Source organism: Phasianus colchicus, chromosome 1 (genome assembly GCF_987193195.1).
Source record: "Phasianus colchicus chromosome 1, bPhaCol1.hap1.1, whole genome shotgun sequence".
In the NCBI taxonomy this organism is placed as follows: Eukaryota; Metazoa; Chordata; class Aves; order Galliformes; family Phasianidae; genus Phasianus; species Phasianus colchicus.
Window position 1 is genome coordinate 32,547,986 of NC_143436.1, and position 238,543 is coordinate 32,786,528.

Here is a 238,543-nt window from a genome sequence, read left to right on the forward strand (position 1 = left end):
AAATGACTTCAGAAACAATGGTGATATAAACATCACTCTGATCGAGGCCAACATTTATAATATTTTACCATTAAGCGTAAAATAGACCATTTACATTAAATTTATTTCCCAGAGAAAATCTTTATGAAGCCTGCTCTCAAAGACCAAAAAATTCAAAACTTTTTCTCCCAAAGACATGAGATTTCTGCAGTTGTGAACACTTAAAATAATAATTAAAATTATTTGTAGGGATCATTACACTAATTTAGCACTTAGCATACCTCTTGAATTCAATCTTTGGGAGATAAGCACATCGGTTATATTTTTATTTAATAACTTTTTTTAAAAAAAAAATCCACTGTAGTGTTCTGTTTAAATTATAGGAGACATTCTTTTTTTGTTAAAGTTTGGTCTCCTTCAGTGAAAATTACTGCAGTGAAACTGTGTAAATAATTATGCTGTTATGCATCCTTTATGTTTTAGAACATAGTTCATCACATATTTTAAACAGTTACTTTAGGATGGAATGAATCATACTTTAGACTCCATCGGTTATATAGACAAGATTTCAAATGGTTATAAAGGCTTATAACCTTTATAACCATTACGAGGTTATAAATCTTAAGCATATAGATGTCACATAGATACCTTACTGTTATCAAGTGATTGATTTTAATGGACATGGCATCCTGTCTTCCATTACCTGGCCACACAGGAAAAAGAAAAGATTTTCTGCACAGAATTTCATAATCTCCTTAAGCCATTATAAAATAATTTATTTGAAATATCTTTGATGTATTCAGGTAAAATGATTTATGACTGCAAAAGTCTTGTACTGTACACACCATTATGTGTTAATGTCTCTGCTTACTATTTACACTTGTCTGCATTTACTATATAAAGTTAGAGATACTTTTTAACAAACTGGTAACAATCTACTCCTTGATGGGATGCACGCATGTCTGAGGGAGCTGGCTGATGTCACTGTGAGACCACCAGTAAACATACACTGGGGGCTGCCCAGCTGGGGTCCTGGTGACACCAAGTTGAACATGAGCCAGCAATGTGCCCTCAGCGCAAAAAAAAAAAAAAAAAAACCTAATGTTATCTTCAGGTGAATTAGATAAAGTGTTGCCAGCAGGTCAAGGGAGGTGATAATTTCTTCTCGATACTACTGAGACCATATCTGAATAGCTCAGTTCTGGGATGCCCAGTACATCAGAGATGTGGAGCGACTGGAGAGAGTCCAGAAGCAAGATGATAATGGGTTAGAGCACCTCTCCTCTGATGAAATACTGAGCGATCTGGGGCTGTTCAGCCTGGAGCAGACTCAGGGAGGATCACATCAGTGTCCACAAATACCCAAAGGAAGGGTGCAAAGATGAAGCCAGGCTCTTTTTGCTGGTGCCCAGTGACAGGACAAGAGGCCGTGGGCACAAACAGGAGCACAGGAAGTTCCCTCTGAACATCAGGAAGCACTTCTCTGCCGTGTGGATGATGGAGCACTGGCACGTGCTGCCATATAGTCCCCTCCTTGGAGATTTTCAAAAGCCATCTAAGTATAGGCCTGGGCACTCTGCTCTGGGTCTCCCTGCTTGGGCAGGGAAGTAGGAGCAGATGGATCTAGAGGTCCAGTCCAGCCTTCAACCATTCTGTTCCTGCAATGCTGTGATCCTATGATACTACCTCTGAATGATGTTAATGATATTTAAATTAAGATGTAGCTGATGGAAATCTATTTAAATAAAGTGTGGAATTTTTGACACTGCAATTTTACTTTACAGAGTAAAAGAATAAACAGAGAAAGAGAGGGATAACAGTAAAGTTCTGTTATCCCTAAACTTATGCTCCTTCTGCTACTCTTGCATAATCACTTGTGTTTGGCTGACTTGAGTGAGTTGTTTATCTCTTAAATAAATATGTTGAGTCAGTGGCATGTTAAACTTGAATCACTTTCTTCTTACTTACCTTCTTCAACTGGCTCATTGTGCATCAGTTAAGTGACAGCAGTGTAAGGGAATTCACAGCCAATGGCAGAAAGCAGTGGTTCCCTTTCTTTTGCAGTGTCAAACTTGATCCTGAGAAAGAAGCAGCTTGAGGTGCAACTGTGTAATCACGCTGTGCATTTGTCTAGATTCTGTGTGGTCAGCAGCACTGAAGGCAGCCTATGAATCTAGCGAATTAGTATCAGTATTTTATTGTGTGCACTGGTTAAAATCTGTGAGGTGCTGAGATCTTGGTCTGACATATTGGTGTGGAACACATGTACTCCAATCTCAGCCCAAGCTGACTGGAAACTTCTTAGAAACCTCATTTGTGTAATTTGATTAATTACCTTCTCTAAAAATAGTGTGTCTGGTTTTGCATGATTTCAATATGAATCCAAATGAAACTCAATGGTTTCTAGTTTGTTTTGTGATGAACTCTTGGGTGCACTTGAATCTGTAACTTGGAGCTGGGAACTGGAGACTCAGAAAGCCACACAGAGCAGAGCAGGACAGAACGGAACAGACAAATGAACCAAATAGGCAGCAGTCTTCGCAGGCAATTTAGCTAGCACAATTCATTCTAATTTATTATAGTAAACTACATATTAGTGAACATTAACAAATCTGGGACAGATTTATGTCAGGGAAGGCTACAGTGCTAATGAGTGACCTTCTCATTAGTATTGCATGGAGCAACATACATTCTCTCTCTGTCATTCTTACCGCATTTTCCCATTATCATTGGAACAGAAACAAACCTTTTGTATGCTATAATCTCTGACCAGGATGAACTTGGAGCTGAAAAATGGAGTTGTAACGTGTCTTTTTATATAAACTTTAACTCCAGCTGTTTTTATCTGGGCATTTGCTTGAAGAAGCTCAGGAGTTACTGAGAACTGTGCACCTCTCAAAAAACTGTTCTGGTCCTGTTTGTAGTTCCTGCTTCAGTGGTTGTTTCTTTTATGTATTGCATTGCTGCTAACTGGCCATGATTGTCAACTTTTCAACTGTTTATTCCTCCATATACAAAATGGGATTCTTTTTTTTTTACAGGATTTTTTACATTACTATGTATTTTTTTCACTAGTAGGTATCAAGTATTTGCATTTTCATCTGAATTACAGAGGATATCATTGATTGTTACTGTAAAGCATTTGAGATTGTGTATTGGCAGACGCTGTCAAAGTGTTAAATAAGATCAACATACCTTTAAATCAATGAAAAATCTGGAGTATCACAATTCAGAAAGCAAACAAACCTAATTGTTTACTCTCCACTCTGCTGCAGTCTGCAAGAGCAGACTGAAAATTAATGTAGTATATTTTGGCCACCCAGCTAAAAACCACAAAAATCCATATAAAACACCTTCCAAATTCCTCAACCCCAGATTGTACTGGTTTAAGAAAACTCTTTCTATGATATCTTTCCTCCCTTTAAAGAAATGGTCTTTTATTAAGAAAACAGCAGTTTGAAAAGATCAGAGTGATTTTTCTGTCCGCAGATTTGCAATCCAGCTGTTGATAAAACTACTCCATGATGTCTCTCATAGTAAGCTCTGTCTACCCCCCACCCTTTTCCCTGGAACAACTCTAAAGAAATCTTTCCATACTGAATATCAGCAAAAAGTCTAAAGACAACAGTGCAACCCATGAGAACGTAATTAAGTCCTGTTTTTAATAATCTTTTAATTAATTGCTGGTCCTTTCATCAGGCAATCTGGATTTCATTCTGTATACATCTGCAATGTTTCTTTTTTCTTCTTTTTTTTTTTTTTAAATTTTTTAAATTTTTTTTTATTTTTTGTTCGAGACAATTTACATTTACAATGTAACACTTCATTGAAGACAAGGAAAAGGAGAGCAATGCAAATGCCCTGATTTTCCAGACTGCTCTGGCCATTTTGAATCACCCCATAAAACTCCAGATCTCTCTTCCTTGGGGAAATCTGCAGGTGGTGGTGGGTTGTAGGAGGAGCTCAGCTCCCCCTGGCCACCAGCAGTGAGGGTGTAGAGGGGAGGGAGAAGGTGTTGCTGGGTCTGTGGATGTCTGGCTTCTGCTTGCCTGCCATTACCCCATGTGAGTCTTGGCAGCGGGTGAGATGGAGCTGCTGGGAGAAAACAGCCAATGCCTGCCAGAGTGGAGACCTTTAGTTTTCATTTAACTGTTCTGTAACATTTTCAAAACTGAAGAATTCTTGAGAATAACAAGGAAGGAAGGGAAAAAAAAAAAATCAAATGGAGTGAAAGTCATCAGTATTATTAATTCACCAGTGATTGGAGGGGTAAGGGAAAACAAGGCAATGGAGACTTTTGAGAAGGTGACATTTTGAAATGTCCATTTTGGAAGATCTTGAATTATCTGAAGAATTGTTGAAAGTTGTTTGCATTTTTCTTGTTAAAATAATAACCAGAAACTTGATTACTATTCCTTGTATGCTCCACTGGTCCTCTAGGGATGGATAAAGCTTTACAGAGGGTAATTTTTTTCCCATACATAAATTAATATATTTTAAGTCCAGAAGGGACTGTTCATCTGACCTCATGCATAACAAAGGCAACTGATTTGCTGTATATTAATTCCTCCTTCAAGTCAGATAGCTCTGATTCAACTGCAGCATATGCAGAGAAATCTTTCTTCTTGTTTATAAGTCAGTGAGCTCCTTTATAGAACCACTATCATTTTGGGAAGTCTGATCCACTAGGGACTGTGAGACCCAGTCCAGGTCCCCTACTCTTGGTTCACCTCTCCTGGCCTTGAGAGAATGGTCCTTAGTGTGTGTGGTTAAGTACATGACTTTACTTCTGATCATAACAAAAGCCACTTAAGCAACCAAGATAAAATGATGTCCGCACATCAGGCATTCAGGTTTTTTTTTCCACCACTCTTTTCACATTTGTTCTCAAAACAAGCTGTAGTGATAGGTGTCTTTTTTTTTTTTTTTTTTTTTTAATTATTATTTATTTATTTATTTTTATTCATTACTTAAATTGTGAAGTGAGATCAGGGCTGAAGATTAGCCTTTTGGGACTTTACTCAACAGTTACTCAATATTTATAGTTGCATTTCAAGACTTGCCAGTTAGTTAGTATCTAATCCATTCACTGTGGGACTTTACATAATTCTAGTTTATTGTTCATAATATCACATGATGTTCTGCTAGAAGATATTTGCTTCAGTTACATTGTTGCATTTATCAAATTTATAATTTAACTTGCCATTAGATGATTAATCTCTCCTGCAGAGAGATTACCACCTGGCTTTTTTTTTTTTTTTTTTTTTTTTTTTTTTCCTATAAATAGGAAGAAAAGGTAGCATCCAGGAACTTTGACAAGAACCCAGGAGGGACACAAAGCAAAGAATTTGATTGAGGTATGGGCAATGAAGAATTTCAGTATGAACAGTTCAATCAGTGGATGAAGACTACAGCCTGACCCCCTATAAAGTGAGAGAAGAAGTGTTGTAGTGTTGCTGGAAGTATGAAGGCAGCAACTCTACTTGGAAAGGCAGGGACAAAATCTTCCAGATAATTCTATCTCCAAATGCTTCATAAGAACCTAAAAGAGATGTCTATTTGATTCCCAGCCTTTCTCTTCTTTGTTCAATTTGGCCTCTCCTGTAATGTATTGAGTGTATTACAGCACAACTGCAAAGATCTCTTCCGTTTCATATTTTCTTTAAGTTATCACATCTATGAAGTGATGGGATTACATACTTACTTATTTTCTACATGCACAGCATATTCAGATCATAAACTCAATTGGTGCTCTTGGAACAGCAAATGTATTAGTTTCTCCAGCAAAGCATTCCTTTTCCACTCTATAAAAACATAAGAAATAAAGACTGCCATTTATGTTTTATTACAATGAACACCCCCTGATTTCTAGAACTTTTGGTAATAGTTTCAATAAGATGTTCTACTGTTTTTTTGAAAATCAGATTTTGCAAAATCCCTATTAACAGTAACTAAACAGAAATCATTCACACAAAATCTTTTATTAGGTGTAAACTCTATTTAACCGCTAATCCCAAGCGAATACAGCACACTGGAAAAAGATCTATTCTTTGAGTGCACTGCTTTTACTGGCTTCCCTAATGTCCTCCAATATATATTCTCTGCTCAGTTTACCCACAAGCAACTTTTGGCAGATTTAATCTTCTCTGTGAATACAGAAGTGATCAGAACCCACAGCAGTAGGGCACTGAAGTTGTCTTGCTTTGATTTGTTTAATCTAGAATGGAGCAGGTTCAGCAGCACCAGCCTAAGGCACTTTTCTAGATGTATATATTCAAAACTACATCAGAACACTGGAGTAAGCATTGGCTTCCCTAATCATAAGAAAGGTCCTAGAATGTGTGTAGAAAAGGAGGAAGAAAGATAAAGGAGATAAGAGATTGTCCTACCACTGTGAGAAGCCTGCTGAGAATATAAAGGGATTTTCTGAGCAAATGGACCAAGATTTGAAAGCATTTACAAAATATAAAAACAAACAAACATCAACAACAAATCAACTCAAAAAACAACCCAATAAATCAAGAAAACAAAAAACAAAAAACAACAAAAAAACCAACAAAAAAAAACAAACACAATCAAACCAAACCAAAATGCAAATAGCTGCATGAATAAGGAAAACCACATTAATTCTACCAATGTACAGTCAATATATTAAAAAAAAAAAAAAAGTTTTATACCTATTATCTGTCCCCTCCCCCAGATTATTCCCCGTTTATTCATTAAGGAGTATTTTTCTTCCACAATGTAACAAGTGAAATAGCGCATGCCTGTCCACACATACACACACACGAGAAGAGCAGATCTTGCAGATATTTCAGAGTGCTCTCTCCAAGCAGTAATTCCTAGCAGCAAAGGCCTGTTCTTAGAAGCTCCTCAGATCCTCAGCATGTGGTAGGTCCACTGTCAGTCAAACTGTGCCAGATCCTCTGTGCATATAGATGGGAGTGTATAGACAGTGTATATACCATATGTGTGTTAAGTATATCTTTTTTAAGTGCACAAATTCGTAAAAGATAATGTCTCTAGCATCCTTAAGCTCTACAGTTTTATCATTATTTTCTTTTTCGGTTGAACTATTGTATTTCCTCTCCATTCCCTTGCTGGGTAAAGAAGATTTTGTTTTCCTGATTTTTGTTATGGAGTCTCTGCAATACCAGGCGATCCAGCAGTATAAATTATATACAGATTAGGTATGGGCAAATGATCACATTTATGCTGAATTCTCTAAAGCATACAGCAGAACAATTATGTTGGCTTTCTGTTTCTGTGCTGGCTCTCTGGCAGCTGCAGGTGCTGCAGTTACCTGATCTGGCACAGAGTTGAGGGAGGTGTGGGGGGAAGGTAATACCGGATCCTGAATAAGCCAGGCAGGAAAAACAAACAAACAAAAACCACAAAGAGAAACTCAGGTTCTTGGTTTTTTTTAAACAATACAGGCTATAGTAGAGGTATTTATTTACTTATTTATTTAGTTCTGTGGCAAGATTTTTTTTTTTTTAGAACGAACTACTAAAATCCCTATTCTGAACTTAATGTAGCATGACATAACAGCCTGAGGTTAATGGGAAGATTTGTTGAGACAGTGTATTTCAAGATAATAGCACAAAGTCATTTGGAAAACATGACTGTTGTGTCAGTTTTTATGATGTGACCAGCTCTCACTAAAGTCAGCAGAAAACTGCTGATCATGGCTTCTTTGTTCCAACAGCAGCCTATGGTTTATTCAGCATTACATAAACTACCTTTTGAAATATGCTGTTTGTAAATAATGTCTGAAGGTGACTTTATATCAATAGATAACTGAATCATTGTGGCACATGCCACTTCCCTTGAACTTGTCTCTTTTTTGGAGGACGTTTCATGGAATCTGGCATTGACAGTTTTTATGCTCTGGCTTTATTTGCTTCCATCATATCTTTCATGAAGTGAAATTAATTGCTGTGAATTATATTCTTAGCTCTGTCCTGAATCTCTGGAACACCAGTATTTTAAAACATAAGATATCTACTAGAAGAGAGAGCTCAGTTCAAAAAAGTAGGTGTATATTTATATATGGGGTGCTGCCTCAAGTGTTCTGTATCCAAACTTCGGGGTGAAATGAAAAAAAAAAATCAGTTAATTTCTTGTGACTCCTATACAAGCCTGGGGGCAAAGAGATACTTTTCATAGAATCTTAGGGCCTCTGGACTCTGCAGACCTCTCCTGTCAGGGTCAGTAGAAAAATCATGTGTATGTATAAAGTCCACATAATTTGAGGTGCCCAATGTTTGTCTGCCAAAACTTGCTTCTGTCTATTTGAAATCTGTTGCTTTCTCCCCTTCCTAGTGGTGCAAACTTAAAGCCATACTCCGAAGTAATGGAACAGGGTTCATGCTTTTCTTTTGTATGTTCTTGACTGAACAAGCACCTTTTTACACAACATCCTGGGAATTACAGCACTCACAAAGGAAGCACTTAATTAATTTTGCTCTCAGCCTGAAAATTTACATGCATATATGTCACCTCCCTGGGAAATGTGAGCCCCCACCCACAGAGGGACAGAGGATGAGGAGTAGGGCAGCAAGAAGGTACTCAAAGTGCTCACTGAGCCTCCTGTTGGAGTCGGACCATGCAATTTCACAAGTCAGTGAGCCACACAAACCTGACTTTATAGTCCAGTAGTTAATCACTCATATGGAAAAGAGGCACCTTGGATTTTGACTCTTCTATCTCATACTAAATAACAAGTCCTAGACTGTCCATATGAGGGTGTGTGCTTCCCCACTTCCCAGCTTATGGCTGAAAAGTTCACAGGTCACCATCAATACTGCAACTTCATTTTCGCTGCAGATAAGACTTTGGTGCATGGAATCCTTAATCCATAAAGGAGCTGTGATTCTGCAGCTAAATTTATGCTTCCCAGGACCCATGTTCAGAGATACCAAGCTGCAGAATCATTTCATCTAGAGTAGCAGAATCCTATTTTCCTCCTGCTCTGTGATCAAGGATGCTCATCGTATTAATATCTCCCTGTCAAAATACATCAGTTGCCTTACTTCTATAGAGAATGTTGCTGCAGTGGATTCTGGGAGCCAGAGCTTTGGATTTGGGGGATAAATTCTGAATCTATGAGCTTGGTTCTAGGTCAGAAAGCCACTCTCTGTGCAATGAAGTGCTTTGTAGGAATGTTCATGTTTGTGTTAAATATTTTGAAAGCAGATGAGAGGGTATATTTATTAATCTCTTTTTTAAATTGTATTATATATATATATATATATATATATATATATATTTGTCCATTTACATAGTGTAATAGGTTCCTGTGGCGTAGCAAAAGGTTATGTTATTATGCTACTCCTTGTCTAAGAAGACATGGGAGGAAAAACAAAAGAAATATGGTTCCAATGACATAGGTGCTTCAGAATTAACCAAAGTTTTCTCATTTAGTAAAGCATGCACTTGTAATGTGTCTTGTTTCAAGCCTGTGGCCTCTACCAAACTCAGAAAGTATTTTTTTTAGAATTTTTATAAGTATGACTATAGCTGTGCCAGTTGTTCTATTAGATTTTAATTGATCTAAGCTTTACTTAAGCAGAATTATGTCTCAGAGGCATGACTGACTTGTCCTTATGCAAATCTTACCAACTCCTCCATTCTACTCTCACTTTTGCCATTAATTTATGCAATATATGTGGATTTGAGTTCATCATTTAGGTTTAATTGCTGATCTCACTGGCTTTGGAGCACTGCCACTGAACTCAAAAGAAGTAATGTAAGCCTTCAGCCATTTTGTTTCCTTGTTTCCTTATTGAAGTGGAGTCTAGTTCTGCTCCCCCAGTGGAGGGCCTTGATGCATGGGCAGCAGGGATACCTCCACTGTCCTCTCCTGGCCCTGCCATTCCCAATTGCCCAGCAGCTCACTTTCCCCATGGGACATTGCCTTCTCAGAGTCATCCTGCTACTTGGTACCTCTCCAGCAGCATGCTGGAGAAGTGCATTTGCTCCCTTAGGCCAGTTAAGACCTAAATTCCAGTTCTCTTGTTTCCTGGGTGAATATTCCAGCAAGTAAACAATTACACGCCTAGTACATAGCATCAGACATGCGCAGTTGTAGTCCTGGCTACAATTAACATTTCAGTCTTCTCCAGGGACTTTTTACTGAATTTAAGTACCAAGTAACTCATTAAATGTGAGGTGTAGGAAGGAGATAAGCATCCATCATTCCTCTTCTGAGTCTGTGTGGGAGACTAAAGGAAGGCATCTAATGAATTTATGTAGCTCTACATGAGATAATCCTGGAAAGTAGGACAGACTGAATTCTTCTGTAAAACTGAGGCAAAGTCTGGGCACTAACTTCCTCTTTTAGAAAGATCTTTTTCAGATTGGACAATCAGTGAAAAAAAAAAAAAAATTATTATTTTTTTTAAATCAAGGTGTGCAAATGTACACATTTAGTTATATATGATAATATAGTCTCTTTTAATATTGTTCCTTCTTTAGGTTTCTCCTCCACTTTAAAACTTCATCTGAGTTTAGTCCACTGGCTGCATCACTTGCCTCCTCACTGAAGAACAGGTACTAGTTCCCCTCAGCTTTTCAATGCTTCTGTACAATCTATATTAAGCAGTAATAACATGTGACAGACGGGATGTCTTGGAAGCCTGGAAACTTCAAAAACAATTACACTGAAATGTCTTAGATGCCAGAACAGGGAATGTTAAAAAAAAAAAAAAAAAAAAAAAAAAAAAAAACTATCTTTCCAGTGTTGTGCTATATATTATACTCATTGGAGAGAGAGATTAATGCAAATTCCCCAGACAGGTAAACAAGTCTGGGAAAGCACCACCCTCTGAGAAACTTGCCCTAGTTCACAAAGGCGTATAAACACAGATTTTTTATTTTTTATTTTTTTATTTTTAAAGAGACAGGCTGGAGATGGGACCCCAGCCTAGGAAGGAATGGAGACAACTGAAGACACCAACTAAAACACTTTGATGATTGTGTTTATAGCTTCTGGCACACCTAAAAGCAAACTGAAGATGTATGCAGACTGTTGACTGTCTTAGGGCTTGTTTTCTCTGTATCTATCCTAAACTAAGAAAGACTCCTTTACATGAAATCTACGTGTGGCCAATCTGCTATATCATGGGAGAGAACAGGAGTAATACTGCTGAATTTGGTCAGACCTGCTAGATTGTAAACACAAAGAACTGCAAGGGTTCTGCAAGAAACAGCCAATTTAATATTCAGCAGAGGGGTGGAGATGACTGCCGGCAACTAGAGCAACTGACTGTAATAGGAACTGCCAGAAGCTGTTGATCAGACCTCCAGTCTTTCCCTGTATGTCTTTCTGCAATTCATATTGCTTTTGGATATTCACTAGCTTATATGATGTGCACTATTCAGTCTGGCATGTCTGCAGGAATAATTGAAAAATCCTAATCTGAATTGCCCATTATGTTTGCCAAATAAGAAATATTGTCTTAGCTGAACATTCCTCAGTGTCTTCTAAATCACCATGCCTTTCTGTAGTATGTATGACATAGTACTTTGTAAATAGTTTTATGTTTAATAAGATTCTACAAAGCAGGGCTTTTGATGAATTAAGTACCTTTTCTGGGGTCATAAAGTATTTCCCTACCTAGTTTGTAATGTGTTTTTCTTCTTTACGATGCATTCAATTAAAGCACTGGTACATCTGTAGAGAAATACTTTAACTTTATGAGGTAGTGGCTGCATTCCCTATACAGTTAATGCAAGCAGCACTTGTGCAGTTTACATGGCTTTACAATTTTGCATAGGATAATTATCCCTATAATATGAAGGACCCAAGTAAAGTCTATTACATCTAAACCAAATAATCATTGCAGTATACTGTTACTAAATGTTTTTTATTATAAGAATATGTAAGAAGTGACAGGGTATATAATTTTCAGACAGCCTTACAAGATAATTAATCTCCTCAAAAGTTTTCTTGTCTGAATGTAAAGATCCAACAATACCTTGGCGAACAGACACCCGCTTGCCTTACTGATTTCAACTGGTTTAGATGTTGCTGTATGCAGTGCTTTACAGGCTAACACATGAGATTCCAGGTTTCATGAGCAAGTGTGAAGTAGTGGTAGGCACATGAGCTGGTAGGAAAAGTCCAGCCCATGATGGACTAGATACAAGGCTGAATTGAAGTTTTTTTTCCACAGCTGTCAACATGAAAGGCTTGTTCTAGAGGATAGACAGTTGTCACTCATACAACAGGAAAGGGTTTTTGGTTTTCTTTTTTTTCTTTTTTTCTCCCCAGAATGAACAGCTTGCATGGTTTTTCTTTGCCAGTAAGTCTTAAGAGGGTAGGAAGTAAAACAGAGGTTATTTAATATAAGTCATCTAACTAGATCTAGATTTTTCTAACAGAAAGCTAATACTGAAACAATACAGTCTTGTCATGTATTTATGTATGTTGTAAGAATGAATCCATGTGGGGTGGCCCCTTTACCCATGCATATCTGATAAATCTGGCAGAATGACTGAGGCAATAACTCCAGTAAACAACTTGACATAAATGTTACTCCGTTGTTAATAAGAGTAGTATACAGAATGTCCTCAGTGGGATAATCAATTCTGTTACCAGTGGCAAAGCACCCAGATAAGACAAAGAACAATGCTAATTTATTTTTTGTGGGAAAATGTTGTACCATTTGAGACACGTTGTAGTTCTGCTCACACCTAGTAATAAGAAAGCAATGTAGTAAAATGTTATGATAATGGTTTCTCAGAACTGGCAGTGAAGTACAAGCACCTGCATATTCCTGTTCTCTGTCTTTAGATCAATCATCCAAAAACCCATCCCTTCCTAATGACTTAATAATGTTTAACTACACAGAAATCAATAAGAATTTTGTCACTAGCTTCTAAAAGGGCTCCAAGGAGAGCCTTCCCAGGCATGTCTGGCCTTTCAGCATCTGATTCCTTCAGTACAAGAAATTTGATGAAGAAAAGATTCTGAGAATATTGTTTGGAAGAATCTGATACATCAGCTATTGTACATAGTGTAAAGCCATCCTGGACGACAGTCTCCTGGATTGTCTAATTTGATTTTTGGAAATAAGTATACTGTTGATCTGTTCAACAATATGCTGCAGTGTACTTAGGTTGCCATGAAAGTGATGCTTCCTATTTATTTCTGTGTAAGCAAAAACAGATACAAAGAGCACAATAACACTATTCGATAGAACAAATTTTCAGCTACAACATAGTCAACATATCTCAATGTAGTTACCATCATTAGCTATGTATTTTGCTAATGATTAACAAGAGCCTGAATGCCACACTTGTAACAAACTGTACCGATGGAAGTGACTCACTGTTGCCTCTGCTGAAATGTACCGCTCACTGCTTCAGTTGCACCCACTGTTTGGTTTCCATAAATGTTCAGCAAGTGTCAATGAATGCCATTTTTTTTTTGCATGGTGGAATTCAATGACACACTGCTGGTCCATATGCACTTCCATGTCAGACACTATTCTGTCAGACTACTCCTCTGCTGCCATCTATCACATGGCAACAAAATGTAACAGAATATTGGTGGGAAGATTCAGCCTCTACTGCCATACTACCAACATCCACCTCTGACATCATAAGCCAACATAATAACATAGGAGGCATTACTTTCAGATCAGTCTTTACACATTTCTTGTGAAAGTATCTCATTACACTAGTTTTTCCTATAGCTCTATTAGTCTTTCTCCTTACACTGTTATTGAAGACCACCTATATTTACCTTTGAAGGTCAGACTGAGGTATCTTGTCTCTCAGTGGGGAGAGCAACAGATACTGCAGGAAGAGACAGCCATACTATGATACTTTCTCTGCTTTCTCTGTTGTTGTTTGATTTTGACCTCAAATGTTTGAAAAATTATATCTTACTCATCCTCTGCTACTCACAGTTACTACCAGTGATTTCTAGCATAATCTTTTGAGTCTTCTCTCCTCCAAACTAAAAAAATTTTAGTCTACTAATCTCTATTAATATGGAAAGAAATCTGTACTTTCTTGGTATATACTCTGTAACTGCTCTTAAGCCACCATATTCTTATTAATGCCATCAGAACAAATAATGCTCAAAATCTGGATCAGTCATACATTTATAATAGCAGGACAATAGTGATTTCTCTTCTGTCCTTTGTTCTTTTTCTAAGATTTTCCCTCTTTACTTTTGAAGTTAGATTTAAGCACTGAGCAGATTTTTACGAGAACTTACCCACACTTATTTCTAAGTCTCCTTTCATGTAGTAATATTTAATTTAGAGACTACCGCTTTAGAGATCTAGTTGAGAGTGGCTTTATTTATTTATTTATTTATTTATTTGCTTTTAGGAGCATTATATTTCCCCCATCAGTTTATTAGCATGACAATAAATAACATGAATATTCATTAAAAAAACCCTGAATTATCAACAACTGCCATTGTCTTAAAATCGACTTCTTTTTCTAGGTCATTTACGACTGTGTTGGAAAACATAAGCCTCAGCACAGATCCCCAGTGAACTCTCTTGTAAAATCTGCTCATCACTTCTAGCTTTTATTTCTAAAATTTGTTCAGATCTGAAGTTTTGAAGGAATCTTCCTGGCTGCAATTGCAGCTGAGCTTTCTGCAGAAGAATGCTGTAAAAATGATTGAAAAATTGTACTGGTTGCATAGGCTCAATTACTTCTTACATCTGCCTGTTTTTAAGCACCTTTGAAAAACTCTGGTAAGTTCATGAATTCTGTGAACAAATGCAGTGGCCACTCTTCCCTACTTATCTGTTTATCATATTTTGATTGACTACAGGATATTTTTATTAAAAATCTCTACCAGTTCTCCTAACATGAACTTAATATGATTTCGTAGCTTTTAGTTCCTTCATTCCCTCTTGGAAGTTTTTTAAAACTATTCAGTCCATCAATCATTTCTCATTACTCTGTTGTTGAGGACATTTCAAATGTCAGTTCCTCCTGTTTGATAAAGGAATTCCACCTCCTTTTGCAAAACCATAGATGTCTTTATAAGCGCTATGTAACTCAAATGCAGATTTCTAGTTCTCCTCTTTGTAGTAAAAGTGATCTCAAAATCCTGCTTTATTTAGAGCACCTTGTCCCACTGAACAGCCATGGAGCAGTTTTTCCTTCACAGCTGCAACAAATACTAGTAATGCAGTTAGTCACAGCCTTGAGATCTGTAGACTAAAGCAAGCTGAGAAGGATCGAGGTTTGCCATAATAAATCCCGAAGTCTTCAACCAGGCTAGAATTTTGTTTGTGATATTCATTGCCACTGTTTTGTGTTGCACCTCTGAGCAAGGCCTGAAGAGTTTTGGTTCACTGGTTCTCAAGAAAAACAAGAAAAAGTTGGGATCACAGAGTTTGGATTTTGATTTATAGAGAGAGAATTCTTTTTTTTTTTTTTTTTTTTTTTTCCCTGTGGCTGTGTTTTTTTACATCTGGGTTCTTTTTCCCCCATTATTTTGATTTTGTAAGAACCTGCCCCAGTAGCTACTATCATCTTCTGCCTTATTGAAGTGTGTGTGCTTCCATCAGCGTCTTAGGAAAATTTAACTGCATAAATGGATATCTCTAGCCAAGACAGCTCAGAAAGCTACAGCACAGAGTGCTGCCATCAGGAAAACAGGGTTTGGAATTGAGAATGTTTTTGCTGGGCTGATGGAAACTTGGCATGCTGCATGATAACTTAAAGTTAATGAATGCTGGTGGAAAACAGGCCCCAAACTCTTGGCAGTAGAAAGTAAGTCAGGAGCGAGATTTAGTAAACAAGCTGCTCACACACAACCGTGGCTCAGAAGAGTGAGATCAGTGCTGGTGACTGCACCTTCTGGTGCTAGCCAAAAAGGAGAAGATTCAGCCAGACAGGAGCTGTGCAGGCTTCCAGCCTGTTGTGCAGCCGCTGTCCTATAAGGTGATAAAATAGTGCTGTAGACTGGGGGTGGCTTTTTGGATTTTCTCCTCAATATACAAATTAGATTCAGGTATCTGAACACCATTTGAGTTTTCTAAATCTAAGATATGGAGCCTGAAAATAACTACTTGGCTGCCACTTAACTCTGGGGAGGCTGACTGTTATAAGTACTGAAATTCCTATCACTAAAGTTTGTTCCATGTCTAAATGTTTGCAACTGTTCATGTGCTATAGTTGCCAAAACATCATCATGTGAGCATCTTTAGCTTGGTTTCCAAGTTTATTTGGGGTACATAATTTAGACATCGTGCTGATTGGCTGGCAGGGTCTAATCCAATCAATGGACTCACATGAGATCTTCATTTCTGCTCTTCATTTAAAGAGCAGCGGTAATGTGTAATGCTTTTTTTACTTTTCTGTTTAAGGCATCGTTGTGCAGTTAATTTCCTCCTCTGCTTAGTCAGACAGTATGTTTATATCAGGTGTTTCTTCTGACTGTCTCTGACAGCAGCTGTGTGGGGGCACATTTTGAACACAAAAGAGGTTCAGTACAATGAAATTTAACAGGAAGTATGCTCCAGAGAGGGCCTGGATTCCTCATCTTTCCCATTCCATATCCTAGAGACAAAAATGTCACTAGGTGATGGAAGCACCTATGCCATACTTTAGAGTCCTACAAGAAGAACAAATATCCTGCTTTGAAGTGGTCTGTAATCTGAAAACTGACCTAGAGCGTGTAGATTCAAGTTTCCCTGAGCAGAAAAAAAATACTAAAACTGTCTCCTCAGACTGAGGTGAAGGCTTTAAATCTTATGCTATAAACTGAGAGATAATGCTGTGTTTTTTGAGAAGGGAATTGGCATAAGGACATGCCATCAGGGGTGGACATTTTCTCATTGGTCCAGAAGCTTCAGTTCTGGCTCACAGTAGTTGCTCATCCCTACTCTTCTGCACGTTATTTGTTAATGATGCATGCTCTAATTCATTTGCTTCAAGCAAAATAAAGGAGATAAGTTCAAATTGTGCAAATTGTTGGCTTGAGCCTGACTGAATCTCCTTAGGGTGGATTAAGGAGTTGCCCCGCATGGTGAATCAGTCACAGGTGGGCTGGGAGAGGAATCTCCAGCTGGGAAAAGAGAAGACATCTGTCCTCACTTTAGGAAACAGATCAAGGCTAAAAATACCTCAGGCAGCAGGTTCCCCTTTTTGTTTGAGATCTCCATGATGAAAGCTCTGTCAAATGAATTTTAAAGCTCTGGATGTTCCTAAATCCCTCTATGGATCAAATCACCTGTTCATCATATCTGCCTACAAGTATTCCATATGTCTTTTTTACTTGAAGTCTAGTTCTGATCTCCTTTAAACTGCTACCAAGATGCCTCTTAATGTGGCAGCAAGAAGATTAGTGCAGAGGGTTGCACTGGAACAGGTTGCCTAAGAAGGTTGTGGATGCCCCATCCCTGGAGGCATTCAAGGCCAGGCTGGATGTGGTTCTGGGCAGCCTGGTCTAGTGTTTGTCAACCTGCACAAAGCAGGGGGATTGAAACTAGATGATCATTATGGTCCTTTTCAACCCATGCCATTCTATGATTCTATGATTCTGAGGAATGCTCTTCAGCCTCTGTTGCCCTCATTTCCTCTAGGAAAAAGAAGATCCCAGCTCCCAGCAACCTCTGCTGTCCCAGGATTTGCCTTCCTCCTTTACCCTCACTTCCTCTCCATCACCTCCTTTTTTTTTGTCATCTCCCTTTTACCAGCTCAAGTCTATCTGATCCCACTCTGGGCCATTTGCTGGACATTTAGGATTTCCAACAAGTTCTGCCTTAGCCAGAGGAGCCTGAAAAGGAGATAAAGGGACAAAGATGGATTGGGCTGTGTTGGGACTGCAGCAGCAAGAAATTGGCTAGTTATAGAGCTGCAGCCCTGGACCAGTTGGCAGAGCTGCATGTGTAACTGTTCCCTAATCCAGCTGGGTGAGACAGACATCAATTTCAGCAGATTAAATACCACACAACTCAGATTGTTTTGACCAAACTGGATGAGAAATAAATTTTGTTAGCACTTTATCTTGACAGATCTGAAGGGTGCAATTAAAAGAGGACGTGGAGCTTGGAGTAAAATGAGCTGTAAATTCTGACCAAGATCAACTTTGGCTAGACAGAAAAGTGCAAATGCATTTTCATGTGCCAGTAAGATCATGATGGCATGAAACTAGATCTTGATAACGTTAAGTAATCCCAGAAGTTCTCATCTGGGAGTAAATACATCTAAGGATGTATTTTTTGGTTTGTAAAATCCAAATTAAGCAGTTCATCGAAGTTATATACAAGGATTTCTTAGCATATATACTAGAGAGGTCCTGAAATATACCCATTTTGTAGAGGTAATATAATTTTTTATATTGCTATGGTCATTTCAGCCTTCCTATGTTTTTCTGTTATTTGCTACGAAGGAAAAACATTGCAAATATAAATCTTATGTCAGTCAGAGAGAAAGAGAAAAAAATTATTCATGAAAATTTATCTTAAACACCAACAGTGGAAAAGGACGAGTGGAGTTTTCTATGTAGTCTGATTGAATCACAGGCTGTGATATAGCCAGATAGTAAAATTAGCATCTATATTGCTAGGATAAAGCTCAAGATTATCTTTGTTAAGAAAACAAAGGAAAAGGTACATAGGGCTTTAAATATGGGTATGCTTATTTCCTTTCTGAATGGAATCATCAAAAGACAGTTTAATTTAATTTCATTTGGGAGGTTAGCTCAATTACCATGTGGCAAAAGAAAACTAATGCATGCTTTATTTAGACTTTGGTTTTCATTTAACTGGAAAGTGACTATGTAACCATGTGAACAGAGCTTTAAAGCCTTTAATATCTTTTGTATACTGAATAGGTGGAAGTTGGCAAAAAGACAACTTCCCTCTTCATATTAGCAGCAGAAATAAGAATATATTTATCACATGAGGGTACTTTCTTTGGATAGACATAAGACTACTGCACATCTACCTCTAAAAGCCCTGTGGTAGAAAATGGGTAGCATTAATTCCCAAATTATATAAATAATCTTACTGGTAAAACCAAGACAATTTCTTGAACCTGATATTTTAAAAATCCTTATGAATATCACAGAGAAATTTAAGCTATGTTTTGCATTTTATCTGTGTGACATTAATAATTAAAAAAGCTCTCTCTTTTTTTTTTTTTTTTTTCCATCTATGATTACATTCTTAATTCTGTGTTAAGGATAAAACAAGCTTTACATAACTTAGAGTTGCCCTTTATTCTAATTATTTACAATATTATTTTCTGTAGAGGTAAATGCGTATGCCAATAATCATTATCATCATATCATAAGCCTCTGACACATAATGATTGTTAATCTGCTGTATCCTTTAGTTTGCCACAGTTCATTGGCACCTTCATTGATATTGATAGCTTTATTTTTTCTAGGCACTAAGTGAGTAATTCATCAAGAGAACAACAAAGGCTGCAATTGAAAGATAAAACATCCACATTTGGTAACTCACCCAGCACCTGAAAATGTGCTGGAACATACAGAGGATACAGGCTGTTTTGGTACCTTGATATGCCAGGTTATCAACAGGAGTACCAGCGCACCTAAGGTTGTGGGTGCCCTGGAGTTCTTAGTTCTTTCTGTGAACAGACACATGCTACCATACATCTCAGTTTGAAAAAAAAAATAAAAAATAAAAAAATCTGCTGACAAAAAATCTGGGGAAAAAAGTCCTGTTAACCAGTTATATCAAATAATTTCCAAATATAATTTTCTATACACTTTTGTAATTACATTCAGAAACTTTTCAAACAAGCAGACCAAGCGTGGATAGTATTCAGACACCTAAAGATGTAGAAAAATGCTGAAATTTACAGAATAAATTGGGTCCAGAATTCCCAGTGTATTTACATAAGGTGATGGTCTCAAAATGCATTCAGGCCTATTTTAAAAATAGCCATCTAACCAAGTTTGAATTATGTTCCTGAGCTCATGGTATGGTCATAGAATCAAATAATGGCTTAGACTGGAAAGGACCTTAAAGATTCCATTCCAACCTCACTGCCGTGGGCAGAGCTACCGCCTACCAGAGCAGACTGCCCAGGACTCTATCCAGCCTGGCCTGGAAAGCCCTCAGGGATGCGGCATCCACAGAATCTCTGGGCAGCCAGTTTGAGCACCTCACCCTCTGATTAAAAAATTTCCCCTAAACATCTAATGTAAAATTCACCACTTTTAGTTTAAAGCCAGTCCCCTTGTCCTATCACTATTAGACAGTCTAAAAAGTCTGTCTCCTTCCTGCTTATAAGCTCCTGTTAAGTACTGGAAGACTGCAATGTGGTCTCCCTGGAGCTTTCTTTTTTCCTTCAACCTTTTTTTCATAGGAGAGATACTCTGACCCTTTGATCATCTTTGTGGCCCTACTCTGGACCTTATGTTATGCCGTACATAATTATCTCTTGTGACATATGGACTCCTTTATTTTACTATATGTGAGCAGAGAATCCACAAATGGCCTGGAATTTAATCATTTATCTCATGGCATCATGATTACCCCAGTAACTTACATTGTCTTTCCAACTGTAAGTATGTAGAGAAGGACCTGGTTGTTCAGATATATTCGAATTTATTTTTGGAATATAGCATATTTCTGATAGCAATAAAGTCACAAATATTGCTTGTTGCAAATAAGTGGCAAATAAAGCGTCAATGTAACAAATGTTGAATTGAGACATGCTGATAGGACAGGACAGTTTTGTAACTATATATGTTAGTGCTGATAAACAAATATCCACAGCATGAGAAAATGGCTCTTGAGATGTTTTCTTCCAGGTTGGACATAATGCCAGTTTGAGAGAGAAGAGCTTCCAAGCAATGTACTTTGTAAAGAAAGGCTAAAGTATAGCCTATAGCAATTCTTTCTTTAGAAAATTCCACACTGTTAAAACATTGTTTAAGATTACATATAAAAATATCAGTATTTGTCACTGTGGAAACTTTGTGCCAAAAACTAGTGATAATAATTACACAGAGCTGTGAACTACAGGTCACTTAGTAGTAAATCCATCAAATTTTGTAAAAACTTGAGCAGTATTGCTGAGAGGATCTCCAGGTTAAAACTATGATGCAGTTGTGGCAACAAACCTGACTATTATGTAATTTCCAAGGAATTTAAAGTAAGTCTAAAGCTAGAAAGGACTTGTTTGAACATGAAGGAAGAAGAAATTATCCATCTCAAAACAGGAAGACTATTGTTGGTATTTTTTTTTTTTTTTTTATGAAACATTTCTGAATTTGCATTATTTTTGTTTCTGTTCACACTATTGAAGGGAAATGATAACAGTCTGTCAGCTACATGGAGGCATATTTTTTTTTTTTCTGTGAATTTCAGTTACTGTTAGCAGTTAATCAGCTTTTCTGTTTCTAGTTTTACTGCTTCTGTACAGTAAATCCAGAAAAATCTCTACTTATGTTTACCTGTTAAACTTAGGATACAAAACAGGTCTGAATGTTAGCATCAGTTGTTATTCATCTAGGTACATTTAATATTGAAAGCAGTTAGAAGTTGCATAATTTCTAGGCCTTCAGATATGGAATAATAGGATATTTTCCTGCTGACATATACAGAGATATCATTTTCATCTGGAAAATAATGACTAAATTTACTTTATAAGGAAGAGGGAGGTTTTTTCCTTTGTTTACTATACATCTGATAAGCAGAGCAGTATGTTTGACAAATACTCCTCTGTATTTGGGAAAAAATATGTTATATTTCTTGCAATTGATGGTTATTAAATTATTTTCATTTCCAACTTCAGGACATTATTAAACAGATCTATAAATTATCATTATCAATAATTTTCATCATAGCATTTCTAAAGTAGTACCTGTCATCTGCTCATGTTTCCTCCTAGTAAAAATGAGAAAAAATGAGTATTTTCTGAAATTGCAATGAAGTCACTGGCAAAACAAGAAAGAGAAGGACTATTTATTCTTGCTATGTTATCTTGATTCTTAAATAAGCAACTAGATGTTTGACAAACTAAATAAAATGCTCAAAGATGAATAGTTTTCAGCAAACTATCAAGAGTGTCAAGAGGATTATTTGATACAATCTTTTCAAAATAGCATAATCCTCTTGTTTTAATGAGATCATAATTTTGATCAAACTGAAAGTTGAAAAGTATTGGGTTTTTTTAATTCATCACTTGGTATCACATAATGTCACATTTCTGTTAAGAAACTTGAATGAGAAAAGATAAATACAGAGTAAATGAGTGGATTAAAGCAGTAAGTGCAATAAGAACTGGTTCTTTGTCTGTACTGAAGCAAGATCCCTCAGGAGCCTTAACTAGGCCTTATACAAGTGAGTTCTTACCTGTTAGTTAGCTAGGCCTGTATTAAATTGTACACTGTGTGATCTCTGGCAAAATATTATAATACAATCCCATGGGTGGAAGCTAAATAGAAATAAAATCAAATGACATCTATAGGCACAGATGAGGACAAGTTGCTGCTGGAGCTAGTATCCAACATGCACAGTCATTGACTGTTCAACCAGTAGTTTTAAATCAGTATTTGCTATTTTTTCTAAGATAATTGTAATTCAACTAAACATCTTGTGAGAATTAATCCAATAATCTGTGTAGGTAAAAAAACCTGAAAATCACAACATCTTACTAATTTTCTAATGACAGCTTACCCACTGTTGGCATCTGTAAATTGGGTTCTACACTTCTGTCAATCTCACCATCTCACCAAGTGTTATTTTACATAACACTTTATTTATTTTTTCCCCCTAAAGCATTACTTTTTATTTTTTTTAATTTGAAAACATTCAGCTATTTCCACGATGAAGCATTGGAAAATAAGTATTCTCTGCATTATAAATATTTCTGTAATTATTACCTTGGATAAGGAAAAAAATGAGCATGAACATTAATGGCAGATTGAGTGCTGCTTTTTGATGTGGCTATGTCTTTGATTTTAGAAAATATTATTATTTGAGGCTGAGTGCTGTTAGAACAGTGTTTTTTACCCCCATTGTCTCTTGGAAGCAAAATAAATCTGCAATGCATGCTACTACTTCTAATTGTGAATATCTTCTATTGACAGTTGCTATAAAAACAGGTATTAGTGAAGTCAGTGACGAGATTTCTAAGACCAAAAAAGATATTGGATACAAACTATTGCAAAATAATTCATTTGAAAGTAGCCAGTGAACTACAGACACAAGAATGAGGAAGGTAGTTGTTTTTGTACTTAGTATGCATTCATCTCTGCTTAGAAGTGAAAATTCTCAGGTCAGTTCACTAACTTTCAGCAAAAAGTATTTTTAGTATAATGAAAAATAATATTGTTTACACTTACAAAATATAAAAGCATTTGCTGACTGGTTACACTGTTCTGAAGCATGGAGTACATTTTTTTCTCCAGAAAAGACAGAGCTAAAGGGTCTGTTCCAAGTGACCAGACATAATCCATAATAACAGAACATTTAAATTTCTATTTCTAAGTTTTCAAAACCCAAAGGAAAGGTAGCCAAATATGCATTTTAGACCTTAATTTTCACCCCTTCAGAAGATGCATTATTAAACATGTTTAATGTTCTTGCAATGTACCATACCTTACATGCAAATTTGCATTTTCTGAAAGTCATTTAAAATGAGTAAAACAAAGCTTTGTAAAGCTGTTTACTAAGTGATGCCACAATTTAATTGTAAAATTGGGTATCTTAATTATGCCATTATTGTATATACTTGTAATTAGGCAATATGGATATTTAATTTTGTGTCGATTATCATGTACAATTATGAACAAAACAATCTTAGGAAATTGTGGCCAAGCTTGGCAGCCAAACAGTTTAAGAGTTCACCATCCTACTTTTTATTGTTATTATTACTAATATTGTTATTATTTATAAATGTGCCCTAGAACATAAAGGGTGTTAATATAATGTTTCATCTAAGATCATGCACTGTATAAACATCTGTATGCAGTGGGCAGCATGAAGATAGATCTATGTTTCCTTCTCTTCGTGTACAGTAACTATTTGCAATATTTGTAATTTGCATTGCATTGGGTTTTCTTGTATGTCTTGAACATATCCTGGCTGCATTTAAGCTTTTCTATGCACTTCCATATAGTAATCTTGCTAGCACTCATACTTACTATTTTGATCTTTGAATGTAATCTTCTCTTAAGAAAATGGCCGGAGTTGTGGCAATACAAATATGGAAATGTCCATCAGCATTTGCTGAAAAAGTAGCATACGAACTAGTCTTGAAAATAACATGTGAGCATATCTTCAAGCCCATTCAAGACCAATAGATTCTCTGCTTTACCAGTTCATGTAAAATTAGAGAAGGTAGACATCTTCCCGGCACTGGCAAACTACCCGATATAGACTACCTGGCTCTGATATAAGAAAGCCTATAGCTTTCAGAGGTGTCTTGAACTGAGCACTTTGTAGATGTATTCCAAGAAGCATATACGGCAGTGTCCACAGAGCTCCACTTACTGCAGATGGGCCCGCAAAACAGTTCAGCACCTTAGAAAGAAGAGAACAAAGCAAATCTGTTGTGGTGATAACCTGAGGCATCTATATATGATGACAGTACTCAAAATTCCTTTCACCTAGTTGCAAACCATGGTCTAACAAGCCATAACATTCAGCCTGATGGAGAAATAACAGATCAGAAAATTTGCTAATTAGGTTGTAATTGTGTGCATTCTTGTCATAATTCAGCACCTGTCTATTCCCAAAACGCAGGATAATTTTAGAAGTTTAGATCATTGTAGATAATGGTAACTTTAGATAGGAGAACTGTGCCTGTCCTCCCCAGAGAGGGTACAGAAATGAGTATAATGTGGCAGCTGAAATCACATTCCAAGAATATTAGCTGAAGTGCCTGGAAGACAGCAATCTTAGAACTGTGATCTGGGAATGAGTTGGGCTCTAGCTGAACTATAGCCAGTGTGCGTAAGCGGTGTCTTCATTCTTCCATATGCTTGGTCACAATTACTATTTAGCATGGAAGAAGAGATGGGTGGTTAATCTTGCATGCACAAGGAATGGATCCAAACAATTCTCAACAATTTTTGTCAATGCATCACTTAAATTCTAACCATAAAAAGGGACAGTTTTGCTGCCTATGGTTCACGGACCACAAATTGAGAAAAACTGTACTTATTGTTTGAAGAGATTCTATTGCACATTCTTTTCAGTTGCTGTGAAAGAAATTTTCATGCAAATAATTTAATACCATGTAATTGTTCTTACTCACTCTTCACTCTGTGTCTGTTTTACTGTTCATTAGCAGATCACACTTTTTTAAAGATATAATTTTTGGTTTGGTTACAGTTGTGACCTTCGCCCTGAGGGGTGCCATCTCCTATATCTATCTCAAACCACGCACAGGCAAGAAAGCAAACATGATTTGTTGAGTTTCTGAGGTAAGAGAGGAAAAATACAGATTTCTGTTAGTGACTCACATTTGTAAGTGTCTCAACTTTTGTTTTGGGAACTACCAACTGAAGCATATGCCAAAAGAGCAGAATTAGCATTTGCAACAGTAAAATAGGAGCCTGCATGTGGTATTGATACTATTCAGGGCTGCAGCACGGCACAAAATTCAGTCTGACATTGAACTGCTCTTTTTAATATAGGCCTCACATAATGCAGCAACCAGGCAGAATGTAGAGTGTTTTCATGCTCTCTCATGAATTTCTAATTTTTGGTCAATGATGAATTGTTACCTGCACATAATTAAGTTATTTTCCAAGGGTGAGTAGTGTGAGTAGACATCTTGTAATGTGCATGTATAAGTGAAATGGAGTCATAAAAATTAGTATTAGGTTGGAGGATCATTTTAGGTTAACAAATACGCTTTCCTAAAAATAAATTTGTTTGTATTCAATTTTGAACAAATAACAAAAATCAATCCTTTTGGAAACAAGATATCTGGGACATGTTTCTTGTTTACACTGTGTACCACACCAGAAATGTAAATTGTATTTAAAGGGAATAAATATTCTATTTGCATCCACTTTAAGTCTACTTTATACTTCCGGATTGGCACTAAAGGGCCTTTGGGAATCCTTGAAGAAATCTGGGAAATTGTTAATGGAAAATATATCATATTCACATTGGTTTTCAGGAGATATGAAACCAAACTTAAGGAGCACTATCTTGAATCTTTTCTTTTCTGAGATAAGTTTAGGAAGCATAACACACTAAAAAAAAATAAAAACCAAAATGGATTTGGAGTCAAAATGTCATGAAGCAGATAGTCAAGAGCATCATTGTAAGCTCCTGCATGAAAATATGTTTGCTTTTCTGTTGCAAGTAGTAATCTAAAAAGAGTCAGCAACTATATGCAGAAGACATGTCACATTGATGCTGTAATGACATGCTCTAATGACTATGGAGCATATACTTGAAGTCATTTTACCTAAATACATGATTCCATTCAATTCACAACAAAAGTTTCTAGTGGATACTAGAAAGGTAAATGTAAAAGGCAAAATTTCTTATTTCAGTAAATATAGGCTAGAATAACAAAATAAGTTAAAACATATATCTCCTTTCTACTCCAATGAAAATGAGAAGTAAATAAACCTGTATTTTGAAAAAAATATGCCAGCTAACTCACTTAAATTTGGTTTATACAATAAACTAAGTAAAAAATATATGGTTTTGGAGTGTGTAAGTACTATATTTTTTCTTAAGAAAAAGAAATCATCTTTGGAAGCAAACATTTTATTTCAGAATTTTTACCTCTGCAATATATAAAATGCATTAAAATGACTCCCCCCACCACCACCATCAAAGTTCTTTTTTCTTCCCAGAAAAAGTTATAAACCAACAAATGTCTGCAACACTGACTCATAACAGTAATACAGAAGTAGGAAGTACAGTGCAGGAGATACCATGATTTGAGTGGCAACTAAAAATCAAAATCTACTGACAACATCAAAAGATCCCATTTTTTTGGAGATAGCTGTGTCAGGTAAAGTACATCGGAAAAATACCATCTTTGGTTCTTATTCTGTGTTTGTGTTTCTTTTTTTTTCTGTAATGTACATGAAATTGTTTGTATATGAAATTATTTATTTTTCTATTAGTATGTATTATTTTCAAATATTATTAAATAGTTGCTTTTATGTCTACCTGACATGGCTGCATTACTGATAAATATGAAGTACACATTAAGTAAACAGTTTTTTTAGAGTCCTTGAGGACAAAATATATACTGTGCTCCAAGTAAAGTTTATGAATAATATATACTATGCAAATATAGTACTACTTATCTTGTTTAAAAGAAATGTAAAACCTATGATAGTGTAAGAATTTGCATAGATTATTAGTATGTCTTTTGAGACTTTTTAAAAACATATTTACATGTATAAACCATTTCCTTCAATTCTCATAACCTCCCATATTACTGAGCAATACTGAAATAACCAGTCCCAGATAACCTGCTTCTGGATTACAGAACTTAGTTTCCAACTAAAATCATGTCAGGTCATGCCAGACTGTGTAGAAAGACAGCAACAGATACCTCTTTCTCTGTATTAGGCTGACTCTCTGTGTCTTTCTCTCCATCTGTCTAATGTGCAGTATGCATTCTAATATTTTCTGCATATTAAGGGGGAAGTTTATTGAACGTGTGATGATTTGATTGTAAACTACTCATCAACATATGTGGATACACACTGTGAATACTTAGTATCAGATATTAAGACAAGTCTAGCGAAATCAAACAGAACTGAGAACTGTTCTCACCAATTCTAAGAAGAATTCAAGATTAAGCCCTATTTATGATCACTGAGAAATTAGTGAAATGATCTACATGAGCATAAGATTCAAATAAATGCCTCATCTTGTGTACCTATATACAAGTAACATGACCTAACACGTTAGAAAGTAATAAATGTGGTTTGTTAAGCCATTTTGTAAGAGCACAAATCCGGATTTCTAGATGCTCACTCTGTGTTTCACTTGGCTCAGACAACTCCGCTTGAAAGTCTTGTGCCACGATGGAATGATAACTGGGTGTTGATGAAAAACATCAATCATCATTGTATTATGATTTGAGTTATATTTGTTTTAAAGTTGAGCAGTAAGATATTGTGAAACAAAGCATATGTGTTTGGAGATTGAACTTTAAAAGCTCCTTCGTTCCGAGCCCAAGTGTGAATAATTCCTTAAATCAATAGAGCTTATTGAAACTCTAGGATTACCTGAAAAGGTTATGAAGAATTTATCAGTAAAAAAAAAATATTCTGACTCTTTCCTTGTAGATATCTTTGTGCTCCATCTTCCCTAATACTTCTAAACCCCTACTGTAAGTACTTTTCCAACATTCCTTCTGGTACAAGCCAGCCTGATTTTGAAGTTTTATTTTGCAAAGTCTTTCGGTGGAAATGTTTTGTTATCAATGATTTAAATGATTGTTAAATGATCCATTAAAAAATAATAATAAAAAATAAACTAACCAAAGTTTAATTGATCTTTTAGGTTTATTTATACCATCACTTTACATTATAAAGAGGAGATTAATCTTTGTCCATGGTTGAAAATAAGCATCCAATTATATGAAAGACATTGTATAAAGTTGAAACTTTTAAAATGTGAAACTGTTTTGATTGTTACTTCCATGATAAGCATCCATTAACTTAACAAGTGATCATTAGGATAGCATTGAGTCTTGCTAGAGTTATTTAAATGACTCAGAAAGCATAGGGCTTACAGACTGGCAGTTACAGAATGATGTAATAAATGTGCAGTGCAGCTAGTGTGGTAGTCTATATTTTCACTGAGGCATACCAGTGATGCTATCAAGGCCTCAAGCCCTGGAGATGCATTTCATCCGACTGCCCTTTGTGCTCTTTTCTTCTTTTGATGCTGGGAACATAAAAAGCACAGATTGAAAATTCACTGAAACGATGTTTTCTGCAGTTAGTATGTGTAGACACTGATTAAAGAAATTTATGCTAGTATGAATTTCTTTCACTCCAGTGCCCAACAGGAGACAAGTGACATTCTCTGTTTCTGCTTTTTCACATCTAGTTTGTTAAAAACTGCTGAAGATTGCTGTGATAAAGATCCAGTGATCTAGAGTTTCTGATGTTAGAGCGGGATTTCTTAGGTCAAGAAGTTCTTATATATATGAAGATTTTAAATAGAGATTTATGTAGGTCGAAAGGGGTAAGTTTTGTAGCTGAAAGACTAGTGAAGAATAGTGAAGCGGATGGACTACCACTTTAGGCTTTTGTTCTTTGGTGTGCTTACATTATAGTAACTAAATCGATGTGTGAAAGTGAGTCATAAAATTATTGCTATTGTTGATCAAAGGCAAATTCAATGAGGCAAATGAGCTGGCAAATGTGTTGCAACCAGTAAGTGAACAAAAGCATTTGAAGAAGGTGTTGATAGAAGAGTGAATTTAAGAGTTATTCAGAAGGAATCTTTTCTATTCTTCTCTGTAAAATGTCTTCAGTCTTCACTCTCCTTTTTCTTCAACGTGTCATCCATCTTCCCTTGTTCTCACTAAACCAGTTCTCATTAACCTCCTCCTTCTTGACTAGATTGTCATTGTTTTTCCGCTCTGAAACTGTGACCAACGTTCACAGGAATGTGTGGTACAGACTGTTGGCTACAGCCTCTCACTTATTTTTGGCTACAGAAACTACTGCTAATTATTACATTCCTTTAACTACTTCCCATAATGAACACAAGCACTTTGAAAAGTATGAAATTAATTAATGATCTCTCATGGGACTTCTACCTACGTTAGCTTTATTTAGACTAATTTCAGCCGAGGCCAGAAGGTTCAGGTTATCTGTCAGGGTTATATAAGTCAGAATTTCTCAACTCTTAGAATCCAAGAATCACCTGCTTTTGCAGAAGAAAAAAAACTTCTTAATACAGTGTTGTCAGTTTCGTTTTCAAAGATAAGCAAATAAAAATGAAGCTGAATTTCTGGTGTTCACAGTTTACCCCTGTTGTTTCAGATATTGCCTGCATGCATGAAAATGGGTACACATATGTTCTAAATCCTTTAGAAGTTCAACCAACACCAAATGTGCTGCCAAGTTCTGAATACTGTCAACAAGTACTTAGAATGATTTCAGTTCAGGCAGTTCTCAGTCACTTCAGGCCAGTTTTCAGAAGAGCTTAGCATTTGCCTAACCATAACTGCAGAGAAGATATTGAACAGTGTTAAGAAGCAAGAAACTCTCATTGGCCAGGCTTTCAAAGAGCTTTGTCAAAGTCTAAACTTTTCATACGATGACCATTTGACCTGATCCTAAACAAAGACTGAGCTTGTGTTAAATAAGACTGTAAGTATTAAATCTATTTCATAAATATGTTGACCTTCAGGATTTCTCTGACAAGAAGGGTAAATTTCTTCATTAACTTTTGACTTTGAATACTAGATTTACTCCTATGTCTTGGCATGAACTTGAAATTTTAACGTGAAAATAATTCTCTTCAGGCATATGCATATAGTTTCTATGCTTAGACATGCTAAGCCTTGGCAATTCTGTTTTTATTTATCTGAACTAGATTTTACTGTATTTATTTAGGTCATGTTACCCTCCTTGTATATTGCATGTAGTTGCTTTGTTATTTTCATTGTTTTCCCATTGGTGTATTAAACTGGGCTAGCAGAGACATGATTTTTGTTACCTCCTTCTTATGTTAGACAAACATATGTAGATCTAACCAAACTCACCAACTGTGGTTTGTTACAGTGACATTATAAATCATGGTAATGATTTCTTAGAGATCATTGCTCTGTTTTCATCAATGATCATTATACCCTCATTATTTTTACATTTTTATGCTATATAAATAGTAAGAGGATTAGTCACCCTTAATCACTCTGAAGCATAATTTTAAAAAGATTTCAGGACAGAAATTCAATCCAGAAAAATGTTTCTAAAAATATATTTCAGTTTTTAAGAAGTTCTGTTGTTATTACAAAGTGTCAGTGTTTTCCAAAACATAAATGAGGCAGACTAAAATATCCACTAACTTTTCCCATATCTTCTTAAGCAATCTTCATTTTCTGGAAAAATAATCTCATAATGAAAAGCTAAGCCTGAAAAGGCAAGATGGAGGTAGGAGAAAAAGATATTCTGTTTAAAAAACATTTGCTTCTGTGTATTTAGGTCTGCAGAAAGTACTTGTACTGTTTACGTATCAGTAAACACAGTCAAAATGCCCCAAGGTATTAAAACTCAAAGTGTCAGCAAATACTAGGAGTCAGGTGTTTAGTGGTCTAGATGTGTGGATGCTTGAGAATTTGCCAGGCATCACTGAACAGTTTTCATCCAAGCATAGTTTATAATGTGACAAAATATGCTGAATAAGAACAATGGTAGAAGCAATACAGTAAATAGGATCTCTCTCAACTGGGCTTCAGTCTGATGTAATTCTTCTTGCAGTAAGCTTTCTCAAAGTGTCCTTTTTTTCCCCACTGGGATTGGTTCTGCCTACATAAACTGTAAGCAGTGATCCTACAGTTGGATTTGGGGAACTTATTCTGTAGGGGTCATAAGCAATTTTAGTATTTCCATTAAGGAAATCTTTCCAGCCAGCTGCAAACATCCTCACAGCTCTTAGTTTTCTTCAGCTCCCCAGATAGTCTTCACTACCCAAAACACTTTGAAGTTTATTGTTCTTGCCCCTCATACAAATACACTATTTTCAAGTGTCCTGAAAACATCTTTCTGATCTTTATCTCTTAACTGTAGAGACCAGCTGTCAGTATTCAAATGACCACGCCTATGGCTACTTTGAGCATCGTTGAAGGAAAGAAGGGAAGTGAAAGGCTTGTGAACCAGTGTCAAGAAAAATTATCAACTACTGTGCAAATGAAGTTGTAGAGATGCTAAGTGCAAGTCATTGTCATTCTACAGATAAGTACCACTGAATATTTCTTTTTTTTTTCTTGTAGTCTTCTACTAGCTGAAGCATTAGAAAAAAAAGGAAATTAAAATTACATCTATCAGAAAAAAATATATTTTTTCCAGGAAAAGAAACTATAGACAAGAATGAAAATGAGCATGGCAGACAGCTAAACACAAAGTAGGGTGAAAGAGACGATTACAGATTCAAGGGGGAGCAACATCAATCAGGCCATTTTTGTTAGATTAGAAAGAAACTTTATCTACATGACTTGCTTAATTCATGGATAACCTGTGCAGTAGTGTCCATGGTAGAATCCACCCCTTGATCCCAAGCTCATCTATATTTTGCTTCTCTCTGTGATAGTCTGAGGTATCATGGGACCATCAATCTAGAAATAATTCACCGTTATGTTGCTAGTCCAGATCTACCTAAACCACTTCAATTCTAGCAGCCCAATACACCTGCTGGTTGTTTTTATGTTCTTCAGTGATATGACTCTTGTGTTTGTAAGTATCTATGAGATGTACTTTTACAACCGTACTCTCAACCCAGGCAGCAATATCTTTCTATGCTGCAGTGGCACAGATAGGTTTACTTCTGAGCTGCCTGTTCGGCTTTCATTTCTGTAAGCAGCTGCATATGGCATTTGCCACCGTCCTTGAATCAGCGTAGAGGTAGGGCACTGACCACTTCTCTCATTAAGCAATATCTAAAGACAGCTCGATGGCCCTCACTTCTATGAATTGGCTCAGTTCACTGTCTCCTCAAAAACATGGTTAGATGGCATGAAGGAGGTGGCAGTGCCTTAATCTTACATGTGTTGTGCAGGCTGCTAAGGCATCTTCCATCCTCATCACGGGAAGTGCTAACCTTTTCTTCTTTCATACAACATACCAGGACAGAACTTTACACAGGCATATCCTCAGCTGCTAGTTCTGTTAATAACTTAGTAAGAAAACATCTGAGTGATGCCCAATTTGGTACTGTAAGTCTAGTCATATTCAATATATGAAATATTACGATTATGGATTAATAACTAGCAAACTGCCCCATTTGTCTAGTGGCATTCAGTGAGCTACTCACGAGCCCCTCATTCTTCATCTAGCGGCATTCAGTCAGAACTCACATGGCTAGCTTAGGAGATGGTACAGTTTATTGAAGCAAAGGATGCACAAATTCTTTGGATTGCTGGTGATAAATTTACTGTCTGCAAAGCTTGTGCAATGAATGAAGTGTAATACAGCCTGACCACCAGTGTGCTAACTTATAAATCAACTCTATAGAGATTTCTAAGTTTCCCAAGAAAGCACTAGGCATAATTGAGTGTGTGAATCTTACCCAGCCGGCAGCCCTGTAGGGAGAAAGAGAGGCTCAGCTCATCAACTGATCACTGAAGTCAGAGGTGTTCTTCCAATTTATCTGTGATCCCTGACGTACCCCATGTCTTAAGCCATTTTTTATATTATTTCTTATTATACAGATGGAACTTGACTGACTCCTGTCATGCCTTTGTTTATGATTGGTGTGAAATTCTCTCAATTTTTTTATTTAAAAAATATAGGCTAAAACATTCAAACTGCATGCTCAGCAAGGAGTGATCACACCTGGAGGTGGGTAGCTTTTGGGATGTGGCTTATAATGAGCTCATATTGAGCAACAGATGCAGATGGATAGACAGATTGGGATGGGGTATATTATCTTGTAGTATGGGAGTAGGTTGTCTGAAGGGGATGTGAAATTTTAATCACTGGAAATTCTTAAAGAGAGACAAAGTCATCTGCTCAGAAAGTTTTATCTATATCTCATTTCTAAGGTTGGATCAACTCTTATAAGTGTGATGAAAGATATGAACGCTATCAGACTTAGTTACATTATGCTTAGTCTTTGCTTCAATTTCTCTTATGTATTTATTATTTTGAACAATATTTTGGTATAAATGTCCATTGGCAATGATAGAACTATCAAGAAAATAAAGTAATAAAAACACTCCAAGCAGTAGAGCCAGCATGACTGCAATTTTTCCCAATGTTTAGTTTGAAGAACTTTAGTAAGTTCCATAAAAGGACTGACTAAACTGACAGAAAACTCAAGCTCTTCCCACATAGGGAGTGGACACTTTTGAGGATATTGATATTTTAAAAACAGAATTAGATGAAAGTGTGATACTTGTGTAATACAGAGTTTACATTTGGACTAAGTCAAAGAGCAAGATGAACACACTTGCTGTCAGCACTGCTTTTTCAACCTACCATTTCTGTATTTATGTTTAATATAATAGGTAAACTTATACATGATTCAAACATCCTGTACTTACAGATAAAAAAGAGCCATTATGTCACTTAGTCTGATTTTTGTATAACACAGGCCAGAAATTTTTACTATGTCATTAACTTTATATAGTACATAATTTCTTGTCAAGATCATAAAAAATAATCAAGACCACAACACTTCCTCTTAAAGTGGCTTCATTGATTTGCAAAGTCAATACTAGTATCTTTGCATCCTAAGTTCTTATGACAATCAAGACTGTTAGAACTAAAGTACATCTTTTACCTGGATTCATGTTCCTTGCCATCTCTGGTATATAATCCCATGTGACTCTTGTCAATTTTTCCATTTTGATAGTCATTAAGGAAAAATATGTTCACCCACTTAAATATCTTAAAAATATAAATGCAGAGTCCTGCCAAAATAAACAACAGATGCTAAAACATACCTTGGGGTGAATACTTTCGTTGGAATAATCATTATCACATAATACACAACCACATTATCTTCATCTGTTCCTGGTGGTATATTCCCAGGAAACCTAGGTAACATATTTCATTGTATCAGGAGACAGTTGGGTTCAAGGCATGCTCATCAAATCTTCTCATTCTCTTTTTGAAGAGATTAGATGTATATACAAACATTGCTAGCATAAGCAAAACGAAACAACATGGGCAGCATATGAGATAAATTTTAGCATAATTTTACAATCATTTTCTTTACTAACACAAAGATGATCTTATAATGACAAAGTCAGATGGAGATTTCAAAAAATAACCCATCAAAAATTATGAGGATTTTCAGGAACCATAGGTGTGTATTCAAAATATTTGCATTAAGAGTCTTTAGTGTGAAATTCAGATACTAATATGGCACTGGGATCCTGAATAAACTTGATGGCTTTATCTTCCTTTTGCTCATTATAGTTCCCTTTCTACTTTTTAATCTCAAGACTTGATTATCAGTTTTCATAGTTCTGTACTGTCTCATACTGAGTACCACAGTACAAAGAGACTAGATTATACTGGACAAAGTATGAGTCTGTGGACAGTGAACCCAACACAATTTTTTGGGTACAGATCACAGAATTCTTGCATTAACTTTCTGTGTCCTTATCCACTTGTTGCAGATTGAAGTGCATAACCTAACAGACTTTTATTTTTTTTTCCCCCACAGGTTTTAGCTATAATATCTGCTTTATCTATACACTGTTTGAAAGATGTTAAGAATTTGAATCCCAGCAGTTAGAAGTTTATGTTGATTGCTGTACCAAATGTAGGTAGGGAGGTGCAAGTTAGTATTGGATAGCAAGTTACAGCTCTGCAGAATCTAATTACCAGGTGAAAATACTTGTTCCTTTAAAGCTTACAAGAAGGTGATTAAAATTGGCTTAGATGATAGTATGCTTATGGCAATAACATATTTTGTGTCTCTAGGGGTTTGAGTTATTTATGAAACGATGTAGCTCATTCTCTTGGTTTTGAGTTAAATGTGATTTCAGGGCTAAAATATATTTGCGGTCTCCTTAAAACATCAGAGATGTTAATCTGGACAGGCCTAATTAAGTTTGCCTGCATTTCCCTGTGTGTTTTCAGAAATATAGGTCACATATGCAGAATCATCCATCGTAGACAGTTTTTCAGTGAGGCAGCACCTAAGTTTAGACATCTAAATTAGGTAGACTGGACTCCACCCCATGTTTTATTGTTACAATTAGGACCATGTACTTACTTAGTGCCAAATTCTGCTCTCATACTTGTCACTGACGTCTGTGAAGCTATTCTGGATTTTCACAAATATGATTCAGAACCAGAAATTATAAATCACTCCAGGCTATGGGTGGTAATACGTGTTCAGATACAGACTGTAAATATCCTCATTTAAATCCCAGGGTTATCTTTGAAGATAGGAGCCTTTGCAGAATTCTGGCTGAGATATTGACTTTAGAATGATTTTAGGCACAGTGATGGATCCAAACTCTGGTTGTCAGAAAAACATTTTATTGAGTGAAATCAGTAGTAGGTCTCACAGGGATTAGCTTTCAGTGTAAAGTCCATACAGCATGTTTTTTTATTATTATTATTATTATTATTATTATTATTATTTTATTTTCATGAAGACAGTGAAGACAGTCATATTTTTCATGGCAATTTCTAAGTGCAAAACAGTTTGTAGGATGAAAAATTATGTAAAGCAAGTTACAGAGAATTATATATAATTCAAATGCCAAAAAGCTTTTCTAAGTATCCAAATACAAGATATCTTGGAACCAATTGTGCAGATGAACATAACAGGACACAAAACCATCCTGGGAAATTTAGCACGTAAGAACAGAAGGTTCAGGGCAAACAGTGTCTCTCAGTATGAGTGAATTATAAATGAAAAGGCAAAAGGGACCATGTTAATATGTTAATCATGGATATTTAAGAGAGAGTATCAGGTGGAAGCAAGCAAGCATTGTTACTTCTAGTATAGCACTGCTATCTATACTATAGTAGTGTATCAGCAGTACTATCTACACTTGAGAAGAATGCAGATATATTAAAAATTTCAAAGTCCTAAAGAGAATCTTGAGAATTTAAAGCCTATAATGTAAACTAAAAGAAGCTCAGTTTCTGTGAACTTTGTAGTTCATAGAAGAGATCCCCTACGTTCAAGTGATACAGATGAGAGCTTTGATGCTGAATGAGAACAAAAATGTGACAAGGGCTGGTAAGTGAGGCTGAACTCAGTTCAGTGGAACTTTAGGAGCTTTCCTAACAGCAGCTAAACATGGAAATAGCTTGCAACAGAAAGGCAGCAGATGCAAGATCACTTGGGCTCATTAGAATAAGACTGTAGTTCTTTCTCAGGGACAGGAAGTAAAATGTCAGGAAGAAAATCAATGAGTGGAAAAGTCAGGGGGACAAGGGAGTGAAGTGGCCACAATGGTTCTTTTGGACTTGACTTGACTTCTGCATTTCAGAGAATTTTCACCTTCTTAACATTTTTTTTCTAGAAGTCAAAAGAGAACATACATTTTTGCATTGCCCTCAGAAAATACATGGCAATTATTAGACAGTAGTATGCAAGAGGGAATTCATCATTTTTATCTCCTCTTACAAGCAACTTGTATTTTTTTACTTTCTTTGCCAGACTTAACCTCAGTTTGAAGCTGTAGAAAACAGACAGTTCATCCAAGATAGGTCAGATTAAAATTCAGAGAAGGTGTAAGGAACTTTTTTAGTTTGCTGGACAGTGTAGGTATCCATATGACAGAGCGCAAACCCAGACCCATTGTTGGGTCTTGAACCAAAATTACTAACTGTTTTTACAGAATGGATTGGTCTGTTGTTTTTTTGTTATCACCGCTTACTATCTTGTGTTTGTTATTATGGAAGAGAGGTTGTTTATTTACTTTGATTTTCTTTCCTTTGTGGTACAGGATATGAATCACCCTGCTCAGATCATCTGAACAACTCTTACTTAATGAGCTCCTTGCTGTTCAGAAGCCTCAGGCTCTGGAACCTGGATCCTTCGTTTTCACCACTGGGAGAGCAGAATGGCTTCAGTTCACAAAAGTAGAAATGTTTCCATTTGTTGTATTTTTTGTAAACAACATGGGTAAAAGTTAATAGGTTACAAGCACAAGAGCCTGGAATACATGATCTAAAGATCTCAATCAGTCTTAAAGCTTACAGACAAGGAAACTTTCTTGCAGTTATGTCACAGAATCACAGAATCACAGAACTGCCAGGGTTGGAAGGGAACTCAAGGATCATCAATCTCCAACCCCACTGCCACATGAAGGGCCACCAACCATTCCACCTAATGCTAGACCAGACTGCCCAGGGCCCCATCCAATCTGGCCTTGAACACCTCCAGGGACGGGGCATCCACAACCTCCCTGGGCAGCCTGTTCCAGTACCTCACCACTCTCTCCGTAAAGAATTTCCCCCTGACGTCCAACCTAAATCTCCCTTCCCTCAGCTTAAAACCATTTCCCCTTGTCCTGCTGTCACACTGCTGGCTCATGTTAAGTTTTTCGTCTATCAAGACCCCCAGGTCCTTCTCCACAGGGCTGCTCTCAAGGACCTCTCCTACCAGTCTGTAGGGATGCCTGGGATTCCTCCGGCCCAAGTGCAAAACTCTGCACTTTGCCGTGTTGAACCTCATCAGGTTCACCCGGGCCCACCTTTCTAGCCTCTCGAGGTCCCTCTGAATGGCATCCCGTCCTTCAACCGTGTCAACCACACCACTCAGCTTGGTGTCATCAGCAAACTTGCTGAGGGTGCACTCAATTCCATCATCGATGTCATTGATAAAGATGTTAAAGAGCACCGGTCCCAAGACAGACCCCTGGGGGACGCCGCTCGTTACAGGCCTCCACCTGGACATAGAGCCATTGATGACCACCCTCTGTCTGCAGCCTTTCAACCAGTTTCTTATCCATCGAGTGGTCCACCCATCAAATCCACATCCCTCCAATTTGGAGAGAAGGATGTGGTGGGGGACAATGTTAAAGGCCTTGCTCAAGTCCAGGTAAATGACATCGGTCGCCTTTCCCTTGTCCACCAATGCCGTCACTCCCTCATAGAAGGCCACCAGATTGGTCAAGCATGACCTTCCTCTGGTGAAGCTGTGCTAGCTGTCACGGATCACACGCCCTTTCCTCATGTGATCAACCATGTCATCCAGGATGATCTGTTCCATGATCTTCCCAGGCACAGAGGTGAGACTCACTGGCCTGTAGTTCCCGGGGTCCTCCTTGCTCCCTTTCTTGTAAATGGGAGTGACGTGACCCTTCCTCCAGTCATCCGGGACCACACCAGACAGCCATGACTTCTCAAATATGATGGAGAGTGGCTCGGTAACCACCTCAGCCAGCTCCTTCAGAACCCTGGGATGCACGCCATCCGGCCCCATAGACTTGTACACATTCAGTCTCATGAGGCGGTCTCGGACCTGCTCTGTCCTCACAGCGGAGGGGGATTTACCACCCCAGTCCCCACCCAGAGGTGTAGGGATGCAGGGCTCAGGGACGGAAGGAGTACTGGAGTCCTGGCCACCAGTGAAGACCGAGGCAAAGAACTCATTCAGTACCTCGGCCTTCTCTCCGTCCGTTGAAACCAGTTCTCCTTTTACATTTACCAAAGGAGGTACACTCGCTTTGGCCTGTCTATTCTGGCTAATGTACCTATAGAAAGTCTTCCTGTTGTTTTTCACGTCCCTCACCAAGTTCAGTTCCACCTGCGCCTTGGCTTTCCTGATCCCACATCTGCAAGTCCGGACAACATCCCTGTATTCTTCCCAGGTGGCACGCCCTTGTTTCCAGAGTTTGTACACACCTTTCTTCGCCCTCTAGTCTTTCTAAGAAATGCCTATATCTTGTGTATGTGGTACTCCATTTACTTTAATAAAAGAAAGAAAATGCAATACACTGCATGTAAAAGTTCTGAAAATACTGGTAACATAAAGAGTTTCAAAGAACTTGGTTTATTCATTTTTAGGATTAAGACTAAATCTGTCAGCAACTTAATAAACATCCTGCTTTCACATTATGTTATTTCATAGAACACATGCATTGTAGTCTGTACTATGGAACCCTAGCTTGCAGTTGTTGTACAACCTCTTTCCCCCACTGGTTCCTTAGTTTAATAGTCCTCAATTTATATTAAATTTAGTAGTTAAATGCGAGTTATTAAATTTTGTACTATCACTTCACCTGTAGATCTTAAAAAAATATATATCAAATTTATAGCAAAGAAGAGAAGCTTCAACAAAAAGCATGCTAATTTTTTGAGAGTCTTAAGCACTTCCTTCTCCAAGGATAAATATCAGGATTCATATGCCTTAAAGGCTGGAATTTGCACATTTGGCTGTGTTTAATCACATTTATGAAACTCTTTTCCCAATATTTTGAGTTTCTCCATATTTACTAAGCATTTTTCCAAATACATACATTTTAGATAAAAAAGATTAAAATGTGTTATTTAAATAAAAAAATGTACGGACTGATTAAAATTTACACAGTATTTCTCGTTTTCTTCTTTCGTATTTTCTTTGTGGAATGTACTAGATTGTTCCCACATAGGTGATGCACATAACACTGGAATGAATGTCTGAGCTGAATTTGTCTCTCTAAGCAAATGTGAAATTGTGTACTCAGTAAATACAGAAATAAAATTAACGTTATTTCAATTTATTACTGCAAAAACGTATCAGTGTTTATATTCCATTGACAATATACATATACATATAGTCATACCTATTCATGGTAATAACAGATATTTTCCCATTGGGTTTGTAATTTCTTTTAGTGCTATAGGCAGCTTTAAAAAAAAAAAATCAACAAAAAAGACAAAAAAAAAAAAAAAAAGAAAAAACCAGTTTTCTGCAGCTGTGTATAGTCATAAAGAGACTAAATCAAATGTGTTTCCTTGAGTGACTCTTCTCTTTTAAACAATTTTGGTAACTAAACTTCTCAAAAAATAAACTGAAACCCAAATGAATTTTTTCCCACATATCTTCTTGTAGTTAGGTGGTAGAAAAGCAGAATGCAAAAATTTAACTTTCTTGAAATAGTTACGTAATTAAATGAAAATAAAATGGGTTTTAGTTTTTTTTTTTTTTTTCTTTTTTTTTTTTTTCTTGATATTCTCTGAAATGACCAAGTCATTAAAGCTTTTCAAATGAGGGATTGCATGGTGTGTAGCAGCCTTCATGAGACTTAGTTCTGTCCCATAACACACCAGTATGTTATTTTGAACACACTTTATTTTCAATTCTCTCCACAGCAGAAAGAAATAGAAAATATCAGTATGGAACTGCATAGCATGAAATACTGGCAACACACTGATGAGTTAAAAGATTCAATTTACTGTAGCCAAGGCAAATATAGTTCGGGGAACTATGTTCAATTTATGTTTTGTTACATTGTTCCTTATTTGACAGATAATAAAACTGTATTTATTTTTTAAGAAATACTTCTGATCTGCAAAAACATAGAACTTTCTTTTGCTCTTTATCTGCACTGAAATCCCCTCACGCTTCCTTGCCTATAAATGTCATTTACAGCCTACACTGCCAACATACTTGAGTGGATTTTGGAGGTAAGTGAGGATAAGCCCCATCTTCCTAAACACAGAGACAAAATGTGCAATGATGGTCTGTGTGACCACCCACCTCTACTTACTGACAAATATAGTCTAAATAACTCTATAGAAAATCACAACTACTGAAATTTACAATCTGGGAAAAAATGAAAAATGTGTATGGAAGTGAGAACTGAAGCTAATTTACACTTTCCCTACCCCTCATATTAGTTATTTTTCCTGTTATCATGTTCTTATCCAAACTCTTGGCATGCAGGTTACACCATTATTTACTGAGATTCACACTTTTTTTTTTTCTGATACATATTTTCCCCTTCTTATACATTTATCTTTTGACTGAGACCACACTTTTAAGCTTCCTGTTTTTTTTCTGCTTCCAAATGACACTGACAACAGCAGAATCACAGGACATGTCTTTCTTCAGAGATTTACCCCAATGCTATTAAGAGCTTATTTAATATGATGGTAGAATTGAGACCATATAAGGCTCTTACTCTATTCAGGAGAAGTTGGCAGTTCCCTGTAGGACTGTATAACTCTTCTTTACTTATATTAGGAATAGTTTGATTCTAATAATACCCTGGCACTGCAGATCTTGAAAAGATATTCATCATGTTTTTCTACTTCTTCTTCAGTGGGATTATGCAAAGATGGTATGCAAGAAAGAATCTTAAATGCACTTCTAAACTTATATGTTACAGAAATTCTGAGAAGTCACAAAGGACTCTTCTGAATTAGCATTAATGAAATCTGCTGTTTATGACTCAGAGAAGGGGCTCTAAAGAGCAAATAAAAAGTCTGGGTGTAGTGACTTAGTGCTTATAGAGTGTAACTGCTACAAGACTGATTGCATGATATATTGCTTCTTTCATTGTAAGCCACAAAACAGGTAGAGGCATGGTAGACTAATTTGGTTTATATATTCAGCTGTAAGGCTAGACACTGCATCATTCTTTTCATAAAGCAGGGGCTGGAGGCATGTGGAGCCGGTAGTCATGACAACAATAAGGCAGCTCAGAGCCTGAGCGGCAAGCAAGAAACTCAGCCTTGTCTCCATCCCTTCCTGCTTGTGACCCGGCTCTCCTTGCCTACAGAGGTGGGGGTGCGTGCTCATGAATGATCTATTGAACAGAGATGCAGTGCAGAGACATGTGCCCACAACAAGCCTTTTAGCAGAGTTTCCCACCGTTACACTAACACTAGCTCAGCTCCACTCCTGCTAGTGGTGACTTCAGCTCAAGCGTACAAAGCCTCTTAGCAGCTGCTCTGCTTCACTGCACAGATTTACTGCCATACAGCAAACACTGGTGATAAAAAGACAAACATTTTGTCTACATTAGGACTCCCATTGCTGCTAGCATTGGTGGAGTTGCAGAAGTGGTGAACACCTTGAACTCCAGCTGGAATCAGTGCAAATTACAAATACTCAAAAGTCCTTGAAAATTGAACCCAAGTTGCCTAAGCTGACATTTTATTGGCATGAACAGGCAATATGAAAGCAATATAAGAACTTCTGATGTGCTAAATGATAAAAATGGATTATCTGTACATCTCACATGAAATAAGCACTAGTGATAAAAGAAGAGATCAATTTCAGACAGCAGATCTGTTTTCAGACTGTAGTTCTTTGTTGCTGATGGTATGTAGTGAATCTTGTCACGGTCCATAAAGACCTAGATAATCACATGGTGCTAACATATTCTCCTCTTTTATGCTCATTAGCATCAAAAGTCAGTTTTACTCATGAAATAGTAAAGGAATGACCAGAGATAGTAGTTGGCAAAGGAATAGGGAGAAATTCAGGGGAACTTATTTAGCAATTTATCCCATCATATTTTATTCCAAATGACAATTTCTACAAGTCCTGTGTGGATTCACTGCTGTGCTTTCTGCATTCCTTCCTCCATGAAGATGAAAATCTTGGTATTTTATACATCTGTTTTCTGTTTTTCTTCTTTTACAAAGGATACTAAAGTTCACATTGTTGTGTTTGCATTCTGCAAACTAAATATGACTATACCAGGAGCTCTTTTGAAGAAGAAAAAGTTCAAGACACAGCCCTCGTCAGGTAAAGTGATGTTCACTGATTTTTGGTACATGAAGGGGTGATTGTTCTGGATTTCCTGCAACCTGGACAAACCATCAGCTCTGATCACTACATCATGATGCTGACTAAGCTGAAGGCTTGACCTTCCAGAGTCAGGCTAGAGAAGAAGACAACCTTTCTCTTGCAGCATGATAATGCCAGGCCTCATGCCAATTTGAAGTTCATGGAGCACACTGCCAGTGTTGAATGGATTGTCCTACCACATCAACCATATAGTCCACAGAATCAGAGAATCAGAGAATCACAGAATGTCTGAAATTGGAAGGAACCTCTGGGACTGTCTGGTCCATCCCCTTCTCAAGTAGGGCCACTAGAGCAGCGAGCTCAGGCCCACATTCAGGCAGCTGTTGAAGATCTCCAAGGAGGATACTCCACAGCCTCTGGGCAGCCTGTGCCAGTGCTCTGTTATCCACACAGTACAGAAGTGCTTCTTGATGTTCACAGGGAACCTTCTGTCTTCCATTTTGTGTCCACTGCCTCTTGTCCTGGCACTGAGCATCACAGAAAAGAGCCTGGCTCCATTTTGTTGCACCTTTCCTTCATAGACATAAATTGCACAGAAAGAATGTCCACTCACCATTGTACCTTGAGGTAACCGTTGTTACTTCAAGGAACTTCTATAGTCAAACTCCAGACAGTTATCTGTTGCAAGTTAACTGTTGGTGAGTAATTTTAAGATAATATTTCTGCCACAGTCTGGCAGCAGATCAGGCCATAAGACCTTAGTGGTACTTTCCTATATATGGCTCTTCTATTTCAGATTTGCTTCTGTAGCTTTTCCAGTTGCATTCATGCAAACTGTTAAAAAAAATGCCATGAACTTAAAAATTGTTTCTACTGTTAAATAGGAAATTAAATTAAGTGGTTTTCATTTATTAAGGTCATTATTTTCATTCATAGCTTAGGAAAGACATAGAAATTTAGAAAGTGAGACTGTGAAATTCTGTGTACAAATATAAGCAAAAGTTGGAAAAATAAAATAATGCATAACATGCATTCCAACAAGACACACCAGAGATGAAAAACAAATTTTCCATCCTGCAATCATTTTGCTGTTGTTACTCAGCTGTACCATTTTGATTAGGTAGCAAACTCTATCTGGTGTTTAATGGACCTTTTACCTAGTAAGAAATAAATGTATTGTTTTTATAATTGGAACAAAGAAAAAATTACATTTGACTTTTGCATTACTAGTTATTTTGGAAATATTGCAATCTTTCAAGTGTAAACATAAAGAAATAAAGTATCAGTATTTTACTTACTTGACAAAAATAAAATGTTTTCTTTTAATTTAAAAACAAACAAACTACCTATGCAAGTTAGTGTCAGCAATTCCAGTCACAAAAGTTTAATATTTCACAAAAATAAGCAAAAGGTAAGCAATCATAAGAAAATGAAAAATTTCTTATATAATAGCATTTCTGGAGGGCAATTTTTCTTCAGGACAGAAAGGGATTAAATGTACTGGATACACTCAGTTTGAATATTATAACTGGGCCTCTTTTATAGCTTGTCTTTACAGTCTTGGAAAGATGCAGTTTGGAGAAGTCTGAGGTTTTTATCTTACTACCTCCAGCCCATACTAACATACCACATGTAATTAAGATGTTCAAGCATGATAAGTGGCAGTTAAAGAAATTCAAAGGTGGCATCCAGGTATCTTAACATAGATTGGAAGGTATCCTTGACTGTAACACTGAATTCTCTGTCCAAATTTCCTGTTTCTGTGTGCATGTACAGAGGTTCAGACAGTATCTGAAGTGTGACACATAATGCTTCATTGCTTTCTTTAAGTTTCTTTTCCAGCAGCTATTTACAAAATAGATACTTTCATTTTATTTTATTTTTTTTTCCTAGGTGCAATTGGGCAAACAGCGATGATAGAAAGCCATCCCTGACAATAAACTTATCCATGAAAAGGCAAACAGGAGGAATGCTGGATGTGTGATGTCTGGCAGATACACACTGCTGAATGTCTGGAAACCTTCCTTGGCCTTGTTCCTTCATCTCAATATTTAAAGATACCTGAAGTCAACCTGAAGCTCTGGGAAGAAAACTCTCTGCTGCTGTGGCTGAGGACACAGGGACATGGATGAAGTAAAATGCACTGGGGAAGAGCCCTGTGACATCTCCTGCACTCCTGAACACCCTTTGCTCAGCACAGGACTACAGGTAGAGGGCTGCTTCTGGCCACTCTACAACCCCACAGTCCTATCCTGAGGCTCCTTGTTCCCCACACGTGGCACTGGAGAGCTGGAGAGAAACTCCTGGGGTGGAAACTAATTTATCCCTTCTGTGACAGGAAGGGCCAGATGTAAGCCTGGAATTTGGGAAGGTTCATTTTTACTGCATGGTTCTCTATATGAGAGCATCATCATCTGGATTGAGGCAGAAGAACAAGAAGGGAAAAAAACACACTGAGCAGAAAAATAATTATAAGAACAGGAGTATTAAATAAATGAGCTGTGTCTAAGACACGGTTGGGGATAAAAAGCATGTTAAAATTGTCTGTCTTTTGGAGTGAAAGACAAAATAAAATGGTTCAGTTTGCCAGAGGAATAAGATTTTTAAACAAATAACACTCTTTATAGTCAGTCTGTTGATGAAATGTGTACTAAAATGAGAAGTGCTAAAAAAGCACCAACAAAACAATATGTTATTTCTGCTCATTCAGTGCCACAATCTGTTAATTAAATTTAAGTTAACATGCTAGCAAAGGCAGTATAAAGCAATTCAGGAGATTAACTGATTCTATAAAACAGTGTAATTTTAAATATACACTGTTACACATTTTGTAGATTTTTGTTCTATTTAATAAGAATAAATTATTCCATATTAAGTAAAATAATTGATATTTGCACAATAAAGCTTATGAAAAAAATCTTTCTGCATGCACAGAAGGAAACACACACTTGTATACGTGTGTGTTTATGTATTTGTGCACATGCCAAGAACGTAGAGTTTATAGAAACATTTGTAGATTTTGATGTTTTTTCACAAATTTTAAGGCTGAAAGGTAAAACACATAGGGAAAATAGAGTGGTAGAATAACAAACTTAGTTGTCAGTTTGTTAATAATCAATCATTTTAATAAGAATTGCACAATGTGAATGTGCTATAGTTTATGTACTTTACCAAAACGCTGAATTTCAAACTTTTCCTTTTTGGCAGAAGAATATACTGTTACATTTCTCTATAGTGTCGTCCTACAGGGACCTACAAGATCTTCATAACTGTTAATTGACCTTCATCACACTTCTCTCAGGTAGATATTTGCGGGTAAAATGAGGATTAGAGTGACCAAGTGATTTGTCAAAATCAATATGAGCCTTAACTTCCAGTTGTTTTGCTGGAAAAAAGGAATGTTTTCTTTTTTTTTTACTACACAACTAAAGGCAGCAGAAGTGCTGTAGATATCTATAAGCTTCAAGTGCAAGATTGGCCACAAACAAGACGGAGTGTGCAGAAACTTATTTAGCTATCTGCTGCTGAAAACTGCAGCTGACTTATTTATGCTGAGCCTTTCAAAAACAAGTACGTACATTTTTTTCTTTTTTTTTTTCTTTTCATTTTTTCTTGTAACAGTCCTGCCTTTCTTCTAACTTAATAATAACTTAACACAATTAAGTGTGTGGCCTGCTTTCAGATACTTTCAGATAAGCCAGACAGAAGAAGTAAGAGTTAGCAGTTTCCCTTGAATTCTTTGTTTTCCGCCTTAGAAAAGTATTTGTTTTCATACATCACTGCAAAATATAATGACCTTATGTACAAACATAAGTCTTTTTATTTGTCGATGACTGTCAGAACTGTACAGGAAAGTAAACAAAAATGCACTGGCCTTTCTGCATTTCGCCAACTCAATTATTACGTGGTTACTATGCATTTAACAACAGAGCTCCCTGGTGCTGTTGCTCAGAATGAGTGCTTTGTTCTCCATCGGGTAAAGATAGTTTTTATAAAACCTTGATTTCAAAGAACAAATCGTAATGAAGCACAGAATTTTGTAGTTCATGGACACATGCTCCACAGATCTGTACACAAGCAGTGTTTTCTTGCAAATATTTATTCACAGATACTTTCAAAAGGCTCTGCAGTTTATTAATTGCCTTCCTTTATGTACCCTGAAAGGTTTTATGTAACTTGATGTCCTTCTAGTTCCCTTTTATTACTCTGCCATGTTCCTATTATTATAGCTGTTGTAGAGTGCTGCAGTTTTCCACATTGACTTTATCTTTATTCACAGTCTTATTCTTGATCTAGTAGCTGAGGGACAGATGCAAAAGTGTTGAGAGTTTGGTTTATCCTTAGTCTTTATTATCGGATACCCACAAGGAAATAAAGCTTTGATCTACTTCCTTAGAAAGCTAATCCTGGTGATTATGTGGAGATAAGTGCAGTGGTAGCTACAGGGATATACGTCTTTAATCTCTTGGTGTTGAATACTTAATCCAGTAAAGATTCTTGGCAGGAAGGTTTAAGAAAGAACAAAATAATTAAACCATTCACAGGCATTGTTTTCAAGAATGAAGATTTGGTAGCTTGGTATTGCAGTATCTCATGCTTAGGGTTTTTGCAAAGGGACACTTAAATGATAAATGTTATCATTACACAACAGCATATTACAAAACTTAATACTTCCATTGTTGCAAGCATTCCAGCTTCCACACTGGAAATCAGAAATTGGTAAGTGCAGGTATGACTCACATTGTTATAGTGGTACAGAATTTTTACTTCTTTTTTTTTCAGCCTTAGATCCAATTTTAAATTTTTGGTGCAAGATGAATATGATGAGCCATAAAAACAGTGCATAACTGACTTCAGATTTGTCTGAGTACTTCAAACAGCAACCTTCATTCCAGATCTAAATGCTGGGCACTGACAACATGATATAGTAATAGATATGGAGGTTGGTGGCCATGCATGCAGTAGGGGGGTTGGAGCTTGATGATCCTTGAGGTCCCTTCCAATCTTCTTTTTTCACCCCCAATAGCCAATTTGCTTCCTTTGATGTTTACAGGATTGAAAATTTTTGTGTATATGTGTGTGTGTGTGTGTTTGTGCTTTATTCAAGATCCTGAGTGGAACAGGAGTACTTTCCTTCTTCTTTAAAAAGCTGAATACCTTATTTGAGAAAAATGCCTTTCCTTCTGTATTATTTATTTATTTATTTTTTAAATGCTGACACCAGATTCTCCATCCTAAATCAACCAGATTCTCTCTGCTAAAAGACATTCTTTCAGATATCTATTTCCCACCTGGCTTTTCTTCACCGGAAAATAAGAAGAGAATGATAGAATTTTTAAGAATTGCAAATTTTCCTTTACTGCAAGATGAACACAGAACAAAAAGAATCTAAGGAAAAGGCTTACTGCTTCTCAGTAGCACTGTAATAGTTTTCACTATTTTACTAAATGTGAAGCAACTTCACAAGGACATTTTATTACAAGTTGAATGGCTTGAAGTTATTCAGCTTTATCACAGGTGGCAACTGTTCTGGAGATATATGCTTTTTAACAACAGAGGAGAATGAAGACTTTATCTGTTAAAGTGACAGTTGTGGAAAGTTCCTTCATTATACATATACTACATAGCTTTGTGTTTTAATAAGTTACAGCAATGAGATGGTGATTCAATCTATACTATGCACTGTATATCTTAAATTAACAAATATATTAGATGCAGTTCCTGCACACACACACAACTGGCTGAAGCAAACAAACAGTGTCAACTAGAAGTAGGATCAAGCTTGCAGAAACCATACTTATGCACTACTGGGAAGAAAGTACATGAAGACTGTATAAATTATGCCCAACCAGATATCTACCAATATATGTTTCATCAATCTAATAAAATATTTTGCTTTTTAAGCTTACAAAATTAATTTTGTTTCCCCTCCTTAAGTTTATGGTCAAAGAGGATTTATATAGCATCATGTGAATATTTTATCATGAAGTCAGAATAGTATGTAATGATTTCAAAGAATTGTAACAACAATAAAATAGGTCATATATGATTAACTAGAATCCCCCCAAATCCCCAGACTAGAAATATATTGCAATGACTCTTCATCAATCTAGGGATTTCATTGTTGTTACTATGGTATGTATTACACTCACTCAAATTTGTATCTGTGACAGAGACAGAATTCACAGGATTTTTTTGTTGTTTGCTTGCTTGCTTTCTGTTTTAACAACCTTGCCATTAGAATGAAAGGAGAGCTGCTCTCATGCATAAAGTCTGTGGGCTCCACTCATCTGAGCTGAGGCAAACAGCATGATATTTGAAATCGTTATTACTACCTAGCTGTTCACTGGGATCTGAGACACAGACCTTAATTCTGTACTTACAGACTATGGAATTAGTGCATTATAGATATCAGATAATAGTCTCAATAAACTAAGAAATTGTAAACCAGTAATATTCCTATTTAAATATAAACCTAGAAACAGCTTGGGTGAACATGAAAGGAAACCTTTGTTTTCATTCATTCCTTGTTGCAATCACGTCCTGAGTTTATACATAAGGTATACTTTTTTGAATCTCATTGTAATCAGTTATCATTTATGATAAATATGTGAACCTGAGTTCAAAAAGGAGTGAGAAAAACATTCTGGACAGGTTTATCAGATTACTTGGAAAGATGGTCCAGATATCGCTTATAGCTCAGGCAGTTGCAAAACCACTGGCTGCCAGATGCTGACAATATCCATGGAAGGGATCATACTATAGACAAAGGTGAATGAATCACTTTCTTTGTGTATTGATTCTAATGCTTTTTTTTTTTTTTTTTTTTTTTTTTTTTAACTATCAGCTACTGAAGACAAGATTTGCACCTAGGATGAGATTACATTCTTAATTTAAACTAACCTCATAAACTGTTCCTTAGCAGAAGCTTGAGAGAAAGATAATAACTTCCTGAATCTATTTTATTTCATTTTAACATATACATATATCAGATGAAATGCCTTCTGGAGATGTCCATTCCTTTACTATCAAATAAGACTGAATAACTTATACTAAAGCTCTAACCTTTAGACAACCAGCAACAACTACCACTGCTAATACAACTACTAGATAGATAAACCCTGATCTAAATGATTTTTCATTGTTTATCTATGGAACTTGAAACTTAAATTCCCTGAAAACACGATACTTTTCTCAAGGCAATTAGATGTTTCTGTAACAACAACAACAACAAAGAATGAAAAACTCTTTTAGAAAGCCTCTAATGATCACAAAGTGCAAGATAGCCTTTTGTAATGATAATGAGGACATGAACATTAAAGAGAAACATCTTGCATATAAATTATCCAGCACATCCTGTTACAAATTTTCTTGCATATTCCAGTGAAACCCTTGTTAGTTCTAGCTTTCCTAGTCAATGGATTAAAATAAGAAACTGAGAAGAATGCAATGTTTGGGATCAATCTGAAATCATTTTTTTTTCTTTCTCAAGTCCAAGCAATACATTTTCTCATTTGTTGTGGGCAGTTTAGCTCTCACAAGTTCAACTCAATCCATAACCTCATATGGAAAGTAGATTTCTAAATGCAACATATTCTCTTCTTGAAAGTAAAGGTTGCTGTGACTTGTCTATTGTACATCAGAATCATACCTTGACTCAACGGACTGGTATCAACACTTTCAAAAGCTCATTTATAACAACTGAGGATTTATTTTCTTAGCTACATCTAACATTCCCTACATGATCTTTGTGTGTCACTTAAGAGACAATCTTTTGAATGTGAGATAATACGGTGACATCTAGTGCTATCCTTTTGTTTTCATTTTCCCTGGTAAAATACACAGATTTGCTTGTACATTCTTAGTGATCCATCTCTGATACAGAAAAGGTTATGAAACTTCTCCAGGATGAAAAGAAACATAAGTGAGAAACTGTGAGTGTTACATGAGTTCAATTGTTGGGAGATGCTCAGAGAGATGTTTAGGCCATGGGAACATGCAAAATGTACTCCATAATAAAGAGGGAGACTTCTCTGATTTCTGTTCTTGTATGTTATATTTTTAGAAGACATTAAGATGTAAATCTTACGGCAATTTCAAAGACCCAACATTATTAAATAACCTTTTTATTTTGTTGTTATTGCTGATTTTCCTCCATTGAAATGTCAGGTTATCTTTATCAGTAGTATAAGAAATCAGTGAAATAAAATTAAGAAATGGAAAATAATTTCAAAGCATTTCATTATAGCAGCCAACTTTATATAAAGAGAATGGTGATTCATGCCTTTAGCCTGCCATGCTAACAGCATTCAAAGTAATTTTCTTGTCTGGTCTGTACTAGTCTTGTGCTATTCAAACAAGTGGAAGTTATTCCATTTATTTAAACTGGAATGAGATATAACTCCCGCTTAATGAATAGTTACTAATTTTCTTTGAGAATAAATAAATTCTTTGAGAATGTCCTAAAAACTCAACTTGAGAATTTGGACTGGACAATATGCTTTCAGGATAATGCAGGGGATATTCTCTTCTGCCTTCAGTTTAGGTAAAAACCTTATTAAGAATACAGATGGCAAAAAGTAATCTTTTTTCTGTGAAGTTCCCCCATTCCATATATATATATATAAAGAGATATTTCTGTAATTTTTGAAGGAAAACATTTTATGGGTAGAGAAACATGGGCAAGTCACTACTACTACACTAAATCTGCATGCAAATATGTATCAGATCCCATTTCACAGCTGCACTTCAGACTAGACTAAGATTTGTCATGATTCTCTTCCCATTTATGTACTTCATTGACCTTTTCTGTGAAAACTGAAGGAAAAGGCAGTTCATAGTTATGTCTTGTATATTCAATACAGATGGAAAAGACTTGATAGCTGCTGTGTAGTTGGTAATGAACTACTTGATGATGTCTGACATAAAAACATATTTTGCAAATTGTATGAGTAGATTTTTGGCCCACACACTACTTTTTTTTTTTTTTCTTTTTGTCACTATTATTGGTGGAAGATGGGGATAACTGATGACAAAACAACAGAGTAAAACTGAGGTTACTTGATTTCCTTATCCCTTGATTCATTTAATGTCCTCTATTAATAAACTAGGGAACACTTTTCAGAAATACAGATGCATATAACAAAGCTACCATTATTATTCATAACAATCAACAAGTTACTGGCTGAAAACTGATTCTGACACAGTACTTAAGCCCTTAACTGGACAGATAACTGGATCTCCACTAATACTGCTATGTAAGTAAGAAATTGCACCTTGAGTAAGCTCTTAATTTTCACAAGGAATCAAATTCGGAGTTGATACAGTGAAAATTCAGCCCTCCAAATTTAGACCTTTTTTTTTTTTTTTTTTTTTTTATGGTTAGCCAGAGCAGTTTCCTGAGTTCTTTCTCACCACACTGATTTATGCTGGCCAGGTGGTGGTGGGAGGGGGAGCAACTGCTTTCACTGGGCAGTGCTAGTTTGTACTATCTTAAAGCTTTTATTAAACTACAGCTTAGAGGAATAGTTGTGTGACTGATATAACCTTGCAATTATTTCAATTTTAGCTAAGCCTGTGGCAAGGTCTGCCATGGTTGGGATATATGGCCTACGTGGATGGATTAGAAGGTGAATTAAAAATTGACATTAATTCTATTTATTTATTTATTTATTTTCCCAGCTAACAGTGTAGCTGCCAATAGCTCTAAGTCAAAATGGCAACTATTTATATGTGGCCCCACTCAGAGTTTCATAGCTGGGGCATTCTGAGGTCCCTTACAAACTAAATGATTCTGTAATACAAACTAAATGATTCTGTAATTCCAATATCAGGAGATGTTACCATCTGAAAAAAACAGACCCACCTCCACTCATGTTAGATTCATTAAGCTCAGTTTTCAGATAACAGCTGGTTTAATAGTTACATAGATTCCCAGTCACATTTACAGATACAAGAGGAAGGACAAGAATGGGTAAGCAGAGATAACATCAAGGATAAGACAGGGATTTCATACCTGCAGCTTGAATTTAAGCTTCAGTATGCTAGACAACCTCAGCCTACATGACAGCAAACTGGGTCAGTTACAGAACACATAGGGAAGTGAAGAACATGGATTAGACCAACACCACAGGTGACTAGAGTCTACTGTGCTTGTGCTGCTTCAGTTCACAGGATGAATGAACAGTTCACAAGTCCTGGTTGGCAACATCTGAGAAGGTTTTAGATCAAAGCCAACACTTCTAATAGTATGCGGAAGTGAGGAAGTTAGTGCTACTAAATAACTGGTGCCCCTTTTGTTCTCTCTTCCCTTTTGGTAGTAACTTCCAAGAAGAAAGTTTACTTAGATTGTCATTTTCCAAATTCCGTTCAGTAGAAGTCAAGCAAATGGGTCTCTGAAAACAGATGGCTAAACCAAAACACAGTTTCTAAAGATAATTTAGACTTCAAGTGCCACTGAGGAATAAAGTGAAGAGACTTCTACCCGTAATCCATACTGGAGACAAATGAGCAGGAGGAGAATAAACAACAACAAAATCTTTTTCATCAGGTTGTTATTATTCAGTTAAATTCGTGGCTGACAAGTTGGGCACTGCAAATACAGTTGTTCTGTTCTGATGACTGCAGCAAAGACTGCAGACAGAGAACCATAAATACCAGGACCTTGTAATATTTCTTGTGGGATGAAACACTGTCTGCTTAAAGAAATTAGCAGGACTGTTCCAAAAACCCCTTCCAGATCTCAAGATCTGACCACACCCGGAATGCTGGGACCACACATGAGCATGTAGCTCTGCTGTCTCAAAGCGACAAGACAAAATTACATCACCGGGCCAATATATCTTACTGTCAGACAGATTTTCTTGATGTTTGTTTCTTGTTCTTGTTCTTGTTTGTTTGTTTTACTCCAACATACTGTCTCAGATAAATGTATTAGGCTGAAAATCTTATTTTTGTCTTTAAAAACTCTTTTTGCTCTCCCATGGGTATGTAAACAGTGGGCATGTGCAGAAGCAGGGCAAAGAGATGAATATTGTTCTTGTCACATTGTTCATTTATCATCAGTGATTTGAACACATTTGCTCCCTCTGTGCTGTGTGTTTATCCACTGGTTTGAAATCTTTCAAATATAAAGGTGAAGGTTTGTTCATGAAGAAGAAAATAGAAACACGGTCATTTTTGGCATTGCTTATTATCTCTGATGAACAACACTCAAGTATTTTATCCTATCAAACATGGGATAATTTGTTCATACTGTAAATTCACCATAAGTGCAGTTACATCTGGTGTATTCTGAATAAACTGGTCTTAATAATAGAAATCTGCATGGAACCGGAGTAGGTTTTACTGGTGCAAACTGCCGTTCAGAGCAGCTTTGTCTGGCTCTGCTAAAGGCTGGCAGTGACACAGCCAGCTCTGTGCAAAAGCTGAAATCACAGGAAATCCATGGTGTAGTCAAAGTCCCTGCCTGAGACATTGCAAATGACAAGCATTTTGCAAAGGCTGGTCCAGCAGACACAGAAGACAGCTAGGCAGCAGTAACGTGTGATGTGGTTTTCCTCAATTTATTTTTCACATAGATTTTTCATAAAACAGAAAAAGAACTCTCAAATTAACACATTTTCAGAAGTTGTGTTTGTTTTATGAGATCTTTTCTTGAGAGAATTCTTTCCCTCCCTCCTTAGAAAAAAAAAATCACATGAGAAGAAAAGGAAACATCTCTGCGTGTCTCAGAGTAAACATTCCCTGCTGTGCTCCTGGCAGGCACAGAGCCCACCCCTTCAGAAAGAAATTCGATCTTGAAGCAAACTAGGTACAGGAAAAAAAAAAAAAAAAAAAAAGCAGCTGTTAAAACAGTTGAGCTCTTCCCTCATCGTTGTGCTGAAGATGTGATCATTTTTGTCATTTGGCTGGTGTGCTGGAGGCCTCAGACCCTCTGGAAGGGGATGTTAAAGAGGATAAGATGTAGTATGCCCATCTTCTTTGTCACCACCATCTTCTTGGTCACTGCCTTCCTTTCCACATTCTTGAAGGACAATTGGAAGATTTATTGCATAATTTCTTTGGCAGCTGTTAACCAAGTGTGCAGATACACAGCTTGATTTAATTAAGAAATCGGAGTGATTCTTTTATGTAGGTCACATCAGTTTTTGATTCTGAAACTCTTAAAGTTATAACCTTTCTGAAAAGTCAGAAATGTATATATGGTTTTTAAAAAATTACTTCTTTACATGCTTCTAAGTTTTGTTTACGACAGCAAATGCCATTGCTCCTTTACCAGATAAATCGTCAGAGACCTTTGTCTGAATGTGGCATTTGGTGAAATCTATCTTTTTGCTGCAGAGTGAGTTCTTTCAAATGGGACTCATAAATGCAGTCTGAGCTCCCAATTGTCTGAATCATGGCTACTCTGGAAAAGGAAAATTGGTAATTTGAGTTTTCTTTCCTTGTCTCTCAACACTAGTCATAGCAGTTGGAAACATAAAAATCAAATATTCACAACCCATTGGAGATTGGTTATGAATAGTGGAGCCAGTATGCTGGCTCAGAGATGTTGATTTATTTTTTAATTATCTAAATCACCGTCTTCACTCAAAAGGAAGGTTCTGATGTTTAGAATGCTGATACATTTATTTCTGTTTATGAGTAACCAGACAGATACAAGTGCATGAATACTGGTTACTACTCCCAGACTAACACATCTATGTACAATCACAACAAGCACAGTTCACGGGATTACACTGACAGGTTTATCATGGTCCAGGCACTCTGCCTCTCCTTACTTCTTAAGGAATCACCATCCCCACAAGGTGATATTTTAAATTAACCTCTATTTGTTTTAAAAAGGTTCCTGATCTTTCTCTGACTCAATACCAACAGTTAATGCAATATCTGACTAACATTCTCTAGAACACAATTTTAGATATGAAATGAAAATATCAGTAAGTTCTTGGGAGTGTGGTGTTTCAACCTTAATCCTAAAAGCTCTTCATGTCCTTAACACAAGTTATTGACAGAATTTTGTAACCTTCTTAGAAGGTAACCTCATCTTCTATGACATCTTCATTGCTCAAGTACAATGAGTATAGTACAATGTCTTCACTGCTCAAGCACTGGAGATCCAAAGCATACTGCTAAGTTAATGCAGGAACTGTGGCTTTCTTTGGGCTGGCCCAAAGCTCCAAAATAGGCTCCTGTGGTAGCTTAAGAACATTACAGTGTGCATTCTCTACTACTTTGCAAGGCCTAAATCCTAGACTCTTCTAACTTATAGAAACATATCAGCATTACATTCTATATACTAAAACAAAACCATAAAAACCCCAACATCCCTGTGCTCAAACATGGAAAAAAAAACAAAACCAAAAAACAAAAAATGCCTACTGAAACATAGGCTTCGCTAAGGTTTACTTTTCTTCTTTGGGAGTGGTGAACTACTGAGAGGAAAAAAAAAAAAAAAAAAAAAAAGTGGGACAAATGTCATTAACACACATTACTTCTATAACAATAAATAAACATACCAGAACCCACTGTCTGTCCCTAAGAGTGAGTCGCATGGATGGCATCTCTGCAGTCAAACTCCCCTCTACCCTCTCAGCCCTTGTTGCCTTTTGGAGAGTATCCTGACCTCTGTAATCTTCTGAGCCATGCCTGGAAGTGGCCAGGATCATGCTCAGAGTTTGAAATTGTGCAAGGGAGCATGTTAACAATTAACCAGCATGGATAGTCACAGGCCTGGCTCTGTTTAATTTCCTTCTGCAGATGTAACAACAGTGTAGACTGAAATCCAATGAAGTCTGCTAGAAAATAATGCAGCAAAAATGAGAAAGGAGGACAGATCCAAGGGAAAAAAAGAGTGAGTTCAGCAGAGTTTACAGTGTGTAACCAAGGCAGGAATTTTTATCGAGGTGTTTAATATCACACTGCAGGCTATACAGTACTATCTGTATCATCTGGAAGTAGGATGCCAACATAATGAGGCACAGTTTAATAAAACTTTTTGAAGGAGAGTTGGAAGGAATGCTATCCCTCTACATCTGTCCAGGGAAATGCTCCAAAAAGGAGTTAGAGTCTGTATGGAGGGTCTGCCTTTTCTCCAAACTCAGTGAAGATTGTACTTTTTTCACCTTGGATTCAGTTTATTCTCTCCTCTGACACCCCAAGCTGCCTTCCCAAATATCCCTCCGTTCCTGGGCTGAACCTGACAGTAAATACCTGTGAGACAGTTCTTATTTCAAAGACAGATCTCTCAAAATTGGATTCATACGTCATGTTGGGGTTGGGCAGTTATCAGATACAGGATGCAGGATGATATCTGGTATTGATTTCCCAGGCTGACCTATAAACAGATGATAGCAAACTAATATTGTAAAGCTGAAAAGTGGCAGTAGAATCAATATTAAATATTCATAAAGTAGCGTTGCCTTAGGAGTGGTGCAAACATGATGCTCCAACAGGGAACTGGACTGTCCACCAGCATGGAGGGAGAATCTGCCCCATAGCTGAAGCTCCGGCAGTGATCCTTAATGTAAGTGCTCCTTTATAGTTGCCAAATTCCAATTTAAAAACTACCTTCCCCAAACTTCCCCAATCAATGTGTTTCTTCTTTCTTTTGTAATGTTTCCATGCCTGTAGCATATCTGCAAAACACAGGTATGAATTTACTGAGGAAGATAAGGTGTCCAAGAATTTTATTGCAGTACCTACAGTACACGTATAGGTACTTCCTATTCACATGATTGTGTGGCTACAGAGCACCTATATGGTTCCTTCTCTCCCACATTCAGGCCCTGGTTTCCCTATTCCTCAAACTACACCTTAGTTTTCTAGAGGTACCCGCAATTTTTTTTTCAATTGTAAGGAATTGCTTAGTACCTCAGTTTCCTTAAATGAACTTTTGTGTGAGTCAGGACCACATTATTCCACAGGGAAGAGTGAAAATTAGCCCTTATAGGTGCTGAAAATAAAATAACCTCTTGACTGTTTCTCCTTGAGTCAGTAAATCTGAAAGTCAGTTTTGATTGGAACTTTCATTTTGTATTTTGTTTTGCTTAGTATCTGCTTCTAAGACAGTTGGTTTATAATTTTGTTCCAGAATATTTCCATCCCTCCCCCCACATTTCTGCTGGAGTAATCTGTATTTTCCGGCAGCAGTAGTGAAGCTTTGCCCTGGAGCAATCCCATAAACACTTGCAAAAAGCATAATTTTTCACAGTCAGATATTCATGAGGTAAAAACTGGGTAGCTTCATGCAGCAATTGCAAAGTGCTGCAGACAGGCTGTCTGGTGGATTGTGCGCTAGGCTGGGATCCAGGAATGCTTGAATCGTAGCGCTGGCTCTTCTACCAGCTTGCTGTGTGGTCTTGGGCCTGGGCAAGCCACAGCCTCTGTCTCACAAGTTGCCCATATATAAAAGGAGGATAATAATATTTGCCTGCTTTGCAGGAGTCAACACTCCTGTGCTAATGTTTTTGCAGGACTCTGAAAACCTAAAGAGCTGCCAAAGTGTTGAAGCTTTCTACCAAGCAAGGCATTTGTCTTTAAATTTAGAATGCAGCTTGCTCCAGTGAGCAAAAACATTTCAACCACCTGCAAGGTTTTACAGACAGTTAGATATTCAGTGATGTTTTCCATTTATATAAGACAAATCAGGCAGAATTCTTTAGAAGAACAAAGAAGCAGTTTTGTGCTTGCTATGCACTGTAGTTGATTTTCTTATCCCCTTGCCCTACTCTCTGTTCTTTATGTTGTACACCAGCCAACTCCTGGATTCCCAGATCCTCTACTGAATTTAGACAAGTGCTATCTATTGAACTCGTATTGCCTTTTTCTTTCCACATCTGGCATTTATGCAGTCAGTCCTTTTAAGTAAAGTTAAACTAGATAACATTACAAATATGCAAAATAAAATCAAGATAAACCATGATAAAATTACCAGACAAGGACAGTAATTCTATCCTCTTTATCAAAGCACTTCCAGAGGCAAATATGTCCACTGTCTTGCTGGGAATTCTGCATTTAATATGTCACAGATATGAAGATTCACTTCTAGAGAATTTTTTTTTGCAGAAATTGTGTTAAAGACAAAGCATAGAGCTCTGGGAGGAGAGGAAATTGTTAATTTCTTACAGAAAGTGCTGTTTATTTTTACCTAAAATACAATTCCAGGGGCAGATGGAACCATATGTGAAGTTAGGTTGAATTTCAAGTGCCATTTTGGTCAACATGACAAATGTTTTGGAAACCAAAAGGCAGTTTACTTAGAAGTATCTGTTATGTTGTTTTAAAGCACCACTTGTTGTTCAAACACCCACAGGCAGGAAGTAGTGACAAGTCGATGCCCAACAACTTTCAGATAAAAGCATTTCCCTCTGAGAGAAACCTGTGATTTTAGTGAAACCTTTGGTGCAGCTCAGCTCAGTAATGCAAAAGAAAATTGTTTTTTATAGGTCAAGCTTGACTAGTTTGTGAGTCGAACTGCCTTACAGATGGGTCTGGTGAATTCTTTACAGGGGCTCAGGCAGGCACTGGGAGGACACACTGGGAATTCAGGAGAGCTGGAGTAGTGGATAATAAGAGAAAGAGAAGTCTTGTTCTGTTTTTGTTTTTGTTTTTGTTTAGGGATTGGTAAGCCAGTATTTTCACTTATTTAGATATCTAGATGTCTTAATAGGGCTATGATCAGCAATAGAGGTATTTTCTAAGCTACAAGATGAGTAGCAAGAAGGTCAACATCCCTTTGTTGATCAGCTTAAGGAGTACATGCGCAGTTTGTTGTTATATTTAAACGTACTCATCAAATACTGTCTCAATCCCAAGTATAGATTTATCTGCTGCTTTTCTCAAACTGTGCAGTTGCATACTGAACTGGTGAGTTTGGAGGTGTTATGAACACATAACTCATGTTTTGATGAGAGCAGCTAGCTGAGCCAGCCTATCTTGTTACTGCACAAATATTATATCTAACGTGAGAGAGAGGTAGAAAATTGTATCTTCAGGTCAGAGAAAGGAAGAAAGACCCTCCCACCCCCCTTTTTTTGTCTTGAACACCACTCAGATCTCATTAAGTGTAACCTGACATTGTAAAATAAACACCTCAGTGGGGAAGAGGAAGTGAGGAAGTATCATGGGTGGAAACCACACTTTTCACTCATAAATATTGTATTTATTAATATAAAATACTGATTTAACAAAGCTTAATCATGAATAAGACAGTGACTTAACAGGATTCGAAATGACAAGCTACACTTGATTATTTACCGCATAGAGAATAGGGCTAAGTGTGGTCATCTAGGAGACCCCCCCATTGATTTACAGGGTGCAGGGAACCCCGATACTTTATAAACTCCTTCACAGAAGAGTCTGAGTGTGACTAGATCCACTCCTAGTCCCAGACTTGTTTAGTAGTTTATGTCTGAGAGATTATACATGTACAGTTAATTCATTAATGTGTAGAGAATTTCTACAGCAGACAAAAGGTATCCGCACTCAAGGGGACATTCTGCCATACAGCTTGCTGTCACACAGGAGATCTCAAAGAGCTTTAGGCTGTTTAATACTTATTAGGGTAAGATGATTTACTCATAGTAATATTAAATATTGATTGTGGTTTTGAGCTAGATGTTCATTTCTCAAAAATCTAGCTTAAACCAGACAGTGTTCAGCACTGAGGTTAGGCTGGTGGCACAGAGGGTGGAAGAAAAAATTAAACCTAACCTATATCTAATGGAAACAGACTTCTTTGTTTCATTTTGGAATGCCTTTGCCTTTAGATGATTTGTTTGATCTTCAACCTACTTCAGGTTAGCAAATACATGCTTTTATTTTTGCAACATTTGAGTTCAGAATGGTCTCACTGTGATTGAATAATAGTATGGTCTCCTGTATCTCAGGTGGAGGCAGTCTCTAAACCTGAGAGCATTTAGCAGCATCTTCGTCCCCAGACCATTCCACCAGTGCTGGCTTGTCTGTGAAAGCAAGCAACCTGAACCCAAGAATGCTCTATCTCATAATATCTTGGAACATTCTACATTGCTTATTCTCTATATTTATATTTAAATTGTACATAGAAAAATAATTTGTAATTGATCTTTTGTCTTGATAACAGCTGTCCTTGGAGATGCAGAATATATCATTTCTTACTAAGCTGACCCCTAACACTATCCAAAACCTCACCTTCCAACAACAAATCTTTTGTTTTGATAGCAGAGATAATTAAATCCAAAAGAAAACAAGAGCTTAACTTTTTTTGTCATCTCTGCTTCTGTGAAATTATCTTCATATTTTAAATAATGCCTTATGGGGAAATTTAAAAAAGAACACTAGATTCTTAGTATTCTGATTTTGCTGGTCAATCAGCTACATATACAGCTAGTTATAGGACACTGGGAAAATAAATTATTTTCTGCCAGTTTTCCCCTGGAATCTTTCAGTAGCATTCACATAGAAACAAAAAATTACCCTTTTCTATAGCAACTAATGTCAGATGTAGACAATATGTAGCTGAATTTCTGACCACACATTTTTGACCTTTTGTGACCAGTGACAAGGCTGAACAAGAACAAAGAGATGTAGATAAGAGATCTAATGAATATTTAAATATCCACCTTCCTCAGAGAAAGGGCATTTTCAAATGTATAAATCCATCTTTTTCACCTTTTCTTTCAAAGAAAAATTCCCTGTTACAGAATAGTAAAACTCACCTGAGAGAGCTTTCTTTGGCTTCCCACATCCCAAATCTTAATTTTATCTCCATTTACTGGCATTACAGCCATAAGGGAGAAATCCAGATCTGTCATGTATAACTACAGGAACGAGCACACAAACAAAATCATTTTTTGAGAACCTTTTTTAAACATCCATTAAAAATTTCAGGCAGTCTTGCTGGAAGTTGCTTGTTGGAAATTCCTATGCTTGGTACAGACAGATTAAATGATAATTGTAGGAGAATGAGGGAGTGGTGGAAATGATCTCCAGGAGTCCATCTCTACCAGTCATTGGTGACTTCTGCAACTTCTTTTGAATAGTGAAATTTGTATGCTGCATTGGAATTAACCCAAAGATCTCACATTTTTACAAGGAGAGACTGATTTCCTTTCTTGATTTGCTGAATTACTCGGTGCCACAGAGCATATATTTTCCTTGAACAAGCTCTATACACAGAAACTGCCATTTGCATATTTTTTTCAGTTGATGACAACTGTGTTACTGCTCTTTAGACAATATTGTAGAATTTGGAAATGGCAAAAATCTATCAGTGGCAAAAAAATAAACTCAGACCTATTTTTTTTTTCTTATTCATAGTGCAGGATATTATATTAGACATGTTTTTCCATGCATTGTACTTTTTCCATTATATGTTCTTTTACATTTTAAAAAGTCCACCCAAAAGGTCCCCAATGGTCTGCTTCAAATGTCTCGACTATTTTCATCAGGGAAAAAAAATCTAAAGCATCTTCAAGGTCAAAAAAAACCAGTTTTTGCATTTGGCCAATATATTTGGCATTTCTGCAGTTTTTCTAGATATATTTTCCCTGTTTACTCTCTAAATGATTTCCCTTGTTGGTATTCATACCAATGAGAGATTTGCAGGTCATTCTTGAATTAGGTAGACAGGAAATTGGGGTCAACTCTATATAGTTATCCAAGCCCATATTAATATGGTAATAATAGGAGCTGAATTCTGCTAACTCCAGTCTTGCCCTTTTGTGTTCCAACTACACTTGGACAACTCAAGTTGCATGTAACCATATATGAAAGTAACTAACATTCACTTGCTGAACATTTATGGAGACCAAACAGTGGATGTGAGCAGAGTGAGACGATGGGTGGTGCATTTCAGCAGTGGCTCATATCCCTAAAGATCAGGAATTTGTCCAGGGCATGGTTGCTACAACCCAGACTGCCTCCAATCTCAGTCTCTTCAGTGATCCCCTCTGCACTGGTGAGTACCAGATCCAGCAACACTTTGCCTCTGATTGGTCTATCTAATACATCCTCAATTGACTCCAGGAGTCTCCTGGTTTGCTTGCTGCCTACCCATGTAGCATCCAGACGGTTGAAATCCCACATCAGAATGACAGCCTGTGAGTGTGATGCCTCTTACAGCTGAAGCAGGAAGGCCTTGTTCACAGACTCCCCTTGATCAGGCAGCCTGTAGTAGTCACTGACCACCAGATGTCCTCTATTGGTCTGGTCCCTAATTTTAACCCACAAGCTCTCAACCTGTTCATAACTGTTTCTAATAGGCAGCTCTTTGCAGTCTATCTACTTCTTAAAACAGAGGGCAACTCCTCCAGCCCTCCTATCTTGCCTACCCCTTTTAAAATTTTGTAACCTCAATTGCCATGTTCCAGTTGTGCAGTTCATACCACCATGTTTTTGTGATAGCAATCAGGTCACAGTTTTCTAATTGCACCATTGTTTCCAACTTTTTCTGCTTATTACCCATGCTGTAGATATTGGTGTAGAGACACTTCATCTGGGTTTTTGGCTGTATTACCTTCTTGGAGGGGCCTTCCCAAATTCCTTTGGGCAAATCTGAGGTTCTTCCCTGATGCTTCCTAAAAAGGCAGTGTTCCTTAGCCCTTATCTGTCACTTGGAAGTACCACTTTTTTTTTTGCTGGCCATTGGGCTGGGAAAACCAAGAACATGTGGTAGCCATGGCATACATGTGTTTTCCATTTGTGTGATTCCTTATCTTCTGTTTTGAGTAGCAGAATAACATTTGTCCTTACTGGTTTGTTATACTTGAAACATCTTTGGAGCAGAGTAATCTCTGGGTTTCTGTTTCTTTCTACCTCCTGGTATTACAAGGATGGTCTGTTGTTAAAGCTCACTTTCATCTCTGAAAACCACTAAAATAAACTGCCCTTCTGCTGCGGAGACAGGCTGTTTATTTGATGCTGCCTGACTTTATTATTTTATAAAACTTTGATTTTATAGTTCTCTGACTGTCTGTGGGAGTGTAAGGACCATATTCAGCTACATTACAACTGCATTATAATGCAAGGAGCAGGTAACACTACAAAGTTAATGTGATCTACAAGGAAGATCATTCACCTCTGAGAAGAGCAATGGAGGAAATAGGACTCATGATACGATGACTTTAGAACAGCCCATGTAGGTCTCAGGAAAGATAAGTAGTTTTTTTCTGTTCTGATTATTTCCAAAGTAGGGATATTTTTTAGTAAGATATATAAACAAAATCTCACTGAAAGTGAATGCGTAATGGAAGTAAGATTTTTTTTTAATTATTATTTCCTCATCATATTATGACCCCACATCATTTGTAAGTTTCTTAGTAACTTTCTAACTAAGTTTAATTATATGAATGTCTATGAAATTTGCATTTAATGACTGTAACATTGATGACAAAAATACATTTGTTGAAACTTGAGATCTAAATTATATTTGTTTCAAAAAGAAATGGATTTTATTTATGCAATTATGCAAGTAAAAACAAACAAACAAACAAACAAAAAAACACCCGTAAACAAGTTAGAGCAACACTGTCATATGACTTAGGAGAGCAGTAACAGAAGAACCAACAAAATATTTGCTATGAATGGATTACTGACTGATACATCATGAGTTGAGGTTTGTTTAAACAGATGGTTTGCAAGATAGTTTCCTATAATATACATACCATTCACAAAAAACCTCATCAGATAAATTACTACACTGATGCAAAAGCAGATCCACTTGAAAATGTATCCACTAAAATTAGCTAAGCAGTTGAGTCATTAATAAATGGTATAATCTGATGAAAGAAGGTGGAATGATAAAATGATTATAACCTTATTTTTTAAAATTATTTTTTCATTAAAAAATGCAAGGGAACAGTCATGATTGATATATTAGTTGGTTCTTGTAAGATATGGAAAGATGTGGCTTACATCCTGCTTAGGATAACTATGATTCATTATGAATGAAGAAAAGATACGAGACTAACTGAAAGACTTTCTGACCTAAGGTACTGAACTGCATGATCTGGACAAGCTTGGAACTTTTTCAAGGGGGACACACAGGACAAGGACTAGATGATAAAAGAGTATCCCTTCATTTGTCTTGCGTTGCGTTTTACTAAAATTAATTAATTAATTAATTAATTAATTAATTAAAGCCTCTCAGCAATTTTTAGGACTAGCTTAATATTTTTCTGGTGTTATTATTAGCCCAGCAAATATTGACCACATCTTTTCATAGAAACAAGGTGAAATGAACTCAGAGAGAGCGAGCTCTTTCACTATCTTGTGCATAGTCATGACTTGCAGTGACTTCTTTCATATCTTGCCATCTTTTTGCAACTAGTACATTTTCATAACTAGTGTTTTCTGTCTCTGTCATCTGGAGCTGTGCTAAGAATTACCTGCTATGCTCCAAGTCAGCAGAACTACTTCAGTCCTTCTGAAGGCTTGGAGATTCTTACTTTCAGAAACTGTGGAATTCTGTACTTCCTAAGATAAGTATGCTTTTAAAGATATCAGTGACAATTTTTGGGTCAGTGTCTGGGAGGGGTGATGCGATTACGACTCTGAAAATCCTGTTCAAGATGCCTGCCTTAGAGACTTGCCGCAGTCCTTTATATTCTTCAAATGTTCTATTTGCAAATTCCTGGACAACATGCAATTTCAATTGATCTTTTAAAGTGGCTGTTCTTTCTTTCTTTCTTTCTTTCTTTCTTTCTTTCTTTCTTTCTTTCTTTCTTTCTTTCTTTCTTTCTTTCTTTTTTAATTGTTAAGCGCTCTTAAAATATATAACTGTTACTTAGATACTATTTTGCTCTCATTTCTGGCTGATGCACAATGAAATCTTCACATTTCTTTATACAAGTTAGTTAATTATTGCAAGAACAATAGACTGTTTTCCCAATAATTGTACTCATTTAAACATTTACATGTTACAGAGAAATGTTTTTAGAATTTCCATGATTTTACCTGTCTATCAATGAAATACTGCATAAAAATACTTCAGTTTATTTAAATGCACATGCTCTTTCCTGACAAACAAAATTTCAGAGTTCTTCTGTTTTACATTCCAGATACAGTGTATCTTAGCTAAAAGTTCACTCTCTTTTTTCCTTTTCCTTTGCCCTTTCCTTTGCCCTTTTCTTAAAAAAAAAAAAAAAAAAAAAAAGTGCATTTATTTATCAAAAGTATTGATTTGAAATAAAGAAATTGTATATTTGAGGTAAATTCAGAGAGAAAAAAATCAGGAAAATATAACAATCTCTCATACTTTAGTTAGAAAAAGTAATATTTGTAGTCCATTTTGAATAATAATTTGAAATTAAGCTGGATAAAATACTGCAAAATATCATGGAAGAAACTATTACATCTGATCACTGCATCAGCAAAGATCGCTCATTATATTGTTCTTTTTATCTCTAATTTCTACAGTTTTGCTAAGGAATCTATTCTGCCATATGCCTCCTACAATAATATAGGGCTCTTCTACTGATAGATGTGAAAAGAGATTACAAAGAAAATAATAAAATAAATAGACTTTTCTTGAAGAAGTCCTGAAGCAATTGGGGAAGATCAGTGCAATATATTCTCCCTGAATGTTCACTATATTTATAGAGATAGCAAGTTGCAGAGCTGTTTTATTTCTTGCTGCTGATGCATTATTTTCTTTTCTCCCATGCTGTGTCACAGCATGCCATCTTGTTTTCCAACCTCTGAAGCCAAGAGACAAATCTCTGAAACATAAGAAAAATGTATGTAGACTTCTTTTGTTGTTTAAAAATCAGCCTGCTTCCACCAGTGACCAGGTGGATTGTTTTTAGAAAACATAAAATTTACATAATTACTGACTGTAGGATTATATTTGTAAACATTCCAGTTTCTTCCTGCAGAATTGTAAGTGTGAGAACAGCTGTCTCAAAAATTCTGTGATTATCACTGTTAATTAATTCTGCCTGAAAAACAGCAAGATAAAAACAAACCCTAAGTCCTGTCTCAGAAGTTGCAAACCTATTCTGTGTGTACTGCAAGATGAAGATAACAATGACATACAAAGTTTTAACTGCTGCAGACATTATACAATCCTAATTTTGAGCATATAATATTGAGCATACAGTATTGCAGCCCACACTGAAGGATTGACTTTAATGAGAATATAACAATGATATTTTCTGTAAAAAGTACTTTTACATCAATTCTGAGACAGAATGGTGAAAGACTTGCATTCCGTTTGGTATCTGGGTGCCTGATAACTTTAGCTGTGCTTTCATTATGTTTAATATTTCCTCCTCCTTCCCTCAGCTCTCAGGTAATAACTTTATAACCATGCACACAAACACGTTCAGTATATAAAAGCAATGATTTATTTCTAAAAACAAATTGTATGCCATGAAAAATATCCTGTCTGCCCAAGGAAGGGTTTAGAAGTTTTTGAAAGAAAGCACCTGTGTCCTAGGAAAGGTGCATTCACAATTGCCAAGAGGAAGACATCCCTGCTTTCTCATATCCTGTGCTCTTACCAAGTATCCAGCTGCCAAACAACAGCAAGTAGGAAGCATAATGAAGTGTGGATTATACGGAAAGAGAAGGATTTGTAATTAGCATAGATTATGGTTTTTAGAAATTAGGAAGCTCAAGAAAGTTGTAGTTTCTGAGATCAGAATATTTATTTCTGCTTACTCTAGTATTTAAACAGCATCTAGCCAAAGTCCTTTTTTTGCTACTCACAGTCTAGAGACAGGCCAGGCCAGAAGGAGCAGGAATGTGGAAGACTCCCCGTTGATTTTATTTTGCTTCTTTTCTCAGATCTTCATCTCTAAGTAATTCCATTTGAATCAGCAAGTCCTCCCACGATTAACCTTTCTACAGATCTATGTGAAATTTTAACTCTCCAAGGAAGGAAATCAAATTAAGTTTTTTTTGTTTTGTTTTGTTTTGTTTTATTTTTAAATCAATCAGTTATCCAATAGAAGCACTCTACATTGAAAAAAAGAAAAAAAAGTAGTCTCACAAACCAAATTGCCAATAAAAAGTCATTAAAAAATGAGCGTAGTTGACAAAGTCAAGTGAAAGATGAAATAGGAAAATATCAAAAAAGTATTGAAATTATTTTTAATTCTTTAAATGTTTACCTCTTTCAGAGGTAAAGTAGCTCATAAATTTTCAGGACCATAGACTATAATTATAGATATATCGCAATAACCAGAAGTTTTAAAATTAAAAAAATAAAAATAAAAAATATGGAGTTCCTTGATTATATTAAATGCTAGTTAAGATAGGGCTTCAACAGGATACACTGGGATTTAGTGGGTAAAATGTTAATATTACAAGTTTTTAAAATAACTACAGTCATCTGTAAGATGTCCTTTTGCTTTGTTCATTATTGGTATGAAATTGATAAAACTGATTCAAACTGATAAAAGAACAGGAGGATCAGAGATAATTAAAAGGAAATAAAAGATTCCTGAGCCTCTGATCTTTATATTGTATTAAATAATTATAAGTTCAGTCAGGATAATTGAAAATGTTACTAACCTCACATGTTTTTGGATGTATCAATTAAAAGTAAAGTACCTCATGGAAAATAAAAGCAAATCAGATATCAAAGGAAAGATAGAGAAAAGTTCAATGAAAGACTAACTGTAAGCTGCTTGGCAGAAGACAGAAGAAAAAAGATCTTGCCTCGCTCACATGATGTGAAAAGGAACCATCTTCTTGTGTGATTGTTATAAGTTGGAGAGCTCAGATTTCGAGGATTTACAGTGGATATCTCATCTTGGTTTGGTGAGAGAGATTGTTCTTGTCCTCTGCTGAAGAGATTATGCATGCAATGACAAAACTGCATGAGTTCTATCTCCATTAGCATGGGTTGTGAGATTGGCAAGCAAATGGACTGGTACGTGTCAGACTTAAAGAAGAAAAGGAACAAAGTTCAGTATTGTCAAATTGTATGAACCTTCTTCCCTTCATTATTTGTATATATTACTCCTGTATTTCCCCCTCTTCTCCACAGAAATTTCCTTATTCATGCCAAGCATCAGGTGATTGAGACTGAGAATATCCAAAGGAGGTCATCTAGTTTCTAGATCATTTCTATTCAGAGTAGGGATTAGCTTTAAAGTTGGGTAAAAGTCCTCAGGGCCCTGCACAGTGAAATTTTGAGTATCTCCAAGGATATTCCACTTCATCCCTGGGCACTTGCTTGGCTACCCCCTTAGTGAATAACCTGTCTGAAATCCCCCTCCTACAGACTATGAACACTGCAGCTTGCCCTTTCACTATGTGCTTATTAGAAAAGTTCAGCACAACTTCTCCATAAACCCTCTCTGATGCTTGAAGAATGAAATCAGATCCTTCATTTATCTTCTTTTCTCCAGGTTGAACAAGCACACCTTCCTCATCTTTTCCTCATATGATGTACTTCAGCCCCCTCAACATTTTGATGCTCTTGTTACAGATTCTCTACAGTTTGTTGTTCTCTGTCATACAGGAAGAATATGGAAATATTGTATCCTTTGACACAATATTTCAGTTGCAACATCATGAGGGTAAGGTAGAGAGAAATAACCACTTCCGTTAAACTACTGGCTATGAATTTGCTAATGGGGCCCAGTATCTAGGAAGCCTTCAACTTACACAGGCCTGACTCATTTTCTATTAACGAGATTCTCTGTGTAGCCAGAACTCACCCTTGCAGATACCACAGGAGACTTCCTGAAGCTGTTACCTGTGAACATTTTCTGTAACAGTAAATGGGCTAAAGAAGTATAAGTAGCAGTATTCACACGCTTCCTACCAAAAATAGGGGGAAAAAAATTGACAGAAATTTGTTTACTTGTTGTTTGAACACCCATTAAAATTACTAAGCAGCTCTTAATTTATGGGAATGTAAGATATGCTTTCATTCTTTTAAGGCACTAGGTAACTGAATCAAGAACAGCCTACATTTAAAGCACAGACATCTATCAAGGTGTGAGGTCATTTGTAATTCTGAACTGTGTTGGTAAGTAATAAGTACTTGAAAGTAATATAAATAAAGAGTCAGAGTAAAACATTTAGAATATATTGAAATCATACTGCTAGCATGGTTTTTTCCAACTCTTAGCCCTTAGTGCTAAATGCACTCCTATTTTTTTTTTTTTAATATCTGTTTGTAATACATGACTTTTCCTGAAAATATATATATATATATATATTTATTATAAATATATTTATTTATTTATGCTATAAGGTCTCTCAAATGTCTAATTTGGTTGCAGGTCAAATAGGTTTACAGTCTAACAGATGACAAGCTTCAAGGAGAGAGTCTGCACCTCCAAAACATACCAGTTTAAGTGGCCATATACTAGTATTGTACAAAGAAAAGCACTCCAAGGAACTTGATTTAAATCTTATGAAGTTTGATTACCCTAATGCCCTTCAACTGGCAGTCTGAAGTAGATCTTATTGGTTAATGCAGATTTGTATATTTTGTTATCCTTAAAGCTACGTTGACATAAACTCCCTATATTTATTATTGTATTGTATACGTTATATACACAGACAATAAGAATACTGAACACCCCTTCTCTTTATTCCGTCTCCTTTCTAATATACCATACTACAGCAATGAAGTATGGAATTGTTTAAAATTTTCACAGAATTAAAATACTTCAGCTGTTCTTGGTTCTCTTCCTAGTTTGCTCTCTCTGGTCCCAGATGTGTCCTGTTTATATCACATACGTGTGTGTGTATAAGTAAAATACCTTTTTCTGAGAACACACCAAGAAAAGAATAAAGCTTTGTTTAACGATACCACAAGCCCACAGTGTTATGACTTCAAATTATAGACTCAATCTGAAAGGGCAATTTTTAAAAGAAATTTAAAAACAGCTTATTTTGTACAATTTAATCAACTATTAAAGTATTTTTTGCGGTTCTCAGAGAACTTAAATTATTATGTCAGTCACTTTCCCATTTTCTAGGTGCAGTTTAGGAAGACTGTCTTTCCAGTTCTGACAGGGTCCAGCTTTACTGAATCTGTCACATGAACCCAATTACATGTTGTGATGACAACAGAAACAAACAATGCAAGAGATGGTCATGAAATCCCTCATGCCTCATATGCAGTGTCCTCTTTCCACTACCATTGCAAATTAAAGGATGGGCTGCAGCTGAAAGCACTGTGCCAGCACTGCAGAGCAGAAGACACACTGTGGCATAAGAGCAGTATCCGTGCTGCAACCATTTTTTGCATGAGGAGGTGTCTCTGTCTCAGACAGGCTGCACATGCATTGCTAACTGCTCTTGTCCCTTGTCTCCCTCAGGGAGAAGTTCTGTGGTTGTTGGGAAGAATGACCCTAGACATTCTGCATAGAGCATGCATAATTGAAAACATGCAGAACTCCTTATTAAATAAACTGCATGAAAAGAAGCAGGATCAGATCCAACAGGAAGAAACAAGTTCAGTAGAGAGAGTTTGTTCATGCCCTATCTTGTGAGTGCTCTGAAATGGACAGGTAAAGCAGTACTCTGGATAGGTAATCAAAGTAAGCCCCAGAAGACAAAAGTCAGTTGTATTCAAACCAGAGTAAATATCCATCTATGTACAGTGGGTGTAGGGTTTTAGCAGAAAACTAAGGTGCCTCATTTCAGATAAACAGGAAGAAAGATTTATCCAGCTTTAAACAGCACTCTGCCTAGCATATATATTTCTTATCAGATGTTCTTCATCATTGAGGCAGAGGAATCATGTACACCTGGGGTGATACTCACCACACTGATCTCTGATTTACCACTGACTGCACAGGCTTGTATGCTCTAGCCACACTAGCTGATGGCCTGACATCCTTTCCTTTTTCTTACCATCTTCCAGGCACATGGACACATTCTTGCATGGGACCACCCAGCCAGGATCAGTACACTGACTCAGTGTGCCAGTGTTTGAGGCACTGAGGTCTACAGCAGAAGTATTGCCAGACAGCTAGCTTGGTACAGAGTCTGAGATATTACCTTCAAGGGTAAGCAGTATATTAAGGTACCAGTTATATTTGGCTCATACACAGCATTCTCTTTAAGCTGAGCCCCATAATATAAACAATATTTTGTATTTTTGTTCTAAAATATAAAAAAATATTATGAACTTGCTGGCAAATATTAATGCATTATGTTATACTGGATGGTGATATTTTACTCTATGCACCCGTAAAAGATCAAATAGCCACCACCCCACAGCATACTCTGGATGTTCACCTTGGAATATTATGAGTTCTCCTTTTCCCTGAGTAGTATTAAATTGTTAATGACAATGATGGAAGAGGAAACACTTAACAAGTATTAGACAAACTGTTTATCACATTTGGGCTACAGATTGAAATCCAAACAGAATATATATATTATGATTCCTTTCCCATGCATAATCTTGCAAATTAAATTTAAAAATGGAACCTGCAGCGTGCTTCTTCCTTTCAGCTGGCACATATAGGGTAAGCAGTTAAAAAAAAAAAATTACAGAGGACTATAGTGACGTGCATACATTTCTTGCCATGGGTTCGCATGTAAAAGACAAGTGCTTCTTCCTCTTTTTCACTCACCCAACATTTTTGTCTCCAAAACATTAATCAGTGTTCATCAGAGTCAACAGTTTGTCAGAAATTCAGAATTAAAAATCAAGCTTAATTTGAAAAGGCTACCAGATAATCATTTTTTGGCTTCTGCTGACAAATGAAATACGAAACATGCCAGCAGCTGCATATTTTATTTAATTGTTTGATCTGAAAACTAGACAGATCAGAGTAGAGTGTAGAGAGGAAAGAATGAGCATAGCAAAGTGGAGAAAGGGGAAAGTGTTGTCTCCACAACAAAAAATTGTGTGTTAAAATGACTAATTAATCATTCTGAGAGATTTCTCCATTGACCCAAATTAAGCCCTTGCTAGTTTCACATACGTATGAGAAATTAGTTGTCAAATGAAGTTTGTTAGCATACTGTTCTTGAAGGCAGCCTGAAAAATGCAGCCTTGATCAATCACAAGACTGCATTGCTGGTGTGACTCCATTCTCTCACTGGACCATGTCTAATAAGTAAGTCAAAGATATACCTATTTCCTCCTGTGTGCATTTTACCCCTTGCATCTTGACCTTACACAGCCCCAGCATTCCACTGGAAAAAATGCAGAGCAGTAGACAGAATGGTATAATACAGTTGTAGAAAGGAGTAGTGACTAAAATCTCCACTCTGCATTGAAAGACCTGGGATAAATAAGTACAACTACAGAAACAATATGTGACATTGCCCAACTTCAAAAGACTAGATTGGTCAAAAGACAAGCACATTTTATGAAGGAAATTTCAATGTGAGGTCATAAGCCTCAGAAACATCTGTTCAAGTTCTATGTACTAAAAGCAGATGTTCCCAGAAAATGAAGAGCAAAAGCAAAAAGAATCTTGTAGGAAACCCAAGAGATAAAACAAAATTGAGCAAACTATTTATTTGGAGAAATCTTAATGTTATTTTGTCTGAACTTTGTTCAGGAAAAATGCTGTTTTGAACATTTTTTCAGGAAATGAGAGTGTGTGACAGTACCTACCTACAAAATCAGTGTCCCTCAACAAGAATAAAGGCCACATACAAGCAAACGAAGGCATTACAAGAAGTGACAAATCTCACTTTATCAAAAAATCCAACACAGACATGCGGAAGGGGAGCTTCTTTCCCTCCTCTGCATTTCAAGTGTTGTATCCCTATGCTGTGTTACGTGTTGGTGCCAAATCCGTATTCCGTGACTCATGATAGAGATAGGCTCACATCAATAACAGCAGAGCAAGGATGCAGTCAGGCAAGCCTACAGTCTTGTTCCTTTTTAAATTCAGATTCTCTTCAACTTGAAAGATGCTGTGGCACCATACTGCACTGGGGAGTGTGAGATTGGCAGATTCACAGGAAAAGCGTAGTGATGTCAAATGAGGCAGCAGTGGAAAAACAAATCCTTTTAGGAGACCTTTTTCCTTCCCTGGTATAATCTGTGCCAGAAGAACTTGTTGGAATACTCACTTGGCATGTGGGAGAACTGTCTTTACATTCAATAAGAAATTTAAGAGTCAAATTCCCCAGCCAATGCCCCTGTCTGTGTCCTGAGAGCTGGCATTCCAAGCTCATTTGCTTTCTGTTGATGCTGTCCTACTCCAGATTTGCCAGCTGCTTAAAACACACATGAGAGATAACAAACTTAGTTTTAAATCCGTGCACTGAATCAGACCTCTGTTTCAGGCATATCTGAATGTTGATCTCTCACCTCCTCAGTGATTATCCTAACCACTTGGTGTTGCAGTAAAGAAACACCAGCAGTTCTGTGAATCAAATTCCTGTATTTTCATCATTGCTGCCCCAAGACATTGCTGAAGTGCTGAAGGAATTATATTGATATTTCAAAAGCCAACTGTTGCTTTATTTTTTCCCTGACAGTAACATTTATTTTAATCACTCAAATATATTGATATACCTGCAAATTTCTTGAATGAAAATGATAACAGTATAATCTGACAAATATATCAGGAATTAACTTAAGCTCCTATTTATAAAACAGATTCTAGTTGAAATCTGAAATTTCATGTATTTTCTCCAAGTCCTGTCAACATTTCTATATAAAAGTAATTTCTATCACAAAGGGAATAAAATGCAATGGACAAAACTCTGCTCTCTTTTACACATTTGTTTTTTGACATCAAACAAATCATATCTGGGGGATAATTTCAGTCCATATCTTCTCCTGGGCTGAACTCAGCTTGTTCTTTTCCAGATGAAATTATAATATAAGCTTTCAGGATATCTTTCTATACAGAAATGTTTTGGAAACTGTTTTTTTTTTTTTTTTTTTTTTTTCTCTCCTCCATTGTTAGGACCATGAACTCTCTTGATTTAATCTTCCTGGTATTTATAAGTTCTGAAGAATTAGTATCTGAAAATTATCTGTGTAATATATACTCTGGTTTTGGTATGGATGAAAAAAGTTATCTTGAGCAATTGACATGTACTAACCTTTTATTCTATAAGCAAAGTTCAGTGAGTGGATTAATTCTTAGTAATGTGGACTTCAGAACAAGTAAACCAGATCAAGCTGTAACACATTTCAAATAAGGTCTCAGGAAGCTGCAGAGAACAATTGTAAGAAATCAAAATGTGGAGTCCTCTTTTGTTAATAGTAGTGATTACACTTGATATTAGATGATTTTTCTTTTTTCTTTTCTCTTTTTCTTTTCTTTCCTTTTTTTTTTTGGTAGACAAAAAGTATAAAGATTCTACATCTCTAAATAACATAATCAGAGATGATGTGAGTGAGTTTCCTGGGTCTATGAAAGTGAAGTAGACTTCACTAGACAAGCATGTTTCCAAATGCTGAACCAAGTACAAATGTTCAGATATGAATTGTCTAAATAGAGTAATTAAATGGAAGTTCAAAATACTTTTATATGAAGCTGGAACTGTTTAAACATAATTTTAATATTTTAAACAATTTAAGACATTTTCAGGTCTTAGTATAGATATAGATTTTTTTTTTATTATTATAGTAAACTTAAAGAATTAGTTTTTTAATAGCTTGATAACAAATATACGTATATTAAAATATGAATACAGGTGTAGAAAAAGTGTGAGACTGATTCTGCTACTCCTTTTTCAACCATAAAGATTTTCCAGAAAATATATTTAAAATGATTAAAACATGGGGTATGGAACTTGTGTCTAGAAAGACATCATAGAAACACAAATGGAGTCACCAACTATAATATTATACAAAGTATGTTCTAAATAGGAACAAAAACACCTGGAAACTTCTTAGTAAAAATGAAATATGAGTTTTCAAACAGTTTTCTCAACAATTTCTAAACTGTGTAGGAGTAGAATTTCAGAAGTACTCTAAGATGAAAATTTTTGAAACTATTTTAGCCCTTCAATGGCCATAGCAAAAATCACTGTGGACTGATGTATTAATGTTGCTAAAATCTGGATCTTGGGTTTGAACTCACAGGAGGTTAATGCTGTAATACACAGAGAATGTAACTGGTTGCACTTTGCCCAGTGCAGGAGTGCTTTTACAAGACTGTTTCTTAAGCTGGCTTAAGCATCCCTGATAACCTTCTCTACTCACTGCCTAACACCACTTCTTTGGTAAATGGAGAATGTTTTATCTATAAGGCAAGCCAGATCAATGAACTAATCCAACAAGAAAAGGAAAGAAGTAAAGGAAGGAAATGGTGAAAAGAAATGAAAGTGGGGAAAGGAGGGAGGGAGGAAATAAAAAAGTGAAATAGAGAATATATATTTTTTAATATTGGAATAGGAACAGAAAAAAAAAAAAAAAAAAAAAAGGAATAAAGAAGAAGAAAAGGAAAGAGAAAAAGGAGAAAAAGGGAGAAAGGATTTATTTCAGCTGTCTTAGTTCTCAGGTTCAGTTTGGCCACCCAAGCAGCTGTGCCACCACACTCGAAGGGACAGTGTGAGTACTGAAATTAATGACTGGAGTGTGAAAAGAGAGGAGGAGTGCACTGACCCCACACTGCTGCCAGAAGAAATGCAGGTCAGCTCCAACACCAGGCTCTGAGAAATTGCTGACAAAAAGCAACACTGCTATGCTAAGTCTGTGCTTACTGTCTTACTGATCCTCAGCAGACATCAGCTTCAGAATCAGTTGAGAGGTCATTTTGGAGATGTGGCTGATGCCTTATCAAAAGTGTCTAAAGACTGGCTGACATTCTTAGAAGATCCATGGCTTGGTGATTTTGGAGTATGTTGGCATAAATATGACAGTTTTCAGTACTTGCACATGGGAGTACACAGCTGTACTGCTTTAAGTAGATCAGCAAAACTGAGCAATACAAGCATCCTAATGCATGTTTTCTGCAGAAACATTTTATCAGTAGAGGATTCATAATTATTTATTGGTAACACACCTCTAGTCTATATGTAATTTTGCAGGCACAATTTTATATTTTCACACCATTTCTTCAGTGAATCACTTGCAAAGTAAAAATTGGTTTGTGTGGCTACATCTGTTCTAGAGCTCCTCTCAGCATAACTTTTGGTCAAGGAATGGGCATGTGTTACCTCTTAACTGAATCAAAAAGCCTACAGCATATGGGTATATTTTTTATGTTATTTTTATTTTTCCTGTTGTATCATAAAGATGCATTTCTCAAACTAGTTTGGGCAACATTTAGCTAGGAGTTGTGAGAAAAAAATACATTGTATGGGATTTACATCATTGGAAAAATTATACATAGTTGTGGAAATTAACTGGACAAGGTGCAGACTGAGTTCATGGAGGGAAAGTAAAGCAGGAGCACTTGAGAAAAGTTGCTGTAAGAGGTGAAGAATACTTTTTGTCAAGTGAAACATGTCTGTCACTGAAGCTTTATAACAGTAGAAGCAAGACATCATATCGTTTACCAGTACCATTGCAGAAGCATACATTTTGCACACAAACTGGGTCTTGAACCATATTAAAGTTTTGGGTAATAGGGCTGAGATTTTTCTACAATTTCCAGATGAGCAGGAAGAGATCAGTAAAAAGGAAATTTTGATTTTTTGAATGTTATTTTCCTTCCTTCCTTCCATGCTACCTTTCTTTTTCCCTTCCCTTCCCTTCCCTTCCCTTCCCTTCCCTTCCCTTCCCTTCCCTTCCCTTCCCTTCCCTTCCCTTCCCTTCCCTTCCCTTCCCTTCCCTTCCCTTCCCTTCCCTTCCCTTCCCTTCCCTTCCCTTCCCTTCCCTTCCCTTCCCTTCCCTTCCCTTCCCTCCCCTCCCCTCCCCTCCCCTCCCCTCCCCTCCCCTCCCCTCCCCTCCCCTCCCCTCCCCTCCCCTCCCCTCCCCTCCCCTCCCCTCCCCTCCCCTCCCCTCCCCTCCCCTCCCCTCCCCTCCCCTCCCCTCCCCTCCCCTCCCCTCCCCTCCCCTCCCCTCCCCTCCCCTCCCCTCCCCTCCCCTCCCCTCCCCTCCCCTCCCCTCCCCTCCCCTCCCCTCCCCTCCCCCTTTCCCCTTTCCCCTTTCCCCTTTCCCCTTTCCCCTTTCCCCTTTCCCCTTTCCCCTTTCCCCTTTCCCCTTTCCCCTTTCCCCTTTCCCCTTTCCCCTTTCCCCTTTCCCCTTTTCCCTTCCCTTCCACTTCCCCCTTCCCCTTCCCCCTTCCCTCTTTTCTCTTTCCTCTTCTCTCTTTCCTCTTCTCTCTTTCCTCTTCCCTCCCCCCTTCCTTTGAAGAAGCAGCTTTGCCAGAGCTTTGCCTCATTTTTTTTTTTCTTTTTTTGTTCTTACCCTGTTACTGAATTTACTCTAGGGCATCTTTTGACTCTGTAGTGGAGAGACATTGAAGGAAGTTTTGGCGTCTGCTGCAGTCTCTTTTGGTTCTCCAGATGTGTCTCCTCATGAGGCCTTCCATCTGCAGGGGTGCACCATTGACAAACTTCTGGGCCCCTTCACTGGTAGTTAACACTTAGCAAAGTGTTTTTCCCACACCAAAGGTTTCCACAGCTTGTGACCCAAAGGTACTTTATCACATGGTTCCCTCCCAATAGTTCATGTTACTGTACAGACTACATATATAGCAGCAGGTCTGACCATTTGTGTTTTATACTTGGTCTTTTCATTTGGTGTGGTAATATGAGCATTGCTAAAGTCTCCACTAGAGTGTCACTTAAAGTATTCTGACATGTTGTGTTACATTTGTTCAGCCACAGCCTCTCTGACGGCAACAGAGTTCTTAGGCTGTTTGTTTCCTTTTAACTGTAGGCTTCTAATAAACAGAGCTTCTCCTGTAGACTTGTTCAGTAAATGCATTAGTGTCTTGGCCCTGACCTTTGGAGGCTGAGTTTTGGTTGCACTATTTCTCCATACATTTCTAAAATATTTAGAGTAGCACACAACAAGAATAAGTCATATTTCTTTTTTCTCAGGAGATAGAGGGATGCAAGAGCTAAACTTAGGTATTTTTCTGAAGATCTACAATATCCATGTCATCCCAGAAAAGATAAAAGTAGCTAGAAGACCCCCACAACATCCTCTTTTGCAGTTCTTCCCCATCATTTCTACTATGAAGATTTTCCTAATACCTGATCTGAAATTACCTTGCTACATAAACCTACCATATTTTTTAGCTCTCCATTAATTCTGTTCTTTGCAGGTTCTTTCAACAGGTTCTTCTGGCTTGGTATTGAAAAATGGCTCTAATGTTTCTTCTGAGCTCTCTGTAGGCTTTCACTAGACAGAAAGATGAGCCTATAGGCAGTGTAATTGTAGATTTGTGATTAAAGCATTTGCCTGAGGGTTAGAAAGTAGGACTCAACTTCTCACATTATCACAGATCTTGCAGTGCTGATGGTAAACTGTGTAGGCCCAGATCCAAAGAGATTTTTGGACTCATTAAAGGCTTCTTGCTTAATTCATCTACAAGTCTAACCACTGTCCAGCTTCTCTGCTTTCATGCTGTTAAGTCTGCTGAGAGAATGCCTTTCAAGTTGAGGGATGCACTGGAAATGGACAGGAGAACCAAGTTTGCTGCTGTTGATGATATTTAAATACATTGTCAGTCATGTCAACAGTGATTTACTTCTAAGCCTTTGCAGACCTAAAATTCAGGCATCTGAGGATATGCAGTGCTGAAAAATGAGGTGCTGATAGAGTCTGGGCACCTCCAAAGATTAAGCAGGAGCTTTCAAGAACTCAGTTTTAGGTTCTTATATTCTAAATCTCACTTAAGACATCATCACCTTTCTTTATCCAGACCTTGTGATATCTACGTTTCTGTGACTCCCTGTTTGGAAGGAGATTTACAAATACCTACTCTCCCACGTACCTGTTAAGTAAGATAATAGTACTTCTGTTAAGTAAGATAATAGTACTTGAATATTTAATGGAGTCAGGCTGAATATTTTCACAGAAACAGAAAAGCTCAGAAATTTGCTTCTATAAAATTGCAAGTTAAAACAAAAAAATACTGTGGACTTTTCTCATAACAAAATTTACTTCATTTCTTAGTTAAACAGTCTAATCTCTAGCCTTACCACATAAACAGAAAAAATAAAACTAAACTATAGAATCTGTAGTTCAGTAACCTGTCAGTAGGAATACTGGAGTGTATGTGGAACTTATTTGTCCAAGAACAGGCATTTCAGTAGAATAGTTTTAAGATCATAAATTTGTATTTTCCTTCATGTTTCCATGATTTATTTTATAAACCTTTGGCAGACATCTTTTACATTACATATTCTGAAATATATTACCTGCTTTTAAATTTGAGAAGTTGTTAAAACGTGTGAGGAGCTCAAATACAACAAAAGCATAGGTTCCAATAAAGACTGAAAAGCTTAAGATTTTATGAAAACAATTGAAAAATTTTAATTGCTAATTTGCAAAACAGAGTTAAAATTTTTGAACAGGTCTTTGTGAAAAGTCTGGCACTTCCATTCTGGAAATACCACAATCTCCTGTACACCGACCCCTTCACAGCTCCTTATATTGTTCCAAACAGAAATGAGATTTTACCCCCTTCCCAAAAAGAAAGCCAAAACCAAAACCTGAACTGAACAGCTGAGAAAGAGCAGTTTCAGAGATTTCAGTCCTTAGAAACTGGCTTGATCAGGGATTCAAAAAAGATAGCAAGAAAAGTTGACTACTACATTATCTTTAATGAAATGGATGGGTTTTTTATTACATCAAACGTCTTTTGTTCTGAAAATGCTAGTTAGAACTTCTTAACAATCTTATTTTGTCTCTTTTAGAATAGTTTGTTCCAAAGCAGAGAAGTGGAAACAAAGAAAGCATTCATGTAGATATGAATGTGAAGTGGTTGTTTGACTTAGTAGGAAAGAAGAAAAAAAATAAATTAAAAAGCCAGAAAATCATAGTGAAATTTGATTAATTTACCAGTTTCTGTATCCAAATGCCCTCTCACTTTCTGGCTTTTATTTTATTTTATAATTTTTTTGTTGTTGTTCCATACCAATTTGTTGTTACCTCTTTTCCTTGTATTATTCCACCAATTAAAATACAAGTGAGGAGATGACTCTTTCAAATCTCAACACGTTAGAAATAGTCGTTTAGCTGCTAAACACAATATTCTAAAAGAATCATTGAAAAATAGTCAGTATGTTTAACGAGTAGAGAGAAGAAAATTTTTAGAAACAAAAAGATAGGCCTTAGAAAGTGTAGTATAGGAAATCCCACACAGGTTATATTTAAAGTTGTAATAGGACAAATCAGAACAGCTTACCAAAGAAAAAAGAGCTAAAATAAAAACATCTTAAAATGCATCAGAAATCTGCCAGAAACATCTTAAGTATTGAAGTCAGTAAGGCCAATGTAGATTATCTAGAATAACTTATTTACATGGTTGTACATTTTCTGATCTTTACTAAACATACAGTTAAATAAAGTGACCCAGTCTAATAGCTCATAGCTTCCAAAGTAGAAGAACCACAATTCTGCTTCTTTACTTTCACTTCTTCCTGTGTACTCCCACCATCCACCCTTCACTTGGCCTTTTTCTCATCAAAGATTTCAATGAGCTGATCAAGTATATTAACACAATAAAATGAATCTGTCTGAAGAAAAATAAGATCTGAAGAAATTCTGCTGGATTAATGAGCTGCACTCTTTACTTCAAAAATGTAAAAAGCATCTGTGTGACACTGGTGATAAAGTGGGGCTCTACAGCTTGACACAGATAAGAGATGGAAGAGTGAGGTGAAGAGGAAAAAAGAGAGGCACTTTCAGTGACACTGAATTCTTATTGACCAAGGAAGCAAATCTCAAGAAACTTATTCAAAATGTCAATAGAAAAACTGAGTGCAGTCACCATGAGCAGATGATCAACAGCTATGAAATGTAAAGCAACTCAATATGAAATTGAGGTACTGTTTCATAGTAGTATGTAATATATGCCTTGGCAACAGCAAGGAGCAAGAAAAAATGTGCATTTATTTCTTAAAAAGGATGCTGGGAACTGCAATTAATAAATTCCGTGCAAGTCAATAGAAATTTTAATAAAAATGAAATTGCAGACACACTAATACGTAGGACATAATAGGAAACAACAGTTTTTGAAAAAGAAAACTAGACCTTATAAACCTATTTCTTAAAAAAATATGAAGAAAATAAATATGGAACATTTACTATGTTCCTATATTTTCACAAATGCTTATAGCAAGTTCCATTATCAAATGCTCTTTAAAGCTTATGACTTTTATGTAAAGTTCTGATAAAATAGTAGGCAGTACACTGTAATGCAGAAAGGAAAAATTAATCATATTGAGGAAGTGAAAAACTGAATTAAGAACCACACCTGAAAATCATAATTGGTCAGTTCTCTGACCAAATTTTACCTCAGAATTCATTCAGAAGTAGATTATTAACAAAAAAAAAAAAAAAAAAAAAAAAGATAATGCAAAATATTAGTATTCTAATATGCATCTTGATCTGAAAGCTTCTTAGAGAGGTTGTATATAAAGAACTATTATGTTACTTTTGTGTATAAGATAGATTTCAAATTATAGAACAAAGCAGTTCTTTCAAACTAAAAAGTCATACACATTCAAATTAAAAGCATAATAAACAAACAAATAAAAAAACCCACACAATTGACAGATTTCTTACACTGCAGGTCAATAAATGTTGTATATGAATGTAAGGCTGGTGCATTGCTGAAATTGGAATGCTGTTTTGCTGGCTGTCCTGGCCTTGTTCATTTAACTTTCAGCTTAATCTAACCTTGATTTTGTTTACCACGTGGCCTCACCAGCACCTAAACAAGTGAGGATGTGGAAGTATAAGTCAGAGGACAGTGTTAAGTAGTATCCTTTTCAAGGTATCCTTAAGTTAAAATATTTAAACTGCAGCATTCTGATGCAGATGCTTGCTCATATTTTGCTTTTATTGGAAACTGGAAGAAGGTTAGAGTTTGTCTCTGCACCTGTGAACTTAAAAGTCAGCCATGTTATAAATATTCACATTGACTTCATTAGGCCAGTCTTGTACAAGTGAGACAAAAAAAACCTGTGGAATCTAAACTGCTTCTAGCACCTGACACAGTCAAAGGTGAATGATCTTCAGATACCTTCATGTTACGGCAAAATTATGTTTTTAGCAAAAAGACTAATTCATCTTCAGAGAGCAACTCTGTGGGAAGAATATATTGAAATTGAACAGTATCCTGGGCTGCATCAAAGGAAATGTGGCCAGCAGGTCGAGGGAGGTGATCGTGCCCTGCTTCTCTGTGCTGGTGAGACCTCACCCAGAGTACTGCATCTAGATGCGGAATCCTCAGTGCAGAAGAGGCATACATCTATTGGAACAAGTCCAGAGGGAGGTTACAAAAAAGAATCCAAGGAATGGAACACCTCTTCTATGAGGACAGGCTGAAAGAGCTGTTTGTTCAGTTGAGAAGAGAAGGCTGCAAGGTGATCTGACAGCGGCGTTTCAGTGTCTAAACGGGAGCTACAGGAAAAAACGGGACAGACTCTTTAGCAGGACCTGTGGTGATAGGAAAAGGGTTTCAAACTTAATGAGGGTAGATTTAGGTTGGCTGTAAGGAAAAGGTCTTTTACAGTGAGAAAGGTGAGGCACTGGAACAGGTTGCCTACAGATGTGGTGAATGACCTGTTTTTGGACACCTTCAAGGTCAGGCTGGATATGGCTCTGAGCAACCTGATCTAGCTGTGGATGTTCCTTTCATTGCAGAGGAGCTGGACTAGAAGACCTTTAAAGGTCTCTTCCAACTCTGAGGATTCTACGATTCTATGATAATATTTTGCTATAGATGAATACTGGAAAAGCACAACCTTTCCTTTTCCAAGGATGCTACAAAATCTCACCAAACAAAGTTATAAGATGATCCATCTGAACAGAGATTTTATGGCTTCTGTAAGCATCCTAATATGTGTCAATTTTCTTGTGCTTTCAGAAAATACACATGAAACAGAAGATTTTTTGCCCTTATGTTATTTGTCTATTTCAGTGAAAATGTACAGTTAGGTTCTTTCCTTTTCCAGCAAGAAACTGCTGCTCAGTCTGAGCTGAATCTCCCTTGGCTATTGCAAAGGCTTTAGAGAGGGCCACATGCCATGCTGGCTAATTAAAAGCCGAAGGAACATTGAAAGCCAAGATATTGAATGAGGAGATCTTGTAGGTTTTCCTACTTTTATATGCAAGTTGCCTAGACGCTCTGATAGCATGCTGTTGCAGCAAGGCTCTTGAAAACCTCTGACGCACAGAGATCTGTCAAATGAGATTGAGAATATAGTTCTTCTAGCAGACATGTAGCCTTATAAGTAAAAGTTACATGCTTATGGGAGACAGAAAAAACACATGATAAGAAGCAATGTCCTCTTTTTTTTTGCTTCAAGGATAGGAAGAGCCCTTGTTATCCTGATGGTAGAAGTAAGAAAGATTCTTTTGACTTGCAAAACTACTGTTTTTGTTGAAAGAGGAAGGCATGGTAAAAGCATGATTTAATTGGCCTACACAATGGAAAATAGCCCTTCCTTCCTTCCTTCCTTCCTTCCTTCCTTCCTTCCTTCCTTCCTTCCTTCCTTCCTTCCTTCCTTCCTTCCTTCCTTCCTTCCTTCCTTCCTTCCTTCCTTCCTTCCTTCCTTCCTTCCTTCCTTCCTTCCTTCCTTCCTTCCTTCCTTCCTTCCTTCCTTCCTTCCTTCCTTCCTTCCTTCCTTCCTTCCTTCCTTCCTTCCTTCCTTCCTTCCCTCCCTCCCTCCCTCCCTCCCTCCCTCCCTCCCTCCCTCCCTCCCTCCCTCCCTCCCTCCCTTCCTTCCTTCCTTCCTTCCTTCCTTCCTTCCTTCCTTCCTTCCTTCCTTCCTTCCTTCCTTCCTTCCTTCCTTCCTTATTATGACTATTCTAAGGTTACTTTTTAATCATTCCTCTTTGTTCCCATTAAATATAGTTTATCCTGACATTATCACAATTTCATGTCTATTTGCTTGCATGGTGAAAAACGTAGCCATTTAAAAGAAGAAAATATTTAATGTGACAGCAAAACAGGTGAAAGAAAGGATATTTACACTACTGAATTTAATTTTAGCTGACTAAAATTTTACAACTCTGAGTGACCTCATAGTGCATTTATTTTTATTTTTTTCCCCAAAACAAGGCTTTTGGAACAGTGAACACTATGTTTTGTTGGCAGACAGTACAAGAATGTAAACCTTTAACCAAACTTCAGGTTATATATTGCTTATGAGTTAACCAAGACATTCCATGCAAATCTGTTTCACTTTAATAATAGTCTGGAATTTTTCTCCATAGTATTCCATCCAGCAGTCTTTACTGTTCAGATCTGATTACTGTTATGGTCTAATCAGAATTAGTCTCGCTTGCAGAAAAGGTTAGATGTTGTGTGTGAATACGTCAGTGCTATAAATATTAGATAGAAGACTGTCTTCTATCTTCCTTCTTTCTCTTATTATTCATCATAAGGATCAAATTTAGGCACTCACTCATCTCATCATCAGCCTTCCTTGGCAGGCACAATGCTTGGCACAGCTGTTTTTCAGTGCCAGGCTGGGAGTGATAAGCACTGATTGTGTGTTAAGCCTCACAGAGCTGAGTTCAGTCACACACCTGGCCCTGGAACCATCTCAGGGATTAATGTGCAATACAAATGACAGGTCAGTCTGATAGGTCAAAGGATTTTGTAGTGTTTTAAACACTTGTGGTGTATGCTTGAACACAGCAGAGAGGAAGAACGTTGGGTTACTCTCCCGATAAAGATGTGGTAAAACAACTGGTGGCAAATATGTTTGATAAGCATTCCTGCCCTCTCGTGGTAAAACTGTGCTAAATTTATTTGTTACGTGCCACGTAAGTTTATAAGCAGAATAAAGGCCAGAAGAAGAATGTAGATGATTTTGAGATTTCAAGTCCAAGCACCTTAAACAAATTTTATTTTTGCTCACATAAAACTCCCAGGTGTTGATGCTGGAAATGAATGTATGCAAAACACATGAGCCACCTTACCCAGGCACTAAGTTTGAAGAACACAACACATAACAACTTTACCAACCCCTGTAGTATAAAAGTGACTGTGAAATAGTCATGCCTGAGATTCATAACTGCTGGCAGTAACTATTTCAAAGTCACAAGATTTTAATTTTCAAGAAGGTTCTTTTGATTTGTTATTTTCTGTAATAAGATTTCATTACCGATCTGTTAGAATTTCTCTGTTTATGGTTCAATGTATTCTTCTAGGTAGCTATTTAAAAGAAAGATACAGTTACATAGAAGGGTTACTCTGAAAGTAACACCTCCTATTTTCTTACATTAGCCCATGACATCAGAGGCAGATGTTGGCAGTATGGCAATAGATGCTGAACCTTCCCACCGATATTCTATTACATGTTGTTGCTGTGTGAGAGATGGCAGCAGAGGGGCAGTCTGACACAATGATGTCTACGATGGAAGTGTGGATAAAGCAAAGCTGTGTCACTGAAATCCTTCATGTGGAAAAAATGGCACACGCTGACATGCCTCAGCAATTTCTGAACATTTACAGAGACCAGTGGATGTGGGCACAGTTGAGACAGTGGGTGATGTGTTTCAGCAGTGGTGACAGTGACTGGATCACCTCTGCTGGTGCAGATTTTGATACGCAAGGCATGCAGGCTCTTCTTCATTGCTGACAAAAATGTATAACTATGTTGAAAAATAGTATTTTGCAGCTGAGAATTTGCTTTATCAAAGTGTCATTGTACTCTTTGTATCTGTTGTAGTTTCCATGGAAAAAAAAAATAATGAAGCATTACTTTCAGAATGACTTGTATGTGACATGAATATGTCATAATTATGATTTGCAATTAATTGTCCTCTGTGCTGGAAATAACATGTACCATAATGTGTTTGTATTACCTACAATTCCTTATTTGTGGGATAAAATACATACTACTTATCTTTTTATATCAGTGTTACCTATCACTCCTAACTTCTGGGATGCCTCAAAATTCAGGCTATTCACTGATATCTGACATGATGCTGGTGCTGGGGTGCTCCTTGGCCATAGGGTTGGGGTTCTCTTGGGGCAGCTCTGGGGCTGAGGCAGGAACAATCTCTGACTGGAACATCGAGGTCCTTCCCTCACCATCAACATTTTTCTGCCTGTGAGGACAATCCTTTCATAAGCTGATGGCTGTAATGAGGCCCTAGGAGTAGCTGAGCAGTTGGCAGTGGAGTTTCCCCATCTAACAGAAAAGTTTTAGCCATTTGGCTTCTTAATATTCAGGGTCATCCTCTGAAGTTTCTCACTCATGACAGAAAAGTCATTCTAATAAATTTTTTTTTACAGTTTTTTATATTTTTGGGGGGAAAGCAAAGCAAAACAAAACAAAACAGAAGGAAAACCATAACATTTTAAGGAATCAATCCTTGCTGATGGAAAAAAACCACTGGAACAGAAATTTTTTAAGCAGACATCACTGAATACTCCTGGTTCTGCACTTCAGAGCTGCTAGAATCAGAAGCTAGTAGTGACATTTCTATTGCACAGTAGAATGAGGCTGTTGTTATTAATTTCAGCTGGAAGAGGAGCATAGTAGAATATTCAAGGAATGGATAGTCCTTATGATGCTTAAATTTTATGACTTTTGTCACTATCTTGCCTTCCAGCCAAAAGTAATTCTATTAAGACACTACAATTAGCTAAATCTTATTTTTTAATTAGCTCCTCAATTAAAATTGCATGGCCTTCACAGAGACTTATTTTCTGTTGTGAGCTGTACAGTAAGTCCCATATTTGTGAATATTTTGACCCATTTAACCATATAAATGTGCCTCAGCACATTAACATTTGTACTGCTACAAACAATGTATTCACATTTTGACTATAAAATGCCAGTCATTTTTAAGAGAATTTTTATGTACAACAGATACATTTGATCATAAGGACTCCAATTTCCAATTGTATTCTAACAGTCCTCTACGATGCAAAATGTGATTAGCAGATAAACTAATTATTATTGAGCCATGAAAGTAATACATTTTCCTTTTGTCTGTATTTAGCCTGTATCTGTTAGTCTTTTTTTGCATTGTAGACTTTATCAATCAAGTTTAACATCCAGAACTAAATGGATTGTTTGAACAAAGTACAAGGTCATAGTCTGTGCAGGCATACACAGAGCAGAAGACAAACTCTCATCATGGTTACTTGCCACTATGGACCCTATGAGGCCACTAGGTGGCTGAGATTTTACTGGTCATTATTAATGACCATTACTAATAGTTTCAGAGCAACCATGTTGTTTTAAGAGCAGATTTCTTGTCCATTCTTTATGCATTAATATTTTCAGTATAGGTTATAAAACATTTGTTTTCTTATATTAACTTGTCCTCATTTTCTTTTTGGCGCAATAGTTCATTGTTTTGAAATAGAGTACTGTTCTGATGATCCATGGGAAATACAACTGGGAGTAAGAAATATTTTTTCATTAATCTAGGTCTGCGTTTGGTCTCATGAAATACCACAGTTACCCCTCCTGCTGACTTCTGGTTGTTACGGATTATAGCAGTGTTTTGACTGGGAATCTAGTCCCCAGTAGAGACAAAATGTGCCTCAGTTCAGCTTTCCTTGTGTCTGTACAGGAAGGCAGCCAAATCAAAATATTTAGGTTTTAGGCATTTGATCTTTAGGGAAAATGAAGTAAAACAAATTCAGTTTTCTATGGAAAGCAGACAACTTTTGGAAAAAAAAAAACCAAAAAAAAACAAAAAACCAAAAACCACTTTGATCTAAAGTGTTGAGATTTCCATTGAAGGAGAGTTTTAATGCAAAATGTTCAAGCATCCATAAAATACAGTAATAAAGATAAATTGATGGATTGTAGTACTTCAGACTCTTTCTCATGTGTAGGCAGACACACACACACACATCTACATGTGTCTACATATCTTAATGTGAGATGGATGGATTGCTACTCTTTTAGGGAAACTGCAGTGTCCATTTTATTTGTCATTTAAAGAATCAGGAAGAAGAGAGTGAAAATATGTTTACTAAAACATAATTTCTAAATAAATATTTTTAAAAAATTCTACAAGGAGCACTGAAATCAACATCAGTATCATAACTGGTCTCTGAGAATCCGCTTCCTAGCATTTAGTGTTGATAACTGCAAAATATAACTGAGTTTAGATAACATTTTTTAGAATATTAATTTATTGAACAAGCATGAGTTCTCTAATACTATAAATTTAAGAAGAAAGACAAATGAGAGATGATTATGGTGTTCCCTGTGCTAGTTAATGAGACAGAGAATGGGCTCAACTTCAAATTTATCATATCCGGTAAGTCACTGAATCATAGAATCATTTGAGTTGGAAAGGACCTTTAAAGATCATCTAGTCCAATTCCCCTGGGAGGAATAGAAACATCCACAGCTAGATCAGGTTGCTCAGAGCCACATCCAGCCTGATGTTGAATGTCTCCAGGAGTAGGGCATCCACCAGTGCCTCACCATCCTCACTTTTTCCTTATATCCAATCTAAATCTTTAAGTTTGAAGCCATTTCCCCTTGCCCTCTCACAACAGACCCTACTAAAGAATCTATTCCCTTCTTTATTATAGCCCCCAGTTTAGATGTGAGGCTCCCTTTCTTATAGCCCCCTAGTCAATATATTCTTATATCTAATGCAGGAAAGACATTGCCACTCTCATGTTTAACAACAGAAATGTCCGAGATAATGTCTGGGAAACTCATGAAATAATAATCTACATATTGCAGGTTCTGACAAGACAACAGGAAAGATTATAAGCAAGTATGTGAACCACTTCTATTATTTTCTGATATCTTAGTACCGTGATAGCCCTGAGACACTTCAGAAACCAAACATATTGTCTTTTGCTCATTTTCACACAGAGAGATTCCAAACATACCATCCTTGTACTAAGTAAGAATAATTATTTGCTGCAGCGAGGGATGGGACTCTTTTCCAGGCAGCTGTTAGAATATCTTTGTTTTGATCTCAATAAACATAATTTTTCATACATTAGATGAAAAGACCCAAGACAATGAAGCAAAGGACTGGCTGCAGATGCACATTGATTGTATAGACCGATTAGGAAGCAAAAAGGGAATAAAATAAAATCAACCTAGCTCATTATATAAAAATAATGTACCTGGGATTAATAGAGAGAGTTCATAGATTAGATTTTTTTTTTTTTTTAATAATTCGAAGTTTAGGATTATTTGTTTTGAAATTAGATGGTTAGTATCAGTCATTTGGCAGCTGGTCATGAGTGGTGTCCCCCCAGGGCAGTACTGGGGGACTTCTATTTAACATCTTTTTAGAATCTTGAAGAAGGGATTGAGTGCACCCTCAGTAAGTTTGCAGTTGGAAGAGAGTGTTGATCTGCCTGAGGGGAGAAAGGCACTACAGAGGGACCTGCATAGACTGGATCGATGGGCCAAAGTTAACTGCATGAGTTTCAATAGGGCCAAGTGTCAGGTCCTGCATTTTGGTCACAAAAACCCCAGGCAACTGTACTGGCTTGGGGAGGAATGGCTGGAAAGCCGCCTGATGGTAAGGGACCTTGGTGTACTGATGGACAGTTGGCTGAATATGAGCCAGCAGTGTGCCCAAGTGGCCAAGAAGACCAGTGACATCCTGGCTTGTATCAGGAATGGTGTGGTGAGCAGGAATAGGGAAGTCATCCTACCCCTATACTCAGCATTGGTGAGGCCTCACCTTGAGTACTGTGCTCAATTTTGGGCACCTCAGTACAGAAAGGACATTGGTGTTTGGTGTTGGAGCAGGCCCGAAGAAGGGCAACAAGGCTTATGAAGGACTTGGAGAATATGCCCTATAAAGAGTCACTGAAGGAATTGAGGCTGTTCAGTCTGGGGAAAAGGAGGCTGAGGGGAGACCTTCTTGCTCTCTTCCAGTATCTGAAAGGTGCTTACAGCAAGAGCGGGGTTCGTCTCTTCTCACTGGTGACAGGTGACAGGACGAGGGGAAATGGCCTTAAGTTGTGCCAGGGTAATTTTAGGTTGGATATCAGGAAACACTTCTTTACAGAAAGGGTTGTTAAACACTGGAATACCTCCCCAGGAGGTGGCTGAGTCACCATCCCTGGATGTGTTTAAAAACCTTTTGGATGTGGTGCTCAAGGACATGATTTGGCAGAGGGTTCTTAGAGTTAGGGTACGTATGGTTAGGTTGTGGTTGGACTCGATGATCCTTAAGGTCTTTTCCAACCTGAGTAGTTCTATGATCCCATGATTCTATGATTTTGTTCTGTGGAAAGATTTCTTTCTGGAAGAATATTTGAAAAATTACATAAAGATATGTCCTGAATATATGAACTTTATTAAAAATACCTTTAAATCTGAAAGTATAATGTCAGTAGTCAATTTCAATTAGGTTTTATATATGCAAGCCTGTAAATACTCTAGGATTGTATGCAATTAGGTACTGAGGTGAGATTTTTGGACCAGTATTTTTCATTCAGGCTTTTCAAACAACACTCATTTGCTGACTTTCTTTATAGGCATAATTAGAGTTGTGTAAAGAACATTTCCAAGTAGTGGAAAAAGGTAGAAAAATTCATAATGGATTCAGTTCCTCACCGTAGTCTTCCTGAGGCAGCATCATTTTGATACAAGTTGTTTTCTTATTTGAGATTATGGGGGAAAAGGGAAATAGATTAATGTTCTTATAAGCTCCGTCAATTTTGTTTGACCCTGATACAGTTTCATCTGAAAAAAAAAGAGTCCCGAAATTTTTTTTTTTGGCTGGAAAGGAACAGACTGATTCAAGATGAAGAATTGCTATCCCAAACCTTTATTGGAGGGTTGCATGGATTTTAAAGCAAAATATTTATTTATTTTCAAATTTTATTATGCATTGTCATAATAAAAGGGCTGTCCCCCCCAGCCCTACCCATCTTCTTTTTGCAAATTAAGATTTTTTTTTCTACTAATTTGAGCATAATAAACATTCTCCTGACTCCCAAGTGGCAAAAGTTGGTGAAAATAATACAGGCTACAAAGGCAATTCCCTCATTTCAAGCAAACACAGTCAGCAACTTGCCAAAATAAGGAAATCTGAGGAATCGCGTACATCACAACAAATCTAATGAAAAGAAAATCTGAAGTATTTTTGAGATAAGAGTTGGAGTACAATGACTGTAGAGATCACTCCAGAACAAGGTAATCTCTAACTGAGTTATGTTTTTTTTTTTTTTTTCTGTTGAAGAGAAAATCACATTTTATTACCTCACTCCAAGATTATAAATTTATCATTTTTAACAATTTTTTTTTGTTGACATATGGCCCTGTTCTACCATGTCAGAAGAAACACTGCTGTCGTTAGTACAAAGCACCATGAAGTACAAGCTCTAGCATGAATCCTGCATCTTTCAGATAGCACCATTTTATTCAGCAAATCTCCTTTCTCCGTGCATTCTGTAATAGGTACCTGTGCCAGTAATATAAATAAGATTTCTCTCCTGCAGAGCCTACACAGCTAGGAAATACTGTGCTGCAAATTTTGCTCCATCTTGTATATCAGTAGACCTGTTTAATAACTTTCAAATGGATACACCTGTGCAACACTATTGAGGGAAATAGGGTGATAGTGCTATCCGTAGAGAGCTTAATTTGGAATTTAGTGTTGCACAGATATAGCTGTGAGTTCATTTGCATTGCAGAATATTTGTAACTAGCAATAGCACGTGACATGAAAAATAACAACAAAAAACACCACCACAGAAATCAACTAATTCAAAAAATATCTAACTTGATTCTAAAGAATGCAGAAGTAGCATTTAGAATACAAAAATGAATAAAACAAACAAGCAAAAAAGCCCAGCAAAATTTATTTGTAAACTAAACATATTTGATATTGTAATTCTTGAGTGAAAATGATGGGACATCCAGGATGCCATTAGCACAGGGATTTCACAGTACAAAGCAGTACTTACATTAAGAAACCAAAGGCTAGAGACTAAACTGTTGATTAGTCTGTACAGGGCCATTTTTCTACCACTGGAGAAACAGATTTGTTTAAAGTTTGGAAACTTACATTCATCAGGGAAGGCTTGATGAATATATCAAACATGACAAAAAACTGGATTTAATTTTACCTTATTATTATGACTGCAGTCACTGCAAACATCTAGAAACATTCATTAAAATGATTAATCTAAAATTTAGTTTCAGGAAAAAATTTTGCTTGAGAATGAATCATATAATGATTTGTGTGCTCCTGTAAATAACCGCTGCACAGCCATAGAGCAAAGAAAAAGAAAACTGGTTCTTCTAAAGTGACTACAAAGTTATTTTCACGAATTGCCTTAGATGGTGTGGTCCTAAGTGGTACTGCACCTGTGCAGGTTATAAAATGTGGTCAGAGCATTTGATTTGCATCTGTCTGCATAAACATGCTCTCAACCTCATCAAGAAGATACAAAGGGCTTTGTAGAGTCTGCACTGCAGCTAATTTATGAGTTATATCTACCAAGCTAAATATTTGCCTTGGAAGTACTCATGAATACAATTGTACTAGATCAAATTAAATTTTAATAACTTTTCATTTATTCAGAAGGAAAGGCAGGCATTCTGACAATGTGTTTCATAGGTCTTTTAGGAGATTTTTCTTAAGTAAAATCATGAAAACATTTGTGTGAGCATACAGTAATTGGAAGCCTTATGCTTTTATTATTGTACAATTTTATGGGTACTAATAGAGCTGCATCACAAAATACAGTCTTCCTACAACTTTTGTAGGTACTATGCCAATTCTGAAAGTCTAAGGTCATTATATTTGTGTCTAAATTGTGATCAGATTCACTGATGTCAGAATTGTCAAGGTATTTAATATAGAACTAAGTCTTCTGCAGCTTTGATGAAAGGAATGTTTAGGTTTTCAATAGATGTTAAAGTTTCTGATTTCCAAATATTATTATTTTCATTACTTATGCATATCCATCTGTATGCTAGCCATTTTTGGAATAGTGTAAAATGATTGCTGTAATAACTTCCATGTAAAAAATTTGTTTGAAATACAGATGTTTTTAATGTGGTTTTGCTTATCTACTCATTTTATCTCACCTTTCCTGGGAGAAAAAAAAAAAAAATCTTGTCAGGTCTTTCCTTTCCTTCTTTGATTTGTATTCCTATGATCTTTTTAGATACTCTGACCTTTTAATTAAGGCTTCCTTCAGACTGAATAGCTAACATGATATACTACTACTTGTTGCTTGTCAAATAAACATTTGTTTTGTGCCCAGTAAAAGCTGACTTGATTTGTGCATAGGCACAACTTCTGATAGTGTCATAGAGTCATAGAATGGTTTGAGTTCGAGGGGACCTTTAAGATCATCTAGCTCCAATCCCCCTGCTATGGATAGGGATAAATCCCTCTAGACCAGGTTGCTCAAAGCCCCATCCAACCTGGCCTTGAATGCTTCCAGGGAGGGGACGCTACTTCCATCTTCCAATCCCAGCATTATGAACACTTCAATTTTCCAAACCCATCCCCTCTCTTCAATCTTGCTTTACTACTGACATCACAATCAGGCTACATGCATCTAAAATGCTATCCCACTATCTTTCCCAGAATCTCCTTACCTAAAAGGAATCTAGGCTGTTGCTGTGACGCAATGTAATGCTGTAACACCATGGAAGTGCAGCAATGACAGCATAGCAGCTAAGTCCTAAGCTGCAGCGAGTAAGGATATACTAACACAGCAGCTGTAGACACAGAAACAAAGAAAAGAATCTGCTTAAACTTGGAAGGCCTCAGGTACAAGGGAATCTCTTGTGAGATACCCTTTCCTACACTACAGCCATTACATGAGGTCTGGGAAGGGGTGGATTGTGGTTCCACCCCTTCAGTCACTAAGTGCTTTGCATGCACATGAGCTCCCCTAGGTTGGCCCTGCATTCCTACCAAATGCTCAATCAGTGGTTCAGGCTGTAATTTAGCATTTCCACTACACTCAAGAACTGCTTATTATCTATTTCTGTCACAGTGTTTCTTTCTTCACTGCTTACCTAGATCTTCTATTTCCCATTTTAGACTTTGGCTCTAAGCTAGAAGTTTACCTGCAGAAGAAACTATCATTTGAACATACATTTGCACCTCATCTGATCAACAGGACTAGGTTCACTGTAATTCATGGCACATGTAATTCATCTAACTACTTATCACATATTGCTACACCTTTGTAGAAACAAAGTACCAAATGATCACCAGGTCCTTCAAGATCATTATTAAGAATGAATACCCATTTCTTTTTAAAATGGCATAGTGTATAACAGTCACATCCATAATTACAAAAATTGAAGTGAAATTCCTGTTTTCTTCAAGTTGGCAACAATAATTTCTAGCTGATCCTCACTGACAGGACTACTAAGGTAAACAGTTCAATATGTCTCCTCTCAAATTTCTTTCCTAGTGTTTCCTTCTGAACAAGGAAGGATCTTCCGATCCTTGTTTTTAAATAGAACAGTATTAATATGCTTTCTCATCTAACATGCGATTAAATAAACTGTATGGGAACTGCAGAGACATCAGCTTTGCTGGCTTTCACATATGCATCCAAGCCTGGGATAGATTCCCATGATCCTAGAGACAAATAAAATAAATGATACATTTTTTTAAAAAATTCCACAGTTTAGAAGATTTTTCAAGACTTTGTCTAATACCTGCAGGAAAGGTGGAGAGGGAATTTTTATAAGAGCATGTAGTGACAGGGTGAGGGGAAACAGCTTTGAACTGCAAGAGGGTAGATTTAGACTAGGTATTAGGAAGGAATTATTTACTGTTAGAATGGTGAGACATAGGAACATGTTGCCCGGAGAGGTTGTTTATGCCCCCTCCCTGGAAACACTCAAGGCCAGGCTGGGTGGGCTTTGAGCAACCTGGTCTAGATGGAAGTATCTTTGCCTACAGCAGGGGGCTTGGAGCTAGATGATCTTAGATATCCATTCCAACCCAAATCATTCTATGATTCTATGATTTATGGTGTGATTCATGACTTTTGGGCGCTGATTTGGCAGCACTGATACACTCAGTCATTATAGCCAGCTCTTACAAGAATTAGACTGTGTTTTTAAAATTGTATGCATCACTATAATTCTATCTAGAGACAGAAACAAAAAGGGATTCGGGCATGAACAGGCAGAAACAACAACTCTTTTGTGGGGAAAAAAAAAAAAAAAAAAAAAGGCAGATCGTATTGCCCAATGAGCTTTCAGTTCTTAGCTACATTTTCAGATTTCTAGTGTTGAAATTCTGTAAATCTAAATTCCAGCAGTGTTTAAACATGAATGTATCCGACCTTGTTTAATCAACAGATTGAGATGTGTCCATTAAGACAGTAAGTTCTTTTATTTTTCTTTCCTCTTTTGGCTGAATGGAAGAGGCATCTGAAAAAGCACACAATAAAAACTTAAGTCTCATTGGGAAACCAAAGCTATTGAAGTTGGAACAGACCAAATATCTTCTTGAAGCAACTATTCTGCAGTCCCCTGATTGACACAGTCCTGCTGTTACTAGTTGACTTGGGCAAAGACAGAACTGTCGGTCAAAATTCCTCCTCTGCAGTAGGAAGAGAACAGAAGAGAGCACCCTAAGCATCAAGAGAATTGTAATGACTGTTGGTACCAAAACACAGAACATGTCCCAGATGAAGATGATGAGACCTAACCATCTGAATTATATTCTCTCATCCATTAAAGAAATAATCAACTTGCTATATTATGTGTCTCAGCACAAATGACATGAGGTCATCTTAGAATCTCATATAGGTATAAGTCTATGTATACTGTATACATGACAATTTTTTATATATGAATCTCCATTTGTAGACTTACATATATACATTAATTTTATTGCTTCAACTATTTCAAAGGTATTTGGGTGAACTCCTCAAATACAGTTGCAAATACATAGTAAATGTGTGTGCTTAGAACTGCTTACAAAAAAAAAAAAACAAAAACAAAAACAAACAAACAAACAAAAAAAAGAGTCCTACTTTTTCTTATTATGGAGTAGTCTAATGGATAACGACACAATGATTCCAACAATTATTTGTATATTTCTAACACTTCAGACTCAATCTAGCATTGATGTCCTTCCAAAGACATTGATAGGTCTTTTTAAGTAAGATGTCACAGGGAAATCTTAATGTAGTTAATCACATTATAGTTAAAATAGTGATTCTTAATTATCAAATCAGTGTTTCTTCAAAAGGACCCGGACCTGGAAAAGCACATCCAAGGGAATCAGAAATAACAGGATAGTCAAATTCACTTCTCAAGTCATAAAATGGAAAAAATGGGAACTGCAATTTTTGTCTCTGAACAAGACTGGAGAAAAGCATAGAAATTAATTTAGGGGTGATATTTTGTATGAAGTATGCACGTGTTTGAGAAACTCAAAGTTGTCAGTTATTAATAATTAGTTATTAATTAGTTTCCTACTTTTCTCAAAAATGAAGAAGATTCAACCTTTCTATATTAGTCCTGTCCTTCGCTATGTAGAGTCAGAATGAAATCATCAATTAATGCTCTACAGTTAACATTCACTTAGCCTTATTCTGCAACTAGCAGGAAGCCTGTCTGAAAAAAGGTATCTGGAAAATGGCAGGCTATAAAGAGGAACATCAGTAAATCCCTTGTAAAGAAAATACTGTAACAGGGAATAACTTCCAAGAAAATCAGTAAAGTGATTCTCAGCAGATGTATTTTTAATTCCTGATTTTGCATTTATATCCAGATGTGATTAAAATCAGCCTATTCTCTATGTAAAATCAGTAATATACACTTTTTTTTTTTTTTTTTTTAAGATAAATACATTAATCTGTAAATATTCATATCACTTTGGATGACTCCAATCCTGCACACGTAAAGTGGAGTGTTAATGACAATTATACCCCTCATAAAAGTCATCTAAAATTTATATTACAGTAGCAGTGATTCTGTGTGAAGTAAAATGATGCTAACTCAGGAATGTGTTTAAGCACAAGCTTGAACATTTAATTATTTAGAAATACGCTTAACAGAACAATAATTAGGACTATAGCATTTAGATTGCATTGAACATTTCTTTTTATTTTTTTTCTGAGAAAGCTTCTCCATCCTTGTCCTTAGCCAGCTATGGACATTATGTCTGTAGTCCTGAAACATGTCACACTTCAGGTAGCTTTCCTTTTTATAAAATTGAGTTTGGAAACTTCCAGCTTAGAGAAGACAATCTCTAAAACCTGTCTAAGCTGTATTATTTTTTTGTTTCTATTGAACTGCTGCTAAAATACAGTGATTTGTGCTGGTTTGATATATATATATCTCAAAATAGCAATTTGTGGCCAACATTGTCTTGTGATTTAAGATATCAACGGACAGTCCAGAGTTTCCTAGAATGGATTTTTTACAACAAAGCTTACCCCTATGATTTTCTTGGGCTTTTTCCCTTTTGTTACTAAATCGATTTTATTCTGTTTATTATTTTCACAGCATGATGTGAAAATAGCTAGTGAAAATAAAACAAGATCACATGTCTGTGCAGTCAGGGAAGTTTTGGTTCATACAGATCTTGTAGGGTTTTAGTCTGATGGATGGCTCAATCTGACTGCAGATATTTTTCTAAATAGGTAGGTTGCTCTGAAAGTAATGCCTCCTATTTATTTCAATGGAAAGTAAAAAAGATACAAAGAGCACAATAACACTATTTGATAGAGCAAATGTTCAGCTACAAAACATCATTCTTTGGCATAGTCACCAACATTAGCTGTTGATGGCATTTTTGCCTGCATGTTGTGCTCATACAAAATCTGCACCATCAGAAGAGATCCACATTTTTGTAGCAGCTTTAATACCATAATTGCTAGGAAACTGTTGACCATGCAGGCCATCTTTCATAGTCCTGAACAGAGGGAAATCAAAAGATGCAAAATCTAAATATTGTGGATGTGATATGATAGTTGAGTCAAGACTGGCAATGTGCTGCATGGTCATCTGGTTTGAGGCCTGGCATTATTGTGTTGCAGGAGTAAGGCTGTCTTCTTGTCTGGCCTAATTCTGGAAGTTCAAGCCTTCAGCGTCATGACATAGCAGTCAGAGTTGATGATTTGATCAGGCTCCAAGAAATCCAGAAGGATCACCACTTTCCTATCTGAGAAGATAATGTACATCACTTTATCTGCTGAGAGCTCGCCTTGAACTTAGTTTTCAATTGAGAATTCATTCACCACACCCTGAACTGCTGTTTTGACTCCAGCTCATAGTGGTTATGCATGCCTTGACACCATTAATGATGCAATCCAGGAAATTCACCATCAGCCTTATATTAGTTCAAAAGATCTTGACGAGCTTGCATACAATATTCTTCCTGTTCCTGCATGAGCATTCATGGGATTTATCTGGAGCAAACATTGCAGTATTCCAATGTTGCTACCATCATTTACAACTCATTGAAGCCAATATTCAGCTCCGTGCACATTTCCCTGGTTTTAAGCCACCAATTTGCATGGATGAGCTGATTGACACTCCTCATTTTGTTATGTGACAGCTGTGCATGGCTGTGCAGAATGTGGCTTGTCTTTCACGTCATTAGCGCTGAAATGCATCACTCACTACCTCACTGTGCTCACATCCACTGTTTTCTCTCCATAAATGTTTAGCAAGCGTTGATAAATGTCAGTGGATGCCATTTTTTCTGCATGGAGGAATTCAGTGATACACTTTTGCTTCATCCACACTTCCATGTCAGATGCCATTCTGTCAAACTGCCCCTTTGCTGCTATCTGTTGCATGGCAATAAAATGTACTGGGATATTGGCAGGAAGGTTCAGCCTCTACTGCCATACTACCAGCATCCGTCTCTGACAGAATACTTTAGCTGCAGTATTTTCTCATTTTATTTCTTAACAGTATTATTTATAAACATATGAAGGTTGTTGCAAAAGTAATGCCTCTATTTTATTATGTTGGCTTACATCAGAAGCTTGCTGAATGTTTATGGAGACCAAGCTGTGGATGTTGTCACAGTGACACAGTGGGTGATGCATTTCAGCAGTGATGCCAGTATAGCAGCGTCACCTTTGCTGGTGCAGATTTTTACAAGTGTGGCATGCAGGCTCTTGTTCATTGCAGGCAAAAATGCTTAGCTAATAGTGGTGACTGCTGAAAAATAGTGCTTTGTGGGTGATAATTTGCTCTATCAAGTAGCATTATTTTGCTCTTTCTATGTTCTGCAGTTTCCATGGAAATATATAGGAGGCATTACTTTCATAGGAACGTATTTACCCATGTATCAGTAGAGATTTTTGTTTGGTTTTGTTTAAATGATGTGCTTATCTTTAAATGTTTATTTTACTAGTCACTGTCTGATTTTCAAAAGGAAGTATATGTTTTATCTCAACCATAAAAATATGGATCTCTGTAATAAAAAGTCTAAAATAATGAATTATATAGATTTCCTATAATCCTGAAATGTATGTGAAAAATTGTTCTCTTCATACAATTCAAAATGCTCCATCTTTTTTACAGTATGAAATTAAGCATATTGACTCATGATTCTATAAAGTTTTCAGTTAACTGAGCTTCTTCTGAGAGAACATGTGATACACAGATCTTGTTACATTTGAAGCAATCTAAGTATCTTCACAAGGATAATCACTGCTCCACATAGATGCCCCTTGTCAAGCTGCAAATTATTATTTGATATACTAATAATCTTTGAAGAAGCTAAACAGTTGGGAGAGTATGAAACCCAGGAGTCGTGTATAAATTAATTTTGATCAGTGGTTTGTTCTGTCTAATGTTGTTGATGTAGCTTATACATTAATTAACTGGGATCATGCATTCTGGGTCTGTGTTCTGGCCATAGAAGCACAGCTCTTCTTCCCTTACTCATCATGTAAAATAACCAGCAATTAGCTGGCAAATTCAAGTATCTTCATAACTCCTTAGTTGCAACTGTCTTTTGCTGTTCAACAATAACAAGTTAAAATAACCATTTTTGTTGTTGTAGATCTACAGTTCCAGATCACTTCAGCCCTCCCTACTTCCTGTCAGTTTGATCATTTCAGAAGGATATCTACACTTGTGTATCTACACTTCCTTACATGGGAAACACTTTAAAGAGGAAAGGAAACATGCCTGATTTTCAGCATGCTACTACCATTGTTATAGTAAACTGAGAATATATGTAGAAATTTTTTTTTGTCCAGGGAATGAGAGCAGCTGAGAACATCTAATAGTTTTGTTAATTTTTTCCTATATTATAAAGATCGGTAGATATCCGTTCTGTTGTGATTTATGCTCTTCTGTACACGTAGGTTAAAAATTGAGGCATTGCATTTGCAAAATTAAGATAGTCAGTGAAATCCTCCGTATCATGATGCATGATGTAAGGTGACAATCTCATTTTTGAATAGCTCATCTTTTGGTACACAAACAGTTTACACAAACAGTATAATATTATTGTAAGTTTTACCTTCACAAGAACTGCTGCTTGATTCTGTTATCGAAAATGAAGCACGGTACAGAGTAGCAGTGTTTCTCATTCACCTTTTGTAGCAACTGAACCAAAATTTGTGATTTTATGCTCAACAACACATCTTTAAATAGGAAAAAAAAAAATGATGTTTAAGTCTATTTTAATTAATTCAGTGATACTGCACAACCCATCAGACTGCGCAGCATCTGTGTCTCTGTGAAGGATGTATAGTGTCTTCAGCCAATAAATGTTTCCATCTGCTACTGGTTCTTAATCAAGAATTATTTTTTTTCAACAAATAGTCAAGTGCTTTATTTTTATCATGTTCTTGACAAGGTATTACATTCTCCCACAACTCCATCTTTAAAATTTAATTTTTAAATATTCCTTTTTATTTCAAAATGTTATTTGAGTTTCTAAGATTGTTTAATTTTTTATTATCTCCTCCACTCAATTTACTTCACAGATACAGTGAAAATGAACTCTTGCTAAAATGTCTAAGCAAGATTTTTGATTTGTTCGTTATCATTCTGGCTTGGCAGCTAACCATTATGTGGTAAAAATTAATTTCGTGTTCTCTTTTGTTATGCAAACCAGTCCATCAAAACTGAAAAGAGCTGTGTAAAAAACTTGAAAACTGTAACTAAATGTGAAGCCATGTAGAAACAAGTTTTCACTTTTTTAATTGCAACTTGTTTTTCTCATTCCTTTTATTTGGTACAAAATAGCTTTTAGCTGCACTAGAAAAACTGGGTAAGCACCATGAAGTCTGGTGGTGAGGACATTGCACACTCCTCTCAGATAAAAGCTGCTGGAAATATTTGCCAGGTCTTTCCCCCACAGTTATCTGTAGATGAAGCCTACTGCAAAAGGCGCTCCTGGTGAAGTCTATGTGCAGGATGCATTCCGTATTTGAGAATGTACAGCTCCACAGATTGGACCAAGACTCCATCCCATTGATAGCTAGGTTGTGGTGACAGAGAAGAGGGAATGATGCAGGCTGAGTATTCACACAGACATATAGATTAATCTATAACCTTAACATGGGATTACTGGATGAAAGTGAGGATAGAGAATAAGATTTTCAGGATTCCTCTGTAAACTGCACCATGACACTGTTACAGTATTTCTATGGAAACAATCTCTGGAGAGATCTGCTACTTGGATGGATCTGATGACAAATTTCTATAGGGTATTCCTGTAGTCTGAGTATTCCCTGGTCCAGAATACAGAACAATACCCCCTAAAAGTGCAAAGAAACCTCAACTCTCTCCCTTCATTCAAAACAAACAAACAGCAACAACAACAACAACAACAACAACAAACCTTCAAAACAGGAAATAAATATGCATAAAGCAGGTAAGTAAAATCAAGGCATGCTGATCTACAAAAAAATAGCTTATTGGAGATTAACACCACCTGTGATTTACTATCTTTCCTGAGAGCAGTTTTGAAAGGTCAGAGTAGCAGTTCTGATTTGCCTAATTTGACTAAACTTTATCAGTTACCTAGAAGATGTAAAATGCCTGATGTGATCATCTGAAAGAGACATTATCTCAGTGATGGATATTAGGGTCTGCAATTAATGGGACCTTTGGTGAACAATCACCTTTTCCTGTTCAACTCTGAGTCTCCATTAGAATTAAAAGCCAGGTTAGGCTACAGTACTAAAAATAATGGTGTTCTTTGTCCCTGAGGCTAAGTGACAGCACCGAGCTCACACAGCTAAACAATTTTCTGCAGAAAGACTGGAGATGTGTTCATCGGGAACAATGCTTTGTGCCTCCTTGAACAGGCTATAACAAGACTTAAAATCTAAACTATTACAGCAGGTGTGCTAGCAATTAATTAATCTCATGTCATTATTCAGGGCAGTATCTTTTTATTTATTTATTTATTTTTCAATTACTATATTCAGTGACTATATTAGAATCGTAGAATCATAGAACCACAAGATTGGAAACGACCTATAAGATCATCTAGTCCAACTGTCTTCACATTACCACTGCTACCACAAGCTACTAAACCATATCTTGCAGCTCCACACCCTGATGCCTCTTGAACACTGCCAGGGATGGCAACTCCACGACCTCTCTGGGCAGCCATTCCAGTGCCTGACCACTTTCTGAGAGAAAAAGTTTTTCCTCATGTCTAACCTAAATCTCCTCTGATAAAACTTGTGACCATTTCCCCAGGTCCTGTTTGTTGCCTGGGAGAAGAGGCCAAACCCCTCTTTTGCACAACCTCCCTTCAGGAAGTTGTAGGGTGCGATGAGGTCTCCCGTGAGCCTCCTCTTCTCCAGACTAAACAATCCCAGCTCCCTCAGCCGCTCCTCATAACACTTGTGTGGAACCAGACCCCTCACCAGTTTCATTGCCCTTCTCTGGACACACTCCAGGGCCTCAGTGTCTTTCCTGGAGTGAAAGGCCCAAAACTGAACACAGTACTCGAGGTGCAGCCTCACCAGTGCTGAGTACAGGGGGATGATTACCTCCGTGCTCCTATTTCTAATGCAGGCCAGGATGCCATTGGCCCTCTTGGCCACCTGTGCACACTATTGGCTCGTGTTCAGCCAAGCATCAACCAACACCCCCAGGTCCCTTTCCTCTTCACAATCATCCAGCCACTCGTCCCCAAGCCTATAACACTGCATGGGGTTGTTGTGGCCAAAGTGCAGGACCCAACACCTGGCCTTGTTGAACCTCGTCCCGTTCATCTCAGCCCAGCAATCAAGCTTATCTAAATCCCTCCGAAAGGCCTCCCTACCCTCAGGCAGATCCACACCACCTCCCAACTTGGTGTCATTTGCAAACTTACTGAGGGTACACTCAATCCCCTCATCTAGGTCATCAATAAAGATATTAAACAAGATGGGCCCCAGTACTGACCCCTGGGGGACACCACTTGAAACAGGTTGCCAGCTGGACTTCACTCCATTAACCACTACCTATTGGGCACAGCCCTCTAGCCATTTTTTTACCCAAAGGAGTGTATACCTGTTCAGGCCTTGGGCAGCTAGTTTCCCCAGAAGAAACCTGTGAGAGACTGCGTCAAAAGCTTTGCTGAATTGAATCCTTTCTCATTGTAGTAATACATTATGGTTAATTCTGTGTCATTCTTTCAGTGTATTTTTATTTCTTTTCTTCTTTTAATATATTGTGGTCCAGATTGAGATCATCTTTAAGTCAGCATATTTTATCTATCTATCTATCTATCTATCTATCTATCTATCTATCTATCTATCTATCTATCTATTTTAATTTAACTTACTGCAAAGGTCATTAGATGATCTAGTCTGACCTCTTGTATATCAGATAGTTGTATTTTACCCAACTGCCATCATACCAAAACCATTAGCATTCATACAATAAAATTCATAAAATAAATAACATAAATAAAATAAATATTCATAAAATAAATCTTTTCTGAAGGTAGAATTTTTCATTTTCCAGTGAAAAATGTTTTGTGGAACTGTGTTTTGCTTCTTATTTCAGTATAAATGATTCAATTTCTAGTCCACAGTGTCTTAGTCTAAAATTTTATTCTTTTAACATTGGTTATCTCCTTGTCATTAATTAATTAAGCATGGCATCTGAATAATTGTCTATCTAATAATTGTATTTACAGACACGCTTACACATATATATGCACATATTTCTAAAAATAGTTTAAATAAAAATATTATAATTATGCAGCCAATCCAATGTCCTACTGTTGGTCAGTATGCACGTGTTTCAAAGCTTCTCTGTTTATGTGTGTATCCCATAGTATAATTTTAGCACATTTTGATGACTAAAATGGACTGCTATATTACCACTTAGAGTGAGGTAGATTTCTATTAATTTTTTTCTTATAATTTTGCATTAATCTTTTTCTAAGCATATTTTTGAGAATGGCCCCAGTGATAATAAATAAGTAATCAGATTATACTGTATGGTTATTATTTTCTCTTACTTGTCATCATCTAAGCAATTTTTTTTTTTTTTGTCTCAATGTCATTAATGCAGATGTTGAATTCAATTCCAACTTATCCCTGGAGATCCTACATGGAAACCTTCATATAATAGTGATTTACCAGTGACTTTTTCTTTTCTGTCAGTTGTTTATTCATTTATGTCTTACTGTGATAACACTCTGTAGTCTTTTAATCAGAATGCTACAGTAGTTCAAAAACCACACAAAATCTTATGTCACTTCTAGGCTATGTTTATTAGTTACTTTTATTGAAAAATTTGGGATCTCATCAAAAAATAAAATCAATTTTCCTTGATGATATCTCAGATCATTAAAATCCTGTTTAAGAGCATAAATAGAATTCTTGTTTGATGGTCCTATACAAAATAAAATATTCGGACAGTTTTTCTAACACGTTCTCTTAGATTTATGTGAAATAAGATACATTCAATCATAACTGTAATTCAGCCCACTGGTTTTTATTAATATTGATATGATTGTAGTGGATTTCCAGTCTTTGGAACTGTCATGTGCCTTGCAGCAATTAAAATTAACTATGACCTAGTCACTTTTTCAGACAAATCTTTCTGCCTTAAATGCAAGTTACCTGAACTTGATATATCCAGCACAGATATAATCTTTCTTTCCTCATAGTGACTGAAAGGTTGAACAATGCTTCATTAATCCACACATATGGAATATACAACATATTTTTCCTTATACAGTGCAGAAACGTATAGGTTCTCACTTTTTATTTTTATTTTTATTTTTATTTTAAATAAGATTATAAGATTAATTATTTATATTCAGAAATGAACCATAATCTGTAATGGGATGTTTTGGTGGCAGGCGCCTGATATCAAATTCGTGGTTCTTTCTCATTGTATTTTCTGTCTTCTTGCCAAACAGATGTCTTATGGTACATTTCCTTTTTTGTCCTTGAACGAAGCATAGCTGAGTGAGCTGTCCTATTCAGGAAACATTGTGCTAAGTCTACCACTTCTGTTCCTTTGTTTAGGCACACTCTCACAAAGCTTCTGGCAACAATCTTTTCAAAAAGTCCTTTATTTTTCATACTATATGTGAAAAAAACTTATTGATAAGCTTTGATTTTTTTTCTCCAGTCTTTATTTTCTGTAGTACACTTTCTATATGTCTTCCCCTTTAATTTCTCTAAGTAAGTTTTTAGTTTTTTAAAAAAACAATTTCTGCTTTTACCAACTCAGAAGAATACCTTTTGAAAATTGTCCTTTATCTTCATTACAGAATTGTGGAAGGAAGTCGTTATTCGACATACGTCTCTCAAACGATTCCACCTTTTCTTCCTCTCTCAAGTGCAGAACAGCTTTCTGATTGAGAATTGCAGTCTATCAGCAAAATGATTTTTTTCCCCCACTTTAAGCTGTTAGCATTGCAGAATCAGTAAAATATGAACTGAAGAAAGGACAGAGATGGAGTAGCTGAGCAGTGGGATCTCTCGAGGAGAGAAGGGGAATGGAGGAGCAGGCTCGATGGAGCCAGGAAGGGATGCAGGGATGAGGAGATCTAGTACCTAAATCTCTGCCACTTGTCAGTCAGCTTGGTAGGGTACCATCATTTTGATGATAGTTAAGTTTTCTAGAAGGTCATTAAGAGAAATAGCCTGGAATAATGAAAGTGTAATTTTCCCTCTCACAAAATGGAACTTTTCTAAAAATCTACTCCACTTAAACACATTCATTTGACAGTAAGATATCTTGTTTTTCATTGGCGGGAATTTACATTTCAGTCAGTGTTCTGCATACAACCCAATTGTGAATGTGTAAGCCACACATGTGGCTTACTGAGATTAGATTAGTTCCGACAAAAAGACTAAAAGAATATCTCCCAGACTTCAGTATTACTTCTGCAGATTATTTCTTTATGGTCAGTTTTATCTCTGAGCAGTATGAGCTGCAATTTTATTTTCAGTTTATACAGTTAATCATTTAAATAATTACATTTTACAGTATGTCAGGAACTTGAAACTTGTAGTACAAATTAAAATTTCAAGAGAATTTTATGATTTATTCTAGGATTTTTTCCTCTGAAATGATTTACTGCTTAAAAATATTTTCAAATACCCAGGGAAACAAACAAACAAAAAGCAACTTTAAAATAAAATGACCTTTCTGGGACAAAATAGAATATTGTAGGCCTCATTGCCTCACTTCTGAATGCTATTACAGGAAAATGGAAAGACGGAATGTTTTATCTTCACCTTTAATGAGCCAAGTAATGGTAGGACACATGATGAAAACATGAATAATATTTTCCCAGAGGCCACTTTCCTCTGATGCATCATGTTCTATTTTCCTTCCATAATCATTAAATTGATTTCACAAGAAAAATTCTAAGAACTGAGAATAAGGTTTAAGTGCTAATTGCAGTGGGCTTTAGCAATTTAATCAAGTCCCATTTATCCTCGTGTTAAAAAATTGGTTTATTAGCTTAGTAAAATTAAAAACAAAACAGTGAATTCAAAATTTTTTAAAAATTGACATCTAAAATATTTTTTCTCCTGTAAACTCCTGAAAAACATTGTGGTTATCAGCTCATGAATAAAAAAACAGAATTAAAAATATTATGGAAATAATGTGACAGTAAATTTAAAATGACTTCTCGTTTCCCATGATAACAAGGCAATATATGAATATGTTATTGAAATTAACTTATAATAGTGCAAGCCAGAACAGTATTATACAAATTTACAAACTTATGCAAAAGTAGCTACATTCTCTTTCTAGAAGATCACTAATATGTTGCTACACTAGATTGGCATATCTTCTCAGTCCAAACTCAGTGTCATTTCAATGTTGTCAGAGCTGTCTTCACAGACAGTGGTGGACTCTAATGCTGATTTGTCCCCAGCTCTCTGAACAGTTAGTTAAACAATAAGGTATAACATGAACAGAGGAAATGAAATATGACATTTATTTCAGGATATGAAAAATCTAATCTTCCATATTTAGATGCCTGTCTGCATTAATACATGTAATGTTTTGATCCTGAGTATTCTTTGCTGTGAGTATGTCAAAAGCATCTGCCTTTGCTGCTGGTCCTGCCTGGGCACTCTCTTCTTGTGAACTTTGTAGAATTTAATATCTACATTTTCAAGCAAAAATCTATTCCCTTTAGAATTTCTAAGCAGTTCTGCTGCTGAAGGGGCTTCAGCTGCTTCTTACACAGCCCACAGCTTTAGATTTGCTTTGAAGTATCCAAAAAACAGGTTTAAAAATGAAGACTGTTCCTTTTCCTGGAAGTTGCCATGCTCTGGCATTCAGGACACCTTAGATTCTGAAGAGAGCATGTGGTGTGCATTGACAGCTTTTTTTATTTACCTTCTTTTTTCTTTCTTTTTTTTTTTTTTAATGCTTATTTTTCACTCTCAGCTCTGAAGAGAAAATACAAGAATTAAAAAAAGACAACATTCCTGTTGGAATGGGTTCAGTGAGCTTTGTGGTGTTCATATGACACAACTACAGTACAGTCCACAGGCAGTTAGTGCAGAAATTTAACTTGACTGTTTAAATCTGCTTAAATACTTGATCTGTGTAAAGAAAATATTTATCTGTATAAAATATATATAGGCATCCTTCTACTTTTTTAAACATTATTTTTATTTTTTAATAATAAACATCTGGCAATTTAAGGAACAGAAGATAACTCTTCAGGCAAGCCAGCACTGGAATGAGCAATCAGAAAAGAAGCAATGCAAAACTCTCAGGGATATTGATGAACACTGTACTATATATTGTCACCTCTAGGATATAAAGACATCACTACACTGCTAGGATAGAAAGCAGGCAGACCACTCTCAGATGGTAACCAGACCTTTATACTGAGATTCAGCTTTCAGATCAATACTCCTTCTGCATGTTGATCCCCACCAAGGAATGCATATTATGCTTTCCTAAATAGCTCAGATTCTTTTTTCCCCCCACAGGTACAGTGCATAAAACATCCTTGTAGCTTTACAAGATTTCTCTAAACACAAAAAAATGGCTTTGTGCACCCTATCCTTACCCATCCTAATTGAAATCCTAACAAAATATGCATAATTTCATATTTTCATATGAGAAAATGATATGCTTTTCAACTATACTTCCTTCCCCCTTTCCCTTCTTAGTGGGTCTGCAAAAAAAAAAAAAATAAAAAAATAAAAAAAATTCTCAGATTTATAGAGTAGTATTGTAGAATAACATAATTAATCTTTCCCTTTAAAACTGTACACCCAATTGTCATATAAAATTAAGGTTTGTACATATCTTACAGCTGTAATGGTGGTAAACATACAAAACTTATATGCAGACTAAAGATATTTTCCTCTTCTGCAGTTGCCTCCTTTTTGTTTTGCTCTGTCAGCATTAGGTACATTAGGGCTGCCCACTAGTGGAAGTCTGAAATCCCTGTCAGTAAATTCCTGAGCAAAATTTGATTACAAATTGCACTTACTTGGCCAGCTGTTCTAAATTAAGTATAACTCTAATATCTTTGCATTTTAAATTTGTTTGTCACTGAATTCCATTGTTTTCCCTTTAAATTACATTCCAACTGAAAAAGCTCTAAAATAATTGAGCCGTATGTTCAAAGTATCCCTGCCCAGTTTTCATTGAGAACAGAGACCCTAAAAATAAGCCGTTCATTGTTTAAACCAAGTGACAATTTATTTTCTTAAAATTTGTGGAAGGGGCTCAATGAAGAGCTTTGCATTCATTGATTTGATTATGGTGCACCATCAAGAATTCTCTCTTGCATAATTAAATATACCTGAAGATATTTGAGATAATAACTTTACAATTCTTATGTTTATTTGTATAAATTTTTTTGCAGCTCTCATTTCTTATCATTCTGGTACAGTATATAATGTGTTTGGTTTTTCTCTCATGCTTAAAGTAGGAATAGTGGTGCCTTTTCCGAAATATCATTGAAATACTAAGTAATGCTTTTGCTACTAATGTGGCACAGAGAAGTCCATTTGGTCAAGATATCCAAATGTACAACTGCAGAGCAGGTTTGTTTTTTTTTTAGTACTAGAATCATTTTCTTCAAATTGTTTCATCAGGACCATTTCATCAATCCATTTTGGCATCAGAGTGTAGTCAGATGTTGTAAACACCTCTGACTATATCTTAGTCTATAAAAAATTTCCTTTAGCAATGTAATGAACACTGAAAACTTACTGACATGAAGGTGAGCTTCCAATCAAGTTGCCACATTCTATTCCTCTCTATGTTGTATACTTGAAACTTGTTGAAAGAAGCTCGAGTTTCTCCAGGCCTGGAGAAATGACTTCTATTACATCTTTCCAGCCTTCCACATCTATTAGGAACCACTACATCTAATAAGGCAAGCTTATAGAAATCATGAGAAAATAAGAATCAGGCGGCATATGGTGGGTGTTAAGTGATGGCTATGCTATATGTTAGAGATGCTCATTTGGGAACTGTCATAAATATCTCCACTTGCCTCAACAACATAATCCTTAGCAACATTTAAGAGGTTTCTTGCAGGTATACTGCTTTGTGACTCATCAAAGTTTCTATGGAACATATTTAAATGTAATCTTAGGACAACTTCATGAAATTATGCTTTTAACTGGGAGTCTGATCATTCTTCATTTGAACAGTGCTGTTGTCTATTGGCTATGCAACTTATTTCTGAATGACAGGGAAATAAATTAGCAAGTGAATAATTAACCCCCATGAGCACACAACAAAAATCATGTGAACAAAGTGGCCCAGCATTAACAACTGTGATGGACAGACACATACTTGTCTTTCTCTGCACTTTCAGCATCTCTTTCCCCTGCACTAATCATCTCCACTTCATTCTTCCATCTGCCATACTTTCCAGTTATGGCATTAATTACACACAAACATACACATTTTCCAGGTTTCCTCCAGCACATCTACTACAAAATTTGTGCATTGACTCCTCCCACTGAGCTTCTGTGTATAGAAATGTATGGGAGCCTGACAGCTCAAAGGACACTCAGCTAGAAAACACTGAAAGACAAGTTCAGACTGCTCAATGGAAAGTCACAATTTTTGGCAATATTTTTTCCCTGCAAGTGAAAAAAAAAAGATTTTGATCATCATTTGCCAGTAGAAAATATCTTGAGGGAAATGTTCTAGTTTTCTGCCTAGATGGAATGCCACTACCATATAACTATAATGAGGTGAATAATTCTTTATATATGCTTGGGAGTGATTATATTCAGAAATGTCAATTACTCTGAAAAAAAAAAAAATCACGTGAAGAGAGGAGTAGAAGGGGAAAGAAGAAGACTTTAGCAGAATAAAGGAATCTGACATTGTGCAGGAGAGTATTTATACGTTAATATTCTAGTTGTTGAGCTGATGATCTGGACATACTCAATTCATATCTTTCACATCTGCTGGGCTAATGTTTACAGAACACTTGGACAATGACAGATTTCCATGCTGACATTCAAACTGCATTATATAGTGAAATGCAGTACAGAAAGTATGAGCAACCAACGAAGAACAGCGAAAAAAAGTAAACATATCCAATTTGTTCATGATTATATTGCTCATGACATTCACAATAAGCTAAATGTTAGTGTGAGGTGGGTTGAGAACTGGCTGACTGGCAGAGCACAGAGGGTTGTCATTGGCGGTGCAGAGTCTGGTTGGAGACCTGTAACCAGCAGTGTTCCCCAGGGGTCGGTGCTGTGTCCGGTCTTGTTCAACATCTTCATCAATGACCTTGATGAGGGGATAGTGGCCACCCTCAGCAAGTTTGCTGATGATACGAAGTTGGGAGGATTGGCTGACACGCCCGAAGGCTGTGCTGCCATTCAGTGAGACCTGGACAGGCTGGAGAGCTGGGCAGTAAGAAACCAGATGAGGTTTAACAAAAGCAAGTGTAGAGTCTTGCACCTAGGGAGGAATAATTGCATGCACCGGTACAGGTTGGGGGATGACCTGCTGGTGAGGAGCTCTGCGGAGAGGGACCTGGGTGTCCTGGTGGACGACAGGTTGGCCATGAGCCAGCAGTGTGCCCTTGTGGCCAAAAAGTCCAATGGCATTCTGGGGTGCATTAAAAAGAGTGTGGCCAGCAGGTCGAGGGAGGTGATCCTCCCCCTCTACTCTGCCCTGGTAAGGCCTCATCTGGAGTACTGTGTCCAGTTCTGGGCTCCTCGGTACAAAAAAGACAGGGATCTCTTGGAAAGAGTCCAGCGGAGAGCCACAAAGATGGTGAAGGGCCTGGAGCATCTCCCCTATGAAGAAAGGCTAAGTGATCTGGGTCTGTTTAGCCTTGAGAAGAGAAGACTGAGAGGGGACCTGATCCAGGTCTATAAATATCTAAGGTGTGGGGGGCAGAGCTGCGAGGCCAGACTCTTTTCAGCAGTGTGCGGAGACAGGACAAGGGGAAACGGCCAGAAGCTGGAGCATAGGAAGTTCCGCACCAATGTGTGCAGGAACTTCTTTACGGTGAGGGTGACGGAGCACTGGAACAGGCTGCCCAGGGAGGTTGTGGAGTCTCCTTCTCTGGAGATATTCAGGACCCGCCTGGATGCCTACTTGTGCGACCTGGTGTAGGGAACCTGCTTTGGCAGGGGGGTTGGACTTGATAATCTCTGGAGGTCCCTTCCAACCCCTACGATTCTGTGATTCTGTGTGATTCTGTGATTCTGTGTATTTCAATTTTGAGGAAAAAATCATAAAACATTAAACTGATACAAATTTATATTTATGTATTTATATGTCTTAGAAAAGTTTTATTTAAACCATTGCAGTGAAGTGTGTACTAAGCTGAATGGAGGAGGTTATGCCTGATTAATTTTATGGACTGCATGGGGCAAGGCTTGATATACTTGCTGAGCTCAGTATTGTAATAAAACTTTCACTACCTGTTAGATGACAAAGGATGCCATTTTATTAGCTTCTGTAGATTGCTGTCTATGGTTATTCAATATTTCAGTAAAATCTTTTGGCAGACATATGATTTCTTCAGGGGAAAAACTTGAACAAACACAGGACCTTTTTGAATTCACAAATGTATTTAAATGGAGACTTCTAACATTGTTTCAGATGTGCTGCTTGCTCATAACAAGGGAATCAGCTGCCTTCTTGAAACATTCCTCCTTACTGACTATTCTTACTTCTCCAGTGACAGTGAATGGAAGTGACCAATGGCCAGATTTCATTGCATTCAACTTGGATGCATTTTGATATCAGTAACTAACCACATCCAAGAACTTTGTAATCTTTTTCTATTCTGGCTGATTAGATTATAGGCTGTTGCTGGTTGGCAGGAGTGGAGTACAATTCTTTCCTTAAATGCTCTCTCCAGGAGAAACTTTTGAGTAACTGTTAAGCTGAGTTGTTTCTCTCTCCATTATTTTTTTTTCCCCCTGAAGTGCTTCAAATCAATATTTTGATTTATCTTGGTTTTTGTTTAAATTGAAGGTATTCACAGCACGGGACATAGGTTGACAGCTTCTTCCACTGACCACAGAACTGTAACTCCTTTGTTAGATAAATGGTTTGGAGAAAACAAAGCACTAAAACTCAGTACTTGGACTCCACTGTAAATCTTTTTTCTTCCTTTCTTCTCTTTCTTTCTTGTCTTTCTTCTCTTTCTTTCTGTCTTTCTTTCTCTGTCTGTCTTTCCATCTGTCACTCTGTCTCCCTTCCATCTCCCTTCATCCTCCCTTCCTTCTCCTTTCCTCTTCCTTTCTTCTCCTTCTCATTTGCTTGCGCTGTATGTATGTGTACATATATGTGAGTTACCTATTCAGTCAGGCAGAGAAAAATAACAACAAAAAAAAAATTCAGTGTTTCCATTCCCAATGTCTTTGAGATCAAAAGAAGCAATAATTTTTATCCTACAAAAGCTTAAAATCAACCAACGTGCTGAAAAACATATGGCAACTCAGTGATAGCAGGATACTTATGCTAGAGGAAGGGAGGTTTTTTGTATAATTGTGTGATAGACATTGGCCTGGAGATAAAGGTTCTATATATAGAAATAAAGTGGTGGAAATCTGTTATTCTACAACATGGATAGAGTAATACAATTCTTAGAGCCCTTTGTAACTGCTTCACCAAATGTTCATGCAAGGAAGAAAAGATAATGAAGTTTAAGCTAAAGTCATCCTTTCCATCAGTGTTTTCTGGGGGAGTGAAAGGAATGCAGATCAGGGCACCATTTCTGCAGGGAATGCCACCAAGGTCAAGCAGCATATAATGATTTATGGAATTGTTAGTAGTCTTGTGTGATAAGGATTTGCCCTTTTCTTTGTCTTCTTTTTTTTTTTTTTTTTTTTTTTTTTTGCTTTTGTTTTCTTCTTTTGTGGCTTCTCACCTTATCTTTCCATACATATACTTAGACCAAAACCACAGCAAGAAGAGTACCTGTACCAGGAAAGTAAAGTGTGTTTAATAACTAAAGACTGAATATCTCCCTTTCAATTAACATGATTTATTAGAGCGGAAACTAAACAATGCACCTGCAATTTCTGGAGCTTTTTGTTATTAGTTGCTTCTGCTGAAGTTTATTATAGGCAGGATAAAATGTAGAGTAACATACCAGGTAGTTATTATTGCAGGTTTTAATTTAAACTTTGGAGTGATTTAGAGACAAATGCTGATAAATATACCAATGTCTTCTGAAAAATAAATATTGCTGATTTTTCTTCCTTAAATTATTTATCTCCAAATTGTCAGATACTCTCCAGCCCAGTGTCCAGGGCTTGGTTTACTTTCTTGAACCTGCAACCTAAGGCTTTTAAATCTTTAAATTAGATATTCAGAACCAAATCTTAGGAAAATCTAAATTTTTTCAGAATATTTGGTGTCCAGTTAAAGAAGATGTATGATTGCCTAAACATAATCCTTTAGTTTAGTGGGACTGGCAGATAAAACAGGATCCATAGAAAACCTGTATTTTCTGGTACAGTATCTACAGACCAGGAACAATCTCATACAGCAGCTAAAATGAATACTGTGTTTCTTATCAGCAGACCCAATGGAACAGAAACTGAAAGACAGTTGATCAGGTCCTACCAGTAGTGCTGGTAACATTGGTAGCACTGATGCCTCAAGCTGCCTCAGGTATCTCCACAGAATATGACATAAGACATTTGGAAGATCTTTGTACTTCTGAAGTAGCCTCTGGGATCCAAGAGAAATACACTAGCATACTGGAATTCCAGAGAATTCTCAAGATTTCCAAATTCTGTGCCACTTGGCATCACTTGGCATAATTATTTCTTGATATCGTGCATCTTACTTATAGCCTGGAAGGCCAACTGTGTTCTGGGCTGCATTAAAAAAGGGGTGGCCAGCAGGGAGAGGGAGATGATTGTCCCCCTCTACTAGGCTCTTGTGAGGCCCCATCTGGAGTACTCCGTCCAAGCCTGGGGCCTCCAGTGCAGGAAGGACGTGGAGCTCTTGGATTGGGTCCAGAGAAGGGCCACTAAGATGATCAGAGGTAACTGGACTTGTTTAGCTTGGAGAAGAGAAGGCTCTGGGGAGACTTCATTGTGGCCTTCCAGTACTTGAGAGGAGCATATGAACAGGAGGGGGAACAGCTGTTTACAGGCGTGGAGAGTGATAGGACTCTGTTTTTCACCCAGAGGGTGGTGATGCACTGGAACATGTTGCCCAAGGAGGTTGTGGATGCCCCATCCCTGAAGGCATTCAAGGCAAGGCAGGATGTGGCTCTGGGCAGTCTGGTCTGGTGGTTGGCAACCCTGTACATAGCAGGGGGGTTGAAACTAGGTGATCATTGTGGTCCTTTTCAACACAGGCCATTCTATGAAGCTCCAAATATATTTCCCAGGACTTATTTCAATGCAGTTGTACTGAACTTGAAACAGTTAAAGTAATACCTGTACTGGAGTATCCTGAATCTCTTCACTCATTTTCCTTCTAGATTTCTTTCTAAGGTAAACTTCATCATGGAATAAATGTGGATAGAAAAATATTTGGGAAAATCCTGTGGTGTGAAAATGGGAGCATTCTTTTCAGTGATGATACTGCAGCACCTGCTAAAAAATTGTTGGCTATTCATCCATTAAAATGGAAGTTTTCTCACTGGGAAACTTTTAAACAATAAAAATTAAGTGAGATGAATCGTTTGTAAAAAATACAGAAGAATCAAATCATACAGAAGTAACTGAATAAGCTGTGAATCAAAGGTCAATTTCCTCTAACTCTTGGGTAACTTTTAAAACTCTGAGCAAGTGATCTCCAGTCTGTACAGTGAAATAATGAGGACCGAAAATAGTAAATATATTTTATAATTGTTTTTGGCTGAAAACTGTAAATACTTTCAATCGCCTCTGTGTGAAAAGCCTAGAAGAGAAGAACTATTAGAGTGATAATCATTGTCAAGAATTCTGAGCAAAAGATAATTTCATATTATAATTTGGGTAGAAGAACACTGCTTTGCAGATGATGTGCAAACTGTTTCTCTAACAACTGACATGCGTATTCAAGATGTAATTACATAGTCACTTAGAAGAGGTATAAGTATCCCACCTGCTTTCCCTTTATTTTACTTGTCTGTTGGAGCCATTCCACTTGTACTGGGCTTTTGTGTGGCTTGGTAAAAAGCTGGATCTAGATGAAAGTTAGCCATAAAAAAAAATATTTTTTTCATCTGCATCAGTACCTCAGCTCAATGCTCAAAAGTCTATGCTGGATAAAAGAGGATAGAACAAGAGGAGTTGAGAGAAAGGTCAGAATGACATTTTCAGTTTGAGCTTTCTGCCAACCAGATGGTCATTCCTCCACCTGTTCTTATGCCTGAGCAGGTTTCCTTTGCTGTTCTTTTTGCCCAGTTTTCCATCTGGTTCAGCTTCTTCTGGATGTCAGCACACCCATCTGGTGTATCCTTGTTGCTCCTCTCAGTTTTGTATCATCTGCAAACTTGCTGAGTGTGCACTGTCTGACCCATCATCCAGCTCACTAATGAAGAGGTTAAGCATTACTGCCCCCATTCTCAATCCCTACTGTACATCACTGGTGACTTGTTTCCAACTGCACTTTGTACTAATGTTCCCTAACATTTGAAACCAGTCGTTAAACTGTACTTCAATCCACCTCATCATCCACTTATCTTACCTATATCCAACCTTATGAGATGCTCAAGTTTTTGTTCTATATGAAGTATAACTGGATGCTCTATGGTTTCTTCAGATTACTTAGAGGTTCTTGGCAATAGATTTATCTTTCATTAAACATTTTTTTTTCCTGATTTTTGTCCTTGTTTCCTGCCTTTATGTTTTTGTTCCCGAGTGCAACCATGCCAGAATGGTAATATGAATTCAAGAGGCAACAGTTTTGTAATGGTCTTTTTTCACTTGGATTTCATTATGGTGCACATTCATTTCCTGTTGATGACATTCATGACATGTCTGCTGACCTGAGGGGGAGTGAGATTAATCTTTGATGACATATGCACATATTCCACTACAGCCATGAGCTCCACTATTTCTGGAGACCAAATGCAATATTAAAGCAAAGAAGTACAAGAAATCGTTGCCCTGTATTGTGCCTTAGCAGTCTATCTAAGTACACAAAAGGTGCTTTTAAGAAAACACATCACACAAAGTAATTTGTGAACTCTATATTTTTTTCTTATAGAGAATGCAGGCTACATTTCAAACTGTAATGGACTGTATCAACTTGGGCTTTGCTCATGGTAGAAGGATCACAAAATGTTGACAGTAGGAACCTGGCTTTTTTTATCAAAACTGTTTCTGTTCCCACTTACCAGATTTATAAACAATTGAATCCAGATGGATTTGTATCTTAGCGCTCATGACAGAGCTAACCCTAATACTATTTCACTTGGCTATCATGAAGGAAACAATAAGCTGAAATGATTCACTTGGTTACTAGAGGAAAAAGTTGCACTTTACTGTCTTCTCTACTAATACATATAATTTTCTGCACAGTACAACTGATGGAATATACATCTGTGAGTCATACGCTTATGTTTCAGAAACAGTGAAACAACAGTGAAACTACCAATAGCAGAAACAGGACTTGCATTTGGATATAATGTGACTTCTCCTTTTCTCCAAATATTTAACTCAAAGTTAGTGTAAATAATATATTTTCTAATATTCAGGAAATGAGAGACAGACAAGTGAGAGTAAATGTTGTTTACAGATTACTTAATAAGAGTCAGTTGAGAATACACATGGACTGAGTTAGTAACTCTTACATAACTGCTAAGTGAGTATTAAGTACATAATCCTATTATCCCCACTATATTTTGTTTTGTTTCGTTTGTATCTGGTTGCAATTTTATTTCTTAAATGTAAATACTAAGCTTAATTTCAGTTTCATAATCATTGTTTCAAGATTGAAAATGTATAATGAATTTCATTTAAGATATCATGGTCTCTGGAGGTATTCAAGGCCAGTTTGGGGCCCTGGGTATCCTAGTCTAGTATTAAATGTGGAGGTTGGCAGCCTTGCTTGTGGCAAGAGGATTGGTGCTTGATGATCCTTGGCATCCCTTCCAACCCAAGCCATTCTTTGATTCTATCTTTCTATGGTCTCATCTCTATATTTTTTTCAGTCATGAAACACAGTAAGAGCGCACAATGAAAGCAAAGACAAAAAACAAACAAAGAAAACAAACAGTTTGAAGAGACAGAAGACTGTCACACTGTTCCAGAGTCATGGGAAACCTGGAACGTATTTCTTGCTGAATGGAGAGCAAGGCTACGGTGTTCAAGTTATAGCCAGTGTAGCAAGGCTATACTGGATGGAGAAGACACCCAGTGCTTCCACGAATAGAGATGAAGCAAGCTGTGAAGAAAGGCCTCAGTTTTTGTGCTGCAGTGTCACTGGGTTCAGCTTCTGTCTTGAATTTAGAGCTTCATGCAAGTAATTTCTATTGACTGAAAACACTATTTTCAGATTTATGCCCTGCTAATACTTGTCTTTCAGAGTAAGATGAATAATACTTCACTGCTGTTAAAAGCTGAAAGTGTTCAGTAGGTTTTATTTTTTACTTCACAGAGTTATTGTTTTGTTGTTGTTGTTGTTGTTGTTGTTTTTCTCTCCTCCAGGAACACAAAAGCACATTTTGGCATATTTAATAGAAAGTTTAGTCTTTGAATTAACCCATGCAATTATTAGTTCTGTCCCACTGTAACCAAGTGTCTCAAATTCATAACTTCCAAGTCAGATGACCAGTGATACTTGACATTCTGACTTTTGAAAGATGTCCACAAGCTTGATTTATATCCTTATATCAGAATTGTGGCTGCACAAAACTGCCAAGATTAAAGACAGACTGCAATAATTATTTGGGTTACAAACAGAAGTAGGGATAGTAACAGTAAGGAAGTACATCAGGGGAGATAGGAGCAGGACAGAGAAACGGAAAAAGATAAAATATTCTCTAGAAATAAAAGAAATAAAACAATTTTCTAAGTGAGTTTCAATTTCTGAAAAAATTCTAATTTATACCTGTATGCACTTAGATTTCATTGTTCTTGTGCAGATTGTTCTGTGTGTTCACAATTACCATTCAGATGAATAACTGTTAGCACAAAAGGAGTAGCTGTGGGATGCTGATGCCAACAATTATAAATTAAAATAGAAATGAAATTGGTTATTTGTCAACTCACATTTTCTCCCCTAGTGTGCATCATAACTAACTGCACCTGCTTCTCATACAGTCTTCCTACTTGTAAAGACTCCACAGAGAAAGAAACTACTTTTTTGAAGTGCTGTTATAAACTGCCTAGCAATCCAATGAAGTGCATCTGACACTTCTACACTTTGATATACCTTAGCTCATATTTGTGCAGCATTTTCGTGTCATCAGTGATACCCTCATTATGTCATCTAAACAATGAATTATTTACATGTTTTAAAAATACTGAGAGATAGCTTAACATGTGAAAATAAAAGACTTCAAAAATCCTCAGATCTGAGGCAATGAAATGCAAAGCATTAAGTGTAATGGCAGAAAAAATAGGATGAGGCGACCTGACATTTTCAAGACCAGCATTTAGATGCCTCTGCTCATATACTAAGAAGCTGTTTCTCATGTGCAATCATGAGCACTTTGCTCATCATGCACTCCTCCTGAAAACGTAGTCCCTGAAGTTCATAACAGACATTCATAACAGTTCATTTGCTATGCTGGAGATGCTCTCTTTACTAGGGAATTGTCTGTACAGGAATTCCTAGTCACACAGAAGCATGCTTGCTCTTCAGTTTCTGCTTCCTAATGAGGACAGACTTTTTAATATGGGTATTTATTTATATGAACATCCAACAGTGTTATCCTTGTGTCATTTCAGAGACAAGACTGCAAACATTCCCAGAAACAAACTCAAAAATTGGCATCAGTATACAATCCTTCGATCATATAATATTAAATATTCTTTTTACAGACTTCTGAAATTAAAAATTTCTTTATAAATATTCAGTATTACCAGCACAAATAGTGGCTTAAAATTTTGCTCAGAGCTGCAAGGTTGCATAATTTAGGTAAGACATTTCATGCAAATTATAAAGCAGAGACCGTAGAACACACAAATTTTCTTCCAGATTATCATGCAATTGTTACAGAAATATTATTGTTCATTTTACTGTTGCTTACAATTCACATCTTTTATGAATTACGACTTCTGTGTCTGCACGAACTCAGTAACTCATATCAATGCTGGAGGTTGCAAACTACAACAGAAAATATTACACAGAGATATCATCATTCACAGATGACAAAAGCTTTGGCCTCCAAACAGAATTGAGGCTTGCTGCAAACTGGCAAAGAGCATCAGCCAAGGGCTGGCTGGTTCAGACCTTTCCGTCATTTCCCATTTGTCAGCTGGTGTACATAACATCTCAGATGAAAATCTTGTTCTGCTATTGCTTCTGATGGTTACAGTTAAGTCATGCTGACTGAAATGATGATAATTAAGCAGTCCAGATAGAAAGAAAAATTGCATTTTGTCCAAATTTGGAAATCTATTGCTTCATTTGGAAACAAGGAATTAGTGCCATCTCAAGCAGAATTTAGTACCGATGTAAATCTCACATTTTAACTGGCTCTGGAAATGTCTACTGACCACCACCAGACATCATCTTAATATTCAATAACTTCAGAAGAACAAGACAGTTGATAAATTTTTCAGGCAGTAATCATAGAGAATGCCATGAACCAACAACACTCACAGTACACCTTTTCTAGTATACCAAGTGCAGATAGATGATGCTTGCCAATATACTGTTGCAATCCAACTTTTATGCATCTACAGTGATGGGACAGACCTATCTCTTTCTGAACATGATCAAGATGAAACCACCCATTTCTGCTGAGCTATATATGAACTAAGAGAAAGCAAAACATAGCTTTGTAGCATGCCACTGTATTTTATGCAGGGCTTAAGCAGTACAAATGAACAAACCTTGCATGTCTTCTGCTGCATATTCCTATTGCCTCATATAGCAGTTACAAGTCAGAGAAGATAATGTGAAATTAAAGGGATACTACATATGGTCTCGTGAATATCTGTGCTCCATTAGGTTCTGGTCACTGGGGATTTCATTCCTTTATTTCCAGTTAAAGATACTGCAAAACTCAACCTGCCTAGGCAGCCATAGGTCTGTGAGGAGACATCTATGGGCTAACATTTTTCTCTCTGTTCAGGACAGACACGTAAATGGGAATGGAAATTCACAGGTTCATAACCAAAACCATAAGAGGGAGGAGTATCATAAGTAAGGATTATAGTGGTGTCTCTTGTGCACTGTTTCTGGACCTTCATCTTGTTCAGTTCAATTCCCTTCCTCTCTGTCCTATCTCACTTTGTCTATTGTTGTATCTTCTTGAATTTTGTCTCCTCTGTCTTTGTTTTTCAAGGAGTATCCAGTGGACTATATTTATCCCACCATAAATTCAAAAGTGCATCAAAAGAACTTTAGAAACTGTTGATATGCTGTTGGGTTGTCAGTCCAGCATCCAGTAAACTAAAGCATTCTTGTGGAGTCTACTGATTAGTCTCATCTATGCCTGAGATAATATTACAGTAAACTACTTTTCTTTGAAATGCTTAGTAATGCACACAAATAAATTAATAAAATACTAAGTAGGTTAATATCTAAGAGTCCTTTAACCTTATTCCCAACAATGAGTTTATTGGACTATGATAGAAATAAGCTTGAGATGTTTTATACATGTATACACAAATATCCCCATCACCAACTTGTGAAACAAAGTAAACCTTCTAGTGAAAAATAATTTTACCGTGTGCCAAATTGTATTATTTGCTCTTATGGATATCACAAATTATTTAAACAACCCTTGGGACTGATTTCTTCACAGGAGATAATCTGTTGAAGATTCCTGATAAAGACTTGGCAAAGAATATTTTTTCCCATGATGTTTTCAATGCAAGCACATTTCATCCACAAGGATTGTTGCATTAGGATTGGCATACTGCTGTTGGCACAGTTGCTCAAAGTGGGGCTGAGGGGATCCTGTCACTGCCCATAAATTACACCATTGAGAAAATTATTTTCAGCCCAGCTATAAACAGGCAATTGTGAAAAGCTACTGATTGCCATCCTCAGGACAATGGTGGTGCTAAGAGACTGAGGTTGTAATGAGCAGCGTATATTGACAAGATTTTTGGGTTTTGTAAAATACTTAAACCCTAAATGGTCTTCATATTCAGACAAATTTAGTGCAAAGGATATAACATAGAGAAAGTATGTGCATTGCAGTTCTGGTATTGCTGAGAGTTCATTTAGGGAGAAAAGTTATTTCCCTGAGTCGCAAGATATGACTAATCCTGTTTAGCAAAATAGTCTGCAGAAGAAAATACAAGTGTTTTTTGCCTTTCCCAGAAGCTATATACCAATGATCACTTTTAGCTGGGAGAGGGCAACAGAGTGCAAGCTTTTCACAGAAGTCAGTATTTTCAGTTCAGAACTCTATGTGACTCCTTCTTGTCTTTTTACTGTCAATTCTCATACAAAAAGCTCTTCCTCAAAAATGTAAATCACAAAAAACCTCTAGCCATACATTCACTGTGTAAGAATATTATTATTTTTTTTCTTCTCTTTTCCATTTCTCCCTTTTCTTTTTCTTTTTTTTTCTTCTTCTTTTTCTTTTTTTTCTCTCTTTTTTTTTTTTTTTTTTCCTTTTTCATTTCCCTGTTGTTCTAAATTATTCATTAAAAGGACATTTCTGGATAGAGTTAACTGCATCATTAACAGCATCACTGTGAAAGCTTTTTTGAGGTATGCAATATGCCAAAAATGATCCTACTTTTAAGGAGGTTAAGTAGTGAGACAGCATATATCACTACTGGTGTGTTCTGCTATCAAGGAAAAACAAGAGGCAGAAGATCTAGAGAACTTTAAGATAAATCCCCAGAATTCATCGGATGCAACTAGACTGTTAAAAGGACACATGCTTTACTAGTCTTGCCTATGCTATACAGGAAATATTATTGGAATTGTTCATCTTTTCCTCTCTAAGCATCTACTATTAGCAGAAGTTACTCCTTAGGCATAAGATGGGAACAGATGGATAATCTTTTCTGGCAGCTTTTTCATATGTTCCTGGGGAAAGCAAAACAAACAAAAGAAAACAAAACCCAGCAACATTTCAGTACCTAGAGAGAGAAGAAAACCAATGCTATTTTTGCTGCTGTGGTCCATCTTGGTCTATGATCTGTTCAACATAGCAGGAAAATCCCTATGGTGTTTGAACACACCTGCCATACAAGCTACAATTTCTAACCTTTGAGGAACAGCTTCCTTGTGAAGCAGGTATTCATAAATATGTCTGATAGAGCATATGAAGCAGAGAGAAAAAGAGAGGGGGGGAATGAGAGAGAGAGATGAAGTGATTTGCATAGTTCTGCACTTTAATTATAAACCATCTTTTGCCTGATGACACAACTATACTAATTAAGCTTCATTACTCTTCCCTTGGGAGCATTCTGATTAAGCATGTCCCAATTATGTGGAGTATACATGATGATGGTAAGAAATGGCACGTTTTCTGATTGTTGCAGCACACAGTGATTATATGTATGTATCTCTTGGGACCAAAGGGTACAAACATCTTGACTGTGCTTTTAGAAGCCCAAAAACACATTCCAAGCCCAAAGATTTCTAAAATACAGATGAAAATTTTAAGTCAGATTCAATACAATCTAAAGCTTTTAAAAAATGCAGAGACTGCGTAAGCATTCAGCAATGGATTTTGCAGAGTTTAAATGAATATCTCATTTTCTTACACATCAGTAGTACAAGAAATGTTTCTCCAAACACCTGACATCAATGCTAGAGATTATTAATTCACATTACATTCTCTTATCTGCAGCCTCAGAATTCCCACTATGAACAGTATATAAAATAATTCTTAGTGGAAGGCATGAATGTTGCAAGTTGTCTAATAGTCTGAGTGGAAATGCTGAATTTTTCCTGTTGATATGGAATCAGAAAGAAATGTCTTCTTTTCTGACTAAAGAAAATGCAGTTAGCTAGTAGACATATTGCTACTGAAAAAGCTGTATCAAAAGCAAACATTAAACTGGAGCAGTAAAAAGATCTTTGAAAGTGTTTCTCTTGCCTGTAATAGGGCATGCATATGTTTGGATAGATGTGAGTTCTCTCATTCTATGGGGTGCCTTTGTCTATTTAAAGGTCCACATTAGCAGCCCTGCCATTGTGGTCTTCAGTAACAGAGTACCTTGATTCTGAAAAATGTAAAAATAAGCTTGTCAAGGCAGTACAAAGTGCTCAGGAATATAAGCATACAGTGAACTTTATGGTTGAAGGAAAATTAAGGAACAATATTGTCAATGTAACAGCTAAATAATTTCCCTTTTGTTCAACTCCCAAATGTAAAATTGATTTGTTTTAAAAAGAAAAGGAGTCATATAAGTTAAAATATAATAAAGGCTATAAATGCTACAAGACAATAATTACAAAAGAATCATTTGCATTAAAAAAAGTAGACTCAATCCTTAATCTTTAAGACAGGGAAAGAAGACAGGCATTAACATATTTTTAAAATCTAACAGAAATGAATAATAATTTCTTCAGACTAGCACGACCGAAGCTGCTTCCTACTTCGTTGATAAAGTTCTTCAGTAGCTCAAGATCTATAAATAAACTGGAAGGCAATCCACACACTTGCCAAACTTATTCCTTTGATTTTGAGTTTTCCGTTTCTCTAAATCATCTCTGTTTATTCTATATAAGCATGCTTCAATGCTTGAGTGTGAAATCTTCAACAGTCTTTATTGTCAAGACTATATGCAAGATTAATTCATTTTTCTACTTTATTTTGGATTCTTGTTTGCCTTACAATCATTTGTGCACCATAAATGATAAATAATATCAACTCAAGATTTTTTTATCTGCTGGAAGACCACAGTAGTCCTATGATAAAGTAGAAGGTGACAAAGTTAAAGTGAAGACTTTGATGAATTATAAATCAATATCTATCTACCTTAGGTAAAAAAAAAAAAAAAAGTCAAATGATGGCTACAGTGACACTTGAGTTACTTATTCACTGAAAAATGCAGCTGTGATTGTGAGGCTACTTTCAGTTGTCTCTAGAAGGTCTCATCAGATTCCTCCTCCTGATCAACTGCTTGTAGTAAACACAGCTGTGTCATCCAAATTAGCCAGGCCCCATTCTATTGACACCAGCCCTTTAGATATTTATAAGCATTGATAAGATCTCAGTCTTCTTCAAGTTAAACAGTCCCAAGTCTCTCAGACTTTCAAATAATAATCTTTTCCACAATAATCTTTGTAGCCCTCCACTGAACTCCAATAATTTCCTTTTTTAACTGGGAAGCCCAAAACTAGACTCAGTACTTCAGATATGGCCTCACCAGGGCAGAGCAGATGGCGAGGATAATCTCCATTGACATGGTAGACATGGAATAGATGTGAATGAACCATTTTGAATGAGGGGAATTCCACCACACAGGTATAGTTTCTTGTGTCATTAGCTCCCAGAGTAAAACAGTTCTTTGATCATCTCATTTACTGATATACATATACATACATAAATATATGTATGAAACTGAGTATAGTCGTAAATATCTCCAGCAGGGTGAAAATGTAGCTTGGTCCACCAAAGAACTGGAAGAGGACCTCGTTGTGAATTGAGGTGCATCCTCAAAGTAGAGTGAGCTGTGAAATTCTATCATGAAAGATATACAGGCATAGTCTCTGTTTTTCATTCCCATCTTCTGAGAAATACCCAACTGTCAGTTGTATGTTTTAGCATTTTGAAACCAGAAAGTAAGCTCTATTGTAGAAGGCTTGCAAAGTAACACCATGAAGATTATTACTCCAACTTTCTATATAATTATTCCAAAGCTATAGTTTTAAAAACATTTTGCAACACTCCTTTAATGGAAAAAAATAATTTCCTATGTGGCCAGTCTCATGATGAATAAATTTGGCATGCCATCTTCACTGATGACTCATGGAAATCATTCTTTTTGGAAACTATTCTGTTTGTAATGAAAGTAAGTTGATTTGTACTTTCTCTCTTTCATGTTTATCAGGGAAGCAAGATATTTATCAAACAAATAATTTTTATGCTTATTCCAAAAGCTGGAGCTTTTAGTCTGGCATGATCTGGGGATCAAAAATGAAGCCTGACTTTACAGCTTATTCGTCTGATTAAGATAAAATTTTACTACTGAATGTACTACAGAGTTTTAGAAATTGGTATAACTACATGGTGCAAACTATTCTTGGTTGTGAATTTATGCAGTTAAGATGGAAGGAGTGAGGAAATATTAGGTGTTTGAACAGAGACCTCATGCATGTGGATTTAGACATAGATGTACATGTTTGAATGTATCATATTCAGATAAAGGCAATCTCTCCCTTTAACATATGCTTGTGGTATGATGAAGAGAGAATAATTATGTAATCTGGGGCCTTTATCATTGCATATTCAAAGCCACACCTGCAAATAACTGCACATATATATCTTGATTAAATGAAAGTAAAACAAGTAATGGTAAGATGTTTAGTCAGTTAACTATGTTCCCAAATCAAACAGCTAGAAGCATTGCCACTTGAAATTTCAACTGAACTGAATAATTTTGCCATGCAGACACAAAAACTAGTGCCTCAAACTCAAGATCAAATTGAAGCCTTTCAGAAAAGGAAAGTTTGCTCCAGAATCTTAACCCAGCATATCAAGTGGCTAGAGCCTGTGGATGAGCATGAACAAATGGTTGTGCTTCTTTCCATTACCAGTGTAGAGAAGACAATTGTCCTCACCACATGAAACCCTACGTGTGATAGGTAAGGGAACTGAGAAGCATTCAGAGACATTGCTAACTACTGGAACCTGTTATCCTGCTCCACTAAATTGTGAGAATCGTCCTTGGCATGCTTTGGGCTCAGGCCGGCTAGCACTCTACCGGACAAATCATGGGCATGATTCAGCAGTAACAAGTTATTCAGGGAACATCTGCAAAAGGCAGTTTTGCCACCTCCTCTTTGGAAACTTGAATAAATATAGTCTGTTTTATGCCAGTTGGTCTTTGTGCCCAGAGTATTTCTGGATATGTTTCACAGATTAGGATAAAGGCAGCACATTCAGAACCTTTTAAAACATCTTTGTAAAAATAAGAAAAACAAGGAGAAGAAACAGCAGATGCTATTACAGCTTTTTTAACCTATTTATCTATCTATCTATCTATCTATCTATCTATCTATCTATCTATCTATCTATCTATCTATCTATTTATTAGACCAGTCATTTGTTGCCCAGAATCCCTTGTTGAAATTCTTGTAATAGTCACTTCTGCTGAGATTCTATCCTCTTGTCCTGAGTCCACAGAACCCTGGAACCCTTATCAGGCTGTCTACCTCAAAATTATTCAAGGCATATAATATATAGAATTTTTTTTTGCCTCTTCCAAAACAATTTGAATTCTGCTGAGGTGGGACTCATTTCTCTGATATTATCAGCTCTTGAAATACCTCTGACTATAAGAACTGGTCTGGGTAAAGTGAAGGAAAAAGGCCTAAGGTAAAATAAAAAATCAGTCTGAATGAACCTTTCCTCTTAGTTTGCCAAAACTTGCTGTTGGTGGCATGTAGGAATCCTTTGATTTTCTTCTAGTATTTTCCTTTGAGGAGATTACGTTAGCTCATTAAATCTCACTTTAAGAAAAAAAAAAAATTCGGACTAGTATTATGCTACTCTTTTGCCTTTTATTGGCATTTGTAGGAGTTCTGAATACCTTTTCCATGAAGTTGGGGTGGGCGTACAAACACTGTGCACATTGGAAGATCCATACATGGAAATATATCTTAAAAAAAAACACTGAATTATTTTGCTATCACAGGAATGTGCATAATAATCAGGCAGAATAACTCAATCTGCATGTTTACTAATTGTAGCTTTATATTACATGCCCCCGAATCACGTTATGTTCTTTAATCTTTCAAGATTGATATCTCAGATTTCCTCCTGCATTTCAGCACAAACTGTCTCTTAGTCCAGGAACAGAAATACAGCAACCTATTTCTGTCCAGGGGAATTTTCTTTTATAAATCAAATTATCATATGAAGGATAACTGAAAAAAAATAGAAGATATATTTCCAAAAAAAAGGAATCCATTTTACACAAATTTTCTTCCTAGCTTAAAGACAGAAAAAATAATCATAGAGTCACCAAGGTTGGGAAAGACCCACAAGATCACCCTGTCCAATCATCCACCTATCACCAAAAGTTCTCACTAATCCATGTCCCTCAACACAACATCCAAACATGCCTTGAATACCTCTAGGGTTGGTGACTCCATCACCTCCCTGGGCAGCTCATTCCAGTGCCTGACCACTCTTTCAGAAAAGTAGTATTTCCTAGCGTCCAGCCTGAATCTCCCCTGGTGCAGCTTGAAGCCATTCCCTCTAGTCCTATCACTAGTTACATAAAGAGAAGAGGCAGACTCCCAGCTCATTACAACTTCTCTTCAGGTAGTTAACGAGAGCAATAAGGTCTCCCCTGGGCCTCCTCTGCTCCAGTCAGAACAATCCCAGCTCTTTCAGCCACTCTTCTTAAGGCCTGTGCTCCAGACCCCTCACCAGCTTTGTTGCTTTTCTTTGAACACTCTCCAATGGGCCTCAATGTCTTTCTTGCAGTGAGTGGCCCAAAACTGGACATAGTATTTGAGGTGTGGCCTCACCAGTGCTGAGTACAGGGGGACAATCACTTCCCTATTCCTGCTGGCAACACCGTTCCTGATGCAAGCCAGGATGCCATTGGCCTTCTTGGCCACCCAGGCACACTGCTGGCTCATGTTCAGCCCAGCATCAATCAATACGCCAGGTCCATTTCCTCTACACAGTCTTCCAGCCACTCTGCCCCAAGCCTGTAATGTTGCCTGGGATTGTTGTGGCCAAAGTGCAGCACCCAGCACTTGGTCTTACTGAACCTCATCCTATTGGTTTTAGCCCAGTGATCCAGCCTGTCCAGATCACAGAATCACAGAATCACAAAAGGGCCAAGTTTAGAAGGACCTCTAGGATCATGAACCTCCAACCCCCCTGCCACACACAGGTCCACATCCCTTTGTAGGACCTTCCTACCCCCAGGCAGATCGACACTTCCAGCCAACTTGGTGACATCTGCAAATCAACTGAGTGTGCATTCAGTGCCCTCATACAGGTCATCGATAAAGATATACCAACCCCTGGGGAACACCACTCATGACTGGTTACCAGTTGGATTTAATTCTATTCTACCACTTTTTGGGTCTAGCCCTCCAGCCAGCTCCTTACCCATCAAAGATTGTACCTGTCCAAGCCATGGGCTGCCAGGTTCTCCAGGAGAATACTGTGGGAGACAGTGCTGAAGGCTTTGCTGAAGTCAAGGTAGACCACATCAACAGCCTCTCCCTCATCCACAAGGTAGGTCATTGGATCATAGAAGGAGATCAGGCAAGCAGGACCTGCCCTTCATGAACCCGTGCTTTTTGTAAAAGAGATTTTTATTCCTTTTAACCCCAGTGGCTAGGTTGAGTTCTAGATGGACTTTTGCCTTTCTGATTTTCTCTCTGCACATCTTAACAACTTCTTTGTATTCTTTCTGAGTTGCCCATCCCTCCTTCCCCAGGAGGTAGATTCTCTTTTTCTCCTGGAGCCTTAAGAATATCTCCCTATTCATCCACATTGGTCTTCTTCCCTACCAGCTCATTTTGTGGCTCAGGGGGACAGCCTGTTCCTGTCCCTTTAAGACTTCCTTCTTGAGGAGCACCAGCCTTCCTGGACCACTTTATCCTCCAAAACTGAATCCCAAGGGAGCCTCCCTATTAGTCTCCCGAACAATCCAAAGTCCACCCTCCAGAAGTCCAAGGTAGCAGTTTTGCTGTTCCCCCTCCTGGCTCCACCAAGAATCGAGAACTCCACCATTTCATGATCACTCTGTCCAAGAAAGAGTGTTCGTATAACTTTGTTATATGAAATATTTCTAAAAAGAATATTTTATCTTATGAGAAATAAAAGTAAAAATAATAAAAAGTAGCATCTTGTCGCTGTACTGATTGCAGATGAGTTGACAAATTCTTTTCTGGAAACCTTTAGTCTTTTTGGTAGGGAGGTAGGTGATGTAGCCTTTCTGCTATGTAATACAAAGTAAAATATCACTTGTAAAAATGTGGAAGAGAAACAAAATAAATAGTGTACAAAAGAAAGGAAAAAGTGTCATTTCAATGAAGAAATAATCATAGTATTTCTTTGCTTTAAATAATATACGTTTAAAATATGATGAATACCTCAAATATTAATTAGGACAAACGTTATCACAGCAAGGTGCTTTTTTCTCCAAACTGGAGTTAACAGGTCTACAAATTTCCATTGTGGAATTTTCTACCATCTTGAAACTGCTGCAACTTAATTTCACTGGCATATTCATCTATTAATATGATGTAAGTTTGGAGAAAATATCCAGAAATCTGACTAGGGAGAATTTTATAAAAGCCATCTGAATCAATCCATGTAATTCTAGTAGCCAACAAGATAGAACGAGTCAGAGTATTTTGTTTCAGACTAAAATGATAACCATGTCTCTCTCTCTACTATGCATGACTTTCAAGAGAAGGCCTTCAAATCACCTTGTAGGGCACTGAAGATGTTCTAAAACACTTTTTTATTCCACAAAACTCAGGAAAACAGATGCTTTCAAGTGACAATACTTTGAGGTTCAGTGAAGGGAGTTTCTCCCTACATTCTCTGTCTTTCTATCTTTCTGAAAGTTAAGAAAACAACACTTCAAAAACTTCTTCAACTGATTCAATCATATTGCCTCTTTCTTTCTTCCTGAATATTTCTAAGGAACTGTGAAATCGATGAAGGATCTCCTTGCACAAATCTGAGCTATAATTTCAGTCTATATTCTTTAATACTTCAAAGGATAAATTACATGAATTCATAACTATCTGATATTTAGGTTCTCTGAATCACAAAAAGCTCACACCAAAATCAGACCATGGTATTTTCATGGTTTGGTATGGTAATTTCATACATTAGAGATTTGAGAAATATACCTACTCTTACTGAGTTGTGGGTAGTAAAATTGCTTTGTGAAGATGAATGCAGAAGCTCTGAAATGCTGAGTTTGCAGGAATAAAGATGCTAAAACTCTAAACTCACAGAATTAAGACAACATTCCTGTTCTCTAGTCCAGGATATTAAATTACTACCAAAACTCCAAGTACCTTACGAAAACTAATATTACAGATATCCTATTTTGTATTCAATAAATTCTTTCAAAAAAAGAATATTCTCCTCTTAAAATGTCTAACTATGATCAGGACCATCACACTGATCCATTAAAACCTTTATCTTTTGAAGGTTTTTAATCTTTCACAGGGGAAGACAAACAAACACAGAAACAATTAAAAAAAACTCCACACATGCATACAAATTTTAAGAAAGCACAGCACACCCCCTTTCCCAGCTTCCCCCTCTGGAAAAAAAAAAAAAAAAAAAAAAAAAATCTGAATGGAACATTTCAGACTGATTGTTCTAGACACAAACACAATTTTATTTGCTATTACATCTTGAGGTTCTCAACAAAATCGTTATAAAAATGCCTTTAGGAATGTTCTGTGTTTCAATATCACTTAACTGTCAACTGTGTTTCAATATCACTATTAAGAAAAATCAGTCTGAATTTTATTTCTTTCTGATTATGGATAAAAGTGGAATAAACACCTCTGGTACAGTTTGCACAGTCATTGTGAAATCACAAAGTAATTTTCTTCCATGCAAAAAATTCAGAGAATTTCAGAGGAATTGTCCTGACTCACTTCTCTAATGTCCCTCTAAAGATTAGGATGAAGAATAAAAGGTCAATATATAATCAACAAGAAAAGTATGATTTTTTGCTCTGTCTCAAAAGTTTCTTTTCATGACACTATCACCTATGCTGTCCAAATAGATTCAAAATCTATTATTTTTTCTGTTATCCAGGAAAAAAAAAAGATCCAACTAATCTAGCATTTTCAGAAATTTAGTGAGAGTTAACAGCTTAAGATCATAAACAGAAAAAGGTGACCCTTTTTGCTACCTTGACAACTGGTAGGGCTACCTGTTGAGTTTTGTTGCTGTTATTGTTATTTATTTTATTTTATTTTGCAAACTAATTCTCTGTGTATATTATTTAGCTGGGAGTGCAGAACACAGATAAATCAGACTTTTACTGTTTGAAGAATCAAACTTGAAATAAAAAATGAATGACCCTGTCTTCAACTACAGCAATGATTTGAGAAGTCATCATGTTCACTAAATCATCATCTTTTCTACTATATCCCACCAATGAAAAACAACTACAGACAGTAACATGAAGTCAGTCTTCCTAAGGAAGCAATAATTTCTGCTTTCATTTTTACTGGTTTACTAAAGGTATATCATGACCAACCAATCATAACTCTAACTGATGAAATGACTATGTCAGTGTGCACGGGGAGAGCATTAGGTGGTATTTTCCTTAACTTTAGCAAAGCTTTTAACAAGGTGTTTTGTAATAGTTAAATTGATGAGACACGAACTGTGTATATGTACTAGAAGATAGGAAAACTGATTGGACTACAAAGCATATAGAAAAGACTGAAAAAAAGGAGTGATCATATGTAGCTACCCAAACAGTACAATAGACAGAGCCAGGCTTTTCTCAGAAGTGCGTGGTGGTAGAACAAGATGCTCCAGACACTAGCTGGAATACTATAAATTCTAATTCAATTTTAATGATTATTTTAATTTAATTAATTGTTTTAATTATTATTTTAATATGAGAGTGATTAAACATGGGAACATGTTTCTCAGAAACACTGTGGAATCTTTATATTTGAAGACTTTCAAAATTCAGCTGGATTTGAGCAAATTGTTCAGATTGATCCTACTGTAAACAATATATGGAGCCTACAAAAGCTTGGTCCAAGTTAATTTGTTTGATGACTCTGTGATGTTGTAGTGAGTGCTGACTGTGAAAGACAGAAGGAATAGATTTCAACTTAGCTGAATTTAGGACACCATTGCAGATAATTCTGAGGAAGCATTTTCAGTTCACTTATTCTAGTTGTCTACTTTGGGATGAAAATAATCATTTCAATTTGGTCCTTGTCTTCTCTACTGCCTGTGAAGGAAACCCAGAATTGTGGTTAAACCACAGACAATACATCAAGAGTAAGGAAGCACTGATGTAAAGAAGGGATATAAAATGTGATTCTGAGAAGTATTCATGAAGATTTTACACTCAATGTTATATTGTTACACACTTCTTTTTCAGTCTTTTACTATGGTAATCAAAGGCACTGCTTTACTTGGACTGCAAAATGTTTAGACTCAATGGAGAATGATTGTACTTGTTCACCTGTAAATTGGTATTGTAACTTTGAATTTAGGGGTTTTTCACACTTCCTTTTTTTTTACCCTCATCCTCCACTCTTCACCACTCCTACTGAATACAATTTGAATTAGTTAACTGAAAAACCAAAAAGCATGGGGGGTATGGCTCAGTACTGTCAAGCCTGTATTTTCTGTCTTAATCATCTACTTTAAAAAAAAAAAGCATTATTGTATTCATTACCGTTGCATCTAAACATAATATAGTTATTACTTATCTGAAACTTACTCATGCTTGTCTAGCCTGGAATAAAATTTGACAGATCTTTTCAACAAATGAATAAATGGAAACTGGAAATCATAAAATAACAGGTCTGTCTGTCTGAGATAGCTTGATAAATCATGATGGAATGTATAATCCACAAGCAGAGATGGTAATATCATCATAGTACCTCAATTTACTAAGACTTGTCCACAAAATAAAAATATGATGACTTTTTCATTTGAAAGACTTTTTTTTTTTTTTTTTTACTGTTGCCACTTTTTTTGTTATGAAACAAAATGCATCACTTTACATGTTAATAAGGCTTTTCTAAAAGTTAGCATTATAACATTTTTAATCTTTCAAAAGCTGCACATTTTCTTGTGTCTCATATCTTACAATTAAATTCTTCTGGATATGCAATTTTACTTGTCTCTGTTATTGATACAACGAAAAGATATCTAAGCCAACGAAAAGATATCTAACTGGAAATGTTAAGCCTTTCTGTTTTTGTTTGTTGAGAATAAAATATAAATTAATTTTAAACACCGTAACAGAACTGTCATTACAATTATGGTTGCTTAGTAATAGTATACTTCTCAATGACAATTAGAATCAATCAATTAAGTAGTACTTTGTGCTGCTGTCGGTGCACTTAAATATATACATATATATATATAATATTTAAAAGTGTAGTTTTAATTTCCAGGTGGTGATTACATGTTAGGTGAAGGCATGTGCATGAAATATTCTTCTATAAATTTTCAGTATAGAGTCTGGGACCCATAGGAACCTGTGATTAATCACTTACTAATTGGAACATTCCTTCACTGTTGGTAAGTTGCAAGATGCATGCAAGGCATTCAGATCTTCTGCCTAGCAGATTATGTTTTTTATTCCCTAGAAAAATAGCATCTTTTACAATAGGTTAATCATAAAAATGATAGCAAAAAAATGCACTTGAATTCACTATATTGTCCATGGGTTAACAGAGAAAGAAGGAAGGAAGGAAGGAAGGAAGGAAGGAAGGAAGGAAGGAAGGAAGGAAGGAAGGAAGGAAGGAAGGAAGGAAGGAAGGAAGGAAGGAAGGAAGGAAGGAAGGAAGGAAGGAAGGAAGGAAGGAAGGAAGGAAGAAACTTACAAGCATTTTCTTTAAAACCCTAATTCTCTTCCTAGAAAAACTTGTGCAGCTTCCTCTTAATGAATCTGCAATTTACTGAAATGTAGACTGGATAGAATATAGCCTAAAAATACATGTTACTGAATTCACAGCATACTCAGAATGACATCTATTAAAAAGGCCTTCAAAACATGCAGTAAATATGAAAACAAATCCTATATCCATCTGAGCCTTGAATTTGAGGGTTAACATTTCTACCAGATTCAATTTTAAAAACTATATAGAAAGATTTGTGATAGTGCATCTTAATATACAAGTTATCCATGAGTTAAAGATGAATGAAGGCTGAGATAATACAAAAGAGTGTAACAGAAGCTGGAGGTGATATAAAGATATTTCTTTCTGTTAAAAAAAAAAAAACAAAACAAAACCAAAAACCAAACCAAAACAAAACAAAGAACAACAACAAAGGATTTGTCACTGTTCATTATCTCTTTTTTGTTGTAGAAGTACTTGTAAGCATAGAATATTTTTAAATGTATTCAACATTTAATTATTTTAATGCTTTTTTTTTTTTTTTTTTTTCTATTTAAAGGTGACTACTTTCCATCAAACTATGGTTGATGGATAATTTCTGAACAGTTGCAGGATAACAGTAGAAATAAATTGCATTTTTAGTGGGATATATCTCAAATAATTTATTATGGTTAAAAATGTAAGACCAGTAAATTAATGTGGAAATATATAAATATGAACTGAAAAGCACTTACCAGTAAGTATTTACTCCAGTGTAGTATCTTATATAAAAGAGTTTTTCTTCATTCTATTTTCTTCATCCATTTTACTTCATTTTGGTTGTATTTCCTCAAAAAAGAATGGGAATATTACTTTTATTTTATTATATGGGTTAGAAATGCAGAGTAAAATAATTGGGCAGCACAATTCACTTAGTGTCCCTGGAAGTGGCATACCATACCAGACATACATGGACATGCATATACATCAGCATGTATAGCAACAAGAGATGTACCTGATCCCAGATGCAGGAATAGAGGAGAACTGCAAAGGACTAAATGTTGTATTTAAGGCTTCTGAAGTCACTCCCTCATGAGCTCATCAATGAGGAAAACAACATAACACTACTAACAAGAAGGAAAACAAAAACAATCCCCCAAAAGAGTGGTTCATCAATCTTTCTTCATCTCTGTGTTATTACAAGTCCCCAGAAGCACACTTGAAAATTAAATTTAGGGGAAGGGGAGATGGCAAGATATTTCTGAGCAAAATTTCTGCTTAGACTACAAGCACATTTTCATTCTGCTGAAGTCACTGAGCTGTTGCCATCTCACTCTGTCACTTTGCTGGAGGTTTTGAAGCGCTGGCAGAAGGAGCTAACAGAGGCAGCCAAGAGATAGGTTCTGGTGCAATTAATTGAAGCATCCAGAATTGATGAGCGCTGTCAAGAGCTCACTATGAGGCTGCCTACCAAGGGAGCCTAGTAAAGTGACTGGAAGAGATCAAGGATATTACAGGATCTCAGGGAAATGTCTGTAAACAACAAAAAACAATGAGACAGCACTGCATAGTGAGTAAGAAAGTAGAACAATACCTGTAAACTCAATTAGACATTCAGAAATGATTAAGGTGCCAGGGGGAATTAAAGCACTTAACTGCAAATGCCAGCTTCCACTAATCAGTGATCAAGACACTACCTGTGAAGATAATGTTAACTTACTTCATTATAAAGTAGCATGATCTCTGCATTTCACATACACGTAATGGAAACATTACTGGTTGGACTGCTGCTATTTCCTTTCTGGACAAACTTTTGGAAAGATAAAAAAATAGACATAATAATGGATTTTGTTTCTATTTTTTTTTCTGAGGAAACCATGCTGATTGTATCTTTGAAGTTTGAATAAGCAGCAGATATCTCACTGGAAAATGTGCTTCTCTGAGTAAAAGTATAACAAAAGATACTCTACAAAAGGAAAAAAAAAACGAAAACAATTGGGCAACTGACAGTATCACAGGGAGAGGAAAAAGGGATAAGGCACAAAAAGAGAGACTCAGAGACTGAAGTTGTTTTACCAAGCACTCTAATCCTTTGTTTGACTACAGAAACAAAAATCTGTTAGCTGTTTCTAGGGGAGTCTGAAGATTGATTGTGTGTCCCAGTTCCCTCATGCTTCCAGTGCTGAGAACATCTTTTTAAACTGCTGATTTCACAGTCTACAAAGAGGCTGAAGAAGGAGGCACTGGCTCTGATCTAGATGCAAGATTGAAAGGTTCAGAAACCACCTTGAGAGCATGATAAATATTTCTGCTTCTCCCAGCACTTCAAAGAATTGCAGTCACTGACGATGTAAACTTCTTGATTGATAATAGGTAGTTCACCTTGCATTAGTCTTCACTTCAAAACTGAATCAAAGAGCCAAAAGTAGAAGTCCAGGAGTAAAATTAATGAGGTCACTGACTCAAGAAATTGGTTAAAAATATATGTTCTATTTGCCTGGCTAAGTAAACAGTCTCACTCTGTGAAATTTGCAATTATACATACATGAACAGTCCTTCTTAAATGTTTAAGAAGGAGCAGAACCATAACAGTTGACATCAGATGAAAATCTAGTATATGCATATTTCTTGAGAAATTTGACAGTGAACAGTTTTTTATGAAACCAAACTTTTGTTCTATTATCCATTCCAAACACTGGTTAAACTGATAGTATTCTTTGATCTTTCTTATTGTTTTATTTTGGAGGGGAAGGTCGGTACATAAAAAGGGGTGCTTTCTGTAAATTGTTGACCACACTGCAAGACTATTTGCCAAGGCAATCTCTCTCTATTAGCTCTCATACTCATTATTTCAATAACAGTATATTTAACCTTTGGAATCAACTCTGTGTTTTAATTTTGTTATTGCAAATGCATCAAGGAAGAGAAAGAAAGAAGTGAATGAGCAATATTGGCCAGAATTCAGATCAAAATTCAGTATTATTGGAATTCCAAATAGAAATCTACAAAATTTTAACAAATTAAGCTCTGTCCTGTGCAATATATTACTATTATATTTCTAAATTCAGACTTAAAAAAAAAAAAAAGAAATATTCTGAATTTTATTGAGATAGTATATTTGTGTTTTATGACTACTTTCAAAAAAAGCCCCTAATTACAGGAATTAGGTTCTAGATTAAAAAAAAAAAAGAAAAAAAAAAAAAGAAAAAAAAGCTTCACTATAACTGCACAGCTGGAAAAAATATCATGAATTGAAACTAGTTAAAAGGGCCAAAGGGCCAGTTTTGGTCCACTGGATTTTTTCAAATGTTGTCCATCAGTAGTTCTTTAACAGAAATTTATACGGCATTCTTTTTGATATTGTTACGTACACATTTACAAATAAATAAGATTTTTTAGAGGACATTTGTGAATAGTCATTTCATTGTTTAATTCTAAAGAAATTTATTAGAACTGATGTCATCCTCATACTGAAATATTACAGCTTTATAACATAGGTCTTAAGTCTTCTGCAATCTATGGAAAGCCTACTCCTGACTTCACTGGCACAGAAAGAGGGAAAAAAAAAGCACACTGAATATATATCAAAGTAAATCTTTTTGTAATAGTCATTAATATTCTTTCTTCCAAGAATTATCTGAGTTTATATTCACATAAAAATATTGATCACACATGACTAAGTGTGCTAATCTCATAGTGCTGAAACAGTTGTAATAGAAGTACCAAATATATAAGAAAAAACATTTAGTATTGTTAGTATTATATGAGATAAAGGAGTCCTTGAATGTTTCTTGTCATATACATTAACAACCTCACTGCTCTGAGGATATGTGAGGATATAAGGAAAAAGAGCAAACTCATAAACAATGCACGACAGTGGACCAGTGAGTTTATAATGATGGATTACCAGTAAAATATCAGTTTTGCAAACTGGATATTTCAAGAAGTCTAAAACTGAAAGAAAGATATGAAGATACGTGTAGCTCATGTTGGTAACTTAGCTGTAGCTACGGAGGGCTTTTCAGTGCTTTATCGGATCAGAGATTTAACTGAAAACATTCAGCTTAGTTAGGTGTTGGCAACACTTCTATCCCCAAAATGTGACCCAGCAGTTTTGAAACCAGAAAAAGAATGGCACCAGTGGGTGCTGCAAACAGCTTTCTGACTCTTCTTAATGACTGGAAAGCAAAAATTCCTAGAAATGTACCAAATGATGAATCCATGATCATTAATTTTTAATAATGAGAATGTGGAAAAGGTGGAAAGCAAGGGTTTGTTGAAAAGATTGCAATTCATAAGCAGGTGATTTTAAGTTGATGCCAAGTGCACACAAACAACATCTATCAACATTACATTTAAAACAGTTCTGTGATATGCAGGTTTGTTATTTGGACAGGCAAACTGACAACAGAGATTGATGCACGCATTTGAGATGAATAAGAATATAAATCTCTGTCTTATCATAAGGAGAATGCAGGGAGCAGATATGGATGAAGTGGTGGACATAATCTATTTTAGGTTTCCAAGAGACATTTGACATTGCATTGTAGGGTAGAATAATATATTTTCAAGTTAGCATGTGAAGCGTAGTAGACTTCTTTCCTTCCAGGCTTCTCAAGCTGCAGTGTAGAACACTGATTCCCAAGTGCAGAACATAATATATTCTTCCCTAATTTTCTTCTCACCATTTTTGTTTTTCTACTCCTTGTATTTTTCAAGAAAGCTCTTCTAGAATGTCTCTTTTTAGCCATTTTTTTGTACTATTTTTCTGCCTTGTTACTAATTTTGACTCATTTTCTCTGTTTTAGTTCTTCTTGGTCATTAATTCTCTTTACTCTCATTCACAAATTGACAGTGCTGATGAGACATTCTCACCCATTCAGATTAGTGCATTTTTCTTACAGCATTAATAATTGGAGAACAATGATGAAACATCCCTATCTATTGTGGACTAGGCATATAAAAAGCATTTCCAAATAAAAGATGGTTTCCTATATTCTATGAGAACTTTATTCAGTCTTATCAGTTATCAGGAACAGATATCATTGTACAGATACTACATGTGCTACTTAGGAGAACATTAGATTCCAGAATTGATATTAATATGACTTCATAAGATATGCAGCCTTGATGAAAACATAGAAACAGTAGTAGTAGTAGTAGTAGTAGTAGTAGTAGTAGTAGTAGTAAAAATCATTTAAATTGCTTCAACTCTATCCAGGCTTCTGCATACTTTCACATAATCCTTCATCTATTCCATTCTTCCACTAGGGAGACAATTTCAGGATGCTTAAAGGCAATATTTGGTCAAAACAATGTGAAGAGGGAACATGTCATAATTCACTGTGTATTAATCCTCACACACTGCTACTTGTTGCTTTGTCTTTTGCATGAAAATGTAAATACAGAGGCCACTCCAAAAGTAATGCCTCCTGTTTATTTTCATGGAAAATACAACAGATACAAGGAGTGCAAAAATGCTATTTGATAGGCCACCTTCTCAGCTACAAAAAATTATTTTTCAACCACCATTAGCTATGAACGAGGGCCTACATGCCACACTTATAGAAATTTGTATGGCCATCTGGAATGTGGCTTGTTTTTCACATCACTGGCACCACTATGTCAGTGGATACAATTTTTTCTGCAGAGAGGAATTTGATGACACACACTTGCACTTCCATATCAGACTCCATTTTGTGAGACTGTCCCTCTGCTGTCATCTGTAGCACAGCCACAAAATATAATGGAATATTAGTGAGAAGGTTCAAACTCTACTGCTGTACCACCACCATCTGCCTATGATGTCATGGATGATAAAAAAAAATAGGAGACATTACTTTCAGAGCAGCCCTCCCAAGTCATATGTCACAAGACATATCAATATATATGTCTATATCAATACATATGTCCCCATTATTTGCAGTTGGACAATAAAGAAACACTTTCACTGAGAGTTCATAGGTGCTAATATAAGTTTGCTCTAGAAACCTAGGATGCACACATTACAGTTTTACATCAGCACTATGTAAAGCTGTCTTCGACAGAAAGTATGGTCCTGTGCTGCAGAAAGCAAGAGGTGGTAACAATAGAGATCAGTTAGGATTTTCATTTTAATAATCAGAACTAGTTTGTACATTATTTGATGCAGAAGGCTTTTCCTCAGAACCTTTATACTTCGCAGTTGAGATCAATTCTATATTCTGAAAAAAATAAAAGATATTAATTTTCCCTTTAGAGGAGAAGATAGGGAGAGGTATTTATGTGCAGAAGTATTTAAACTGTTGCGTTTCATAGAATCATAGCATAATTTAGATTGGGAGTCTGGAGGTTGCCTTATTCAAACTCTCACACAAGAAATGGCCATCTTTTATATTACAGCAGTTTGCAAGGTTCTTGCACAGTGTTTTCAATAATTTTATGCGCAGAGGTGCCTGTGTGCCTGAGTTTCAGCTTTTTACCACAATTACTGTGATTTTTTTTCCTTTTATATCCAGTCAGAATTTCTGTCTGTGCAACTTAAATTTCTACACTCCTGTAGAAATTTATGTGTAGACTGTGAACCTCCACAATCATGCATTGGGCAGCTCAAAACTGTAGTATTTCAGCCCTTACAGCCTGTTTGTCTTCTATTCGAATAAACCCTTTTCTCTCAGCATCCCTCTGCTTTTCAAGTGGCCTAGTCCCCTAGATGGTCACCAAGGGAGTCCCTTTGCTGGACTTAGTCCAGCTTTCAGTATTGTTTTTGTACAAGAGACTCCTAATCTGGACACGGTACAGATGTGGTGTCCCATCTGTACTGAACAGAGGGTAATAATCATGTCCATTGACATGATGCCAGGTTGTTACTAATGCAGTTCAGTGCAAAGTTAGCTTTCATTTGCATAATGGACTACATTAGTAACTTAAGATTTTAAGTTTAATGTATTTTGTAATTTCAATTTAAAAATATTGGTATATACAATTGGCAAATTTTAAACCATCAGTAAAATTTAAATTGCTCATAGAACTTCAAATAACTGCTTAGAACAATTTGCTCTAGAAAATACACATCTCAGAATTGTTTTGTGAAAAATTTGATCTTTTTAAAATTAACTCAAATGTAATGGTATACAGGGACTATCACTTGACAGGTAAAACTTTTTGCCTTTTGATATAATGCAAATGAATTATTCTATCAAACATTCCTTTTAAGTAATGAACACAAATGTAAAATCTGTCTTAAGAATTTTCCTCACTGCATTAAACCTGCCCTTTAAAAAATGGTAATTGCTGAATGAGATAAAATTCATATGAGTTTGCCCTTTCCACTGCTGTCTATCAAATATTTGTCAGGAATTTTAGGTAATGAAATGAGCTTTGGGTTCTTCTACACAGAATAGCAGTGACACAAGAAATAACCATCAAGTTCAGCTGCTGTACTGCTAATTGTTGCCACGATGACCTATTCACACCTACAAGTAGACCTGTTCAGTCCTCATGTGCATACTGATTTTGGAAGCACAAATGTATACAGATGTGTTTCTGTCTGGAAAGGAATGAGAAAACAATCAGATACAAAAACTGTGCAAACAAAGGGGATGTTTTAGTATGATGTAAAAGAAAGTTGAAAAAGGAATTTACATGTAGGATGGAGAAATAAGATCAAGTATAGCCTGTATAGATGATGAAACTTTCAGAAATCAACAAAATCTTATAATGTAAAAACAAGGCACAACTTTTGTCAGTACCACTGCACAGAAAATCCTAGGATGTGGATTGTAAGGAAGTATAAAACAGAAAGATTGCAGTAACTAAATGACATAAAGAATAACAACCTACATGTCATGTTGTGCTATTCAGAGTCAAAACTGGGCATTGCACCTGACAAAACTGAATTCAGACTGTTAGGCTAAGTCTGTTGTATTAAACAAAACAAGACAGAAGCACATTCTGGTTCAGTGATTAGCAACCATCTATAGTATTAATTGTAAGCAAGCTGTTAGGCATGGTTTAGATCTCTGTTCACTCATGCTTTCCCAGACAGTGCTCAAGGTAGTTGTGGAAAAACATGACAGAGGCTATTCTGAATGGACTATTCTTAGTCACAACCTCTTCTTCCAGTAAGGTAGTTGACACAAGTTCTTCAGGCACCATTATGATGCCTTCTCCAATCAGAGTTCAGAGCCTGTCATCTGTTCAACACTTTATGATCTTATCACAGTTCCATTGTTTTTATCCTGTTAGGTCTACCTAAAGAAGAAAGTGTACATATTTTTCAGTTTTTCTTTTTCTTTTTTCTCTATAAAATGTTCTTCACTGAAATTCCATATATTCTATATATATATATTTTAACCCATAACAAGGTCAGGAGAAAATATGCTTCCTCATGTGCATACTTTGGCTAGGCTGGAAAGAAAAAAAATGCAGTCCTAAATATTTGGATGCAACAAAATGCATTACTGGCAGCATTCATCTTAGTAGAAGTAGATGTCTCAGTGTGAATTGGCTCACCTGAACTAGTCAGTTCTATCATATGATTACTATAAAGTGATGACTGCATTTGGCTAGATTAATCATTCTACATGCAGTTATGCCTCTCCATTGAAAATAAAGTGATTAGTTCTCCTTCACAGAGGTATAAAATTAATATAATGAAATACTGCTCCATGCTTTATGGACTGTATAAAGCAAAAATGACATTTCCCGCCTGAAGTAAGCTATTGCATGTGGCAAGGAGACTTGCATCTCTGGAAAGTCTGCGATATCTCATTCTGAACCTCAGGAACTTATTCAGACTGAACTGTACAGAAGTCTGCCACCTAATCTGGAGGAAGTGAACAGTCATCGCTAAAACAAAATCAAACTAAAAGCAAATAAGCTTTGATTGCTATCCAATTGCTTTAGAAACTTAAGATTTGAGAGTATTTCTTTACACAAGAAAAAGAGTGAGACTGTATCAAGTCTCACTGGGGAATCACTTCCTGGGTCCTGAGAAAAACTGTCTTTTAGCCATGAGCCAGAGTGAGCAGCAGAGAAATGGAAACAAAAGACTTGAATTCTATGTCTATCACTAATGCCAACTTCATGGGTAGCCTTGAATAAGTCAGTTATCCTCCTTATATCTTCAGTTACCCACATGACAAATGAGTAAATCCTAACACATTCAGTTCTGGGGGAAAAAAAAAAAAAAAAAAAAAGTTATTAGCTTTTGAAAAGCACTTTAAAAGAATCTGGTACAGTATAAAACACATACTTCTTTTAGACAGGGAAGGAACAGATATGACCATTTTGTTTCAAGGATTTTATTAAAGGAAAACAGAATTGTTGTCAGTGTAAGTTATTTTCTAGCACAGCAGCAATAGAGGAGGTACTCGATACATGATGTAGGTGAATACAGTAGATCTAGGGCAGCTACTTTGAAGCTGACACATTAGGAAGCTGAAATAGTTATATGAGATAGCTGAGAGAATGTGCTGACATTTACGTTGTACCTCAGGTTTATGCTATCATTATTCTGCATGCCATGGAACATACACCGAGATGTCCTAGTATGTGACAGTGCATATAAATTCTGGCCAAAAGATTTACAGAAGGAAATAAAGTTATTCTTAATGTTTGAAAGTTCTTGTGTTGTTATAAGAGATATGAGCACACTGAGTACATCTTCAGCACAGATTACAGAGACTGAAAAAGGATTTTGAAATTCTAATGCTTTCACCATGAAAGGATTGATTTCTTTCAAGCCTGACATAAAAATCTATAGCCCTATTAGAATCTTCTGATTAAAAAGGTCTAAATATATGAATACCACTTTTAGTAAAACATCACAAAAACTTAGATCAATTTCCAGTGTATATGTTTTCAATAAGGCAATATATGTGTAGAATGAATGATAGAGTTAAGTGAAAAGGATATTACTTTTGATTTTTCTTTCTTTTTTTTTTTTTGTTTGTTTGTTTTTTTTGTTTTTGTTTCTGTTCTTTTATCAAAATCTCAAGCTGTTCAACATTGTCCAGGAATATGGTAAAGAATTTGGATGGATCCAAAACTGGAAGGAATGACTGACAATTAGCAGAAAACATAGAGATATTTCCCCTCTAGTCTCTCTTTGCTTTCTTCGCAGTAGCAGGGGAAAATGATAATGGTTATATAATAGTTTAGAAACTTTTTTTTTTTTTCACTTTTCAAACAAATCCATATTCTAATAGGAAATCATGCATTTAAGATTTGTTTTTTTTCCAAGTTATCACAAAAACTTAGTATCTATCATTATCAGAGAAAAGAGTACATTCTTCAGTCCTCCAGAACTTGGACAACTTAGAAATGTGCTTGTCAATAACAAAAACATTAGGAAGCTTTCTTATGTTAAAAATGACATAATTGAAATATAACTAAATGTATATACTATGGTAGCAAAAAGAACCCACATGAATAGCTTAAATGTACTGAAGGGAAGTATAACAAATTATATTTTAATAAAACCTTTACTAGAAAATCAAATGAAAAAATCATTTTTACTTTTTTTCCCAGATGAAACTACCACATCCTCGTAATTTATTCTGAGTGGGATGAAGCTGAATTTTCCAATAGAAAATCATTGTATCTTTTTTGCCTTTTTTTCTTTAAATTAATTTTCTTGTTTAACAACCTCTGAGTAGGTCATCATCACAGCAGGCCAAGACAGTTTATCTAGATCACTCCTTACTCAACTAGTCATGCTGTCTACAGAAGCAGTGAGTATCTGCAAGAATGTAAGAAGCTGCATCAAAACAAGCTGTTTGTTTGTTTGTTTATTTGTTTTAATATTGCTTTCTTTCTTTATTTTAAAACACACACATATATATACATAAAAATACATTCTGGTATTTCTTTTTACTATTCCCTCACCTTCTTCTCCACCAGAATTCAACAACAAAATAGTGACTAATGTTGTTTCTAATGTATGAGAGTGCTAAGTACTTGTGATCTATGAGGAGCACAAAGTTTTCTTCTTTTCTGGTGACAATTTCAAATGCCTACTCCTTTTGTTAACACACTAGAATAGCAATATATTAGAAATAGCAATAAAACTTTTCCAAAAACTTCTCATGCTATTGAGTTCAACTGGCCGTGTCTACAGCTGGTTGCTGTTAACTGCTCAATTCTGCGTGAACGTGGAAGCCCCTGAAAGATTCATTAGAAAAAATGAATCTCTAAATACAAGCATCTGAGATTTAAATTATTAGAGATATTCAAATAGAGCTAGCAGTTATGACACAGGACCCGCAGGACTTTCAGCTATTTCTATTACAGCAGTAAATATCAAGCAGGATAGCCTAAGATCTCAAATTATAAAAAATGTCTGTATTGACAGTCACACCAAGCCTTAATATTTATCTCCATATTAAACTGGCTGGTCTGCGACATCTACATGTTCTTGCTACTATTCCAAGGCAGTGGAAACCTGGTCAAAATGTGGTTGCGAGTGTCCAGTGGTTCTGGACAGGAGTAAATCACACAAAAGAGGGTATTTAGGTTAAGTTCAAATGCCTGTGACGTGTCATTTCCTAAGAGTATTTAGCCTGGCCTCCAACTATTTTTAGAGAAGAGTGAAAGCACTTCAAAATTCCTATCACAATTTCTAGTAAATGTTAAACTATTCCCACACTACGTTTTGGACAGCCGAAGATATCTAAACTGATTTTCCATTCAGGAAAAAAGAAAAAAATGTATTTTGAATCCTGTGATTGTCATTTATAGTCATGTATAATTTTCATTAGAAAAAGAATAAAAAAAAAAAAAAGAAAAAGATAGAACACATCTTATGGCTTTTAAATAAATTCTGTTCACGGACATGGTTAGTATCTTACTGTAAGGTTTTGTAAGACTGAACATCTGTAGCAGATTTTCTTCATGAGCAATGAACAGAAGAAAGCATATAAAACATTCTAGGTAATAAATGTTAAAACAGCTTTGTTTCTTAATCTTACATCCTTAATTAAAAAAAAATAAAATGAAGGAAATTCCATTAAGACTGTACTTTTATCATCATCTCGTATTTTAGAGGTCCCTTGTCCTTTCTTGTGCTTAGATCTTTAAAACAGTCATAGCAACAGCTGTTCTCTGCTACAGAAGATGCCTGCAGTGTTTCAAACCAACCATATGTTTCTGATTATATGTTTTACCTGAGTACAGTTCCCTCGCAACCTGAGTTGTTCTGAACTTTTGAGTTTGCATGCACATGTAGTGATGAAATGGCCCGTGAATCCTCCCTCTGTTGGATATACTCCAGCATAGTCATAAAGTCTGTGGAGTCTGAGAATTCAGCCTCCCTCTTTAGCATTTGAGAGATGCCCTGAGCAATGAGAAAGAAATTTACCTCATTCCCTCTGTCTATCCTATTCAGTGCCATATGACTTACAATAGCCCTGGTCAAGAATCACTTTCCACCACCCTGTTCTTTGACATTATAAACCACCAACGTGACATTACCAACTATAATAGTGGTTGAAGGTTCCCCAGGAGAATACATTCTCACACATTTTTCTATCTGACTTTTCAATAGAGATTATCTTCCTGATTCTAACAAGATACACTTTTCTAATATTGTATATTAGAAAAGTACAGTATAAAAAACAGGTTTTATGATGAATCTAGCATGTGGTTGAATCATCTTATATACATTCAGAAGGAATAATATGAAATGGAAGCTCTTTTCAGAACTTTAGATACTAAACAATACCAAACAGTGAGCCCTCATTCTGTTTTGCTGACGTATTTTCAGAGGGCATCTGCAAAAATTCTCCTGTTCCCCCGTGCTTTCAATATTGGAATAGGCAGACAGTAATTTCTGAGAGATCTGCATGTTTCTGTATACTATTTCTCTTACCTAAAATTAATAAAAATTGTTCATGTTTTCAATAGATTAAAACATTTTTGAACTTCATGTTTTTCAGTCCGACGTTTATATCCTTGTTATATTAAATATTTTTTCTCTTTTTGGCACTCAAGTATTCAAAACAGAGAAAAGAATTTCTACAGAAAACTATGGCCTTTTTCCTTCCAAGATGCAAAAGAAATCCTTTAAGGGTCATGTTCCCACAGGCTTCCCTCTATCAGGATCTACTATTAATCAGTGAGCATTGAGTTTATTGACATCACGTTTTCAAACAACGCTACAGACTTTTAGACTGTATCTATATTAAGTACCCACAAACAATCCCAGTCATGAAAGTGGAATAATGCTGATAAATGAATATAACCTTTGCTTCATCAGTTTTTTTGTTTTTGTTTTTGTTTTTTTTTTAAGTCAACTAGGCTTTCAAAAAATCCTTGTCACAGTTTAGAAGAAAGTATGTGTTTAGGTTGCTCCGAAACTAATGCCTCCTATGTATTTCTATGGAAATACAGACACCAAGAGCACAATAACACTATTTGATAGGGCAAATTTTCAGCTACAATTTTTACAATTTTATTTTTTCAGCGCACTTACCACCAGTAGCAGCACATTTTCACCAACAATGAACAAGAGCCTGCATAGTTGTAAAATTCATACAGAACCCTAAGGTTAAATGAGACAAATCTAGGCTCAAGTAATTGCAAAAATACTAGTGAAATTTTAATTCTACATTCCTAACAAAAGTATTGTGCTTGAAAGTCAGAAGTGATAGTAGATACACTGAGAAGGCCCATATCTTTCATCATATAATACAGAACAGCAGATGGCATTTATTAACATGCTATAATAAGTTTCAGATGCCCCAGGCAAAGTGACAAAGCAGCAAACAAGATGCAATGTTACAAGCAATAAAACAGTTCAACTCAGAAATGGAAAGGTGCTGCAGGGGATATATGCTGACAGAAACAGAGGGATAAGTTTGTTTTTGATGGGAAACTGACAAAATAATCCAGGGGATTTAAGAGCAAATGTTCTGAGACAGGTAAATTTTTTGTAGCTTAAAACATAGGTACAAGTGAGGTCAATGTGTTTGCTGGTCAGTTATGAAAAGGAAATAAACATAAGCAATGATAATAATAGAAAAGTTTATTGCCCTATGCAGAGTATTATGTAGAGTGTTGTTCATTTCTCTGGTAGAAATTGAAGAAATAACTTATATGGGGAAATTTTCTTGCCTGCACATTCAGTGCTATACACTCCAAACTGGTTACTGCTTCTCTGGAAAGAGATATTGGAATCACTGTGGACAGCTGATTGTGTTCCTCGACAGTGTTGTTGCAACACATCTGGTGCTGGAATGGCGATCAGAGATGTTGAAAATAAAACAGAAAGTAGCCATCTAACTCTGAGAAAATTTATTTTGAATCCACATATCACGTGCTGTGGGAATTATGTTGGTTGTTCTTATTAAAAAAAAAAAAAGAAAAAAGAAAAGAAAATATATGGAAGAACTAAGAAAGACACAGGAAGAAATTGAGGATGATTGGAGATATGAAACTTCTCCTATACAAGGAGAGCCAGACAGATTTGTACTTATGAGCAGAATGACAGAAAAAAAAAAATCAGTAGAAGGAAGGAAGTGTACATAAATCTGTGAATTTTGTTCCACCAGATATGATGAAAGCTAAGTTGAAAAAGGCTCTTTATGATGTAAAAATGATCAGAATGCAAGTGCAATACTCCTGAAGATGAGTGTAACCCTTATCACTAACCTAACAATCAAGTTGCCACTGAGAATGCATGCAGAGAAGTGCACATTTCCTATTCTTTTGCACTGTTCCAAAGCACTCACTGCTGATATCCAAGAATGGTTTTGGCTGCAATCTGACTGAAGGGGGAGCTAGAGAGAGTAAGAGGCTTTGTAGACAGCCACAAGTGATTTACGATTCAATGTCTTGATTCAAGGTCTATAAACAACACAGATATTATAGGACCTTAACCTTTTCCTCCCTGTGAGTATATCCAAATTTAAAATCCAAAATAAATTCCTGTTCTGTTCTTGAGAGAAAGAATAAAACAAAACAAAGCAAAAAACAGCAAGACCTTCTGATGATAAAACAGATCAGATAACCTCTAGAAAGCATCCCCATTGCCAAATATTTGAGCAATACACTTCAAAGGAGAATTTTAAAAATCTAGGACCAAAGGAATACTTTCAAATAATGCCAGTAAAAGCAACAAAGATAAAATCTAGAATACCATATGAGATTTGATCAATAGCACTTAACTGATGTATATCTATTTGAGAACAGATTAGTTGATCATAGACAACTGTCCTGTCTTTATTTCCTCTGAGAATTAATATTTTTAATAGAAAGACAGGGAAGATACAAAGACATAATTCTAGTTCTCCACAGCTATGTTGTATTTACAAAAAGGACATAAGTCATAAAAAAAGGTTCAGTCTTATAACTTGTTGTGCAGGCAGATCGGCTCTGTGAAACCACACTAACTTCATGCATCTGCAGAATCAAGACTTCACACTACCATCTCTATCATACCATCCTTCACCTGCAGAAATATTTGTTAGTCACAGTCTCATTTCTACTGATGCTTTTTCTAAGGATGAAATAAAAACAAAAGAAAACAAAACAAAAAACTAAATAAACACACACACAAATGTTTTAATTACAATTATAACAACTTTCTATTGGCATTTAAAACATTATAATGGAAGTATTTTCTTGGACCTACAGAATTAGACTATTTCTATTGAAAGTGTACCAAAAAAGTCATAATACAGTTTATTGAAACTATTCGATGAATATATTTCCTGTTTCTCTGTGTATGCAACACATTCTTATCTAGTAAACTATCTAGATTGAAAGCAAACCAGAATTAATGCAGTGTTCATGTAAAAGTCTGATAACAATGCCTCCTAATAATGTAATACAAATTTTTAGTTAGTGATCTTTATATGAAACCTCAGAAAAGGATTTCAAAAATATTATCCTCTAAAGTTAATTTAGTTGTGAAATAAGATCCTATTCAAATGAACCTTTTTCAAAACAGTGAAGCAAATAGTATATTTTGATTTATGTTCAAATTTTTGAGACAGTATATCTGTCATAGAACATCATTTTAAATATAAACATAGAAATCAAATTTCTTAAAGGAAAGATATACTGAATGATAATGAATGTAATAGTTTTCTACATTTAAACATATTTTGCTATATGTCTTTCAAAACCTATGTTGAAATATATTAATCATCTGGCTAGCTACAATTCATAGTGCTACAAGTAAACAAACACAAATGAATAATACAAATAATAAAAACAAATTCTGACTGTTCCAAGTGATTAGAGTTGTTCTGTCAACTTTAAAACTCTGATCATCATTCCAGCAAAAGAATAAAAACAACTCAACAATACCATCTCTTCCAAAAAAGAATAATAATAAAAAAGAATAATTTGATAAAATGGTGTCATTTCAGCCAACAAACAGTGTTCTGAAGTTAGTAAGTAACTTCTTTTTGTACTGATGGAGTACCTATGTTACAATCAATGTCGATGGAGATTCACCATCACTGCAAAGAGCAAAATTTTTCAGTTTCTTCATTATTAATAAATTATTTTTTAAGATAAGAATCTTTCCACAAGTTTGGACAGACAAAAACATTTAGTTATTCATACCACTAAGGATTCTGAATTTGTGTCCATCCACAGAACGGAAGTTTCAGACTAAGCAACTTTAAACTTATCTTCTGTAGGCTGCAGGAAGGCCTTATCTATAAAAAAATAAATTAGTAAGTTAAAAGGCCTCCAAATTTTTGATCTTCATTATTTCCTGTTCCCCTCTTTCAGGATATTCTGGAGGATTTAATGTTAAATGGAATATTAATTCCATGGCTCTTGAAGAAGATGTACTCTCTTAGCACTATTATTCAAGAGGCTTGCATATAAGAAGGAAAGGATTAAGAAACATCTGGGTACATGTCCTGAGTTTCTGTCTTGCCTCCTGGAATACAAAGTGCCCCATGGAGGGGCAATTCTTGTTCCTGTAGCAGCACTTTCTGTGTAACTTATATTGGATTTAAAGCCACAGAGTAGACTATTTGAAACATAACTTCAAATACCAACAGTACATTGCTTATTGCATAATCTGTAAAATCAGAAAAAAATATATATATATTGTTTTTTGCATCCAAAACCAGCTTTGAAGACAGAAGTTGGAAAAAAAAAACAAAAACAACACCACCTCCACAATGCTTATCTTGTCTCTTAGTTTCTCTGAAAAAAAAAAAATATATATATTAAAAAAATAATTTCATCGTGATAAATCAGACATAGGTGCTTTCTACAATGAGAAGTATGTTTCAAAAACAGATTTTTTTATATGATTCGTGCATTTTCATGCTCTATTATTTTGCAGACAGTTTATATCTCTCTACAACTGATAGAGCCCAAATCACATGAATTGCAACTAATACCAATAATCTTTCGTATAATTTGTAAATCAAAATTCAAGATTATAGAAGTATCTACCAGGTATTATTCAGTATCATGTATGCCAGCAAATAATTCCTTTGATGGAAAAAAAAAATAATTCTAAATTAGTGACATAAATTATTCAATCCAAATCTTCCAAATTCAGCCAGGCCTAACTAGCACAGTACAGTACAGAGTTTGCATGTTGCACAAAAGGATCATTTAAAATTCTTTGTCACTGTTCACCTTTTCTGCCGTTTGCATCTTCTTTGCAATTCCAATAAGGCAGAAAAATCACTGCAACACAAAGAGCATTAGTGATTGTATTTAAAAGATACCAACCTTGTTGATCATTTCCTCCATGACTCTGCTGTCAGTATGAAAGCATATTTTGTTTCTATTCTGAAATGGATACAAGTTATTGTTTCAGACCTTCAGATCTATTCTTTGAAACAAAACAAAACTTTCACTGTGAGACCACAGTATAGCATCAGGACAGTTTTCATATTTTGAAAATATGAATAATTGCTTCTTATTTCTATCAGGTTAGCCAATTTTGACTTGTCATCACAATTTACAGTGGAGTAGAAAAAAATAAATTTCTAAATGTACTTGGTTTGAAGCATACTTTCTTTCTCCCACTCTCAGAACTTTGATAGCTTCCTCACTCATTTCTCCAAATCTCAGCCACGTGCAACCTCCACTGCATTTCACTGGGCTCATTCCTACATAGATGACACCTTCATGATATAGCTGTTCCCCATGTCTAGTGCTAGAACAGTTATGTGCCCTTGTTTATATTTGATCACCCTGGAAACAGTAGTTAAGTCTCCATTTTTGTCAACAGGAACACGATTTGTGAAAGATTATATGACCTAGATCTCATAATTCCCAATGATGGACTAAACTCTGTTTTCTATGTTTCCATATAATTAATGCATTCAATTTGCTTTACTTCATCTCCTTAGTGCAAGAGAAAGAAAAATATTCTACTAGAGAGACTGTTTATCTGCTTTCTTTACAGTTTGGTAAGAAAGTAATTTTGGTAAGTAAAACATCAGAACAACCAGAATTACACAGAACTATTTCCAAAACATTTCAAAGATTGCAGATTTTCAAATCATTTCCCCGAGTTATGAAAGTCTTACAAAACAAACAGTAGATCACAGTCTCAAGGAGAACTGAAATTTTAAGGGAAGGAGCTCTGAAAGATTTCCAGACTGGGTCTGGATCTGAGAAATGTTTATGAAATCTATAGATCTGTTCTTACAGTTCAACAGAGACCTTCTTGGGTTTATCCTCACATAGCATTCTAACTAAGTATTTAAAAACCGAAATGCAAAATCCCACAACAATGCATTCTTGCTCCTAATATTTCCTTAGGATTTACCAGAAAAGGTAAAGACCCCTCTGTTGCAGAACAAACTTGCTTATGCCTGACACATTACCTTTTCATTTCTCCACTGCATGACATAGCAATCTAGCCAGTCTTCTAGCTTCATTACATCTCAAATACTAATGACTTCGCATTTACTAATAGTATCTCTTTGTGTTGTCAGTGCCCTTGCTGACACTCTGTTTTTTTTTGCTTGACACTCCACTTGCTGTTGATTCTTATTGAAAGGAACAGAATTGAAATATCTGACGTTTCAGAGTGTGAAATGAAGCAGTAGGTTATGAAGTGCAGTTTCTCATACTATGAGAAATTATCAGTTATAGTGGCTTTGGGGAAGGCTTTCAGAGCTCCCATGCACAATAGCATTTTAGCATTTTCTGAACTGAAGACTAATCCTTAAAAAACATCCATGCACAACCATCTTATGAGTGCTTATTGGGCCTTACAGAAGAACTGTCTGAAAAAAGTTATGAACTCGCTGGCAGGCGAGATCACTCCATGTAATTAACCAAGTGAGGATGCATCTCAGAATAACAGGCTTGTAAGCTAGATTTTGCTTTCAGTGTTACGCACAATTTTTGCAAGCATAAGGAAACAAAGCTGTCACAGACTGCCATTACAAAAAATACAACTATGTTAATATATACAATTCAATTTTCATTAAATTATAATGAAGTCTGTTATAATACTATTATGGAAGAAAAAGTTATCATAATTATTTCCAAACTAACTCTATATAATAAAGTCAGTTTTGTGTCTCATTCTCCACAAATTAAAATAATGTTAATACAATTTCATGTACTATATTTCATATAGTAAATAAAGCAGATTGAAGCATAAAAAAGACGTGGACCTTTAGAATGAATTCAGAGGAGGTCCACAAAGACGATGAGAGGCCTATAACACCTATGAAGCTATCCATCTATGAAGCTGAGCCTGGAGAATAGAAGGTTCTGGGTAGACCATACAGCAACTTTTTAGAACATAAGGGGAGGCCTACAAGAAAGATGGGAAGATAGTCTTTTTAAAGTGTAGATACAGGACAAAGCATAATGGTTTTAATCTAAATGAGGGCAAATTTAGATAAGCTACAAAGGAGAAATTCTTTACTCAGAGAGTGGTGAGGCTCTGAAACAGGCTACCAGGGAAGTTGTGAATATCAAATCCTTGGAAGTGTTCATAGTTGGATGGAGCTCTGTGCTGCCTGGTCTAGTGGAAAGCATCCTGTGTGTGGCAGTAGAGTTGGAACTAGGTGATCTTTAAAATCTCTTCTAATCTAACCTTACAAGATTCTATGAAGATGAAATTCAAGAAGAAGGTTAACTATGGGGTGAAATCTGGCAAGCTGGATTCTGGAACTCCAGAATGAGAAGTTCTACGAAGAACCAGGACTAGGTCTCTCTGAAGACAGCAGCATTTTATTTCTCTTTGCCTGCATATCTATTTTGGAAAGATAAAGCAGATTATATGTCCAGATTATTCATAGATATAATAGTTAAAGAGTGGAGAATTGCAGACAAGAACTCTAGCATGTATACCTGCAGAATCATAGGAGCCTAATAAGACTTTCATGAGCTGCAAGACACACCTTCTATATGATGTCTTTATACTTAGATGTCAGTTATCTCTAAGCCTGTGTGTTTCTGAGTTCTCTTTTAAGCCAAACACAAGAGTGACACAGAGCTTACTTGAGAGAATACAGAGGAAGGTGCAAAGAAGGTGGCATCCAGTACCAGGACAAGAGGTAATAGGCACAAACTGAAACACAGGAAGATCCCCCTGAACACCAGGCAGCACTTCTGTGCTGTGCAGGTGATGGAGCACTGGCAGAATCTCCTCCTTGGAGATCTTCAGAAGCCACCTGGATGTGGGCCTGGGCACCCTGGGCTCTGAGTGTCCCTGCTGGAGCAAGGTTGGATAAGATCATCTCCAGAAGTCTGTTTCAACCTCAAGCACTCTCTTATTGTGTGAGGGTGACCAAAAGCATTTATTCTTCCACAAAGATTAGGGGAGAAGAGATCCATTAAGGTAAGCAAAAAAAGTCCTTATCATCCTGCTGCTAAAAGTTTTGTACATGTAAGGGAATTTCAAAATTTCTTCTTTCTGTTTTTCCCGGATGAGTGGAAGTGAGTGCAATGTCAGGATATAATTTTTTCAGTATTTTCTAAATGGACCTCACTGGCACAAGTGGCTGTTCCTCGAACTTATATGTTTTTTTGACTTTTTTTTTTCTTTTTCTTCCTTATTTTTTATTATTATTTTATCTTGCAGACATCTATGAAATGCATCTATTTGTATTAAATATAAAATAAGACAATGATATCTGTATGATCACACTTCTGTGCAGGAAAGGTGAATATGAATAACTTTACATTCATACATTTCTCTCTTTCAGGTCTTTTATTGAAAGGAAGAGTCTTGTTGTGTGTCAGTAGTCATTCCACCTAGAAACTGAAAAGGTACTAAGACGGATCTAAATTAAGTTAGTCAACTGATTATGCATATTTTTTCTCACAGTTTTCCCACTGCATGTACATCAACCCAAAATACATCAGTCACCATAGAAATCCCACTTTTTCGCACTGTTAGGTGAGCAACTGCTAACAGGTAAATCTTTGCAATCAAAGAATAAATTCAAATAATTATAAATTGAAACACAATTCAATATGTTGTTGATGTCTTTTTAGAAAAACTATGTTTCAAAAGTAACAACCATATTTTTGAATTAATTTACATTAAAAAAAAAAATTGTTTCTTTTTTTTTTTTTTCTCCATGTAGAGCCCTTCATCCAAAATCTTTTATCTTAATTTCCTGCTGTTAGTAGATATTCTCCAGCAGTGCATGAGGAGGCTGCATTTAACCTAGCAAGCAATGCATATTTTTATCCTAATGTAAAATTACAGCAGCTAACTGATGAAAAACAGAAAGTGTAGTAAAGTCCTCTTTTTAATTTTTTTTTTTTTTTTAATATTTTGGATCTCAAAATGATATGTTTTTCTAGCCCCTTCATTGAGTCAATTTAGGAGAACAACTCTCCCTTTACATCTGCTGGAATGTACATGGCTTGTCTAAACTTGGGCACACAACTTGCAGAGGACAAAGAAACAGCTGAATCACACTCATCTTATTTTCTGCTCTTCAGTGCCTTTGTATCAATGCCTACTTTGTTGTCACCCCTGAATTTTTCTAGACCAACTTCTCAAAAGGTGCACTTCTATGATTTTTACTTTCATCAAGATGCCTGAAGTCAACCAGTATATTCTGGTCCCCAAGTGTATCTCAGTGAATATTTAACTGTGATAAAATCTGTATCGTACCTTCTAATTTTCCTGAATCTTTCCTTTCTGTTGAAACATAGGATATGAGCCCAGAATCATTCAAATTTTCTAGGGCAACCTGCAGCCTGATTTTTACATTTCTATTTTCCGGGCAGATCTTGATTCTCATTGTCAGATTTCCAAGCCAATATTATTTTCTCTACCACTTGCTGTGATTTGTGTCTGAAAATTTCTGATATCACCTACCTTTCACACCATACCTTTCTGCCTTAAATCAATGATGTACATGGAACACAAACTTCAGAAAGTGTTACTTGATGGAAAGTTAATTAGTTTCAAATTAATTATGTGTGCAATGAAAAGAGATTATTACACTTCACAACTAAGCACTGTGGATGCCCTTCATACTCTTGTGGATTGTCCTTAGACTAAGGTCAGCGACAGTAAATGTTCACTGAGGTAAATGAAAGACTTCAGATGCTGGATGGCAATTTCTACCTCCCCAATCATTCAGTAAACTATTTTTTCAGCTTAGAATAGGAAATTAAAATGTGTGGCAGAATATTCAACTGAAAGCAGAGGACAGAAGAATAAAAGGAAAGTCGTACACACTATACAGCTTTTTAATGCAGAAAAGACAAAAAAAAAGTAGGTAATTATGTTCTTACTGTTGAACAAGGTCTTAGCAGGGTTAGATGGAAAAGATGAGTGGCTAAGAATGAAAATTTTAAAACCTATTCCTGCCCCAAATCTCAATATTTCCTTTCATCAATTTCTGAAAAAGGACAGCAGTATTTTTTTGCCAGGATTTACAGCTCTTGTGGACTACTCCTAAGCAGATCCAGAACTTTTTCTGTGCTTATCAATACAAGTTGATGCTTTTGTTTCCTCATCTTCTTTGTTCCCAGCCCCATTCCATTCCACTTTCAAAAGGTGCAATACAATCAAGGTGTTTGAGGCAGAACATCATGTTGCTTAAGTGTATCTGAGATTTCTTAATACATTTCAAACTTGACAGTGGTATAAATATGAATTATATAAAACTGAGCATTATTTGCTGAATAAACAGAAAATAAAAAAGATACAGATGCTTAGCAGCTAAAGTGCATTGACTAAAGGATTTCATGTGGGATGACTTTGTTTTGTTTCTGGAGCAAGATTTAGACTTTCTGTGCTAAGATCTAAAGCTTAACTCATGGTTTGATCTTCCTCAGACCTATCTAACAGGTGAAAAATATTGATTAAAGCTCCTGCTGGCTAAATGAGAATACAAACTTAATTTTGCAGCTTACACATGAGTCTTTCATCTTGCAGACTACCACAAAATTAACACGGTCATTCTAGAGCACACTATTGTGGAGATTCAGGGGAGAAGCATCTGTTCTGAATTCTGACTGGGCATAGACAGGAAAAGAAACTGAACCTCACACACTCCATGCACTGGAGTATCCTGGATATGACAGGCTCATTACTGAGGCAAGAAGAGTTATCCAGTCAAAAGATAAGACTCTTTTGGTGGGACTCTTGTCATTTCAGGCCATCTAAAGCATCTCAGTTATCTGCCAGATGGCTTTCCAGAAGAATTAAGGTGGACAATATATATTATACACTTAACTATATCTATCATCCTTGTGCAGATGTCTTGAATAATACAATATATATGAGAAGACATAGGGAATCTCTTCTGATACCCAGTTAACAAGCACACTAATCTTTCAGTGAGGGGAGAAGTTGGTTTGGATGAGTGTTTTGAGCGTGGCTGTATTTGCTCTGCTGACAGACATAATATTCCAGTAGAGCAGTGGAAGGCTCTACTACTTCAAGAGGGCCCTTTTTTGTGTGTGCATGGTTTCACTGCAGAAATGCAAGAAAAAAAATCTGCAAAAAATGAGACATTCCAATACAAAATGACACACAGGATTAATCACTTCCAGCCTTTTCTACCGGTTAGTTCTCACAAAAACTGTACCTCTAGAAGAGACTTTCCACTACCTTACTGAATATGCCAGAAAACCAAATTGATCCTTACTCTGCATTTAGCTAAAATTTTTGTTGGCAGCACCTGAAAAATAACTAAATACAATTACTGCTGCATTTGCAGCATTTCTTGCCTCAGGAAAACCATGAAATACAACAGTAATGGAAGCACTTCATATGACTACTTGACAAGATTTTAATCAAGGCCATGACTGTTTTATTTTCAGAAGTTATGCCTGTTAATATGGATCTTGGTGATACTATGCTGTACTTCTTACTGCTGACATGCTCAGTGGACAAGACTGAAGATTATTACTGTTTTTAATAAACTAACTAGCAGCAGGGAATCTACAGAGAAATATCCTTATCACGTAGAACGTTATGTGGTGCCTAGAAGAGAGCAATGTCATTTCTATTTTGGCAGCAATCTTTCTGGCCTCTTGCAGTTTCCTCTGTAGCCTCAAGTGTGAACTGAACTTTGAAAATTGCAAAAATCTAGATAAAGGTCAGTACTCCTTGAGCTCTGTGAAACAACTTTCATGTGGTCATCTGATGCTTATCTTTGTTCTACTTTACACAAGTTCTCAGGAGGGAAGATATAGATCTCCCTTCTGCCCAGCACTCACAACAAAGCTCACGGTGACTTTGTGATGCAAATTGTTATTAAAACTTTAATCTCCAGATCAGATATTAAACATCTATAGAAAAACAGTAAGATGTACGTTGCTTAGAAGAACTGATAAGGAAATTAAAGTGTAGTCAGGTGGAGATCAAGGAAGTCTTTGCTGCTGTACTTTTTCTTTAGAAATAACTGCATAAAATAATGGTGAAAAAAATGCATGAAATGCATCAAGGAGTTTCTTACCACCTACTGCACTAATTCATTTAAAATGTTTCCCTTCACATGGGAAGAGCTGAAATTACAGCCATGGCTACTAATAGTTGCAAAGGTACTAATAGTTGCAAACTTGTCACCAGCACGTGTTTGAAGTTTATAGCAATTTTTTTCACCCTTGTATGCTTTCTTTTAGTAAGTGAGATGAAATAGTATGTGTCATTCTCCATTTCAAGAACTGAAGAACTGCCTCAGTTCTATCTACCTCTAAGGATAGAAGACACAGGAAATATTTATGCCCAATCAAGCAGTACAGAATGGTAAGATCACAGCAAAACTGTTACAAAAGCCCAGTAGAAAAATGTATCATGACATTTTTGAAAGCATATCCTCACTCTATCACACAGCAACTATGTTGTCAGTATTATAATATTTGTATTACTTTTAAAAAAATTATTTAATAAAATTTCCCACTTTATAGGAGTATGATAATATCCAGAGTAAGTAATTCAGGAGTACAGTACAGAACATGTTTAGAGATGGAGTGTAAATAAGAACATAGAGAGCTAGATAGGAATTATAATGAACATTAGTATAAAAAGATAAACTAAGCAACAGAACTAGGCAGTCTGTCCTCCTCTGCTAGCTATTATGATATGATTCTATGCATTTTCCAGCTTTGTTTTCCATAAAAAATAATATTCATAACAATTATGCACTATCAAAAAAAGTCATGATAGTAGAGTGAATTATTTCCTTCTGTATTATTTTCATATTAAAATGAGGTACAACCTGCAAAAAAAATAAAATACATACAGATATCTCCTGCAAATAACATATGTTTTTCTAAGTTCTACAAAGATATAGACATTTAGTACAGGTTGATAGAGAGAATAGAGTCAAGCCTCTCAAGACTGAGTCCGTGGTTATTTCAGAGATAACACTCTGTGTATTACTTTAATAAGTTCTTTGACTTGTTATAAAGCTTTTTGCTACTGAGATTTGTAAAATGAAAAAATGATGTTTTGTTTCACTGAAACATTTTTTATTGCACATTCAGAGCTATCAAATGAATATCAACAAATTACATATTAATTTGTAACCCTGAAGACACTTGTAAATTGTATTTTATATCTGCAATTTTATAAGGTAACATCTGAGATTCACTTGCAATAAAACTAGAGAAAGATTTCTGATGCAAGAATTCAGAGTTTATGAAAGCTCTCTTTCAGTCCACAGGCATTTAATCTGACTTTAAAGCTTCTTGCGCCAAGACACTGTTATTTATTTCTGTTAATAAGGGTCTCCATCAACAGAAGCTGTTTAAAAGGGATAACAAACCCCTGTACTGAGTTTGAACTACTATAACAATTCTATCCCTTGTTGTTGCACCATTAAAGTTATTATCTTTATTTTTTATCTGGAACTGTTTTATAGAGTCCAAATTTGTTTAAAATTTGCAGTTACTGCTTTAAAGAACCAATTAACCTAATGAGAGAGTGAAAGACTGTAAAAGAGAACCACCAACATCAATAAAACTTCCACCAGAAACAAGAAGATAACCTAATGAAGAAATTAAGATTTTATTTTTTATTTATTTATTTTTTTTAAATTACTAGAACATATTAGTAATGGAAAATAACCTTTTTTAAATGAAGATTTAGGTCATCAAGCCTGAGGGAGATGAACATTCTAAGTATAAAAATTACAAATTACGCTGTTGGGAATTTAGAAAGAGGATAAATTTTTTATTGCTTGGATATCACTTAGAGGCACTAAGTCAGTTATCTATGAGGGCTGCTCTGAAAGTAATGCCCTGTATTTTATTAAGCTCGCCCACAACATCAGAGGCAGATGTCTGTGGTGTGGCAGTAGAGGTTGAACATTCCTGCTGCTATTTTATTACATATTATTGCTGTGCAACAGAAGGCAGCAGAGCAGCTGTCAGACAAAATGCTACCTGACATGGAAGTGCATATGAAGCAAGTATGGAACTGAACCATATACAGACTGGACCTGAGCCATCAGGAAGTGTGCTGCCTTCCTGGGGCCTAGGTCAGGGACATGTCTGGAAAACTCTTGAAGCTGGTTAGGTCCACTGATTACTTTCCATTACTCATAGTTCAAGTGGGCAGTGATGAAATTGCTCAAAGAAGCCTATGAACTATGAAAAGAGATTTCAGGGGTTTAGGGTGTTTAGTTCAAGGAGTGGGAGCGCAAGCAATCTTTTGTTCTTCAGGGCCTCTGAGGGACACCAGAACGGGCTTGGAAAGCACAGGTAATGAATAATTGGCTCAGAGGCTGGTGTCGAGGCAGAAATTTTGGGTTCTTTGATCATGGGGCAGTTTACTCAGCCCTTGGCCTGTTGTCTGTGAATGGAACCCACTGTCTCAAAGGAGGAAATGAATCCTATTGCAGGAGATAGTGGGGCTTATCAAAAGAGCTTTAAATGAGCTACGACAGGGGAAGAGGACAAAACAGGCCTCACCAGAGATGAGTCTAGGGGAACAATGCTTGAGCTGGGGGTGAAGCAGATGACTCAGCTGAAGTGCATTTACATCATGGGCAAAAAGCAGGAGGAGCTGGAAGCGATTGTGTGGCAGGCTAACTATGACCTAGTTGCTATTATCAAAACATGGTGGGACTACTCCCATGACTGAAGTGCTGTGTTGGATGGCTACCAGCTCTTCTGAAGGGATAGACAAGGAAGGAAGGGTGGTGGTGTAGCCTTTTATATTAAAGAGTGTTTTTATATTGAAGAGCTTGGGGTTGGGAATGATAAAGTTGGGTGTCTATGAGTAAAGATCAGGGGGAAGGCCTGTAGGGGTGACATCTTGATGGGGTGTCTGTTATAGACCGCCTAATCAGGATGAAGAGAAGGATGAGGAATGCTATCAGCAGCTTGCGGAAGTTGCACAATCGCCAGCACTCATTCTCATGGGAGACTTCAACTTCCCTGATATATGTTGGAAATATAATAAAGCGCAGAGGAAGCAGTCCAGTCCAGAGATTTCTAGAGCATGTAGAAGATAGCTTCCTTACACAGTTGGTACGAGAGCCTACCAGGACTGGTACCCTACTAGACCTGCTCTTCACTAACAGAGAAGGACTGGTGAGAGATGTGAAGGTTGGGGAATGTCTTGGGTAGGGCAACCATGAAATTGTAGAATTTGATATTCTTGGAGATTTCAGAAGGGTGACTAGCAAAACTGCTATCTAGAACTTTCAGTGGGCAGACTTTGACCTGTTCAGGATGCTTGTAGCACGGGTCCCTTGAGAGTCTCTCTTTAAAGGTAAAAGGGTCCAGGAAGCCTGGACACTCCTCAAGATGGAAATCTTAAAGGCACAAGAACAGGTTGTCCCTGAATGTCGTACAGTGAGCCATATGGGAATATCAGTATGGATGAACTGGGAACTGTTGTTGAGACTCTGGAAGAAAAAGAGAGCCTATGTCTTCTGGAAGAAGGGACAGGCTACGTGGGGAGATTACAGGGAAGTTGCTAAGGTAGGGCAGGGAGGAAGTTAGGAAGGCAAAAGCCCAACCTGAACTCAGACTGGCCACTGCACTAAAAGAGAAGAAGAAATTCTTCTACAAATATATCAATGGTAAGAGAAGAACCAAGGAGAATTTTCATCCTGTACTTGATACAGCAGGGAATGTGACCACTGAGGATAAGGAGAAAGTCGAGGTCCTCAACACCTTCTTTACATCTGCCTTTAATAGGCAGATCAGTTATTCTCAGGGCACTTTACACCCTGATCTGGAAGTCTGGGATGTTATGCAGAATAAAACCCCGGTGATTCAGGTGGAGACAGTTAGAGAGCTCCTCCTCCATCTGGACTGTTACAAGTCTATGGGCTCCGTGCTAGGATGCTGAGGGAGCTGGTGGGGATGATTGCCAAGCTGCTCTCCGCCATCTACTAGTGCTTCTCATTGTCTGGAGAGGTCCCAGAGGATTGGAGGCTTGCTGATGTGACTCCCATCTACAAGAAGGGCTGTAGGGAGGATCTGGGGAACTACAGGCCTGCCAGCCTGACCTTTGTACCAGGGAAAGATATGGAGCAAATCATCTTGGGTGAAATCACACAAAGCATGTGTGGCATCCAGGGGATCAGGCCCACCCAGCACGGATTCATGAAAGGCAGATTGTGCTTGACCAACCTCATCTCCTTCTACGATTGGGTGATCAGACTGGTAGATGAGGGAAAGGCTGTTGATGTAGTCTATCTACACTTCAGCAAAGCCTTCGATGCTGTCTGGGGAAACTGGCTGCCCGTGGCCTGAACAGGTATACCCATCTTTGGGTAAGGAACTGGCTAGAGGGTCGTGCCAAACTCTAGTTAATAGAGTTAAGTCCAGCTGGTGACCCATTACATACAAGTGGTGCCCCCCAGGGATCGGTACTGGGACCTATCTTGTTTAATATCTTTACTGATGACCTAGATGAGGGGGTTGAGTGTACCCTCAGTAAGTTTGCAGATGACACCAAGTTGGGAGCTAGTGTTGATCTGCCTGACGGTAGGGTGGCACTTCAGAAGGATCTAGATAAGCTGGATCGCTGGGTTGAGGTGAACAGGATGAGGTTCAACAAGGCCAAGTTCCAAGTCCTGCTCTTTGGCCACAACAGCCCCATGCAGCGTTATAGGCTTGGGGATGAGTGCTGAATGACTATGAAGAGGAAAGGGACCTGGGGGTGTTGGTTAATGCTTGGCTGAACATGAGTCAACTGGCACCCAAGAGGGCCAACAGCATCCTGGCCTGCATTAGAAATAGTGTGGTCAGCAGGAGCAGGGAGGTGATCATCCCCCTGTACTCAGCACTGGTGAGGCCACACCTCAAGTACTGGGTCCAGTTTTGGGCCCCTCACTACAAGAAAGACATTGAGGCCCTGAAACGTGTCCAGAAAAGGGCAATGAAAGCGGTGAGGGCTCTGGAACACAAGTCTTATGAGAAGTGGCTGAGGGACCTGGGATTGTTTAGTCTGGAGAAGAGGGAGCTCTGGGGACTCCTCACCAATGTGGATGAATAGGGAGATATTCTTAAGGCTCCAGGAGAAAAAGAGAATCTACCTCCTGGGGAAGGAGGGACGGGCTACTTGGAGAGAGTATGAAGAAGTTGTTAGAATGTGCAAGGAGAAAATCAGAAAGGCAAAATCCAATCTCAACCTAGCCACTGGGGTTAAAAGGAACAAGAAACTCTTACAAATATATTAACAGTAAGAGGAGGACCAAGGAGAATCTCCATTCTTTAAAGGACGAGGCTGGGAATGTGACTACTGAGGATAAGGAAAAGACAGAGGTTCTGAATGCCTTCTTTATGTCTGTCTTTGAAGGTCAGACCAGCTATCCTCAAGGTACTCTACTCTCTGACCTGGTAGTCTCGGCTGGGAAGCAGACAAAACCCCCCATAATTCAGGAGAAAACAGTCAGAGACCTAGTTAGTATTCCACCTGGGCTGCAACAAGTCTATGGATCTGCTTGAAATCAGTCTGAAAGTGCTGAGGGAATTGGAAAGGTGATAGCCAAGATGCTTTCTGTCATCTATCAGCATTCCTGGTCAACTGGAGAGCTTCCGGAAGACTAGAGATTTGCCAGTGTGACTCCCATCTACAAGAAGTGTTGTAAGGAGGATCTGGGGAACTACTGTTGGCCTGATCTCGGTGCCAGGGAAGGTTATGGATCAGATTGTCTTGAGGGAAATCACATGGCATGTGCAGGACAGTCAGGGGATCGGGCTCAGCTAGCATGGGTTCATGAAGGGCAGGTCCTGCTTGCTGAGCCTGATCTCCTTCTAGATCCAATGACCTGCCTTGTGGATGAGGGAGAAGCTGTTGATGTGGTCTACCTTGACTTCAGCAAATCCTTCAGCACTGTCTCCCACAGTATTCTCCTGGAGAACCTGGCAGCCCATGGCTTGGACATGGCTTGGACACGAGGCTGCACCTCGATACTGTGTCCAGTTTTGGGCCACTCACTGCAAGAAAGACATTGAGGCCCTGGAGTGTGTTCAAAGAAAGGCAATAAAGCTGGTGAGGAGCATAAGTCTTATGAGGAATGGCTGAAGGAGCTGGGATTGTTCTGACTGGAGCAGAGGAGGCTCAGGGGAGACCTTATCACTCTCTATAACTACCTGAAGGGAGGTTGTGGTGAGGTGGGGGTTGGCCTATTCTTTCATGCAACTAGTGATAGGACTAGAGGGAATGGCCTCAAGTTGCACCAGGGGAGATTCAGGCTGGACATTAGGAAATACTGTTTTTCTGAAAGAGTGGTCAGGCACTGGAATGGGCTGCCCAGGGAGGTTGTGGAATCACTGACCCTGGAGGTGTTCAAAGAAAGTTTAGATGTGTTGAGGGACATGGATTAGTGAGAACTTTTGGTGATAGTGGATGGTTGGACTGAATAATTTTGTAGGTCTTTTTCAACCTTGGTGATTCTATGATTCTACGATATTCCTAGCAACAAGGCCATCATACCATCTCTATGAAACAGTGGATCACCTCCAACAGTGCAGATTTTTCAGAAGTGTGGCATACAGTCTCATGTTCTAACTGGTGAAAATACATAGCTAAAAATGGTGAGTGAGTATATTGAAAAATAGTGTTTTATAGTTGAGAATTTGCTCCATCAGCTAGTGTTATTGTGCTCATTGTATCTGTTGAAGTTTCCATGAAAATAAATGGGAGGCATTATGTTTGGAGTGACCTAAGTATAATTTTTGTTTACTTACATTGATGAGATTTTGAGTTGAGATTACTGTATTTAGCTATATTTTGTTTGTGAGTGATGAGAGGCTTATCTGAAGATTGTTTCTGCTTGACATACTTGATATACTGAGATAAACTTTACAAAACAGGTGTTTGTAATTCAGTGCATGCATACATGTATTGCTAAACTGATGCCAGTGTCTCTTCTAACGAGAGGAAAACCATGGTCCAAGACCACTCATGGGATTCCAGCAGTTTCACATCTTGCTCACAGGTGAGGCAATTCAACACTTCATGAATATAATTCCTAACAACATTTTAAGGAGTTCTCATTTTTCCTATCCAAGAATACTTAGTTCCCTCTATATCATTAGAAATTGGCAGTACTTATTTTATGAATTTATGAAACTGTTTTAACTTCAGCAGCCAGGATTACTTGATTCTTTTCAGACTTCACGTTGTCTCACCTGTTTGAGATCATGCATCTGTGAGAACCCTTCTTTGTTTTCTGTCTCAAAGCTTTCTTCCTAAGGTATTTCTTGTGATAAGACTCTAACTGATTTATTGAAGAGGCAAGTGATTGGTGCTACCATGTGACAATCAACATCACTGTGTGAACATTTGAAAGCACCTTCCTTCAGAGCTGCTTAGCTCTGGAAGAGAGTGCTCAGGAGTGCTTACTGGCGGAAGATCTGGCCTGTGACTAAATAGCTCGAAACTGGTATGGGAACATTGAGGAATGATACCATTGTGTCCTGTGAAAAACAGGATGCAGATGGGCATCCCTGCTCCCTCTTATCTGCTGGCAAGGTCTGGAAGATGGGAACAAAGGAGTTTCTGCTGAGATCCCAGAGCCAGAAGCTGCCACTCCAAGAAGAGCTGACTCAACCACTTTGGACTTATAAATAAGTTGGTACTATCATTGAAAAGTTGTCATCGTCAATGGAACAACACCCAGTGACAATGACCCACCACAACTGAAGATCAATGACTGAACTACAAACCATGCTGGAACCATGGTGGTGACTATCTCCCTCTTGCTTCCTACAAAGACTCCTTGCTTCTATTTCCTATCTTTTCTATCGCCCTTTTCCTCTTCCCCATCTCTCTGATTTAGATTTGTAATAAACTGGTCAGAACAACATTTGAACCGTTGTTTCTTTATCTCACATTGGGTATACATATATCAAAGAACCTCCTCTCCTTCCTACAAATTGAAGCGAGACAGCATTATATGAATGAATTGGACTTGATGATCCTTGAGGTCCCTTCCAACCTGAGTAATTCTATGAATGTTTTAGCTACCAGGTTTCTAATACCTCCTAGAAACAAAGAAAGTTAAACCTTCTGGTGAAATTGGAGTGCTTCTAAGAACTTTGTATTTAACTCAAACGGTCTTTACAAAGACTGTAAAACAGAGGATGATTAACACTGATATTCCTTAAGGTCAGATTAGATGGGTCCCCCTTCCAACCCAATACATTCTGTGACTCAATGAATACATGCATCAGTATTTCTTTGTTTATTTTAATGCTGTAAGTTTGACTGTTTCATCCAGAGCGATTGGTAGACAAAGACTATTCCAACTGTCATTAAATCACATCTTTCTTTCTTTCACCACCATCACTTTCTTCTCACATAATTTAAATATCTTTCATTTCTTAAACATCACCAAATGTACACTCTTGGTGATCCTTACCAAATTCTGCATAGCAATTTCTAATATACTTAAAAAAAAAAAAATCTTTAAAAATTGTTTTATTTTCCTAAACATAAGAAGCTGTGATTGTGATTTATGTTACCCTGGTACATAAAGCATTTGCAGTCTCAAGAGATTTGTTCAACAGAACCAGAGACTTGTTGAATCTTAGAATAGTCTTAGAATGATCACATGGCAACAAAATATAATGGAATATTGGGGGAAGGTTCAACCTCTACTGCCATACTGTCTATAATCTATCTATTATATATCTACTAATATCTGTCTCAGATATCATGGACCAAAATAATAAAATAGGAGCCATTACTTTTGGAGTAGCACTCATATTAATAGACTGGTGGAAAATAAAGTTGGAAAGAGAAAATTAGGTTTTTTAGTGTCTTTTTTTTCCCTTGGCCCAATTGCAGAAGGTGAATAGATAACCTTAATCTTTAGTCTGTACTGTTTTAAAAAAATGAAATAAAACATCTGAATATTTCAAGACCAGATTGGATGAGGCCCTGGGCAACCTGGTCCAGCACCAGGTCCGAAGGCTGGTGGCCCTGCTTGTGTAAGGAGGGTTGGAACTTGATGATCCTTGGGGTCCCTTCCAACCCAAGGTATTTTAAGATTCTATGATTCTGTGATTTCTTCTTTCTTTTCTATATGTTTCCCATAAAGCCATGCCAGACATGGAATATCTCATCTGGAGAGGCTTTCTACTTTCTTAATTTCCATGATCAGGAAAAATAAAGACAAAAACTTTGGAGATTCTAACTCAGATCAGCCTGCCAAACAAATTTAGATAAGTAAGAAATATAGAAGAATTTTAATTTCTGATAGGAAGCAATTATTTTATCACAAACTAGTACTTAGTGGGTTCAGCAGGAATATAATTAAGAGGCCCAGTTCACAAACCTCCAAAAACCCACAGCAGATAAGAGATGACATTATTTCATTGTCCACTGACGTATAGTATCCTTGCTTGCACTTCAAAAGAAGGGTAGGACCATTTAGAAATTGATTGAATGTGATGGGTTAGGCTATATGAATTGATTAAAAAACATTATATAATTGCAACTGAAACCAGTTTAATTTATGTTTCAGAGTATTTTATGGACTGAAAATATTTTCCTATATATATGGAAAATATAAGAAAAAGAGTGTCATGCATAATTTCTTAAATTCAAATTCACCACTTAAACAGTACTCTTGAGTTTGTAATAGAAATTATTGTTTAAAGAAAAGGTCTGTAAATGATTAATGAATAATTTAATCTCCCATACTTATTTAACAGTTTTTCCCAAATAAGACATTTAGGACCTAAATTAAGTTAAAAAATCTGACATTAGAAACAATTATTCAGATTCCAAGATAATAATGTAATGAATGTAAATTTTAAATAGGTGTATCTCGTTAACTCGGAAAACACTGTTCATTTTCATGTTCTCAGATTTTGCCAGCAGCACAGTTGTTATATGGTTTTCACTGCTTGGTATCTTTTTAATTTTTAAAAATTTCATCTGAAAAATATTTAAACATTGACTGAATAAAAAAATTAACAATCTGTATTTTTATTTTATGACCACACTGCAATTAATTGGGTAATGTTAATTTGACAAAGAATATAGAGGAATACTAAGACTCCTCTAAAATGTTCTACGCAAAATAGAATTTATGAGCCAAGATGTTTTCAAAAGTCTGGATTAATGTGCTGCTTCCAACACTTTTTGGCACCTTCCTTTCAGTGAAGAGAATCTTGTGCTACATGGCAGGACTACTGAAGAATGCCTAAAGAGACTATTTTTAGTAGTAAGTTTGATCCTGTTGTAATTGACATAATTCATCGTCCATTCAGTGAGAGAGAAGAAAGAGTGTGGAGGAGACTTTCCCTTTCTTTCTGCAAGAATTCAGCCTTTGCCTCCTAACTAAGACAGCAATAATAATAACAATGAAAAAAAAAAAAAAAAAGTAAAGTAATAAATAGTTGCATGGAATATTAAATTATTTATTCTCTACAATACCTCTACCTCTTTTAATGAATTTCATTGTTATTATTCTGCTTACACTTTGACAATCTGGAAGTTCTCTCCAAATACAAAATCAGAAGATTTTAGAATCATGGATTGAACCATTTCCAGCTTCATCTGTTTACTCATCCTCTTTCACTGTAAGTTATCTCCCTATACACACACACTCTCACTACACCCTGCCTCAGCTCGATAATGTTATCATTAGCAGGGAGGGGAACAAGATAGGGAAAACTGACTAATTACCATCCTTTATTAAATTATGCAGCATTAATTAGTTGACTGGGTAGCTCAGGGACTGCGTCTGTTCATATTGGAATGGTGATGCTCAATTCAGAACAGCATCTCTTTCACAGCTTTATAGCAACAACAACAAAGATTAATAATGTATGGATTATGCCACAAAAAGAGAGGTTCTGCATTCATCTGTCTCCCTGCTATTTCCATGCCAGAAATGAAGAACAGGCATCAGGTCCTGCAATCTCTGCAGGACCACAGAGGTTGAAACAAGTTTTGCAATTTGTTTCAATAGCAAATGTCTCAGTTCTGATAAATTTTGAGGGCAGGGGAGATTAATTTGTTAAATGTTCATCTGAGATTTCATCTGAAATCACAGCAGATGAACATTTAACAAATTAATCTCCCCTGCCCTTAAAATTGTCTAAAGGCTGAACATTTTTTTATGGAGTTGTTACAGTTTTTGTGATAATCAAGTTTATTTTGCTTGCTGTAAGAGAGAAGAGGATTACTTTGACTGATCTTAGTATCAATTTGCAATCCATCAAAACACAGACCACTTTATGAAATTGAAGTATACAATCTCTTCTCCTAAAAGCCACTGAGTTCTTGTGTATGAATAATGCCACCATGAATTTCCTCATGACCTTGCAACTTATAGGCCTGAATGGACAATTAGAGCTTATTGGTTCAAATGTGGTAAAGATCTGGAGGTGAATTCTTTTGTTTTGGCTTTAAATTGTCGATAATTACATAATGCAATGCTAGACCTTTGCTTCAGATTAAAAATTAAGTTAGCAGAGTATTACAAAACAACTGGATATTTTTCCTTCTGAAATACCACAGTGGGAAAATGTCTGAAAATCTCAGGAGGATTCTTAAAATCAGATTTTATTAAAGGAAAAATATAGAAGAAAAACTGAAGTAGTTTCTGCAATATTGCAGTGCTTTTTCTGGTGAAGAAATACAATCTTGTGAGCTGTTACTATGTGATTTGCTTTTCACAAAAAAGATAAAATCTACTGTATATGCTATACATATGTATATCTACGCCAACATATATCCATACACAATATCTGCATATAAAGGAGGACTGTACAAATGTACGTATACTGAGGAATGCTGTAGTGGCAGTGAATAATAGAGCCAGGTAACCAGAAGCAGGCTCTACATCTTCCCCACTGTTGAGAGAGTGCAGTATAACAGCTCTCTGTCCGTCACCAGCTTTTCCAGGAATGGCTCCCTTCCTAGAGACCCCAGAGCTGCCAAATCTACCCAGTTTCCTAATGAAAACATATGCAACTTTTCCTTATTTATTTTGGCACCTTCAAAAAGATAGTTTGTGAGCTTGCAGCTGCCAGAAATCCGATTCCAGAAAGATCTAATAGAAAAAAATGCAGATGACTTTCACTCTGCTTTCACTTCAGAATTCAGTTTTCTAATGCTAGTAGCAAGATGTGCAGTGGGTAAAATATTGAATACAGTTTCCCCTCAAAACAGCTGGGTGGGGAGATGTCTTCAGCAACTGAGAAAATAAAAAAATCTTTGCTTTGAAAGGTTTGTTTTCAAAGACAATTTAAAATGATCCTGCAACATTTTCTTTCTATGAAGTTTGAACATGTTGGTTTAACAAGCCATTTTGATGCATTCTCACCTTCCTCTCTGCCTATCCCCTACCTCTAGAGAAAATTTTAATGTAAAGACCATGTCTTATAAGTAGGGTTAGTTAAGTTTGATCTTGTTTTTTTCACACAGTTTCTTCCACACAATCAAACCTTAAAGGGAACCCCCAAGCACTGTAGCTTCAAGGCACACACAGGTCCTCATTATTGTCAGAGGCTCCATTGCCCCTCATACGACCCCTGTTAAGAAATCGGAATGCTGCCTCTAGCTCTTCCTTTTACATTCTAGTCAGCTTTCTGTTTAGCCAGGAAAAATAAAAAGGGTGAGAAATATGCAGAAATTCTGTAAGTTGTTTGCATTCCACTGAAATATTTCTTTAGCTGAAGGGGATCAAATCAATGAAATATAATGAAACCATATGCTCATTATTTCAAAAGAGAGCAGCTGCTTCAGGGAGTATTGAAAAGATTTATTAATTCTACCAGCACTGCTCATTAAATCTAGGTATCTCCATACCTGTCTTCCTCAACAAAAGCTCCTCAATAGCAAAATCACCCCCGTGGAGTTCAAACTGATGTTCATCTTGGCATTCTTCCCTGTATTCTTCCAGGGCAGAAAATACAATATGCTGAGTTGCTGCTGCTGGAGAAGTGGAAAAAATCACCTATGTGGAAAAAGCTATCTAGCATGGGTACAGTTTGGAAGTTCCGTAAGAAGAATGTGTGTTGGCAAAAACTGATTCTGCCTGGTACGGACCATATGTGCATTTAATTGAGTTTGCAAGTTTCCAGGCAGAATGCCAAATGGACAGTCTACCATCTGATAAGAGTGATAAAGTTTTCCCCTCTTGTTCTCTCACAAGCTTTAGGTTCATACAGAATCTGAGAAATAAAAAAATCTGTACTTTCCTGGGACTGATACTAGAATGTGTAAGTCAGCTAATAAATACATTAGAAAAGACCAATATATCAGATTTACTTAGAAGCTATGATTTCAATTGTAATACTGAAAATTAAATCAAAAATATAAATGTGCCACACCAGCAGAATTATCTGAGTCACAATCATCTCTTTGGCTTCCTCTTTTTTCTATGATCAGGGAGATAAATGAGGTGACTTTCACGTATAAGCTACAGGAGCTAGAATAGGCTCAAATAAAAATAATTAGATGGGAGATTTCACAAAACCAAAGCAGGGTTTGAGGCTGTGTTTGAACAGGTGCTGCCAGCTAGTTTCCAAATATTAATGTGGCCTGTGAACTCCTTGTTCAAAGCATTATTATATGTTTACATTGCTAAACAACGAAGGTCAAGATCAAGTTAAAGAGACAGATGCCTGTTTGCCTCTGTTGTACAGTTAGCTTGCTTCTTGGTTCTGTTTTGGGGTTTCCAGCTTCTTCGTGGGCTTGGGACTCTCTGGGCTTTATCTCCTGTAGAGTAATAGGTGACAAAGTGTACGCAGCATGGTCATGAACCTGTCAGTGTCATTTGGTCATGACATTCCTTAATGCATAGACATAAATTACATGATCAAACAAAGTAAGACCCTTGAATTTATCATATACCACCCTACATGTGAATTTTCCCTGGGGCATTTCCCCTTCTGGTCAGAACAGGCCTGCTGAGCCTTGCTCTGCAGTACTAATGACTAAAGGAATACAACTGCCGTATAGGATGACTTACACCATTTTGTTGTCTTGCTACCTTCCTTCCGTCACAGTCTTTTTCATGGGAGAAAAACACACATTCAAGGACCAGGCAAGGCTTATGAGAGTCCTTATTAGTCATAATAAAAAAATGTAAAGACTGAGTTTTTTTGTTTTTTGTTTTTTGTTTTTTTTATGTGCAGTGATGGTCAGATTCTCAAGGTTTGATTGCCAGTTTAAAGATTATTTCCAGGAGCATGTGACATCTACATCAGAGAATCTCCAAATAAAATGGGAGGTGGTAACCAAACTAGGCAATTGCAGTGGAGTTCCTTGTAATTTTGGCTATTTGGATGGTATACAGGAGCTGAAGTCTTCTGAAGGAATTAATTTTCAACCATAATCAAAATTTGCTGATGACCTAGAAATGAAACAAGAGTAAGGGAAGCTACACTCAGACTACAGAGCAATCTGAGGAAACAAGAGAAGTGTATGTAAATCATATGCCACAAAAGAGAAAAAAAAAACAACACCAAACACAGCAGATGAAAAATACCATAGCTTGAAGATAACCACACAGCTGAACCTATTAATGACTCTGAGTTTATTTAAGTTACATGTCCTTGTTAACCTGTATATTTTAGCTTGATGTTGTTACTCAGCATAAGCACAACTAGGGGATTTTGAAGCTGAGAAGGGACATTGCTCCTTGACAGATGTCATAACTTACACAATGGTCTGTGGTCTGAAAACAGTGAGAAGCATCCTCTATTTTTAAGAAATATAGTCAACTGCAATAAACAGTCTTGCCACTTGTAGCTACACGCATGCATTCAGGAAAAGAAAAGCTCTAAAATGGAACAACATTAACCCCCTTGACTTTAGGTTCTTTTTCCTGAAGCACAAGAACCATAACATAAAAACAGTAAAAGAACTCTCTAGTGAGACTGAGTAAAATAAACATCAATAGAAAAAAGAAAAATGCAATGCCTTACTGAGATGAAATATTAGCAAAAGTACGTTTATTTCAACATACTTTTCTCACTAGATATTTGTTAGCCTGTGGCAGCTGTATGTGAAAGCACAAATACGGACATGTCTTCTCATTTCTTTACGCTGTCTATAGAAGTGGAAATACACAACAGATTTGTTTCTTTTTTTCTTTTTTCTTTTTTCTTTTTTTCCCACAGAAAATTCCATTACTTTTGTTTTCTATAGCACTGTCTGAGATTATTTCAAAATACATGAAACTAAATAGCCATGGTAAAATCTCATTTTTGCATAAGTCATATTCACAGAAATTTCTGCTATTTAAGAAGAAAAATGTACCCAGTTCTCTTGTAATTGGTACGACTAGGATATGCTGCAGTTCAAGATAGACAGTGGTCAGTCTTTGACATAGACTTTAACAGTTCTTCCTATTGATACAGCAACTTAGATACAGTAATGAATATTCCAATAAGTAGGTGAGAAAGAGAAAAGACAAAAAATAAACACAACACACTTTCTACCACATGATCCATAACAATGACAGAAAATGGTTTGCTTAATCATCTGGTCTCTGTCAAAATACTTATTATTGCAGAAGAATTAAAAAAAAAAGAAAAGAAAAACAGAAAAAAAAAAAAAAAAAAAAAACTTGCATGAAAAAATGAAAAAAAGAGGACAAAGCATTTCATGTGATAGGTTTACTTATAGACCAGAGAAATAGATTACTCTGGCAAAACTCCTTTTAAGAATAACCATTGGGAAACAGACAGAGTTAAAAACAAAAAAATTTGAACACAAGATCATCTGTATTATTTTGCTTGTGGATTACGTTGGTTGTAGGTATTTCTCAGAGTCTGCTGATCAATTGTAGTAGTAGTTATCAGCATGTCATAAAATCATAGAGTCATACAATTATTTGCATTGGAAAGCGTAGTGCAAATGCTCAGTCATGGCTTGAAACAGTGATTAAGTACCTGGTGAAAGGCAGGGCCAACCCAGGTGAGTTCTGGTACATGCAGTGTCCCTGAGTGACCAGAACGAGTGGAGGCAGGATCCACCCCTTCCCAGAGCTCATTTAAGGGTTGGCAGTGAAGGTAAGGCCTCCTTTTTTGGGGACTGTTTACCTTCTGAAGGTAAGCCATGCCTTTCCCTTATTGTTGTGCTTGTTGTTGTGTTTGTGTGAATCCTAACTTGCTGTGGTCTGGAATCTTGCTGCTTTGCTGTCATTGTTGTTCTTACCGTTGTGTTACAGAAGGGATCCTTAAAAGTCATCTAGTCCAACTCCCCTGCAATGAACAGGACCATCCACAGCTAGATCAGGTTCCTCAGGGCCTTATCCAGCCTTTCCTTGAATGCCTTCAGAGACAGGGCTTCCATCACCTCTCTGGTCAACCTGTTCTAGTACTTCAATATCCTTATCACAAAAAACTTTTCCCTTATATCCACTCTAGTTTGAAACCATTTCCCTTTGTCCTTTCACAACAGATCCTGCTAAAGAGACTGCCCTGTTCTTTCTTATAGTCTCCTTCTAGACATTGAAAGGCCCCTGTCACATATCCCCAGAGCCATCTCTATAACAGATGAAACAGCTCCAACTCTCTCAGCCTGTTCCTGTAGCAGAAATGTTCCATCCCTTGAATCATTTTGTGAGCCTGTCTCTTCTACTGTAGATCCATTTTCTTCTTGTTCTCCAGCTTGACCAGTTAGTCTTACTCAGCCGTGCCTGCCTTTTGCCTTCCTTTCCTGACTTCTTACACCTGGGGATCTTAGGGCACTTGTGCCCTAAGAAAAGCTTCTTTAAAGATCTTCTAGCTCTGTTCCTCTCCCTGTCCTTGAGGACAGACTCCCAGGGGATTTTTTTAAATAACTTCTTGAAGAGTGTTCCTAGAATTGAGCATCCTGGTTTTAATTTTTCTCTCACAAATCTCTCGAGTGTGAACTCCACCACTGCATAATCACTGCAGCCCAGGCATCTTCCAATCCTGATGTAAGCTATCAGTTCACTTGGATTGGTGAGCAACAGGTCCAGTATTATATCCCACTAGGGGAGCTATCAATTACTAGGCTCTAGAAGTTGTTCTTGATGCATTCCAGGAGCCTCCTGTATTGCCTATTGCTAGCTATACTGTTTTTCCAGCAGATGTCAGGGCAGTTGAAGTCCCCCAGCAGGATGAGAGCTTGTGGTACTGTTACTTCTGTAGTTGGAGAAAGAAAGCTTTCATCAAGTGGCTCCACTTGATCAGGTCACCTGTAGTAGATTCCAACCACGTGGCTCCCTTTGTTGCTTCAGTCTCTCTCGCTCATAAGCTTTTGATTTACTTGTGGCCATTCTTCAAGAGCAGTTGTTTACACTATTTTCTTCTTGATGTAAGGGGTCCCCATACAAGACTAATTTGTTTCATTATGAATCGAATAAGTTTTATTTACTTCAAAACTGTAACCGCACGTGAGGAAAAAAACCACACTATTTTAAATTCCTTAGTGAAGTTGAATGGATTTTATTCTGTTCAGCTAAGAAATGAAAAGTTAATGGGATATTACATTGCTATAAGAAATATGTATTGGATTTCATTTTAGCAGCACTTATGTTTAAGGAAATCATTGGTCATGTTGTTCCTTAGTTAATTTCAAACACATGCTGTGAATAACTAAATATCTTAATAATAATTGTTCATTGGAGTCACTTCATTACTATCAGAATCTATTTTCTTGGTTTAATTTTTTGCTGTTACTGTTTACGTTTTATTCTGTAACTCTTCTTTCCTGTATCTTAATGAAAAACAAGAGTTTGAATCCCTATGAACATTCTAATTCCTATAAATAATTCAGCTGCAGAAAGTAGTCAAAACTAACAGGACTATAGATTATAGTTTAACAGAAGTCCTGCTGATGAAAATCTAATAATAAAAGTTTACAATAATAGTTATAAGTTAAAGGTATTATGAAAACACATTAGATTTTGAATATAATGTTTAGAAGCGCCATTTAAGCCCAAGATTGGTGAGAAAGAAAAGGATACAAATAAGTACAGGAAGCTTGAGATTTGTATCTCTTTGACAAAAAAGGTATTCTAATTTGTTCAAAATTGCCTCCTTTATGTTCCCTCTCACATATCTTGGCATCTTTCACTGGAGATCATTTAATGTGAAAGTTATCTTGCTGGAAGTATTGAAGTCCAAGATATTACTGAAGGTATTTAAAAAATTCCTAAGTTGTAGTTGTCCTTTCACCATTTTTTCCCCAAAGTGGAAAGCTATTTCCTCAATTTCTCTTAATCATTTTAAAATAGACTGTTTTATTAAAAAATGTTTTAATAGATTTAAAGAAAACTACCCCACCCATTCTCTAGAAAAGGTTTAAATTTAGTAATATTTTTGTCCAAATCCTTGCCTGATTCAGCATATTTTGTTCCAGAGGAGTGGAGATGGAGAAATAGGTTTCTAATGTACTTCCTTGAGTTGTACAGGATACTGAATTATTTTTTCCAGATCACCATGAATCATGCATAATCATTTAGCCTGTAGTTTAAAGTTTATCTTGTAGTGTATACTATCATATGCTTTTCAAGCTTATTGGATCAGCTGAATTTTGTCATTTCAGTTACTGTTGGATCTTTCAAAATGCAGAATTTGATTAATTTCAAGTCACTTTTGATCTGAAGGTACTTTTCAAAACAAAGAAAGAAGGATTAAAAATTATGTAAAAGAAAACATAAAGGTGAGAAAATTTAAAAAAAAAAAACAAAAAACAAAAACAACAAAAAAACCCACAAATCCATAAAGGTGAGAAAATAGAAAATCCATTTTTATCTTCCATAAAGCAGTATCAACTACATTGAAACAACGTTTCCTCTTCTGTTCTTCTGCTTCTCATTTTTGAGAAACTCAGAACTGTTGTGCATGAACAATTTTACCTCTGTGTTTTGAATCAGTTATGCACAATGATGTTTTATGACTGTTGAATTATAGCTCATCTCTACTTCTTGCAACTGGCAGTCTGCATTTCAACCTGTCCACCAACAATACATAAACAGCGTAAATGATAGGCCACTGCATGAGAATGTAAGGTTGGATATCTGTGAAACTGGCCATGCTGACAAGAGCAATCTAACTGTAAATCCCAGAACGTACATGCATGTGTAAATATAAGTATTTTCCAACATTGTCTTCTATCTTTGGATATCTATAGAAATCAGGAGCAGCACTTGAAAAAGTAATCAGTGATTAGTAACTTTAGACTTTCATTTCCTCTTCCTGTCATCCAGTCCAAACACTTTCAGTTTCCACTACAGAAAATGGTCAAGAACGGAGAGGGCTCTTAGGAAAATTTTTTTCAATTGATCATTTTACCTGTAAAGGCTTAGGTAAATATTTCTTTCATTTCTTCAATATAATTTCAGTTGATAATAATTTCAATTACTTAAGTAAGCCTTTGTAGTGATAACTGAATCTGGGGAGAAGAACAAAAAGCTAATGGCAAAATCTTCACAATAAGAGGTAGAAACAGTGCATTTTTACTCAAACCAGATTTCTGCAAAGGTCTATTCTTGGTTAGGAAATAATGGATATAGCTAACTCTGATGTTATCCTATAATAACTCCTTGAAATCATTCTTTCTTACTATGAGCTCCTTACTAAAATTCCTTAAAGGAAATAAGGACCTCTTGTTCAAACAGTATGAAAAGCTTTGATCAAAAGATATGCAAAGATTGAATGCACAAATGCACTGCCAGACAGGCAGTTCCGGCTTTAGACACTGTGACAGCACATCCCTGTCAGATTCTGAGGTAGACTTAAAATTTTGTTCATGACTGCACAGACAAAAATTTACATATTTCTTGAAGGTATTTTGCTTCTGCTTTGCAGGAATTATGGGTCAACCCTATGTTCATGTATCTGTTGTTAGGGAATCAACTGTTTGCAGGGAAAAATTAATAGTGTTTTAGTAGGTTTAGAGCAAACTGTTTCAGAAACAAAGAATTAAACACTCCATCAGCTAAGTACCTAATAGTTTATAGGAAAGAGAAAGATGAGAATATATAGGACAAAAAAAAAAAAAAAGCGTGAGGACAGTCAGTTAAACTAGAGACAAAGTATGCATCTCCTTGGTTTCTGCACAGTATGAGAGTGGTTAGGACAATAAATGTGTATATATATGCTCCAGAATACACAGTTTAGTTGCCCCTACCATGATTTCTGCATATTGCTGCAGGTATCCCTCCATGGCTGCTTTCTTTCCATGATATGATGCTGCAGTGCAGGACCAGAGGTTAAAAGGACAACCTCATTTCTGTGGTAATATAACCTGGTAAAAGACTAACTTTTCCTAAAGAAAGATTTAGAATTGCTTTTCTAATGATTTAGAGTGATTTTACACTATTTATGTCTTATTCTTAGGCTTACTGATTTGAAGTGAACCTTCCACAGCATAAAATATCCTTTAAGTATCTGTCTTTATCTACAGTGACAACAAAAGAAACCAAGAAAGAAAAAAATTGAATGTCTAGATAGCTCTCAAATAATATAAGGTGAGGCCATTCCTAGTTAAGTATGGTTGAACATCAAGTTTAACAGTATTACTTTTATGATTTTAAGTTAACAGGAAAGAAAACTCAGTCAATCACATACGGAAGTGATGAGTTTTTCTGATTGGGAAGGTCTTCCCATTGGCATAGGTAAATAATAAATATTTTTTGAATAAAAAAATACAGAGAGAATGGTTAAAGTCTCCAAACAATAGAGTAAAGAATGATGTAAGCTTGAATTTGTTCTATATAAATTCTCTGGTGAAACGTACAGTAACCTGCATTATATTTAATAGTATTAAGTGATTTCTACTTGGGGTTTCTGGGATACTCATGTCAGCAGCATAGACCAAAGCAACAGATAATGGATCAATACAAAAATAGAATAAGTAATACTGAATCATTATCAAACTTCTTACTGCCTTTAGATCTCATTTACTGATTTTCTCTGAAACCTTGATTGAGCATCCACCATAATGGAGTTGGGAGGGGAGGGAAGGGGGAGACAAGGGAAAATAAGTAGTGCATACGTGAAAGAAAATGGGTTTCTTTTCCTTTTTCTTCCCTTCTCCTTCTATTTTACTGTGGTTTCTTTATTACTATGGAAATGATAGACAGTTTAAAGAAAGTTGAAATGTTTTCATGGACTATTCATAGCATAGCAACAACATTTGTTCAGGGGTCTAAAAATATTTTTTAAATGCATACTTGGAATTTTGTACTAAAAGTTGAAGAGCAAGACAACATATGGTCAGGCACTTTATGAGTCTTTAGGCTGTTAATAGTGCTAAAATTGCATATGGAATCAAATTGTCCACAGAAAAAAATCTTACTAAACATTTAGAATGTGCAAGGAATGAGTATTTGTTAGAGTCCTTGATTCACAGTAGAATAATAAAGCTGGAAACAGATTGTTAATTAATTATAAAATTTTGAGGCAGATTTATTTATCATGGTGATGTAAATCAAATTAAACATTCAATTTATCTGCCCTCCCACTTTTTTGAAAAATGGCAAATCATTAGACGGTGACTACAGGTTATTCTACAACTACAGCTGATGCAAAAGGATTATTTCATAGTATATTTTCAGTTTCTTTCTGCTTTGGGTATTTAAAGTGTCAGAGTAGGGAAAAAAAATGTACTGTGGTAGAGATTAGAAATTCTGGATGCTGCCTCAGATTCTGTATGATCTCGAACAAATCATCTAAAAGTCTTTGTCTGTGAAATTGCACAATCATACTTTCCCAGTGTAGAACTGTTTGCTGATTTGGCTGTACAGTAATGAAGAATTACATTGATTTCTTTACAGATAAAAGATGTTTTACTGGAGTGCTGTGATTCTGGAACATTTCTTCCAGTTCAAAAACAGATGCTAAGAAATTTAGGAGGATTATTTAAGTAGAAAATAAGCTTTAATTCATAGCTTTTTCACACGAGCTTCATTTGACACTGTTAATTTTATTATTATTATTACCACCATCAAATCAGTTTCTACTATGAACAGTCATCAAATTTAGGAAAGAATTACCTTGCTGAATGACTGCACTAGTGGGCCAATATCACATTTTGGAATCAATGCTTCTATTTAACCTAATGTCTGGTCAGTGCTAAAAAGTGTTGTGATCTTTCACTTTTCTGCAGTAGGAGCACTGTTTGTTAATATGCTTTGATTTGTTTCTGGAGAAGATGGCTGATAAAAGTAACTTTCATTTAAAGAGCTTAATAAGTATATGAGAAAATTCACTTTCATTCTAAGGCCTGAACTGGTTGTAGGCTGTAGTTTCCTTTTGGGGCAATCTAAAACAAGAAGAGAAATGGTAAATTTGGGCATTGCTAATGAATATTAACACAGCTAGGAAACAGGAGGAAAATGGTCTGTACTTACGGCAAGTAGAAGACATAAACTACTATAATGTTGCTCTGTACTAAAAAATGACAGTGTGTTAAAACATCTACAGATATTTTGAAACAGTAAGAACTACCTATTCTAAGCAATTCATCTTGTTCTTCAATTCTGCATTTCAACTCTAAAACATTGCTACTTAGACCAGTAGTTTCCTTTTGCTAACCTCACAAGAAGATGCGAAGCCACACAAGCAGAAATTTTTCAATTCAAAATGTAACTTTTTTTGCCTGATCCTCTTTTTTCTTCTTTTTATGATCTGTTCTCCCCTTTAAGTCATTGCATCATCACTTCTATCAGATAGCCTATTCCTTGCAATAACTCCTGAAATATGTGACTTCCAGCAGTTTTTTGACAAAAGTAAACTTCTATTTTTAAACTTTTTTTCTTCCCCCTTTTCTTTCTTGTCACTTTACTATAGTGTGAAATAGAGTAGAAAGATGAATAGCCACTTGTAGGTACTCATCAGACATGGCATTTTAACCACCATCTGAACATCGGGAACAATGGTACTAAAGAAAAACAAACAACAACAACAAAAAAACAAAACCCAAAGGAACAAACAACCCCATACCCATATGGTTCACTTTACTCTGGAGAGATTGCTAAACAAGCAAAGCAATGGTCATAATTCCAAGAAATGCTTTCATTAGAGCAAACTAGAGAACCCATTAGGAATTCCATCTTCTGTTTATATGAATGTTATCGATTGTACAATGCAACTGTGATGTGACGTACAACTGTTTTCCTCTTATCAAAGAGAATCTAGGGGAACTAAGTCAGCCATTTTCTTCTCTTTTTTAGTTTAATTTAAACTTGCCAAATTTTTGTTTTTAAATTACTAAGGAATATATTTTATTACACTTCCTAAACTAAATTATCAGCTTCAGAAACAGCAAAACAAACACTACATGAAGCTGATCACCGGGCATATGCGTACTACAGGAAAGTCCCTCTAGTTTTTACTAATAGAATATTGAAAGACAGGTTAGAACCTAGCTGGAAAAAAATATAACTTGAAAGAGAAATTCAAGAATACTTCAGAAATCAAACAGTCTTTTCCAGGTATGATGATCTGATTGACAGTTAATATTAGACTGATGAAAGCACAGAAATCATAACCACAGTTTCACTGCTATATTGATCTTGAAGGTCTTTTCCAACCTGAGCAATTCTGTGATTCTATGATTCCCACTGATTCCACCCCACAGAAAAATAATCATTGTGCATATACAATACAGTAAAAAGCAGTAAAAATAAGATAATGAATGCTCAATCAGTACATGTACTCAAAATTTATGGAAAAGGACAGAACAAGTTTTGAGAGGAGGTACTCAAAATTCTTTCTCCCACTTGCTATCATGAACCATTTGCATGAAGTATTGCATTAGAGTATATGCTGCAGATTTTATAAATCTGGGGATATTTTTGATGTTACATTCAGATTAGTAGCATGGCCTTTGACAGGACATGGAGATTATTGAGAAACTGATCTATTTTTCTATCTGCTGTGCATAACTAGAGAGCTACAAAACATCAAAGCTATCTGTAATTGCAAGTCCACCTGGAAGCTGGAGCTGTTGAAAGAAAGACAAAGAGCAGTAGGGTGAAGCGCTGAAAAGAAATGAAGACATTCAACCTGTGAGTCCTTTCTTCCTTATTTGTCAGGAACGAAATAATCAGCATAAATTGCACTCCTGGACTTACTATTTATTTCCTTTTTATTTTTATATAATTCACATGTAATGTGCAAACAGAAAAGGAGGAAATTAAAACGTGTGCATATTTTAGCTTAAATGTCTCCAGAATAAATGTAGGCTCTGTTAACAAAAAACACCTTGGAAACAAAATCACCACGTGGTACCTAGGTAGAGAATTTGGGGATTCATTTTGAACCAACAGGTTTAAAATTCTGCAGAACTATTCTGAAACAAACTGTTAATGGAGATGGAGCTAAATGACTTTTGTTATCACCTCACTTGGAGCACATGCTGTATACAGTATATTGTGCTAACAAAACTACATTAATTCTCAAAGAAAAATTATCATCATTTTCAGATGAAGATAATAGTATGAGGAACCAATTAAGAAAATGCATTCTGTTTTCAAATACTGAAGACTGGATGTGGCCTAGAAGATCAATAGTATGTTAAAGAAATAACAATGTTTTGCAAATAAAACTGATTTTTGAAGAACCTTGACTACAGTGTCAAATGAAAACAACATAATATAATATTTTTAATCTTTGCCAGCATGGTAAATTATGAAACCTGCTGTCACTGTTCCAAAGATAAGGAGAATACATCAAAAAGGGTTTTACACCGAATGGTAAGCATGGTTTAACTTAAAACTTTATGGCTTTCTGCAGCCTGTACACTTAACTTGTGAAATAGATCCATTCTCATTACTAAAGGTAAACAGAATGTACTTATATTCTGGAACTGATAGGGAGTTGAAGAATGCTGGGTATTTTCTGGACTGGCCACTCACAGTTGGATTAGGTTTGTAATCGAAGTTTACCAGCAAAGTACAAACATTGCAGAGGTAGCATCTGCCTCTATATTAGTGTTGACTCATAGTCTCTTAATGTTAAGCTTCAATTCCAGTTGCTTACTTTAGCTATGTGTTAGATTTATCTGGAAATCAAGAGAAAATAAATGGCCAGTAGTTCAAACAGGATGGCCAGAAAAAGAACCCAAATCATTATTTCATCAAAGGAACACATTTTCATGTATCTGGAATGGATCCCAATTGAAAGCAAACAGCAGCTGAGTAATTCTGCCACAAATAATTCACTGGCACAGTAGGAACCTACCAAACATTTGTAAAGCTGATACTAAGAAGAGACAGTTAAAAGAGAAAGGTGAGCAGAAAAGATATGCTGGAACGGACACTGAAATAATTTGTGAGGATATTTCAACTTAATACAAATGATAGTGAAAGCAATTTCTGATTAGCTAAATGATCCATGCTCTGGGTTCTATCTTCTAGACATCTGCTTGGTAGGACTAAATGCATGAATAGTTTTGCTAGTGGCCAGCACTAGTGGAAGGCAAGTCGCAGGTCAAAAACTTGTGCCTGATTTCCAAATGAAAGTCAAGAGCCAAATTCAGAAAAGGAAAATACATGACAGTTATTCAGTTATTAGGAACACAAGCCAGGAATAAAGGGCTGGGCAGAGGAAATAAACAAGAGAAAAAAAAACAAAGTTAAATGATCTGAAAAAGAGACAAGCATAAAGGTAGGGGAAAAAAAAAAGTGAAAGGAAAGAAAAAATGAGAAAACAGAAAAAAGTGGAAAAGAGAGGAGAAAAAAGAGAAAAAGTAGAAGAGAAAAAAATGGAAAACAAAATGGAAGGAAAAAAAGAAAAAGGTAAATATGAAAAAAAGGAAAGAAAATCTTCATTGCGTTGACTTTCTAGGTGGGGTCATTACTGAGAAGAATCAATGAGGGGTGGCTACTAGTGATCAAGAAAAGAGTTAACTAACTAGATTGGTTAACAGTCAAAATGGAAATGTTTGTCTATGTCTAGTGCTGAGGTGCTGAACAGCAAAATACCTTCTGAATGCTATGCGTCCATGAAAGATAAGTAGTCATCATGTCTGTCTTGATATTTGTGAAAAATAAATATAACATAAAAATAAAAAAACCCCACTAACCTCCAAATCATCAATAGCTATTTGTCTTACCTATTACTTGAATTACGGTGATGTCATAGGGCATGACATTAAATTGGTATCTTATCATGAAAAATTAACAAAATCATCACTGCCACAGTCAAAATATGCAGATGAAATCAGGTTAAAAAAATAATAAAAAAAAAAAGAAAATGTCACTCCTCTCCAGAACTAAATCATTACATCCAGAACTAAAGTGCACGTTAATTTCCAGAGTTACAGAGGATAGCAGACATGGAATGAAAATGAAATACACTGTGTGATCACAAACGTGATCATGTGTATAAGAAAGTCCACTATTAAATAGTCATTTTTGAGGCTGTTTTTTTTTTTTTTTTTAATCATTAGAATATTTGTGATGCATTTGATAAAAGAAAGTCATGATCAAAAAAGGTATCTTCTCTGATTGACCAGGGGAACATGATAAAACATGCTTTTATGACTTATTGTGTAATACATTTGTTTACCACATTTCTAAAAAAATGGAGTGGGAAGGAACATGAAAGAACTGCAGTTTTATATGTCAAGGACTTGTCAAAGGATAGGTATGTGGAACTTGTAGGGACTTGTTCCAGAACACTTACACAGCCCAGGCTCTGTGGTGAGGAAGGGGCTGTGATTAGTGGACCTTATAAAAGGCTGAGGCCAGTTTATGTAACCCCAAGTCTCCAACAAAGCACACCTGAAAACAAAGTCAAATAAAGGTCAGGAACTTCATGGAATTGCACCACCTGAGACCCTCAAAAATCACAGGATCACAGAATCACAGTTGCAGAGGTTGGAAGGGGCCTCAAGAAATCATCGAGTCCAACCCACCTGCTTTAGCAGGTGCCCAACAATAGGTCACACAGGTAGGTGTCCAGGTAGGTCTTGAATATCTCCAGAGAAAGAGAATCCGCAACCTCTCCAGGCAACCTGTTCCAGTGCTCCATCCCCCTTACTGTAAAGAAGTTCTTCTGTAGGTTAGTACAGAACTTCCTATGTTCAAGTTCTAGGCCATTACTCCTTGTCTTAACGTTACACGCCACCAAGAAGAGCCTAGACTCATCCACTTGCTTCCCATCTTCATTTAGATATTTATAAATATTTATCAGATCTTCTCTCAGTCTTCTTTTCCCCAGGCTAAACAGACTTAGGTTTCTTTCCTCATAAAGAATATGCTCCAGGCCCTTTATCATCTTTGTGGCTCTCCATTGGACTTCTAGGAGTTCTGTCTTTTTGAATTGGGGAACCCAGAGTTGGACACTGTATTCTAAATGTAGCCTCACCAGGGCAGAGTACACAAGGAGGATTACATCTTTTGACCTACTGACCACACTCTTTTAAATGCACCCCAGGATAACCTAGGCCTTCTTGGTGACAAGGGCCAGTCAGCCAATTCTCAGTCCACCTCACCATTCACTCATCTATCTCACACTTTCTAAGTTTCATTGCAAGGGTGTTATGGGAGTCAGTGTCCAACATCAAGGTACACAGAACCAAGGTACACAAAATCTACTGCTCTCCCCACGTCTACCCAGCCAGTGGTGACATCATAGGTTACACAGTTGGTCAAGCATGATTCCTCCTTGGTGCATCCATGTTGACTACTGATAACCTTTTTCTCTTCCAGTTTCTCGGTAAGGGTATTCAGAACAAGTTGTTCCATTACTTTTCCAAGAATGGAAGTGAGACTGACAAAGAATGCCCTCTATCTATATCGTGAAAATTCTTTTCTTGGACCTAAGTAGCACCTGTGAGTAATGGCACCACCCCTTAAGAAACTGGAGATGCTGGCTTTATAAAAGCACCTGTTCAGAAAGGCTCCAGGTTGACTCTCTACTCTCAGACCAAGGAACTGCTGGATCCTTTGGCAATGAGAAGGTTTTATATATATATATACACACGCACACCACACACACACATACACACAGCTCTTTTTGTTTTCTTCTCTCTTTCTCTTTTTCTACTTTATCTGAGGGTAGCTAGTACTAATTAGATTTGCTGTTACATTTGACTTTTTGCTGTTATCAAATTTGCCTGGTTTTGCTGTTTTATGTGGGTTTCACGTGTTTTATTTATTTATTTATTTATTTATTTTTCTGTTTCTTGTGTTTTTTTTTTTTTACTGTTGTCAGCTCTGTCCAATTTGTTGTTTCATGCAGCTCTTACTGTTGTAGATTTTTGAGGCTAGTATACTGAATAAATTGCTTGATTATTTAATCTTGTTATTTTCCCTCGATCATTACAGTGGCTGAGTCATGGTGACCCTGCTGCTATGCCATCCTGCAGACTAGGGAAATCCCTTACTCAGAGCAAATAAAAAAGATTCACCTTCCTTGTTACCCACCGAGTGGGATGAAACAGTTCATCATACTAGCTAAGAATGTTTACAAATTAAAATCCTGTGCTCCATTTTAGAAAGGAGAAAAATGAAAAACTAACACAACCAGGGAAAGTAAAATAAAATTACATTTTTGTCTATTCTAAATTAGTCTACAGAAAGGAGTAACTTGCTTGTTTGTCTTTCTTGCAATTTACATTATCCCATGGTTTCAGCTCACTGATCTAATCCAAGTTCCCTAAAGGAGAGATCAACCACATGAATCTTTGTATACTGTGTTTTGCGGGTCAACGCTGGTTGACTGCAGCAATCTGCAGTGTACCAGATAGACTGTGTTAAATGCTTCTTGCCATTTTACGAGTTCCTGCAAAGCAACTCCTAAAATTATTCAATATACAACAGGCATAGTGCCCTTATTGTGCTTTATTTTATTATGAAATATTAAAACAGTATTTTATCAGGATCTAATAAAATATACAACTTTCAATTTGTAAATCTTGAAACTCTGTTAAAAGATTTACAGAAGTGTTAGCTTACCAGCTGTCAATCTAATCCCTTGCTAATAAATTAGCTTTATACATTTTAAGGCAGAGTGTTTCTGTCTCAGGGATTATAGGCACCGTTAGAACAATGTAAATATAACTTTGAGCAACTGTTTCCCCTGATGGCAATTCAGTAGCAATAAACAAATATGTTTTTTAAAAAACAAATTATTATAAATGTATGAGTAGAAGAGAAAAGAGATAATTAAAAAATATTTCTGTTGCTAGAATATTCAAGGACAGCTGAGCTACAAGTACACAATATTCTTTCCTGAAGATCTATGTTAGACAATCTGTCTTCAGTTATCAGTGGTGGAAGTCTCATCTAGCTTTAGCTGTTTAAAAGATGAGAATCCTTTTGTCTTTGCTTCCTGTCTAGTCAAGGGAAAGAAAGAGAAGAAAGTGCTTCCAACCTGGAAAGTCATCCTATCTATCTGGCATAGCAAATTTAAAATGATATGGTTTATTTATTGAATGCTTCTTTCTCCATTCAGTGTAGGAGTAGTTGAAAACACTACCTCAGAGTAGATGACTATTAGATGCTCATTGTTAGGTAAGCTAGCTCTTGTCACCTACAGCTGTGAGCCAAAAGTATAATGTAGATTTTTGTATCAGAATATAAGATTTTGCTAAAAAACAAAGTTCAAAATGACCACAGCTTGACTGTGGCCAATGCTATGACAGTCTCTCTAGGATCACAGGAAGATAAGAGAGATCCCACTGAACTGGAACTTCATTAATACTCACTGGCTGATTACTGAACGCAGCCAGTACAAAGTGCCTTGCAGCATGGCACAGGAGCTTTTCGAAAAGTGAATTTTTTTCCATGATTTTCTTGGCTTGCAGTTCTTTATCCAGGAGCTATCACATTCATCTTATTATCATCTCTTCTAAAACAATAGAACAGGATCTTTCTGCTCAGATATCTCTTAGCCCTACCATGGCAGTGGACTGTGATTTTGCCACTCACCACTAATGCAGTCTCCAGAAATCTGAAAACATTCACAAATTCATGACTTGTTAAAAAAAAATAAATGCTAACTTCAAAATGTAGTGTGGCTTTGTCATAAAAACATAGTCAAAACTAGGAGTCCAACTCCTTGGAATATTGTGTATTTTTTTTTAGTATTTGTTTCATATATGTTGCACTGAAACAAGGCTGACCAGTGAAATTCTCCATCTTGTCTTTACCTTCAAGTAGAATTTCTTCTTCACAAGTAGTTTCCAGCCCAGTATGGCACTTCTTAAGGCACTTTTAAAGATGAATTTAGCCCAAATGCATCTCCATCTGCCTAAACTCTGACACAAAGTGGTGTCCTGGCATGCTGAAGTGCATATGGTATACCATAGCAACAGCTGCTAGCTCATGAGGGAGAACTTTGGAAAACCCTTAATCCCTAAATGATGATGGTGATGATAACAACTCTCACACTCATGTAAAAAACAAAAACAAAAACAAAAAACAAACCACCTTGTCAGTCATTTTCTTAGCCCCGTGTCATGGTTTTATGTTTTTTGGTTTTTAGTATTCCACATCAAAACATCATGTACTGAAATTAAAGTGTTAATGCTCCAATTCCGGGTACCTATCCCTATACATTACAGAAGTCATGGGATCTGACCCTTCCGGGTGGGGCGGTCTCTTACTGCCTGGCAGTGGGTGCTGGAGGGTGCTTTCCTAGCTGTTCCAAGTTTATCAGGTCTGACTCGTTCTCAGGAACTCTCTCTCTCCTATCTTATTTATTAGTCTCAATTTCAATTAGATTGTATTATATTGTGTTATCTTGCATTCCGATATCATAGTTAATAAAATAAGTTTTCCTCCATAGATTGTTGCCACTGTTTTTTTCCTCCCTTCCTTCCCATTTTGTGGGGCCAGGGGGGGTGGGGGGGCAGGGGCCTACTACCCCCTGTCACGGGCATAGATTGATCTAGTTAACTCTGTGACACCCTGAAAAGCTCTGGCCATGAGAGGAGCATTATTCATGAAACATCCAATGCTAAGCAGAAGTCACCAACATTTTTCACCCCTGCAGTTCTGAATTTAGGGAGCTTAGTTTCACTCTATTCTGCTTTAATGCTAAATCCTCTTTTGGATCTAATTCAAAGTTTATTTAAAATTACTAGAACTTATTTAAAATTACTAGAACTAGAATTATCAGAAAATAAGGCCAAAGTCAAAGCATTGGTTCAGAAACAGACGTATTTAAAGCTCACACTGACCTTTTATGTATGCAAGTTAAAAATATTCAAGGTAGAACCTAAGTTATTATAGTAAAGTATAAAATTGCACTCATGAGACTTGACCTCACTCTAGCTCTCAAGGTGAAACAAAAAATGAAATTGCCAACAAACATATTACAGCTAGTGATTAAGTGGCTTTTTAGACACCCTTGGGAACATTGGGAAAGACAGTTCTGATGGGAAAGACATGATTACTTCTGATTACACGGTACTATCCTACTGCAGGGGTCTGATACCAGATTTCAGTGGAAAAATAGTTACAATAAATATTGGAAGAATATATCATGCAACCATCATAAGTATCCACAGCTACAATGAAATTGAGTTACATATCATGAAAAATTACACATGGGATGTCTCTTTGAAAGGTTATTATATGTCACTTAGGTCATAGATATAAGGGTCTTTACACCTCAGGCATTTAAAAAGAAGATAGATACACTGAAATGAATAAACGTGTCCTCGAGAAAAGCTCTTTAAAATGTAATTAATTCTATTTTATCATGTTTTAATATATCAAAATATGCTGTATGTGTTTATCATGATAGGTTATTAAACTTGGTATCAGGAGAGGTGTGGAGAAAGACTGCTCTTTTGCTCTCTTTACTGTTGTGACTGTGAAAGAAACACAGGATAGATAATAAACAAGACACGTGAGCACTATCAGGTTTTTCATTTGTGTTTTTAAAGTTTTTAAACATTTGTGCTTGCTGCCTATGTCAAAATATGCACGGATACATGCACTCTCAGCTTCATGTAGTTAGTTATATGAGACAAATATTTTGTATAGCACTATGATATGTCAGAACATTATAAGGAATCATTAGGATAAATACGTTTTTGAGATATGAAAAGTATGTTTAGAGTTCTGGCTCTCCTGAGATAATCAAGGAAGGAATAGGAAAGTGTGACCATGACTTTTACAACTTCAGCCCATACAAGTATTGTTTAGTAAATATTCATTACCATTATTAATAATGTGACACAAAATGGAAAGCTGCAGATTTAATCCATATACTTGGCAGATATATGAAATAGCAGATGGCACTTTAAATGGGATAGGGGAATACCCAGCAGATATCAGCCCTGCCTGGCCATAGACTTGGCATTTATGTAAGTAAATGAGACAAAAATCTGGACCTAGTAAAGACCCCACATGTATACACTTGTGCACAATTGTTTTTGTGTCTGTTAGGCAGCTCGTAATTCTTGCCTACAACATTTTCTCCCTCTTGTATGGGAAGTATTCCAGGCATGTTCAAACTGAGATCTAGCAGCATTGCCATATATTATCCTGTTTGGGCAGAAGAGGACAAAAGAAGATTGGCTGAGCGTTGCCCGTATGAACCTTTTCTCAGAAGCCAAGGAACTGCAATAGTTCTTGCTTGTCTCTTGAAGCAAAACATTTATTTCCTGCAAAGTGTAAGAGCTATGTTGTTCCTCATTAAACATTTTCTTGGAGCACTTTATTAATGGATCCTAGAGCACTCATATGTGAGAGTACTTTACTGTTATCTGTACAATGTAATGTTATGATGACATAACAACTGGATGTTATTCAGTGTCGTTTCAGAGAAAGAATAAAATTTAGAAGCTTGCATGATCCTTACTGTTGGTTGTGTAATCTCAAACATTGCTCAAGACAAGAAGATGTAATAATAGACTATTATTCTTTCTTAGTAAGACACGTTCAATTGATTGTCTCTAAAACATTTCTGTAAATAGTAGGGTATTTCATAAGAAAGACTATACTACAATTACTTCCCAAAATCCTGACAGTTTGCAACACCAGGACTAGTTCCATTCCTTGGTAGGCTTGGTTTTCTTGTATGCATTGAAGAAACCTTTGACAAAGGGAACATTTTGTAAGTACCTAAAGAAAAGAGATGCAACTATATTATAACAGATAATTTGGAAGAAATTCTAGATGTAGAACAAAATTGTGTCAAGGCTTCCTAGAAGAAACTTGCATATATAATATATTAAGAACTATTTTGCGTAACTTTTGAATTCAAAGAGCTGGCGAAACTCTTGATGATTTTGTGCACAAACTCCCAAAAATAAATGATGGAGTGATGCTAATTTTGCACTAAAAAATAATACCTATTCTAGAGCTCTCAGAAATAGAGTTTATTTTAGAATGTGTATTTCTTATATTCTTATATTAAACAAACAACTATTCCTTTCATTTTTTCCATTTCCAGTTTAAAAATATTACAAATATGCAAGATCAGATTAACCACTCTCCCTTTTCAAGGCTATGAAATTTAGCATTATATAAATCAGAATCATAGAATCATAGAATCACCAAGGTTGAAAAAGATCTACAAGAATATCATCCAGTCCAACCATTGCCTATCACTAATAGTTATCTCTAAACCATGTCCCTCATCACAATGTCTAAACGTACCTTGAATACCTCCAGTGTTGGTTACTCCACCACCTTCCTAGACAGACCATTCCAGCCCCTGAACACTCTTTCAGAGTAGTAGTATTTCCTAACGTCCAACCTAAATCTCCTCTGGAGAAACTTGAGGCCATAGCATTAGCTAGCATTATATAAATTATAAAGTTATCAATGTTTGACCTTATAATAAATGTGTTGGCCTTCACTACCAAGTCTATTAGTACTTAAATATGTGGCGAACTGATAAAGGAAATTGCCATCTTTGTGGCCGTAAGAACAAGTAATTGAAATCTTATGGAATGTTTTGAGAACAAATATTCTGTAGGGTCTGATTGTTTAAGTCCCACACAATGAAATTTTTTCAATAGAGTAGCAACTTCTGATGTAAATTTTCCCTTACCAGTTAATATCTATGCACATTATTGGTGATGTAAGTGTATTTGTATTTGAATTTCCCTTTGGCCAGCATAATTAATTTCCTGTGTTTTTCCAAAAGCAAGTCATCATTAATAGATGTTACCCTGAAAACAGCTGTATTCAGTAACAGCTGCAGATCCTTGGCACACAAGTCTTGATCAGTCATGTAGGTGTGCAAATACTGCCAAATGACTGGTGATCAGAATGCAAAACAGATAACCCTGAGTAGTAGCCCTGATTGTTTAATATTTATAGGCAAAAAATGAGGGATATAGGGTTCTCTTCTTCTTCTGTTACTGTAAGGCCTCAGGGAAAAAAAATCTGCAAGAACAATACACAATACTTAATATTTTCATGGCTTAATGAGAGATAATAATGCAAAGAAAAAGTGTCTGCAGAATAATAAGAGCTTAAGTTGAAAAATAATACATCTGTTTCATTGCCTCTCTTTCTCAGTGGAAAATGGTGCAGTGCAGTATTTTATATTCAGATTAATTTACCATATCAAATGAGTTTAGTAATTTATATCCAACAAAAATTCTGTTTTTCCATTTTGCTTAATACAGCACAAGAAAAAGACACCTGACTTGTTTTTCACACAGCTCTCCACCCACTTCTTCTGTTGGCAGCTTTTTAGGGCACTTATTGGTGGGAAGAAGAAATATTCTTCCAGACAGAAGGGAAATATATTTCATAGAATTATAGAATGGCCTGGGTTGAAAAGAATATCATCTGGTTTCAACCCCCCTGCTGTGTGCAGGGTCACCATTCGCTAGACCAGGCTACCCAGAGCCACATCCAGCCTTGCTTTGAATGCCTCCAGGGATGGGGTATCCACAACTTCTCTGTGCAATCTGTTCCAGTGTGTCACCACCCTCTGTGTGAAAAACTTCCTCCTAATATCTAACCTAAATCTCCTCTGTCTTAGTTTAAAACCATTCTCCCTTGTCCTATCTCTATCAACCCATGTAAACAGTTGTTCTCCCTCTTGTTTACATATTTCCATCTACCATGCACTGAAATGTACACTGAGTATAGAGTGGTTCAAAAAGAGACTCTCAGGAACATAGAACAGGATAGAGTAATTGCCAAAGAGTCAATAACAGACTGAAAAGGAACCAAGAAGGACAGGAGCATAATGTTAATGCAGCTCCCAACAACATGGGTGGAGGCCTCAGATGAGACTTGCTATTTAAATATGTTGATGCACTCAGGGCTATAACATCATCTGAAACTTCTGCAGATGTTGTCACAGCATCAACATGAGCTTCAAGTAACTAAAAATACCACTTAGGCTCCTAAGGACCTCCATTAATTTCAAACATTATGGAAAGTTTACTATAGATTATATGAAAAAAATTAAAAAGATCAGCTTTGTGACTAGATCTCCACTGAATGTCCTAATTGTTAACCAAAATTAATGGTAATAAAGGCATTGAATGGATGACAAGTGTCAATTGCTGAAGAGGAAAGGTGAGTGACAAAGGTTTGGCAGTAGAACAGAAACCACTGTCAGGAGGACTGAGTTATAATGTTTTGGACAGCAAGCATGGGTAGGGAGCTGAATTAGTATGATTAATAGAACCTTCCTAGAAGAAGTGTTATAATGCAAGGATTTTGACAATTTAACTTCTTATTCCAGATTTCCTAGTTGATTTAAGATCTATGACAAAAGTGCATTTGTGCATCTGCATCCCAACAATCATTATTTACCTGTGGGAATATGAGAAAGGTATTAGGCAGCCAAAATGGTGGAAAGATTTTTGTTGACTATGAAGCTACATTCATTAACATTAATTCAGCAGTAGTGTGATTTTTAAGTAAAATTTAACAAAAAGCAGTCTTTCCCTTTGTATTTATTAATTTTTTCAGGAAGACCCAGCCTCATAATTTGTAATACATCCAACTGTTAATCTTACCACAGGATAAGAAAGCTTTTTCATTGCTCACAAAAATCTTCTCAAAATGTTTGTTTTTGTCAGAACCAAGTATACCTTCAGTTAGAAAGAGATGAGAGCTATTTGAAAGCTCGTGGAAGTCTTTCCATTATTCCTTGTGTAAGAGATTATTATTTTGCATCATCATTGTCTCAAAGCTTGCTGAGCACACAGATGAATAAATTCAGGCAAGTCCTGGTCAGGGGTTGAGAAATCTTTTGTCTGGAGAAGTTTGATGGACAAGTCCTGGGCAAGGATTGTGAAATCTTTTTTCCGAGGGTCACAGATGGACTGGGCCGGGGCAATGAGAGAGAGATAAGCATCTCCCTCCTATAAATTGGAGCAAGACACCTTGAGACCCAGATTTTTGTCTTCAAGTCCCTCCTTAATTTCACTTTTACCAAAATAAGGAGTCCAGCATAGCACAGTATTTCAAGAAGGTACTCACGTTTATTTTGAATGTCACAGAGGGATAAAGAACAGAATTAGAAAAGTGTAGGTGGTACTCCATGAATTCTTTTTCCAAAATTTTTCTATCTCGTCTCCTTTCAGCCTGTTTACAGATTACCTAACACTGTTTTAAGTTCTTTAAAAGAAAATCCTTTTTTTATATATGCTTCTGGGACTGAACAGGTAATATACAGTAATAGCAACCCCCATTACTAGTTTACATAGAGATGGCCAAATAGAGAGAATTTGTCTTACACATTGACTATATGCAATGAATGAGTGTTTAAAAGTGTTTTGGAATTTACTACAGATTTAAAGAGTTCAACTTCCTTATCCCTGAAGAAGTTTGGCAAACATATTTAGAAAAACATGTAGATTTTGTTAAGAAACTACTGTGTTAAGAAACCACTTTCTTAAAGTATTTCATAGAAATAAATTGAAATTTATCATTTTACTTAATGTGAAATAAACTACAATAGTGCCCAATGCAATATTTTAATGTGTACAGTTCAGAATATGTAGAACAATTTGTTTGTTTAATGGCTGATTCTTTTTCAGACCAAAAAGTACAGTTAGCCTGAAATGTTGTCATTTCTTTTCCATTAAAATATAGAACATAGTATTTCCTCCTATGAATTTTATCAGTCCTGAAATTTATGGGATTTGAAAAACTGGATCAAGGAGATTTAATGCAAAATTGTGCTACTTGTGAAATGTGAAAAGATCAGAAAAAAAGATTGGACACAACCATTACTTTCTTGGAAATTTTCTCATCTCATTTTATGCAGAGTGAGAGAAGTTAGTCAGTGCTGGTATTTTTCCAAAACATTAAGCACTGAGTACTAAGCACAATTACAGAGGTGGGCAGAAATGGGGTTGATTGAATATCCTATCAGTCTTCCAACCAACCTTGAAACATATAGCATTAAAAAAAAGTGTTTTTCTCTTGAAACTCATTCACAAGCTTTGTCTTATTTAAACAGTTGCTTTCAAAAATGGCAATCACACTGAAACAGTTTTCCTTTTACATAGAGATTCTCCATTTAAATTCTAATGATATTTTTTACCACTTGGACTAGTAAAGTAGAGAATAAAACATAGCTTTCCAGAACTGCAGTACCTCAGCTTCTATCAAAAAGACTTTAATCAAAATATCAAATACATATATTTTTTTATTGTAGGTAGACTGCCCCAATGGACCCAATCAGGTCCATTACTAAGCCTAAATTCAACCCTGTCATGAGGCATGAGATTTCTGCTTCACTTATATTTAAAATTGATCTTACATCTGCATTATGTGAGTAAATTCTCCACTTATAACATTTGTGGCAAATTGTCTTGTATTTTATATGCTCATAGAAAAAGACTCTAGTATTTCCTAGAATAGTCATCCAATATATCAGTGTTTCTCATTGAAATGTGTTACACATTTCTATACAGAAATGGTGTATATGTATATATAATGTACATCCTCATGGATCTGAATAATGCATGCAATACTGCTAATGTGAAAACTCAATTACATGAAAAATGTTTCTCCATAACAATAACTGTGTGTTGCAGAATGGACAGTAAAGTAAGGTTCTAGTATCACCAAGTGTCAGAAATATTCATAACCTCAATAACTGGAAATCTGAGTATTTAAAACTATTCTGTGTGGGTTCTCAATATTTCTGAAACTTGAACCTCATGCACTTCCCTTAGTTAGGATTCAGCATGCATAAGATTATTTTATCCATACCTGACCTTTGCTTCAGTGGCTGAAATGCAGCTACCTGCTGTGTAGCCCAAATGAAGTTCCTCACAACATTTCTTCTGCTTGCAATAGATTCAAGATCTCACCTACAAGGGAACAAGCATTATTTCTCCTTCAAAAAGCACTTAAAGGCAGTATTTCAAAGCATTTACAAAGCATAAAAAAAAAGTGTTTATGGGTCATAAAACAATTCAGTTTGATAAACTGAACATTAGTCATTTTATTCTAATCATTTTATTTCTTATAAAAAAATGCATAAAATGAAACTAAGTTCTTAAGCAGAAGTTAAGGAGTAGAAAATTGTATTTCTTCATTTCAATATACTACGTAAATGGGATATTTTTACATAATATTTTAATTAGAAATTTATGAAGGAAAAAGAACCTAACAACATAATTTTAGTGCCAAAAATGAGTTTTTAAGATATGTTTTTACAGATCAATATAATGATATCTTCTGCATGTGCGTACAGGGCTCGGTAGAATTTGATGCTTATCACACATATATCACTGAAAAGCAAAACATACATATATGAAGATGTTCTTTGAAGCATGCTCTGCACCAGAAACGAAGAAAAGCTAAGCTTTTAAATGTTTTCAAATTATGAAATTTTAATCCCCGTGTACAACTGAGGCAAGAAATATTTAGTGTTCACTTAGCCTAGCATTTAGACATTTAATGCCAAAATAGTGCCATTTTTAGAAGATGTAAACATTCTGAAAGTAAACATTTGACTTCACTATGTCTGATTGCTGAAGGCTTGATTGTTTAAAGCTTAGCATTTTACCAATGTTCAGCTTGTGAATGAATTACATAATTTTGAAAACGACCTTGTGAAGGTTTTTATATAAATGTTCTATTTTTATTTTATCAGCGTAACTAAAATCCATTACTAAGTTACAGTAATTAAATACCTCTTCAACCTCAAACCTGCAGTAATGAAATGAGAAATGTTTCTTTAATTGTAAAATTTTGATTCACTTGATTTAACAATGAGATAGCAAATGTGATCTTTCTTTGTTTTTCCAGACAGTGCAAAATTTGAAAAGAATCATGCCATAGTTCACTAGTCATCAGGAGTGACAAGTCCACCTCTGGCTCCTGGATAAAAGTCACGGAATCACAGAATCATAAAGGTTGGAAGGGACCCCTGGAGGGCACCGAGTCCAAACACCTGCTAAAGCAGATTCCTTACAGTAGGTTACTCAGGAAAGCATACAGGTGAGTTTTGAATATCTCCAGAGAAGGAGATTCCACAACCTCTCTGGGTTGCCTGTTCCAGTGCCTTGTCCCCTGCACAGTAAAAGAAGTTTTTCCTCATGTTTGTGTGGAACTTTCTATGTTCCAATTTGTATCTATTGCCGCTTTTTCAGTCTTTGGGCACTGGTAATAAAGCCTGGCCTCATCCACTTCATGCCTGCTCTTTGAGTGTTTATAAGCATTGATAAGATCCCCTCTCAGTCTTCTTTTCTCCAGACTGAACAGACCAGGTCTCTCAGTCATTCCTCATACAAGAAATGCTCCAAGCCCCTAATCATCATTGTGGCCCTTTCTCCAGTAGTTCCCTGTCTTTCTTGAACTGGAGAGCTCACATTTGAACACTGTACTCCAGATGTGGCCTCACCAGGGCAGAGCAGAGGGAGAGGATTACCTTCCTTGTCCTGCTGGTCATGCTCTTTTTAATAAAGCCAAGGATACCAGTGGATACCAGAGGCCTTCTTGGCCACAAGAGCATACTGCTGGCTCGTGGTCAATCTGTTGTTCACCAGGACATCCAGGTTCTTCTCTTCAGAGCTCCTTAAAATCACACCAGCCATTAACCTAAGATCAGTACAGAATTGTTGACATATATGACAGAGGTAGTAAAGACTGAAATAGTAAATTACATCAAAACAAGATAGAAATGTGAACTGACTTTCCATAAAATGTGTGATAAAAAAAGAAGACAAAGATCTCCTGTGCTCATTTCATTCAAATAAACTTGAGGTAACAAGGAAGGCAAAAGAAGGGCATCCAATCTCACCTAAATTTAATTGATCAAATACAGAGATGGACAGTTAATTTTAGATGTCAATTCACACCCATTCTAGGAGGACTGTTCTTTAAAAAGATTTGACTGAAATTTGATAATACTCTTTCAATGTTATACAGTGATTTTGCAATTTATCTAGAATTTATGGATTAATAAAATAAACAACATTTGATGTCCAAAATCAGGCATAAAAAATACTTAAGTCCCATAAGGTCATTGTTGGAGTAGAAAAAGCTGCTATAAATTATTAGACTAAACCAGCTGCCAACCTAAGTAGATTTAAGGCTTCAGAGATTTTTTTTTTTCCTTGTGAAGAGCCAATACTAATAATTTTTCATAGAAAAACAGGCTACTTTTTAAATAAAAGAATAAGTCTTACTGTAAAGTACTTGTGTCCAAAGCAAAAATTACGTCCAATACAATGTCATTGTAATGACACTATGAAGTACACATACTAGTCAACCTGCAACTTCAGCAACAAGCAGTAAGTCTAGTCTCTCAAATTGTACTTGTTTTAAACAAGATTTAAATGAACTATAGAACTCTAAAATTGCATCATCAGATTGCTTCTTTGGTCTGGAAATGTGCTTATTTTGAAAATCTGTGACATAAATCTACGCACAAAAAAGTAAGAGACACAGCTGCAGGGCATAAAATTCAAGCTGTCCAGAAACACACTCATATATTTGATGTTTTTTTCCTGACATAATCTCTTAAAATTTTAATAAATGTTGTTTAGATTCACATGATATACTGAGTTATTAGTCACTTTATAGAAAAGGACTAACAAGATTTTTCTTGCTTTTTTAAAAAAATAATGTTCTCAAAAAGCCAACACATGAGCCATGACGAGTGAATATCATTTTGGAATACAGTCACTGCAATGTGTAAATCTAAAGCACATAAATGGTTTGGCTCCTTAAATTAGCCATTTGGTTTCAGCTGGCTTTAAACAGAAGTAAAGATATAATACTTTTATAAATCTCAGAAAATAGGCCCTTTTTCAAAAATAACAACAGAAAAATACTCCTCTCAGGCTAAGGATAGTTCAACTCCAAATGCACATACCAATATCTGGAAGTTTGAAATTCCAAATCAATTCATAAAATATTCAAGAACAAATGTTAAATGAGTTATCAATTCTTAGTAAATCATGATAGATATTGTAAAATTACTCTGGATCAAATATAAGTACTAAGCTGCCACTTAGAATCATTGCTTGGTGTGAAAGGAGCCACTGAATTACTTCAGCAATCAATAGAGACCTAGGAAGAATGGAGTCAGACGAGAGTATCACTGTAAAGTAAAACCAGTTTTCTTTCTTTTCTATTTACTATTTACTCCTAACAGAATGTAAATTAATTCCCTGACTGCAGTCAAGCCTAGTTTAAGCAGTATTTGCTTTCTGAAGAACAGAACAGTAAAAAAATAGTTAACAGTTTGGTATGCAGTTAAGGATTTTACTCGATTTTTATTTCTATATTCCAACTAGAACACTTATTTATTGAAGAGATCTTTAACAAAGAGTGAACTGTGTATTTAAATACCTTGTGGAGAGGCACAAACCAAGACTATTTAAAGAACACCGTAATTCATTGTATATTTTTATACAGTATTGCTGATAGCAGATTAGTGCTGGAATTATGTTGCTACTGTGATCTCAAGTGACTGATTGTATTATTTGTTTGTAGAAATTTAAAATTATCCCAGCTGAGACCAATGTCTCTGACATGAACGTAGTTAATGCCATATGGAGATAATTTATTATAAGCTTCATAATACTTGAATAAGCATCGTGACACAAGAAACCCTGTTAAACGGAGCTGCTGGTTTTTTAATTTTTTAGTGACAATTTAGTTATGTAGTGTGCTGTCATCAAATGAGATTAATCATGGTAATGACATGTTTTTCAGTGAGAACATTATTGACTATTATTTGAACTCAGAGCAGGAGGAATGTGTTTCTAAGTGAAATGCTACAAACATTAAAAAGGAAACAAAACACCTTTGGGTCTTACATGGTTTCTGTTTGCTTGGAAAGTACCAAAGTGGGGAGTATACCACAGGCAACTGGTGGGCGTGAAAAAATTTATCTGCAGAAAGATAAACATTTTCGTAGATAAATAATGAGAAAAAAAAAATCTTATTTTGGAAATTAGAGGCTGTTTAAGAAAAATCCATTGATATGTTTAAAATCAAAGCCTTAAAAAAAAAAAAAAAAAAAAAAAGGCCCTACATAAATGAGTGGCTTATTAATGTTTAAAAAGTCAAGTTATATTTTGGATACACATTTGGTTTCTTAAAGAAAGCTAATTAAAACATAGATTTTTTATTTGGATGTAACAGCATCAAAACTTTGTGAATTTTGTAAGCAAAACTCTCTAACATCAGAAATAGCAAATCAGCTTCAGTCCTCTGCATCATTCATATTTTGGAAGATTGTGTGCCCTCATACAATTTTTCTACTAGCCAGGAAATAAACTTCCACAGCCAAGGTTCACTCCTCATTCAGCCTACGCAGTATCAGGTCTGGATATAGGAATTAAAGTAGGACAACTAGTGTGGTAGTTTACCTTGCTACCAAATAGCAAATAGTTTGAAGCCTAATGAATATTAGAACTGAAATAGTTTCCATGGCATTGAAATAGAAAAGAAGGAATTAGAAACAGCTATCTGGTGCAGGAGAACTGAAAACTGGGTTTCAGAGGAACTCTAAGGCAGAGATTTTATTTTGTCATTAAATAATTGTTTTAATGTAGGACTTTTCTCTCACCAGGAGGATTTAGTTTATCAGTGGAGCTTGCTTTTTAGCACCATGCCAGCCTAGAGGAAGCTTTACCTCCATTCTGGGATTTCTTTATCCTTTGCCAAGGATTGTGTTGTCATTTGGTAAAAAACTAATTTGTCTCAAATCCTATGGGACATATTATTATTATTATTATTTAATGTACTCTATTTGAGTCAGAGTCTTTGAGTCATTCTCTTGCCTCAGCCTCTGTTGTGGCTTCTGAATCTGTGGCCAAAAGTTCACAGCCTTCAGGCTGCTTTGCTGCATTTCAGCACCAGGAAAGGGGCAGTCTGATTCAGCAAGGGCATAAGAAGAACGGAAAAGGAAAAATAAACACCAGGAGTAGAAAGGACCCAAGAGGGAGGATTAAATCAGTGTCAAAACATTGACAGTGTCAGGGCACTGTGAGGACAGGAACAATGTGTGCTGGTCATGGGGCAGGCAGAGAGGGATCTGCCTGGCTGGGGAGGTCCTGCCCTGCCTTCTCCCGGCCAGTGATATTGATCCAATAATATTTTATAACACACATCTGACAATTTCTTCGTTTGCTAAGAAACTGAGACAATTGAAAGTGCTCACAAAGGAATGACTCATGTTCAAAGTCAGAGTTTGACATAAGAGTAGGACTTAGCTAAAAATTTTAAATTTAAGGTCACCTGCATTTCCTGTGCAGTATCTAACAGGAAAAGGAGCCTTATAGCGGTCCTTCTCTGTCCTGGTTCATTGTCCTACTTGGATTGTTTTTTTGTAGATTGCCCACCTAGTGAGTTTGCCTTTCACTATCTAGGGAATCAAGACAGAAGAACATGAACTCCTAGGTGGCCAAAGAGATGTGAATGGGACTGACTAGTTCTTGATCCATTATTAGTTTTCATTGGTTAGACTCTTCAGTTTGGTTCAGATCTGCTCATTTCTGAGCATCTTATCTAAATATAGTTTATCAAAGACATGGGCAAACTATGTAAGCCCAAGTGCCTTTCCTTTTTGCTTCACTGCTTAAAAAGATACCTTACATGGGACAAAACAACAAAAATCAGACACTTTCTTAAAAAAATTGTAAGTGACATATGAACAAAGAGGTATATAGGACCCTATGTTCTTTTCTGACACGGGGAACTGTAATCAAGCTAAATTTTCAATGTAGCTAGGTTCTCTACTCCTATTACTTCAGCTGTTCGGGAGAGAAGAATTATCCCATTTTGTAGACCAAATGTATTCACTGCCTGTTTATATTCCTCTGGCTCTATACCAACATCAGTCCATAACTTAAGTGTTGATTCTTCCTCCCCGCATCTAACCTTTCTACAGAAAGGGATTATTCATCCTCTCAGCTTTGTTTTCCAAAAAGAACAATGAAATGTTTTAGGTTAATCTCATTAGACTTCTAAAACTATATTTCCTGAAATTCCTGCATTTTTTACTTCCACACTTGTGCAGTCTTTTAATTTTAATCCTTCTGGCACTTCTGATTACAGATTTTCTTGAAAGTACTTTTTCTTCACTCTTCACCGTGACATATATATATGTATGCATATGTCTTTATCCAGATGACAAACAATAAATTGCACAGCACAAGAGAAAAAACTTAGATCATAAGAGTGCAATTCTTACTATTAAGAAACAATCATAAAATTTCTGTTGCCATCTCTGCAGTAAAATGCCAAGCTTCATAAATACACATGGAACAAATAAGTCCTGTATAAACACAGCCACTGAAAAGCTTACCAAAAATATTCAACACTAAGTCATTAGGAGAATTATTTAAAGATGATAAAGATATAAGTGTTGCCTATGCAAAATGGCAAACTTTGCATTATTCTAGAAAATAATAATGAGCATACCTTTAAGCATATGTCTAGATCTACTGAACTAAACAGATTACCTCAGGTTCCCAAGGAAATTCTGAATCAGAAAATTTAAGGACATGCTTAACAGCTGAGATGCCACAGTGCTCAGCATAATACAGAAATGGAGTCTGAGATGCTATGAAAAACAGCTTTGGCTTTAAATTTAACAAAGGAGAAGATATCTGTCACTAAACTATTAGTTTTTAAGTTTAGACAAATAGAAACCCATCACTAGAATTACAATGTAGTTTTAAATCATGCCTTCATTTATTCCTATCTCTCCAATCAGTTTGCTTGTTCACTATATGTTTTAGAAAATTCTACTATGAGACCTTTGCAGCATTTTTTTTTTTTTTTTAAGAATTAAATTATTTGAAAATCAATTATCTCCTTGTAGACAAATGTAAATACTGATGCTAGCTTTAACTTCAGTACAGGTTGGAAATATTAGCGTAACTGCTCCTATCTCAATTCATTTTCCAAAATTTTGAAGCTCATGTTTTTGTTAATTCAAATAATTTATCAGCCAATAGGTGGCACTGAAAGTATTTAAAATTTATCTCTATATTCTAGTTTCTTTTTAAAGAATTCACATTTCCCTCAAGTAAATGGTATATTATGCTCACAAATCAAAGCCAAGGTACATATTGAATTCTGTCATTACAAATACTAAATACCTTTAAATTGTTAGAGAACTGTTGAGAATTTAAACAATTTTCAACAAACAAGTGCATTTTAATACTTCAGTCTTTGTTGAAACAAACACGAAAGCAGGAGATCCTATTTTGATCGTTTGATCAATGACATTCCAGAGGCTGAAGTTTAAACTGCATATCTCTGGGGAATCAGTAACTTTCCAGAAATTGGCTTATACTGTAGCTTTTATAAGCTGCATATCAATTTGATTGTATCATTCTTTTTGTTTTTTGTGGATTTTTTTGTTTTTTGGTTTTGTTTTTTTTTTTTTTTTTTTTTTTTCAGCTTCATTTGTTTTTTGCAGTCCATTGAAGGAAAATACTGCAGCAAAATTTCTCATTACTAGAATTCCTCTGAATTTTATTAAGGCAGATTTTATAGGTAACTTCTTTATTTTCTATGGTAAGAAAGAAATTTCTAAGCTCATAAACTCTTCTGTGAATAGAGTTAATCAGATCAGATTTCCAAAGAAAATTACCGCAACATATTCACAAGAAGCAATCTTTCCCTGGAAAGAGTTTTCTAAATTGAAATGTTCTTTGAGGAAATGTGATTCAGAAGATATTGAGTATCAGTGTTTTGGTTTGTGCTGAGTATAATGCAACCATTCTCTAGTGCATAGTATTTCATACCTGTAGGTATACCTCTTCCTGTGCCTTCCATGAAAACCCATGCCTCTTGTTCTTTTAACTATACAAAATAATTTCCATTGGAGATGCAATAAGCCAGAGATGACCACAGTACAAAGAGGGTCAGCTATCAGTATCAGTATCAGCTATACTGTAGCTGATACTACCACTGATAGTCATGGACACAGAATCGTAGAATGTCTTGGGTTGAAAAAGACTGAAAGATCATCTAGTTCCAACACACCTGTCATGGTCAGAATTGCCACTAGATTAGATTGCTCAGGACCTCATGCAACCCATCCTTGAACACCTCTGGGGATGGAACATTCAGAGCTTCTCTCATCAACCCATTCTAGTGTCTCACCACCCTCTGACTAAAGAATTTCCTCTTAACATCTAATTTAAACCTCCTCCCTTTTAGTTTAAAACTGTGTTCTTTGTCCTATCCCTACCAGACCATGCAAAAAATCTGCTTTCCTTCTGTTTATAAGCTCTCTTTAAGTATTAGAAGGCTGAAGTGAGGTCTCCCCAGAGTCTTCTTTTCCCCAAACTAAACAAGCCCAGCTGCCTCAGCCTTTCTTCATAGGAAAGGTGCTTGAGACCTCTGATCATCTTCATGACCCTCCACTGGACCCACTCCAACAGCTCCACATATTTCTTGTACTGAAGGCCTCAGGCCTGGGCACAATTCTCCAGGTTGGGCCTTACAAGGTGAAATAGAGAGGGACATTCACCTCCTTGTTCCTGCTGGCCACTTCTCTTTTGGTACAGCCCAGGATAAAGTTCACTTTCCAAACTGCAAGTACACTGAATAGGACTTCACAAAAGATCGACCATTGTCCAAAATTTGATTTGCAAACTTGGATAGTCTTTTGCAGGTAATACATACTAAATTCTCTCATCACCAACACCCTCCTTTCCAAACATCTAGAAACACCTGAGCAACAGTGGAGCAGTATTCTGAATGTATACTGAGGTTTTCTTGGAATGGTGGCCAGACACTAAGCATATTTATACAGCTGATTGCAGATCAAGGTATATTCATTCCAGACTATATAATTCACCCAGACAGGCCTTAGGGATCCTTTCAACAGTTTCACTGTTTGCACGTGTTTTTAACTGAATCAGTATGTCTGTGGCAAATTGCAAACAGTAGTTACCAGAAGATGACAGTCCATTATTGAAGTTCTTATTTTATGTTATTTAAGTGTTAGATTAAACTTTGTAAGTATCTATAGCTATTTCTTTCCTCTGAGAAGATCTAATTCCAGAGCTGATATTCAGTGCTTAATTCTAGCACGTGATCCTGATCATCTGAGAGTAATTTCATACTGAATATGTCATTCTTGTTTTACTACGCTTTCTTGTAGCAGCAGTATAGGAAACTGTAAATCAGAGGGTACAAACTCATGATCTGCAACGCTTCTCATAACTGCAAAGAGCACCATGAGGAAACACTAGGTGAGACAGCAACTTGCATATATTTACCTTGCATCAATGCAATAGCAATCAACTTAGTATAAATATGTAGAAAGGTCATTATTATTATTGTTTTTACTTACAAATAAGTTCTTATACAAGGATCTGTCAGGATAAAAGGACTTTTAGAACATACATTCTTTACATATGTTGTATTGACAGGACAAAATGTAGAAACCATAATAAAAAACAGAAAAATAAAGTCTTGTGTTTAAATATCCTCTCCTTATCCCCAACTTATGTAGCCAACTCTAATTGGGCTCGGATGCCTGTTTAGATAGTCTGAAGTCATTACCAATTCTTGGATATTTGTACCACAAGTAAAAGTCCTGTAGCTAATGAAGGAATTCAGATCTTGCCATTAAAAGGAAATCCACAATATGCTGTCTAATGGGAAGACTTGTTAAAAATCTCATCGAAACACTTCCTGCTGCTAAATGAACAGGTTTGGCAGGCATGAATTAGAAAGGGTAGCTATTGTAACCTGTCAGGGTTCTTTATGATGGGATGATCATGCTAATACAAGAAACTACTTGGGAGAACTACTGAGAGAGTCCAAGTAACTGCCAAAGATGAGATTTCACCTTATGCTTCAGTGCACCCTCTTCCTAATTAGTGATGGTAAAAATTCAAAGCAATTTGGGAATCAGCTGAAAAGCAGATAAATAACAAGCAACTGTTCAGTTGTGCACACAGAGAGAGACAAGAGCAACAGATAGTAAGGCCAGTGTGCCCTAAGATAAAATCTTTGTTTTTGCACTATCAACAGTCATTAGGAAAATGATTAGAACTGCAGTATTTCACTGAGTCAAACACAACTTCCTTCACTCTATTCCAGCAGCTGCCATCTACACCGAGGAGGATGCAGCCTGGTGTCAGACACCAGGTTCCTCCATTCTTCTCTTCCTGTTTCTTCTCCCCCTCACCACTCCATGGTCACCCTCTCTTCACTAACGTACTCTTAACGTTTCTCTGCAGTGACACTGCTTGACATCGCAGAACAGAAGCTGTGCCTTTTCACTCAAGAAGTGACTACTGCAGATGTTGGATAGTTGATAGGTTTGGAGGGACCACAACAATAACATGTTTTCATTGACTTGCTTAAAATCACATTGTAGTTGTGAGGCCAGCAGCATGGCATATCTTTTAAGTTCAGTTACAAATGAGGCAAGAGCAGCCTCTTGTAATTGTACTTCTAAGTAATCCTGATGATATATGAAGCTTACCAGGAACAATGAATGAAAATAATATCTCACCAAACCGAAAACAAAGCTCAAAACCAACATTGCTTCCTGATACATACACACTGGGCTAAGACTGCAAAGACACTGTAAATCTTATTTCCTAATTTTCCAGCTTGACTTTGCTGTCTTAGTGAGAAATGTGATTTTAGATTTAAAAAAATAAAAAAATATTCAGGATCTATCAGACATAGTCCTGACATTCTGAAGAGTCAAAGAAACGACTAGAAACTCATCTGTGGTCCAGACTTCTGCTTTTGAGTATAGCAGTTCAGCTGTTCAAAAGTATTGCTGATTCTTCTTCCCTAGTTTCTACCCTAGATGTTCAAGGTATGCCTATAGGTTTCGCAGATACTTGCTGGTAAATGGCATATTCTTAATCCAGAAGCTTGTCCACTGCCAAATATCAAGTTGCCCATTCTATATTGAGTAGGTAGCTTCACAGTAAGACTGTTGCAATGGTTTTCTTTATTTTTAGCTTGAAAAACCAGTGCAGTATTCTTTACTCATTCTGTGAAAAAGCAGCACACTACTTACTGGCTCCAGAGAAATTCAGAGTAAAGCAAATCGCTCGGTGGAACATTTCACCTTAAATGTTTAGAACCTGGCAAACTTGTGAGAAACTGATGGCAAGTTCTTGAAATGCTCATTACACTTGACTTTGTAAAATGTTACTTTCCCATTTCTGTGTCCCAGCAAAAACCTGTGGGTACGAAAGTCATTTAGAGTAAATGTGGGGTTTTTTGTTGTTCTTTTTGTTTTTAGGTTTTTTTTGTTTGACCCATTTTTCAGCAATTTTTTCGTTGTTGTTGTTGTTTTATACTCAGAAAGTGTGCTCTTCATTCACATTTGTAGCAGAACCTGGAGTTTCCACAAAACCAAGTGACGCTCCTAGCCAGTCTAGAAAGAAACTGGCACATAGTAGCATCCATCATAAATAATGAATGGATCAATTTCAAAGTGTAATATTACATCAATATGCACACTTTTTGAATATTGATGTAAATTGGTTTAAATTGACCAGATGCTCTGAAGATGGTGTAGACAGGTGCAAATTATTTCTCCTGTCAGCAAATCCCATTAGTCTTTAGAAGAGATGCACTATAAGAGAAAGCAGCTGCTTGTCTTCCTAAGGGACTGCTGAGAAAGGCACCTCTAATATCCCCTGGGAATTTCACAGAAGTGCTGAAAATGCAGAATAAGCTTGGAATGAGATCTCTAATCAACACTTTGTCTTGACTGCCTTTTTTTTTTTTTTTTTTAAACATTTTTTACTACCCATTTCTCAGTGCAGTGACTCTGTCACAGGATAATCTATGTTCTACCTTTCTGAGGCCAGTTATCATGTCTACAAAAGTAAATAAAAACTGCTGGGGCCATTTGCTACTCCTGAGGCCAGTTGATGCCCTACTTCATATTCATCACTTTTACTTTCTGAAAAGTGAGAGAAGTCAAACTACCTGTTTTCTGAAATATTTGTATTTGATTCAAAATACTGTCAGTTATTAAATCTGCTAACAGTTGTTTTACATATGCATAGTATTTGTGTCCACAAGGCAGTTCCGTTTTACTTACTGGTTCTAGGAAAGCCTGTGAGACAACCATGGAATTTCTCTGACTGCTTTTCTGGTTTGCATCAGCTTAACAATCCCAAGGGCTCTTCACTCTTTCTTTGTGAATCAGTGAGCAGCTTTCCAAAACAGACTTCTCCTTTTTTCTTTATTTTACAGGATCATAGACTATCCTGCTGAGGAAGATACTATCTAGGTGTACTTGAGTGTTGACAGTAAACTTAGCATTAAAACATGATTAAATCATTGAATAACTAGGGCTGCAATGTAGATTTGTTTTATATTAATTTTACATTACTCATATGCTACAGTAGGGATTGGGCTATATGTAATATATGTAGGTATCTGGCATGTATATACGATAATATATAGGGCAAATAAAAAAATAATAGTGTGGGAAATGCTAGAGAAAGAAGATAACAGTATTACAGGATCAAACAAAGCAAAGAAATGTAAGGAGAAGGAATGAGGCTGCATTTATAAGAAGGGACTGTTATATGCAGTCCAGGATTTCTGGGGAAATCCAGAAAAATCAAGACTGTTCCTCTCTTGCCTTCTCAAATAAGTTAAGTTTGATAAATTATCAATGATCTTTTAATTCAGTAATTTTTTAATAGTATTTTGCACTCCCTGGTGCCTCAGTATGCATGTAACAATTGTTTTACACTTAAAGATAATACAGATGTTATTAATATAAACTACCCTACCCTTCCTGACTCTGTGACAGAATACATATTTTGAGCATTAGTTTCTAGGTCAGTTTTAATCCTATTTTGAATGCAAGGTTTGTTAGATATATTCTTTTGATTGCTTTCTGAAAATCTATGAATACATCATACAGTAAATGATCGATTCATCTTTTCTTCTTTTTACCACCAGCTGTGCCTATTTGTGACAAAATTATTGTTTTACTCTCCCTCTGAAAATAAGATTGTCCTTAATCATTGAATGAATGCATACTACTTTCTTTAGTTAATAGAAGACGGCTGTATATTGTCTGAAGGCATGCATGCAACATATACACATGGAAATCAGCTCCTAACAATGATCATACAATTTGCATCAGATTGCTAAGCCTTTTGAAGCTTTCCAATTTGCATAACTTAGTGGAAATAGAGCATAAATCAGTTCTTCCAGTTTATGTTGCTGTTTCTGTGTGTTATGGGAACAGCAGCTTCACTTCTTCATTCTGTATAAAAAAAACAGGTTGATAAATGTATGAGAATCTAAGAATAGATGGCTGTATTTGCAAGCCATTATAAATACTCCCAGACACCCACTTGCCCACATTGTTATGCATGATTCTTCTGAATAACTATCAGATGTTCAGAAAAGTTCAAATATAACTTACTACTACTACAGTAGCCATTCAGCTTCACAAACGCTCTATTTACATGGAGGCTTTGGAGAAAAAGTATGCTAGGCTTAGAGGGTTTTTTTACAGTGCAATAGAAATGGCCAGAACTGGAAGTGTAAATAGAAATAGCAGGAGGGGGTAACATTTTGAAAACAAATATTGGAAATACAACTAGGAAACTGGATGGAGCAACTAATTTTAAATCTTTTCACCTTCGCAAATATGAGAACTTGCAGTCACATGAATGTAATGTACACAGATTAAGCCTTCCTGCTCACTCAGTACAGCCACTGAAAAAGGCACTGTGAAAAAAAAACAACAAAACAGTTGATTCAGAGAGTGAACCCATGAAATTAAAGTAAATAGTTTAGGATTTGCTTTTCTTGGCAGGTCAGATTCAAATGCAAGAAGGCTAGAAACAGCCTTTTCCCCAGTAATTTAGTGAAGTTCACAATCTCTTTAAAAGCTTCCGTCACTAAGATGCACTGAGATCCTTCACTGGAATGCTTTTACTGCACTTTCCAGGTCTGTGAGATCTCCACTGGGGTGATGCATTCATATGAAGTTAGCGGAAGGACAGTGTAAATAATACGCTGTTCAACATGCCTTGCTAATGATACTGCAGTCACACAGTGTAATGAAAGTACCTTTGAGTTTTGAATTGAATGGACTGCAAACAAATGATGAAGCCAGAACAGCGTAAATGTGAATTATGGCTCAAACTCACAGTGGGAAAAAAAAAATTTGGGAACCGTCGAGTATAACAGCTGAGTGGCTCTTGTATCATTATTCTTATAAGTAACCAGAGTGTAAATAAAAAAATAAAAAAATAATAAAAAAAGAAAGTAAAGTAAATAGTAATAATAAAAGGCATTCAAGAATGCCTTTAGGAATATTTTAATTTTAATTTAATTTGATTTGATTTTTAAAGTTTTATTTAAATTTATAAAACTTCTGCAGCCACAGCAGCCAGTGTAATCATTCAGACCCAGTCATTAGCAAAGACGCATCTTACTATCTAGAAGCTTCACTGAGATCTGTAGCACCACTTTCCCCTAACAAATATAATACAGGCTTTATACTGGGTGAGAACAACATTAATGTCATCTTCAACCTGATACCAACCAAGACAAAATCCCATATCGGAGAGTAGTCAATCAGAATCCTATACTGACTTCCTTCGGGTTGCATTGCAATTCAGAACAGTCAATATATAAGGCTGAAAAACATCTCAGATCACTGAAATATTCAGATGTAAACACTGTAGATTCAAGGACTTTATAGATAAAGTCATGGGAAAAGATATTCTTCAATAGCAACATCATTGTGAAAATTTGGCTAAAAAGAAGAAAGAATCTAATTTTTAAAATTCTGAAAGTATTATATATCAAGCCACATGAGGAGATAAATCCCTTTTTTAAAAATAAAAGATTCATTCTCTAGATGATAAGTAGAAGTTCAGTGCTGCTTTTCTAGTGTTTAAGGAGAAACTAATCACAGATTTACATGAAACTAATTAAAGTCATATGATCAGACATGAAGTATAGTCAAATGGTTTGGAAGATTAGATGATATAATTAGCAAATGAGACAAATCAGATACCTAAAATAGAAGAATGAAAAAAGAAATTCCTCCCTTGAAAACTCATTATGTAGGAAACAATACACTAGTAGTCTCCAATTTAAAACAAACTAGCAAAACAAAGATCAATTGACAGAGCAAGATCATAAAAATCAGGAGTAAGAGATGTGAAGAAAGAAAATTCTTCAACAAGAAAAAAAGAAAAATGTCTTTAGAAAATAATTCTTTCATTTTATAATCCATAGCTATCCACTAGATTTTGTACAAAATTTTATTGCTCACAGTCTTAAATAGAGGCTCCCACATTCAGTATACTGTAAGCACAATTTATAGCTTACATATAAAATCAGCATGAATGGCAGTCCTGCAGCAGTGACAATCAGAAATTCAGTTCACACACCGAGAAAAGTTACAGTTGAAGGCAAATCAGAATTTGATGGCATACCCTCCTGCTTCCTCAGCTCCAGTTCCATGATCCAAGTTGTGTAGAAAGAAGAACACACAAGGTATAGTTCTGAATTCTTCATTACTCTTCCAGGCAAACCTGAAAGTCACTTACCAATCTCAAATATTTCATCAAGAGAAAGAATCTGAACTAGCTAGAAAGTTAAGAAGTAAATAGATATTCTTGAAGCTTGCACTTATTATTATCCATAAAAGGGAGTGCATGATGAAGGACAGGACCCAAGCAAGAGGTTTGAAGAGTTAGTGCACTAGGGAAAGTAGTATAACGTTGGGAAGAAATCTGCCATAAAGACAAATGCCAACCAGAGATTAAATCTAACAGAGAGGAAATGCATAGTAAAGTCTTCCAAGGGATGGAATTTTCCCCACCTACAGAGCTTTCCATAAATATCTTCCTTGTGATTCTAAAGCTGCAAGAGAACACAGTGAAACTCTGTGGGAACAGAAGATAACTGAAGATAATTTTATAATTCTATACTCTTCTGGTATCGTTGCACTGCTTTAGTAAGTCTGGTATATTTAAGATTTTTTGAGAGACTTTTTTTAGCCCTCAGAACAGCCAGACTGCATCTACGAGGACTGTGCAATGGTGAAGGCACACTGAGGGATGGCTGGGGAGTCAGGAGGGCCATCAGCCCCAGTAGATGCTATCCCACAGGGTCTGACCATGCTGGGCAGATCTGGTGTCTGCACACAGTCCTGGGCAAGAAGAACTAGGGCAGTAGGCTATCCCACCAGTGAATCCAGCCAGGAGACAGGAGCAGAAATAGGTCTTCAAAAAAGGTACAACCAGATCACAGCTTCAGCTAGGTATGGTAACCAAGGCTTAAATGAAGTTCTCAGAGCAACAGGCAGAGTGTGTGGGTAGGTCTGATAATTTTGAGAGTAACCTTACTATAATAAGAAGTACTGATAAAATGCTCACTACATGCTGATGGGAAAATGTCTGCCAACCTGGGAACTGCAGGCCTGGAAACAGTCTGAGAGCCAAGGGGATATGTGAAGGGTGCAGGTGGACCTTGAAGTGCAGCTGGACACCTGAGAACATGAGATAGCCTGAAGAGACCATCAAGGATGACAAAACAAGAGACTGAGGAACAGTTTATCACCTGAGAAGGTGAAGAATGGACTTAGGAAAGTGAGAGTCAGCTTGATAAGTGGGCATTGATGTGAGAAATATATTTTTTTAAAAGAAAATTAAGGAAGATAAGAAACTTCATCATTTACTAGTTGTCTCAGAAAGAAGATAAAAGTTAATAGTATCTGTTGATTGCCTGAAATACTAGTGCCCTACACCCTCTAATGTCTTAGTGGTGTAACAAGGATCTGAATTTTATAAAATGGATCATCTTTTTCTAAGAAGCTTCTCATGTTGCACATATTTTTCTCACTCTTCTACTCTCTTTCCCTTCTCCTGTCCCTGTCTTGTCTCCTCTCATTTTTAAATAGGTTGAAGCTTCACTGGAACTTCAGGTTAATTCTCTGATGCTATAATGTTGGCTACTAAACTCAGTGATGTTCCACATACTGCGATGTAGATCAGCTTTGAAGTGGGGCTCTATTTTTTAAGTCCCTTTTCTGAGCCTTTTTCTGGTGGGAGTTGTTCTCTTTCGAGATCAGTTTTCTTTATTGATGTTGATATTACCTTAATCTGCAACTGTTTGGGATTGATTTGATGCTCTCTGTACCAGTGATTGTATGAACGTATACAGATTACACATGTATGTATATTTTAATTATTACAGTTGAGATAAATATAATCTTAATAATATAGTCTTGAAAAGTGTATTAGTGATAAATATATTTTCTACTGTATTAATAAGTTTGCTATCCATAATAAATACATAGGTTACATTAAAAGTAATGTCTCCTATTTATTTCTGTGGAAACTAAAACAAATACAAACAGCACAATAACACTGATAGAGCAAATTCTCAGTTACAAAACACTGTTTTTGAACATGCTCACCACCACTAGCTATGCACTGTCACCAGCAATAAACAAAAGCCTGCATGCTGCTCTTGTAAAAATCTGTATGGCCATCCAGAATGTGGATGTTTTTCATATTGCTGCTGCCATCACTGAAAAATAACATCCACTGCTAGTTTTCCATAAATGTTTATCAAGCACCCATGAATGTCCATTGGAGCATTGTTTTCTACATGAGGAATTCAATGACACACCTTTGCTTCAGAAGTACTTTTATGTCACATCATTTTGTCAGTCTGCCACTCTTCTGCCATCTATTGCACAGCATCAAAATGTAATGGAATATTGGTGGGAATATTCAAGCTTTACTGCCATACCACCACCATCTACCTCTGAGATTATGGACCAGTGTAACTAAACAGGAGGCATTACTTTTGGAGAAGTCCCCATGTATTCACTGCCATAGTATTATTGATGTTTGTTGAACCTGTAACACCAATATGTACTTTCAGCTATGTTACTAAGTTTACTGCCTCTAATTTCCTTTCTACTATCTCTCATGGCTCCTTCTATTAATTACTGCTGTACCCTTAACATCTACTAGGTATATATTTACTTTCTGGTAATATCTGCAGTAGTTTATTGTCTTCATTTTTTTTAAATTGTTTTAGAAATCATGATATAATTACTACTGGTAGTTCATTGTTGTCTGTTATAAATATCAAACAAAATCTTCTTGTCTTTGTAAATTACAATATCCTACCTGCTGTGATCTCTCTACCTTGTTCTGTATAACCCTACTCTATTACCCACAGGCTGGATAAACTTGCTTCAATTACGGTATGCTTCCAGGTAAGGCTGGTCAGAGCACATGAGTGCTGCTTAGTGCTCTCAGGGACCTGGCAGTTAAAACTAAAACATACTTAAACTTGTTAAATAAACAATGACCCCTTTTCACAGCTCCACACTAACCAGTAGAGGCACCGGTTGTGCAAGACAAGTTGTTGTATTCTGTCCCTTCATATCTTCTGAATGCTTTTAGAGCACGCACCCTTTCATAGTTTCTGCAGAAAGTCACAGGACAGGCAACAGGCCCATGTAACACCCATGTAACCCCTATGTAAACCAATGCTATGGAGCCACTATATGAAAAGTCAGACTATTTACATGGATGTTTTTACAGTCAGGAACTTGGGGAGGGAACTACACAGATGTTAGAACTGAAAAAAAAAAAATAAAAAAAAATAGATTTTGTCTCCTCTTGGTTGTCTGTGGTATACCGTGCTTCAACAGGCTGCAAGAATCAAGGAGGCAGAAGTATAGGTGTTGTCCTGAAGAAGAGATGAACCAAAGCTAAGAATATGCATTGAAAAATGGGAAAAATGAATGGTTGGTGGAACAGATTATCGTATAGACCTCACAGAGATGGGAAAAGTGAGAACAGGGACAAAAGAATGGACTTCAGCAGGACTTTGGGAAATGGAGCTGCTTAGTTGAGAAGTGTCTATTTCATAACCAAATGGAAAAAAAGAAAGCATGATACAGAGTTGGTTCATTAAAAATCAAGGATTGAGCAAAGTAGTGAAGAACAGGGCAGACTAGAGTACAAATAATGTTAGCTGATTGTCAATGTCTAAGAATTAAACACAAATGCTGAAGGTCCCTTTAACCTCACAACAGATTCATGACAAAATGTGAGTGCATGCCAGATACTTTTTGGCAAGAAAGCCTGGAATCTCGGCAGAGCAGGAGCCACACTGAGCACAGCCCTGTGACATGGCCTTTAAGGTCCTGAGTCCTGGTATCAGCCGTGCACTTTCAGCTGTACTGCAGGTAATTAGATCTCTGTCCCTCTATTCATTTCTAAGGAAAACCTTTGTTATTTACCAATCAAACTACAAATATTTTTCTAAGAGCTGGAAAGGAGGAGGCAAGGTCTGCCCTTGTCCTTGTAACCAAATTGCCTCTGCTTATGTATAGACGTCAAACCAGTTTTACAAGAATGTTTCAGAGGTGTTGCCTTGCAACACAGTTACACATTACATGTCCTTCATCAACTCTTTCCAAGGAGACAATGTACACTACTACATATTTGCTCTTTGTTTCTTTGCTCAACACTTCCTATGATCCTTTTGTACCCTACAGTTCGATCTTTTTTTTAGAAGGCAGACGTGCAGAACCCACCTCTTTCACATCTCTTCTCGAATCTGAAAACACATTTTATTTTCTTTGTGCAACTGCTTTTGTTGTTGTTGTTGTTTAGATACTTCAAATGAGGCAAAATTCCTTAAAGACCACTATTTTATTTTTCCATATTCTTATTTTTAATATATATTTGCCACAAAATTTTTTCTTTAATAGAGAGGGAAGATATTTTTTAACCACAGCCATTCAGCCTGTGTTCATCTCCTCCCACTGAAAAATACCTGCTGAAGGATGAAATTGTTCAGCATGCTCTTAAACTCTTTCCAGAATACAAAACTCAATGAATATTCCTAGATTATCATTAAGATTGGGGGGTTTATTTTGACTAGGAAAGGTCTATTTTTATTACATGTGTTCCAGGATGAGTTCTCTTACCTGTTTCATATTCTGTTGATGTATTACCTCTTCTGTTAATGACTTCATGGAATGCTATGTTATACCTCTAAAGATATCTTTCAGTATACAATCTCTCAAAAACCAATGAATGTCTGATCTGTTCTCATCTTGGCCTAGGTATATCTTTTCTCCAAACAGTTATGAAATCTTCTTATCAAGATCTGATTTATCTTTGTACCTAGCTAAATCAGCAAAAGTAGGAACAATTTCTTACCTGAATCTTTGCAATGTTGCTCAAGGCCACTGCATTTCTTACTGTGTCTCCAGACAGAGCTAAAAGTTTCTCTTCAGTATCCATGTATGTTCAGTTTGGGAGAATTAGCCCTCTTGAACAGACTCTTCCAATAAACTTGCTATATTTTCTCCTGTTAGTGATCTTGCCATCCTCAAATATATGTTTAATAACATGGTAGACTATGACGTGTTCCAATTAAACTTACATACCTCTCAAGGGGCACAGTGGTCAGGTCTGTTAGACAACACTAGAGTCACCTGTCATCAGCTACAGTTAGATTTTCTCTTCTCTTTTCCCCCTTGTGTCCCAGACCATTGCACAGTTCAATTCTGAGAGGAGTAAAAGCCTGTTCATACAGAAAATCCACTCTGTATGTGGCACACCCTCTGTTTATGTCCGCAAGACTTTTGATGATTATTTCCTTAGGTGGACTAGATCGCAATAGAATAGAAGCACTGGAGATTTCTTATTATTTCTTACAGTCATTTTCTATTATTTCCTCTCTCCTTAAAAGAAGAGCTGAGCACTGTAACATAAGTCTGGATCCTCCTCTGGGAAGGTTAAATTTTCTGTATGTGGTAGAGAAAAAAGAAAAATGAAAATTCAAATCGTGGCTAAAGATAAACGAGTCTCCTGGCTGCCAAAGTGGAACTGCCAGTTCTGCTGCATATGTTCTGAGAGCTCTCCAGTTTTTGGAACTCCGTAATATGCTTGTTGGATGAGAAAAACAGCAGAAAAAAAAAAAAAAAAAAAAAATTCAAACCTTCAAACCTATAAAAAATCTAAAATTTTTATATCACTTCAATTCACCAAATGTGAGACATTGTTTTGAAAACCAAACAAACAAACAAAACCAATCCTTACCCACAACCAACCTTCACCCCCAAAATAAAAAAAAAAAAAAACAAAAAAAAAACAATAGAGCCATCACTGCAATTGAGATGAGATATACAGTACAAGGACAGGAAGCAGGAGTTACATCAGCTTCTACTTTCAGTTGCATAAAAAGCACTGTGGGTAAGGTATCGTAAGCCCAACATTTCTCTCTTCCTCTCACTATTTTTCGCCCAAAAGAGAAATAGGTACAGTTATAGCTGAGAACTCAAAGTGTAAAGCAAAATTCACAGAGCAGAAGAAAAGAGGAAGTGAGGAGTCCTAAGTGATATCCATCTTAAAAATCTGTGTATTCCTTTGAGATGAAGCATGGCCATTCATATTCATTGCAGTTAATCTCTTGAAAATCTGTGATTACTGAGAAAATGTTATTTCCAAAGTCTTTTGCCCTTTTTCTGTCTCCTTAGCAGGCTGAGCTTGTCAGTATGTAGAGGTTGACTAACCTGTAGTGTGTGTGACTAAGCTCAGTTTCGTAATGGAGTAGCATTATCTTGATTAAGTGTTTGCACTAATATAGATAAGCATTAAAACAAAGATCCCTGACACTGATAAATCCTTCATTTCCTGGGATCTCTCCTAGGTACAAAGCCTTCATTGTTCAAGGCAGAAAAATGAGACTCACCAAGTTGACTGGAACATGAATATCTTGCTATCCAGCTCTTTAATGCAGTGCAGTTTACATTTTGTGTTGATTACTTGGGTCCGATCACAGATGATGCACAAACAGAGCACACAGATCACCTGAGCTTTGATTATCTCCAAAAATAACTCTTGTACTAAATAAGAAAAGTTAATTCAAAGCAGCAGCTCACACATTTTCAGCATTCTCTTCTTTCTTTGAGATGCCAGCAATGAGTCTCAGTTAGGTGAGACTGACTCACTTTAAAGCACTCCTGATTATTTACAAATCCCTCAACAACTATGATCCATTTCATTTTAGTAGCTGCTCTCTCTCTATTGTCCATGATAATATACTCAGTTGTAGAGGCTACAAGTCTGTGGTTAATTATGACAAAGTAATCTGAGCTCAGTTGCCTTTAGTTTTTTTTCTCTTTCCATTATTTTGAATATTTGGGATTATTTATTTCTTTAACACAAGTCCTAACTATTGCTTGTCATCATTAAAGTAGTCTTTAATACCAAAACTCTGAGATGAAAGTAAAGACTTTAATCTCAGTGACATCTTCTCTACTTATATGTATTCATCACAAAAGTTAGTTTAAATGTTTCATTCTGTGGTTTTCTTTAAGAGAATGTAATAAAAGGTGTTATTTCAGAATTTAATAGCCACTTGTTTTATCATGATGATATTGCTATTTAGATGCTGTGTATTACATCTGAAATGTAAGCAAAGGTCTGAAATGAAGTAACTGCATATTTTTAAGCAACTGATTACATGATTTAGAAGCTAAGCAGAAATATTTCATAAAGTACCTGAAGTCAAAATCACTGCCTTCAACTTGTCAATGGCTAAGAAAAACAATAGTACCCTTGTTTCTTAATGATTTTACAGCAAGTTGTATTGCTACATGACTTAGTGAAATATAAGCACTGCCTGAAATTTCTGAATGGAACAATAACCAAAGGTAATATGAACAATGTTCTCAGAACCCCTGTATTTCTATTTAAGACTTTGAACTTTATTTATCCATGTTATCTAAAAATAAACATAACACATTTTTTCTTTGTTAACAGCACTGAAAATCAACAGAAAGGAGACATGCCAGATTAAAAGAAGGTAAAAAGACAGCTAAAATTGTAATTTTGACGTGGAACACTAAGTATCAGCAATCTCAGTATAAAAACCAAACTGAATTCCTTGTGTTGCAGATTAGGAAAATATTCCGTGAATATCATTGGCAGCAATGTCACACTAAATAATGAATTATATCACGGGAAGGAAATTTTACATGAGAAATAGTAAACATATAAACCACATCAATAAAACTGTTTTCCAAAGATGTTAGTTACTGAAGATCCAAGTCTCACGAGCCCATTTGGAATACTGGTTATATGGTGCACCCTATATTATAGCTCACATGCTGTATATCCAGCTCTGAAGTTACTGCATTATCAAGAAATCCTGAATATCCATAGACTCTGAAAGCTGGAATTACTTTTTCTTTGTAGTACCATTATTCTAATCACACAATTAAATACTGATAATATCAGCATAGTTATACAGCCAGGTCCATCATAAAAATTGTACAAGTATTGTACTCATTTGCAGTCTTTGTGCTACAGTAATAAAGGCAACATAAAAAATCCTGTAATTGGATATTTTTATTACTTTTTCAGAGTCACCATGCATTTCTAAAATCGTAGTAAGACTGTTTAGAGGCTTCTTGGGTAAGATCTAAAACTCCTAATTTTAGTGCATGTTTAAATGAATGTCTAAAAGTCATCTGCACTTCGTATTTGCATTTACTTTATCTCCTTTTTGTTTCTCCTTTCAGCCAAAAGTTTTAGCAGATAGAATTATTCTGTTAATTACTGCTGCACAATTTCAGAAGCTCTTCTTGAAAATAAAAACTGGATATGTAGCTTAATTATCCTGCAGCATGAAAACACCTTGTATGCTGTGATCCAAACTGTGTAGCAATCTGGCATTTCATTTTCGAAGTGTGATAAACTTCAAAAAATTTAGCAAAGTTATAGATATTTTTTAAAGAACAATTTTTTTTCCTCTATGTGGTCTCTTTCCAGAGTGAAAATTGAAGTATGTCTTTTGTTAACTGAAGTGAACTGGGAACTGATTAGGTTCTGTGCTTGAAAAGTACATTTTCTAAAGAAAGCCTTGCACAGTTTGAAAACCAAAACATTTCTAAGGATTCTTGTTTTTGATGAATCATGTGCTTATGATCTTCCTTAGATATCTTTATTCATGGCTCCCTACTGCCTTTTATCACATCATCAGTAATCATCTTTATATAATGCCAGTGCATCAGCACAACCATACTAGAAAAAAATGATGCATTTTCTCTAAAGTTTATTCCATTTTTGCTTCCACTGCCACTACCAAATCCTTGATCAGTTATCATAGTCTTTTTTTCATGTTTATCTGGTGTTTTGGCAATATGTTTTTCTCTCTAGTCCCAAACTTCTCTCTTAGGACAAACAGAGAACAACTACTCCCCTTCCTTACACAAAACATCAATGCCAGAAACATTCCCAAGTTCAAAAAAGTTGCACAGAACTGTTTTATATTTGTGCTAAACAATCTGCTGAAATTCTTGCAGGTTCTGTTCTTGATCTTATTCCTTTTGGTATTCACAATATTTCTGTTTCCTAGTGCCGAGTCCCAGGATAGTTATAATCTCTCTGCCAGAAGCATTACAGTGAAATCCTTCGTGCCTCTTTTCTACTTCAGATCACAATCCTAGAGTGTTAAATCATGAAAACACCTCCTGACTTTACCTTACTTTTCTTCTCACTCTGTTCTCTTCCACAAACTTTTTGCATGTCCCCAAGTATATGCATGAGTTCCAAGCAGAAAACCTTATTTGTCCACACTCAAACTTTGTAAAATGCTTCTTGGAAACTTAACTTGACATGCAGAAAATAGTGTTTGTTTGGATCTGAAATGTGTGGCACATACTAAATGCCTGAATAAAATATCTTAGACTGAATTTAAAATATCAGCAAAATCACACTCCTTTCCAGAATGTTTTATCTGGTGACTTTAGATATCTGAATATCAGGACGCAAGGAACTGATGTGTATGTAACAGAAACTTGGGAATATCAACAAAAATAGTACTAAAATATATGTCAATGAAACATTAGCTCCAATCTTCCTCCTCAGATGGTAAAAATCCACATGCATTTCAGCTGGATTCACTTAGACTAAATGGTGAAGGGATTTGTTTGAGTAACTTAACAATGTGAGATCTAGGTCTGAGCCAGTACTAGGTTTACTCAAGAAGAGAGATCTATGTGTATCTTAATCTAGTTCTTATTGTCGAGAAATTCAAGCTTTTTCTTGTCAAGGATTTTTCATTGTTGTGAGAATGAAAAGCCTTAGTTTATGATTGCAAAACAGAAAGTTTGTATGCTGATTACAGATCTCAATCATTGACCAGTATTTTTATTGATAAATTTCATGCTAATTTTTGCTTGTCTTTCTGTTACAAATGGTTGCCTACAAGATATGTGCATAAAGTCATGGAATTATTTCAACAGCAGTACCTGAAGAGGTATGTGACCAGAATTCCCTGTATTCATTGATTGTATCAATATCATATAATGGCTCAAGAAAAATATGTAACAGGATAACTTAACATGTACAATTTCTATCCAATTTCCTGTATAGCCCTTTCACATTAAGAATACGAGATACAAAAGTCTTTGGACTCTGTTTGCTCAACAGACACTATATAACAGTATATAACAGTACAACACTGTTTCAGGACAAAACACAAATAAGTATTTTACAGTCTCACCATCTAGAGCATCTGTCTCAGAGACAGCTCTTATATGTGTTTCTTTCATTAGTCAATTTTAAATTTTACAGGTACTCTAAGATCATCTTTTCCATAAAGCAAAAACCCTCAAGAATAGTCAAAAAATGCCACGTAACATCCTTTATAAAAGAAGTTTTTCAAAATTGTTGAACTTGATGCTCTGAATCTCAATGACTCCTCCTGAATTTTCAGTATCACAGAAACACATAGAATCACCAAGGTTGGAAAAGACCTTCAAGATCATCCAGTCCAACCATCCACCAATAGTACTCACTATATCATGTTCCCTCAACACAAAATAGAAACGTTCCTTGAACACCTTCGGGGTTGGTTATTCCACCACCTCCCTGGTAGTCCATTCCAGTGTCTGATCACTCTTTCAGAAAAATAGTATTTCCGTAGAAATAAAAAAGTAGTATTTCAGAAGAAATACAATTGAATGCATCACAAAAATTGTTTTACTTTGATGGCAAATACACTGTTATGCAAAGAAGGAAAAATACAATGGTCTGAGAAATACTTCAGTTCAGACTGAAGAACACCAGGTAACCAAGTTACCAGCTAGCTCTTTCAAAATGCTTTTTGAGAAACTTTCATGTTACTGCATCGTGCATACAGATCTATTAAAGTCTGTAGAGGAAAAACCATTTTATAGAGTCTCTGTGGCATATTTCAGCAGAATTAAGAAATGAGTGGTCAGTCAGATCTGACTACATCTACATACAAAACAAAAAGAAAATATTTAAGTAAATTTCCTTTAATATATCAAGTGAATTATGCCTCATGTTGATCTTTATGGAGTACAGAAAATTTAACTATACAAATTAGACAGCATTTTCTGTATGTCTATTGTTGCAGAGTAAATGCTGACCACAGCAGAAAATTATCACAGAATCATATAGTAAGTTGGAAGGGACCCACAAGTATCATCAAGTTGAACTCCCAGCTCCATATGATTAAGATCACCTTTCTGCAAATATCATGGCCCATCTTTCCACTTCATCACTCCCACCTGAAAGGAGATAAATAAGTCACTACTTTCAGTTTAACTTCAGTACAAAGCTATTAGGAAAGATCAACACTGAAGTCTTAATGTAAGACTGACGTAGATGGTAAATTCTCTAGCTGAAAAATAAAGCAACTTAAAATTTTCTATCTACTCTTATTCTTATCATGCCAGTCACTGCTCAAACCAAGATATTACATCTAAAATGTCTTACCTTCTGATATACTAAAAGTTATATACTAAAAGGTATATGAACAATGGAAAATTAACTACTTCTCTCATCTACCTGCTCAAAACATAAATCATCAATCCTGAATAGTGCCCAGTACAAAGGACCTAGGTTAAAATATAACAACAGGCTTGGTAATAATCCCTATTTCATTTATAATGCTCCTACTTATCCCTCACCTAGGATGCCATTCAAAAACTAATGAAAGCTCCATAGAAACCTTTAATTACAGTCAATTTACCAGTCTAAGGAAGGTTTTTGTTTGTTTGTTTGTTTCAGAGTTGTTTTTTCCTTTTTGGTGGTGAAGACAGCTTCTATATTTCCAGACTAAACAGGTTCATAACTTAATCATATGCCAACACTGGCCTTTAAGATTAATACTTCTACTTTTTACTATGGCTTTTATTCATTTGCTACATTTACAAATTCTATTTTTTTTTCTTCACAGATATCCTTTTGCTCTTGCAATATCTACTGATGTCCCCTTATTTTCACATCATTCTACTTGTTTATGCATTTAAGTAGCTCACCTGTCTTAAGCATTAAAGACAACAATACCACACCAATATAGTCTCCATATACTCTCTATACTCTCACACCAGTATACTCCCCCATATACTCTCTAGATACTTCTTTAAGAAACTTCTCTGATTTTTCATATTAGGTTTTTGTTTGGTTGTTTTATATTGCCCTCTCCCCACTGGTAACCCAAATCACTTTGTTGAATTCATGACTGATTATCATATCATATCTTATCATCACATCATATCATATCATATCATTATCCTTTCTTTTATTGATCTGGCTTGTTATATGTTGCATGACATATTTCTTGCTGCATTATCTGATATTTCCAGAACAAAGTTATACTATCAGTTATAAGCAGGTATCTTGAGAAAGAAAATAGAGAGGAGGCCTCTTCTTGGTCAGTCCCCAAAGATCCATCCAGGATGCATAACATTTGTGAATAGCATATTGTTCCATAGGGATAATTTGGTCAAGAATGACCATCCCATAATCCTGTAATTGCATAATTCACCTTGGTCCAAACCACACTCAGCAGATGCTGCAGACTATACTTACATAATGTATCATCACAACCACTTTCACATTCTTTCTAGAGAGTTAACCACTCTTTTTCTTGTTTAACATAGAAATCTGTATAGATAAGAGTATCTCCAAGGATCCTGTAACATTATGTGATGCCTTTAAATGCATATCAAAATATTGCAGATGTATTTAGTGGTATTCCCATAATGTCTTCTGGTTTTTTAAAGCTAAATAAATAACTGTGAAATAGAAACTTCAGAAAGGATTTCCCCCAATTTATAATGATGGATAATGCATCAGAGATGTCATCAAAATTTAGTTCTTGTTCTGCTAATAGTTTCAGGCATATAGTCTTGCTTCCTGCTTTGCTCCCCTTTCTCGGGTAAAGCTGTTAATCCTAACTGTTGGCTCATTAATGACTCATAGCCATACCTTCAGTTTCTTGAGAGAATTAAAAAAAAAAAAACAACAACAAAACCAAAAAATACAAAAGCACACACAAATAATAAAAAAAAAAAAACAAAAACCAAAAACACACACCTCAGGTAAAGAGTTAAATAAGACATTTACTTTACTGCTAATAACTGTTAGAACCTACTAAGGCATTGCTGCATAACTTAAATTTACCTCTACTGTGCCATTCCACTAGATGCCGTCTATAAGCATGATTGTTTTCCTACACATATCGTATTTAATGAAGTCCCTGTTGTCCTCAGTATCCTGTAGTCAACAGGAGATCAATACCTCAATACACAGACAGCCTTGAAATTCTCAGCTGAAGCACAGAGAAATGTGTAACTGAATCTCGTTACCCAGCCTGGAATTTAAATACGTGATAATTTGTTACATTTCAATATCTATATGGAAAGGTTCTATGGAGCTTAAGATCTCTCTAATCCAACTCGGCAATTCAGTGACAAACATCTCTGTTACATATTTCCTGAGGACAGACTTTTTTTTTTTTTTTTTTTTTTTTTTTTAAATTGGATTCCCTCTGTGTCAAACCCTTGATTTCATTCTTAAATTACTCTTATAAAAATTGCATAGAGTAAAAGAGTGCATACAAAGCTTTGCTACTTGAAAGATCCCCCAGTCGTCAATTATGAGAGAGAATCAAAAATAAATAATTAACAAAGAATAGATAAATTGAACATAATGGGTTTGTCTTATGTATCTCATATGTAACCCAGTGCTGTCACCCACAGCTGAGGGTGCTTTTATTGCAATGAGAATATTGAGGAAGTATAATACATACTGGCTGTGACTATCATCTATGTTCCTTTCCTACCAGTCCCTCAGGAAATTCATAATGGAAACACATACTCATATTTCTTTATCATTTGCTGCTTATGTACAAACCCTCATTAGCATTAGTATCCCTTTCTATTGCTAAGGTCTTTTTGTGAGAAATGCAAAACAAAATAGAAAAAAAAAAAAAAACCAAACAACTCCTACTTCATACTCTAAAGAATGCCTCTCTGGAGCCATTTTTTCTCTCTGCTACTACAGATATTTATGAGCACAGCATGCAGGCTCTTGTTCATCATTAGTGAATATGCATAGCTAATGGTGATGACTATGTTGAAAAAGAGTGTTTTGTAGAACACTCTTTCAAGAATTTGCTCTATCAAATAATTTCATTGTATGCTCTGTATCTGCTACAGTTTCCATGGAGATAATAGAAGGCATTACTTTCAGAGCAACCCATGTAGTTAGAGCAACTTGAAAAAAGATGATAGAATCTTGTATTCCATTCATAAAGCCAGCAGAATAGTGACAGAGGTGGGGATGACTTTTCATATACATTATTTGCTATGTTTATCTCTGCAACTCCAGTTTCAGTATAAGAATTGCATACTATCTTATAACAATACTAGTAGTCATAGACATCTTCTACAGAGACAGTGAACCCAGATATAACTTCCATCTGTTATTTGCATATAAAGATTCAAGAAATTGTGAGCAATTCTTAGTTGGATATTACTTTTTCTTGGTAAGATGCACAGTCTTTTCTTCAGGTTGTTATAGACTATTTCTAGTCAGGCACAGAACATGAAAGATTTGCCTAGGAACAGGCAAGATATTACAAAGAAGTTATTATACATTAAGTTAGCAGTTAACTGCATATATGCTTGGATATTACGGTAGTAACCGGTAAAAAAAAAGTGAAGTAGCTTGTCCTTCAAAAAAAAGAAAAGATAAAAACATCTCCAATTAGTTTTTATTTCCTATAGAATGTTAATCTCTTTTCAAGAAAGGACATGAAATAATTAGCAATCACAAGTAAAAGGGACTGATTTCCAGTCCATCTCCAATCTGGCATGTACTTTCATTTTGAAGATATTCAAACTTCAAAAGATGCTTTCTATTGCTAAAACATTACCTCTTAATTAGTGATTATTTCTGAAATTTCTATATTAGAATGTGTTTAGTTAAAAAATGTTTTTTTTTTCCTACGTGAGCATACTCAGTATAATTTGTTGTCTTCTAGGCACTTGCCATGCTACACAGGCTTGCTCCTCTTAGAGATAGGATACACGCTGTGGCTCACCTCTTGGCCAAGATTGTGGATTTCCTTCTATGTTAATTAAGTCAAAATAGGGAAGCGAAAGATGAACTCCTGGGTTTTTGGACACAAACACATATTTTATGTCTGGTTATAGGCAACAATTAATTGTTTTCTTAAGCAGAAATTTGACTATTTTATGTACTAGAACAAGCTGAAAAACTAAAAAGATTAAGTTTTATGAAATATGTCTTCCAACAATCTCAGAATGTTTCAAGAGAAAACTGATTTATGCTTTTACTGCAAAATATTTATTCATGATACCAGATATAATGTTTTTTAACAGAAAAACAAACAAAACAAAACAAAAAAAAACCCAGTACTATTATAGGTTTGGTATGTAAAGTATGTGTTTCTCCAGAACAGCCTATAAATTTAAAAAAGACATGTTTTGAAATTTTTCAATTATGCATAATCTCCATGAGTGTATTGCACTGAGCATTTAAAACAGAAAACAGAAGAACATGGTTTAACCTGGCAGGCTGCTCAGCAACACACAGCCATTTTCTCACTCCCCAGAATTGGGATGAGAGAGAGAATCTGAAACACAATAGAACTCTAGAGTTGAGAAAAAAAAAACAACTATTTACTAAGACAGAAAAGAGAAACAAAATCACAACGGTAACAAATATATATATATATATATATATATATATATATATATATATATATATATACACACTCTATGCAATTTCTTGTCATCTGCTGATAAACATCCAGATAACAATACAACTGCTCACTGACTAACACCAGCAAAGCAATGTCTCGCCACCCACTGTCTGATGCCCAAACAATCCCCCAGAATTGGCTCACCTGCAACCAACCCCCCACAGCTCTACAGCCTTCTGCATGGTGTCACATGATATGGAGTAACCCAATGCCTAACTCAGGCCAATGTCCTGGCTTCTCCCTGCCCCCTTGTTGCCCCACTATAAATGTAGTGGCTCTTCCCCATGCATGCTCCCATCATTCAGTGTCAGCCAAAGTATTGCTATGGTGTTAAAACTGTTTCAGCTGAAACAAAGGAAGTGCATTTTCATGATAGCAGAAGACTAAATCTTTTATCATGCATAGTATAATTTATTCTCTGAGTTTATACAGGTTAACTATCTTCTAATTTTACAGAAATTTGAGGTATCTGCAGTAACTGCTCTTTAAGTACCATCAAATCACCTAATGATTGCAGCTCTAATTTTTTATTCATTCCAACATATGTTCCTTAGAGACTCAGACATGGAAAGAATTTCAGGATTTCCTTTCTCTTTAACTTTTGTATCTGCCCTTTGATTTGTGTTTGAGCTCTGAACAGAGAAATTCCAGGGTACTGCACACAAACAGCACTCATTTTTTTCACAGTACTTTCACAGAAAATTTAGAGTTTAAAAAAATTAAAGTGTGTAAAAACATCCTGCAAAGAGGGTTTTGTCACTTGCCTCTAGAACTGTATTTGAAATGTTAATGTTTCCACCGTCAGGAAATTTCATTATGATAATTGTAGTTTGTATGCTGAATCTCTTCAAATGCAACAGAATTGCTTGCTTTTTTTTTTCCAGTAGTTATATAATTTCATGATTCAGATTGGCAGATTCAAAACAGTTCAAAATATATATGAATATATGTATTTCTATCTATGTTTGAATGTGTATGTGAGCATCTAACAGAAAAAAAAATAGTATAAAAAGTAGGCAATAAGAGTAAATCCTATTCTGTTGAATCTTTTTAGTGAAAAATGAAAAATCACTATTTGGAATGGAAACAAACTTATATTTCATTTTCAGTTTCACTAATAATCATTTTTCAGAAAACAAAACAAGCAAAATATATTGAACTGATATTGTAGCTTATCAGAAACTAGAGAACCAAAGATTCTTGTTGATACTACCTGTGTATTCATTTTAGGAAGTATGTAACAGAAAAAAGGGTTAATGAAGATGACACTCCTATTTTGGAGTAGACTCATGTGAAGACAGAGCTCTGGACCACCTATCCCCCAACATAAATGGCTGTTTCCTTCAAGGCTCGAAATGTAAGTCTGAAGGAGGACATCACAATTTTTTCTTCTGCCTTATTCTTTCTTTTGGAAACAAAAGAGGACATCTACAAAACAGGTTTTGTTTACACGCATGCTTGTGAAGGACATATACAAAGGCTGCTCCAAAACAAATGCCTCTTATTATGTCTTCCCATAACATCAGAAATGGATGTTGGTGCTATGGCGGTAGACACTGAACAACATTGTTAGATTTTGCTGCTGAGCAACAGATGGCAGCAGAGGGGTAGTCTGGTAAAATGTCATCTGACATGGAAGTTCATATGAAGCAAAGGTGCATCATTGAATTCCTTCATGTGGAAAAAAATTCACCCATTTACATTCATTGCCTCTTGTTGAAAATGTATGGAGACAAAACAGTCTTTGCATTATAGAGATAGAGAAATCTTCCATGGAGGAAAGGATATTATTAGAATTAAATTTGAAAGTTTTCTTACAAAACGGCTTCTTTGTAACTCTTCTTAAGATGGTATTTAGGAGAAAACTGCTTTTATGAAGATATTAAGCAAGTTAGTATGGTGGGAAATTGAGAAATGGAGCCCATGTACAGGTCTCGTTTGCCAAAGGAAATGCTTGAAAAATAAGAGAAAATGTCAGAAGTTATACAAGTCCTGCTGTAAAAGAATTAAAAACTTTAGAAAATAAAGCTGTAAAGATTCTGGGCAAAGTTTAAGCATTATAAGCATAAATTTGTGAAAACACAGCATGAGATATGCCACTCTTTGTTTTCAATCAGTACAAACAATTCTTGTGTTTAGTCTTGGTAGATCAAACATCATGAAATCTTATAAAAACTTTGTTAATTATTATTATATATACCATCTCTCCATTTACTTGCACTTCTTAATAGGTCTTAACTACTAAATACTCCTCAACAATTTCCCACATTTTTTAGTGTCTGTGGATTTATTTTATTAACATATCATTCACTGCAATATACTCTTCCATGTTCTCATCAGGACTTTTACTAGCTGTGTTAAGGCCTCTTGATTTTTGGAAATCTTAGATAATTAAACTGAAAGGGACCACATAGTGTAAATAATGAGTAGATTAAAATTGAATTTTGACAATTTCCTGAAAAAGTTTGCCCTTTGTACACATCAAGGGATTGTCTTAAGTCTTTATGCAGTTCATTGATATAAGTAATTAGAGATATTTAGTTGAGAGGTGACTGAGAAACTATTCTGAAACTAGAATTTAGTCCTGTAAAGAACCTAGATAAGGGGACTAGGTTGAAATCTTTGTCAGCTATATTTTTACATGGAAAATAGAAAACTTGCCACAGAAGATGTGGAGAAAGACCTTTTATGATTGTGCAACTATTTTGTGTTTTGAGTTAACTTGAGAGAAAAGGCAGTGAGGCTCAATGAATACTAGTTAATGGGGGATGAACAGGTCTCACTTTGGAAAGGAAAAGAATTCTCATGAATAAAAAATAGGAATGTGTGTTGTTGTGAATTAATTTGATTGATTTGGACTTTGCAACAAATTGTTCCCAGATGGATACTCTTATTCTATTGGCTACCCAGAAATTTAGTTCTGAAATCATGAGAGTTTACTCAGTCCTTGGAATAATGAGGAAACAGAAAAGCCTGCTTTCTTTTCTCTGGAAAATTCTGGTGCTTCTATCCCTTGTATTTACCAACTCCATACTATAACATCACAAATAATCACAGAACTATCAATGATAGTCTGTAATAGCCTGAATGCACAGAAGTCTAGAAAAGAACTATGCTAAATAGTGCCATTTCTACTGACAAAATTTGCAACTAAATTTGCTTTGGAAGACATTTTTTCTCATTAGCAAGTAAAAGAGCAAGGCATTTGTTAAGATGAAAGATAATCTTTCTTACTTAATAAAAAACAAATGTAATAGTTTCCATAACAAAAAGGATGCTCCAAGTATGAAATTGTCACATACTTCATATTTCTGATTCTAGCACAAATATAACTTCTCTTCTTTATCCTACAAATCACAGTGTATTTTCTCCAGTTCTTACTGGATTTTGAGAAGAACAATGTAACAAAATAAATTTTCTATTCACTGCTTAGGAACAAAAAGGATAATGTTAATTAATTCTACCAAGTACTTTTCTGTATCTAAGCCTCCCGATCTTCAATTTTGCTCCTTTGACATAACAGCATGATTTCACTGGATCTGATCAACTTCCTGCATTTTTATGTTGAACTACTGAATGTAATACCACCCACAGCCTTAGTATGCTAACTTCCACCATTTGGTTCTGCATAAATACTCTGGAAGCGTCTATGAATGTCAATGGAGTCATTTTTTCGACAAGTAGCATTTCAACGAATCACTTTTTCTTCATAAGCACTTCCATATCAGACGTCATTTTGTCAGACTGCCCCTCTACAGCCATCTGTTACACAGCAACAAAATGTAACCAGATATTGTTGGGAGGGTTCAGCCTCTACTATCATACCACCAATATCCAACTCTGACACTGTGAGCAAACATGATCAAGTAGAAAGCATTACTTTTGGAGCAGCCCTAGTAGAATTTTGTGTTTAAAATTGTTTCTAAGTAAGCAATCATTTCATAGTATTTTCTATTCAAGTACCTGGCACTTGTTCTTTTTATTGGTTTTATAGCTTATATAACATATCCATATTTTTACTATTAGCAGATTCCATTATCACATTAGTAAAATCTTGGATAAAAAGCTATGATCATATAATATAATGATGTTTAATATCAAGCTGTGCATTCACAACATTATGAAACAAAGTAATATCATGTTAATGTATCATATAGATACAGAAATTCAAATGTTAACAATATGAAGTAACAATTAACTTCCTTTTGACTTTAAATACTGTTCCAGTTGCTTCTAAACTTTTTAAAATGATAATGTGCTGAATTGCTGATGATAACTTCACTTTACGTTTCTGAAACCAAGAAGGCCATTCCTATATTTACTTAGACATCCATTGAAATGCTTTTCTGGATTATGGCCAGAACATCAAAAAAAAACCGCACTGGGTGACACTTCAACACTTTATTAGCTAACATCTGAATGCTGTATTTATGTACGTACATAAGCAAAAAAATGCCACAATGCTTAATGCAACTACATGCAAATAAAATATGAGACAATTACATTATCAAGAAAATGATCTGCAATCAAATATTCATTCCTAATTTCTTGGAAATATGATAATCATTCAAATCAAATCTTAGGTCAATTCGGCTGCAGTGTAACTAGTTCTATTAACACTACTACCCATGAAAATAACCTTCCTATTGGAATGTCTCAAAATGGAATTTCTGCTTGTAAGGACTGAATGAGACCAATATTTTAATTTCTGCTGTGAATCTCATGTAGCAAGAGGTTGAATGAGTCTCTAGCCCCCTCAGATAAATATCTTACTGCTGCTTAGCACTGTCTGTCCCTTTCTTTTAATCTGCTTTTTTCTTCTTCCTCAAAAATGATTCACAGTTGCCCTGACAAGAGATTAGAGATTCGGAGTCTCTCAAACACCTTGAGTCAAGACACCTATTGTGTGAATTCTGTCCTTGACAAAGAGGATTTATATGGTGGAAATGTCATCACTAAGTCTCAGAGCAATGCCATCCAATTTCAGTCTATGCATTTTGACTTTCTTACTTTACCCACAGTGATATTAGTACACCTTATTTGAGCGTGCTCCCTGCCTTTAAAAATGCAAACACTGAGGAAGTTTTTCCAACTTTTACTGTCAAATAATGACATCTATAGAGAGTGCCTTATGACAGATTAGAGCTTCCCAGTAAGTACAAATCAGGCCCTTTGCTATTTGAAAATAATGCATCAGCTCAGTGGAAAAGAAATTCGGCAACAATTTGTTCAGTTCCAAGATGGATTTACTTTAATGTAAGAATTAAAAATACACTTCAATGGTCAATATTTGTCTCTGTTGATAGAGGTGAGAAACTGTACGTAGGTGAGGAAATTCATTAAAATTTTGTTTCCTCACGATTTAGAGTCTCAAAGCAGCAACTCAGAAACAGTAGCAAGCAAGACTCTACACACAAGGTAGGCTCTTAATAAATTACTTGGCTAGGTGGCTGAGGCTGATCTTCATCATCTTGTCTGTGCAGATCAGAAATCGTTTTAAGCAAGATAGCATAAAAACCTTTTTATATGGCATTCACACACTGTGCATAATCCAAGTTTATTGAGTTTTGTGCAAGCAGCCTTCCACTGACAGCAGCAGCACAGCACTATTTCTCCCATGCACAGCTGACACCCACATTTCTCAGGTCCATCTGTGCACAGCTGCAGTCTTTCTGGCTACGTTCAGAAAGGGAGACACAGTATGAAGGCCTTGTGATAGATTTTTTCTTAGATATGCATCCTTAGATGTTACTGCAGAACTTAAAGTTGAGCTTTTCCTCTTACCATCTTTGTTAGTAAATAATATACTTGATTCAGTACCTTTGCAGCTGTCAATGCAGAAAAAAAAAACAAAAAAAACAAAAAAAACAAAAAAAAACAGGCTTGTTCCTGTTAGATAGGGTTACAATGAAAGGGTCATCAAAGGAGTTGAATGTATTAAAATTATGTTATCCATCCCTCCTAACTTTCTTGATTTCTCAGTAAATATTTCCCATGGATTTGCTCATGTTCTTGAAAATTCAGAATATTTCTCAGGTTAACAGTACTATACAATGTCTATGGGTTTCTAAAAACAGCTAGGTGATGATTTGCAATGACAAAGGACTTGATAAGCACATCTTAATTTCAGGTTATTATTCTGTGGAGCACCTTCCCCATTAATTCTCAAAAATCAGAAGCAGATTGAAAGGCAAAAGTACTGCATGGAGAAAGACCTGCCCTTTCTGTCCTATAGAGATGTACACATCTGCTGCTGTTGATACACCTCATTCAGGGCGTAGTATCAGTCTTAAATTCCTTATTGAAATAAGAAGCATGGGTATGTAATTGATAATAATCTGCAATACTTTAGAAACAATTCAGAGTTCATTTAGACAAAAACTGCACAATACCAATAGCATGAAATGTTGTAAGGAGAATGACATTAAAAGGGATTTTTTTTCAAAGAGTAGCAGTGATGTTCTGTATTTTTAAGATGCTATTACTACTGAATTTTAGTATAATCACAGTTATTTTACTTTTCTTTAATACATTAACAGTACAATTTACTTTTCTTTAATACATTAACAGTACACTGTATAATATGTACTCTTACTTTGTTTTGTAAACCTGACAAATGCAAAGTCTCTTGTCATTTCTTTTCTATTACTGTATTGTCTACAGTCATTTGCAACCAAAGATATACAAATAACAGTAATAATGAGAATAAGAGTATATTTCTGTAGTTATTTACAAAATCGTCATTAGAATAAAATGATTAAGTGAAAACCCATTAAGTCAACAAGAAGAAATTAAACTGTCATGTTTCCTTCTTTACCTGTGGAGTTATTATTTTGTTGCATTATATGAAGACACATCTGAAGACATTTTGAACCAGATGTATGACATTTATTTTCACAGTTTCTAAGACAAATAGATTTGGGCATCATGTTTGGCAATATATATTTATAAGTTCATTTTCTGAGATCAAACAATTTAAATTTCTTTTAAAATGATGTGTATTTGTGCTCATCTATTATTTTGTTCTACTATTTAAAATGAACACTTGAATAAAATACAGTATCATAGAATTAGACTCATCAGTTCTTCCCAAAGATTTAATGAGGTACTAGGATGAAGGTGTCATTGTAACCTTTGTTGGGGAAGTTCTATTTAAGTCTGCCAATTTCTGTGGTTTTGAGCTTATAGTTCTTTCTTCACACCTCTGTGATCTGTTTTTCTTTTCTACTTTCTGCGTCTTCTCTGAGGTCCCTACAGCATTCTTGTTTTAATGAAACCCAATGTAGCAGAGGCTACAGTTATAGTTTCCCTCAGCTGTGAAGGGGAAATGCAAATATTTTCTGGTACCTTTGTTCATTCCGTTATTGAAACCAATCTTATGTTATTTGTCTCTGCTTTCTTACCTAGTTGTGTTTGAACTTTTTTTTTTTTTTTTTTTTTTTTTTGGATTAGGAGAAAATGAGCCCAGTAGTAAAATCTTATCTCTATTTGTTACATCTACAGTGCTACAGACTAAGCTCAAACCCTGAACCTAGTCACCCATACTACTTAATTATTAATGGACTTTGGCATAGTTTTAACCAATAACATCTGACACTCCTAGAAAATTCTTGGGATTGCATGAGTTAAGAGCCATTCCCACCCTGACTTTCCTCCACAGTGCTATAATTTACTAACCTTCTCCTTATCTCTCCCATCTCCTGCACTATTCTAGCAAGTCTTGTACCACAAACACACCCACAAGCCATGTCTGTGGCCTCCAGAACTTGTAACAGGTACCCTCAATAATACGCTCTGCAAAAATTGCTGACACTCTGCAATATTATTTCATTATTTCATTCACTTCAATTGGGGAAAACAAAAAAGATGTTATCACATCCATGTATTCAAAGACCATCCCAGGCACAGATCCAGGCACAAGAATATTGTGTGGATGTGGTCAGTCTATGTCTGCTGCCCTTAGAGCTAATGACCAATCCTTTACAGTTCTCAAGTATACCTGTTTTCTAGTACAGATGTCACCAGCTGGTAGGCTAAGGATACATATCAGCTGGTAGGCTAAGGATACATATCAGTGCTATTGGTGATGCAGAAAGTTACTGAACTTAGGATTAGTTGTTCATGAATCACATGTTCTGATGAGTCAGGTAAGATGTATCACTTTTTAAATTATTTTTATAAGGTTTGAAATGTAAAGAGGCTTCTCTAACCATTGGATTCAGCTAAGTCCCTTCCCTAGATCAAACACATAAGCAATCCAACAAGGTTCACCTTTAAAACGAAACAGATGTGTCTTATCTTTTGAATGCAGTCTGTTTTGTAAATATATTCCAAAGAATTACA

At 36.2% G+C, this 238,543-nt stretch overlaps 1 long non-coding RNA gene and 1 other non-coding gene across 3 annotated transcripts; both read right to left on the bottom strand.

Moving 5' to 3' along the window:
- Positions 1 to 24,339: 24,339 nt before the first annotated feature.
- Positions 24,340 to 214,650, bottom strand: LOC149919481 (uncharacterized). 2 transcript variants are annotated; one of them, XR_016463603.1, is made up of 5 exons: positions 214,540 to 214,650; positions 200,526 to 200,695; positions 198,860 to 198,960; positions 136,685 to 136,778; positions 114,064 to 114,431 (listed from the first exon to the last, which is right to left on the bottom strand). It is a non-coding gene; the product is annotated as an uncharacterized LOC149919481 (long non-coding RNA). The 2 variants fall into 2 exon arrangements; XR_016463604.1 differs by lacking the exons at positions 114,064 to 114,431; positions 136,685 to 136,778 and adding an exon at positions 24,340 to 24,473.
- On the bottom strand, positions 32,612 to 32,739 carry LOC116226759 (U6atac minor spliceosomal RNA). The gene has a single exon (XR_004166406.2). It is a non-coding gene; the product is annotated as a U6atac minor spliceosomal RNA (small nuclear RNA).
- Positions 214,651 to 238,543: the final 23,893 nt, after the last annotated feature.